General features: G+C 41.0%; 2 protein-coding genes across 4 annotated transcripts in view; one reads left to right on the top strand and one right to left on the bottom strand.

Annotated features, from left to right (window-relative positions):
* Window positions 1-77,062: 77,062 nt before the first annotated feature.
* fstl4 (follistatin-like 4) lies at window positions 77,063-216,612 on the top strand. 2 transcript variants are annotated; one of them, XM_036524444.1, is made up of 16 exons: window positions 77,063-77,251; window positions 83,038-83,173; window positions 93,104-93,137; window positions 132,175-132,423; window positions 169,545-169,735; window positions 170,365-170,485; window positions 197,208-197,374; window positions 200,283-200,403; window positions 201,569-201,730; window positions 207,160-207,294; window positions 207,851-207,877; window positions 209,072-209,190; window positions 209,919-210,068; window positions 210,958-211,065; window positions 214,068-214,177; window positions 214,326-216,612. In XM_036524444.1, exons 2-16 carry the CDS (start codon window positions 83,048-83,050, stop codon window positions 215,026-215,028), a joined length of 2,523 nt encoding a protein of 840 aa, XP_036380337.1. In that variant the 5' UTR covers window positions 77,063-77,251; window positions 83,038-83,047; the 3' UTR covers window positions 215,029-216,612. The 2 variants fall into 2 exon arrangements, with proteins under 2 accessions (XP_036380337.1, XP_036380339.1); XM_036524446.1 differs by lacking the exon at window positions 207,851-207,877.
* Window positions 216,613-284,523: 67,911 nt separating this feature from the next.
* Window positions 284,524-288,358, bottom strand: part of LOC118774716 (rap guanine nucleotide exchange factor 6-like) — a 91,581-nt gene continuing 87,746 nt past the window's right edge. For both annotated transcript variants that reach the window (XM_036524159.1, XM_036524160.1), the window contains 4 exons: window positions 287,701-287,911; window positions 286,571-287,064; window positions 285,507-285,797; window positions 284,524-284,955 (listed from right to left, as the gene is read on the bottom strand). In XM_036524159.1, coding sequence (XP_036380052.1) covers window positions 284,933-284,955; window positions 285,507-285,797; window positions 286,571-287,064; window positions 287,701-287,911 — 1,019 coding nt within the window. In that variant the 3' untranslated portion in view covers window positions 284,524-284,932. The remainder of the gene's footprint in view (window positions 284,956-285,506; window positions 285,798-286,570; window positions 287,065-287,700; window positions 287,912-288,358) is intronic.

Here is a 288,358-nt window from a genome sequence, read left to right as displayed (position 1 = left end):
TTAAGATTTTAATTAGCTGCTTTCTAAATAATATATATAACAAGAAAGGTTCCAGTCCTCCTGGGGCAAAGAGTACCTAACACCATGCTCAAAGCATTGTGGATCGGAGTTGGATCTGACAAGTGTCCAAATGCAAGTGCTTACCTCATTCGCCAATTTCATTAAACTAAGACAAGGTCCTTCTTCTTTAGGAAAAAAAGTGTGTCATAAGGTAGTGGGACACACACAGCCAAGGGAGGTGGCAGGAAAACACGGGAGTCCGAAATACAGTGAAAGGCTGGTGTTTATTACAGCAAGGTGCAGGTGCAGAGGTGAAACATATACACAATGGAGGGGAAAAATATATACAAAAAGGAAATATATACAAACTGATGTGCAGTGTTAACCAACAGCAACAACCACAAAAGAAAGAAAATACTTAGCTCACACTACTGAGCAGACCTACAGAAAAACTAATTGCAATGTCAGGCTCCAACTCTCTCCCCCAGACCTTGCCAGGGGCTTTTCTTATATACTGTTTGCCTCAAAGGTTACCTCTGACTGGAGCATACCACCTTGCAGATAGGTAAATTTCTGTCTTGACATCACACACTTAAAGCATACAATCCGCCACACCACAGCAATACCTTACTGAACACATGGAACAGGCAATCGTATTTGAATCTACACAGAAGATAAACGGTCTGAGATCTGATCAACAGTTGATTATCCACTCCCCGTAAGGTGCGTTGGTTTTCTCACCCAATGTCTATAACCGGGGCACGCGTTGCACCTAGGCGCATGCTTTCTGCTATAACCCTACCCTATAGACGGCTGTGTAGGTAAGTTACCTGCTTCCACTGTTAATGTCTAAATGAAATATAACTAACCCAGCTACACAAAACGTGCAGAGTAAAAGTTATTACAAAGTCCAGATTTACATAAATAACAACCGATTGCACCAATCGACACGATGCAAAGGGACGTGCATTTTTAACCTTACATGCGCAAAAGCCGCCATTTCCCGGCTATATAGGCAACCGTCATCAAACACACAACACAACAGAAATCCCAAGGACCAAATTAGTTCTTTCTCCCACATTTTGTCAAAGTGAACAGCTCGGTCCATAGGAGATGTTAAAATAGAATGCGGCGCTAAAGTGCGATGTCAGCGCTAAGCTGCATCGTCAGAAAGTAAATAAGATATAAACAGACATAAATTACGCTCCTGAAGGTCTTTGGGTCCCATTGAGTTAAACTATTAAGCCAAGTCCACAAGCACAACCCGCCTGCTTAAATCCACATTGACGTCTGTCACTATTTGTTCCATCTGTGGTCAAACAAGAAGCACAAAATACAAATTTGTTCTGTGATCACATATTGTGCAAAATACCCTTGATCGTGTGTTAACACGACAAATTTAACACATTGTGTTTCTCATCAGAATTACACTTAACTTGATAATAGTTACAGCTAGCAAGCTGTTCATATTATGCAAAAAACAAAACAAAACAAAAAAAAAAAAACTTGTGGTATGGCTATGATTTCTATAGGGCTATTTGTGTGCCATGCGGTCAGATTATTGATTATAACGACAGCACAGATGTATAAATGAATACACAACACAGTATAATAAACAGCAGCTTTCACATAACAATTTCTTATTCAAGCCCACCTCTATATAAAAGGTGACGATGGCCCTGATCCAGCATTTCTGTATGGTTTAAAAGATTCAAACAAACACAGTATTGTTTACTGTAACTGATATGGCTGAGAGGTGGTTTTGTCAGTAGAAAAATACGGACAGAATAAGAAGGATTTGTAGAATAGAGTTCGAATGTGACTCCGTATGATTCCAAGTCCCAGCCTTTTTATCTGATAACTACTTCACATGGTATTTGGAATAATAATGATAAATAAAGCTGTAAGTATTAATCAACGAGGGCCAAGCAATATGGTGCCAGCCTGGCTGTTATGAGCTGTACTGACACAAAAGCTGTTATAGTGGTACTTTGCAGTGTCTCAGAGCCATGCACAGTTTCACTGAATTTAAAGAAAGCGTTCAGTATTCAGAGCATAAAAAGCACATCTGCACTGTCATGTACAAAGTTGTTATGAACAAAGTTCATTAAAAGCACTATAATATGCACGGTGGAATTTTGACTGTCTTGCAAGAAGTGTTAAATGTGCAAAAATAGGTGCTAAATGGTGACATTCAATGGGTTGTATCTTTCATGTTTTTTAATGAATTACTATAAATTTTGAGACAGTGTTAGAGAATAGGCTTCTGTATCCACCTGTCACCTGTTTTGAATGTGTTGACTGGAATGCAAAAATGGGTGGAAAAAGGGTGAAATTTGATGGCTGTCACAGACAAAATTTTTAACTGTTTGCTTTGAAATTTGGCAGACTATTATAGCATGCACTTACATGTTCACTTGCCAAATTTTACGTCAATTAAGTAACGGGGGGCTCAGTTGTATTCGGTGCACATCTTTAGGAGTGGAAAAAATGATTGAAGGATGGTGGCCATGGTTGACCAAAAATTGAATTGAACAAACTTGAACTAGGGGAGGCCAAAGGCTCTTAAGTTTTACCTTTTTGCTAATATGCTAATTCAATATGGCAGATCCACCTAATGGCATTTGTCCTTTGTCTTTGTTAAGAGTCAGCTGCAACTGAATTGGTTTCATGTCCCTAGTTGATTCTGTGCGTTATATTTGTGTATATTCTGTGAGCTGAATTTTCCATTTTCAAACCAATATAGTGGTTGTACAGTTGTGGCCAAAAGTGTATTTTTACAAAACTGTCATATTCATTTGAGTTTCTTATGGTCATCCAGACCTCTCAAACTTGGAGACGCCTGCAGTGTTTTCAGTGCAGGTGACATTTATTCCGGAGTCGTCTTTTAATAAAAATGTGCCCATTTGACCCACAGAGTAAAGTGATGAGCAGTTTTAAAAATATATTTTAAAAAGATTCAAGCAAAAATCTCACTGAAGTTGGTTGTAGGGATGAGAAATGCTTGTATTGCATTTAACAGAATGGGACATATGCTTGGATTGTCATGGTCAGACTTTGATCTGTGAGTGTTTTTTCTTGTGTTTTTCTGTGAGTGTCAGTATATTCTGCTGACCTTCTGTAAAGTACCAGTGACTGTACTCATGTTACACACACTAAATCAAACAGGTTGCAATTCCTCCATTACCAATAAATCATCACTAGTCAGAAGATATTCCCCACTTTCACTGGTGATGGGACTTATATCACACGTTGGACAACAGAAGAGAACGAATTGACTGATGTTCCACTGGATCATTTACTTGATCTTCCCAAACAAGACTTGCATCACTGTTTCCAGCATAGAATTTGACAGTGCTCTACCAGAGACTTGGAACTACTGGCGCATAGGATGCACCTCTATACAATAAATCACTGCTTCGATGTTAAACTTTGTTTGGATATTCAAACTGAACTCACTGGCAAGGCCGTGTATCAACCACTTAAAACCTCCCAACTGGAATGCCCCAGGGGTCTGTGGTTGGTCCTCTTCTGTTCTCTTGGTACACAAAATCTTTTGGCTCTGATACTTCTTACCATGGCTGTTCCTACTAGTGTTATACTGATGAGACTCGACTCTTTCCCCTTCTGACAGACAGGTCTCATCTTAGCCTACCTTGCCTAAACCTCAGTGTTGATGAGTAACCCCCACCTCACCGTCAGCCTTGTAAAGACTGAAATGTGATTAAGATCCGAGTCTTCTCCCTTCCTAGTCCTCTACATCACCCTGGACAATACTACGGTGTCTTAGTGTTGATTGATTTTTCTCCCAGGCAGCGATGAAGCTTGGGGTGACAATGGACAAGTAAACCTTTACAGAGAACATAGCATCAGTGATGCAATCTCCACAATCTTCTTCTACGTCATCCATAAAGTCTGCCTTTCCATGCTTCTCTGTATCTACAAGCAATCATCAGAGAATACATAACTCCCTCCCAGGGTCACACATATAAGCCATGCTACCTCTCTGTTCTCCCATGTGGTGGAATGAACTTCCCACAATAGTCAGAATAGCACAGTTGTTTGAAATCTTCCAGTGTAGACTTGAAGACCAGCCTCAGATTGCATCTTATCTCATAGCATTTTGTTTACGATGGTTTTATGCAGCACTTAGCACTTTAAACATAGCATCTTTTGTTGTTAAGTGACTTTTTCTTGATTTTGTAGCACTTCATAGTCTCTTTAGTATTGCACTATGGTCATTACAACACCATTATACACTGTCACCTTCAGTCTAATGTGTAATTCACATTGCACTGTTGTTCATCTGGCTTTTTTATGCACACTAATGTACCTTATGTTGTACATCGCTTTGGATAAGAGTGCCTGCCAAATGAGTAAATATATAAAAAAAAAATAAATGTAGATGCCTGAATTAAATCTAAAGAGATTTAATCTTCACATTTATGGTGCAAGCAGAGGTTTTGGGCAGAGCTCACACAAAGATGATATGATTAATTTACCTGATTGTAAAAAAAAAACAGACAAATCAAAATCGTATATGCCTTTTTTCCAGTGGGTTTAGTTCGTACTCATTTTCATGAAAGGCATCAAAGCCACTAATATGAGTCTCCCAATAGCTCATTGAACCTTGAGACAGAATATAAGAGAATAGAGTAAGTAATTTAATGTAATGGACAGAAAGAAATTGTTCCTCATTTAACTTTATTGCTGAACCTTGGGAGAGTAAAAAAAAGACACTTCATTAAGTTTCTCTTTTAATAGGCCCATCTATCTAAATCAGAAATAGGTCTTAATGGTGGCTCACTATTATTTATATTTGATAAGCAGTGTTTAAAGTCCCCAAGTCATCGTCAACCATTGAATCTGGCATTTTAAGCGACTGTTCCATGTGCAGTCTTCTGTGGAAGTGGATTATTAAACTTTAATCTGGCTTCCGAGTCCATTTTATTTTGTGTGGTTGAAAACGAAAAGTGAGACAAAAAGGGAAATATTACTTACCGATTGAGAGATTGGACACGGGGAACCAGAAACCCACAGAGCCTCTCTCCGTGAGCCGTGCTTGAGAATGGTCTCGGTTGGCTGTCAGTTAGATTTAGGAGGTGCCATCATTTAAAAACCTGCTGGCGCTGGGCCGGGGGGCACGAGCTGAACCCACTCCTCCGGGGCCATGTGGAACGGCTCAGTCCTCGGGAACAGAGGGTCAGCCCAGGGGAGAGGACTGTGGGACACGTCCGACTCTCAGTACTTTGCCTTCCCTGCGCATTGAAGTTTGAGGTGACCCATTCTCTCCTCAGCATCTCACTGCCTCGACCCCCCCCCCCCTCCACTCCACACACACACACACACACACACACACACACACACACATTTTCCACATTGCTGAAGTAAAAGATTAAAGACACCACAATGTGTGAGCCTTTAGCCAAGGTAATGTGAAGACCTAGTGGAGTGAACAGGATCAGAAATGGTTTTTCTCTCCACTGGGTACCCTGGTACATCGATATCATCATCCGCTTTACTTTGTCAGCACAGAGCCGGAGTGGCAAAACGGTTCATTGTCAACTTTTGAGTTAAATAACAAATTCTGTGTTATCTTTTTGTCATGATATCGTCACTATTTTTATTTTATTTCACATTATGATAAAGATTTATGTGTTCGTAGAAAAAAAATATCCAAGTAGTTAAATTGATAACTGAAAGCTGAGGCCAAAACCATTTGGCTTCCATTGCATAATCCAAGTCTATGACTCTGTTGGTTGTCATGTGTGATATAGATACAGTGCATCATTTTATTCAAGCTCAGAGCCTCTGTATATGCAGACAATGGTAGCCATTCACAGCTGTGTTCAGTGTGTTACGCGGATTGCGGTAATTGTGATGTCACAGAGTGGCGGCGAGTTATTCCTCCCGTCACATTTCTCGCTGCAGTATCTTTATCGTTGGGTCCTAAGTAGCCCATTTCCACAGCCTCTATTTTCATAATATATGCCGTAAATCGAGTGCCTCGGGATGCAGCAAATCTGTATATTTACTGCCCTGAAGATCAATATTGAGAGTGCAATATTGACTCCCCCCTGTGCCCCTAATACTAAGTGCATTCAATCAATAGCCCCAATCACTGATGGGAACCCGCCGCGCTGTAAAACTCATTTCTGCCCTCTCTGGCTGCAGTGCAGCGTGGGGCAGCGGCAGGGGATAACAGTTTAATTTCACCAGGTGATTGTACCTTTTATGAAATGGGGGGGAATCAGTTAGAAATAGTATATATTTTTTTTTCCTCCCCTTAACGTGCTGTTTCAGTCAATTCAGAGGCCAGCCATTACTTCTCAGTGCGGCATTTACCGTGACCTCATCTCTGTAATAGTACAGCATTAGGGTCTAAATATGCACCTCGTTCTTTTTTTCCTGTGTGTGTGCGCGTGCGCGCGGGGAAAGGCGTCCCTCTGTGGTGAGCACTCCAGAGGAAACACTTCGTTGTAAATCTGCTGCACGGCTGTTGGAATAATGCGGTGAAGCAGACCAGAAACAAGAGCAGTAAGATGACAAGCGGCATTCTTTCCTCACGCAGTCTGTTTGAGGCTAATTATATGTTTAGTCAATTCACTTCGTCGCCACAGACATGACTTGGAATTACAAGCCCGGGCTATATAGACAACATTCATTCATCATTTTAAACTTAAATGCTCTGTCTGTTTCCACCAAAAATAGGCTTTGTTAATTTCTCATGAAGAATACAACTATGGCATGTTTTTTAATCTTCACAAGCCAATCTTTAGGCATCAGTGGAGGCTATTCCCTTGCTGTGTTATTGTCGATGTAGTGTCTTGGGATGTACATGATAGTAACAGATGTGCAGAGACATATAATTGCATAATTGAATGACATCGTCTGAGAAGGCATGGATGCATATATGTGTTATTTAAACAGAGGATGTACACCATACTGCATATCGTCCTTTTTAAATGCCCACCTCGGGGTCATGTGCTCCAAAAATGTCATCCTTTTGGTTTGAAAATGGTTTTAAGATCATCTGAGATTTGCACTGACTTCCCCGTGCCCTGCAGTTAATACTATAGCGTTTGTTGTGTCAGCTCTCAGGAGGGCACTTGTGTAAAATGTTCATGTTTTTAAAACAACGTGGCTTAGCTCATGAGATTTCGTGTATCAAATTAGCATGTGTCCTGTTTGTCCTGTTTGATCCCTCCTGTCATGGTAACACCAGAACACAGCCTTACTTCAGAAAAGACACTTCAGCATTCTCAATTGTCGTGGTGGAATCATTAAATTCCGAGAGATGTATGTATGCGTGTGTGCATGTGTGTGTGTGTATGTGTATGTGTATGTGTGTGCACGTGTGCACACACACACACACACACACACACACACACACACACATATATATTAGTTGGTCACATAGATTTCTTTGTTTTGGTTTGTATCTTTTAAAACATTATTAATTAAAAGAAAATAAAAGCTCACCCATGTTTATAATACAGTGGAATGTTGAATGTCTAGTGATTTATGATAATCCCCGGATTACAGCGATTTTTGGTTATCTCTGCAAAACAATGTCTCCTTGCCATTAATCTAAACCCCTCTAATTACCATGGGGTTCCTTGGCTATTCATTAGCGTGGAATGCTATATAATGAGCAGATGCAAGCTTATTCTCAGGATGAAAACCAGCAAGAAATTAATCAAAGTTTAAAAAATGCTTTCTTTTTCCATTGACATTCAGTTATGCCTTAGCATTCAAACTGTTCAACAGCCACTTTTTGCTTCTCTCCATAATGCACCATTGACTGAAAGGGCTTTCTGATTGAAATGTGAATATTTAAGATCTATGAATTATTCAGCTGACTGTAAACAGCTTGTAAAACCCTACACATCCAATGTGTAAGTTAGTGCTGTCCTTGTAGGGAGCATTCCTTAAAAGAATTCTCTTTCTAGCAAGTTATTTATGAATGTTCAAAGGCTTCACTTCCTTTTGCGATTCAAAGTATATAGCACTTATGTGCCCCCAGAAACTCAAAAATATTTGCAACTTAATAAGAAAAAAACAAATAATTTAAAAATGGCTTTGTTCCAGACCTAGTCTGAAGTGGTATTTCCCCAGTTGGTCTTCATAATTCCGTTTGCACAATTACAATATGTCTATTTTGGTGCCATGAAATCTAAATTGTAAATTCTAGTACTTATGTGCCTGGATAAACTTATCCAGGATAAACCCTAGTAAGCTGGTTTTCAGAAGAACATTAACCGACTGAGAACATGCTGGCATTTTTTGGTAAATCTGCACATACCGATTTGGCTATGATTTTTTTTTAATTTAGCAGCAGAGCTGAATGGGGTGTGGTAGTATCTAAGCCAGTATAACACAACAAAATACATATGCTAATGATGCTGAGACTCAAATTTGTTTTAGTTAAAGCTTATGGACAAGAGACATCCAGCTTCCACGAGAGACGAGGAAGGCCTGAAAAACAGAATGACATTTTTTATTGGGGGACAATGGTTGCATGGTCACATCAGTGCCCGTTTGTAAATGGACTTGGGGAAATGCACTCGTGGCATCAGCGTGACATAACAGCTTTCAGTCTCCATCACCCCAAAGAATAACCCCAACAATAAACAGCAAAACTTTCACGGTTCCTTTAGCAGAATTAGTGAAATCTCCACAGCGATCGGAGCACATGAAAACCACCAAAAGGTTTTAATCAGGCTGCAGCTGAAGATAGTGCTTTTCTTTCAAACCTTTTTTCCCAAAACATTCATTCCATTCAATCAGTCGCACACAATCAGCAAAATCTATTCAGCCGGGCCTGTAAGGAAAGGTCAACCTTCTCTGTCAACGACATCACCGTTCACTCTCAGGTTTCAGGTTTCTTCGTCCGTGTTGCCTAGGTCACCCTTCAGCATGTAACACGGCATCTCCTTTTCCTCTGCCAGCTTTTTAAGTTACTTCATTCACCTTGGGGTCCCGCCGAGAGCTCCGCCCCGACCCGGAGGGGTCACGGAGGAAGCGGGTCTCAGCCAGGGAGAATTTGTGAGATGAACTCCTGCTCCATTAACACTATCTGCAGGCTACCACTTGTCCTGCCCATTGATTTATTTAATCCTGGTAGCGACTATTTATTATGCAGCCTTTGCCACGCTGATACGTGTCTGGGCTGCTATTTAAAAAACAGATGGTCAACAAAACTCATTAACCTTTTCTGTGCTCCGCCTCAGTCTCCCGCCTTCTCCTGTCACTCGCTCGCGCGTAGGTACCGCTGGGAGACTTGGGGAGGGTCCCCGCGCTCCGGCGTGGTGGAAAGTGAAGGATATTAGCTGCAGTGTAATGCCCTCTAACAGAGCCAGGCCTGATGGGTGGTGATCACCTGAGCATCATTTAAAGTTTGGCAGTCAAGTAGTCAAGTGAGGGTGGCAGCCACCCTTGGTGTGGAGTGATTTTTTGATTTTTTTTTTTTTTTTGTATAGCACAGTTTGGGACTATTACCTCTTTTTTTCTATAACTCAAGAAAGCTGAGCGATTGGAAAGATGGATACTGGCACAGAGTGGAGGTGTGTGCCAGACGAGCTTGATGATGACAGTGCCGCGGAAGCAAACAGAGTGTGAATTACAGTGACTGATGAAAAGAACCAGAATACTAATGGAATGACATCTGACAGAAGCTGATAAAGGACCTGCAAGGGGGGGAGCTAACAGCCAGTGACAAAGACAAGGGCAAAATCATTGTTATTAATAATATTTGATCTGTCCTGCAAAAGGGGCCGTGGAACCAGCATCAATCTGTTCCTCTGTGTGTTTTCAAATTGACATGTTGAATCATCTCAAGGTTCAGGCTAATTTAGGCCTTACTTTGTTGCCTGTCTAAAATAGTGGTGAAAAATGGTCACACATGAAAATTGCAGTAGTGTATTTTAAAACCAGTTTCTCAGTGTATGTTTTTTTTTTGTTTTTTTTGAGTGCTCCCATGTAACTTTGTCATGACACCTCAATAGTCTATAGACCAGTCAATGTTGAAATTTGTATTCACATTTTGCAAAGTGTGGGACTGGGGAGGATATGTATCACTGCGGAGATCCACAATATATATCCACTATTTTTAAAAAACAATGTAGAAATATCATGGTGTGGAGGCATGCATTATTCTTATCACTTGTCTCGGAATGATGGCATACATCAAAATCGTGTGAACAATTGCAATTATTTTTAGAACTGAATCTGTGTCTGTGTAGCAGCTCTGTCTTTGCTCAGTGGGTCCTCTCCAGCATTGGTATAGCTCATTCCCACATAATGGTGTATATGTAGGCTGCTATGATTTCTACATTATCAAAATATGACTTCACTAATAGATTGGCCATAACTTTCATATTTAATGATGTGATGCTAAGAAGGAAATGTATATCTGCAAAAGACAATCTTTTTTATTTATTTAGGCTTGAAATACTATTAAATTATGTGTAGATAATGACAGAGGTTTTTTAACCTCCCACATATTTTATACATGTAGGTCTGTGACTTTCCTTCTCACATTTTCATGAAATCACACTGAAAATGTAACAACAACAGCAACAACAAAAACACATGGTCATTTTTACAGAAGCTGCCACAATATAGTTTTTTTTTTATTTCAATTAAGCTGTTCTCTATCTTGAATGGTTTGCATGTTACAGGAGAAAGTATACCTTCCTCCAAAAAACAAGATTTCTTTGCAAGTAACTTAGAGGGCCTTAAATCTCATTGCTCTGTCATCGTCTCAGAAGATCAGAATGTGACAATAGGTGTTGTAGTATGAAAGGTCCAACTATTTCCCCAATACTAAACACTGCATAGATTAAAAAGGTTTAAAGTAATATCCAAAATGTTTACTCTGGTGCCTACTGTTTCACTGAGAAAGCAAAATCTCTTCCCTGCAAGTTTCCACAGAACTTTATTACCATGCATGATTTTGAGATCATAAATCAAGAAACAAGCACATTAGTTATGAGACACTGCATGAAATCACTGCTGGGGCTGTGGGTGTCTTTTCTATCGATGATAGTTTTATGATCAACAGCAGAAGCTAATTGAATTACAGCATAAACAATATAACAACAGAATTGGATACAGTTTTGTGTAGTTATGGCTTGATTAATACCGTGATTAGCAGTATTTCTTTTCTAGCCTTTCTCACTGCTCAGAGGAAGAACTCTCATGACTTTGTAAAGTGTGTGTTCATAAGGAGTTTCAGCAGAAGAATACATCATTCACCCATCCGTGGTTCACAAAGAGTGGGCTGATATGCACTGCGTGACCCCACAAAACTGTTTTGTTAGCTACCTGGAGCATTGGGAGATGGGAGTGCAGGAGTCTCACTATCTCACTATGAAATTTCTGATGGGAGTAGTGTTGTGCATCTATAGCAATGAGGAGGGGTAGTGCTGGGTGGGTGGGCTGGGTGTGTGTGTGTGTGTGTGTGTGGTGGGGGGGAGGGATTGAAGTTCCCGTACTTCTGGGAGCTTTTATGGAAAATCAATTGTTATGTGGTTACTGAAGTAGATGGAAATTTAGACATTAGTGCATCTCGCAGAAAGTGATGCAAAAGTGATGCTTATAGGGAGGAAAAAACAGTCTCCAATTTACCGTCAAACAAACAACCAAAAAAAAAATATATAGGACTGCATTTTCAAAAGAGGTCAAATGTATGCTGCTGTTGGTCTGGGTTGTAAATTCATAGAGCAAGACTATCTGAGATGCTAACTGAGTAATTCATAGGTGCCCATGCTAGTCCCTGGGCACCGAGTGTGGAGCAATGAGGGGACTTTGGCTGACCTACAAACACCTACCCCTGATGGAACAAAGTCAATTTGTTCTGGCGATGTGGGCTCCTAGTCACTGTCAGCAAATAATACAGCTGGTTCCAAACCCATGCCATAGGGCTTGGCCTGTGCTTGACATAAGCACTTTTACCAAGTGAACCACTTGGCAGCTCCGTAAACACAAAGTTAAATTTGATCACTGTGAAGATGCAATCACCAGCAGCACAGACAAAGTATTTTCTTCTTTTCTGTTTTTAATTAGTGAATGTATATAATTGAATTGAAGGGCTCCTCTGCATTTCACTGTTTTACTGCTCTTGCCATAACTAGGTTCTTTGTGATCAGTTTCACCACTGAGAATGAGAATATCAGTGTGCATGAGAACATCTGCCCGGGCATTGGATAATGGATTAATTGCTTGATTGGCCATACCTCTGACCAGGTGATATGAATGGATTAGGAGTGAGAGAGAGCAAGAACAGCACTAAAAAGGACTGGGTGTGGTTTATGCCTTGGGTTACCCATGTTGGTCTTTTTGTGAATGCCTGTGTGAACCTGTTCTATTTATTTATTTTTTGTTTTAAATTAAGCTGTTTTATATCTCCATTCCTGTGTTTTTAAAGGAGAACCTTTTTATTCCCAATCGCCTCCAGCTGTGACCTATATTCCTTATGAAGTTATTCATTTATGTTATAGTGCAGGGTTCCCTGCTTTTTGGTCGAAATACCTTATGAGTCATGATACTGTCCATTTAAGAATATTACGAAACCGCACGATTCCTCGACTTAAAATGATTTCCCCTACCGTGGGCTTGTGATTTATTCCTGCAGTTGCGAACTGAGATGCATTTAAATTTTGAGCATGGATTAAATCAGCTGCTTTTTAATATCACATCAGGTGGCAACATTAATTCAGCTGTAATTAACTCAACACAACCGCAAAATGGGATCTTATTGAGCATACGCTTACTGCGCTGAAACAATGTCATGATTTTCGCGTGCAATGCTCATGGCACAAAAAGAGAGTGCAGTGGCTATTTAGTGCTGGAAACACTGGAGGGAAACGTCAATCACCACAATGAGGGTTCATCTATTTATTGTTTATTTAATGCACAATACAGCCAAATACTATGCGCCATATGCTGATGGTTGACATTTTGATTTGATTTTATTTCACTGCTCTTGATGGTGAAAAGAAATCTACTGAAATGAGATTGGTGTAATTCTGCACAAAACAGAGGTCACCTCTGAGAGTGGTAAATATCTAAAAAATCAACTCAGCCTTAATGCTCAGCACGAGAGAATGTTCCCACAATCCTTTAAGCAGACTGCAATGGAGGGGTTATTGTGGGTGCAGTCAAATTGTAAACCACCTTCTGTATCACAGCAATTTGCCCCAATTTTCTCTTAACAGCAATGTTTTCTGGCAATGTGCACATGACTTTGTAATAGGTAACTTGTTCACTAAACCTGAAGAATTTCTATCAAAAATTTGTTGTCAACTAAAGCTGAAAGCAGAATAACTATATGGTCTACAACTGAATATTTAAGTTATCAAAACATGTACAGTATGGGCTTGCAGACCTTGACTTTTTCCACAAGCTACCTTACTGCCTGTGAATATGTATGAGTTTTTGAAGGCCTTTACTGTCAGAGGTGTGTCAAGGTATTAAGCCAAATCTTCAAAGTGAACAAGTTTTGGTTGTAAACCCTTGATATCAACAACAAAGGAAAAATGTTAATGCATTACATAGTACATTAGTGTCATTTAGCAGATGCTCTTATCCAGAGCGACTTACATGGGTTTGAGTTTTTACGTTATCCATTCATACAGCTGGATATTTACTGAGGCTATTATAAGTTAAGTACCTTGCCCAAGGGTGCAGCACCAGTGCCCCAGTGGGGAATCAAACCAGCAACCTTACAGTTATGAGTCCTGCTTTTTACCACTATGCTACACACACTCCCCATACCTAATGCTGCACACCTTTAGGAATACACCACAATAGCCTCAAAATATTAAGGTTTAAAGGTTTGTCCTCTGGATGAAGGAAATTAGTATATTTGGTATGATATGGACAATGTGGTAATTTGGAAAATGAGCTTGTATCCACAGTGTTGCAGGTTAAATTCTTGGGTGGGGCACTACTGTTGTACCTCACTGCAATATGAATTACTTCAGTAAACATCCATCTGAATATTATATATCATATAAGCTGTTTCAGTCACCTTGAAAAGTGGTCTCTGCCAAGCACATAAATAAGATACAAAATACTGAAATAACAATAATGGTCTCCAAACCACTAGGGCTAAACAGTATGCTTATTTAAAAAAAAGTCAGTCAGCAGTTGTCTAGGGCCAGTACATGCAGTGAGAATTAGACCGCTGATGAAATCTGAAAGGGCTGTCCATTGAATTTCACAGTAGGGGAAACTCCAGTCTCTCCAAATAGGATCCGCAGATGTCCTTGCCGCAATCTGGCCTGACTGATTTGACTTGCAGAATGTTGCAAGGGAAGGCAACAGGTCCTGCTGGGAGCCGTCCAAGGCTGATTTTCACCATTTAGCGGGTTTTGACAGGAAGGAGCAAAGTGTGACTGGCACACCCATGATAGCCATCGGCGTGACATCTCGTCAGCCCTAAATAGGCTCAGGGACAAGGCCGTCTAGTCTCTCTCCTCCTGCAGGTTCCAAGTGAGCAAGTCTGAAGCACCAATTTAACAAATACATCACAGGTCCATGATTGTTCCAAGAAAGTTAGTAAAGGAAGTTGACGTTCAAGTTAAAAAAAAAAGAAAGAAAAGAAGAAAATGAGATCAGGTTGGAATATATGTGTCCCTTCTAATTTTGTTGACAAGTATAATTGATCAAATGCGCTACATTGTGATAAGAAGGTTTGGTGTTTTGTTCTTTTGTATCTGATAATGTACTGGTGCCCCTCGTGGACCTTGATTTATATTGCAACTTTCCTCTGCCAACGTTGGCTGTAGCGATTCCCAAATGGAAAAGGTTTTTGACTTCTGGCAGCTGTGTTAATCTAAGTTCACTGCACTTGCACTTTTCAGCTGCCTTTCTTTATGCATTTAAATTTCCCCTGTGTTCCTCCAGTGTCTGCCTCCATTTATTTACAAGTGGAAACCCCCTCTAAGTCTATCATTTTGTACTCCAGTAATTATGTTCAGTTGGGGACCATTGGAGTGCAACAGTGACTGGCCTAAAATGTCAAACTCCCTTGTGTTACGTATTGTTTTGACCTGTGGGATGAATTTACTTTTGGAGTTGTTTTTTTTTTTTTTTTTTTGTCCTTGACAAAGAAGCTGGCAAGCCTTCTGTGCAATCATTACGTAATGGTAATGACCTCTTGAAATGACATTCAACGTGTTTCTGTGATGCAAAAGTGAAAACTTTAACGACTGTTTCCAAAATAGGTGAAAGGGGCACTAGTTTCTTGGTGACCTAATAATATCATACATTCATTGTTTTTTGGTAGATAAGTTTTCAACCAAAATAAAAACTAATGAAAATGACTAGGTTGCAGATGTTTTTTGTGCTGCGGTTTGCATTACAGTTCACAGTTAGGCGCTTGAGGATGAGGGAGAAGCTGTCAGATTTATGTCAGCACTGACAGCGCAGGTCCTCAGGACTCCCATCGTCCTCCGTACCGAGGAGGAGGAGGAGGAGGAGGGCAGCTTTAATAACCATGCCTCTAATCTCTGCTCCACGCTGGCCCCGTGATGGACTGAAATTTACGGCCGCTGTCACCGCCATCATGTTTCTGTGAGCTCCGCCACCCGGTGACCTTCACCACGGCAACAGAAATCACACTCGTGAAAGCTTTCACGGATCCCTGACTGCAGGATCCTCCTAACAAATCAAAAAAAAAAAAAAAAATAGGAATTGGAAGGAAACGTTTCTAAGGTGAGAAGAGAAAAGGAGCAGGAGAGAATGATATACGTTGCTAACGCCACGGTTCCGCTCTCAAAGGAAGGCTGAAATATGCAGACATGAGCTTGATTTCAACACTCTGACATTACAGTAGTCTTTTAATATAGGTATATTAATATTTCGATTCTTTATGCATATGCTCCACATGAGTGTGAAGGCTTCAAAATTCAATCTCTTAACACAAAAAAGTGTTCCCAGTGCCCTCCCACTCATAGTCAAAGAAAAAGGAACACAATTTTCAAGACAGGATTGAATGTTTTATTGTCCCTTGAGGGGACATTTGTCTCGGATCCATAAATTACAGGACACTGATGTATGTACTGTAGTAGTTCCATAAAATATACAATATATTTTGGCAATACTTTGGTGAAATAAGACAGAGACAGGCGTTTCACCATTAAAGCAACTAAAGAGTCAAATTTATTCCCTCGCTCTGATCCATTACTCACCGGAAAAATACGGCCTTTTGATTTTCCCATTTGAAACTGTTTTTATCGACAAACGTGCATCAACAGAAGCTGGGTTGGTTTATTTGTCTGCAGTAAATTGCTTGCACAGGGTTCCCAGAAATTATATTTTCATGTTCATGTGCGAAATGACAGATTTCAGTAATATGTATGAGAAAAAGGAAAAAGAAAGAAAAGCCTCTTGTTGATCGTATGAGGTGCCTGAGCTCACAGTAATACACAGTCTAGCTGTAGGGCTTATATCGGTGGGGCCGAATCCATGGTCCTTCACCGCTTTCCCATGACCTGTGAAAAGACAGAGGGGAGTCAATTGGCCAACGGGGGAAAGTTGGAACACCAGTCCAATTAGAAACTGTAAATCTGCCAACAAGATTTATGGTGTTGTGAAGGTCCTTAAAGTTCACTTTTGCACTTGAAGTTGCAGGGCGAGAAGTCCTTCTAGATGATGGACTCCCCCTCCTATTGCTATTGAGCTGGATCACACAGGTCACTCCGTGTGTTTTTGCTGTTGGCCAGCGATTCCCACCAGCCAGTTGTTTTATTCTCATTAGATAGCTCTTGGAGCTCTTCTCCCCCCAGCTGATCCTCCATATTTGGCAATCCTTTGGACCTAGATGGAGCATTCTCTATACTCACTTTCCCTCATCTAGTCATAACGGCAAAGCATTCATTTGTATTATGCTAGAAGGTACAACACGTTATGCAGAAGTAAGCCTATGTATCACTAATAACCACCACCAGTTTAATTATGGCCAGGTGTAACTTGTGCAGTGACTGTCTTTACTGTACCTTCATTCCAGTATTTCAACCTCAAAAAACCCACAGCAACCTCAATATTGGAGAAAAGAAACACTCCTCTAGATACAAGGCACTCTCACAGAGACCAAAGATAATCCGTGTAGGGATCTTGCTATGATTTAATGCTTTTACATTTATGTGGATCATAGTTCAGTCGTTAGCTCCAATGGCTATGAGGGAAAGCAATGAAACAGATGAGCTCGTTGGAAGGTTATCCCACATGATTAAAATAAAATATGTCAAAATGGCGTGTAAGGGCGACTCCATTATCTCTACCTCTCTCTGTCTGGCTGTACACTGCAGGGGAGATTGCACCACAATCTGTGCTGTTTGCATCAACATAAGCAGTCATCAGATATGCGCTCATACCTAACAGAATAAGCACCGCCGTTAAATTTGTCAGGATTTCTGCTGTGAGAGAACGAGGTAGGATTTTCCCTGGCAAGTTGAAAGAGTCCCTTCAGTCCTCGCACAAAAGACTCATTTGTTGTCACTGTACAACAGTGCAGAAGGCTTTTGTGGAGAAACTGCTCTTTCCATCAGTGCCCACAAAAGGCTAGGTACAATGAGGTTTAATAAGAAAGAAGAGGGGGAAAAAAAATCGAGCCAAGATTGGGCCTGCTTCCCCCAGTGTAAAACGCTTTCTATTATTGAAAGTGTTTGGTTGAACAAAGGCGGGGTGTGACAGACACTAGAGCAGATTCACTTTGGACCAAGAGGTGATTTAATATTGAGCCAAAATCAAACCCACTAGATCAATGGCCACACAAGGGAACAGGAGACAGGGACATTCTTTTCTAAGAGGCAATAGTTCCTCGCTTTTTCCTTTTTTAATGCCTACCGGACAGAAGTTGCTCCGAGCCTCTCTTCCAATGGCTGTAGTTTTTCCTCTAATCCCTAATGATGGCCCAGAGCGACTCTCAGGACCTTACCTAGGCTCACTCAAGTGAATGAATGGAATCTTTAGATGGAGGAATGGCAATGAAAGGAAAAATATTTTCAGCCTTAAAACTAAAATTGGTTTGCAATGCAAGGATATGGACCTGGGGCTACCCAGCTGTTCTCTCTCTCTCTCTCTCTTTCTCTCATCTATATGTATATAGATGTATATAGATATAACACTCTGGAATAAAATGTGTTATTTGCGCATGATATGAATTAGCTCTGAAAATGCTACTAAGATGAAAGATGTATATTATTACAGACTATGTGCATAATTATTTCTAGGTTATATCATATACAAATCTATGTGTATACACACAGAGAGGTATACACACACTTCATCCCCTGATGAAGTACAATGAAAAAACATTATACAATCATACAGAATCATTACACAATCAAATACATAGCTCATATATTCAGCCTAGACTGTGAAGTTAAATGATGAAAGGCCAAAATGCCGAAGCAGTTAGTTGAATGACTGCCTTAGTATGCTGTTTGTGTATGTGTTTGCTATTGTCTGTGTGTTTGTGCATGGGTGTTTGTGTGTGTGGTTGTGTGAGCTCTGGATGGCTAAAAAAAATGGTCAGAAGGCACATTTTCACAAGTTAAGTGGCACATAATTGCAGCATATATGATCCTTTAAAACTTACTCTGTGTATTAACTTCATAATTAAAGGTCTTTTGTTATAATACAATTTCCTTTTATGATAGCAGTCTTGCAGATAATGATAAAATATCATATAACATCTAAATTTGACAAAGATAAATGCTGATCTCACTCGTTATGATGGGCAGGAAATGATTTTAGCTGGCACTGTTGGTATTCTGTGTCAGAAAAATGACCTTATATATTACTGGTCTTGTTTCTGTTATGTGGTTATGTGATTATTTTTTTTTTCTCCTGCTTGCACACAAGCAAATATTATTCAGTTGTGCACTTAAATCCAAGCATGATTATAAAATCTCATAAAGGAACATCAGATATTTATGCACTCAAAGGTAAAATGAACCCAACTGCGCTTTTAAAACGGCACTTAACAGCTGACTGTTGAACATTGGAGGTTGTTTGTTCTCAGGTAAAGCATTAAAGTTGTGACTGAGCAACATTTAGAAGTCAGCCAGAGTGCCACACGACAGAAATAGAAGTCACCAATAAGGTCCTAGAGACACCGAGGAGGGAAACGAGCACAAATCAATGCTGTAAAATCTGTAGACCTACACACTGCGGGGGGCCGAAAAGCTTGCCGCCTTGACCATTTTAACTTTGAGGAGTATCCTTCAAAATTATCTCCAGTTGGCTTGCCTTTGTGGGGTCTTTCAGATGGCCTGGCAATCAATGATCGAGGTTGAATCAGCTGCAATAGCCTATAGATTTTTTTTTTTTTTTTTTTTTTTACAATTTAAACATTGGGTTTAATTAGTGGGAGGCAGGGAAGCCAGGGATGGGGGCCTGCCGGTGCCGAGAGGGGGTGTCCTGATTATAGCACAGTATGAGAGGAGATGTGCGGTACAGAGACAAAGTCACCTTGAGGGAGACCACTTCTGTCTGGCTGTATCTGTAGTACTGTCTCCCCCCCCATGCTAAAGGGCTCTATGGCAACTCTGAAAGCACACGCTTACTGTTGGCCGTCGTGGTGAAAATTCAGGTGGATGTGTTAAATGTCTGCATTCAAATACGTGTCCTTAACTTTGAATTTAACACAAAGGCAGAGGTCAGAAATATGTTTGTATTGAAAACACAACACTTGAACTTATTTTTACTGCAGTAATTTATTTAACTGATCTCTGTTAGGTTATTAATATTATACTTTTTAAACACAACAGCTTATAGAGGACATGGTTCTGAATGTATGGTGTGCCAGTATCTATCGGTCAGACAAATGTTATTTGATATACTGCTCATAGCAAAAGAACTGCCACAAATTGCTTCACACAACATGTTGCATACATGTTGCATAGAAATGGGAAATGGATGAAAAGGGAAAAGAAACTGATCTGTGCCAACAGAAAGACATCACCTACAATGACAGTATTAGTAGCAATGAAACTATGCTGGTTTCAGGACCGAAAGATTGAATGTAGCCATACTATTTTTTTCTGAAGAGGGCTGATAATCACGCACACAAAAACCCCCCTTAAACATTAGTGGAGTATTTCCCCTTCTGTATCCTAATGGGAGCCAACGATAAACTTCATTTCACCTTAATGGTATATCAGAGTAATAAGCTACTCAAAACAGCAAAAAAAAACACACAAAGCTACACACAAATCATACTATTATCAGTTAGTAAGAGTTAAAGGAAACAGAATACAGGCTCTTTGTACTGGTAGTGGGGGTGTGTGTGTGTGTGTGTGTGTGTGTGTGTAAGAACCAAACGTACATATCGAGTATGGTCTTAAAAAGGATGTGGTCCCGTAACAGCAAGTGGTTGATAGTGGGGGCGTGATAGCTTTACAGTATCATATTTCAGCCCACAACAGGGTGACATTTCGAAACCTTGGCGGCAGCTAAGATATGGCAGCATGGCAGTGGATAAATACAGCACACAGCAGGGAGGGAGGATTTTTAACTGTTAGAAAGGATGAAGTGATGGCATTAAATAATGAGACAGTCTCTAATTTCCAAACATGAACCCATTGCTATATTTTGGAGCCCTGTAGCCAGTAGATCTACAGCCCGTTTTCAAACCAAAAAAATGTTGGTTTTGTGCGCGTAGCCAGCTGTCTGGGGCCATAAGGTTCCTGGAGGATTATATGGCATAATAAGCTCTCTCAGGTATGACGGAGCTGGCCCATTCAGAGCTTTATACGGAGCAGAATTCTGCACTCTTCTCGTATTTAATGCGGAGAGCCAGCAAAAGAGAGGCCATGGCAAATTCTTTTGTTTATAAAGATCCTTACAGCAGCATTCTCGAATAACTGTAAGGTGGACAAAATACATTGCGCTTGACAAAGTAAAGAATTGGAATAATATAATCTTGAGGAGACAAATATGTGGACAAGTTCTTTGGCAGATCTATGGCAGATCTGTATGTAATCATTTGGTGTTTTATCTGTTACACCGTTGCTCATTGCTTAGAGAAGGGTTGCTTTGCATGACTAATCTGAGCCTTCTGAGTCACCAGCAGTTTATTGATCAGAGGCGGGCATGAAAAACTTTTTTAGAATAAAAACCTGAAAATCTATGTGTTGTTTAAACTCAATATCAGTATTTTTTTTCCAATTATTTACTGATTGTTTTTCATTCTCAAAGCATTAACAGGGTGTTTTGGATCCTAAGCTTGAAGAAACAGTAATAGCATTGGACCAGAAATGCATAATAAATAACTGTATTAGTCGTGAGATGACACATAAGTCACTTTTGGCACCAATTAATAAGCATGGGTTTATCTGTGAAATCTGAAACTCAATTGCTTATCAGTGATACTTAGACTAGTACTCACAACTATGATCTAGCTAACTACATACAGACTGTATATGTACTATCTCTAGTCTACTTTCCTCTCTATCTATCCCTATTTTTGATTCAAACAAAGAAAAGCACTCTACACTAGTTTAGCACTCAGCTCAGTATCTACTGTCCTCCTGTAGTACTTTTTGATAACTGCTCTTACCATTGTGATGCACTTATTTGGAAGTCACTCTTGGTAAGAGCATCTGCTAAATGATGTAATGTAATGTAATGTACATAGTAATGATAACACTAATAATAGGAAGAAGGATGTATAGCTATTTACTTTGAGAAAAAAAAACCCTAGGAGCTCATATTTATGAATCTGCCCAGCAGTGAAGGGGTTAGCTGTCAAAGTATTTAAAAGAAAATCTTCATGAAGTCACATGTTAATGAAAATTAAATGTCTTGCCGAGCTGTTTGAGAGATGTCAAAATCCAATACCATAAATGTTTCTCTTTGAATGGGAAATGGAATAGCTCTCCCAAAGGGAATACACCATCCATCTCACCCTGAAGGACACTCACCTCTGATTTAATCTTAATGATCTCATTACACCAGAGTATATATGTACTTGATTAAATATTGAACAGACTTTAATTAAAATATTAGCTTAATTGGAAACTGCACTTTGAAAAAAAAAAAACATTGCCTTCTGAAATTGTCATTTAGAAAAATATTCCTTTCCTTCATATAAATGCTGAATTAAAAATATTCTCAAGGCACACTGTCTGTGCTTTCTTGAATTTTCTGATTGGATGGAAAACTTTTTTTTTCTTATATTGTATTATTTCTAAGAGACAGGTTCTCAAGGGCAACTTCAAAGTACAATCTGAAACCGTGTCAGTTTTAGAGTGGGAAGACGGTCTCATGATATAATTACAACCGGAGAAATGATTGAACTATCTTTCATCAAGTCATTTAGTAAGTCTTTCGTCCAGAGTAAGATGTAGTGTGTGTCTCTGCAAATATTTGGTAATACATTTGTTAAAGAGAAAACCCTCATCCTGAAGGTCATTGATACTGAACCTGTATAACCTGAGCAAGCATTACAGTAACAGTCATTAAAGGAATATATTTTACCATGAGACAAATCTTGAGTGATCTATAGCATGCATGTAGACATAATATGGTTTGTACATAATGAATAATAATGGCTTGTACTTTTACACATAGGGACCCATTTGTCAAATGATTGTTTACAGAAACTGAAAACTGTGTACACACATTGTTGCTAAAAATGTTGATATTTACTAATATGAACATAAATGTAACATAGAAAAAAATCTTTTGGACTATACATATGCACTTTTTCTTGTTTTAAGAAAGCAGCATTGCCAGGTGTGCAGACACCCTAGGCGATTAATACCAAAACAGGGCCAAGTTTTAATGATCCCAAATGTGTATACTTAAAACCTAATCCAGAGAGTGCCCTGTAAAGATATTTTAACTGGAATATTTGGGAATTTTTTTAACCAAAAGTTCCTTGAATCATATTGAAATCTACATAACCACTCATTGGTGTCTTATGACTTTATAGTTATCTGGGATTGGAAGACTTTATATATGTGATAGTTTCCTCTCTGTTGAAACAAATCATCTCTAACTGACCAAACACCGCAGTCATGTAATACCTGTGCACATTTTACTTTCCATAACTGGGATTCTTGTCCATGGGGTCTTTTCAATGAGAACAGGTTATAAGAACAGGATTCTCTTGGCGTTGTTGAATGCTGCTTTGCGCTGCCAAGCTTAAATTTTTGAATTGCAGTATCTGTCCCACATGACTTATAATATTCATCCTCACCTTCTTTACAGTTAACATCACTTCCATTTCTAAGTCGGAGAAGTTCATTTTTTCACTTTTTTATTTTCTCAGTTAGTGTATTTGTTGATTGGGTTTATCACATCAACAGATGAATTTTACATGTGCAGTGAGATGAGAGTGTTTGTTAATGTTAATTTCAAGACTTAATTTGCACTCCCTCATAATTTATGAACAGTTGGTCTCAAAACATACCTGTTCATACTGTATCTTCGTTCCCAGAATCACAATGTATCCTGTGTCTTGTTCTCGGTGCCTCAACGCGTCTTAACTAGAGTAAAATCTGATATTATTGTTGCTGTAGTCTTATAGTTGCTGCAGTGTGCAGTGTTTCCTCTTATACACAGTATGTATCTTGACACGACAGTATTGCAAGTCACTGTGGATATGACGTACTGCCAAATTATTATTTCTTCTTCTTCTTGTTATCAATAATAATCATAATAATAATGGTAGTAGTAGTAGTTATCGGCACACAGAAAAAAAAAAAAAATCTGATGTGAATCTGCTGTGTGTTGTGTACAAACTTTTCTAAGGAACAAATGTACAATGTTGTCTAGAAATGTTGGTGTGAAACTTTGTTAGAAAGAAACTTTCGGCAGTGTGAAAGAAGTTCAGACATCTATTCCTCTTCACATTCTTTCAGGGCTGTGCTCTTTCCCCTGCAGTGTCTGAACAGCGAGCCCCCTTTTCCATCACCGAAATGGATGTCTACCTTTAAAGCAGGTAAGCTGCTTCCTCTCTCGTACCTGTTCTTCAACAATTAATGCGTGACACCTCTTTTTTCTTTCCCTCCCTGCCACTTTGTTTTGTTTTTATGTTCCGCGCTGCATAGCTTGCCTTTCATCATCGCCTGGCCCTATCGATCCGGCTCCTGCTGACGGCTTTCCCTTGTTCCTCCGTTTCCACGCAGATGCGGTTGCCGAGGGCGCCCCCTCACCTTTGATCTACCTTTCCTCGCTCGGTTGATGTTTATGTTCTTTCATTTTCCTGCCGTGTAAACCGGTTTCCACACGTGTCGGCTTTCGCTGGCATGTGTCCATGCGGAACACTGTTCTGTCCCTGCCCCGAGTTCCTACGCTCCGATGGACCCACGTCAAATCAATGTCGGGAGTGAGACACTGGGAAGCCCATTCGTTTTCAAGCGGTGACGTGACGAAGTTTTTCATAAATAACACTATATTTATGGATATTTATAAGTAATCTGATGGAGAGGTTCAGTTACTTCGGAGTGCAGTGGTGCAGAGCAATGATACAGTCCTTGGACTTCAGAAAAGTCAGCATGGTTTCACGTTTACACAACCAGGTTTGTGTACTGTAAACTCATGTAGCCAGCTAAGTGAGAAAGCACTGTTCTCTGCATGGTCAGTGTCTTGCACAGTGATGATGCTGTAGGCTCTTATGGCGATAACCAAGGAACTGTAGTTCTTAGAGGGAGCCACTTTCAAACTTCTGCAAACAAACAGCAAATGGGAGCATATGCACTAGTATAAAACACCCTGTAACACAACTTATCTATTAAGAACATATTGCAGTGGTGTCGCTAGTGTTGGAATCGGGCCAAAAATGTTTCACATTCACCTTTTAAGTTGGAAAGCCAGTGTTTGCAGATGTCTTTGCAACAGGGTACATTAGGTACAATTAGCCAGTGGAGACACTGGCATCATCCCCTAGAGTTTGTAATAAGAGCTGCTTTAGTTCCGAATGAAGTGAATGTGTGTCTGCTGCGCTGTGCAGCTGTTATTGAGATGTTCACTGGTTCAAGCTCCATAGGGTAACTGCAGTTTAACAAACTGTCTGAAACTGTTCAATGCTGTTTTCTTGCTCATACTTTTTTTCTTTTGCATTGTGTGATTATCTGCAGTCCATAAACCACACAATCACTAATGTATCCACTCCTGGTATACTATAATTTCCCTTGGAATTTTTTTTTTTTTTTTTTTACAGATTTTCAAAACCCAAAATAAAGCATTATTATTTGTGCACAAACTTTTTTTTTTGGCAAATCAGAGCAACTACCTCTTCATTCATTTGAACTTGTACCAGAGAAGCAATTATTTTTAATTGTAGCAATTATCCCACTGTTATTATGTTAATGAGTGTTATTGTTATTATTATTGAAGCACATACAACTAATAATGGCAGTAAAATGTTTTAATCTTACTGTGGTAAAACCATATTATTCATAATATGTAGTATATAATTCATATCATTTTGTGCAGTTGAATTTCAATATGATAAAATGCACTCATACACAAATCCTACTTACATAAATTTTAGATTTGGCAACAGAAAAAGCAAAGCTGGATGAAGAAGATTATACAAATTTAAGTCTTTGAATACTAACTGTATGCAAAATGATTATCTGGTGTAAAGCTTGTCATTTGTTCCTTTAAAGTGTGTGATAAATTATGCATAATGCATTAGAAAGTTATAAATTTGTTTTCTTGTAACCTTCGCCCACTATGTTAATTTCCACTTGGAGTAATGTTCTCCTTTTGACATCTATGAATTGATTTTTGCAGGTTGGAGTGTGTGTGTGTGTGTGTGTGTGCAGGTGTGTGCAGATGTGTGTATGTGTGTGTGCACCCATGAGCGTGCATGCGTGTGTGTGTGCGTGTGTATGTGTATGTGCATATGTATGTGTGTGTTAGTGTAAGGTACATGTAAGGCTCTTTTCTGTGTGAAAGTGTGTGCTTTGTAAGTTGTGTTACTAGAAGTACCTCCATTGCCTGGGCTGGGCTCCAGCACCCTGCGCAGTGACATAATCGCGGATGTTCATTTGTTTTCCTGTCCACTCACTCCTCGCCTCTGCAGCTCTCCCGGCCTATCTGTGAGAGGCAGCCTTTGCCTCACCTGTTCCCGGGAACCCGCACACCTCTGCAAATTGCATTTCTGCTAAAATATTTGCTTTATTAATGTGTCCACCGGGGTAATTAATCTCCCTAGCATTGGTAGCATCTGGCTGACCCAAAAAAAATGCAATTATGTTTTGTGTTCTCTGATTAAGATGAATACCAGCGAGAGGCTGAAAACGGTGAAGGTGTGAACTAGAGGAAATGCACTGAGGGGTGACCAGCACCCTCTCCCCTAGCCGCCTCTCTAAACCCCTGGCTGCATTCTCGGTGAGACGCGTCAGGAGGTAATTGAAGAAAATCAATGATTTACTTGACAATCCTTCGGCTGTCTGTTTGCGACTGTTGTTTGTAGAATTGTGGGGACATGATGGTTGCTAGGGGCTTGCTTATGCAACACCTCTTCTGGTTGCATCGATGTGCGAAACATAACAGGATTAAATGATATAAAACCTGTGCTTTGCCATAGCCCATCGTCCTCTTGAGAGATCCTTAAAAACATGTTAACTATTGACTTTTACCATACCAGAATGGGAGCTACTCTATGTCTGTAATTAAAACCGAAGCATAGAACTAAAACAGGCTTGTACTTTTCCACTGAAAAGATAATTACAAGCATTTGCATGCATTTACATGCATATTTATGAGATGAAATGTAAAAACATTTAAAGACTTTGAAGTATCTTAAATAGAAATATGCTCATTTCGAGAAGTGCGGCTTGTGAGATAATAGGTTATTATAAATGATTTAATGGCATTAATAAATCTTTCAAGCGTAGCATAATTATGAAAAAAAAATGGTCGTTTGCAATTTACAGAAACCGATTTCCAAATTATCATCGCTTTCTACTGTAAGCTAAATAAGGATGTCATTAAATCTCTCTTGCTGAAAGCAGTTATCGTACTGTACAATAATCGGCAGTGATCTCATAGTCACTGGATTCTTGCCAGGGGAAACATTTACCGCATGCACGAGTTGCCCTGTGGTCACCCCCCACCAAAAAAAAAAAAAAAAAAAAAAAAAAACTCCTCCCAAATCATATCTCAGGGCTTGATTAATAATTGAATGCTAACAAATCATTCATAAGGCAGTTGGATTCCCAGTTGCTTGCGGAATCTAAGACTAAATATAGTGAGTTCTGAGTGACTCAAGTTTGTTCTTATGGTGGAGGGCACCTGGGGTCCGGGCACCAGGCAGCTCTGAGTCCATAACCTGGAATTTAAGCCGCGGGGATGGTGGGCCTCTGTGCGCAGGAGGCAGAGGAACTCGGCCACCGGTGTAAATGCATTGTCTTACAGGGGTGTGCTCAGACAGGGAGCGGTGTTACACAGTCGGGTTCACCCAGCTGTGACGGTAATCAGCGCAGGCAGATGTCTTAGACAGCTGCCGCTAATGGCCTCCCCCATACAGGGAAGACAACTGACCTGTGCCCCTGGCACCCGTCCCCTGCTCCCCAACTCGCAGTCTGACCTCAATCAGACAGGGTTTGGTGGGGGGGGGCTGGCAGAGTGGCACAGAACTTACACTTTGTTTCAACGGTCCGATTACCAGCTCCGGTGCTGGTGGCCTGGCATTCGGCTCAACAAAATCTCCTCAGTCCTTGTAAACAGAGAAGAAAGACAGTTGATGTTTTAAAGGAATTTAAACTGTACATGTAAATGACACACAATGTCATGCACATGGTATGTACTGTACAAGGTACAGATGAAGAGGCCTTTTCTGCTTTATGCCTCAGAGGAAGAAACTGGTATGCTATTTATTTTGGGATACCAGGTGGTTTGAATAGGCACATGCTGTGCATCACTCATATTCAAACTAATTTCTGGTGTGTCTAGACCAGCTTAAAGTTTGTGTCGCCTTACCAGCGTTCATTATTATGAAGCTGAGTTTAAGAATTACCTTGAACAGTGTCAAATTTCCATCCACACCCTGTGGTGAGTGTATGCAAAGGGTTGAAATAATTATAGAACATATGTGTGCTGTCACTGGTCATTTTCACACTTTCTCGTGGCAGTACGAGCAGCTCTGACAGAATGCAATATGAAAATATAATTAAATAGTAGTACAGGTATAAAATAAAATCCATTTTATAAATTGATCTCAGCTGATCCCAGACAGATTCTAAGTACCCTTGGGGAATAGAAAAAAATGTTTTGGAATCCTAAATGTACAATGCAGTAACTTGGTTTTCATTCATACAGACGTAATTATAATCCAACCTTGGGCTTGGACAGAGCTGTCAGCACTCTGTAATTGAGATCAATATCCATGAATGAGATAGAAACACTTCTGATTTTGACCCGCAAATCTTATGTCTTTGGAACAAGGCCACAAGCAATGCCTGAACCCAACGAGGCCGTTTTCTCTCTGCATGTGTACAACAAAACAGAAATTAGATCCCATGAATGATATGAATCTACCACACTATTACCCCAGAGAGTAAAAAACGCATAGAGCAGATGCAGCAGTCCATAAATTAAATAACAAATCAATTAAACTGCTGTATTTTGAAGGCATTCAAAAAGGGAATGGACACATTGACATGCCTACTGATATAAACAAACTATTATGTCAATATATTGTAACATTTGTGATCCAAAATAAAAATATCTACCATAAAAATACATACCACAATAACTCATACACCTTACCAAAATACACTATTTACTACCACTTGCAATTTAACAATGTGTTCTACAGTATATACATAAAATAAATGTGCATATTACATTTTAGATTTACCCTTTGATAAGGTAAATCCTACCTGATTTGTTCTTTGAACACTGTAAAACATGATGAATTGCTAAAAATATCAAAACCAGGAAGAATGGAACATAACTCCCATTCAAATCTTAAATCAATCAATATATCATCTGGTGCAGGTGACTTCATTTCAGAATTATTTAAAACCTTTAGAAAACTTCCCACCCTGACGCCACTGGTGTCATATAACTCAACCAAAGCGAAAAGCGAATTCCCCTCTGCATGGAGACAGACCATAATATTCCCTTTCACAACAGAGGAGCATAAAACAGAAAGCCATGCTGTTTCATACACCTCAGGACTTAGATATTGACAATAAAGTGAGCAGAATACTGATACTGTCTAAAATTATTAAAAAGGCACCACTACAGCTTATTAATATTGACCAGACAGGTTTTGTTCAGCAGTCAAACTCAAGATTACAGGAACATTACCAAATCAGTCTACATGCTGAAAAGACATTTAATTCAGGAAATTGGGATGTCCTATACCAGTGCCGAAAAGATCTGAATTCAAGTACTTAAAATGATTAAAATGCCTTTTTACAGCACCTTTACAGCTGTAATAAATATTAATGATCACCTTACAAATTCAATAACTTTGAAAAGGAGTAAAAGACAAGGATGCCCTCTGCCTGCACTCCTGTTCTCTGTACAATGAACCCTTATTGCAATATATGAGACATGTCCATATTAAAATGGATGCAACAATTAGAGGGTAAGACCACATAATCACTTTTATGAAGACAAAAGTTTTCATATATCTTAAAGGACCAACACCCACTTTTCCTGAAGGAGTTCATTTCTCAGAGCAATTTTGTTGTACTCCATGTATGTTATTCTGGTAATAATGCAGAAAAGAATCTAACACAACTGAAACCAACCAAATTAAATAATACTAAAAAATAAAATAGTTTACAATCGGCTGCCTCTTCAAAGATACATGCATGAATGCATGCAGATACATGCAGAAAAAAATATTTGAAATAATCTATAATCCTTTCAACAGCAAAATAAAGACGCCAGGAGGAATGTACCCCTGGACTGAAGTTCAAGAATTGATAAAAAGTAAAACACAAGTAAAGTAATTATAAAAAATGGATGATATTAAAAACACTAAAACTTTCAAGGTTTTAGGTATGCTTCTACCCAATGCTGAAGATTATTGAGCAATGGGGTTAAAACACTGATACATACTGTAGGTATCTTAAACTGCAACACTGACTGAAAAAGTTTTTAGAAATAACTTTAACTTTAAATAACTTTAAAATGATTGAAAAAAGACTAGTTTGAAAATGAAACTAGATTCAGAATATACACTATACCACTATACAAAGGCCTTGGAAATGCTCAGAAACATGGAGAAACTCTGGGTAGCACTGGCATTGAAATGCTACAATAGGATCCAAGAATATAAACTTCAAAAGAGTGTGAGGGATGTTGTGGTGACCTGCATTTGAACCAAGGTTTACCTCATCTGAAGCAGATCGGAGGTTGAGGACATAAACTAAGAAAGGAGCAATAGCTTTCTGCTCAATTATGCATCAAGGGGAAATGGAAAATCTAATAACATTGTAAGATAAATGTAATCTAGTGATCAGGAATCCTGTAGACTACTGTCAGTATCTATAAATACTTAATCATTATCTATTATTTATTTTCTATTTATTGGGTGGGAATGCCTAACCTGGACATATTGGGGATCATTCACAGACACAATTAAAAAGTATAAAACATCACAACACATGGTACTCACAGAGTAAAACACACACAAAGGTGAAATTATTCATAACTGCAACTGTCACACAGTTCAGAGCTGATGTACACTTGAATATGATAGCCAGTGGTCAGTTCACAGAGAGGCTGTTAAGGTGCTGTTCCCCAGGTGTCAGTTCAAGCATACAGTCTCAGAACGGACAATAAGGCCAGGATCTCTAGGTGAGTCTTTAAAGAGCAACTGATGGTGGTGCTGAATGCCAGATAGGTAAATGCAAATATAAATGTGAAAATCAGTGATTGGATAGGTAGGCCTCCTTAAATTCAGCATTGGAGGAGCTATCATCTACTGTTGATAACTGACATCTTCGAAAGATTTTGCTCTGTACAGCAAAATGCTATAATTAGTTCAAACCAGTTAGTCACTGATGACACATGATAGATAGTGCCACCCGTTTTGTTCATGAGGCTTTGCTCTTCAAGGACTTGTGGCGTGTGACTCACCTGTGAGGATGTCTGCTAAGCAGGTGATTATGTCATAATGTAAAAACATGTGCACAGCAATAGCAGTTCGTTTTAATATTTTATTGATACTTCCTATTCAGCTATGTATTTGTATAAAAAAAAAATCTATGTTTTCCATTGGAAGCGATTCTGATTCATCACAAGTCAAAAACATAATGATAACGCAGTCTTTAATTTCAGGCCTGAATCATGACTGGACATGGGCAATTTGATTTTTATATGTTTTCTTTTTGGGACATTGAGTAAGTGGTTTGCCACTGGCATCATTGAAATTACCATCCCTCTTGTAGCTTATTGCAACACATCAACGTTTCATTAATTTCATCTAATAAATTTGTACTCTTTTATTTCCTGCCCTTGCGGTTACTATCCATTTGTCAGGTGCACATATTGAATTCAATTAGTATTAATGTTACATGTTCTCTTCAGCCCAGCTCTGGAAACATTGCTGCTGGAGTGTTTCCCTGTGCAAATGACTGTCATTACGTCTGCGTGTTTGGTATGAGGGTCGGGATATTATGAATAATGAATGGCTTGTTTTGGATGCTTGCGCGATGGTCAGACATCTTGATTATTTTTTAATGCCCATAGCCCCTGCAGGAAACTCCACACAGTTACCATGGAGTGACACTGCCGTGCTGTACTATCTGTGTCTTCCCTGTCCTGTAGAACTCTGGAAGTCGAGCCTACGTTAGATCTGCTCCCAGATGATCTGAACTGAATTGCCTACTAGGGACTCCAGTGGTATTAAATACAATTAAAGTCATGCTCAGTGGTTATCTCTGTATTCATAACGGCTATTAACTTGGCCTGTGGTGGTTGGGGGAACATTCCAATTCAGAGGTTTGGAAATGACTTCCACCGAGGGGCCTTATATCGATAATGGACAATTTCACAACTCATTCAACAGAACGGGTTGATTGAAAATATGAAAATTATACTGTGCTGCCTTTACATTTCACCCACGTATTTGCTCTGATTAAGGAATAAAGCCTCATTCTTAAAAATCTCCACCAACCTCTTACACACCGCATGTATCCTAAGGCAACTCTTTTGTGAAGGATAATACATTTTGGAAGATTTTTTTTCTTCTATGAGCCAGACAACAGAAATCCACTCAACTCATCTCTGCAGTTCTAAAACTCGGTAACAGGAGGAACTGTAGCAATCTCTTTACCTTTACAGTCAATGTGTCTTTCTTTCTCCTTGATAGTTTTCTTTTTTGGTGCAGTAGAATGAGCCAACCAGCTGTACTTTTTCTGTATTTCCTATTTCCCACAACATTTTCTGGCTCTGCAATATCCATAGTTCTTTTAGCAACTCATTTGAATTTGGTGATATTCAACCCTCTGATAGTAGGTTACATTTAAATGAGCAAAAAATCTAAAACGATGCCAAAATGTTAATTGTTATTTTGATACTAACTTCAGATGCTTTTACTTAGTACATGCCCTAACTTATATTTCAGTTGGAGGCAGGTTCTGTGTATTTCACTGATAATGAAGTTCTAAGTGGCATTTGAGGTTTCCACTGGGTTCCTTCACAAATAACCATAGTTTTCTTAGTGGGCCATACTGTATCATTTTTACGTGTTGTTTGAGTAATGGAATGAGGTTGGCTTTTGATGCAGTCATTACTTTAAATGCCATATTTATTCCGCACATTTCCTAGGGTGCAATACGTTAAGATTTCCAGTGCTTAGAATCGCCTCAGGATGTTTGCAGGCAACAGCTCCCCGATTCTTTATTTTCTGTTTTGTCCACGGAAAGTTTAGATGGAAACCCGCGGAAATGCAAAGCGACAGCGAAGACAACCGCCGCAGACATCTCCTCACTGTCAGCCGGATCTACCGCCGCTGTCTCACTGCCACCATAAATCAGGCGCCGGCCTCTCACTCTATTTCAAAACCAAAGCCTCCCAACATCCCCCATTTCAGCGCCGGCTATATGTAACCTGCAATTACTCCCGACCTACATGTCCTTGTTTCCTGCCTTGTCTTCACAGCATAATTTCTTAATGTTGTATGAATGTGCCTGAAGGCTGTCTGGCAAATTTCCTTCATCACGCCCTCCCATCAGTGCTCCGGCGAGGTTTTCAGCCCCGTTGCCTCTGATCCGGTGACCTTTCCTTCTGTCTTTCCTCCGTCAGAGAAACTGGATCTCATTAATAGATGATGCCCCAACCTTCACCCTGTTTGTGCTCGTGTTTCTTGCCCCGGCTTCTGACTCCATCCCCGGGTCCCTGTTTCTGAACCATCTTTCTCATTTGGCGGCGAGCACTTCCATTAACCCCGGGAACGGGACTCTTCTCCTGCTTCTTGCGGCGGTAATGTTTGAAAAGGCCTGGAACGGGTAATAGACTGATGGTAAAACAAAAAGAAGAGACTTTGCGGGCAAAGGGTTTTAATGATAGAGAGAGAAAAAAGGACTGAAGCCAGGAGTCAGAACTTTGTTGCCGAGTGCGAGAGCAATGGGATGTTAATGATAGCGAGGACCGTGGGCAAAATTCCCAAACAATGTCACTGTTTGATACCGAGAGCAAATGACGTGTGAGGCATCAAATTTCATATGATATTGTCCCCCCCCCCCCCCTTCATTAATGCATTCATTTGATCTACATAGGACAGTGTTGGACATATATTGTAGGTGGTCAAATTCAGTACAACAGCAGCACGCCACCCAGGATTTGAAGCTGCAACACTGTTTTTACAAGGCCACTTCCTTAACTGCAATGCCAGACACACCTGCAACCACAATAAAATAAACTCTGCATATACACATACTAGATAAACTGACAGTGTTGTTCTTACAATGAGTTCTTTTAGTCAAGACATATCAACTATGACATTATCCAGTTATTTGGATTTGGTTGAAGTTCCCAGCAGAACTATTTTCCCATCAGTTTCATTGTGAACAAAAAGTGCAGAGCGACAGAGAGACATAACTTGTTTGCACTGCACGCATTCAGGGTAATTGTTTTTTTCCCGATATAAAATACTAACTTCTGAATCAAATGCCTATTTTGTGTCTTGCTCTTTTGCTGCCAGAGATGCACCAATAGGCACGTATCCGTGCTTACCCTGAGTGTTTGTTTTGTCTTAAAAGTGGTATTGAGCAGTCACCATACAAGCCATGAGAAAATTGCAGAGAGGTGCTCTGAGTGCTGGATTTTCTTAATGTAGAGCACGCATGGGTTTTTGGACTCTGCAGCTCCCTGTCCCTTTTGAGAATGGGAAAGAGTTCCCCTGTGTGGCCACAATAACCGCTCCCCTTTGAAGAGGCTGCCTTTGTACAGCCTGGCAGCTCAGCTGAATAGCCCCCACTCAGCCCAAGACATGTAACCGCTGTCATTTTACAAAGATTCACATCAGTTGGCGGAGGAGATTAGGGCGGAGGGTGGTGGCAGTAAACCATCGTGATGGTTACGCACAGAGGACAGCGAAGATTACGGGCCCTTGCCTTTGTTGTCACAGCGGAGTGACCTGTCAGAGAAACGCCCGCCAGGGGCCAGCCTCCAGAGTAACGCCCGGCCCCTAATTCGACAACTCCTACAATTGCCCACCATGTTATCGCCTAATCGATAGCCCGGCTCTCGTTCAATTTGACAAGCATCTACATGGGAAAATGGCAATCATTTACTGCCAGCGGGTCCATGATATTGACGGGTGTAGATAAGCCTGGCCCTACTCAATCATGCTGGGTGATTGGGTTTGTAAGATTTTCAAGCTGGATCAAATCCAAAATGTCTGCGCCACTCGGACGAGAAGCTCTGAACATACTGTAGAGTGTCCTCATTCGGCCATCACTCAAACATTTCCCCACCAAATAAGGGTGGAGAAGAAACCTAACCAGTGACTACAGGGAAAGCCTGTGACTTGATCCAAGAGACTTTTTAAAATACTTAGGTTAGCGCAAGAAAACAATAATGTCATGTTTAATGCAGACCTCTTGAGAGTTTGTTAGACATGCAAATGCAAGTTGTGGCAAAAGCCACCGCCCCAAAGACCTGTTCAAGAAATACATGTTAATATATGCATCCATTCAGTACTTACATCTTTGTTGTGTAATAGATGTGTTTTCTTCTCTTTCAGCAGCATTTTGGCCTTAGTCAGAATGTTCAGTGAATGCTCCCACTCAGCTGCTGACGTTGGCGCAGTAGCGCTCAACCTTCATTGGCTACCCACTTCACTGTGGTGTACTGTGTGACTTGTAATGCGAAACACAGCTGTTGGCTCTGTGTATCGGAGGATTGCATTTGTCTTTATGTAGCACTCCTGTGTGAGTGCAGAGGTTGTCATGGTGAGAGGAGCCTTATGTACAATTGGTGATTCAAAATCAGGGTTGCATAAAGAGGAGGAAAAGTATTTACAAAAAAAGGTCAAGTGGAGTTACAAGGCTTTCCTGTTTTGGTTTTAGCAAAGATAAAATGTAATCTCTCCTAAATGGGATTGCAGTAATATGACAATTTTGTACAGCTTGTTTTCCACTGCAGATGTGGGTGCGCATAATCACAGTACTTTGAGAGTGGCAGTACAGTCATTACTGAATCCTCTGTAGTATTGTGTGAATGACTCATAATACTGGGAATTTTGTTTAAAATGCACCGAGGAATATTAAAATTACATTAAAAATGCAATTCCCTTGCTGAATAAATTATATATACATTAGTAATCGCCAATACTGTAATGTTGAAAGACACTGACTCATGTCTGCCACCTGTGTCCTTCCGAGTGCACCTATATCTGTTGATGCGCTTGCTGTGTCTCCGTGCTTAGAACAGTGGCGGCAAATCGAAAGAATCGAATTTGCATCCGAATGAGCGAGGCCAGGGTTCTTCGATCCCCGCCGCCCAAGGTGATTATTTTGTTGTTCCGGGGATGTGCTTGTCGCTGCTGAGGACATCGCTGTTTTATTTTCATTTCCCCCCTCTTATCTTCTGATCTCTGGCAGCTCTTACATGGCCTGGAGTGGTCTCGGCGAGGTGCGATCAATATTGGGTTAATGAGTCACCTCGGAGACGGGTGCGTGTTTTATGCGCATGCAGTGGTCTTTTTTAAGGTATTGTGTGCTTTTTTTTTTTTTTTTTTTGCTTGCACACCAAAGTCCATCAGTACGACAATGTGCAAACAATATGCTATTACAGTCTATTGATGGCCCCCCGCCATTTACAGAAATGCCGTGGAGGCTAATTTCTGTGGGCTACCACACTGCACTGCAAAGCCATCTTTGGTGTGTCAGGTGAGTATTTACATGTGGCATTTGTTCAGACAACAGGGAAATGAATCCTATATATCAGTATATTGTGTTAAGACTTTTTTTTGGTTTTTCATTTTGTCCCAATTTTATGTAATAAAGAAATATGGACAGCCTTAATTGAGATCTGTTTGAAACAGAAGTGCGTCCCATGAGGAATGGGTACCGTGTGTTGGTGACCAGTTTACCTTTACAACCAACTTCTCCTGCCATTTATATCCAACATCATTGTGTAGTCTATCACATTATAACAAGCACAGGGACTTTAATCTCTCTTAGCCCAATCACATATGGTTTCACACATATTTGACACCTTGTCAGAGAGTTAAACTCCGTGAGAAGTTAAAGTAAATTGAACTAAATTAATCTGATTATGCAAATTCATTTGAGGGTACTTGCCTCTCAAATTAGAAAACAGACATTTAGACACTTTTAATCCGTTTTTGAATAGTTTTCCAAAAGTCACTCTGTGGTGATATAAAACGCTTTTCAGAGAATGGAACGGTTCCAGAATTAGCCTAATATTATTACAGTTATGCTTAAACATGCCGTTTCCTAATCTTCCTGTGCGTTATCTCTCAAGTGTTTGAATATCCACGACTGAATTGGAATGCATTCAATTAATTTGAAAGGACCATTAGTTTAAACAGGGATAACACGTATTCACTCTAATTTATAATGGATATTTAAATAATGAATTAGATTTCAGTGGAGTGTATTGGATGTACAAAGGACTAGAATAGAAGTTCAGACTTCTGTGGACATTGTGCTGGCCTTGTGCTGACTTCTTTCTTTTTTACACTGAAAGGATGTCCTGTATTTATGGAATATCATGTACTGAAACGGCACTGCCTCAGCTGGGATTTGACCAGTAACCTTATGGTCTAGGAACAAGAGCTGTAAGTGCTACACCGCATGTTATTAATATGAAAGCAGATATTTTCAGAGGTAATGGATGGGGAGCTAAAATGTAGTGCTGTGTAAGTATGTGTATAGTGGGTTTACTGTGGGTAGAAATATATAGAATAATATGGACATTAATGTAGCAGAAAGGCCATTTAAGTCAGCTAACTGCTAAATCATATACATGTATGTACATGATATGGGAAAATAAAAACAAAACATAAATCAAAACAGCAATGTGAATTTTAAAACAGAGATACAGATGCATATCTACAATAAGATATGTGTGTGTATATTGTACAAATACTGCCTCTCAGAAATATTGCATGATACAGATGTCTTAAAATATTTAGTGTTGAATTATAAGCCGTGCACTTTTGTCCTGGGGCTTCTGAAATAATGTTGCAAAAATGCAAATGTAAGAGATGGAATATACTGAACTTGGAATATAATTGGTGACTGCATGTTTTGATTACTAGACAAAGAATAAATCTTTTAGTCAGTTTAATTTGGTAGTCATTTTAAAGAGACACATAACATAGAATAATTCATAATGAATGTAAGACCAAAGCAATGAGACTACCAGGGAATGGATCTAAAATGTATTGGTAAAACATTACAAAAAACATTTCCTGGGAAGTTTACATTTGGAGGCAAAGCTTAAAGTCTTAGGAAAATTCTCTGTTCCTGGGCTGCATCCACTTCATCTAAGAGCAAATATGTTTAATGTAGGCAAGGAGTTAAAAAGTAAGGAAGAAAAAAAACACCATGACATTGTACCACTGTGAATTACTGGGAATACCCAATTACCTTCATTTACAGGCAAAGGAGATACAAATCTGTATGTGATTGAAATCCATTTTAAAACAATGTGAATGTTCCCCTTATCATTCACATCATTACGTATTTCGGTTGTCATTTGCAAGACATTGCAATGACTACAACGAGTGTGATTAGTTATGTTCAAGACCTTGTCCTGTAAAGTCTGTCTGCTTTGAAGGTCACATCCAGCAATTGTGTGAATTGCAGATGAAGGAGACATCATCAGCCCTAAAAGCCCTCAATGCAAAAGCTTCTGTGCTATGTTAAAAATGAAGACATGAGATGAATGTTTTATAAAAAGGGAGAACGCATGGGGCTGTGTTCATAAAAGCAATCTCTCTCACACTGTGTCTGACTCAAATATTTGAAAATGGAAAGTGGGAGGAAACTCATTTTTTTCTGTTTTCCTGAGAAAATCACAAAGAAAAACTTAGACAGCCCTCAGGGACACTTAAAGCGTTGCTTTGAAACATTGATGTGGTGCACCATATTACAACTTTATCGTTTTACTGGAAGACCAAATAGAGTGGCAAGTAATTTCTGCCACAGAGCCAATGAACTTATCCTTACAATACTTTTGCCCTTAGCATGCTCATCCACTGCTGTAAAATGCTAGCTGAGGAGTAAATAAATGCAGCTTAATTATGCATGCTCTAAAATACATAAAGAATATTTCTTCTCTGTGTTGAGGTATGGAAGGCCATGCCAAGGCTGTGTCCGTCTGGGAAATGTTTTGCATTATTCTCTTAAATACACGTGTATTTGTTGTAAAACTAAATGAATCTGTAGACAAGTTATATATATGAAGTAATCTCTACTTTGTACAGCATTTATAGAGTGCTTCAAATCTGTATTTTTCCATTGGAATAAGCCACATCCTCTAAAAAGTTGCAGAAAACTAAATTACATTCCTGGAAAACAGTGGAATGCTGGAGGTTGAAAAAAAAAGTTCATGTTACACACTGAACAACAAAGCACTTTGTAAGATTAAAATAAAGTCAGTAGTGTGCAAGCTGGACATATTTAGTATTTCAGAAATTATATTTAGAATTCTGAAGTGTGAAGGCAAACGATTGCTGGCAGAGGAAAAGTAATGTTAGAACATGCTACACTTACCTGTGCGCAGGTAAAGGTCATTTTGTGCTGTTCTGTGCCTGTATCTGAAGTCCTTGGCATGAGCTTGCCAAACCCTTTTGCTTATATAATCCAATAGCTGCTCACCTCTGCAAAATAAGTTTTCTCTACATTTTCACAGTGTGAATACTGTAAGTTATCTGAACAAAACTGTTTTTGACACCAAGCCAAAGATGTTTTTGCTTCACATACAAAACCAGCATATTTTGACTCTGTCTTTGAAAACACAGTATCCCAGCATAATGTGGAGAAGCATACAATATGCGGTTTTCATGTAAATCGTTATCTTCTTGTTTGCACATGGGGGTTACAATCAGCCAACAATACAATATTAGTTGACATCACCTTCTAGCCAGTCAAAATATATAGTTTTGCTGATAGAACCAGATACCTTTAGGATCCAGCTGTGCAAAGTGACTGTTGTTTTGTAGGTAACTACATGAATGCAAAAGTGAAAATACAGTAAGCTGATTCAAATTAGACTAGGGTCTGGTCCCTTTATTATTTGATAGCAAACAACAACACAGTCAATCAGCTATTTCCAGGCCTCCACAGCCTGAAACACAAAGCAACATCACATTGTTACTTCTGATCACATGTGTCTGATTTGGAGCCCAAATTACTAATTGAGTGCAAAAACATAACAACAATAGCAATTGCACATATTTACCACTTCACAAATGTCTTTCCGAATCAACATATCGCAGGAGCCACTTTGTTTGTACTGAACTAGTCTAGTATGAAATTAACAGCTTGGCCTTGGAATATATCAATGAAATATATGTAGGAGTAGATGTCTGCTACACCCCCCCCCCCCCACTACTTTGTTTCCTTTAATCTGTCACTATTTGCGTGTCCCAGTCTATGAATAAAACACGTTCTGAATGCTTCATGGGCATATTCTTAATGCTGTATAAGCACATTATTTCATGCTACATTGGATAGTCAGTGCGAATCATCTAACATTGATTGTTGGCCTTAGATTCAATTAGGAAGCATTAACTTATCTTGATCTGAACACAGCTTTGATTCCGATCTGTTTTAGGGAAAGTCGCATTGTAAAGATTAAATACTGAGGGAAAAAAAAGCTCAGCTGGATGAGATTAAAACAAGCTTAAGCAGCCAGATGGGAAAACAGTCTGTAGACCTTTGTCACCTTCTGGGAAGTATTCTTCTTTGGGACGTCTCTGCCTGAGTTTTGGGAACAGCTTCCAAGGAACAAAACACCTTCAAACAAGGGGGTGAGATGATCATCTCTTAAATCTTTGGGGACGATCGTGCCTGTCAGCTGGTCACCAGAATCTCTGTCTGTAAAATGGTTAAACACAACAAGGTCCAAAAGGTCATTCAGTTTCTCTTTTTTTCTCCCATTGGACAGGGGAGGATTATGACCACAATCAGGTCTCTATCGTACATTACACAGTCGTCCCATTGGGACACTGTTCTCTGTTTATTCTCTCGTCAAGGGAGGCTTCAGAGAACCTGAGGGAGATGCAGAAACACAGCAGAGGAGGAAGATTAAACCTCACTGGAAGGAGTCCAAACCTTCCCGTTTGCATTAATGTGCAACACCTCAGATAAGGAAAGATGTTTGAAACAAGCAGAGCCTCATGCAACCACCGCCACGTCAGTGTGACGGATGCAATCATGGTTTAGCGTTTTTGTGTTTTACCACATTCCAAAAAGATTTAGCGAAATTTAATTTAATGCTAAACGTGTGTTCATGCATACATACACACATGTATGCATGCATACAGACATGCAAATACATACACAGTCTCTTTCCCTGTATCATGTATATAATGTCTCTCTATATGTGTTTGGTGTTTGTTGTTGTCAGTTTGACATTATATGAAAGCATTATGAGAGGCACTAGAACTGGAGTCAAATTCCTTGCATGTGTAAAAGCATGCTTGACCAGTGACTTCTGATTCGGATTCTAATTCTGATATAAATATTAGCTCTTCTCCTGAAGCTGCAATGTGAGACACTTCCTGGCAAAAGCACAAGAAATTATTATTGAATCTGTCTGTTATAGTCAGCTGGTATGCAGTAACTTGATAGAAATCTGACTGTGATAGGCACGCTTAAACTGGAAAATTGCAGCAAAGGGCTTACTAATAAATCTTAAATGAAATCTGGAGGAGCTGAGGAATCCACGTGTCCGAATAGCACTCGTTTGAGAGGACGATAAACATCAAGAAACCGGATGAGAGACAGCGGGGCATTTTTACAGCTTTATGCCTTTATTGTGTTTCCCGCCCTCCCTGTTTCGTTTTTATTTCAAGGGAAACAAAATAAACCACACTTTTCTTCCTTGAAGACAAACCATTTGTACATGTGTACAGAGTGAGGAGAGCGCATCATGGATTACCTAACAAACATGGAGTATTGATTTATGTTGTGCCTCTTGTACCTTCAGAGATGTGTTAGCTTCAGCACGCAAACATATTCAATCAAAGTAACTGAAACCACATCACGCACACTGAATAAATTGTGGATTTTAGCATTTTTATACATGGACAACAGTAGAAAGCAGGGCATGTCTTGCAAACAGAAACAAGGAAAATCACCTGTGACAACATGATTTATGTCACAAGAGTCCCTGGCTGATGTTTTTTTTTCTTTCAGTTAAAGCTTCTTTGATTTTCTCTTTGTAATTGTACATTTCAAGGTAAAACATATTGATTTAGGAAAGTAATTGTTTATGCAAGTTCATTGTTATTTAATGGAAGAAGGTGTTTTGAACACACATTCATTTCATCTTCCTTTGTCTCTATCAGAGTGTCAGTGAGTTGCACTGCTGCTAAATTTGAGCACTGTCTTAACTTTGGATAAAACTTACCGTGAATTGTTAAAGTAAAACTCCAGCTATAGGTTGAAAACAGAGAGGCCCTGGCCATCAGTTTTGAAGGATGTCATATCTGAAGCCTGGAGGCAGGAAAGCTATCACAATGACAAGGTAACTTTAAGAAATCATTCAAGAATCATTCTGTACAGAACCAACCAAAAATTTGGACACACCTGATTAAGATTAATGGGAGACATGCATTCAAGGATATTTTATCTAAATACTTGTTTGTTTCTTAGGCATCAGCTTCACTCTTTATGTTTGTCCATGTATGAACCAAAAAAAAAAAAAAAATTATTCTAAAAAAATATTTTTGGCTACTTTGAAAGAATCTTCGAAGAATATAAGAGTTATGATTTGTTTAACACTTTTTTGGTCACTGCATAATTCCATATGTGTTACTTCATAGTTTTGATGTATTTACTATTATTCTAAAATGTGTTAAATGCTAAAAATAAAGAAAATCCCTTCTATGAGTATGTGTGTCCAATCTTTTGACTGGTACTGTATATTGGTGCAGGAGTAATAAAACATAATAATTGATGGTTTAAAGGATGAGTCTCCGACCATGAGTCATGGAAGATACAGCCAGTACTCAAAAATGTGCAGATAATTATTTCATTGGCATACTGCCGTGGCACAGTGAATAGCCAAGCTGAACAAAATAGCTTTATCTCAACTTTTGCTCCTGTAGAATGCTGCAGTCTTAATCTTAATTTACAATTAAATGCTTCAATCACACACAAAGCCAACACACATCTCAGGGATTTATACAGTATACCTCTTGCATTAAAACACACACTGTATTATACTGTATTATATGTATTTTAAAACATTTTATGTCTCTTACAAAACACATATTATACATTTTAGAATTAAACTGGTGGCATGGGAAACCACTACAGATCAGTTAGCCTTCAAATATGCTGAACCCTTCCATTCTGTAATATTGTCATGCTGTGTTTTTAAAGCAGTGTACCTGAAAGCAGTGTTTGATAAAAGTGTCAGGTATTTGAGGGGAGCCGAGTCATGTGATAAATGACAGCGCGTGGTATTGGACTGCAAACATTTGGGAACCCCAGGTTTAAGGGATCCCAGTGATAATAAATGCAATGTCAAAATGTCAACCGAAGTGGTTTATCTCCCCCTGCCATCAGCTTGCTTCTGTCCATGTTTCATTTCCTCCTAGGGCAGCGCATGAGACGGAGCATGGCGAAAACAGTGTACACCTTGCCATGCCACGTTGTGTCAATGGAATGTCATAGTTGGGTCTTGATATGTTTTGCTGAAGTGCAGCGTAGGGTTTGGCTATGCTGTGCACACAGTAATCCAGCTGCGATTATGATCCAGAATACCAGCGCAAGGGACCAGAACCTGCTAGATGAGTTTTAATATTGTGATTATTAATGATGAACGAGCCGTGAGTTTACTGCATTGACAGAAATGACAGACGCAGACTGAAAGTCAGAGAAACGTGTTGAAACGCAAGGATAAACGGAAGCTGAAGTGGCTAGTTTGCCATTGCACCTTGGCTTGGTACAGTGAAATTTGGTAAAGTCTACTATCTGATTTGCTGGTCAATGCACTTGCAATGTAAATGAATTCAATAATTTTTTTCTCATTATGTTATTGTTGTTATTTGTATTATTATTTGCATTGTTGTGTGTGTCTGAGGGTGACATTTCGTGTCCAGTATATAAGACTGGCATCAGTGGCTTTAACCATCTGACCTGCTAAATATAACCTTAAATAAGACCCATTCAGCGTTGTGGCATTGCAAATTTTGGTTTTGTGTAATAGCATCAGTATGTCAAAATTCATTTTAAAGGATGGGACTCAGATGTGATTATCTTTATGCATTGCATTCATTAAAAAATAAAAACAAACATCAAGCTACAAACATGGGCATATCACTGTGTGCTGAGATCCACTTATCCTCTTGCTAAGAACATCAATTTAAAAAAGAAATGCAGGACATTAAAGTGACTGACTCTGATGGCTCCTGTTCTAATTATAACCAAGTGGTGCTCCTTTTTTGTATTTCTGATTTTGTGCGCATATTTGGCACAAATAAAACTGTAATTGCCCGGTATTTAGGCTGCCAAAGAGTCTTATTGCGTATATTCCAAAAATGAAAATGATAAGAACTTAAATCAATCTTACAGCAATCACAGTCCCTATCATTCAATAAAAAAACACATATGAGCAAGCAATAGTTTGAGTAGCATCACTTACTTTTAAATCAGAATGTTTTCTGCTGCAAAACATTCATCTCATCAGGATGGAATTAAAATTAATTTGCCTCATTTTAATGACTTTGGCCACAGCCACCATCACCCAGGCAGAATGTACTGGCAAAGAATACAAATTTTTTTCCCTGTGAGTTTATGGAATTGAAGACTGAGGGAAGAGCTCTCGCACACTGGTGACCTGAGGTGAATTGGAAATGCTTGAAGATCCTTGTTAGCTAGTATGTGAACGTTACACATGAGGATGATGATGATGATGATAATGATAATCATCATTTACATTTATTCATCTGGCAGACGCTTTTATCCAAAGCAACTTACATAGGTTACAGTTCTTTACAATGTTATCCATTTATACATTTACTGAGGCAACTGTGGGTTAAGTACCTTGCCCAAGGGTACAGCAGCAGTGTCCCAGCGGGGATTGAACCAGCAACCTTTCAGTTACGAGTCCTGCTCCTTAACCACTATGCTACACTGCCGCCCCATCATCATCATCATCACCTCAAAAATTATAAGAGAGGGGCAGAACAAGTTATGAACTGTGAGGAAAACAATTATTCATAGCCCAAAATTAAACTGTTTTAAATGTCTCCACTTAGTATTTTGTTTTTTAATGCACTGTAACCTTTCATGCTCTCTCTCCTTTGCCCTTCTGGACTGTTTGATAGTGGAAAGTTGACGTAGGAAGACTGTGGAAGCCACTGGAATTAGGAAGACATGCCTGTCAATCACAGCAGCTCATTCCATATAGCATAAAATGGCTCACAGATTTACACCTCCATGACTCAGTCTCCAGCTTGCTGTTGCAGGTGTGCTTATGGGAACAGGTACAACACCAGCCAGGTGGACCGGACAGGTGCATGTTAATTGCAGGCATTTGTCAGGACCACCTTTTTGTGATATAATACCCCCTCTCTACTGCAAGAACATGGCTTGCACAAGCTAGAGCCTAATCAGGCTGACCTGGTACATGTAACTGCTTTTCCATTGCATTACACTCAACTAAAGCTGTAAGGTGACGTCATGCTGACTGTTGCTTTCTATCTAGATTGAGATGACAGCCTAGACATCCTGTTCTGTCCAACTCTGAGTTTTTTTAATATATCTTTAAAAAAAACAGATTCTGTAGTACCCTTACCTGTCTCTGGATGTTTGCTGTGATCTGCAATGACAGCATGTACCTTTTTTCCCTCCTTGTTTGTTTCCTTACAGTTTTTTTTTTTTTTAGCAGAAGCAACATAGTCATGCAGCTTTATAGTTCCACCCACAGCTCCATGGTAACAAGGGCCAGTGTTGCTAATGCTAATGGGCTTAGCTGACATGAGGTAGCAACCCGGCTGGAACCTGAACTAAGTGATTTTTTTTTTTTAACTTGCTGTCATGGCATGTGACAACAAGAAGTCATAATGTTCAAACTCAGTTCAATTGTACAATTGTGACAATGTCATATGAAAAGGAGTTGTGCTAGTCTCTCCAGGTGGGGATTTCAGTGTGCAATAAAGTGCTTTTAACTAGAGAGAGAGAGCGAGAGAGAGAGCGAGAGAGAGCGAGAGAGCATCATCTTGCTTGCTTGATTTCCCAAGACTCTGTTCATTCACCATCTTATGACCGATCTTTGCTTTGCTACCTTTAAACCTGCATAAGGGGTCTTGCCTTTTGCCAAAAGGCTGTCCCTTTTTAGACAGGCCTAAAGGTAACTTGGGTAAAGGTAACTGATGGGTTTGTGTGTAAGTAGCTAACCAGCATTGTATGCTCTCACTTTCATTTTTTGCATGTGGCTTGTTAGAACTATGAGGAGTGTGTGGATTTGCCTTTTTCTGAGCATCATATTCCCCCCCCAATCCCCCAAACCTTTTAGTCACTGCCAGGAGGCTTCAGGTGAGTAGAAGTACACTCTTACTAAGAGGTCGATATGTATGCTCAGGGGCGTTTCTAACTATTGAAAAGATCAGGGGCTAAGTCAAGTTTGCCTGGGGCTTGTCTTTTTTTTTTGAAGGGAGATCAGCATCGGTAGGTTGGGGAGGTTATGTCTACCTTTATAATAAATAAATATTATCACACCTTCGGACGCTGCAAGTCAAGTTCCGCTCTGTTACACATTCTGTCTGTTGTTTTGCTATAAACCCCTCCTTTTTAAGGGCGAAAATATTCGGGGCTAGGCTTAAAATATTCAGGGCTATTCAGGGCCCGAATGATCGGACCTAACGACGCCACTGTGTATACTTACATGGGAAGCTTATGTCTGTGTAGCCCATGTCTGTTTAGGGAATGTATTTGATGCTTCTGTTTTCTTCTTATTGTAATACAGCCCATTAAATCAAAGGAAACCTTATTGCCACCCTCTCTGTGCCTGAAACATTTTATTTCACTATACAGAACAAGATTCATCATGACATCAAGAGAGCCAGATAGCTACCAAAACTGAAATATAGCAGAACCTGTCATTGGTTGTAATGGAGACAACTAGTTGCAACATTTTTATTTGCCAGACCTGGGGTGGAATCAGATTTACTAGCTTATTGTGTTTAAGGCATAGAATATCATGACACTCCCACATACTGCTGTGAAAAGGCATAGGTCATTTTGTAAAAGTATTCAATAGCCAAGCATTTTTTGTTTGTAGAAATGAAATTAGACAGAAGTAAAATCATGAGCACATAGCTGGACAATTTAGCTAATGTTGCTGGATTTTATAGGACATTAGTTTGATAGGGAGGTGATTCTCACCTATGAAGTAAATTTCCTTCTACTGCTTGCATTTCCACACTGCCAGATGGCACATAGTGACATCTCAGCTGAAGGATCTGCCGAAAAATAACAAATGTTCCCCTTTCAATTTCTGTCTCTCTCAAACACACACACACACACACATACACACCCACCCGCTCACACACACACACACAACCAAAACCAGCACTTCAAAAGTGTCCCACAGTATATATACACTCTATGGGAATTCCTCCTGTTATTCTCATTTTGTTTCAAGATGCAGTGCATCAATCAGAACTCCACCACCTGCAAAGTCATGATAAAAGTGATTTAAGTTCAGGCTCCCAGCAAAGCATTTTACAATGTGGATATGTGTGTGCATTTTAGATGGCAGACATAAAAAACAATGCAAAAGCATTTTTGTGCTTCTGTGAAATGGGTACCCAAGTACTCATGATATCATTGTTATTATTGCTGTATTCCCTCGCCTTGCAAGTGTTATTGTGCTTTTGTCAACCTCTTTCACTGAGTTGTGTGCTGTTAGAGGAAGATAAATGTCTGTCAAATTCTTATAGACAAGAAGTCGGAAGAGATTCAGGTAGGAAGCGCTTGTGCTGCATCCTCTGCTTCAACTGCATTAGAATCAATGTATATTTGAAATCACATAAGAGAGAGGAAAAAAAACATTTACATATCTACTGTGTCTCTGTGTCTGAATAAGGATTTTACTGGGCACAGCACGGTTTATCTTTTATTCTCTTGTTCGCGTGTTAATTACAAATATATTGGACCACCTTAAGAGGTGCGTTAATATGAATAGCTTAGTCAATTACGATTTTTCATGAAGATGAATTTCTAATACTGATATTTAATCGATAATCTCCCTTATGATGCTGATGGATGAAAACGTCTCGGAGAGTTAATGTCTCGCAATGCCGGGGGTACATCCAGAGCAGATTGGAAAGGGATTCTGTGGCCCAAAGGCAAAAGGCGGCCGTAAATCTCACATTTCCATTAAACGGGGAGGACACACTCGGATATCCTTCTTCAGTCGGGGCCCCGAGATCTGCTGAGGAGGGAAAGTGTTATATCCCATCTGGGCTAGATTTAGGCAACATCTGCTGGCCGTCCTCATTCCCGCTACCACACGGCCAGAATACCATTAGCAACCCGCTGTTCTCCTCAGAAACACCCCCCCCACCACCTCCCCCCTTTCCCTCTTTTCTCTCCCTCTCTCTCATGTTTTTAGGCTAATTTTCTTTCCGAGAATTAAACTTAATGAGGAATGTCACAGTGTATCTCTGTGTTTCTTGTATGGTGCCACATGCGCATCCGCCGTTCGCTTCCTCCCCTGTCTTTTCTGATCATCTGCCGACCTTGATGCCGACGAGCTGCCGTTCTGATAAGCATTTATTTGCATAGTGTCTTATCGCCAGAGGGGTTTGGGCCAGACCTCAGTTTTAATGTCCCTGATGCACTTCCCGCAACAGTCGCATAGTTTTGATACTTTCCCAGCGTGCTTCAAATTACTAAGGGCTCAAAAAGATGCTTCATTCGTCTTTGCTCTAACTGGCAGCAGGGGATGAAGGTTCAGGTTCAGGTTACTTTATTTGTACCAAGAGGTAGATTTGGTTTGCAGTAAAGAGTCCTACACACATGCAGTAACAGACAGACACTTGTCATACATCATTCATCTTCACACTTGCTCTACAGGCAAGACCATAACACAAAACATAAAACATATCAGGGGTCCATTCTTTCCAAAGACATTTAAAAGTGTACTAAAAGACAATAACACTAATGACACTAATGTTGTTAAATTATTATCACGAGAACATGAGACAACAGAGCAAACGGTTTGGAAATATTGAGAGGGATGTACAGCTGTAAGAGGGAGCAGTCTGTGTGTGGATGTAACAGAAAAGGAGTGACACGTCTCCAAATCTGTCACACAGTTGTGTCACGCCTAACTCCAGAGCTGTTTGTCCGAAGTGCACCCTGACCCACTTCAGCAAACCCTGCAGCCTGTTCTGCACCTGCAACCCTTATTCTGAAAGAGCGGACCGTGTTCATACACAGCATTACCCATAATGAGACCGAAATGAACACATTGTTTAATTACTGATGAAATTGCTTATTCATACGTTTTTACGTACTAATGATTAGCATTGTTTTGAGGGGCGCGCAGTGGCTTTTTGTTTTACTGACGCCAATGACAGGACTCCCTCTGCCCGCTGTGGCACAGTGCTGGTGTGGCTGATGGCCAATGGATTTTTTGTTCTCCTTGATGCGGTGAGGCAAATACATAATCCAACCAGAAACAACAACAAAGAGCAGATATCCAAATCCAGGCTTACTTGTACTGTGAGTCATCCTGCAGTGTGCTGGGAGGACGAGTCCCAGACAGTACGGCTGATTGGCGGGATGCGGAAAGCCGGGACATGCCGCAGCCGTGTCCACCGTGCTCTGCAGAGCGGGAGTGCTTGCCTCTGAGGTCCCTGCTGTCCAGCGTCCTGAAGGTCTCCTGGCCTCTGGAGGGGGGGGGGGGGGGGGGGGGGATAAAACAGCAGCCAAAGGGACAGCAGCCAAAATTCGGGAGCAACCCTCCCTGCCCCTGCGCCCACCCCTGCCAGAGCCTCAGCCTCCGCAACACAGTCTGACAACTGTGGATCGATCATCATGCTTAGAGTAACACCTTCAGCTGTGAACTACAAGAGCTGGGCCTCAACAAACATGCATGGGTGGCATCAGTTGATGTTGAGAAAGAGAGACGGAGGTAATTGAAAGCTCTCCCCAATAATTAAAGAATCTCTTTGTGCCTTTGTTGGCCTTGTCTGTTCTAATTTCAAATGACTTCCGCACGTCCCACTTAACCCCACTACTGATGATGTCTATCATCTTACATTCATCTCTAGCTGTTTTCACCTTCAGTGCTTATTCTCTTTTCAGTTTTAGAGCATGCAAAGTGGATGCAGCAGACAGTAAAAAAAAGCTAGGCTGAGGTGAGAGGCCACTTAATTTGTGAAATTTTTAAGGTATATATATATGTACTGTATATTTTAATGATGAATGCAGACTGGTTTGGGATGTAAATATTTGGGCCTGAGCTTCGCTTGTTATGCATTTGCCTTGGGCAACACCTGACCTGAATTACATAAACTGACTCGGAACCCAAGTTCGACCCTTCTTGGTAAGTTACCCCCGGGGTAAAGTATGTGGCCCAGATGAGGATTCAGCCTGCCTGCACTGCCTCCCTTTCTGGACACTTGAAACTTCAGTGCATGGCATCGGTAGATTTGCTGGCCTTTTGGCCCCTCTCTCCTGTTTTTGCTGAGCAGGCACTTTTACCTTATCTTCCTTGTGGAGACCTGCAGGGTAATCACAGGAATTAAAGACAGAGGTTTATCTTTGCTCTTGCCCCTGTCACTGGTTTGCACAGTTTTGTACCCCTGTGGCACTCTGCTGGATCCAGTGGATTGCAGCCTCCATTCCCGGGCTCCACTTTAGTCCAGACTATGTAGTTGACCTGGACGTTGCATGTAACAGCTGCAATTCTTCATTCGTCAGTAAAATAAGTTCCAGTTACTCTATCAGTTTTTTGCTGTGAGCTATTGTACTTTTACTGTGAGATTTTTTTTACTGTGTTCTTGATTTGAGAATGGATGTGAATGCAACTGGGTGAAAGTTGTTAGTGAACTGAGTTTATAAAACCAGTAGTTAACCTATAAGATATAGGTCTGAATCTCAGCAAGAACACCACAGTGGGACACTTGAGCAAAGAATCCAACCTTAATTGCTTTATTAAGCATGAGTTATACAAAACGAAAGCAATGCATTCCCAAGCTGTATGCATGAGGTGATCATGAGGTGATATTTTTGATGCTCTTTCGCATTACTTCTAGCTCTTTAGTCATCAAAGTAGTATCTACATTGTTTGCTCAGCTGGTTTCACATTATGACAAACCAAGAGATGAGAAACTTGCAGGCCCCATTTAATGTTTCTGCTGGGAAAACAACTACACAATTTGGTGCATCTGCCTTATCTGTAGTTGTTAACTTTCACCTTTTGCAACTGCTGTGCTAGCTAAGTTCCCTCTGTGGCAATTTACCTCTGTCCAGTTGATTATTTGCCTCAGGTCCCTACCATTTCATAGCAATAACAGAATGCCCCAATTTCAATATATATCAGAATTGACAAAACTGCAGTAACCTGATGTAAAAAAATAGCCATCAATAAGCATCACATTTGAAGACTGAATATATTTCTGTTTCGAATTCTGCACCACATTTTGCGAGCTCAGCTTATGAGCTGAGAAACTCAAAACATCTATTTTGGAATTTTAAGGTTCTTGTGCAGTTTAGCAGTCTCCTCTGGTGTAACGTGGCTGGCTGGATTTCAAATTCTGACAAAAATAACTGTGAGGTGGGAGCTGAGAAAACCATTTTTTCAAATTCTCACTCCAATCATTCTGATTAGTTTCTTTCTTCTAGTGTTTCATGAGTTTCCAGTTTGACTACTTGATGTTGGCAATTAACAGCTATTATAGGCATTGGTACACCTGTTCCTTTGTAGGTACATTCTGAAAGCATAAATAACATTTATCGGGGCTGTATTCAGTTTGACAGTCATCTTGACATTCAAAACTAATTTATTAAGTGGAATGGTTTGCTTAGTTATTTCCCATGCCATGAAGGGCCTCAGGTACAGTGTTAATGACATGGCATGATTAAGAAGGGCAGGTATTTCCATCTCCTTCTTGCTCTTGAATAATTGACACCACCAGGTCAACAGAACAGTACACTCACCCAAGTCCCAAGTTCTGCCCCAGAGACAAGAACCAGGGGTGAGTTCTTGACCTATTCCGGTGACCATAATTTTGCTGAAAGAGGATGATGCTAACAGGCTCCAGACAACTGCCTCCAATCTGCACCCCGACCATCCCTGTGGCCCTCCTGCAGAGTCCTTGGCTTGTATTTTGGAGGCGTTCATTGGCCAAGCAGACTGGGCAACAGATACACCCGCCTCAGAAGAAACACCCTAATGTGGCTGCTGGCAGGAGGCTGGCGGATGATCCTTAGTCTAAACAGGAGCAATCTGCTCCGGTAGCTTGCAGCGAGCTGAACCCCTGACTTCTTGGCCCGATGTGAAGCTGGCAGCAGGAGCATAGATGCTCTCCGGTGGTTTCCGGTGGCGACGCAATGCTGAAGACGTCCATCATGAGTCATCTATGTTGCCCGAACGGTGGGCCTCAGGAGTGCTTCGGGGACAGACACAGAGAGTAGGACAGTTCCCCCCGGATGTCTCTGCTGTTTCTTGCCACACCAGCCTCCTGAGCTGGGGCATGCTGTCATGCAAAGGGGTGCAATTTGGGGTCATGCTGTCATTGCTGGCCGATCCAGGACTTTGTGCATCACAGATATGGGATATTTGCACAGAGTCAAATTTCCTATATCATGTAATACAGCACTTTTGGCAATAGTCCTCATTCACAGCACTTTGGCAATAGTCCTCATTTAGAGAACCATAGGGCAGTTATATGGGAGTACATCAAGCATCGTGCAGGTGCTTGATCAACCTTGTTCTAATATAGACACATGGAAAATCTAATACAATTTCATAGATCTGCATGGGGTTATAGAGAACCTACTTAATATGAGTTTCAGATTTACATTAATACATTTCTGCCAATGGTATAAGCTGGAAAAAATGGCAGTCTCTCACCAGTAATGCAAATTAAAAGGAGTAAGGAAAATCGTGTCCTGAAGCATTACTTTATCTGACATGTGACATGTGCTACATTCAGGGAAGCATTCATAACTATTCACATTAAAAAAAAGCAACAATTACGAAAGATAATTCAGCTGTTTAACAGTAGGAAATTTCACATCAGGGGGCATATGAATGTTTGTGTTTAATATGTGTGTCCTCATTGCTTATTTGCTTATCAGTTTTTCTGCCAGTTGCCTGTGTTTTCGGAGAACCGACGAGGTATCGTAAGACATTTCCTTTGAAGAAACAGATCCTGCTCCTCTCTGGTGTCCCGGACGGGGTAAAGTTGCATCTCGGGTGTTTGCGGCAAAGCTTCACTTGGATTACCGTAGCGTGAGCGACCTGTGAGACTGATGATATCGTTGTTATTGGGCTTTCCTGCGGCAGCGCCAGCGCGGAAGAATTCTATTTGTGGTTGCCATTGTCAATGTAAATAAAGGGGGGGATGGATATCTTCCCTTTCTTAAGTCACAAATACTTACCTTCAGGCAGGAATTAGGGCGTCTGATGTGCTTTTCACTCTCCGCCTTGGAAGTACAAATGGACGACCATGCCTAGAGGTGTGGAATTACAGCACTGTTTTCATGTAAATGGAGGTCATCGGATCTGTTGTTCCGAGTCTGCATATTAGAGCGATTAGGCCTTCCCAGTGCACGCTTGCGTTTCTCACAGCATTGCTGTGATATGGTAGCGGTGCGATAAGGCAGCTACAACATTACAGAAGTCTTGTGAAGCTGTTATTCTTTTTTTTTTTAAGCTGGAAAGGGTATGATTAATTCCTGGAACATTGCTAGGATGTATCTCCGGATCAACGACACCTTATCTGTTGCCTGTAGCTCCCGACATGTGCGATGATCGCTCTGATTAATATCACCTTTCCTTCCGGTTTGGCCTTTCACAACAGAATAGGCTGCAGCATGTCGCTGGAGCACTGGGAAGAGGAGCTGACACTTAATTAGCAGGAATCCGTGAATGATCTCGAATGGGTTTCCTGTGATGAAACTGAACTGGTAAACAGATGGGGGTAATGGCTCCAGCACAGGAAAAAAAAACAAAAAGACAACAGGGGCTGTTTTTTTTTTTGACCTGTGGTTTAACCATTTAAAGTCCATGGTCAGTAAAGCTCACCAAGAGGTAAATGAATGCAGGCAGAGTGGTAATTAGGATCCTCACACCTAGAGGGCTGAACAGCAACCAGCCCTTATTTGACAGAGTGCTTCTCAAGTGTTACATGGTGTACCACCCTGGGAATGCATTAAACCTGAAGAAGCAGAACGCTGATCAGGGAAATGGACACGCAGACATGGGGACCCAGTTGGAAGCCTGGTAGGCCCTCCAGTCTGTGGCTGAGGTGTGCGGTGTTCATTCACTTCTGTGGCCCCTCAGTGGTGGAATGGACTACCCTGTGGTGCCAACTTAGGGTAGCAGCTAAAAATGCACCTTTGACTTGACTTTTGTTCTACAGTTTTACAAACTTCAGAGCTGTTTTGTTTCATTCAGTTGAAGTTTTCCCTTAAACCGTGAGCTGATGATACTGATGTACCAGTCTAGCAGCAACTGCCGTAAGAAAAGTGTGAGAGCACAGGACTGTGTCATAGCCTTACAGTAGTCAGCTAAGTGCATCCTGCTATGCTGCCTATGGAAAAGAACCAGATCAGGTCACACGTCCGCTCTGAGCCGATGTGACAGAATTCTGCTGGATCGCAAGCCCCACAGTTACTCTCAGCACCTCAAATGAATCAAAATATGTGACTGCAGCCTAAGTTTTTTTTAGCTAATTGTGCGAGGGCTTGCACTTAATAAGCCACAGGTCAACAAAATGGAAAGCAGGAAACGCACATTGAGGCCTCAGCACCCAGTGTCCGTGTCACTTCCTTCACGGGTGTCACGCGGTGGCCTGGGTAGCTAATGCATGCAGATTATGGGCAAATGACTGGGCCCAAAAAAGCCACATCAGCACTAACACAGTGGCTCCATGGCAAAGGCGCACACCTTTTGCATGCCAAAGCAACAGACCATGTTAGTCACGCGCAATCTTTCTGTTTACGTCATGATAAACGATGAAACTCTCAAATCCACCATCCACCCATCCAACCTCCCCCACACCCCCTCTCCCAGCACTCAGCAATCAAATCATCCCTTTATCTCCTCAGACACCTCCGAAGAATAACTCAGGTAACCAAGCATATTGTCCTTGTACCTCAGCTGAGGAATGTCACCGTGCCTCCTATCTGCTGACTAGCACACCGGACTGATTTATTTGTCCGCAACACACAATCAAAGGAGCGGTGGGCGCCGTTTGCGTGAGAGCTCTCACAGAAACAGCGGAGTGTTAGGCGTCGTGTCGCATTGGGAAATGTAGATGATTTGCTGCACTTGTGGAGTGAATCAAGTCTCCGGGAACCCGGATCCAATTTCGCTTGTCACCGAGAGAAAGGCAAACCGCTGCTTTGTTTCCAAACACACCCCCTCATTTTTCAATTCACCCCGAAGGCTGGGAGCCGCGCACCTAGCGACGCCATGCAACTCGGCACTCGGCGGAAGGACGCGATCGAAAAGCGAGCTGGAGGGGGGTGGGGTGGGGGGACGAGGGAGAGTGACATTACGCTATCTAGATGGCACGCTCATTTACATGTGAAGGAGCGGCACTATCTCTCCGATCTGGGCCTCTCTCTCTCCGCTCTCTCCCTCTCATTTGCAGCCATTGTTCCTCCGAAATGAGAAAATGCAAATGGCCGTGCGCCCCGTGCCGCACCGTCCCACAATCACAGAGGATATTATTCTTCATCGTTCGGGCGCCCGCTAATTAACATAATTTGCTTGTTAATACACTGCCAATTACCGTGCCGTCTGAAGCGTAGGCCCTTGACAGGAGTAATTTGAGGTGAACGGTGGGCCCGGCCGCGGAGGAGCCGCGCGTGCTAGGGGGCTGTCCGTTTCGGTTTAGCTCAGGCAGCTCTGTGGGACTGGCTCCACTGCGTCACGCTCTCGGTCTGAACCTCCTTTCCACTCCCAGACAGCCCCTCCCTGCTCACTCAAATCAATGGATGGATTTTGCGCAATGTGACATTTTGCATTTGACTCCCCCCCACTTTCTTTGTTTTATTTTTTTCCATGCAGAGATATAAAAAATTGATTGATTGATACTTTTATTAATTTTTATTTACGTGTTATGCGCACTGTGATGCCCAGCCCGTAAGGGCTTGTAAAAAAAAAAAAAAAAAAAAAAAGAAGTTTCGGAGCAGAACTACTGTAACCAGCTTAATTATATACTCATCAATTGATGGTCAAAAATAAAAATTAAAAGGTTATGTCTGCGTGCCACTTAAAGTTCAGTCACTTCTATTCACATTCAACCAATACAGGCAGAGTGCTAGAGTAGTAAGGCCTTGCTTTACAAGCCTGGTGTGGATGAATGCCAATGCAATACTCAAACATAACAGAACAAGTGCAAATATATCTATATATTGAATATTTATATTTTCCTCCCTCACTCTGACTTTGTATCAATTTAAGTAATATATTTTGCCCCCTAAATACGCACATTTCTTTCCTCACATATGCCATCGCAGAGGGGAGCGTAAAGATAAATTATAAGAGAAAAAAAATGCCTACAGACGTTATCTTCTGAGTGGAAACCTACATCTACACTAAATCAAAATATCGCCCTTAAACAGCCCATTTATTCAGATGACTTATGACGAGCGCTTGTTGGTTTCATAAAGCGGGGGAAAAGGACAGTGTGACGTTGTTCTTTTTTTTTTCGGGCGCTTTGGCTGGAGGCGACCACAGGACAAACGTGATTAGTTTGGCCGCTCTCAGAGATTGCTCCCGGTGGCTATGTCACACACTACCGCGACTGGGCCGAGAGAGGCTTTTGTAACAGCTCCTTAAAACGATTTCACCTTCATGTCTCAGACACCGCTGCAAGCCGTAGCTGAAATCTGATCATTAAAAAAAAAAAAAAAAGTAAACCTCGCATTGTCTTACTAGGATAAGCTGAGTTACACACTGCACATATGCCCAGCATGCACCTGGTCTGAGGCCCACGAAATCACAGCAGGTTACTGCTGTGCTAATGTTGATTAAATGTTTTTTTTTTTTTTTTGCTTACACCAGAAACAGTGTGTGTCATCATTAGCTCAGTTCAGTTCCCCTCATCTGACAGCACAAGGTTTACTCTTTTCACAAATTCAATTATTTGAGAATCTGTCCATATGTCCATTAAATAGGCCTCATAATTATTTCAGGGTTGTCATTAAGAATGGCACCTTTCGGCCATAATAACCTATTTATGTGATGTCACGCAGCACAATGGACACAGGCCACCACGCCATCTGGGGTGAGGTGGTGACTGTCACTTATTCCTGTTGTTCAACAGCTATGAATCAATAGAGTCAACAGAATCAGTAACAAAATCATCATGTCCTTACCATACATTTAAATAAACATGTATTGTTTGTACATAATTATAAATACATGTGCCTGAATACATGCAGGATGAATTCTGTGCTTTCGCATTACCAGTCAAGCCCCTTGCGCTTAAACATAACAGGTTCTGCTTTGATTATTGTTTGATTAGAAAAAGGGGAAAACTAGCGTGCAGTCCATATCAGCAGTGGGACGGCCTTTTGGTGGGGGGGGGGTCGGGGGTGGGAGGGTGGAGGGGGTGTTTGAGAAAGCACTGGAAACTTCCACTCTGCTAATGAGAATGTTGGGAGGCTGGGAGCGGGACACAGCAGGGAGCGACGGATAATTAGTCGACATCAGCCGCAGGATCAACAGGGTTCCCTGTACTGTGCTCTGAAGTGGGTGTCGGGTGTCAACCGCTACATATGTTTACCGCTCATATTTCATGCAATTATGAATGTTACAGAGGTACCAATCAAAGCACAGACGTTGGTTTTTTTTTCTGCTTGGAGCACAGCAAGCAAGGTTGAGGGGAGTGTCTAGCAATGTGAGTTTATTCTGCATGCGACTCGTTAATAGTTTGTTACCTTTGTCATTTGGTATGTAACAGCACCCTCCAGGAGTTAAGTTAAGTCAAGAATGACTTTTAACCGCATGTGCTTTTAAATGGGGCCAATGCAGCTTTAGCACTGAAACTCATGGCTGTGATTCTTCTATTCTGATTAGAGATATTGGCAGGACTCTTCTGTTTTTTTTGGGGGGGGGGAGGGTGCTACAAGGGGGTTCCCTGTGAAACACATGGTGAGTAACTCCGGTGTGTCTGACCTCAGGGCCACATACGTGTCTAATCAATCCTCGGCCTTGAAATGATGGGCCGCTCGTTCACACCAGATGTTTACCAACCGATCGATTTTCTTTTGAAAAGCTGTTTGAGCCATTTACAGATTGGGATCAAACGATCCCTGGAGCACCCGTGCAGTCTTGGGCACCAGGCACGCCGCAGCACTTCACCTTGGTCTCATTCTGCTGCTTCACGCCTACCTACCGTCAAGGGTGGGACTGAGTTCTTTTTTCTGTTTTATTGTGTTTTCCCTCCATTGTTGCTTCCATTTGGAATCATCAAGTGGCTTTCCCCTCCACAACATCCTCTACACTAGCAAAGGGGTGCTGAAGCAGCCCTCCAAAACACTCAAATCTATGTGAGTAATATAGTAAGTCTCCATCATTCTTAAGCTCACTGGGGCGTAGGCTCACCTCCACTGACATCACCTGACATCTGACATCGTCTGACTTGCAAGCACCTCGTGATTCGCGAGAGAGTGCAGATTATTGATGAATGAGGGGACCCTGGCTGACATGAACCCCCCCAACACACACACACACACACACACACACATACACACACACACACATACACACACACACACACACACACACACACGCATGCACGCATGCCACACCAATCCAACTTCTCCCAATAAAACATAACAAACACAAACTTTAGGTCATGCACCTCTCTTATCTATATTTGTTGGCTCTTGTCCAGAGACAGCCAAACTGAACCGACATGTACATTCCACATTGATTGGAAGTTGGGGGGAGCATACCTTGGAAAAATACTTTTGACAAAAGATATTGGCAAAGCATGACCTCACCATCTTAACAACTCCATCACAATGTTAGAAGTTTAAACAAACTAAATAACTAAATAAAAGTTACTTCGTTGAATAACACGAGGAAACATAAGCAAACAAAACCTAGATCTAAAAAATAGCTTTCAGACCTAATTTATAATCAAAACAATTACATTTACTTGTAGTGTAGGGACCTGTAGGCTGTTTGGTGATATCAAATATGAGGAGTCTACATTACATAATAGGAAAGCCATTAACTTATGGTGCTTGATTCCAACAAAAAAATGAATTATTAGTGATGAAAACAAAGCAGCCAGACTGATAAATACTATGTTTATAATTATGCTAAAGTTACACTTTTCTAAATGTTTTTGTCGTTTTAAAGGCCATAACCTCATTCAAACTGCCATGACATGACTGAAATGACATGGAATTAAATTGGGAGTTAGGGATAGTTTCACTCCATGAATTTCATGTCAAGTGTTACAAGAAGGTCTAAATAATCATATTCTTGAATGAGGTTACATTCCACTTATAAAATTGCAATGTACGGCTCATTAGCTAACAGCTAACCTCATTTAATGTGTTGTAATGAAATGTTACTGTACCTTGTTGGTGCAGTTCTCTGTAGTTTGGTTAGTGGTAGACTCTTGGCTCAAACACACATCCAGTACACACACACGCACACACACACACACACACACACACACACACACACACACACACACACACACACACACAGAGAGAGTCTTTAACTGCATCATCTGTAAAGTTCAGTTTATTGAATCATCCCTGTTTTATTTATGGCTTCTCTGCATTTTGTGCTTTTGTCTGCAGGACATTCACACAAGGAAATGTTCTACTGTAAAAGAAAATTTCAGTGAATGTGAATGGTGGCTGGTGTCCAGCTCTCTGAACAATGCAACACACTTCGTCCTCAATATGAGAGTTCAGCAGTTGATAGTCAGGCCATGGCGGTGACTTCACTTTAAATGTAGGAGATGAAGAGAAATGTAATTAGGTTTGAGTTTGTGGTACAGACATTTTATTATTAATACAATAGACTAAAGCCCACTGCAAGTGTATGCCACAAAATATTCAGCCTGAATAGAATTTTCCCAACAGGAGCCTAGTCTTATCCGCCCTGCACTAGATAGAAGCTTTGTCATATAATACTAGTCTTTGCTAAGTTGACTTCCACTGTACAAAACTTCAATATGCTTCTGTGCCCTACAAGATCCATTCATTGTGATCCTAAAATGACATTCATGCTGAAATTCTCCCGCTGACTCCTGTGCTGGACTAGTCATTATGACAGGAGTCTGTGCTATTCAGTCATGGTTACTTACCGGATCCTGGTTGTCTCGCTATTACAAAACTTAAGTACATTGGTCATGCATTAAGTAGAGTATAGTACTTAAGGCACAGTGGGTATACCATATATACTACTAGCTCATGTCCTCAAACCTCATTCACAATATGTAAATTAGGTTAGAACTTAATTTTCTGTACAACATTATGATGTTGGAGCAGGACAATTCAGATGGATTGCTACACGTTTATCACACAGCAGGTAGTGCTAATGCTGTCCAGTGTTGATAACTGGCAAACCATCATCAACAACAACAACAACACACACACACAAACCAAAAAAATGCAGACTCATTAAATATTCCAGACAGCTCATGGTAAACCTCTAATGAGCAACATCTTATGAGAGAGAGTGAAGTTTTTTTTTTTTTTTTAGGAAACACAGTAGGAAGAAGTGACTCAGAGTTCAGACCAGAAAGTGGCAAACTTGGCAGCAGAAGTGAGCTCTTACATGACAAGTGAACCTTTCTCTATTGGATGGGCAGGTCAGCTATGGCATCCGGTTACTACTGCAGAGTACATGCTGGCAACAGATTCCACAGTAAGTCACTTACCTTGATTAACAAGGTCACATTTTTCAAATGTTGCCCCCATCAAACAAAATCAATAAACTCTCCCCATACCCAATGGGTGGTTTATAATTTCACAGTAAAGCGGAAATCACTTGAGTAGGTTTTATTAAAAGCCATAAACAACGTTTGATTAAAAGAAAAACAGTTGGCTGGTCTTGCTTTAGTGACGCAGTTAATATACCTGTATACTTTATCCTTGAGCATAAACAGTCACATTTTTTACAACAGGAACATGGTGCTGCCTAACTCATTAATGTGCATCTTTATATTGGTTTTTCTTTCCTGCTTCTCTCTGGTAATTTGCTAGTAATGAAATGTATTTGTAGAGAGGGAGGAAGGAGTCTAAGATGGTATCAATCTGGGCTGACGTATTTATTTGATAGTGTGTGAGATCATAAGATTCATATGAGGTATTGTTTTTCCTTATGAACTCTTTTAATTGTTGTTGCGGTTCTGCCAGTACATTATAATTTACTGTCATATGCTTTATGTTTTGCCTTCACATAAAATGTCCATTTATCGTAATCAAAATATTATACTTAAGGTGAAGGTGATCTTCATTGTCGCATATTTTGGCCTTTTGGAAACTTCTGATACAACTGTAAATCAGCCACAGTTTTAAAGATCTCCTTGCTTTTGATCCAGTAGTTACTGCAGCATTTTTCTGCAGACTGAGAAAGAGGGAACCTCAGAATACAACAAGCACTGCGGTCAGCGTTCCTGCCCACTTAAGTCCTGTCTTCTCCTGCATGTGTGACCATATGGCATAGATGCTGAATGGCAAACTAGCCTGAAACATTGTGTAGTCTTCTGCTTTAAGTGAACTTTTTCATTTGCTCACAGCTGAAATTTCCAACATTAATGAAGATACAATTCATATTTGTTTAGGGTTTTTTTAAAATTATTATTGTAATGCTGAAGTTTTGCATTTTTTGAACACGATGCAGGAATATGGTGAAATACTTGCAAGCACAGAGGTTTCGCAGCCCTCTGGAGAAATTGAATATGTATTTGCAGTTCTCTAAAGGTTTTTTTTAAAGGTTTTAGCAACATTAATAATTTCAAAAGAACATAAAAGTGGTAATGTAGCTTTTTGATGTATCTTAACTGGTCCTGTCTACTAAACGAAGGGAAAGGAAAGTCAGGCGTTAATGCAAATAGAGAGGAAGTTTGACCAAGGGTTCAAACCTTTGACCTAACTACTATTGGATATCTGCAATATTTATAGTATCTTTTATATTTATGAGAAGCCAGTGGGGTTTCCTATATTATTCCTACTAATTATAATGTCCTATTCAGTAACACTATAACAGTTCAGTGTCACCTGGGAAGCTCTCCAAGAAATGTGTAGTTTACATCACAGTTGTGATTAACCGAATGTAATCGTAGGTTGCAAATGTTAAGTTTTATTCTCTTAAAAAGTAAAAAGGCAGGGAATGCTATTAGAAAATAAATTGCAAGCATGCTACAATGGTGGGGTTTGTTTCTCTTAACATCCTCTCCAACTCAGTCCAGATCTATTGTGGTCATTGGTTGATATCCAGACATCCCTCAAGAGGGTCAACTAGTTTTGATTTTTAGTCAAGATCCATGGAGTCCTTCATGGGAGAATCTTCCCTCTCAGGCTGTATCAGATGAGGAACTGGGTTGCCACGTCAAGGTGAACCCCCCCATTTCTCCCCCCACCTCTGCAGCTCATGGAAATGTCAATGGGTCCCGAGAGGGGGTGGTTAATGTCAGGACATGAGGCTGGCGTGACGCAGGGCCACACTGTGTTCCTGTCCAGCTGTGCGAGGGAAAAGAGACCTCCAGAGAGGGGCTAATTGTGAGCGTTATTGATTGCCAGCGCAGGGCCTCTGTTTCCCGGGGTAAACAGGATTGATGGACTTGTCATTTTTCCGTCATGTGGATTTTTTGACAACGTGTCTCCTGGTGTGTTGACACCGTTCAGGTTGGCCGCAACGTTATGCTCACACTGCTCAGGAGCTGACGTGTTTCAGAGAATCACTGGAATCGTACATCTGCTTTGGATGAGGCTGTCCAATTTAGTGAAAATCAACATTGCTATGGGCAAAAGAGCATTTTTAAATGCTTTTGAGGATCGCGAGATTAAGCCGGCAAAGTGAGAGGAAGAGAGCGAACCTTGCGTGACCCTTGAGAGAGACAAACATCCTTGCCCAGAAGGTTGCCTCACATGAATTCAAATTCATTCACAGCACCATTTTCCTTTTTCAAGAATACGGCAAGGACAAATGTGGCGCCATGTTTAAAAAGAAAAAAGAATGTCTTGCTGTTCAGAATGAACAGATACACATAGACATGCACAATGCACACACACACACATGTCCACACACATTTACACCTATACAGAATATACAAAAACATGCGCAAACAAAAAACATGTGGCATTCCATTTTTTTTTGTTGATTTGAGTGAAAACATTGCTGTAAATCATGACTGTTATCAAACAACATTGCCTTCAATCCAAGATTTATTACTTTTTGCACACTATATTCTATTTCTGCATCCATAAACTGTCATACACCACACAAACAGGGAGGAAAGAGAGACAACGGGCAAAAAGGAACATTATTGCGCTGTGCATGTTGCTCTAACATTCGCCAGGGTCCCATTTATTCTGCCTCAAATATAATTGTGTGTGTGACAAAAAGAATTGAAAGTTAACAGATTATGTTTACTTCCAGAAAAAGGCTTATCAAAGCATCATTAAGCCAGGCGATGCTTTTTATATTTGTGGGTAATGATCCTTGTAATGTCAGTCCTTTCCCTTGAATAGGCTGTATTCCTCATAAGGAAAGCTCTCTGGCACGAGGGCACTTGCACAGGAGTGACCTGCAGCATGGCTTTCACATCCAGCACAAAGGGCAGAGATGGGCACATTGTACACAGGTTACAGCTTAAATGCATTGCATATATCAGAGAAACTAGTATTTTTTGTGTGTAAGGCAAAGCATTTACCCAAAGCAGTCTGATTTTGAGAATAAAGTTCATCTTACAGGCCACAGCAGACAGAGTGGATGTGAATCATTTTGGTTGTGACGGTAGATGGCACATATGGCAGAGATCAAGCAATTAACCCAGTCTTATAATTACTCTTCCATTTGTGGCGCAGTAATTACTCAAGTTACCTGTAGTTTAAAGTACAAAAACACCTTGCCTTGGCTCCAGTTCTCAATTCGCCACCTGCAGGAAAAAAAAAAAAACTGTTAAGTTTTGTCAGTGGTGATCTGAAAAGTTTCCTCTTTCTTAGTTATTTATTTTTATCTTCTGGGATATTTCAGAAAGCCATTAAACTGTGGTGTTCCAGCTGGTTGTTTTTTTTTTTTGTCCTGAAAGTATACCTAATGCATTGCGGCGGTTGGGACAAGAGAGGGCCGTGGTGGATAACTTCTCACAGAAGCAGAGGAAATGAAGCATGCCTGCCATTCTACGGTCACCAGCCAAACATTCCGGGGGTACAGTAGACTGCCTCGCAGAATAAAAAATATATCTCCGCGTGAGGCTTGGTTTGAAGTTTTGAAGCCTTCATAGTCTAATTTCTGCCACGTGAAGCATGGGACACCAACACAATCTGCCCTCACGCTTTGAGAGTGGAAAGAACAAAGCCTCTACCGTACCGATTATACACCAGTGAGCTGGAACCAGGCTGGCTCTCATAGCGTGGGTTCTGGGTGGTTTTTCATTATTATAAATTTTTTTCTTCTTGTCTCACTGACCTGTGTCTTTGAGCATTGCCAGTGCTGGCACGGTGTAGTACTGTGGTAAGTTACTTTCACTGGCACTGCTGATAAAATCTGAGGTGATAAACACCTCGGAAGAGAAACCAGAGCACACCCCTATTTAGTGATTACAGCAGACAACCAGTGATGGATAGAGGTAATATGGAGCCTTTTTTGGAAGAAACCTCAGCCTTGAACAGCGGAGGAAGTCCTGAGGACCTGGCAGCACACTCTCTGATATCATTTGCGTCAGCTTGGATTGAAGGCAATGAGAACAAAGAATCCTTCGCTGGCTGAGGAAAAAAGACTACGGCTAAAACCTAAAGTTGTGTTCACATAGGCATATTGGCTTGGAATGGAGTTTCCATTGGTCTCCTCTCTTCAAAGTCAATGGCATATATGAGCAATAACTTGAGCTTTCTTTGAAGAGGAAGCAGGGTAAATTGCTAAAGGTAGTTTATGATTTTAATATTATAAACCCTCTCTTTTTTCTGGTCATAGGGCTGAGGGCTCAGTGCTCATGGTCTCCCAATATATTAAGTGATAACACAGCCTTTCCATTTGTTTGTGTTGTGGTGAGACAAAGGAATTACTCTGGAACTGATTTCTTTGCTTGATCTTTTTTTCCACTGATGGAATCAGTTAAATACCTAAACAATCAACTTTTGCTTATAGAGCATAAATGTTGTGCTTGAAGTATTAAACAATAAATAGATGGCCAAACATTGTTTGTGCTGGACTCTCTTCCTAGTAACCCTCTCAGTTTGGGCCATACTTTCTAGAGTCTTGTGCACTACGTAAACTGCATAACTTATGTTATATACTGATATACTTGCTACACACTGTATGGGCACAAAATCTCTTTATAAGACAATCTCTCACATTTCATGGCGGTTTGCCATAATGTACTTCACTGTTGCTGTCACTTATCTAGCTTTCTAATCATCTAAATTGCTTAACAAACCTTTCATTCAACATGTGCACTCACAAAGTAGATTCTCTTTGTCACTTTTGTTCTACTTGCAAATGGATAGGTTTGAATTTAGAATATGAAAGTGACAAAAGGTAATACACTTAACAGGGTGTAACTCTTGCCATGATCTATCAGATGAATTCTTATCTTCTGCCAGCCTTGAAATATTATCAAATCATCCCAGCTTTGACACTTCCCCAGTCAAACATGATGCATTGCTTTGATTCTAGTAGCACTCTTGAATTAATTTCCTCCAAACGCATTTAACCTGTAAGAAAGTGACAAAGCGCCTCTACAACGGTCATAGATGGAGGTGCTTATACAGTTTCTGTTTCTATCTCTGCTTTCCCCATGGTGAGCCAAGTTGTTTTACAGTCTGTTCAACCGATGCTCCTACAAGAAACATTTCAGGGGGATTTGGGTTCAGTTTTTATACTTCAGCAACTGCAAAACCTGAAACAAAACTATTGAAACTGCTCACAGGCTCTTCTGCTTCACCCAGCAGGCTTCTACATATTGGTGGTGGTTGAGGTGAGTCAACCCCACAGCCCCCAGCTCTTCAATTTAAAGGGATTTAAGATCCTTGAAAGGTGTCGTTAAGGTATATAATCTATTATTTATTATTATTATTATTATTATTATTATTATTTTATAATTATCAAATTCAAGTTGGGGCGGTAGTGTAACAGAGTGGTAAGGAGCTGGGCTCATAACTGAAAGGTTGCTGGTTCAGTTCCTTGCTTGAACACTGTTGCTGTACCCTTGGACAAGGTTGCCTCAGTAAATATCTATATGTATAAATGGATAACATATAAAAATTGTAACTTAAATAAGTCGCTCTGGATAAGAGAATCTGCTAAATGACAGTAATGTAATGTAAATGAAATAATAATAAGAAAAAAATCTCTCTACATACTTCTGTAAATCTGGATTTTGCAGAAACATGCATGGAAGACTTCCAGTATTTCAGTGAGAGGGAAAAAAAAAGAGAGACAATAATCATGTATCAGGCAGTGATCTTGCAATAAATATGGACTGAGCAGGATTATACTTGTTAGTAAAGTCACATTTTCTTGCAACTATCTAAATCCCCACAGATGACTAGTCATTTACTATGTCAGTTTAGCACCCAGCCTCAAACGGGTGAACTCAGGACTTTGGCTATCTTTGTTGATCATCTATAAAGCATTCTGTGGGTTGTATTCTTACCAGCATTTTGGGTAAGAACACATATAATAAACTGGAATATTTCGTATTGCTTTAAAAAAATCAAAAAGCCTATCAATTCACTCTTATCTCACTTGCTTTTTTTCCTCCAATTTTTATTAAGCTCCAAAACAACTTTGTGCTGAACAGCATAGAACTTTGACATTTTCTGTTAGTGGCATAGATCCAAAACAGCAATGAGAAAGATAATGTTGTTATCTGTCCTCTCATTAACTTCTCAAAAGTAGCATGAGGGCTGAAGATGAAAGACTGGTATAGCTGAAAGTTTCCTTTGATACTATCTACAAATGCCAGGCCTTTTGTGCTCGATGATGTGCGTGACAATACCGCTGTCAGGTTACCAAGGGCACTGAGTGATGTGTTCCTACCGTACATAACGTTATAATTTCATGTAATTATATCAACTTTATATAAAAGCAGCCTGGCATCCATTACGAGTTCTCTTTGAGAAAATAAACCAAATGAGAAATAAACCCCGAGGAAGGCGTTTGTTGGGATTTACCAATGACAGCATTAAGCAGTCGCCCTTCTCTGGGTGACTGATACTGTAGGTGCTTGGTGTGACCCTGGGATTGGATCTTTCAGAGAGGAGCCCCAGGTGATCACGAGGCATCAGGGATGGTATTAAAACAAAAAACAACAAAACAACCACCAGAGAGGCTTAGTTGCCAGAAAGGACTTGCTTTGAATGTAGGCCAAGCCCTATAGCCCAGACATCACTAATTTGAGACATGTACAGTACCAGTTATAAGTTTGGACATACCTACTCATAGAAGGATTTTTCTTTATTTTTACTATTTTCCACATTTTATAATCATAGTAAAGACATCAAGAAATATCACAGACATCATGAAATAACACAAATGGAATCATGCAGTGAACAAAAGGTGTTAAATGAAAACTATCTTATGTTTTAGATTCTTTTTTAAAAGTACATTTTTTTGGGAAGGAAGTTCATACATAGGCATCAGCTTCACTATTTATATTTTTCTAAGAAACAAATTTCAAGAATTTAAGCACAAGTCGTTAGGTCAAAATGTCTTTGAATGCATGTTTCCCATTATCTTAATCAGGTGTGTCCAAACTTTTGACTGGTACTGTGTATCGTGTATCATTAGCCAGCTATCATGTATCATTAGGGAGCTGTGACTGGGGGCCCAACTAGCTGAAGTGTGATTAGTTTCATCCTGCAAGGGTACAAAGGGTTAACATTGACAATTGTTTCTCAGGTCAGGTGGAGCTGCCTAACAGTTAGTAGGTTGTTGTTCTGTTGATGCACCTGTCAGTGTCTGCCTGTCCTGTAATACACAGTGTGGTTTGTAGAGTGAAAAAGGGAGGTTGGCAAGTACAGGAGTGCAGTTGCCTTGTTTCGGCACTTCTTGTAGGTGTTGGAAGTGTAGAAGTATCTTGAATGGCAGGTGTTAGGGTTAGGGCCACACACATTTCTCACACAAGCACACACTTTTGTTTTAGGTTTTTTTTTTTAGATACATGCTGCAGCGTCACTACCCAGCTTAAGTCTGCCTCCTTTCCAGGCACGCATAAAAAGGTGAACTGCTGACTGGAAAAGGAAGGTGAGAAAACTCTGAATGCGATGGATATGTTGGTGCCTAGTTTTAAGGACTTTAAAGTCTGGATGGGGAGGCCAGTACAGCACTTGTTCAGGGATTACACAAATTTTTAGTCATAACATAACACTGTTGGATACCCACCATGAATGTAGGTCATTTGTATGCTGTTCATAACACACAGGAAGGCATTTTGGGACTCACCTGTTCGCCATGGGTTCCGTCAAGTCCGGATTTGGACCATTGCCACCATGCCATTGTTTTTAATTAAAACTAAACTAGACTAAACTAAACTAAACAATAAGCCCACCACTGTGGCTCTGGCTGTGAAGCCCTGATGATAAAGATGGCCCTGTGAGGAGATCCCTAATATAAGTGACTTCCTGTTCTGCTACCTTGGACTGGAAGGTCTTCCTCATGCCCTCTTTTTGGGGTTTATTGTTTTGGGTTTTGCCATTTTGCCACAGCATTCACACAGCTGATTCAACCCAAATCAAGTTCACCTAGCTATTCCTCTCACAGCCATTTTCATCTTTTTTGGGCCAGGGAAGCTAGCTGTAACAAATAGGGGCTAGTATCAGGGATTTGTTCCGCAGGGACCGATGCTTTGCCTAGCTGTGCAGTTTCATAGCGTGAAAGGAAGGTTCATCCCATTAAATATTGCATCATTAAAGAACTTTTCCCACACATCCCTGAGAAAGTTATGTGTGGTATCAGTTGTGTGAAATATTACTTGCAGTGAACCTTGTGGTACACGTGGATCTGTTGCCAGAGTTGATGGAGTGGCACACTTTAAATGATGGAGAGTCTCTTGATACGATGGATTACCACTCATCTATCAGTCCAGAGTGAACCAGGCAGCGCAAGGAGTCATATGACTCCTAAATCAGTGCAGTGCATACTGATGGCCCCTTTTTGTGATTCAGTGGAGTGACTCCATTGGGAAACATTACTGGTGGGATTTTGTGGAGATTTAGGTACTTCATGTAACATGATCTCAATGACCAACTAAAGATTCTGGATTAATTCATTTCTCAAGGTAACTGGTGAAGAATTTTTAACATATTTTAATAAACCTATAGTCAATGTTGTCCAAATACGCATGGCATGTAAGACTGTAATGCACCGTTTTTCAATGCTCCTCAGTGTTTTAATATGTGGGGATGAGGACATTCTGTACCAACACCATTTTAAATAAGAGCTTCAAATGCGCCGCATGCAGAACTTCACCATGTTTGTATGTTACCAATGTACTATGTCCTGGTATCGGAATTTGAAATGTATTTAATTTATGACCGAACCACTAAACAGTGCCTGTGTTATCATTTACCTTCAAGTTACTTGCTATGAAATACTTATCTATCAAGTTACCCTCCTGTTTTAATTTCTACTTTTTGGTCATGTGTATTTAAAATTAGATTGAGGTCATGGTAATCATTCCACAGACTAACTGATTGGCCTAAGTCTTAACTGATTGGTGTCTGTAGACTCCATGCTGGCTGCTCAGTGATACTCTTCCTTCCCATTGTCCTTATCTCCATATTGTGTATTCAACTTGTAAATGCTTTGTAACACAATCATGGAACAAATACACACTGTATTTCATTGAAATTCAGTGATTTGGTGGAAAAAACAATGCCTTTATTCCTCTGATGCATATGCTGTAAGTCTTCCTCATAAGATCCCCATATAAAGAAAAATTCTGAATGTGTGCTCTAGGCCATCATTATATAATATTCCCAAATTTGACTGCTCTGGTCATTTCTGATGAGTCATACTGCTCACATTTCAAGTTCTGTTACAACTGACTGGATTTTCCTTTGTTAAGTTGATGTCGAGTCAAAACTTCTGATGGTGTTTTTGTCACAATTTATTTTAAGGAATTTTATTATGAGCATTGAGTTATTAAGTTATAAATTAAGTCATGTAACTTATTTTTAAAGTAGCCAGCAGACAGACATAGAGCAGAAATGCATTTTTGATGTTATATTATTAAATTATGTAGACAAAAATGTAATTCTTCAAAGATATATATTAATATTGGCTCATAAATTGTATTACTTTATTAATCTTTTTACATTTTTAAACTATATCATACTTATTTGATTACTTAATAATTAGCTGACTTATTGATTAGGTGTTTTGTAAGTTTATAAATAGGCCCTAAGATTAACAGGCAAAGAAGCACAAGCATACACACACACACCACATATGTATACAGTGTACCACAATAACCTGCCAAATTACCATATACTCTACCTTATATGCATACAATTACAGTAACATGGCGACTACCATTTTACTGGTCCATTTTCATATATATCACATGACATATCTGAATATAAATACTATATTTTTAAATTTTGTGTTCTAATATATTAACATTCCTTTCTGATACAGACAAAACCTTGTTAAATTAAGAAGTGGAGCAGCTATTTGTTGACTGTGTGTGCAACTGTCACATTTAGTCCTGTCTCTTAGTAATGTTGTGCATTGTATGTGCTGTGTATGCATTGTATGATACCCACTCTGTGCATTATGTATGCAGGAATTATATTATTGTCATTTTTGTCATTTAGCAGACATTCTTATCCAGAGCGGCTTACACAGGTTACAGTTTTTACATGTTATCCATTTACACAGCTGGATATTTACTGAGGCAGGTCTGGGTTAAGTACCTTGCCCAAGGGTACAGCAGCAGTGCTCCAGCAGGGAACTGAACCAGCAACCTTTCGGTTACGAGCCCTGTCCCATTATATAACACAGATATAATACCTGTACTGTGTATCTGCACTTTGCAGGTATCATATAGCATGTAGATCACAATGTTTACCTAAATACTATAACTGCACTATATGAGGCCTACACTTTGCGATGATACCAGCACTGTTATATGTTCACTGTATTATACCAGCACTATGTGATACGAGCAATGTATGATACCAGCACTATGTAATACCTGCAACATATTTATAGATTTATGGTAATTTTCATAATGCCATTTTCTGTTGTCTTAAGTCTGAATGTTGTGTGCTGTAATTAAATCCAAAATAGCAAAATAAATGACTGGGACAATGCTGGCTCCCCCCTTTTCATCCTTATTGTCCATTATTTGAGTTATGTTAATGACAACGGTGCACTTCAATTGATTGCACTTAGGGCTTTGGTGAGAGCTGGGCTAATTTCTCTGCCATTGAACAGGAGGTAATGTGAGTGTACACATGGCACCCCAGCTTCATAAAAATTCCATCCAAAATGGATTTTTTTTCTTATGCGCAAAGATTACATGGATTCCATCTAAAACCCACTCTTCACACCAGAGCTATTCTTGCACTGGAAGGAAAAAAAAAACATCTGTCAGAATGAATGAAGCTATCAAAATATCTCTGCATTTGAACCAAAAGGCACCTTGCTGTCTACACATGTCAACGTTGCTAATGAATTCTCCGCACAACCCTGTAAATCCCACGTAATTGTTGCCTTCTTTGAGTCTATACGGTCATGTGAATACAAAATGGATGGCATACCATAAGGATGCCACATGATTCATAGCCCATAAGCAGTTGTCTTCATCTGAGAGTTGACACGCTGAATGAAATAATCATGAATTAGCTTGCATATTAGCCTGCATTTCTCTAACGGACTTGCTAATTCAGCCAGGGACTTACCGCATTTGGACCGTCTTTCCCAGAATAACATGATTAAGCTTTCCTTAAAGGAAATTGGAACGCGTCACAACCATAATGTTGACATCCACTTTACCCTCCCTGCAACCCCGCCCCCCCACCCCCACCCCCACCCGACAATGTCTACAGTGCTGTTCGTTTACTGCCATAGATTATGATATTGAATCCCTCTCACTCTATTCACAAATCCCTTTGGCAGATTGTTCCTGTCATGGAATTATGTCTGTTAATAATAAGAGGGCAGTCAGTGGCAATTGTGAATTTTAATCTTCATCTCCCGTTCTGGAGATGGAGAGTGCATGTATTTATCTTATTGATGTTGCGCTGGGAGGCTGATATGCCATTCTCCCTGTCCTCCGGTAGTGTTTCAACATGTTAACACATTTTGGTCCCACACAAAGGCTGTGCAATGTAATGGATATAATGGCACTACTAAATTTAGAGAGTGAATCTATTGCATTATACTCAGATGTGTATGAAAAGAGTCTAGCTGTCATACCATTGACCCCTTGCAATGATAATGTCATAGATATTGCTACTAATAAAATCAGAATATCTTCATCATGTGTAGTACTTATGACTGAAGGTAAAAGGAGGGAGAAAAAGGAAGGCGAAAAAGCAAGGAAGGAGATAAGGCTGTCATGTTGAACACGATTTGATTGATTATTTGATTGATCATTGATTATGGACAAAAGCAATTCAAATTATAACACCAACAACAAAAACATAAATTATTAAACCCTAAATCAGAGCAAATTTCCTTTGAGCTGTGGTTGAGTTTACAGGTCATGGCCAAAAGCAGAGAAGCTTCTCTGTGAAAGTGACATATTGCCAGCAGGTAAGAGCTGTAGAAGTGTTATTGTGCACACTATGTTGAACCCTTCATCTGTTATCCCTATCTCATTGTCATCGTGGCATCGCGGCATCATCAAATTGGAGGCAGGAGCACAAACAAAGAAAATGACCAACATCAAGGGAAGACTGCAGCTGTGAAACAAATCAAAAACACAGGTTTGTCCTAAGAGTCTGTCCTAGAGGAACAAAGACACAGCGAGCACTTTGCTTACATTTCCTGTGGTGGGGGTCATTTTCAACGATATTGAAAATGACACATGTTCTGCATGGCTTTCTTTTCAACAGAGTGCAGAGGGGACAGGGGGGTGGGGGGTGGGGGGGGGGGCGGGGTGGGGTTGGGAGAAGGGGAGAGGGGGGGCTTGAAGAATGGAATAGCGTGCTTGTCAACCTCTTTCTTAGAGGGACAATGTGCTGTACTCTTAAGTAAGCTTATATAAATCATATCAAACAACACTAATATGAGGCAAAACTGCTGTTACCTGTGTAATTTGTGTGAAATATTATCCCAGCTATGGAGTCAAGACAACAAGGAGAAGGGGAATTAGTACTGTGAATATATGTTGGCAGTTTAACAATCTTCACTTGATGCTGTGGCACAAAAGCACGCTCTGTACTGGGTCACACGAGCGGCAGTCTTCAAAGGCCCTCTTGCGATCGATATGTATTTGCACTATTTAGATGAGATTGATCAGCCTCCTGTGAGCGCTAACGCCACCTCTGCCTCCCACTTGACAAGCAGGCAAAACGTTGGTTTTATGAACAGATCCGATATGGTTTTGTCGATAGCTGTGCATATAGCCGTGGCTGCTAAGATGATTCGGCATCTTTCAGATGAAAGTGGATTCAGAGCAGGGAGGGCCAGCTCATATCCTGTGAAAAAGCATTGCGTGCAAGGGGTGAATTCCAACCCCTCGTGCATCCATCCATCCATGCATGTTGTGTAGTTTGCCAAGTGGGCAATTACGACATGAATGTACAATATGAAGGGCAAAGCAGTTAAGATGTGTTCACGTTTCATGTGTTTCCAGTCTGCGTTCATGAAGGAGTGCAACACAGAGAAAGATACAGTGAGGGTGGGAGATGTGCATGCTGAACTTCAGGCTGTGCTGTTCAAAACATAACGCAGGATTTCACTTCATATGTATCTTTTATTTTTCTCTCCCGGTCCTCTGTGTAAAATTTTGCAGATGCCACAAAATTGATTTGACAAGGCCCACTGTCTGGCTTCCTTCACTGCACAATGTTATTTGATTGAAAAAAGAAACTTTACAAAAAGGAGGCAAGAACAAGATACATTCATTTAATTGAGATGTGTTTCTGCAAAACGTTGTTGGTTTTATGAACAGATCCAATACGCCTTTGTCAATAGCTGTGCTTTGTCGGTTTGCAGCCGCTAAGATGATTCGGCAGGTTTCAGATGTGTGTGGATTCAGAGCTGGTGAATAGGCTCTGCATGCGAGGGGCTGATTCCCAGACCCACATGCATACTCTTATCTAAGCTATTTAAGTCTGATTTTATTTGACTGCTAGTCTATCCTGACACTGTTTGTTATAATAGCCATTGACATGTTTCATTGTATAGAAATAATTCACCATAGAGCCAAGGCCAGAGAGATCTCCACTGCTTTGTGCTAGAAGACAGCGGTATTGTTACAAAAATGGACAATTCATCCATTGTTCTAACCACTGCATCACTTCATGCGCACATCTGTGCTCAAATTTACCTTCTACATTTACTGACATAGCAGGATAAATTAATCATTAGTTGTGGTCTGTCCTCAGACAGCTCTATAGACACAGCTACTTATATATATATTTTTCCCAGATAAGGAAAAATAAGTTGCAGCCATATTCAAAATTGAACTCTATTTTTACTTTAAAATTGTACTTTTTGATAGCACAGATTTCTTGTGAATCACAGCACTGAAGCGTTTCTCTTACTTCCTGTCTGCTCACAGTGCCTCTCAACTGTCAAAACAGTCATGAGAAGAGGCCTGCTCTTTCTTCATGCTGTACTAAAACCAGAAAGCATTACGTACGCTTGAAATCAAAAGAAAAGTCAAACCTATCCTTGTGGAGGAAGTTCAAACACATTCTAAACTTCACCGCAAAGTTTAGAGCAAACAGACCTGGGGTAGGAGAAAATAAATGAAAAACACTGTCAAGGCAGAAGGCACAGGGTGTCAGAGAACACATGGCAGATACATTCTGCCTTGCTTTGGAGAAATTTCATTGGACTCAAACATCATATCAAAGGGTTATCGCTAATCACAATGCAGAAATGAAAGCATCTTTCTTTCTATTAAAAAAAAACTTAACTTTTTTAAGATTGAACACATTAATCAGGAACAATAGCTGGCTGTTTTACAGTTTTGTAATTAACGTACTTTATTTGCACAGTTGATATTATGGATAGTGGAAGAAGTCATCCATCTCTCATCAGCTGTGGTTCAAATCAGATCTCTCAGTGACTGCTTGGATGGGAGGAATCAGTATGAGGACAGTTTCTTCTGTGTCCACCCCCCAGCGAAAATCCAGATCATCTTAGGTCAATGATGATATGCTGTGCATGTACGCAGGTGCTGATTTCTGATAAATTGGTCATTACCAATTCTGGTCATTACTGTTTGCAGGATTTGTGCAACTGGCAATTTATTTACAGTTGATTTTGTAGAGATGTTTATCGCATTCCGAGGAGTTATCTTGGAAACGGGCGCTTATTTAGTTTGGGGGCAGAGCAGGCATTGAAAGGCTGTGTGCATTAATTCTAATTATGAGACGCAGATCAGGCTGCAAAAAAAAGGACAGAAAAGCCACCCTCCTGAGCTCTGACTCCCCCCCTCCTATGAGACCCTCTCTCCATGCATGGGTGTAACATCAGCTCTGATTATCAGGGCTCACCAGGTTCTGCTCCACATGCAATGCTCTTGTATACAACTTGGGTTAGCAGCCTGAAGCAGACAATAAGACTGAGGGGAGTGCGTGGCTGATGAAGTTCTTTTCTCAATAAATATTAAAGTGTCCATGCATTTTTTAAAGATTAATGTAATTTTAATGGACCCACCCACCCCCCTCGCACGTGTTGTAAAATTTTGGCCTTTTTTTAAAACCATTTTTTTAAATGTTCAATTGTCAAAAAAAAAAAAAATTCTGAGTCTTCCATGAAAAATTAAAGACATATAACTTATGCTTATACTCCCTGTACCCGAATTCACTTACATAAAATGGCATGCAAAAAACCCCAAACAAAACAAAACAAAAAATGCTGTGATGACCCAAGTGAATTGCATTTAGACTGGGATGGTTCTGTGCATCCGTCCCGTGATTCCACTGTTGTGTAGTTTTCCAAGTGGGCGTTTAAAACATGAATGCCTAGTATGAAAGAACAAAGCAGTTAAGATGTGTTCACTTTTTCATATATTTCCAGTCTGCGTGTGTGAGAGTTCCTAATACAGAGAAAGATACAGAGAGGGTAAGAAGTGTGTATACTGAACTTCCGTGCTGTTCAAAACATAATTTAGGATTGCACTTCATATGTGTCTTTTATTTTCCTCTCCTGGTCTTCTGTGTAAACTTTTGCAGTTGCTATGAAATTGATTTGACAACACCTGCTGCCTGGCCTGCTTCAGGACACAATGTTAGTTATTTTTTTAAAAGTAATTTTCATTTAGACAAGCAACAACATGATACATTCATTTAACTGAGACGTGTTTCAGCACCTAGCTTACCTTTTGTAGCTTTTGCCTTGGTTGATTTCCAGTTAATAGTGTTCTGAGAAACGGAAGGACTCCGGGGCCTTAGCCCCGATTGTAAACACAGCAACGTAATTTACTGCTGCAACAGAAAACTGGCATTTTCCATCCATTCGCCCACTAATAAAAATTATTTCTGTTTCCGTATAACTAAATTACACATCGGTGCTCTTTAAAAAAACAAAAAAAAAAAAAACAAAGCAAACAAAAAATATTTTCCACCTGAGAAATGATGCACATAGTATGCTTTATTATTAATCACTATCAATTCTGTGGTAGTTATTTATTTTAGCGGAATGTGCTCGTCTCTAATTAGGAAGTCAAGGCCTGCGCAAAAATGCACACAGGTGTCAATTATAGAGCGGAATATGCAGATACGGTGTATGCAGCGGGTGACGTCAAAAGGAGTGTAGTCTGGAGCTGTTGAAATAGGACAAGCTGTAACAGTGAGAAACACTCAGAGCTGTAGAATGGAGTGATGCAGCGGGAAGTGGGGACACCATATACACGCGTTTTCCCAAACATAATTTAATAAAGTCGGGTGCGCACGAGACTAATCTGAAAACGAACAGAAGGTGGAACTAAGAAAGTCTTTTTCCGTCTACACTGAATTCGTCTGTGACTGATCTGGTTAACGGCGGTTACATATTTTCCCTCGCCAGTGGACTACGACAGGTAGGGGAGCAATTGTGTTTCAAAAGATGTTCAAGGGGGAAATCGTTCGCTGTCGGAAGCGAATCGCCGTACGTTTGTGATTTGGATGGCAAGAATGTATGAAAGATATTTGAATGCTTGTTTCATTTTCAAGTTTGTGTACGGGGGTGTTATTCTCGTAATCTGTTAAAGGGGTCATTAATATGCTTTTAAAATTAGTTCTACTGATATATATTAACAGAGATTATCAATCACACAAGTACTAAAAATTGCATAGAATTATTCGGAATCTGTTTTAATTTGTTTCCCGGATGAAAACACAACACAAAAGTGGGCACCAGATGTTTCTTCGAATGCTGGAAAAAATGTTTGTATTCTACTTTTAAATTAGCCCTACTCTTGATTTTCTGGTTATTAAATTCACGTATTCAAAGCAGCTCAGTTCTCGTACGTACTTGCTTCAGTATGGTATACATGACTGGCTTCGTGTGTATATATATTTAAACGATGCAGACGCCCTGCTTACTCGCCGTTTGCTGTTACATATAAATATTTTGTATGTAAGTTCACAGAAGCACATACATGCAATAAACAGTCCTTGAACGTCGGCTCATTGTGCATTTCTCATTACGTGCAAACACGCACGGTGATAATATCTAAATGAATTTGGGTTTGGCCAGCACGCGGCGGCAATAATATCACTGAACGCCTCATTCTCTCATATCGCCCTGACGGATTCCTTTATTTCGTAGTTTGACTCTTTGACAGGACACCGGGGACTTGCTTGAAACAGACGGCAGCCCTAACGTATATGAGCCGGATTCGAACAGCTGTGAATTATGAAATTGCCAAACCAAGATAAAACGCGTCCTAGGAAGATCGCGTGGTGGTTGATAAGGCGCTCTCGGCGCCGTTAAATACACTGTGGTTGTGTCCATTCAGACTTTGAAGAAAAGCCTTTCGGAGTCAGTGAGCGACAGAGCTGCGCCCCACCATTAACTTCGGCAGAGCCTTGTATGTTTAGGCTGCAAGGAACAGTGAAGTTGTCATCATTCTGATTGTTCGCTTTCTCAAAGGAACCCTTCTTGTCGTTTGGATTCCGAGTTCTCGGCACTGTATTTGCATTCTGCTTGTTTGCGCGCCTACCTAAATCAGGTGAACAAGAAATATTCCAAGGTAACATGGTTTTAATGGACAGTATGGCGCTGACGTGAGAGCTGTCCAGAGTGGTGGTGCTGAAATCGGTTCATTCAATCCCACAGGCTCATTCCACAGTCCCTGCGTTAACTGCGTGCGCATTATTCACTCCTCTGTGGGGGAGAAAAAGCTAACAAAACACCCGTTTGTTGTGATATCTTAGGTGTTCCCAACCTATATTGTTTCGGAGATTATTAAATAAACAGGGGATAACGTGTCCTTTTAAAAATAGTGTTAAATGCAAAGCAGTAATGTTGCTTAAAGTGTCTTGTCTCTCAGGAAGCAGGCTACAAATGTGAAACAGCTATTTGCGTTCACGATAGTAGCACGTGTATATCCATTGCGGGTCGTGATGAAGATTCAAGCGTCTATCAATGCTCGATGAACACAATTACAAAATACAGTATCTTCTGTTTTTTTTTTTTAGTGCTGCCTTGTACTGTTACATGTGTCCACGACTCCTCTGTTGCATCTCTCTTGCATCGTCTTTGTGTCATTGTGAAGATTGCCCTTGCTTGTTGCAGTGCTGTTAGCAGATGTGCTGACTTGCACTGATCATGGTATGCACAGGAGAGTTTCTTCAGTTTCATTTTAAGCTATGTCGTGATGGTGGTTACTCGCTGCAGCGGAACACACACGACCCTTGTTTAAACCTGAGGGTTGAGTTGGACAAAAGAAAAGGGGCACACCAGATGCGATTTTAAGATTTCGAAGTATAATGAGTTAATAAATACAACTTAGCTGATAATAAGGAGGATCGCATCCAAAATACAAACTAAAGGGAAATAATTCTGAAGGAAAGATCATTTAAAACATATCCCTAAAAAAGTCACTCTGGTATTAGCCTGAAAAACACTGTATCCTGCTTATTATTGTTATTATTATTATTATTATGCAAATTTTAGTCATTTTACTTAATAAAGTTGTCATTGTCAGGGATATTTATTAAAGCATCATTGGCACTATCATGGACAGTCTGCATGAAAAATGAAGCTCTTTATTTCAATTCATTGCATGCTTCTGCTCCGCCAGCACTTCTGCTACCTATTTTAATACTCAGAAATACATAGCGCGGTGGAGTAACACAGATTTGTTAACTATTTAAATGAATCACCTCCAGAATACAAGATTACGCCATGAATGGAATGGAATGGATTTTTTTTCAACCTCTGGGTGCCTCAACTCTAGTAGTGGCACTTACTATGACTCTAAATGGTGCAATGCCTTTTCAGCAGGTGATCAAGGTTATCCATTTAATGGATGTGAATGTGAATCTCTCAGTACAGAGAAGAATCTGCTGAATAATTTTACAAATATGCTGTAGTCTTAAACAGTGCTATAAGGAGAATGTGTTATCTTACTACAATAACATATACTATAAGAATATATATAAAACATAGTATAATAATAAGTAATATATATGAATATGATTCTCACACACACACACACACACACACACACAAACAGTTATTACATTTGTATTATACATGTTTCTTTAAAATAAGCATTATATCACACATATATGCTTGTCCAAGGGCATCACAGAAATCTAATCTTTAATTGTTTTACCTCCAAGTGTTCTGTGCCAGTCAGAAGCAACCCACTATGCTGACAGGGCTAGAACTGTGTGGGAGATATCACTTAATTGAAATGCTGATTGCTTCTGCACAACATTCAGAGTGACCTTTTGTGGCACATAGTATTTCAGCCTAAAAGGCAGAAGTTTGGGGACTGCTCCTGCTTTCTTATTTTGAGGTGTAACCAAACTGGCTTCCAGACAGAGGGGCTCTTTTATGAGTGCTGAGTCTGTCTGAGTGACAGCTATGCAAACTTGTGGAGAAATTGACATGTAATGAAGAACAACTGGCATAATCCTAAAAACAATAAAGAACATTACAGGCAGTTAATTTATATGCCCACTGATGGACTTGATTGGTATTTCTCAAAGAGCGTTCATCAGCTAGCAGCATGTAGCATGTGGTAGTCTGTCATTTGTGTCCATAAATTATCGCAGACTTATTTTTCATGCATTTTTGATTTAACTGGTGGTAATTCTCCCCCCTCTCCCCCATTCCTCCTACCTGATGAGATGCTTGCGGGCTCAAACACCCTTAGCTACTTCCTGGGTTGCAGGCATTTGTCAAACGATAGTAATCTCAACATGGTTCAGGTCACCCTTCCTCTCCTGCGGACGACAGGGGGACCAGAATACTTCAGCTTATTGCCTCCTGGGCTCCACAGCCCCCCCCCCCCAGTAGAAGAAATGGATAGGGGCCTGAGAAGGAGAAGGAGTGTCAAATGATAATTAATATTGAGACTTCGCAGACAGGCCAGTAACTGTCAAGGACCTCTGTCCTTATCAGCTGTGAGCTGAGCTGCACGAAACGCACTTCAGACAACACTGGTTTATGTTTAGACAGAGACGAGTGAAGATTTCCCTGACATGATAGCAAAGGCGCCTGGGTTGCCACTGAGGCATAATTCCAAATGTCGGCGGTTCACATCCTTAAGCTCTTCACTCTCACTCATGCGCCTGACTGGAGGAGCATCTCTGAAATAAATTGTTATTGTGTATTGCTATCTCTTAGCTGTGATGGATGCTATTAAAAAGTGGAACTGGATTTCAGTATATTAAAACGGTCAGCATGCAGTGCAGCTGCCAATGTCCTGAGACTCTTGAGTGCAGATACGGTAACCTTATTTGGAAAAGATATGGTTCATCTGGTTTCTGCTGGTCTGCTGTCACCGCTGTCTCTCTTGCGAGGGGGTTGCAGCTAAAAACCTTTACATTAGTATAAATAGCAGTTCACAACCTTATCTCCCCGGTGCCCCAGCCGTATAAATTCACTTCAGATATACTTCAAAATGGTGGAGATTTATCACATTGATTTGTCATATAAAATTCCTGGAAGAATTCCTCCTGTTAACCTGGTGTCAGAGTGATAGCGGATAAAATACGAGTCATTCTCCCGTTGACGGGCAGTTTGATTCCCCCGGCCTTCTTATATCTGTGGTGTCCATACAGAAAACTGAAGCAGACGTGTGAATCGTCCAGCCACTGTAAAAGCAAAACTGGGAAGCCATCCCTTGGGAGCGCTGTTTTATGATATAAAGACATCCATCAGTGAGACTGTGTCGTGATCCGGCCCTGGCCTGCAGTGTGCAGTCTTTGGGCACTTTGATTAAAAGGCCGAGCGTTCGTGGTCGCAATTCACTCCCACAAATGAATTGGTTTAACGCTGCGGGAAGACGCCGTTGTTGTTTGTTTGTTTGTTTGGGTTTGTTTCTTTGTTTGTTCCTAGCGTATAAATACATCATAAGCGTGGAAACGTGCGGGGAAGAAGACTCGGTATCATCACAACAAGCTTTGGCAATTCATAATTGTGATCATGGCCGGAGTCTGTATCCCGGCGATCATTTGCATTTGTTTTGTGCTTTGGCTGGAGGCCCTGACAATTGGAGCGCAGTAGCTGTCCCCGGGCAGGGAAGGGAAAGCGATGATGATAGAGGCATGTGCATGAAAGAAAGGAACTCCTGCCTGCAGACAGGGCAGCTGGCACTGGAGGACTCCTGGAACTGGATTTCCATACATATGTCTGAGGAAATTCACTGTGACACATGGACAAAAAAACAAACAAACAACAAACTGCATGTTCCTGTTGCGTGGGACCGGACTTAGCATCAGCTTTTAATGGGTACAGATCCAAAAAATGCAGCGATGAAACTAAAGCTACTGTGACATGTGGTAGTAATAATAATAATAATAATAATAACAATAATAATAATAGTAGTAAAAATGGTGCAGGATTTTTTTCTGGAAATTGGAATGCTCCTCTACGTTATTTAATTTGCTGCTTGAATGATCATCTCCAAAAGTTGTTTTCCCCCTGCAGATATGATGAACTTAGAAAATGGACGTAAAAGCTTGTTCACTGTTTCGCTCCGGCACAAAATGCCAGCGCTGGTATAATGCATTTTGAAGCCGACTGAGTGACCCCGTTTGTTGTTTTGTTTTTCAAAAGGACAGCTCTCATCTCTGTGATCACATGCTTTAGTTGTACCAACTGGCGAGCTCTGGATTTCTGCTGTAGCAGTGTGCCACAGCAGTGGAAAACCTTCCTCTTATCTGCATGCAGATATTGTTCTGTTTGCCAACCGTCCAAACACCAGTGAGTCACATTATCTCTGGGGTGTACCACACTTGATTGAGTGATACCAGATCTTTTTCTGATTTCCTTCAGTTTCTTAAAGTGAACATCTTTTTCCATTACATTTCATTCTGCCATTCCACTATTGAGTATGACAGAGACAGAGAAAATGAAAATCCATAACAGGAAACATACCCTTTTGTAATATTTCATTGTGCCCCCCCCCCCCCCCCCCCTCAAAAAAAGAGTAATGATGATACCATATGTTGTGAGGACAATCATATTAGCAATTAACTTAGCGGAAGGGATTGTGATTGCTCTGCATAAGTTGTGTGTGCCCAGATTAATTAGTTTCTTGATGATAAGTGTTGGCAGTTTGTTGCTGGTGGGAGATTCTCATTCGCCGTGGAGTGGCACTGCGGAAGGGACTGCGTGTGACAGTTGTCATGTTGTTCCTGACAGATTGGCAGTGATGGGCTGGCTGGGTCTTTGGGCACTTTCTGTCCTGCTGGGGGCCTCACTCTGCCTGGCTGAAGGATGGAGGAGCATGGATACGGCAAACAAAACGGAGAACGCCTCGGAGAGACTCCAGCTCAGGGTAAATATGCTTTCCTGCACATCTCACTCTCTTGGTATTGGTCTGTCTCTGTCTCTCTTGCATACTGGCTAGCTCTCTCTTTCCCCGGGTGTCTCTCTTTCACACATGCGCGCACACACACACACACACACACACACACACACACACACACACACACACACACACGCACACACACACACGTGCACACACACTCCCATGTTCTCTCACTCAAATTCAGATAAATTTAAAATCAATTTTATTACCACAACAACACAAAAGCGCCCTTGGATTGTCGAACATTTTTATAAACATGGGAATATACCTTAACTACATGAAGTGGGTTACAAACAAAATAATAATGATTCAAAATTGAAGTTGAGTAGATGTATTTCTGCATTCCCAGCTGAGAGTGCTGTGAGGGGATAGTGCTGGCATCAAAATCAAGCCAAATATGTATTTCCTGCATCCAAGGTTAGATGTTCATAAAATCAAGTTTTATCTAAAAATGGCTGCTGATAGAGTAACCAAAATGCGATGTTTATGAACTTATGATGTGACAAGCATCATGCTTTTCCTTTATGTTGTTGACGAGTGCCTACCTGCACTTTCACATATTAAACACATTTGCATAATGGCATTCCTAATGAGGGCATTTAAAATGTATTTTAAAGGAACACAAATGTTAGTGTGCTGTCTGTCCTGCCACTACCTCTCTCACTCTCTCATTCTCATCATAGGCATCAATCTGTCAATCTTGCATCATTCCTCTGTCTTGTCTGAGTGTTGTTTTGGAAATACAACTTTTTTATTGTTTTCCATTGCATTTGTATTCAAACCCCATTCGCTTTCCTCACCCACTGCTTCAAATCATTTACTTCCCTCCAACAGCCTGACCCAATTGTCCATGTGATCCATTTGCTGTTTTTTTGCGCTTACGTGGATTAAAATGGGGGAAAAAAGAGGTGGCGGCGGCTGGCATGTGATGCATAAGTAAAGCCCGGGTGTAATGAAGCATTCGTCAAAGATTCAAGTATCTGATGCGCAAATGAAATCGCTATAAAACCCCTGAATCAATCTTCCCTGTGGAGCAGGGGGGTAGGGAGGCAGGGAGAAGGTAGGAGTCTCTCTGCCTGTCATTTTCCCAGTTCTTAGTGCAATTAAGCATGCCCTCCTCTGGTCTGCTTTCAACCGGCTTCGCCCATGGGATGCCAAGCTGGCAACGGTGTGGGAATGCCACAGTTTTGTAAGACAGCTCTGTCCTTCCAAATCCCTCAGTATAAAACAGAGTCGTGCATCCCTTCTGGTGGAAGGATGGCAGAACGCTGTCCCTTGGCTTGGAATTCGGAAGTGAGTCGGGGGAAATGAATATGGACGAGCCTTCAGGAACGATTCGGCCGCATCTGTAGTGCAAAACCAATGACATGAAAGTCAATTTTTTTTTTTTTGCTTTACATCCAATACATGTTCTGAATACGTGATCGATGGGATATAGTGGGGGGAATGGAAAATAATTTCTGGCAGTTCAAGTGTGATTCGGATGTGACTGAGCTGAAAGGAATTGTTTGCACTTTATGCTTGCACTGCATTATTTTCTTTTAGGTTGTACTGCAGTTGACATGTTCATTGTTGTCACAGTTTAGAAACCTGAGACTGCATGGTCTTCTCCCGCCTCTGGATTTTCAGTAATATATATTTTTTGTTGTACTGTTTTCAATAGATCTTGGTTACTATTTTATTCATCAAAGGGCAATATTGATAATTATTAGAGTAACTACCATTCCCCTACAGCATTCTGCATGTCACATCCAAAACCAATAATTTAATTACTCTCAAAAAATAATTTTCAGTATGCTGTTGAGCGCAGAGAGTGCCAATCAATACGTGGTATAAGATTACTGAAAGGGCATCTCATCAGTGTGGTCCAAGAATTGTGTCAGGTTGCTTAGCAGAGGCTTCTCTTGAGAAAGGCAGGGGCCTAGTTGCCACTTTGCCACTGGCTGAACATGAACATTCCTGAATCTGGCCTCTGGGAGCTATATTGTCTGCCACCCATCCATCGCAATCTACTGACCTGACACTTTGTTTATTGCCTGCTGTTCACTTAACCTGAGAATCACTCAAACAGAGTAATGAGCAGTGCGTTGTGTGCAGCTGTGCAACGAATTGTGCCACTTTGAGTCGTAAAACTTTCCCAAATGAGCTCCCTAAAATATCCATGCGATTCCAGCAAAGAGATTCGGAGAGAGAGAAAAAAAAATCACTGCAGTCCTGCGATCTCATTAGCCCAGGTCATTAAAAAGCTCAGCATTTACCTCACTTCTTTGACTTTCATTTGTCTGTTTTTCATGGAGCAAAGTCAAGGTAACGTGTATTGAAGTAATTACTTTACCTCAGCCGTATCAGTGTTGGAACGCATTTTACATTAAGCAACCTTAATACCTGTCTAAGTACACCATGGCTGCCTAGGCTGGTCCAGTACACTTACCATGTTCACTCATGTTATTACATAGTGCTAACATATTTATATATGTGCTTACAAAAGCCATTAATTTTCTAGTATGGATATCTGGTTATACATTTACTTACACAAGCTATATACTATATACTAGTATGATTGTTACATACGTGAAATTACATATGAAACTTGCAGGAATCAAAATCCTCTGTAACAAGTACGTACCCAGTTGTTACACTGTGTAAAGTCGGACCTAGTATGTGTCAAGCTTGTGTAGAGCTACATTAGATATGTCTCAGATCCCTTGCAAAATCCGTGAATCTGGCTGTAGCTCAGCTTTGATGTACCTGTGTGTCTAATGAGATAAAGAGACGTAAGGGATAGGTTTGCCAGACAGGCATAAACAAGATTTTATATAATGATTTATTTCCCCTTGATATAGTTTAGAGACAGATATCATCGTTTTATGCATTGCATATACATTTTTTAATCTACCGAAATGCTGCTGACGAAGCTCAGTGTCTGAGATGCAGTTTGTTATGATGATGCCAATAATTTTTAATTACGTACAAACTCATAAAAAAGACTTGCTGTCTGCACCACCAGTTTGTTTGTACATATATTCCTTTCTATCAACCACAGAGAAAAAGTAATTTCATAAGGATTCTGGATGAAAGCCTATTGGGTTGAAAAAAGAAAAAAAACACCCTTAAGCCTCCACCCCTTGACAGTAAGAACCCCTGGAATGCTGGATGAGCCCTTAGCTGATACCTTTATCTGTCCTAGGAGTTTATTCGAAACACAAAGCATTAAGCCACATCGCTAGGCTCAAATGCACTTGTGCAAAATGCAGGCCACAAGGTTGTGATGCCTTTCATTGTTTGTATAGGTAGTTTATCTCGCACGTCTGTAACTGAACCCTCACTACACAAACGTAATGACTTCTGAAATTGGTTTCCATTGGATATCCCTCTGTCATTCTCCTTCTGTCAATTCAGTCTATCTGAATAGACTTTTGAGTGGTAATGGTAAACAGCTATAACTACATTTATGGCATTTGCAAACTATGACAGGACTTCAAATACATACTGTACACACATTAAAAGAAACTTGACTGTTAAAATTGCCATTAAACCTGTCTGCAATAGTATTTAGTAGCTGTGTAGTATTTTTTAGTATGAAGTTACTGTATTGGTATGGATTGAAATGTATTAATATGTATTTATATGTTTTGCTCACATATGTCCATATGCTTTATAATTTTCATATTACATCTGGGACCCTCTCACATTCTTTGTAAACACTGAGGTTTCTCTTGTAGCTAGACCTGACAGAATATGCAGATTATCCTGCATAAAAATACATACAGGGAGATATACCATCTGCTTTGGCATTTTCCCATCAAAGATTGCAACATCGACCAAAACGCTCCGATTCCTTATTTACATGTCACGTGACGCATGAAAGCCCAACACCACCGTGGTATTGCCATCACAATCTAACACCTGCATCTGTATGATTCTGAGAGTATTGTGTAACACAATCTAATAATGAATAAAAAATATCATGCATCTGTATATGGTGCATGTTTTTGACTGAAGACTTTCAGTATGATACATCACCTGCGTTAACAGTACATGAAAATTACTATAAATATAATAAACAATGAATGTACTGTAATTCTTTTGAAGATAATGGGGAGCATTGACACTGAGCTGCAGTTCTCCTGGGAGAACATGTGGCTCTGTGGTACACATAAAAATGTGGGCTTCCTTTGACTGAGCACTCCCTTGATAAAGGCTTTAGTATTCATGTGCTGGGTCATCTCCTGATTTAATTGTCTTGAATTTTTGGGGGGAATAATATAAGGAGGAGCTGGACGGAAAAGCAAAAAGTGGAGGAAGGAGAGTGAGGAGGATTACCACCAGCTTTACGGGCAAGGGAGCGGTCTGCCAATTACAGCTGCTCAGCACCAGAGGAATTTCATTTATTCGTTCTGACATTGAAGGTTTTTTCTGAACGAGACCAGAATGCCATCAATCGACATATGTGGAAAGATTAATTAAGGGGGCTCTTCGCCGCAATCATCAGTGGCCAAGGTTATTACAGCTACTGGCCCAGAGAAATGATGAACGCACATTTTTTTTGTCTCTGCGTTTCCGCCACAGACAAATCTGAAGTGACAGAGATCCCCCTGCTAAGGGTTTCTTCCCTTCTATAAAAAAAAAAATAGGTTGGATCTGTCAACACCAAAGTGATATTTTGATGTTCATCTGGGAATCTCACTGATTTTTACTGAACACAAGTCTATGAGCATCTCAGCTGCTTATTAAACGGAACACATGAGCTAGACCCAGTCTCCTATCAGACAAGAAGATGACAGGCATGTAGTACAGTGATTGCAGGTGAAATAGATGTTAAAAAAATAAAAAGAGTCATTTTAAAATATACAGTTTAACCTTTGCCAAAAGGAAGATTACAACTTTAGGAGCCCCCACTAGCTGTGTTTAAATTCTGAGATGACTCTATTTTGTGAAGGGAGTCCTAGTAGCCTGCTCCATTATACAAGCTGACTGATTGGTATGCAGCTGAATAAAGACTACAGGAGGTCTTGTGATGCCCCCCCGGCAAGCTGTCAAATCGTTACTCCTTTTCAACAGAGCCCTCTATGACCCCAACAGTGTGTTAATTTCACATGGAGATTTTCACATCTTACCTTGTCTTTGACGGGCAATCATTTCATCATGATCATTTTTGCAAAATCCACTACAATGAGACGACAGTCGTCAATTACTTTGATAATTAGTTTATATGAGATCATATGATACAGTGAAGGTTAGGTGTCCTGAGCCAGCAAGGCGCTTGTCTAGAGTGCAGACTGAGACTTATGGCCTGAGTCTGATCCCAGCTGTGTCATCAGCCAACAATGTAGCACAGTAGCATGACGAATTGCCTCCTTTCCTCTGGGGGATAGGTGTAGACATGTTTATAGACTATACACATGTTTAATGCAAATGTTTAAAAGATCTAAAAAATTATTGCAGGTTTAACTTCAATATGCATTAATGGGTGTTATTATTAGAGTGGCCTGCTACATAGCCTGAGCCTACATAGCCTGAACTGTAGGCTTATGTTAAACTAATGGCTCATTTCAGGGCACTGAGATTTTCTGGCTATTACTCTTCCAAATTACACCTTGGTGTTTACACTGCTCTGTGGTATGCAATATCAGTTTTAAGAAAGTTATATCATGAGTGGACAGAAAATTTGAACATTAACAGTAAGTGTGTGCTCTCTCTCTCTGCCCCACGCTGCCCTCCTGTTGAAGACCGATTAGGACTTTAATTACTGAAATATCTGTGTATGAAAAGACCCTTAAAACTGTGTGGTGGATATCTAATGACTTCCCGCATCTGTGGCAAATGGCGTGCAACTGTAATCATAATTAATAGAAACACTTAAAAGTCAAATCATGCCATTAAATATGACTGAAAGCATGTATAGAGTTGTTCTTGTTAATAAATAATTTAGCTCTTGGAAAAAATTAAATGATCATAATTCATTGCTAAAAAATTAATCGGCTGTGCCTTTCTAAATTTCAGTTCTTTTTTGGGTATATTGAGGATGTAGTAGGGGAAATTTTTGCATGCACCCCCGCATGCACGCACACTAAGGGTCATTAAAATGCAAATTATAACAACAGTTTTTCTAAACAAGAACAAAATATGGAGTGATTAATTTTTTTGTAGAAATAAATGGGCCGCACACAGGCATGGGCAGACCTGTGTTACTAATGCTCAAGCTCATTATCAGATCATAGGTGCTAAAATGCCAGAGAGCTGGGCTTTCAAGAAAGGGTCACGCGTGCGGGGACATGTAATCATCGCCACCAAAACAGCCATTTTTCTAACAATATACACATTAATGCCATGTCTTCTATGCGGACATACACTTACCATAGACATACACATTTAATGGTATACTAGAGATGGTGTCTGTACCTTGCTATTGTCCTATAAGTCTCTTATCACTAAATAAACGTTACATTATTTTGACATCATTATTTGACATTTATTTTACATTGACAGACATGTGGTTGGTTGGTCGGAGATTTGTATGTAATGATAAAATAATAAAACAGCTTTAGACCACCATAAATGTGATTTCGATTTTAAAGTGATATCTGGCACATGACTGCTGCGTTATCAATAATCAAATGCCAGACCGAGGAAAGCAATCTAGCCAGTTCAACCAAATGCCCAGTTTAAGACTGGGTGTGATATCTCTCTTGCATGTTCCCCATTTGATGATTATGAGGTCTGTGGTGAAAAGTGATGGGAAATTTCAGTGTTAAACTCGATTTTCACCGGTGTCTTTGCTCAGCTGGTTCAGAACCGATCCACGTTAATTTCACATTAAATGTCTGGTGTTGCTTCTGTCAGACAATTTCTGGTCAGCCCTCACAGAGGGAAGAGAGTATTGTAGGATCTGGCTTGTGGTATGGTATAGTCCTGGATTGCCGGCACCATTTACAGTGCCAGCTGCACGGATCAGGATGTAGAACACAAGGCCCAGGACAGATTCTGCTGCCTTTGATTTTAAACGACCTTCCATGGAAAAAGGAAACATGCACTGTCTTATTATTAGTAGCTATTGCAGCATTTATTTCAAGCAACAATGTACAATATGCACATTCAAGTTAATTTGGGAGCAAATGTGAGATAAGCGTTCGGTTATAGTGTGAAAAGAATTCAGGAATGATTAAAACAGAGCCACTATGGGATATTCCCTATCTTAATGGGGTAGCACCCAATACAGTAATGTCCTAAATTAGGACACATGAGTGATTTTCCTTGTTAAAAGCCACTGAGGGGAAAATGTCACCTTTTTCCCCATCCATTGTTCATCTCTGATTGGTTTAAAATGGAGGCCCACTGCTGTCTGTAAGAACTCTTTCCTTTGCAGGTTTTTAGTGAGAAGATGAGTTGGTGAGCGTCTTTTAACAGCATTGACCTCTGCCATTTATGACTCCCATTACAACCCTAGTAATGTTATTTATTCGCCAGATAAGTACTATTATTAGAGTTGTAATCAGAGCAAATGTTTGTAAAGGTTTTTTGATAGCTCGTTTTTTGTCCTCTTTTTAAGACCCAGATTTCTGTGTTATAACAGTTACTTTCTGTTTGTTGATTCAAATATGATTGTTTACTGTGCCTCTTGTTGCTATTTTTTATTATTTCATAATTTTACTGATCAGCTTGTATATTCCCTGGGACATTCCCATACACTGTACCCCTGGGTAAAAAACACTGCTTTAAAGAATGCCATGTACCCATGGAAACTGCTGAGCCTGTATTCTATTGTGTTCGAGAATTCCACAGAAATGGAGAACTTTTTTCACTGAGGAACTAATGCAGATGCATGCTGTAGTAAAAACACCACAACGGCTCCTCATGAAGCCTGACCCATGTCAAGCTTTCAGTTTAATCAGGAGTCCCTTTTCCTCGCATACACAGATGAGACACCGTCGAAATGGGAAGATAAAAACGCTTCAGGGCAGTAATATCATTTAATGATTAATCAAATGCCCTCATTGTATATCTTGTCATGTACAATTTAAATGTCACGCAGGCTAGAGCTGTCAACCTACTCACTTTGAATTCATCTCAGCGCAGATTGCCCCAGACAATTCCATTACTTTTAATCAAACCATTAGATGTGCAGAACTCCCTCAACAGGTAACCGAGGACACATTGTTGGTCTGGGTTATTATTGCGCATTGTCAGAAATACCGGGAGGCAATACCGATATAGTTCATCTTGAAGCCTGTTACACTGTCAGCAGTTTTATTGTAAAAGGGCTTTTTTTGGCAGAAGTCCATGCAGCAAAATATATACTTTCTTAATTCTCAAGGTTAAAGGAGAATGGAGCTAGTCTAAATAATAAGACCCCATCCCCCTAAGCACAATACAGGACAGGTGATATAATGTGGTTAAGTGTTCAAAGTCATTACGGAGGCATTTATGCTGATATATACTGCATGTCATCCACGGTATACACATTCTGCTTACAAGGCCACTGTAATAAATACGCAATACCTCCATTGACAGCTGCGCGATGCCCAATTTCCTCACCGAAGTACAGCCTGCGTTCCTTTTCAACGCGTTGAATGAGGCCGTTTTTTTTGCGACCTGCACCTGTTCTACAAATGCAGGTCTCCACAGCAGCTGAGACAGCTTAGACAGACAGGTGGCCTGGAAATGGAAGATTTGGACTGCTTAAAGTTTCTGTAAACAAGCAGCAGCACATTTGTTGGCAGTGGCCTCAGGACTGAAGATGCTGCCCAAAATCACCGGTCAAATGTATGACAGACACACCTTCATCATCGGTGAACTTCACAGCACAGCAGCTGTTTGTGTACTGTTTCTTATTTCATTTTACAGATTATTCCTGACACTCAGAGAAATAAGACAAGTTATATACTTCTTGTCATTTCATCATACTTGCAGTCTGCCAGGGAGGTGGGCACAATGTGCTGTCAATCATCCCGCAGGAACTACTCAGAAGACTCCTCTCACCATAGAGATTGGTAGACATCAGTGAGTTCCCAATAATACATGATGGCTCCATCCATTCTGGGGTCTCACTTTCCCATCATTACACCAAAGGCTTCATACAGAGAAACAGAATATCTACTCATTAAAGTGCACATATCAAACAATATTTCAAATAGTATGTAGCAATTAATTTTTTCCAACACAGGGAGAGGTGCACTCCTAAAAATTGGTTTTATTATCAAATTAGATGGCTATTACATGTATGAAAACGAATACATTGTTAGATTTTAAATACTATTACTTAATCTATTTGTTTTTTTGTTTTGATATTTTTTAAAAATGTATTTCTTATGTACCATGTACTTACTCCATGCTATGTTTTGTGAGGGCCTAGTTACTATAGGTTTAACGTGATATACATTTTAATTGTTAACTGTTTGTGACTTTCTGTTTCTTCTGTTTTTTTTATTAATTATTTCTGCCAAGCTTTCATCTTGCTTGTTTCACTTGAGTTCCAAAATGATGTTCCTTCTTACCTCAGATTTGAAAATGTGTTTATGCTGGTTAATTATAGAGGTATATCAGTAGATGTGTGGATCACACCGTATCAAAAACAGCTGTTTCGAGATTCCAAAAGAAAGGCTCATTGCGTCTGGGAGTGAAATACTAACAGGATTTCAGGCATGGTAGGACAGTACAGCTCCTCCATAATATGTCAACATGTGTCAAAGTAAATGGAGACAGCAGGTGTCTTGCAGTCTTGTGCTGTTTAAATTAATCTTGAGGAGGAAGAACATTTTGATCTGGGACTCAGTTTGAAACCATTCTCAGCCATGTTGCCACCAATGTTGCTAGCAGAAAAAAAAAATTATATTGCGTATCTTAAATGTATGGCTCCAGCAAAGGCTCCTTCTTGAATTTTTGTTTTCTGTTTTGCAGCAGAGTGGAGGAGCAGAAGAAAAGGCCAAGAAATGTAAGTACTGGAATCATTTTCAACCATATCCTACTATTGATTTTTTCTGTGTGTGGTTTGGAGCCATATTCATGGTCTGATGTGAGGCCTGCATCTCCCTTTTTTCATTTACAGTATGAACACATTGCTTTAAAGAGTTTATTGATCAGCTCCTAAATGCCCCCATCGCTTTCTTAAGAATGTTCACACTTCTAGCACAGACACTGACAAAGTCTATTTTACACAACATATTCAGTCAGAGATGAATATCTAACAGAAACAAGGACAAATCAGATAGAAACAACTACAGTTGAAAACAAAATAATAATCATTTAAAGAGCAACAGCAGTTTTGTAAAATCTCAGAATCCCCTGTTTCTTTCTTTTCGAAAATAGGAAAAACTAGCTGGCATGTGTCTGGTGGATTGCTAATTAAATAGCTACGCAAGGACAATCAAAAATGCATTTTCATTAGTGAGTTGAGTTAAGATGTATTTAATTGACTGTTAGATTGTAGGACTATCAGGCTAGCAGGCTGATACGCAGGAAGTGAACTTTTGACAGTTCCCACATGTTTAATCTCTTTGCCCGTAAGCAGGTTCTATTCTTTTCCACATGCAATATCACAGAACAAGCCTGAGGTTTTAAAGCACTGTTTTCTGTTAAATGAGTGCACATCTTTCGCAATATATCTAAAATCATATTCTGTGTTAAAGCAATATTTGCACCTATAATATGTGATATAGTGTGTATATTATGATTTACTATACACCAGTCAAATGAGAAAAGTCAATATGACTCATACTTTTACATTAAGAATAAACATGTTTTTATTTAATGTTGATATATTTGCATTTTCTGTATGTCAACACTGTAATCTTTGGCACATGAACAAAACTAGGAAAATCGGAAAATCTTGCTTTGCTGTTTTTCATCTGACGCATCCTGTTTATCGTACCGTTGGATCTCCCATTGCTCTCTTAAGAAGTTTGTCAAAATATATATATTTTGAAAATGGCATCTAAGACAACGAGTTTACATTCGGCTATAAAATGGAAAGACAGCTGAAATTTAGCCCGTTATTCACTTTTTTTCATTTCTGCGCTGTATGTCATCATAGCAGTAATATGTTTAAGCAATTTCACAGAAGTAATAGTTTACCTTAAGCCTAATTACTTTGTACTATTTGGTCTTGGTACTATTTGCAGAGGAGTTAGATTGCAGATTAGACTCAGCTGCCTCTTGAAATGTTTTTTGTAGGCTTTCTGTCAAAGATATACAGGTGATCAGTTATATTACAGGTACAAGTAATGAAGTGCTGTTTTTATATCACTGTATGGAGTAGTTGAGATCAAAGAGGACCTGCCATAGGTAATAGAAAATACTACCTCATATGAGGTTTTTAAGATGTTTAGGAAGGAAGAAGACTTATTGAATAAGCTGGAATTCAAATGGGAGTGGTTATTCGTCTCTTGAGACTAATTACGCCGTGTCTGTTTATGTGCTAAACTTCTCCATCTTCAGAAGACAAGCGGCTGCTCTTTTTTTTTCTCTCTCTCTCTATCTCTCTCTCTCTCTCTTGGATCGGAATCACTGTAGCTTCCGTCGCCTCCTTAAGCGTGTCTGTCTCACCTTTTACTAACTGCCGCCTCAGTCTCTCTCTCATGCAGCACGCTTTATTGTCGTGTCTCTACCCTTCACTCCCAGACTGTGGCATTAATCAAAGTGCCCCAGTTTAGTTGGTGAGATGACGGTGTTACCTGCGAAACCGCGGTGATGAGAACATGGTAGACCGGGGCCTCTCCGGCTCGCACGGAACACTGGATAAATGACATTTTGCTGGCTGCCAGAGCACTACAAGCTTTCACAAAGGTCACGCTTGTCAAAAATAAAGGTGCGGGCATATCTCGGGCTTTTTATTTTTTGGGCCAAACGTACAATTGAATAGTCTCCATTTATCTTTTTTGGAGGAGAGGTGATTAATTTAGTCTTGAGTGCTTAATTTATGAACCCGTGCGGGGGTTTAATCAGGGTTCGTTACCATCACAAATTAAACAATGGGAGGAGACAAACCAAGTTAAGCAGCCCTGTGGTTCATTTAGACGGTAATTGGGTGCGAATTAGATAGGGCAAAGCTGACAGAGGCACTCTCTAACAAGCTGCAAATGACTGGGGAAAGAGGAAAAGGGACTGGGGGGGGGGGGGGGGGGTCGGGTGCTGTTTCACAACGAACGCTGAGGGATAGAGCTGATCGGGGGATTAAACAGTTCTGTGAAGAATACTTAAGAGAGGAGACAGACCACTGGCGTGCTTTTCTTAGTAGCCTCCTGCTTGGCTTCTGGGGGTCTGAGAATAATCAGAATATGAGTTCTGCCATTCTATCAGTCCCCCAGCACATGCACTGAAATAACCAGAAGGGTACTTGACTGAAATATCGCTAGAAATTACTTGTTATAGAGTAATGTGTGCTTTCGCTAAGACAGCTCTGTCACAGACACAATAGGCCCAATTTACACTGCTAGCCTAACTGCAGCTTGCAGAAACCATTCTCAGTCCTCTCTGAGGCAATGTGGATAGGTACTTTACACAAATGTTATTTTAGAGAAAAAGGTTACATTACCCACCAAGAGTTTGTGTGAGAGAGTCCTTTCTTTGCAGTGGTGGTCTACCTGTGCTACGTAAGCACACATTTACAGACTGTGGAGGGAATCTGCCACAGAAACCGCTGTCATCACTCCAGCACCTTCAGTTGTGACGCAACAAGATCACAAACCCGTTCGTGGAAACAGCAGAAGCAAAACCAGAGCTGTTAGGCCACGTGGCAGCGTTGCCTTTAGGATGTAAGATTCGATAAATGATAGGTGGTGAAATTCACCAGAGAGAGCTGTGTTCCTTTAATCTTTGCACGCAATACACATTCTCTTCCAACTCCTCAGTTCTTCTTTTTATTGTTTATGATAATAATCATGGAATTGTTTTATTACATAAATTAATATCTCTAACCCTTTTTGCACATCTGAGAGTATAACTGATGCAGTCAATCAACTGCCATATTGTTACGATCATGTCTGTAATGCTTATGTCTGTAGTAGTCATGCTAATGTCTGTAGCAAATATAAGTAATAATTTGAATCTTTTAGTAATATGTATTATATTATTTATGTGGTATTCTCTGTGTATGCCACCCCCATGTGATCAATTAATATTTATTTGCTCTGAATGCTGACAGGTGCTGCTTTTGCATTGCCCTATGGTTTAAACCCTGCTTTTCTTGGCAAATTCAAATGACCATTGTATTCATACAAAAATATCATTGTGTTCCATTTCAGATCAAACCCTTGTCACGCCCACTCACATTCAAGCACTGAGAAACACAAGGAGAGAGAGATGCCGAGTGCAGCATTGCTAGCGCTGTTTTTTCTAACCTCTGCTCTGTATCTAAGAGTTGAAAAACCCCAATTTAGTGCTAATCAATTGTCATCAGTAATCGTGACAGCTGTTAAGACCGTGAAAATCGGGCCCTGTGCGTCTGCAGCACTGAAAAGCTATTTCAGTACTTATACCACCGACTTGCAGTACCGTAATAGACAGTAATAGAAATCAAACAAACATTGCTGTACAGGGGCAGGTTCCTCACACAAGTGCACACATTCCAGTGTGTAGGAGTTTTTAGAAAGAGCTGGAAATACATTACTCCCTTTCACTCTGCAATGCTTCATTGCCTGCAAATAACACTCAGCGGTCTTTGGCCTTGAGCTCACAAGGACATAACCGAGGTGGCACAAGACCTTAAGAAAAACAGAGTAAAATAATTAAAATTAATATTAAATACCATTTCAACAAAGACATTTAGATGTCACCGCCAGAAAGTGCGATCGTAATTTTACCAAGATGTATAATTTCATTGTGCTGAAGAGCAGTAAAGATCACTCAGCGTACTATTCATAAAATCTCTGGATAAAATTACTGAACCGTCCAAAATTAATCAAAATATATATAAAAAAGAATAGACTTCAGTAAATCCCCTTTGCCCTGTGAAAGCATTTGTATGGTGAGAAAACTCCACAGAAAGTTGAGGTGTGATTACTGCAATGAAAGACATTTGAAACTTCTTAGTTTATGCAGTAAGGAAGAATTAATATTAAGGGAATTGCCTGAGTCCAACCTTAAATGTCTTGGAGGGAAACACAGCTAACAATGAGGACATTTTCTGTATGTGTGACTGGCAGCGTATGGCTGTCCCTGCTGAGAGGTTTACATTTACATTTATTCATTTGGCAGACGCTTTTATCCAAAGCGACTTACATAGGTTACCGTTCTTTACAATGTTATCCATTTATACAACTGGATATTTACTGAGGCAATTGTGGGTTAAGTACCTTGCCCAAGGGTACAGCAGCAGTGTCCCAGCGGGAATCAAACCGGCAACCTTTCGGTTACGAGTCCTGCTACTTAACCACTATGCTACACTGCTACACAGATGTTGTCCTACCATGTGCAGTGCTTCTACTTGGTTTGGCTTTGACTTGAGGGGACCATCTACAGGAAGGTGAGGTTGCTGAGAATTAGTATTAGCCACATCAAACTACCAGTAATTGTGAGTTCTCCTGTGGTTGGATTGTCTCATGCTTACAGCCAAGTGGAGGAGAGTAGAGACGTTGTACCTAGCATGAGTATCTCTTGTCATTCTCTGTCCTGCAAGCAACCAGACATCCTTCAGAATAAGGTACAGGGAATGTGGCACATGCAGGTCACATAAATACCTCTTACAGTTCTGATATCTATTATCATATTTAAGTCATTATTCTAATGATTTTTTTTTTCTCCCCCTACTTGTACTAACTGTATCTGGCTATCTAGATATATGCTGGTGATAATATACCTAGCTAGCCAGTTAGCTGGCTAAATTATCTAGCTAGACAGCTTGCTTTCAGTCTGATGTTCCTTTTTCTTTGTTGCCTTTGGTCAGTTTAATAAACTTGCATGTTTCTGTTGATTATTTGTTATATGTTAGTTTAGCACTAATATCAAGATGGTATGAAACTCACTGACCTTACATTTTCTACCTTCTTTAGTTTATTTTATGTACAGTGTGAAAGTGGGACAGTGCGAAATTAAAAAAAAAAAAAACAAAAAACAAAAACTACAGGTTACTTTCATTGGTAGTCTCACAACAGTAATTCTTGTAGAACATGTAGTACCTTGTAGTTATTGCAGCTGACTGGCTAGTTTTAGCTGAGCCTGATAAATAGCTAGCTAGCAAGGTACATTTTAAAGTTATGAATAGTTAGCCAGCTAACTTGTTTTCTTTTAACATAACTACCAGTATTATGTATGGGGGTACTGTGTCCCCTCATCAGGCACCAGCTAGTTTGGAAATACAACAAACACAATTTGGAGCTTAAGCAATAGCCGAGAATCATTGTAATACTAAGTATAATTGTATTTTTTGCCAGAGTGAAACAACTGAATTTAGATCCTGTACCAGCCATCTTGAGTAAAAAAGTAAGCCATCTTAAGTAAAAAAAAAAAAAAGAAGAAGAAGAATAAAAAAATCAGTTTAAACCTTTAAGTTTAGTTATTTCCATCTCATGTAGGACCAGGAGCAAATATTTCTTAATCCCTTATTTTTTAATTTCTTTCTATATGCGGATTGCATTGTGTACAGATCCAGATAATACACTAACAGAGAAAGATGCAGATAACGTATCTTCTGTACACCTGCAGTGAATATATAAGGTAGGAGAAAAAGCTCAAACACAAAACTATTCTGAGCTTGAAAATCAATACATTCTCATGGGTTTATGGTGTTTTGAGAGTATGCCCCACAATCAATCTGTGCACAAACCCATACACACGCACACCCACCTACCCACCCACCCGCACACGCGCACACACACACTTTTTTTAGTTAGTGCCCCAAGATAGTCATTGCACTTTTGTTTTTCTCCTGACTGAAAATGAAGCATCAGGCTTTGTGAATGACTTTCTTTACAGCTTTTAGAGTGAGTTTATATGAGAGAAAAGAACAATTGTTTTTCAGTCTTCAATAAATCTCTGTGTGAACTACACAAAAGTGCAGAATCTTTTTGTGAAGAAATATACTGTACACATAATAAAACTCTCCCTACCCCCTGGGGTGACATTGAGTAGGTGTAGTTTTAATTTAGCTATGGCTTTCTAAATCTGTCTGCATCTATATTAAGAATCATATTTTTTTAAGCAATGACAAAATCCTGGTTCACCAGATCAGGAAAAAAAAAAACAGAAATCACATGCAATTGATATGATGGGCTCTTTTTCCAGATTTGGAGTCTGAGAATAAGTTCGTGAGATGGGCATTTCAACCAGAGATTCTCGGCACTTTGTCACTCTGTAAAGGACAAAGTGTATTTGCATATCTCAGGGGAAGTAGAAATATTAATCAGATGCTGTCAAGTCGGGTTATATGACTCAGTAAACACATTCACCGCTTAATGCTTGCATATGCTTTCAGTGTCATACACACAGTCATATTGAAATGGTCAGAGTGGTGCTGGGTGTAGCAACATGCTCTTGCTTTTTAATGCATACTGGATTTTTCTGGCAATGGCATCTCGCAAGCCTTCTGCAGGTTTTCACGATTAAGATCAGTTTTGAATTTCCAATAATTCAGGAGAGCCGCTGACATATCTTAAATTGATTATAGATGTGTGAAAGGTAAATGAAAGATGTGTATACCAAGGGGGAAAAAAACGGATTAGTTTTCCTCTCTTGAGAAAAACTGTTTGTCTGTGACCTCTGACAGCTTTGGTGTACATCTAGATGGAAATTGCCATAGAGGAGAATGGATAGCTGTCTCTTCTACTCGCTGGAGCTCTGAGTGTTTGGCAGGAGGCCCAGCGTTGAAGAACACGGGCTGAATATTACTGGGGTTTTATTATTAATTAGCACTGCGCATTGATTATTCAAACGGAGCTGTCGTGGGGGGGGTGACTGTGCGGAGATGATCGCTGTCTTTGCAGCTCGGCTGGAGAACATATGCTGAGCGTTGTCACAGGGACACTATGGGGATTGGTTCTGTTGCTCCTCTATAGGACTGCAGAGATGGCCATTTTTCAGTGTTTGTTGCATGTATTTACAGGAAGCCCTCAGCCAGGAGCAACATGATAAACGTTTTCCCTTCAGGGTTTTGTGTACAGTTTTTTAAAATAGTTGTTTTCGTCTGTGTTGGGTAATGTGTTTTATAAAGCAATGCATATGGCTAATGACAAGTAAGATTTTCAAAACTGGGTAAAACTGAAACGTATCAACATACCTATCTATCAGTCTGTCTGTCTGCTTAATAGCTGATTCTTATAGTACCCCTCACCATACTATGAATGAAATAAATTACCACAAATAATACAATTTTCTTCAAAACAACCCCCCAAAGATGAGACATCAGGATATAATCATTCCAGTTTTTCCTCAAACAAAGACATTAACATTTTGGCTGCATAGTCTGTGTCAGTTTTAGCTGGCTTTAATTTATACTAATGAACTGAAAGAAATGAGAAAATGAAAAAAGGGAGAGTGCAGACCTTTTCCACTTCACAGTGCAGTACTTCTGAAAGTCAACACCCCTATTAACCATCCAGAAATAGGCTGATTCATACTGCCAAGTGGTAGCTCTCTTTGTTGCTAGGCTTTTCTCATCCATAACCAAAGAAATGCCACATCAGTTGATACCTTTCCTTAACATGCCAAACAGAGATGTAAATTTTACTTTTTTAAATTAAATTCATCTTTTTTTGCACTTCATAAGGCTTCACCTTATGTATGGGATTAGGACAAAGAAAGAATATAGCCGTCTGTAGTGTTTTGCTCATATACCTCAAACTGAAAACATCCTCAGACTTAATTGAATACATCCTTGGGCACTGTGGCAACAGCATAAGTGCACTTGGCTGATGGCTGGAGTCTCGGCACTACACACTGAAAATGACTATGTGCTTTGAGTGTCAGGTGAAAATGAGTCAAATGCAAAGAGAACAGAATTACAAAGCTTTTAATATTGTATTTGTGTTTCCGGCCTCGGTTGTCTATGACAAGCAATTACTAGTATCCTCATTTTGGCAGTCCAGACAGAATGGCCTGCCAAGATTCTGGCTTTGAAGGTGTACTTCTGAAAATTCTATGCACAATTTGTGCATTTCCAAAGTGCTCAGAACGTGCCTTCCTCCTTTGCATTTATGACATGCAGTCGCATGAAAGAATTGGGAAATATTTGACAAAAGTTTCAGTCTTAACAATAGCATCCATTTAGAATGGTGATCAGCCTCAGATTCTCTTCTTTTTCGGGGGTTGTTTGTCTCCACTGTTTCCTCACAATAAATGCTATCTGTACTGTATTTTCATAAAAAAGAATGAAGCCTTCGGGTATTATGAATCTGAGAACACAAATGATAACAAAGAAGTACCATTAATAACCGGGGAGATCCTTTGAATGTCTCAGTGGTTGTCTGGAATTAAAGCGCTGAATTATTTATAACACAACAAATGTGAAAACTGATTCAGGTAAACTCAAAGCAATTGCTGCTGTGATTCTCTGTATGCGCTGAAAACAGCATGCTCTAACTGTGTGTGCTAACAGTGTGTGTGCATGCATGGTTTTACATGGAACAGCAAAAGGCATTGAAAAAAAAAATACTTAAACAGCCTCCTGCTTCCTCTTATTCGGACAATTCAGCAGTTTACCGCTGTGCTAAACCAGATTAGTCAGGCATAAACTGTACAGAGAAATACTGATACTTATGCAGATTTGCAGTTTCAAGTATTTGCATCAGGCAGCGCTCCCGATTACTGGCCTGTTATCACAGGCATATTCATTGTATATTGTATTATTACTTTACCATACACATTAATGCCTTGTTTATTGGGCTATTGAATTATTTTAGACTCAAACTATGGCTGATTCTGTGCTGGGAACAAGTCCTGTTTTGCGCCTTTAGAATCAGTGTAGTACAGTTTTTATGGAGTGTCCCATTTACGGGAATCACTAGGACATGTTCCCCATGAGTGGAGAGGGTCTCCTGTAGTTTATTAATGGTTTATTAATATACAGAAACAAACTGATTCACAGAGAATGTGATATGACGCAGTAACTTTGGATGCCATGTAGACACAATATCCAGTTGACTTATTTAACAAGAACAGGCTCATCTTATTGTCTGACTTGCCAATGCATCTACATATTCCCTGCTGTGCAAACAAATTAAATGCCACATTTAGAGTAGTTTTGCCTACAGCAGTAGAATTTTTTTGCATATTATTTTGAAAGAAGTTACACTCTCCATGTCATCATTGGCTCTGACTTGTTTTGTAAGCAGTTGCTTACATTTCTATGTAATTTATTTTGTAGACCACCTTACATGTAAGCATGTATTTGTGGATGTGAGTTTTGCATTTGGTTATCCAGAGAATGTGTCACTATGTAAACCATAAACTTATATATTCATATTTGTGTAACAAGGTGTGCAGTACATAGTAATAATGGATAGCTTATTAATTCAATAGCTACTACCAAGGAGTCTCTACTGGTGTTATGCAGTGTAATGTAATGTAATGCATTGTTCTGTATACCTGTACTTGTGGTCGGTTTGTTCATAAACTGTAATGGACATTTGATCTATCTAGTTTGTTTTGTAAAAGCGTTCTCAAACAATATTACTTAAGGGTATTAACACCCTGGCTGCCACCTCACTGCTTAAATGGAAACACACTAAATCACACAGATGGAGATGATAAAGAAATAACGTACTCACCCACACAACAGTCTGCCTTCAGATCGTTCCCTAAAGATCGTACCCATTTCATAACTTTGTCTTCCAACTAATCACTCCTCTGTACAAAATCTTATTTTCATATGGTATGTTCTGCTTTAGAATCAAGCATAATATATTCATCCAGAGGATTACTCATGTGCTGGATGCATTTAAACGGTGCTTTAAACATCTTTCAGCCTGAAAGGAGAAAAAATACAACTAAAAATGATATACTGGCAAATTGTAAGACAGCTCATGAGTGAGCACTGAGTGGATTAAGAATGAAATTCTGTTTTCTATACATCACAGCTTAGCAGAAAAGTAGGCAAACCCTCATTACAAAGGAGCTGAGAAAGCCTCAGTTGGCTGGCACATATACGGAGATATACCTGACATGACCTAAACTACGTCTCCCAGATAGTAGAAATAGAACAGATAGGAGGGGTTTGTAGGGAGTGTGAATGTGAAGCATGCGTGTGGCAAACCAATGATGGCAGTATAGCTGCCCAACAGTGTCCAACTTCTGTATTATGCAGTTGTCTGCTTTAGTAAATTGAAATTAAGTGTCTAGATACATTACGTTCTTGCAGACAGTAACAATAAATTATATACATTTTGCACAGAGATAAACATGAATATAAGTATAACTGTAAGTTAGGAAATTGTATAAAAACATCTTCAAATGAATGGATGGGTGATATATAGGTGATACATATACATATAAACATAGGGTGATGGGGCTACACCATGCAAAATCCAAAAAGTTACTGCAAAAATATGCCCAGAGTGCTACTGGAACACCTACAGTAACATTTACAAAATGAACCACAACAATCTATTCCTGTTACTGTTGTTGCCTTGCCACTGAAACACAAACTTGTTTAAAACAAGCTTGCAGCATTGATTGGTGTTAGCTACATGACATGTGCATGCAGCTCACCCGAACACTGTTGAAAAAAACAAAATAGAATCGAAAGGGGAGTAATGCAGTGCTCATTATTACAATAAAGTTATGATTATTCCTAAAAAAAAAAAAAAAAAATCAATATGCCAGTATGCAATAATAAATACTTACAGCTGAATATGAGTACCCAACTGACAGTTTTCTTTGGGGAACAACTGCCAACCTATAGCTTTATCCTCAGCAGTTATTTAGAACTAAATCTTGAACTGTCAATACCAGGAAACATGTTGAACATGTTGGAAACTTGTATGAAGGAAAGGAGTCTGGTAGGTGTTCTGGTGGGATATTAAAGTTTCCTTCTATAACCAATGTCCTGCCAGATAGTTCTCTCCATTCTGCATACTGTAGCACACAGATGTTATGTGTCAATTATAACTAAACCACAATAAGAACAGACAGAACAACAGATGCCCACAACCTCCGAATATGTATGTGACCTTGGATCTGATTTTAATGCAGATTTATCTTCACGTATTGCTTTTTTAAACATATCTGAGGTGTATGCCAACCTGTCAGTGATGTTGAAAGAGTAGGTCATTTTTAAAAGCTGGAGCAGTCAGGTCTAATATACTTCACATTAGCTTGTTTGAATGCATCCTTTTTTGGCTGCTGCATTTTTCTCAACTGTTTTCAGAAAATATATAATTATGTATAATTGCCACTGTGGCATCACATTCATCATATGAAGACAGTCTATAATTTTACAAGGTTCAAAACCACTATTGATTTAAACAATGCCCACCGAATGGAAAATGTTCCAAACTGTGTAATTAAATGCATTATTCTATTGTGGTGCAAATGGACACGTGTTTCAAGCAACACTTTTACGGTGTATGCAAACATCTTTGTACTATGGAAAGTCCTTGTGACCAGAATGCTTGTTTTGTCTTTATAATTTTGTGTCAGTGCAATCAATATCATTTCTACCATAAATAGGTCTTCACTATTACAGATCTTCTTTCTGCCTTATGCTAGAAATGAATCAGAACAGATCTCACTGAAAAGACAAGACTGGAATCAGTGATTCCTGGTGAACAAGAAGACTTGAAATTTCCACTGCAGTCCCCCATGATGGTGAACCTCATCATGGAGGCTGTATTATTCCAAATGGCTGTGCAAAGCCTCTTTTAATAACAGTTTATGAACATGACATATAAATGGCAGCATATGCATTCATAAAGGGTTTGCCACTTTGGCTTACCGTTTTTCTCCCTGTTCTCCCTCTCGTTGTGAAAGAAACTGATTTATATACTGCTTGGCTTAGTAACAATAAAGCAGATTTAGTACAGTATTAAATATTAATAATGGTGTCTGTGAATATTTTAACGGTGCTGTTGGTTCTGTAGCAGAGGTTCCCCACCCCCAATCTATATGAAAGACATTATTATGCCTTTGTGTGGTAGGAATAATTTCAGTGCATGAAATATAGAAAGACTTATTTAAGTTGTCAAAGTGGTATGCAAAGCATCACTCTAGAAGATGGGGACAGGTAGCTGGCTGTCTCTTCCCTATTCCCCCTTTAGTGTTTTCCTTGTGAAGACTCTTCATTGGCGTTTCGATCCTCAACTGCATCAGCTGGGGACCAGTTCATGAGATGAATGAGATCGTGAAAGCGTGAAGCTTCAGTGTGTTAACGATGTCGCGAATATTTGCAATCTAAGCGTAGTGGGGTCTTCTTAACTAGAGATCACTCTTCTTTTAAATAAATTCCTATGGCTGTTAGCTTCTATTTTTAATATATAATAAGAACTTTTTAATTGTATTACATTATTATAAATATTTCATTATTTCATTATGGAAGGGGCTTAATTCATGCTTACAGAAGCTGGACATATAATTTCCTCTGCCAGAACAGCCTGATAGCATGACAGTCTCTTAAGAGAGTGTGACAGATGTAAAACTTTCTTAAATTAAATTTTATAAATCTTAATAAAGCATTTTGTTGTCTGTGCAAGACGATAGATAAAAGCATTTCTGCGCTTTGTTTCAACAAATAATAATTAATACAATTATGATAACTCTGGGTGATTCATTAACCTGGAAGTCAAAATAATAGTTTTATCGTTAACAATGATATTTCTTAGCCGTAATTGAAATGTCATGAATAGGATAATAAGACCATGAGGTCTTTGTTAAGCATATTCATCCCCTTTATGTGCTTTAATATAGAGAGTAATGCTCTGTGTCTCCTTATATTTATGTGCAAGTGATATACCCTAACAATATTTAATCAGACATCTGTGGAAGTATTCTGTCTGTGGAACATGTGGCCATTTTTTTAAAGAAGTGTGTTAATGTCCTCCATACTCTACAGGAATGAAAAACAGAGACAGATCATGATGTGACAGTCTGCCTTAGCATGGAACATTCTTGTCTGTCCAAATCTTTTTTTAATTGCTTATTTAATGTTTATGTTATGAACATATAATGAAAACATGAACTGCCTCAACCAGTATATACACAAACTATATACATAAACTGGAAATTGAAAAAGTCACCATGAATAGAAATGCACATCTATAGTGTATTGAGGAATCGTTTGACTGCAAGTGCACAATTGATTTGAGGCCATTCCTGAGCTTAGTGTAAGGATAGGAGACATGGGATAACAGGATAAGTCTACTTGTCTCTATGCCTACAGTTTGGAGGCATTGTCTGAGGAGGATTACGGGGTATGAATGAAGGTAATGAGTCGGCCACCTGAAAAGAATCCCACTGTGAACCTTTGGGACCAAGCAGAACCCTGCGTGAGCGTGGAACTGCTGTAAGCATTGAATGGGATGAGCCACTTCAGTGGATCCTCCGGACTTTGCCAGACAGAATTTCAAAGAGGTGTATATCTGTCATTTGAGCAAAAATGTGTGGAGCACTAGTACATGTATTAGAGAAAGATTGTTTGTGTATGTATAACGTTATGCATAGTATCATAATCAAGTTCATGTCCATGAACAAAGCGGTTTCAGGTGAGTATTATGCCATTTTGTATATGTTTTTTGTCTTTTAATTGGGAGTGTACCAAAGTGCTTAGCAGAATTATGTGCATGAATGCTTTCTTGTTTACATTTCATGGTGAGATCCAGAGGTGATGTTTTTTTTTGTTTGGATTCTGTGTATTCCGTTGTTACACAAGCATAATCTTTGTCAAGGAAGTGGAGCAACTTTTTAAAAATGAGATGCAAAGTATTTCTTCAAGATTCTGCAAGCCCCAGAGTCCCCAATATCTGTCGAGCGCTGGGCAGTTTCAACAAATGGCATGAATGGTTAATGCACCTCTCCCCAAGCAAACACGAGTATAGAATGCACACACGCCCTACCTCTGTCTTACATCACTGCTTACAGTTTGTCTTTTTCCCTCAAAATATACTGATGTTGAGTTTGAGGCATTGAATCAATTACTTATGAAATAATTCGGCCCAGTGCTGTGCCTCCTGTGTTTGCAAAGATGGCTTGTCAGTAGGAAGTCAAAGCTAAGGATAAGTAAAAAAAGATGATTTATTATTATTATTATTATTATTATTATTATTATTATTAGCAGTAGTAGTAGTGTTCTAAAATACATTGTATTAGGACAAATTTTAAAGGCTATTTTAGTTGTATATTGGGGACCATTGCCTACTGAGGACCACCAGTTTGAGGGGAATATATACTATTTTGCAGGACTCAACATTCTGACTTGTGTGTTAAAGTTAGCTCAGTGTATACAGGTTTTTTTTTTTTGCCAGAAATGGCTATTATTGTATGTTGTCATTGGGGGTGTTTCAACAGTATGGCCAAATCACGTGTCCTCATTTCACATGTCTAATGCCACCTAAACAACGTTCACATCTTCAGGCTTTGCAAGTTTTAACCTAGCTGTTGAAAGTTTTACAAATTGACCTGCTTTTGAAATATGTAAATTTAGGCCACCAGGTGCATCTGCACTTCAAGTCTTAGCCCTCCCCTTGATTATGTGGGAGCAGTAGGCTTTTGAAGGTAATGTCTTTAAACTGACATGGCCGGCAAACCCCAATTTAGGTAATTTTCGCCTCATGCATTATTGATAGTGCACTACCTTGCAGTATAGTGCAAGTATGTGAAGGTTTCGGCTGCTGACATTGGTACTCCCTTGATGTGCTGTAGTGCTCCCGTTTTTAACTTACCATCATGGCGAGGACATGAGTGTGCTGAGGAAATTTCATCCACATGCTGTGCATTTCATTGTGGATTTTTTTTTTGTATTTTTTGAAGGAATCAACTCTTGGGGAGATGTCACACCTTACAGCTGAACTGTAGCCCAGTTGCAAGACTCCAAATTTCACATTAAATTATATGCATCCCTTTAGCTTTTATATATTTACAAAAAATGAAGTGCTTGTTTGGTTAGAAGCTGATTTAGGGTACCCCAGAGACATTTCTTTAGCTACCATGCCTTCATGGAGTAACCACCAAAAATACTGCCAAGAGTAAGAGGCTTCCCGATAATAGCTTAAAGGTGTAGTTAAACAAGACTATACAACATGAAAATCCTGAAAACGTTATTGATTTATGAATAAATCTGCTCCAGCAAAAAACACCTTTAAATTGGATTCAAAGGTTCTTTTAAATTGTGAGTTCATGTTCCCAGGCCTGCCCCCTTGGGAGCTTACAGGACAAAATCCCGAGCTGAATGCATTTCGCTGTATCCACTCTCAAAGCCAGTTCAGTGCCATTGTAGAGATATTGATGCTTATTGGATTAAATTCATGGGCAATAACCTCACTCAAGGTTAACCCCCAAGGCATCTTAAGTCTTACTGCAACCTGCAGTGATTCTTTGTGTGTGCTTGTGTGTGTGTGTGTGTGTGTGTGTGTGTGTGTGTGTGTGTATGTGTTGAAATGAAATGAAAGCTATCACCTGTAGGAAATCCAGAGTGAAGGATCTATCAGTTCCCATGGCAAAGTTTGAACTATGCCTGAAGGATTCTGTGGAAATGACAGAGAATGGTAGTAGAGGCTGGTGCGCATGCAGCTGTATTGGGTTAGCGCTCAGCGGTTCTTAGGCTGGACACTGAGCAGCAATGTCATAATGAACTGTTGTGACTACCGAAGGCCTCTGATAGGCAGCGTGGGGGTGTCTTGGATTCAGAAACTGGGGCATACAATACCTCTATTGCCCCAGTGCGACACATATTGCTTGAACAGTTTCATAGAAAAAAGCAGCTAGTTTAAATGCATTTCAGATCATGAGGAAGATGTAATACGTAGGCAGTGAAAGACTTCCAGGACAAAGGTGTGCGCTCACTGTATAAGAAATATTTAAGAATGGTGAAATTAGCATAAGGTTATGGTTTCATATCTTTTTCGACGAATGATTTCTGAAAATATGTGAAACGCAACGTGTGCTGTATTCAAGTCAATATATATTCAAACAACCAAAATGCTGATGATGGTATATTTACCACAGATATTGGTGCATTTAGTTTGTTAATAAATGTTTTCCTCCTCATTCTTATCACCGGCTGAAGTTCAATAAAACCTATAACTGTAAATATTGAATAACATACACCTAAGGATAGATAATAGAACAGCATTTTGTTATTTGGAATTCTCTGACTTTTAAAATAATATTTCTTTTTCAATAAGGTAAATAATCAGAATATATACTGCACTATGCTGTCACATTTTAGGATTATAATTCGGAACAGGCTAAAATACACAATGCAGACTGAGTTTAAGTCTTGATTAGATTGACCTGAGCTATCTGTTGCAGAGTGGCTGCAAATGTGAACGTTAACAGTAGAGCTGAAGCATACCTATACATTGAAAAATCCATTCTGGACATTATTGAGGGTATCTACAAAGCTGCCTGGTATCTTAGTGTATAAATTGTTACTTGTCATTGCCGTTTCAGGGGTGATGTAAAAATATGTCTCTGGTCTTGCAGCGAAACAAAAGGAGAATGATTGTGGAGAAATGCTGATCTTGGCAATCTGTCCAATCAGGCTTAAGTACATAACAGGGTATCACTGGTAACAATGCTCATTTTTAGCATCAGAGCAAACCTTTATGTGTCCACCTTGGTATTTCTCATCTGTTTTCCATTGGGGTACCTGAGATGTAGTGTGTGTTGTATAAATTTCCCAAGAATACACGGAAAGATTCCTGCTGTTTCAGGGACAAAACCTGATCTCTTCATTCCCTTGGAATCGTGATCTTTTTTTTCTTTTGAAGTTTAAAAGTTGGGAGGGGGTATAAAGAAAGTTTTTTTTTTTATTTTGGAAAAAAGTCATAAATAGTGCATGTGACCCCGGTTTTCCCAGATTAATTGGCTGTGGGATTGAAAGTTAGCGGGGGGCTGCAAGCCGTGGAGCAGCACCAAGCATATTTCATGAGGCGATGTAAGAAGAACTGGGGTTTGGTGCAGAAAATAAGGAGCCAGAAAATTTTTTTGCACCGTGGCCCCCCGTCGTGTTGAGACTGAGGATGGATTTACAAGAGGGCTTACATCGCACCCACGGTGAGCTTATCCTTCAGGACTCAGCTTTGCTGTCGAACAGACTGCGTAGGGTGTTTTCAGCTAGGCTTCACCAACAGAAAAGAAAAGAAAGGAAAAAAAAAAAACAGGACCGGAGCCACTGTTTTCTCCCAATGCACTTACCAATTAACACACTGTAGTTTAAAGCAGTCAGAAGACAGGTGAGGTAGAAAACGGGACTTGATCGAAAGGTTTGCATCATCAGCAGTAAATTGCGGATGAGAGCAAAAACTATGCCCGACCTGATGAATGTTATTTGTCTTGGAGAGCGCTTGTATCTGAGCAGCATTCTCCGGCAGGTCTCCCCAGAGAAGCCAGTCAGTGTGGTAAGTTATATTTATAGCTGTGACAGCAGCAAGGGGATCTCGCATGCGTACACTCTGAAAAGCTGTGATATCAAGAGTCGCTGCCGCTGGTAAAAATGCAAGACCTCTGAATTGAGTTTTGTTGCCTTATGATTGATCCCACCCCCCCCAACCCCATCCTACCCCATCCCACCCCATCCCACCTTTGGCCCCTCGCCTGAATTTGAAGGACACATTTGTTGTGCATTTTAATGGAAATGTAATTTGCTCTGTAGCGCTCAGTGACTCCCACCATTCTTGGCGCCATTAAAACCATGCAGCTGTTATGCCGGTGCTTCACTAAGTGCAGAGGCAAACTCCTCGGGGCAGGTGGAGAGGGCACAGGCAGGGAAGTCGGGCGTGTAATTTCCGGAGGTCAGGGAGAAGCAGCAGAGGGAGAAAAACTAAGGTTTGATGAAGGAGCGGAATAGATGGAACAGCGTGTTTGCAAAACACAGAGAGTGCCACCATAAGTGGTGCCCAGGGCAGCTAATGATAAAGACTCAAATATACATGAAGACTGTCAACCAAACATCTCAAGGGGGGTTTTGGGGGCACTCATCTTATAGCACTCATATGGCTGGTGTGTGGCATCCATCGAAAGCCAACATGCACATCGTCAGTAATGGCTGAAAGGAAAGTGTTTGAGTTAATCAAAACAATGGGGGATTAAATGTCCTAAATTGGGGTTTATGCCCCTATTTTTACCAGTGATGAGATATGTTATAGTCCCAGGTGGTAGGTCTTTAAGGGTATATTACGTACTGTATACAACTGTATACAAAATATACAGTCAAATGGTCAAATTAATATGGTAATTCAACTGCAAAGCTGTCTTTATTGTAAATGCCTCCTGTGGTATAGTAAATGATAACCATTCTTTTACTTAAGCAATAATTCAGTCCTGTACTCTTGAAAATCCTTAACTTCCCCAATGCTTGTGAAACTCTCTATTTTTTTCCTTTGCGATCAATTTGCAGTCTGATCATATTTGTTCTCTGGGTATGCTTACACTGCAGTTCAGATTATGGGCTTTAATATCATGTGTGCAGGTAACCATATCTGTGAAGAAGAATCCGGGCAATACAAACATTTGATCAGGTTTATTTTTCCTCTGGCCTCCTGGGTGTGGGAATATTAGGAGCTGCATCAGTGAGAGGGGGCTGCAGCAGGAGGAAAGAGCACGAGACGTCCCTGTAACGTCCTCTGCATGTGGAGGAGCGGCAAATGTCTCTCCAGTCCGGCGATGGCGCCCCTCCTGCTCTCCTGTGTCAGAGAGCAGCCTCACAGCACACCCTGCTTAGCGGGAGTGGAGCAGACAGCTGGTGTTTCATTCCTCCTCTGATAAAAAGTTCCAGGCCTATAGCCGTGGTGTAAGTGGACATATCTGCAGAGTGAAAATGACAGGGGAAAATATATATTGAAAAAGAACACACATGAAAGATCTGTGCATGTCTGTCTCTCTTTGGGTATTGACTTCCTGGAACAGGGAAGATTCACTGTAAGCAGTAGGGGATATTGCCGGTGGGGCTAGCTTCCTTGAACTTGAAATGTTTGCTGCAAGCGGTAGGGGATATTACCAGCAGAGCTACAGCTTACATTGAAAACATTTTTTTTGTATGTGAAAACATGTGCAGAATGCAAAGAAAGTGGAGTCAAGCCAGCCTGAAAAGTCAGTGGGTGGCTACACCAGGGGCCAGAGACAAACTTAGATGTTGTTCTCACCTCCCCACCACCACCACCACCAAATGTGTACACCCAAACACACACACACACACACATACACAAGCCCTTATTGCCAGCAAAATTGTAACCTTTTGATTAGTTACAATTTTATTAATAGCTGATTATTTGGTCTTTCAGCCTGCTACACTTGGGTGAAATCTATTATTTTGTTATACATGAATATTCTGTTACTAATGATTGATTATTCTAGAGAGTATTTACTGCCTGAATGATCTAATAGTCAACATTGAATTTTACAAAATGTATCTGAGAATTTTCAAACAAAATCAGAAAGCTATCTACATAATGTAACACTACAGAGCACCTCTCTGCATTTGCCTAGAACTAGTGCTTCTAGTTCTTACATTTGCAGTTCTGCAGACTGTTAGTGTCTTTTAAAACTACATCAATTTAAAGAATTGTGTGACCTGAATACTTATTTTAAATGCCTCCTGTTCATTTTCTCAGAGACGGCGCTTTATACATATTATTATTCTTATTCACCTAGGTACTTACAGGAAGTGGTCACACTGCCTTATTTGAAGGAGATGATTCTCAAAAAGCCTCATTTCCTCTAAACTGTCTGCAGTTCAGCTGCATCTGAGTTAAGGTGGAGACATGTTTTCCCCAGATGTGAAAGTAGGTCAGCCCAGGCAGTCAAACAGAAGTTGACATGTTTATTCTGTTCATCCTTAAATATCAAGTCTTTTATGAAGGTCCATTTTATATACTATCAATATGTCATGCAAAATGGTAAAGAAACCCTTCTGAGATATATTCCAGGTCAGCATACGATCAACATCATATGGGTAATCCTATATACATAATAATATACACTATATACATAAGATGGTTGTGCAGTAGCTACTTAAACTAAGAAGATACAACAACTTGATTAGTAGGTGAAACTCCTCAAGATGAATACAAACTGCTATATTGGGTAACGCTGGGACAGCACACACACTCTGCAGATAAGGTGGGTCAGATGAAACCAAACTCTCAAATAAAAGGACAGTATGGAAAGTTAACTTCAAAGAGGAATGGGAAGAAAATACATATATTTTTCCCGGACACCTCCTTTGGCTAACATTGTTGTTATGAGGAAGTACAACCTGAGGCACGGCTTTGAATTGAAGTGCAGCGGTTTCGGAATTAGTGTTTGTGTTTGCCTGCTATGTTTCTGCAGACGGCACTTTGCTAGGAGACACCATGCACAAACCTGCCTAAAAGAAATGCCTGAACATGTAGCTCTCCAACATCCAAAGTAGAGTATCGCCTAGTGAAATAGCACATTTTTATTTATCCAGAACTGCAAACAACGTTTTTTTTTTTTTTCTGTAGTATGTCATATAATATTAAGACATTGTACAACACACAAGACAATGTCAGAGCTGAATTATTGTTTTATTTCAGGGAACATTTCAATCTCAGGGTGCCCTCAGGGGGTGTTTGGCAGCTGTTGGGGGGTCTGAGTCAGGTTAGAATCAGCCAGTTGCCAGTCTGTGGGGTACGCTACACCAGACTGATAGCTAAATGATTTGTGGAAGGCACTGAGGTTGGTTCCCTGAGCAGCGCTATGAGCTGCAACCCAGATAAGACACAACATTTTCACAACATTGATATAAAGCCACCACACAGTACAGCAATGCTGAGAGAGCATAACATTTTAGCTAGGCTCTCCCCTAGGCAGCCTAGGGCCAAAGCCCCAGAACTGTGACGAGGGTACACTGCAGACACAATGGCAATACTCTATATTGCCGAACTATCCTCCGTTTCACTGGGTTTATGTGTTATGTCTAAGTCAGCATTGCAGGAACATAATACCGGTGTGATTTTTGAATAATAAACCTTAGGTTGAATGCATCCACCCGGTTCAGAGAGTGAAAAAAGGATGATTATTTTGCCAATAAAGACGTGCTGTCCTGGGGGTTTGCCAGACAGAAAGACCCAGAAGCTGTATTATAGCAGATACACAAGCACTCACCAAGGAACGTGACTCAGAGTCGGGGGTCGGACCCCCACTGCTAGTGCAAAGCATCATATCATGCCCGTGACCTCACTGCATGTCATAAGAATGAGACAATCGCCATATCCCGATTCAGGTGTGGCTAATTCTGAATGTGGCAGGACGCCTCAGCTGTGCCGCAGAAAGGTGGAGTGATTTGAAGCTGGCTGTTTCAGCCTGCTGGGGGACCTGAGAGCAGAGTGGAGGAGCCTAGTGAAGGGTTATCCCCCTGGGAATGGCTGGATGGCGATAACATCTGCTTTTATCACCAGTTGCATGGTTGACTGCAGCTCATTGTTCAGGGCACAGCAGCCCATCTATCTCCATTCCCTTTTATAGGGAATGATATGGATCATGGACAAGACCATCGGGACAGAATTGTCATGGTAATTTGCTTGATATTGGGCATTATGGGGTTTCTACTTTAAAAACCTATTCCCTCGTCTCCCAGTCTGGTTGTAGAAATGGTGTGTTGTGTATGTTGCATGTTAATACGGACAGAAAACAGCAAGCTTGCATTGCTTCCTGTTGGTGTGATTCAGGAGTGTGATTGTGAATTCACCGAGATTCTCAGACTACATCAAATGCATTTGTTGCATCAGATGCAAAACATGAAATGTCTATGATTTGCAACTGAGAAGAGAGCTTTAAGGTGCTGGAGTAACAGTGTATGAGTTGTTTACCTAATGTTGCTAAACTGTATAATATTCACTGTCCAGCCATTCCAAAATATTTACAAAAACCCAAAATATCCCTCGGCCAATGGAATCGAGAATTGTTATTTTATTTTGAAAACACATATTTTTCTTCCCCCGGTGGAAACCAACCTTGAGTTTGATGTGCTTATGATGACCAGCCAGTACATGAAAGCAATTTCATCCGCCACTGAGATCACTCACTGTGGAAATGGTATGGCATCTATTAAGTGTGCCTCGACACATCCACAGAGGCACCTTCGCGTAAATCAAACCTCCCGAAGTTTTAATAGGAAACAGAACAGCATAATAAATAGCACAAGTCAAGCGTTTACTGCTACTAATGATCTTTAGATTAGCCATTATGAGTAGTAAAAGTGCTGGGAGTCACTTAATTATTCTCTGCATCAGGCGTTGCAAAAAGCAACGGGGAGAGAAAAAATCACAATGAAATGAAAAGTTATGAGCTGAATCTGTCAGTGGAGCCGTAGCCTAAAAATATGTCTGTCTCCGTGCCCTTTTGATGAATGTTTCAATACTACCGGGAAAGGACTTGGAACGGATTCAAGGTTATTCCCAGACCCATTCGTTTTACTTGTTTAATCTCTTAATCAGAATTTAAAGGAAAGTGAGATTGGATCCACTGTCATCTTGAATTTTTTTGGACAAAGAACGCTAGTGATGTATGTGGGATAGGAAAATCTGAGTACCTTATTTTACTATTTGTCAAAGGTTGCTTAACTGAATGAATGTGATGGTTATTTATATAGATAGCTTCAATTACAGCATATATCTTCATATGCTTTAAATAATTTGAACTTAAAGAGCAAAACAAGTTTTGCTGTGATTTTGGTTTTATTGCTATCTCTATATAATGTACATATACAGGTATAGATATGACAGCAGAACATATGCACAATAACATGCATGTCTGCGAATGTGCGTTAAGCAGATTGCATTAACAGTAATGGTGTAAAAAGGAATCACATATTAAGTTAAATGCTAATGGGAAAGTCACAAGTTCCCTAAATATCAGAAATGGATTTTCTTTAACTGATAGATGTAAAATGTAAATGAACGGTGACAGGAGAGAGACTGATATACTAGGTTTGTGTTCATGCTTTAATCTGAGCTTGGTATTGCTCCATTTAAAAAAAATGGCCGAATAACTTGTTTTTGCTAAAATGTCATGAAAAGCAGTCATCTTGGTTTTTTACAAATTTCTAGTGTTCAAAAACAGTCTTTATAAATGAAACTCTTCTGTGAATGATACCCTGTGTTAAACGTTTTTTGTAAAAGGACAAACAAATTGTCCTTATTTTGAGTACAGAACTTTACAGTACTGCCATGCAGTATGCATCATACCATTATTATATACTGCATTTTGATGCAATGCAATGTCAACCCTAGCTTCCAATACCCCTGTCTCAACACATCCGGAATGTTTAAAATGTATTCAGAATGGTGTGAAATCGAGGAGGTGCTTTAAGTTCGCTCTTGTTCCTGTCAGCATTCTATTCCTCTTCCTCGCTCGGTTTAGGTTCCCCCTCCGAACGCGTGCTTTTTATTTCTGCATCTCCTCTTACCTGTTTGAATAAAGCAATGAGATCGGTAGCGGAGGGAAATGACCGAATCGCTCAGGCTTTTTTCCACGTCCCTGCATTAAACATCACTGTAAGCACTCCTGGTATAAGGTGTTGTGTGTGATTGAATCATTTCCACTCCTCACCTCACTGCTCTTGGGGAAACCAGTCTGCGAGTCTCTCCGCCAAAGGAGGCCTTTTACTCCCTCCCCCCACCACCACCCCACAATTGCCTGATTGTTTTGTTGGGTGAAGAGAAATGGTCTCGGTTTTGAAACACATAGCTCTTCAGACGCGATGTTTACTCCCCTGATCGGGTGCGGCGTCGTTTAACGCACGTTCATATCTACCTTTTTTTCTGTTGCTCTGCATCTTGTCAGTCTCAGCAATAGTATACAGGGTGCCATTCATCCATTTTCAACAAATCTCTCCTCACAGCGAGGGGTATAAAAACATATTAAAGGGATTTATGGGAGATACAAACCACTTGAATATATCTGACAGCACTTACAAAATGCAAATGCTCAAAAAGCCTTCAGACATGTGAGACTCGGCCCGGTATCATTTGCATGGTTAGACAGGCATTTCTTTTGAAATTGTCCCTGAAAAAGATGATGGGCCCACAAAAAATGACAGTGAATATTAAATGAAAGCATGGAAGGGATTTGAGAAAGTTGAACCACATTCCACGCTGTCAGTTTTCAAGCTTTGTTAACTTCAAATGTGTGTTAATGAATATTAATAATGGTAGCACAAAAAGCAGTAGTATGTCAGGGATTCAATGTATGAACATTATTTGGAGTTTACATCTTGAATGATGGGTTGCAGATACTTGGTTAAATCAGCTTGTGCGCTGTATGTCACCCTCAGTAAAGGAAGCTATTTTTTGTGAAGCCATACAATCGATAACTTCAGTCAAAAATGTGCAATCAATAACTTCGAAGTGCAGACGTTTCTACAGGCTTCGCATAGAAATGAGTAGGTTTGCATATTAACACAGATGTTGGATTTTTCGTTAGATGTGACCCTTTATCTGGAGCTTTAGTACAAGGGCTATATTGGTCTTTTTTTGTCTTTTCTAATGAATTTGTGAAATATTTTTTGCATTTATAGCTGGGACCTGATAGCACCATGCATGGTGAATTTGTGTAACGGAGATAGCATAATCTGTCTTTTCACTTTGTCCTTGAGCCACCTGCACTAGAAAAAGCCATTTAGCTGGTCCAAATCCCAGTGGCCAGCGAGAGAGTGCTCCTGCACCTTCACTTCGTATCCACACCTGGCTCCTCAATAACCACACATCTAATCAGAGGACATTTCCCAACCAATAAACCCCTTGAACATTCGGCATTTCAGTCTTTCAGCATCTTAGCATTTGAGCCTTTACGATTTTCTGCTGCATCATCGCCCAGTCAAAGAGCTGATATTTAAGAAGTGATAAAATATGCAGGTTAAAGCCGGAAAAGGTGTTTGTGTGTTTCGCCCCTCCCCTCATAAGGTGACATTCCTAGCAGATGCAAGACTATAACCTTCCTATTACATACGTCACCCTACCCATCAAGTTGCAGGCAAGATAATGCGGAGAGAACTCCATAAAAATGCTAATCTTTTCAACCTGTTTAATTCAACGTTCTGCAGAAGTGCTCTTAAATCCTGTCGAAGCTAAACCCATCGGCATACTTTTTCCCCTCATTTGAAAGGACCATCGCGTCTTAAGAAAACGGCTGACATTCAAGCTCACAGACCCAGTCTTAAGCTGTCTGCTTAACACTATTAAGTGCATGGGGGGGTTGATGTTGTTGTTGGCTTTTTGCTGTTTTTGTGTCTGACACGAGCCGAACGTGATCCCGCTCCATTTCTCCTCATTTCATAGTCTGTCAGCATTTTTACACAGTCGCATGGAGAGCACAGGGTTTTTTTTTTTTTTTGGTTTAGCTGTGACCAGGGTTCCAGCAGGCTTTGGATCAACAGGGCTGATTGTGGAGTGGCACAGACACAGCCTTCCTCTCCAATGGCCATGCCGTGCTCCATTTTCCCTCAGTCAGATTGGCAGAGAGAGAGAGAGAGAGAGAAAGAAAGAGAGAGAGTGGGGGTGGGTGGGTGGGTGGATGAGGGAGGTGGGGGGGGGGGGGGTGTGAGGGAATGACTCACCCCGCCACAGTAATGGAGCTAATGCTGTAACACATATGGACAGCTACAGGAGCGAGGTGGAGTACAGCTACTCTTATTCAAACTTTATGATGCTGGAGACCGCTGTCTCCCTCCCAGCGTATAAATTATGTGTCACTTGACGGTGCACTTATTTTAACCCTGATTTCTGATGAATTATTGATGATCAACAGGGTCAGAATTAGCTTTTAGTGCTCCCCTGTGGTGGACTCCGGAGCTAAGCACTGCATCTGGTCTCATAATATCGCCGCTCGCAAAGAATAGACTCAGCTGTTGCTAAATAACTTCCATCCAAGTAATGCATTTCTTTGTGCATGCGTGCATGTAAGTGTGTCTGTGTGTGTGTGCATATGTGTGTGTATGTGTGTGTGTGTGTGTTCGTGCTCTAAGCACACACAAACATTTTCTTGTGCGCCCTGCCTCCATCTTCCTGTTAAGTGCAGATAATAGAAACAAAGTAATGTCACGCGTGGCCGGTTTTTCTTTTTAATTTACAGTCTTGTGGTTCGGCCTGTTTCGGTGTGACTAAAGGAATCTCGCCCCTCGATGATGATTGATCCACTGTGACCATCAACGACTCAGCTAATTTTTAATAGAGTTAGACTGGTTTATGAAGCAGCCAAGAGCTGACCAAGATCTATCTCTCCCCCCTCCCTCGCTTGTAAACAATTAATGAGCGAGCGTGGTCCAACTGCTGAAAGAAAATGTTCTGATTGCTACATCTGTGACTAATTGTCAGCGGGGAACATTGTTTGAATAACAGCAGCTCAAATGAATGCGCTGGTCTTCAAGATTTTTTTTTTTTTCTTGCACAATGCCGTAATTATGCGGGTCAAGAAGAGCTAAATCACTCTTGCTGTTTCACACGAAGTGCCCGCACGGCTTGGAGGAATCAGAGAATTGATTATCGTTGCCAGTGTTTTTTTCATGCCGGGCTCATGCAGCATGCCTCCGTGTGGTTATCTGGGGATGGAATATCAGAGCCGGGGTGCAGCAGTGCATACAGCATACAGGGCCACTCATCGATCCTCTCGCTTGAGCGTATTAACCAGTTTATGCCCCCGAAAGCAAACCGCATAGAATATTATCTGGACGCTCAGTGTTAATCCTTTTACTTGCTTGTTGCGAGCATGTAGCGTTGGCAGTGGATGGTTGATGACTTTGAGCATGCCTGTGAAATGTAGCTGAAAATGTAACAGACTTACCCTGCTGTAGAGCTGCTGTCCGTTTTCCTTTCTTTTAAATGTTGAGTTTGTTGGGAGGGGGGCAGTGGAGGGGAAGTGGGGGGGGGGGGGGGGGGGTGGTGGTGAAGGGGCAGCAAGCATGCTGCATTTTGAATCCTTTACCAGCCATTATTTTCTCATGGTGGTCCTTCATAATTTATTCATACTGATATCTATTATGTATTGTGATCTGATTGAGAGTGAAAGTGCTCAGCTCTGTCCTCTTCATGAACTTTCCTTTTAGGTTTGAGCTCTTCTCAAAACTCCAGAAACACAGACCTGCAAATTTTTTATGTATGTGCGTGTGTGTGTGTGTGTTTGTGTGTATATTATGTATGTACACACATATTTATATATATACTTAGACACCAGTAGACAGGAGACCCTCTTAGCAATCTGACCTGTATCAGCATTTTATGGTTTTAAGTATTTGCACTAAGAAACAATCCCTCTGTCCCATTCATACATATTTATGCATATTAATCTGTTGTTTGTTGAAGGACATATCATCTACCATGAATGGTGAGAGTCTTATTGTTTATATTATGTGTGTTTGTGTCTGTATTTGTTGATGATAAAGAGTTTATAACAGATATAGAAATGATTTTTTTGTGGACAAAACTGGAGGTATATGAGACAAGTAGGACTGATGGAAATCTAAGCCACTTTCAAAATGGGTGACTCAAAAGCATGCAACCCTCAGACAAATCTGGCATCCAGTTTGAAGCTGACAGTCATGTCACTGATATGTAACCCAGGAATGTCTACAGAGGAGAGAATAGTGGGCAGTGCCATGTATGGCTACACTGGCTCTGTTAAAGAGCTCCTGATTCCTGTCCAAAATGTACTTAAACCACCCCCCCCCCACTCCCCATACTTAGCAGTGAACTCTCTGTGGTTGTCCCTTAGCTGCCTGCCCTACCCCTCTCCTGATAGCCAGTGTGCAGTGGTGTCTCCACTGCTGCCATGGCAACGACGGGCTGCTGTCAACATGATCCTGAATGAATCTAAGATGAGATGGGCATGATGGGAAAGATGGCAAGGGCACGCTGGACACAGACACTGTCTGGACAGAACCCTTTTTGGTGGGGAATATGAGTTCTCTTGACGCGTGGGGTGCGGTCTCGCCACAGCAGCTGTGTTCTTCAGGGCCGCTCTCTGATTGGGACTGATCACAGAGGGTGCTGGCAGCCTGTTGTGATTGGTGAGATCATCACTCTCCTCCCTCTGCACCTTTTAAAAAACAAAAAAGCTGTGTGACTTTTTGAGGAGAGTTTGTACGACATCGGCGCAAAAAGTCACAACCGACTTTTAGACACCAGAATGTTGCTGGAGCCATGCAGTAAGAATCAAGCTTAAAATGACTTGTCCTCATGAACTCACAGGAGCTTTTGACACCAAAGGTGGGGCACATGATCTTTAGACTTGTGCTTATGAAGGGACGGTAAAAAAAAAAAAAAAACTGACCATCATGAGCTACGCAAACAGAAGGATATAAAAAGGACTATCAAGATAGTTCCTTAAGTTATGTAAGAATTGCCCCCAGGAAGTCTCCACGTAACTCAGATTTTACGTAACTTGAATTTTACGTAACTGGGATTTTACTCGTGAGCCATACGTTTAGGTAAATCCTACCAGCCTTACACTGGTGTGCAATGCACTCATGCTGGGCCATTTTTCCTCATCTCATAAATATAGTAAATGGTACCTCTGTATACACTACACATCTCAGATTTTTAAAAATATTTATATATTTTTATGTTTTGAGTGGGCTTACTTAAGTCGAGTTGATCTATGTTGTGTGATACATAACTCTGGGATTGCCTATAAATGTTAAATTACAATAGGTGATCACCTATAGGTGATGAAAAGTGTAGATTTTCAAAGCTCTGACTGATTCTTCTGATCTTTGATTTCATAAATTTTTTGGTTGAATGTGAAACTAAAAAAAATCTTTCATTAATGAAAGAGAATTGTACTGATTTTAAACTTTCACAATTTCAATTCACAGATAAAATGTGTTCATCTGAATCATCTATGGCACGTTCTGTGGTGGTCATGCAGAATTTTGCCACAATCAGGTTTTCAACATAGATCACTTTAATTATTTGCACAATGTTTGTTATGAATAGGAATAAAATCCAGACTTTATTATGTATGTAAATTAATAATCTGTAAATACAGCTTGATGGTATAATCAAATTGCATATTTTATGAATTTGTGTTCATCGGCTATTAACAGCAACATTAATCCATGTTATATGTTGAACCCATAAATATGATGACATACTAAGATATTTAAAGCACCCCAGTGACTTGTAGCTGGTCAGTTGGCGGGCATATTGCCTGGCCCCTGTCAAATGCTGCTTGCAGCCATATTTCATCGCAGTAATTGAATAAGATATAAATGACTCCTGACTATCTTACATTTCCCATGTTGATGTCTGGTACCTTGAGGCAAAGTATCATTAAAACATTAGAACTGTCAGTTTAAAAAGACGTGGTGTATCTTTTATTCAGTAATTACGATCTCCGTTGTTGGTTTTTTTTTCCTTTTTCTGGGGGTTGTTTTGTGCCAGGCCTCTTTTGCACTACATTTATCATCTGAGGCAAAACTCAAGAGATCAAATGTCATGAGGCAAAACCATGCTGTTAGGTTTTAAATGAAACAGCATGCCTGTACCAAGACCAAGCTCAGCCTTTTTACCATCTGCCAAGAAACGCCAGCGTGAGGTCTGGGCAGTGTCATTTCTGGGTAACGTGTTGCTGTTTTGCAATCTATTGTCAGAATCACACAGAGACTTTCAGAGGGCTTTTAGTGCTCTTAAAACTCTCCCCTCGCTCCTTCAAGTGTTGAATGGCTGCAAACCCCTGAAGTGACTGCTGCTCTCTAGAAAGTATAAAACACTGTAGCTTTGACACTGATCCCACTACAATGCGCTGAGCTAATCTCCTTTTTCGTGCTAGCCTAAGAAATTTCGATTTTATTTTTAAAGACCTCTTTAGTAACATTTTTTTAAAAACTATGAGCTAAGCTTAATTGGCATTGGCATCATGTAAAGGTTTTGTCATTCTTGTGTCTGTCATTCACTGAAGTTGTACCTATAATAAAGCTTCAACTCCCAGCTAATAATAACTGCAGTGTAGCCCCTGAGCTTATGTGTGTAACCTGTCTATATATATATAGACTGACAATTGATTCAAACAGAAACGTGCATACATGCATACATTTTAGCATGTTGCCATAGAAAACAGTATAGGCATACATATATAAATACACATAATTAAACGATCTGTTACTTCATGTGTGTATTTCATTTGCATTCTTGAAGTTACAAACCTGAAAATTCAGAGATACAGTGTTTATTCTTACAGCTTTCCTTGCTGAATGTGCAATCATCTGTATTCATAGTGCTTGTTTTAATCCTAGACAGTATGTACCATCGGACACATCATCTAATACCATCATGGCACTGAAAATACAAAACCGGCAATTGCTTTTCAGTAAAATGCACTTAATCATGCATGAGACACATGTGTGATTCAAACTACCAACAGGACAGTATTGAACAGTATTGAGCTGTTTCTAGTTTATCTGGAGGTGAACATATTATATGATTATCTAGGCTTATGTTTAAATTGGTATACATGTGATACCAAAAAGTACCTATCTTTTGTAAGCACTGAATAGAAAAGGATCGGTACCACACCACACACACAGCTTTATCCACGATAAATATGTTCCCTTGCTATTACTGTTTTCTCAACTTTTAATTTGTTGTCTTAATCTTTCACAGACAAGAACAAAAATGTTATTTTGTGCTGATTGCGTTGATTTAAATGAAAAAAAATTAAATGTGTAATGAATGTAATGTCATAAAACTTCTGAAAATGTACATTTTACAGCTGTTCAACTTTTACGGCTCATATTTTAAAAATATTGCTAACTATACTTCTAATATAATAAAATGTAACCCATTAGCTGCAGGCTTGTCTCGTTCTATTCTAATTCTTGACCATTACGAAGCCCTTTTCTTTGTGGAGATAGCGTGCATGTTGGCAAGTGAAGCAAAAGCATGCAGATCCACTTCCAGTGATGTGGCTGGCGGAGTGTATAAAGTCAATTAGATGAAGTAAAGGTCAGGGGCAGGGTCTCTGGCTGTGTGAGAGGTGGGGCGACCGGGCTCCCCTCTCTCTCTCACCCCCTGACCTGTGAAGGGGCTCATCACTGTGGACAGGAGAGAGAAGCTCTGCCGTGGAGTGTGAGGGCCTCTGGGCTGAACGCCCCGCCGTGCCAGCACAGGGTCTGGTGGTGTGCAGAGCTGCAGCCAGATCGATAAGGCAAAGATGAGGCAGGCGTGTATGCAAATACAGGCACGCACTCACACCTACGGACACACACACGGGTGTGTTCACGTGGCTTTACACATGTATGTATACATACAAGTTCACATACTTATACAAATACACACATACATATCCAAAGCCATGGACTCACACAAACACACACACGTGCACACATACACACACACACACACACATGTACAGGCACACACACAAGAAGCATAGGCATGCAGACAGACACACACACATACAGGCTGTCAAATACACATGTGCACATACACATATTTGGTGCACTTACAAGCACATACACAAAAATGTACATACACAAACAAGCACACACAAACAAATGCAGGCATACACAGTTTTACTCTTCAAAATATTCAAAATATGTGATTTTTTTTCATCCGATCTGATAACACACATTTTGTGCTTAAAGTCCTATTGTGCAGCACTACAGTATGTTGTTAGCCCTTGCTTTCCAGCTGTGCATCAACCTTGACATACATCAAGTGTCTACTGTGCTCTAAAGTGGGATAACACATGCACAAAGGCAGAGCAATCAAAAACAACAGGTGATGCACCCACTCAATCAGCACGCAGCAGGTGTTCTCCATCACAGAAGGGACAAGTAGATAATAAGACACACCTCCTTCCTGCCCCATGCATACTTATCTCGGTTAAGTGTGCAGCTGTCTCCACATATACATACTGTAAGTCTGGCTGAGTGAGTAAGACCTGACACATGGCTCTTATCTGAGGCTAGTATGTCCTGTTTGGTGTACAAAATGTTATCTTAAATGTGCCATTTCAAGGACTTTAAGTTTTTTTCCCTTTCTGTTTTCCAAAAATTGCCTCTGGTTGATTTTTTTTTTTTTTTCAGAAACACATTCACACTACTCGTGAAAGATGGATTTTGTTTCTTGCAAGCTGTGGTCAGTTCTGATAATGCATTCAATGCATGATTTTGGACTTACATGTAATGGTAGGCTGGATTCTGCAACTGTTTGCATATTGTATAAAGTTAAAACAGAATTATTTTCTGTTTTGTTAAATCACCTAAATTCATGTCTGTGTGGATATAAACAGGTGCCGCTTGGGGAGTGTCAGTGATAACTGCTGTGTGTGACAAATGACGCATTTCAGCTCATGATCACTTTGCAAATTTGATCTTCTGTTAAAATACCAGAAATGACTTGCCCGTCAACATGCCTTGCTTTTAATATGTTGTTGAGTCGTGGGAAGTCAGACAAGATCCTTGCATCTCTGGTGAAGGTGAAGTGAAGGTGCTGGACAGAGAGAGAGAGAGAGAGAGAGAGAGAGAGAGAGAGAGAGAGAGAGAGAGAGAGAGAGAGAGAGAGAGAGAGAGAGAGAGAGAGAGAGAGAGAGAGAGAGAGAGAGAGAGAGGATTGTACAATAGGTTTGCTGTTAATGGGGATGAATGCGACTTGGGCCTGCTATGGACTGAGGCTCAGGCTCTGGTGAATCTGAAATTGCAGCTAATAACATTATGTAGTGCTGGTTCAACATTCCTAAATCTGGTGATCCATCACTGGGTTTTTCTGGGGTCTGCTTTACCACCAGGAAAAAAAAAAAAATCCCACATTAGAATCCAATACTGTGAGGGAGGAGAAACACCAAGTGCAAAATTGCAGATCCCTGTACTAGCTCATCACATGTCTACACTTACAACCTACGGGTTCTTAAAAGGATCTGTGTATGTTTGAAAGATTTATGAAATGTAACACCTCTGACATTGCAGGAATAATTCCAAAACATTGAACCTGAAGCTGCAGCTGCTATTTAAAATTCATGTTTGTATTCATGTATTTATTTAAAGGGTGGGTAAAGGGTTTTTTGAAGCACTGCAAATAGACCTGTCAATACAGAAATATATCCCTATATAATTACTCCATTCAGTTTGTTTTTTTTTTTTTCAGTCAGATTTTTTCAGGGGCTTGCTTGATATTACCTAAGTATTTCCACTTCTGGATTTGTTCCATAAAAAATTTCTGATGGCGTGGACTAAATCACCAGTACTCAAAAGCAATTCGCCGAGCAGTGTGGTGTGGCGGTCAAGAGCAGGCCTTATAACCCAGAAGTCGCCGGTTTTGATTCCCAGGTGGGTCACTGCTGCCTCACCCTTGGGCGAGGTACTTAACCTGAATTGCCTCAATTACCTAAATGCCCGGCTATATAGATGGATAACATAAAAATTGTAAACCATGTCAGTCCCTCTAGCTATAAGCATCTGCAAAGAAAAGTAATGCAATGCAATGTACCAGTGCTTGAGTGAATGTCAGCAAAATTTGAGTGATATGTGGTATGGCATCTGGAGCACAGCCTCACCTGTTTTCTTGTGTTTGAAAGAACTGACTTGGGGAGCACTGTTACTATCTTACTATCTTCCCTGTGCTCCAGCAAAAAAACAGCTATTTGTGGTACAGCCTTCCTAGGATATCTCTCTATTTCTCTTCAGCCCCCCCCCCCCCCAAATTCCACACCCGTACCCAGTCCCCTAAAACACATAAACACACACACACACCAACACACACTGACTACTAGCGGATATAGGTCATCCATTCATCCACAGTGCTTGCGAGCTTCCTGACAAGTGTCGCTCCTGTTTCATATCTGACACTCCAGGTTCTACTTTACTCTAAAATTAATTAGTGTTTGAGCGGGGCCCATTTTTGCCTGATGATCAGTTTCTAAGCAAGGTAAATGGCCCTTCTTTATGACTAATAAATTAAACACATTATATCTGTTTCCGACAGAGTGGCAGGGACTCATAAACAGAGCAGGCAGTTAGCTCACAGTTTCACTTGATTACCCTTTCCATTACCATTCTTTATAATCCTTGTGGGAGAGGGAATTCATTCACTTTTAATAACATGCAGAAAATGTGGAGATGTGGCTTGTATAATTATTCACCTATGTCCAGATTCTTTTGTCATCTCCAAGTGCCCGTATTTACCAAAAGCCTCTTTATTAAGTAACATTCTGGTTAGATGTTATTATTATTCCAGGCATTTTTATTTGTAGAAGTGGAGTGGCAGTTGAAATGAAACTTTAACCCAGCTGTTAATTACAAGGGGTTAAAGGGTTAATTACAAAAGCAGAGAAACAGTATTTGCATACTTGAGGGAGCTATCAAGGCTCTGTCTCATATGTATGAAAATATATATACAAATCCCACACATGTACACAAACCCAGGCAGTTAGACACCTTTCGACCTTCTAACTTAGACTAGTGAAACATAAGCCTACATCAAGACTGATCTTAGTGAAATAAAACTGGACGTGTGTGTGTGTGTGTGTATGTGTGTATATATATAATTATATATATATAATTATACACTGTTGAGCCAAAACATTATGACCACTCACAGCTGAACTGAATAACGTTGATCATCTCCAAACAAGGGCACATGTCAAGGTCTGGGTAGATTAGATGGTAAGCAAACAGTCAGTTGTCGTAGTCAACATGTTGGTTGCAGGAGAAATGGGCAGGAGTAAAGACCTGAGCGACTTTGACAAGGGCCAAATTGTTATGGCCAGACAATTAGGTCAGAGCATCTCTGAAATGGCAAGGCTTGTGGGGTGCTCCCGGTCAGCAGTGGTTAGTACCTACCGACAGTGGACCGAGGAGGGACAAACCACAAACTGGCAACAGTGTTTTGGGCTCCCAAGGCTCATCGATGTGCGAGGGCAACGAAAGCTATCCCGTCTGGTCCGAACCGACAGAAGGTCTACTGTGGCACAAGTCACAGAAAATTTTAATGATGGTTACGGAAGGAATGTGTCACAACAAACAGTGCATCGCACCCTGCTGCGTATGGGGCTGCGTAGCCGCAGATTGGTCAGAGTGCCCACGATAGCCTCTGTCCACCGTCGAAAGCGCCTACAATGGGCACGCGAGCGTCAGAACTGGATGAGCTGGATGAACTCCGATGAGTCCCATTTTCTTTTAGATCGTGTGGATGACGGTGTATGTGTGCGCCGTTTACCTGGGGAGCTGATGGCACCAGGATGCACTGTGGGAAAATGACAAGCTGGTGGAGGGAGTGTGATGCTCTGAGCAATATTCTGCAGGGAAACCCTGGGTCCGCCCATTCATGTGGACGTCAATTTGACGTATGCCACCTACCTAAACATCGTTGCTGACCAGGTACACCCCTTCATGGCAATGGTATTCCCTGATGGCAGTGGCCTCTTTCAGCGGGATAATGCGCCCTGCCACACTGCACACATTGTTTGGGAATGGTTTCAGGAACATGACGATGTGTTCAAGGTGTTGCCCTGGCCTCCATTTTCCAGATCTCAATCCAATTGAGCATCTGTGGGATGTGCTGGACCTACAAGTCCAATCCACGGCAGCGCCACCTCGCAGCTTACAGGACTTGAAGGATCTGCTGCTAATGTTTTGGTGCCAGATACCACAGGACACCTTCAGGGGTCTTATAGAGTCCATGCCTTGGCGGGTCGGCACTGTTTTGGCAGCACACGGAGGACCAACAGCATATTAGGCAGGTGGTCACAATGTTTTGACTCATTGGTGTATGTATATGTGTGTGTGTGTATATATATATATATATATATATATATATATATATATATATATATATATATATATATATATATATATATATACATATACACATACATAGATACACACACATCTAGTTGTAATGTCACTACTTAAGATCTATCTTGATGTAGGCTTATGTTGTAGGCTTATGACATGTTTTGGTCAGCCATACAAAAATAGTATTGATATGAAATTTGATATTTGACAAAAATAAAGCAAATAATACACACCTGCTACTGTAAAGCTGCTGTGATGCCTGGGAGATGAGCGTCAAAACATTTCCTCCTTAACACTTCCTGAATTCTGGGCCAGAACCAATCAAAACTCACTGCCCCCCTCTTCCTAATAATAAATCACCAATGTTGGTCTCACCTGTCAAAGAGTCAAGCACCCCTTGGGAAGCCAGTGCTACACAGGTAATTTGTTGTGATCGTCAGGTGGATCACTTCTCTGATTAAATCCCAGCAGCCTCTGTTCCACGCTATGCCGAACGCATCCTAATGGGGCAGTTCCACCTCCAAATCGGACCTTCTGGGCTCAGCCCGATTGATATTCAGACACGGCGAAGCTGTCAAATGTCATTTGGCAGATTTTGTCACAGAGATGGCGCCTGACGCGATTTATCCGAGGGTAATTAGGTTCAGCTGTTCCAAAGTGAGTAAAATAACCTGTGAGCTGAGTCGACGCGGAGGACTTTTATTTTGTTACTGTACGTGTTTGTTGAATCCGCATTTGATGGAACCTCCCTGAGGTGACCCCTGACGTCCGCACCATCCCTGCAAAATGTCAGAATCCGAGGAGGATCTGACCAGAACAAACAAGCATGTGTTAGAGGCTGGATCGAGGCTTTTCCCCCCGGTGTTTTTGTAAGCCAAGCATCCCCAAACAACACAGCTCTCAGACTTTCTCCGTAATTAGAGCTGTCTGGCTGTGTCCCTCAGTCTTACTGGGAGAAAATCAGCCTCGTTGCTTCCTCAGTGGCTTAAGATGAAAAGTTTGTTTTGATAGCTTTTTAAATGTTAAACACATTTAATCAGCTTCACAATGTCGCCGCAGGTATAAATATGGAAATAAACTTTCTTCCAAATACAGAATGTGTCCTTAAGCATCTTGCCTCAAGAGTCTATTGACATACTAGTTGATTAGATAAAAAAACAACAAAAAAGACTGTTTTCTCTGTGGCATTGAAATGCGCATACATTATACTGACGTGACATGTCCAAAGGAAACAAAATGACAAGATTTGCGAAGATGACTAGACACTGGATTATACAATTAGTAAAGGCAATGCTGTTCCATCAGACATATTGGGAAAATGCCCAATCAAAGTTGTGATTTCATTTTTTTTAGCTTGCCTCTGGGAAAAGATTAAGAAGAATATTTTTTTTCATACGCTTAAAGAAAACAAAAGCCATTCAATGTGAGCCAGGATTTTGGACCCACAGCCTTCATTATGTTGCTCTCTATGAAATAACCCAATGAGACACTTTACTTAATATTATAAGAGGATATAAGAGTCAAAACAAAGAGAGCAACAAAGGGCCCCTAGTCCTGCGTTTTACACTGCATGATCACTCAGAAGGTCAGCTCTGGCCCTTCAAAGCTGGATTTTAGCATGAGCTAAACCCTGGGAGCACTTCAACAAAAGATCAACGTTGGGATGGGGCGGGAAACAAAAGCCATGAGATTCGCAGCTGGCCGGCCCGCTTTTGGGAGAAGGCTTTCGGTGAACTTGTAAGAAGCATGTATTGCCATTGTACAGCAGCTTAAATAGAGAGGATTATGAAAGTGCTCTTTGGCTTCTTAAGCAGACAACAATTGGAGCCAACACGGCTTGTGGGAGCGCAAGGAGGGGCTTATGTGTCAGCTTGTGTGAGAGGCGAAGGCGAACTTATAATCAAAACAAAAAAAAAGGAATGGCAGTGTCTGGAAAAATTGGGAATCTTAAAGAGGGCTGTGCTGTTTTCTTTTTTTTTTTTTGTACCCTGATCTTCCATATTAATCAATCCAAAACAGAGGAGAGAGGGGGAAACGGGGGCCCGCGCCGGACTCGGCTAAGTATTTAATCTTCCGTGCTTGGAGAATACAAAGGATCCGGTAATCGTCTCTGACCTTGATACCGACAACAAGGTCACCGGGGAGCCGGGGTATTTGCATTTCCCGCTGATGATTTGCAGAGACAAGCAGAACAATTAGTAAACTGGAGGAAAAGGCATCGGCCGTCCCCCTCAGAGGGATTGTAGCCGCTCCCTTCCTATTTGACACCTTGCACTTCATTATGACGGAACAACTTGATTCCGCCGCGCCGGGGGGTCAGTCTTCTGGGCTTTTTCACATAGTTCGCAGTTCAGGTTTATCCTCTCAGTAGTCACGCTATTTTTTTTTTTTGTGTGTGTGCCTTCGCACTTTGTAAGCGGAGCCAAAAGTAAAAAAAAAAGAAGGAAAGTTGACTCTGGGTTTCATCTCACACTTTCACCAGTTTGAGGTTTAGCCTCCTTCCAATACCCCCGCAGAGCCTGTAAACCTGAACCCGTGCCCCCCTGCCTCCTCTGCCTTCAGATCCAAGCTCAGATCCCACCATGCTCTGCTCCTCCCCCAGCTCCTGGGTCTAGCAAGATCAATCCAAGGTGGAGCGACTGCAGAACTCAGCAGCTTTTTTTATCGTTTTAGATGCAAACAGATGAAATCGGCAGGTGGGATGGTCTCCATGGTGAGAGCCCTGGACTGACAGGTGCCCGGGATGCCAGGGTGGTGGGTGATGGGCAGGGGTGTTCCCAGGGTTACCTTTTCGTCTTCCTTTTTCCGCCCAAGGAAATGGGTTAATGAGAATACCTGGAGACAACGCAGAGAGATCTTGCAGAGAGGGTTTTTTTCTGTTTTCATTTGATTTTGTGATGAAATAAGTCCAACTCCTCAGGTATTTCCTCAGTTCTCCTGACTAATTTGTATTCTTCATATCAAAATGTGTTTGTGTTTTTTAAATAAAAAAAGAAAAGAAAACAAACAGACATCACACACATTTGCTTTCTTTTTCATGTCATTCCTCATTGACGGTTGCTTTTCACGATTTAGTTGCACAGTTTCCAAAAACATGGATTTGACCTTCGCTACATATGCAGTACATATGTTTTTTTTTTTTCAGTTCACCTTGGTGCGGACAGTACCCGTGCTGGCTGCAGAAGGAGGTTCTGCGGCAGGGGGCGCCAGTGTGTGGTCTCGGACGAGACGGGGCAGACGAACTGCGTGTGCCAGGAGAAGTGCCGGCCCACCTTCGTGCCCGTGTGCGGCTCCGATGGCCGGTTCTACGAGAACCACTGCGAGGTGTACCGCACCTCCTGCCTGCAGAAGAAGAGGATCTATGTGGTGCACAGCAAGGACTGCTTCTTCAAAGGTAAGGAGCGATCACTGAAACACTTTTCGACGACTGAGGCTCACAAATGAAACTGTGATCCTTGGAGAGTCGCTGGTGCTGTGTTCCTTTTTAGATACATCTAAGTTCCTTACAGTATTTACAAAATGTCCTCTTTACTTTGAAACCCTCAAAGTCCCCAACCTCTTGAGGCAAGAAAAACATCAAAGGCATTACAGAATACTGTATGTTATACTGATGTTTCAGCTATTTAAATTAAACTGGTTTTATGGACCCATAAATAGTGGTACCCCACCTTGAGTAAATAGTGGCACACCACCTAATTCAGGGTTACCACTATTTACTCAAGAAACTTAACATGCATTGTTTCAGTAATGGTCCAGCTATGTAACATGTGTAACCCCTGAATTCAATCATCATTTGATTTGCATAACAGGTACTCCTACCCTAGGTGACTTGCCCCTACATTCAATCCGCTTTTGTCCTTAGCACTCTACTGTGACTTTGAATTAATCTGGGTCTAAGTCACCCTGAATAAGGGGTCTGCTATGCGGATAAATAAAAATATAAATATGCCCGGGTTCATTTATATTTTCGAGTAGTTACGTCTGAATAATATTTAAGTAGGAAATCTGAGAGGGTCAGGTCAGAGGTCATGCTGATGCCATATGCAATGTCCCTGGGTGCGATTTGGATTTCAACATAAATTGTCTAAACTCAGGTCATATCATCAAAGGTGCACTCTGACCCATTTGAGGGTAATGATTGGAATAACCTTTACACAGGTGATTAAAACAAAACAAAAAAAAAAACATGATGTGTAGACAGTTGGGACCCCCCCCCCCCCCCCCCCCAGTCCCTCTCCCCCCCATACATTTATTTCAGTGTTTACCAGTGATGAATGATATGAATCAGCTTAGCCTTTTTGCAGTTATAAATAGAAGCAAATCACATTGTTTACAGAAGTGTCATGCAAACCAGACCAGAGATTACTCTAGAGGTGCTTATGCATGAGCGATGAACACCAAGAAGCCCTCTCAGTCATTTCAAATTACAGGGAAAGAGAACCCAACAGACTCTGCCATGCATGTTTAATCCAAATTAGGCAGGTGTTCAATTGCCATATTATGCATTATTGCAATTTCACTGCGAGGCATAAAAAGGCTGAATTCCTTCAAATGAGAGGCATTTTCCAAAATGTCAGTGCAGATTTATTTATTTATCTTTCACTGAAAGAAAAATGGCACCTACTCCGAGGGAATGAGTGTCAAAAGCCTATGCATTTCAAACACAAGGAATTTGCATGCATGGTATGCTTTTATCAAATCATCTTACACACTAGCATAAAGATATTCTACTACTTTCATAACTCCAGTATGTGTACAGTATACATACACTGAAACATATACAGTAACTTTTGCATTTTTCTTCTTTTTTTATTTCTACTGTATTTCAACATGAACAAAGAGGCTATTGTACACTACTAGGTGTGATATCCTCTCATAGCTGATGAGATAATGACATAATAATCACATTTTTGGGGGGGAGGAGGGGAGATTACTAAAACGGTCTTGTTTTTTTTTCCCCTCCAATTCGTAATCATTACTTTCCAGTGGGCTTTTTGATATTAACGGACAAACGATAACATTGTAAAAACCTCTCCTTTTCATTATTTGCATATCAAAGTGATTCTCAAAGCAGAAACTGAACAGAAAAAAATCCCCTCTGCTCACCTGTGGGGGTTAGGCATGCTGAAATGTCAAGAGCACTTCATGTAATCCTGTCACTGTTGATGTTGTTGTCCATTTCAGCAGGGGCATGTTGATGATGGCAGTTTTGCCACACGGCAAATGATTATTAATTACACTTAAATGCATGCCTATCTCTTTCAAAGTCCAATCTAATGTAGATGTGTTTGCTTAGAATAATAGCTTCTTTAGCTTGGAGAATCAGAGAAAGAGCTATTAATGTAAGGAGCAATCCCTATTGTTTTGAACTAGGATAACAATTGTGATGTCATCATTGAGAAGACTCAGGGAAACTTTTGCACTTCCACATTGTGGCATCATTTAATCATTTTAAATGGCTTTGATTGCTATGTTCTCATCAATTTACCCTGAGCTACAGCAACACTCTTGGCTAGTACCGCAACAGTGATGATTCTGTCTTTACTTGTTTGGAATATCATCTTATATCATTCATCATATCATTCGTTGCAGTGTATCTTTTAAATTGATGAACGTATTTGACATGGACAGCTTATCATTTTCAAGAAGAAAATGACATTTCCAGCACCATCCCTCAAAGTAGTAAATATAGCAACCATTTTCAGAAGACACCATAATGTCTCACCGACCCAAATGAATCTGAATAATATGGTGCAAACTGAACACATTATGTATCCAGGCAAGATATGATCATTGAGCTGAGCAAAACCAAGCAGGTATCTGAGGTGAACATGGCTCAAATGTGGCATGCATTTCATGCATTGCTATACCGCTATTATACAGCAGTTAGTGTATGGTGTCCATAGCACACATGCAAGATCATGTCTCGCAAGCCCAGAAATGCTCTGTGGTTCGTGCATAAGGCCGACTGACGTGAGAACATCTTCACGCTCTGTGAATATTACCGGAAGCACTTAATGAATGTATGCAGGTTTCTGCAGCCTGTGGAACTGAGAGCTGACTCCAAATGGCGATGGCTTGTAAAAGGCATGTGTCAGACACTGTGAGCCGTCGCATGTGAAGATTCATTAGAATTGTCATCTCTTAATAGAAAACTACAAAATACACTTGTCAGACTGAAAAGGTTAATGTTGCATATCTGAATCGTGTTCTAGCTAGTTTAATATTAATTAAGCTTCAACACTTGAATGATGGAAAAATGCATAATTTCCTATCAGTTGCTTAATTTGTAACATTTACCAGAAGTCATACTGCTGTTTTCCATTTCATACAAAAATATGCATATGAATGAAAATAGTGTAAAATAATTTGTGTTTCTTTTGATGTGAGCTTTCCACGTTGATTACATATTTTCTAGTCTTTTTATTTCAAAGTAATTGAGTGCCCTTTGTATTACAATGCCTGTATTTTATGCCTGTTATTTTGTATGCCTGCTATTTTGGAAAGAGGCTGTTACCTGAAAAGGTAATTCATGCAGAAATAATTGCATTGTGAATTTAGCATCTGCAATTGCATGAGGGTGGAGTGGGAAGAAGGTTACACTTAAAGGCCCATCTGCTAATCGCTGTTTACAGAACAGACACAAAAACCAGTGGTTTCATAATTTTAAGCAGAACATAACATTTACAAAGAAAACAAGTATATATACAGATATATTGCAACGGCTGTGTCATTTTGTTTTGGTAGAAACATGGGTTTTCATCTCCGCCTCGAGAAATCACCTCTCAATCAGTAATGAATGGCCCACCGACAACAGTAAAAACAAAATGACTGCGCGTGTTTTGCAGGTTGAACTTTGTTCAGTGAGATTTTCTAAGCTTGGCAGTGCAGGCGAAACTACTCACCTCCAGTACTTTAAAAACCTGCCCCCAGATTGCTGGATGAGGCAGAGTTCAAAGAGTTCAGGGCCACTGATCCCCTCCTTTCTATCGTCACTGTGGTGTTTTACAGAAGTGTCTTCATAAGCCAATAGCAGGCGACAACAGTGGCCTGCTGTCAGCGCGTCTAACGTAAACCTCTGGCTGTTGGCTCAAGGTGCATCGATGGGGGATTTATGTGTTGAACCCACTCAAAAAGCTAAATGCTCCCTGTGCCATTTTCTTTTACCCCATAAGCATGCTTCAACACACACTTCACACAACCGCACTCCCGTACGGATACGCAAACACTACCAATTTATCTTCAAGGCTTTACATAGCTATACAACCTCTCCTGAACCAGACCTGAGTGTTGTGAAACCGTGTGCATAAATGTCAGCGAACGTCACCCAACACCCTTTGCAGAATTACGCAGTTGCTTTTTGGTGTCAGAGAGCCCCGCTCTGTTTTAATAAGAGAACTTTTCTGTCTTCTCAGAGTTATAATGAAAGAGTAAGCAGACCCCCGGCCAGCTGCTCGGCTCGACCTCTTGTTTGATTAACTCGGAGTTAGCCGAAACGTTGCAAAGCAGCACGACTGGCCTGTTTGCGTCGCCTCTTTCATCTAATCCGTGCGCGGAGCACAGCAAAGCGCGGGCCCACTCTGGTGAAGCGCACGGCACAGCAGGGGGTCCGGGAAGGGAGAGGCTGACCGCCTGCTCCGAGCCGGCTCGCCGCGCCGATCCGGGACCCTCCAGCTGAGGGCCGTGGCATCGCCTGACACAGAAGTGCTTTAATCACCGGGGGTCGCATTGAGCACAGATGGGGGGCACGTGTTCAGTTTTTGGGGGGGGAGTCCATCGTGACTCTCTTTCTGCTAATGATCACTCGCGTCACATATCAGACAAATTAGCTGGACTAGACAGATACAAACCTTTTCATCCTTTGCGTGTGGGAGCGCAGCCTGTTTTGGTTACAGCGCTGGCCATCAGACTTGCTTGTCATTGTGGGCCTCGCATATGCTCAACCCTGGCCAGTGTTGCTCTGGAGACTGGTGTTGCATGCTGCAATCAGACCTTTTTGTGGAGTGTTTGATCTGGTCACTTTGTAACTGTTGAAATCAGTGCTGCTCTTATTTATCGGTGTTTGAATTCAGTCACCACTCCATTCATTGTGGAGTGTTTGAGTGTGAGATCCTTATTTTGAGATCCTCCTCCTCCTCCTCCTTCTCATCATCATCATCATCATCAGCATATGATCTTTCATTTTGCTTGAGAATAAACAGTTGAAGTAAACCTCCAGGTTGTGAATCAGCTTTGGAGTGGTCTGCACCATGCTCTCTGTCTGGAGTTCTCTTGGTTTCACTGCAGTATGAGTTAGAGGGAGCATTGAAAAGCTGCAGCTATGGATTCAGCACCATTTCCAGTACCAGTGTTTCATGGAATTAACTTTTAATTTATGGAGAGAAAGTACATTACCTGTTTTTATCAACTGTACAGTATATTGCAACAAACTGATCATGACACTCTAATTGCACAGTATTCTAGTAGTCTTGCTACAGGATAAAAGCTACAACTACAAACTGACAAGGAGGCTTGGTAAAATCAGATTATTCTAATGTTGTTTCAGTAACCCGATTACAATGAAAAACTTTCTTGTGCTTTTGTACTCAATTCAGGGAAGGCATTTTTTCCACAGACATCTGGATTGATTTCCCATGTACTTTGAAATATGGGAAATCAATACTAGAAATGAGCAACTTCCCCATAGGCCCTTCTTATGTTTTCTTAGTTTTCATTTTATTGCTGTACATGACTACTGGATTGTTTTGAGGAGCCATTGTGCACATCAAATGATAATTTAGGATAAAGTACTGATGCTGCACATTGAGGCCCTGTGTGTCCCTGTAGGATCACAAATATTCAGTAGCACTCCCTGATCTCTACTGATTCTTTAAAAAACTATGAAATCTCTGCACTGACAAATTTAACCATTGTTCTTTTAACAAAATATGAGGGTTATCCAGAAAGTAATCTCCCTGACTTTTTTTTTTTTAAAAAATGAACTGAAGTTCACACTGACAGTGAAAATGAACCTGTACAATAAGCGGATATATTGTTTACATGTGCATTTCTGTGTGTGAAGTTAAACCTTACAGCTTCAGAAGTTTCATCATTTTCCTTTGAAAACAAATATTTAAATGAATGTGAGGAACTACTTTCAGGGTGCCCCTGGAATAAATGTCGGGTTCGATTTAAGTTCTGAAAGCACAAGAATGGGTGATAATTTAAAAGGCATATTAGGATGGCAGCAATATCCCTTCAAACCATCTGATCCTGCCTGGTTCACATGAAGGCTTACTTTTTAAGTGTGCCTTCAGAGGCTGTGCTGAAATATGCTGTGACTCTGTGGAGTGTGTGCTTTGTTTTTTTTTTATGTTATTAACGAGTCACCAAAATGTCACCGCACCTCTTCTGATATACCCTAAAATATATTTAGTCCTGATTCCCTGTAATCACATGTTCACCCTCATTAAGTTAATTCTTCCCCATAGATTCATTATATTAAAGTATTTGCTGTTTGAAATGGATGCCCTGTCCTAGATATAAATGTCCTCTGTTCCCCCATTAGTCCCTGGCCTCATAAACATCGTTCTTACTCGCTTTTAGGTTTTTTTTTTTTTGTGCTTGCTACGGTGTCATGTATTTTCAAGGATACTGATCTGAAGTGGCTTGCCTTTGCCTGTCCCCCTCCCAGTCCTCCCATTGTGTTAGACACACGGCCCCATGATGGAGCACACGCCTGCTGCATTTTGTCAGATGGTCACCAGTCAACTGCTATGGGGCAGCAAGAGAGGACGGATCAGCTGGAGATTATTCCGATGCACGAATCAAAAGCCGGCCGTATGCGTTGGTTTTCCTCTCCGTTTCACAACCTGAGATCCTTTCCCGCGCTCAGCCCCAAGACCACTAACACGCAAGTGGACTTATTCTGCCTTTCTGGAAAATTACCCCGTCGTCTCTCCACACCAAAGACCTGCAATCTAGGCCTTTCCTTGGAGATAGCCCCCCCCCTGCCTCTCTTGCTCTTTATTCATGCCATCGGTGGAAAACAAAATAATCCCTTTTGAAAGAAGACAAATATTTTTTCAGGGCTAAAAGGCATTAGCTCATATTCACCATGCTTGTCAAAACAGCCCTGTTTGCCTTTTCAGCCCAGGCTCCAGTCAAGCTGCTGTTTACCCTCTTTGAGTCATGCGCTACCATATGGAGTGTGTAACTATCCTTGATATTCATTTCCCTGATAGAATGCTTATTCCCCGTTTCAAGGAGGCTGTTTACCAGATTCACAGGCGCTCTTCACAAAACTAATTTGCTGCATCTTTATAAATGAAAATGGTAGGATTCAATCATGTAGCAACTTTTAAATTGGACTATACAGTAAAGTATAAATGTCAAGGTAGGTAAGACATTTTAACCATTATAGTCACTATAATTAGAGAGTTTACAGAAGTGTAGTTTTTTTTTTCTTTCACTCATGCTGTTAAAATCATTGCCATGTAAATTACACTTCATCATGGCACGGTGCACTTTTGAAAGATAAATATGTGCCCCTTCTCTGCTGTAAACCTATGGTGGTCTGACTCCTGTAGGATTCATGGCGGGTTTATTTACACACAACAGGTGTTTCTCCGTGATTCTGATGCTTGAAACCTTGTGCATTGCTTTTATAGCTGTCCAAGCAGAACTTTTAAAAGCTTTTGGCAAAAGCGGAAGGAAGGAGAAAGGGGGGGGGGGGGACAGGGGGGTTGGGGGGAGAATGGTGGGTTCCAAGTGACAAATGAATTCATTTGGCCCATCCCGTTCATTTCCCTCATCTGTTTAATGGTCACGTAAAACATATGGCCAGTGGAACTGCTGGGCGCAACTTTGAAAACTTTGCTTATTAAATATATCACATTCCTGTCAGGCCTCCCATTTAATTACAGGCTGAGAGGTGGGTAAAAAAAAATAAATAAAATAAAAAAATTAACATATTAGAACGCAGTTGTGTTTTAGACTGCAATCTGGTAATGGAGTTGCAGCCTGCCAGCATTTTGGTAACAGTCGCTTCTTTTATCAAGGCAGAAATGCCTCTCGCGCACCTGCTGAGATGTAGCCGAGGATTTCAGGAGCTCTGCTGAGCTTCCCTGCACATTTTCTGGCCTGTGTGAAATTGGTTCAGAGCTTTAGTAGAATGTAAAACTGGGGGTGTGGTGGCGGGGGGGGGGGGGGGGTTGGGGCGAAGATTACCTACAGGCAGAGTTACCGGAGGTGAAACTTATACGAAATCGCCCCGCTGCATTTATTCAACACAGAAATATGGTGAACGTCTTAGAAATACCCTGAGGCTGTGGTTTAGCTGTAAGCAGATAGTATGCATTGAGATAACAAGAGAAGGCACAGACCAAAAGGTCTCACCCTCACATGGAGATGAGTAGACAGCCTTTGCTACCACAATTTAGAAGGTATAGTACAACACAATGCCCAATAATATAGAAATACCCCTTTACCGATTATGAATAAATGCAAAAATATCCAATATTGTAGTTATTGTTTTGTAATGTTATCTTTATGCGAAATGCTTCTGAACACAGTGTCGGAATTTGATAGCAATCCTTTGAACTATGTTGAGGTTTTAAACAGCACTCACAGTCAGTTTATCTTGACACTTCCAATGCATTAGCATGTGAAACTTTGTTCACTGTTTGCAAGACTGTTACTGATTTTCAGATATTGAACATTGGTGCTGGTTTGTAATTCTTGGTTGTAGTCCAGTCTGTACTTAAAATAATATCTCCCTCTGGGAACTACTGTATGTAGATGCAGTGTACCTACTGTGGACATAGTTATATAGGACTTAAAATTATTAAACCTATTTGTGCATTGTTTAATTCCACTTTTTAAAGAAAACCACACCACAACGTATGTACCTGGTTGTTAATACTGTCGGTACAGAAGTACGTATTCAGACACAGTGTCAATATCCAGGTATTAGGGCCACTTAATTTATTATGGGAACTTTAACAATATCCTATCAGTAATTAAATAACTCCACCAATTTCTGTTCTCACAATATCCAGATATAAGATGGTCCATGCACCAAAGCTCACTTTCTCACCAGAAAGAGTCATCAGTTGAATTATGATGCTTAACTACATTGTGATACTGATTAGAAAATCTGACAAATTTTTAACTTTTACACTATCAGTAACACATTTTCAAATATTACCACATAACCATCACACCTTTGTCAAAAGGTGTTTGAAACAGCGAAAATAATCACCTTATATAATCAGAACTTACTGTTGTTGAGGTGAGGATTCACAGAACATGACTGTGCCCTGACCAGTCACCTTAGTAACATTACTGCGCCCTAACCAATTTCCTTGACTGATTTACACCATTCAAACACTGCACCCCACTGACTCATTGCCGTTGAAGCCCTTTATTACCTCATAGTCCTACACAGAATGTCATGGCAGGTGACACTTTGAATTAGATGCCGCGGCTCTGATAAAACTCTGCGAATTGCGAAAGTTCAGTCGTTTCACGACCCAGCTCTCCGCTGCGCCACATTCTTGACCTTGCATAGTCAGGCTCTGCTCCCGAGCCCTGTGGAGGGTGGACTGTCAGCATGGATATCTCCAGGCTGCCACTCTGCACAAGCAGAGAGCAACAGATAGAAAAAAATAAATAGTGAGCAATTTCTTCACACAAAAAAAGCTGGATAAAAATTCAGTTGAGTCAAATACTCACTCATGAGATGTTAATTCTACATAAATGTCTGCGTGTTTAAATATACTTGCACATACGGCATACAGTAGCTACATCATAAATATTCAGTACTGTGTCATGCTGCAGGATGTTTCAGGAATGAGAGGATACAGAGAACAGCAAGACGCAAATAGTGTTTATTCATAGGGTGAGGGAGACAGCTAACACACGCACATGATAAATAAAATATAGAAAATAAATAACTCTTCTTCAGCTTCCCCTCATGGGTTCACCAAATGGAAAAAAACTAACATAAGGAAGATAAAACAACAAAATGCAACAAAATCGTCCAATGGGGAAAAATTGGTTGTTTCGTTTTCAGACTTTTTTTTTTAACTTTGGCTGACTCTTCTCCTCCTCTCTCTCCACAGCCTCCCTCTCATCCCCAGTGTTATAAATGCACTGGAGGACAGTGTACAAAGATGGAACTGAACATACAATTCTAGTTTATTTGGTTTTTTAAAAAAATAGGCAAGCTTGAGAAATTGCCTACATGTTGAAAATGTCAAGTTCATCCTGACCTGAATGACTGGGAAGGGAAGATGACTTTGTTTGGAGATCCATTAAAAGATATGTGAATATGAACATAAATCAGTTGGTTATAAAACAATTATTGCTGTTGTTTTTATAGTTTCATCATAAACTGAACAGTGGTAAAACAAAACAGGGACTGTCTGTATATATACACATATATCATACATCAAACTCCACACTGAACTATACAAGAGGACTATCCCTTGTAAAATCTGTGAAGATCTTGTTAGAATGCTGAGCTAACAACAGGAGAAATTTATGAATTGAAGAGTTTGTGAGGTTCAAACTGTAGCACTCACCCTGCTGGGATAATCGTGATGAAGTCTTACTTATAGGTAACGTGTAGGTGGAGTGGGCAGTCAGTGTGAGCACATTTCTTCCTTTAGTGTGAAAAGAACGAAACAAGCACCCCTCCATTTGTGGTGGTTTTATTTCCTCCTGTATTAATTAAACAACAGCAGTAACAACAAATCAAATTCAAATGTCAAAAACAAGTCAAGCTCTGTCATGGTTAGCACTGTTTCCTTCACCTGAGTCTGTGCTTGCAATACTGACCATCATGACTCACAGCTTTCAGAACTGGGGTGATGTTGTGTTGCAGCTGTGGCCTGAGATAATCCACTGGAAATGCAATCGTGCCATACCAGCTTGGCTAACTTTGGCTCCGGCTTGTGCTAGCCTGTCTCCAGCTCAACAGTGAAAAGGAAAGTAAAAAATGTATAATAATTAAGCCTCACTGAACAACAATTGCATCATCTTTATTTGAAATTGTACATCATATTTTCAATTGGTGAACTACTTAGTTATTTAAACCCAATAATGATGTCTTGTGTTTTTGTACATTTTTCATACATGGTACATACATTGTTTGTTTTTTCCAAAGTTCAGCCTTTAGTCTCGTTTCAGTTAAAGCCTTCAATTTATCAGAATCCTGTTGACAGTAAACAGCTGGTCTTGCTACGAGCTGCCTGTGGGCACTTGTCTTGTATCTGTCTGAATTTAATGTGTGCTTATTATAGCCAACTACTGTATCAAATATGGGAACTGTACGATATAACAAGCATAAGGCACTTTCTGTGTTCACCTTGTGTCATTTCATTCATTTCAGTCATTTCACATGACATTGACAACGATATTTGCTAATTAAATCTCAGATCTATACAGAATATAGTCAACTAATTAGGATATGCAAGTAAGAAGATATTTGGTGGGTAATTACTGTGTGTTTGGAAAAAAAAAACATTTTATTTGCTGTCAGGTTTTAGTCAATGTTTTTTTTTTATCAGTTCAAAATGGCCACAGCTGTCTCTATTTTTTGACAGACAACAACTACAAAGTTAATGCCTGCTACTCAATGACTAGCTGTAGTAAAGTACATTATATTTTAAAAATAATGTGCATGTTTGTTAAATTGGCAACATTGTGAACAATAAAACCACAAGACAAATATCATTGTTTCTTTATATCACCTATATAGTCTGCAGTTAAATTTAGCTGAAAGAGAAACAGCTTTGATATAACTTTCTCATTTAATGAATTCCCAAGATTTTTTTCAAGCACTGAACTTGTGTTGCAGCTCCCCTGTAACTGCTCCTATTCTCTCAGATTTCCCCAGTCTAGGAAAAGGCTGGCCACAGCAGCATGTAAGCAGGGAATGGGCCTATGGGCCTGTATTTTAAGATTCTCCATTGGGAGAAAGCACATTCTTTTGTATTTTTTTCCACTGCAATTGGGATTTGCAAGAAAAATTAGCACTAATATCTCCTGACACCACGCCCTTTGCTCTCATTAGGGAGGCCAGCCTTTCATTTGCTGGAGGAGTGTTGCAGCGCGCTGGAATATATGCCAGGGTATATACTGAAACTCTCCTAAATGTAATTCTAGGCCCCTCACGAGGAGAGCAGCCTTAGGGACTTACCAATGCATTTTATAGTTTTTTTTCCTTGTGTGATTTCCTCGGAGACATGCATAGGGTATGAAACATTGATGACCCTCTTATTTATCACTTTACAGCACGGGTTTGTTGATGTCTGTTCATTTCTCCCCCCTGTGCTTTTAAATTACATTTTTACAGGTGTGATTGTGATTGAGGCTCATCATTGATTCAGTTGGTTACACAATACAAATGACTAATTGCTCAGATTGCTGAGAGGTAGGGGTAAATTCTTTATGGCCTGACGGAGCCATGGGTTGTTAACATACAAATGAAGAAAATGCGGGAGGAAACCGTCAAAACCGCCGTAGCTGTTGTGGGAGAAGCAACATATGTCAAAGTCAAACAAATGGGCCGCTCAGAAACCACCGAAATACAAAAACGTCAGCTACTGTGTTTGAGAAAGTGCTGGAACGCTGCCACATCTATTGACCTATTGTTAAACACATCTGAGGAGGGGATTAATAATCTAAGACTGTTTTCCAGCATTTTCTTTCATTCCACTCTGACACTCTTTTGTTGGCGCTGAGTTTTGAGCCGGATAATTATCTCGACCACTTCATCTGTAATTCTTATTTTTAGAGGGAAGAAAATGTCAGTTAATTTGGCAATAAATTAAAACAGTTCCCCATTTTTGAACTGCACGATTGAATAGAATGATATGCTGCAGGTCCACCTCTCCCTTTATGACTGATGAATGTGCCTGTGAGACACACTGTTCATTTAAGACCTTAAATTATAGCTTTGGATAAAAAGTTCCTTATTGCTCATACACTACACTTCCACAGTCTGCTCCAGAAAGGCTTTGTTAGAAACACAAGGCTGAGAGTCATTAGTATTCTGATCAGTGTGTCAGTCATGCTAAATTTGCCTCCTCTGCAAACATACAACTGTGTTCCAAATTGTGTAAAACCCATCATACAATGCGGTACATCGTATGACAGCAATTTCAGAGCGGAGGTCATTTGTAAGGTAACCACTTACGGAAATATTTTAGCTTTGATAATTGCTTTAGAAGGAAAAAAAAAAAAAAGAAACCTTCAGTTGAAGCAAACGCTACGGAACGCTGCACTGGCTGTTGGGTAGGAGGCACAATGACATGAGATGCACACTCCCTTATTAAACCCAGAGAGGACGAGAAGACGAGAGCAGCTCCACTCCTGGCTCCCTTTATAGCAAGCGCAGAAGAACTGGACCGGCGAATCCCGGGGCTAGTGTTTCTGAGACGTTTCTTGCCATGTCCCCGGAGCCGGAGCTTCCTCTCTCTCTCTCCTCCTCAGGGTCTAACCTTTCCCACCCACTCTGTGCGAAGAGCAAACCTTGACTCAATGTACCAACCTGAATTGCTGTCCCCAAGGTACACCCCCAAACCATTCTCCAACAGGCCTGCGATAATCTGTATAACACAGTGAGTGACACACACAGTGAATTTGTGGAAGGAACCACTGCAAGTTAAGAAGAAGAAGCGGTTAAGAACCTATTACCTGACTGTTACTGTAGTACGTTCTATGGGTATGCGAGCAAGTAGTAAGGACACGATTCGGACGTACTCCGCCGCCGTCTTACCTGTCCTTCGACCCGCATGTTTACAGATGACGTATACCCACATGCGTGAAAATTTAACTTATGTTATACAGCATTAGCTAAGCTACCTAACAAGTGTAAATACACATAAATTTACCTCAGCTTGTAGTTCACAAAAGCGAGTTAGTTTAGGCTCCTCATACTAGAAGGTAATACACAAATTACCTTTACTTTTGATTAGATAACCTATTTTGCAATGGCTGAAATGTTTAAACTGTTCCTGATACTTACATTTGTACTTTGCCAGAGACACCCCTTGGATGCCGCAACAGCCGGCTTTGCTTTGGTCCGCCATCTGCTTTCTCTTTTTCCCGGGGAATTCTTCTTTGGTTATTCGGGCTCCAGCTGACTTATGGGATAGCATAGTGTAGTATGTTTGCACACTTCAATATTTCAACAGATGTAGCAGGTCATCTGGGTACCGTTCGGCTACTATTAAATGCCTGCTTAATGTTTGGACACCCTACGGATTGTGACGTACTGCTTTTTGTGTACTATATAGTAAGGCATTATGAGTATTCGGATGCAGCCATGGTTTTGACTCGCCCATCGTTTTCAGGAGTCTGAATGTAAAACATCATCAGTGAAATAAACAAGATCTCCTCTTCTCCGATGTAATCCACGGAAGAGTGACTGCACATTGACTGAAGAGTTAATTAGGCTAACAGGTGCACAGCACTGAAACAAGATTAATGTTTTAAGAGGGCGCAATTTGATTGAGAGACACCATCAATAAGTGCACAGAGTCAGTCCTTAGATCTCTGTGATTTAATTTAAAGACACACAAGGATCAACAATGTTAATTACAGATTTACAAGCAGGTAGGGCATCAGAAATAAATGTCAACAGCTGGCAAGTCTAATTTATAAGCGATTTTGAATCACTCCATAGCACATTATTTCATTACCGTGGTGCTCTTGGTATAAATGATCAGTTTAAAGCAATTCACATCACATTACTAAGTAATATATTTTATGAGCCTCGTGAGAGATCACAGAAGATAGATATGACTTGAGATGGATGTGGGGGTATAAAAAAGGAAGCTCTCTCTTCAGGAACACCTGTGCCTCTTCTCAAATGCAACGTGCGTCCCATGCAGAAGGACAGAAAAAAGGCCCAAACCCCCAGCATCCCCTCTCAACCGCATTAACACTCACACACAATACCTAATGAGACTCCTCCGCAGACGTTTATGGACATACTTAATCAAACAGCAGGAATTGCGCAGTGCATCGAATTATATTGGTGTTAAATTCCAATTAAGCTCCAAGCCTGGACAAACTCGTTTTCCAGACCAATTACTTCTGAAAGGGATGAGACTGTAACCTTTAAACAACCTTTCTCTGTACAAATACTGATTCATGCAATTTAATCCTCAGTTTACAGATCTGTTCTGTCTTGTGAGCGTGGTAACCTGTATGGGTATGGGTATGCGTAACCCTGTATGGTAACCCTGTATGGAATGGTTAACCTGTTCTCCAGTCGATGGAAAGGAGAAATGGTGGTTTGCCATCTAACAGTCAGAAATGGTGCTGGTACGCTTCCATCAGGCAGTGAGCATAGGCTTAGGGGGTGGATGATTCTAAGGAGGTGATGATGTCAGAATAGTTTGTCTGCTCATCAAAACCAACCTGTTGGCAACACAGTAAGAAGGTGTTGGGTTAGCCTATGGAAACCACACATGCTTGATTTTAGCAGTGAGAGGGGTCTGCTTAATGTACTGTCATTACATTACTGTGATCCACCTAAAGGTGTGGAGGCTGTATTCATCTGGACAGTGACTGGACTTCCCAGGAATATAGAGCAGTATAGAAGTGAGGTTGAAATATATTTCAAGTTGTCTGAAAGCCATTATGTATCCAAAAATGAAACCCAAGAAAAGCGTTTGGTTAGATGTGCTGAAGATATATGGCCCTCACTGCATTATTAAATGCTCAATGCATCGGGCCAAACACTTAGATTTGAATTGTTTCCAAGAACTACTCAAGCTACCCTGTGACTCCATGCATCAACGCAGCTAGAGGGGCCCACAAGCTCAGCTAGTTAAAGCAGAGCTAAAGTCTGGGAGGAACCCGTGACCTTTGACCCCTGTGGCACCTCATGGAGGGTGCATCCTTCAAGACGAGCCCTGCAGGTGCAAGCATGATCACTGCTGACAAGGGGGGGGGGGGGGGGGGGTTGTGGTTAGTTAAGGGTCCGAAGATGTGCGGTGTGATGATTTCCTGTGATGTGCTGACGGCTCGTACGGGTTTATGCAGCGGAGGTGTGAGGTTATTTTCACTTGTGGCTCCTCACAGCTGTGGCGGCCGCTGTTGTCTCTGTGCAGTGTGATATGTGTGTGCGTGCATCGCAGCGCCAGGTGTGGCACCGCCTCTCACATCAGCTCATTTAAACTAGAAAAATACTGGTCTTTTTCTAAGCAGACACAGACAACTGGTGCATCTCACATATCTCATCTTTCTATATTCATATTTTCATCCCTCTTTAAATGGCTGTAACACCTGTGTATTTGCACTGTAATTACACAGGTATAACTGTGTACCTACATAGTAACTGCTGTGCACAATACATGCATGAAAGAGTTGTTACCCAAGTGTAATTACACAAGCCACAAACAGGTTTGGCAACGTAAGCACTATGTTGTATGTCATGCTGTGTAGTATGTACTATGTGTCTGTGCACAGTAGTTACACTGTAGTGACTTAGGGGACTACGTCACTGTGTGTGTGTCCATACACATAGTGACATAGTAAATAAATGAATAAAAGGGTAAATATAAATAACCCTGTAAATAAACAGGTATTAAGCCCACTTGATGTGAAGTGGGACCCATATTTGTACAGCAGTGCCTCACCGGGAGTTAAACTGTGACCCCTGGTCAAGGTCAGGTGCTCTGTCCACTATCCCCCCAGACTGCTGCTAGCAGACGTTATGCACACCCAGGGAAATGATGAGCACGGTGACTTAGAGCAGGCTTCAACAAACACAGTTTACACTTTCCCTCTGTAAGCAGGGAATATGTGTGAGGAGAATGTGCGAGACTGAAATCGTGACCCGCGCGTTATTTTTGGCACCGTAAGCAGCTGTGTCACAGGCAGTGCTTCTGCGGCGTATCGCGGGGAGGGCCCTGATGTGTCCCCCAGTCGAGACAGACAGACATAAAAAAAAAAAAAAAAAAACTAAGCAAAAAAGATCAGGTGGAAACAGAAAGTTTGGTGTTTGAAATGGTGTCGCGGTGTGCATGTCAATGATGCCTTTCGATGCTGTGGGGTGCTCGGGAAAGCGGCTTCTTTCGAAGCATCACAAAGAGCGGATGGGTTAGGGGCAGTACAATCCAGAGGAGTATGTGGGCGCATTGAGCGCTTTGCGGCAGAGTGCGATTTAAAAAGTGAACAATTTCACCTGTATGCTCAGTTGCGAGGGGACATCTTATCACCTGCGCCCTGCCTCCCAAGTTACAGATAGCTGGATTCAGAGAGGCGATCATTATGCCATGTGTTAAAGCTCACGCATATCTTATAATGTCGTCGTAGCTCTGGAGAAGGTTGAAACTGCTCGTTGTTCGGTTTTTAGCTTGATTTCAAGGGTATTTGCCAATTTACTTGGTCCGCAGATACTTCAGCGAAGTGAGGTGATGGCATAATTTGCGGTGATTACATCAGGAAATATTAATGCAGGTAATTATTTCGCTGGCAAAAGGCTGGCAGTTGTTTTCTTTGCGTGTAATTGGATTTGACTGCGGAAGGGTGACTGGAAGGGTGGGAACAGCCTCGCTTTCTTGCTTTGCATTATTTCATAAGCTATCAGCCCCTCAAGTAATAACACTAATCATCATAATAAAAGATAATGGCAAGTGGTAGTTCCTTGGGAAACAGTTGATACAATCACGCTTACACCTGCAGGAAAATGGGGATACAGTTTTGGACAGTTTTTGCCAGCAGTTGGACAGGATCTGCACAACTGCTGGCATATGAGGGTGAGAGAGGACAACAGAGCATTGCACCAGGATGATATATTGTAATTTCACTGACTGCCCCTAATATCCTTCTTTCATGGCTTTATTTCAATGAATCAAGGATGTGCTTTGTATTTATTTAGTGTAATTGTATAATCCGCTTTTTCATAAAAGCCAGTCATTCCACTTTAGCAGGCTAAGTGGTTGAAAAAAAGCTCTTGGTTTAATTTTAAAAGAACTGTGATCTGAGCGATTCCAGTGTGACATTGACAGAGACATTCCCCACAGAGACACCAGACCCACTCAGCTGAGCTATGAACTTCCTTGAATGACTGGTGAAAATCTTCCTTTTAATCTACAAAACCCTTTCTTAATGGGAATTGCATTTGAATTAAAATAAACCAAGGGGCTTTGATTAATGTTGTATAACTAGGTTTTAAATTTCAGATTTTTTTTTCTGCCTGATATAACAAAATATTTTCCCTTCAAGTAAAATAAATACTGTTCTGAGAGTCTGAAGGGACTTTTCTTTAACATTATGTTCCCTGAAGCCTCAATTACTGTAAAAGGCCAACCTTGTCATTGTGTTGGGAATTTTAATTTCCCCTATGAAAGTTCAAATTCTTATAAGAAATGTTGAATTCAAAATGCTGACTTACAAAGACCACCAGAGACATCAGAAGGCGCATGACAGACAGGTGCCAGGCATGAAGGGTTCACTGCGGCTACAGAAGCTTATTGCGTTTATTGCGGCTGTATCTGGCATTGGTGCCATTCCTGGAATTACATGAGTGCATTAGTTATAATGATGGAGTGGGTGCGGGGGTGGGGGAGAAGGGGTGCTGAGTCTTTGTCTTGCCACCCATGCTGAATTTCATGAATGGAAAACCAGTAGCTTTCTCTTCCCTCTACCCCAGTGTTTGATTAGATATTCATACAGATTGAGCAGAGAAAGCTGAAATACTGAAACATGGTCTTGGTAACTGGTGCCCTGAAGATGAAGGCAGCATTCCCAATATGCACTGGCTCCAGCACTGTGCGCTGATCAGAGCTGTGGCCTCCCTTTGTTTGACTGCAGCTGGATGTGCTGCAGCGTGTTGGCCAGCACTCCTGAACCGCAGTATCGTAGCGAGAGCCCCACCCCTTAAACTGCACGTGCAGGTAGCGCAACCAAGCCCCCCCAATGCTTCCGAGCCAGTGTGCATGGCTGTAAGAGATGCTAGCGTTTGCCTTCAGTTTTGGCTTCTCAACATACTGCTAGAATAGATTACTGTTAACTGATTAAATTCCTTTCGGTGTCCTGAAAGCAGACAATGGAAACTGCCCCGTGAAGTTAAAATGAAAGCTAGCAGTGTCTTAGAAGTTACAGCCTCATCACCTTACAGAATACCCCCCTCCACAGGAATATTGTAAATTTGATTCCATTTATTTGTCAATCACAATCAAGAAGCCAAATGAAATGTCCCCCTACCACCAAGCCTACATACACATGCATAGTTACATTTCAACTGTCAAAATGAAAGTATAATTACATTTAATATTTCAATATGAATATGCTTCAGCACTGGAGGAGGATCTATCTGCATGGCATAATTACCTTAATTTACCATGAAATGAATAAATGCTGATAATCTAGATAATACATTATACAGTCAGGTTAATTCCAACTATCTAACCAGCTACAGGTCCTGCTACTGCAAACATATAAGATATAGTGGTGACTGCCCTCTCATTGACATAAAAGTAGGCCTTAAAAAGGTTTAGGAATCATCAGGATTACTGGGAAATTTATGGGGAAATGTATTGAAAACAGTCTTGCAAATGCAGGTCGTGTTTCCATGCTTGAACAAAAAAAGGCATTGTTCATGGCTGGTTGAGTTCAGTCATCTTTCTACTGTGGTCTTAATTGAGCAGTGGTCAGTAGCCGTGAATACAATGTGAAAGTAAAAAAAAGTTCTGTACGAAATGTGCAGAAAGTACGTTCTTAGAGCTTTGCTCCAGTCAGATGTCTTTGTATCTGTACATGGATATCACAATGTTGGGGAGACACCTTTCTTAAGTATAGTTATAATTATGATTTTACTTTTTAAATATAAGACAATATAAGATATAATATAAGATAGATATAGGTATACAATGCAATTAACGCAGAGCATGCATCGAAAAAGTAAACATAATACATTACATCATTGCATCATAATAAAACCATTCATTATATATTCAGTAAAAAGAACAGGGGGAGCAATTACCATTTCTACTCTTGTGCCTTCCGCTTTGATTTCAATTTCGATTTCGATTTTAAATGCACGGCACCTTGTCAGTGGATGCAGGAAGTGAGTGGAGCTGCATCAGTGGGCCTGGGCGGCTAAACATTTAAGTGCTGATGAACAGGACTGCGGCTGGGTACAAGCACAGGAGGAGAAGTGACAGGAGTGTGTTTGGCAGTCCCTCAAGGGAGCCAGATGAGCCCTGAGGAAGAGCTGGCACGACAAGGGGGCCTTGGTATCGCAGGTGACAAAAAGAGTTTTCCTGCACAAGAGCGATCAATCAGAAAAACAATAAGAGCCGGTTGTCACCACGCTCCTAATGCATTAAGCGTAATAGGAGCATGAAATATGATGTTTTTTTTTTTTCATACCAGCGTGAAACATTATTATATTTGTTGTGACATCACAGCCTGAAAGTTGCCTTCAGAATGTAATACCTGCTAATCTAAGGATCCTGGTCTTTGAATGCTTTGAAGACGTAGGTGTGTCTAGGGTGTGGGGTGGGGGGGTGTGGGGGGGGGCATAGGGGTTTGCTCAGGAAGAATGGTTTGATGTAAGATAGATTCTTGGATTTCCTGGCCAGGTAGGTTACATTAGTTTTAACAAAAGTAAGTTTTCAAGACGCAAACAGACAAGACCATTTTTAGATTTGTACTCCTTTGTTTAAAATCCCTTTTCTCTGTGCAGGCAATTGTTGTAGTTGTAGTGTTGAATGTAAACTCATGTACACTGCAACTCCAATTTCTGCAATTTTTCTCCTCAGTAAGACAAGTTGTGTCCCCACTTGTGCTGAAGGTCTGACAAGAGCTCAGGTCATCTATTACTTAAATCTTGCCAAAGTGTCTGCAGAACATCAGAGGAACCTGTGGCTTCAGATAACTGCATATCTTTCTCATTCAGGGTCAGGGGCAGAAGGATAGCATGTGAAGAATGTGTCTAAAATAAGATTGATGAAGTGATTTTTTCTCTATGAGGATGCAGAAACTCATCTTCTGTCTGTCCTTGTAAACCACAGATGTCCCTTTGTTAAAATAGTGCATTTGACAGGGCTGTTTAATGACAAAAAGATTCCTTATTCCCATAAAGTCCAGTACAACAGATGGGAGTTTTTCCACTCTGAGTCATCTGGAGTAAACTTGTTTCTGTTTTATTTTATAGGACTATGCACCTGCTTGCTGTTTTTTCAAAGGACCATTCATGGGTGTTATTGAATGGATAATTAAAATGGAGGAAAACAATGTTACATGAAAGCTAATTTTATGGATGCTTCCCAAATACTTGACGATCTGACAATTGGGATTCCCAATTCAAAAAATTAAACTTTAACAACTAACATTACTTGTCACATGTAATGTTGATACTTATTTAATAATGTTGGCCATCAGTAAGAGGTAGGTAAGTGTGTCAAAGCCACAGATTGGGATGGCAGGTGTGCAGTCTGCCAAGTAATACTGGTGTACCACATACCGATACAGGTACTTTTTGGGGTTTCTTACAGAAAAACACACAGTGGCCCTAAGAATTTAGTTTTAGCATTTGGCCAAACAGTAATTTCCAAAACTTGGAGCATTTTCACTTTCTTCCTTATTGATTTTTTCTTCTTTATCTCTTAGTGCTGCTGCATAAATGCATCCTGTAAAGCTTCTGTTATATGCTTTTAGTGTCCAGAGATACAACCACATTTTAGTTTGGTAATATTAGTTGGGTATCCCCTTCTAAAGTTTTTCATTTAACTGTCTGGTATTGTCATCATTGAAATCATCATCAAGTCATTGAATCTGAAACTTCATCCTTTTTTAACAGCAGGCAAGAGAACAAATATTGGTAGTGATGATTAATATACAAATGTTATGGTAGAACTGGTGCCGTTTTAAAGGAAATGATGCAATGATGCATTTACATTAATATGAAAACCTGATGTTTTGTCAGAGCAAGCTGATGCCACTGTAACAACCGAAGCACCATGCTTTCTCTTCAGTCAAAGATTGGCCTACCAGTACTGTACCCAACATGATTTTTCTTTTTTATTCATGATCCCAGCCCAAGCCCCCCTCCCTTCCCAACCCCCTGTCTCACACAGTAGACAGTCTCCTGCAGATGCCTGGGGCTAATTTTGATTCTAAGGAAACAAACCCCTTGGCTTCTAATATAGGTTTTTACGGTACATGCATGGAAAACTACTTATCGTAGCTATAGTTCCTCAAAACTGCAGTGGGTTAATGAAATCTTGTTTTTTTTTAACAATTGATTTGTCATTAGTTTACCTACTCATCTTATAATTGTTTGTGCACACTAAATAAGATTAATTGAATTGAATTGATTTTTGAAAATTGCTTTTCAGAACATCTTGCCACTGCTACTAATGTACATACATATATACACACAGGCGATACTATGTTATATACTTGATATATATACAGATATACGTTGTATACTGTTGAAACCACCTTTGGGATTTCATAGATATGACAGCTAGGCAAACATGTGATCTACATTGACATCAGATAATCAGTACTGTTGTAATGCATACAAAAACACATGATGGGAACTGGGTGTCTGATATGCTTAAGTTCACTGTAAACAGTAAAGATATTACAAAATGTAGTTCTGTCACTCCAGCAACTGACAATACACCTATTGACTTGATTTAATCATGATTTTCCTGATTGTCACCTTCACCGTCATGATCATATTCAGAATAATTATTTGATGTCAGTTGCTTGTGCACAGTCAGACACATCAGAATTAACATCCATTTGGATCACTTATCTAAATGGATAACTCTGGCCATATTATGAAACTTGAGGTCTATTTGAGACTGTTCATCTGAGTATAAATCCCAATAATAATGCAGGAAAGCATATGGTCAGAATACATTACTCTGACCTAGAGGATGCTCAGCTGCTGGTGAAAGGTTGTCGATAGATGTACACAATAGATGTTTTAATATCTTAACCTTACATGACATCACCATTTGCAGGATTTCTACTACTGTCTTCCCACCAAACACCACAGAATTGTACCACATTGCAAGTAGGCAGTTTGTCACTGTCCTATTCTATCTCATGAATTCCCTTGTTTTTCTTTGAGTTTGTTCTGTTTCAATATGAGCCCTGTACATAACCTTCAATATCATCCACGTTACTCACTGTGCAGTACAATTTCACCATCCCTCTGTCTATAACAGAGATACAGAAACGTGTGATAACCAGTTGTGTTTTTGTCGGTGGTAATTACCATACTGTAGTTGAAATACTAATTGCATTTGCATTTGTGATTCACAGTGCACAAACTGGGCCTTGGCCTGAAGTGTTGAGTGTGTCTATGGAGTCATCAGCTCGTGAAATGAAAATGGCAAGGGACTTGCAATACTAGGCAACAATTAAATGAAGATTGATCGCAAAACTGCTAAACAAAGTGGAATTGAAACCTGTTTACCTCAATTGTAAATTAAAGCAAGCAAGCATGACAAGTGGCAGCATTTAAAATGTATTACCAGGTGCACAGACATCTGGGAAATTCCCGGCGGGTCAGGACAAGCTTCACTGTGATCTGCATTATTTACAGGCAGGGTAGAGCTCTCTGGCAGCCTTCTCAGCGTGGTACAGATACTGGAGAGGTGGGGGGAATAAATGTTGCCGAAATAAAAAAAGAGAATAGTTGAAAGCCTCTTTTATTTATGAAATCATGTAGTGACTGGTTTCTGGAACGTTGTCACGGCAATGGTGAAACCTGCAGCTGTTGGAACATGCGGGAGGAAGGCAGCGACAGGGGCACAGTCTGAAGATAAGCTGCTACCCCTCCCCCCCCCCCACCCCCTCACCCCCACCACCACCAACACCACTGCCCTCCCCCCCTACCATGTGCTCATGATGTTTCAAAGTACAAATCCCAACTTTGCTGACATGCCAACGGAAACCAGGGCAGGCATTGTGGAGGTGATGTCACACCCCTCCAGGCCATTTGTACGACACTCTGAGCCTCAGATCCTTGTTTTCTTGCACCTTGTTATCCTTCTTTTTTTGTCAAAAAGCGTCATTAATGGGTGTTATTAACTGTGACGCATAGACTTTTTTTTTGTGCTGGGGTGAGGTAGCCAGGGGGTTGAAGTTGTTGTTAGTCATATATCCATGATACTTCCTGTCAGTCTTCATCGTAGGCGGCATAGAAGCCAGCTTCTCCTATGGGTAATAACTCTTGTTAATGGACTCCTCACCTGCCATTGGGGAAGACAGGAACATTTTCCAAGTTTGCCCCTTACAGGAACGCCTGTTCCATGACTCTGAGCATATTCAACTTTTTGATCTCTGCCACCACCAACTCGTGTTTAATAAGGTCGCCCTGTGCTAAAACTCCAATTACTTTTACCATCCTTTAATCTAAGCTACTAATGTTGCACATCACTTATTTTAGCAGATGAGAGAATAACCAATGAGAACTCGCTGCAAAATTACACATCTGACATTACCATTTCATGTAAAATATTGCTTAGGATACTGCCAATTAAATTTTGGAGGCATCAGCAGATTCAGATCACCCTTATGTGATAATTTTTCCTTACCCACTTAGATTTGACAACTTTTTTTCCTCCTTTTTTCTCCTTTTCTGTTCTGCTGGCCATGGTAATATGATAATACGCCTTAGGACACAAGACTGCATACTCACAGTCATGTATAATGTAAAACGACTGTCAGGCCCAGATGTGAAATGAGCAAAAACGGTTAAAGATATAAATGATACGACGGAACTTCATGGGATTCATGGGATTACTTTTTTTTTTTTGTGGAAGGCAGTTCTGGCCTGGCTGTGAGCTAAATACATAGCTGCATAGTCTTCCTGTTAAATTGCAGCATTGTTTGCATCTTGGGGTGTCTCTGCGCTGCTTGATTCTTGGGAGTGTTTGACCTCGGTTGATCTGAGGACATTTCGAGATGTGCCGTGTGTAAGCACCGCCGGAGATAATCACTTTTGAGAGCAGGTATCTGCTAAGCCAGCGAATAATGGCATGTGACAACGCTCTCAGGTACACAGGCACCTCGTTTGCTGTTTAACAGGACATCAGCGCCTGTGGCTGGATTAATGGACTCTTCAGAAGCCTATCTGAGAAAAACAGAGTGGAGATTAAAACAAAGAATTTGCCAGCGAAGATTAATGTGATTATCTCTCGCAAATTAAAATATCATCAAGAAGGCTTTCATTAATTGGAAAGTCAATGCACGGCAAAGACTTTGAAGGTTTTATCTACAGCCTCTTGTGGTGGTTAGCACTGCAGATTGTTGCAGGTTTATAATGTTATCGCTCCGATTTCGCTGTGTGCACACGCCTTTAATCCTCCGTCAAATGCATAATGCTGCAGTGTGTTTGGATTGAATCTTCTCGTTATATTTGGTTTACTTGGGGTTTTTTGTCGTGTAGCATAGCACTAGAACAGGAGCAGCTAGCAGATTCTTCCCCTAAATTCACAAAACACCACCACCCACCACCACCAACAACAACAGGAACAAAAACAACCAAAGATATTAGCAACAAAAACTTTCAGTGTTGTTAACAAATACTTATGCTCTTTCCTGACATACAGAGTAATATATCCAGTCTTATAACAACTGATCAAATGCCTAAGTAAGAAAAATCAGTGTGCATAATTTTATAAATACAATGAATTGCAACTATTGGCAAAGTGATGTAATTAAACACCACCAGCTATGAATTCTGGGACAAGTGTTCAGATGACCTTTGGTGGAAACCACATTCATTCTAAGACTGTTAATACAGTATTACTGTCATATATGCTCAATCAATGTCCAGTAGTTAATTTCCAAGAGATAATATTTAGATAGAAGAGTATTTACTAGAATTTCTATTAAAGTAAGGGTATGGCTCACATTAACACTTCTTTCTGTATTCTGCACATTGCATGAATTACAAAGGTAATTTGATTTCACATTCAGGCAGTCGTGGGATGGTATTGTTTAAGGTGTGTTATCTTCAGCCCATGGGATAATGAATGAAATGATTATCCTGAGATCAAGAGATACTGTAGCTACATATTACAGGAATATGGGATGAATAAATAGAGGTTACTGTACTGTGCTATGTTGAGATTACTAGGTACATCATCCCGGGATTAAAGGAAACCAGATGCATTATTCCAGGGTTTAGAGAGCTTGACCATCATATCATATTTAAATATGTCCTGCTGACGTTTCAGAGTTTTAAAACGTGTTTCCCAATAGTTATTGTCACTTCATTTTCAAAGTGAATAATGATAGCTGCTAATATTGGGTTGTGTTTGCAGTGTACCTTACAGAGTATACCTTACATATGCGTATGCAGAGTGTGTTTTTTGTTGAAAGGTTGGAGTAAAAAATGTGCAAAGTACAGGATGATATCACTGTCATCCCAGGAGTGCAACATACTCTAGTGCTATCCCAGGTAAAGGAGAAAAAAAAAACATCCGACACTAATCTTACATCATCAATACAAAATAGGTTTCCATTGTTAGAATACTAACTAACACTATAAGTGTCTCTCTACCAGAATTGATTTAGTTAATGTAGTTGCATTACCTTGGTATGATTGTGAAAAAGGTAATTGTCAGTCTCCTTATTTTGGATGGGGTATCATATTTTATTGCAAGACACTGGATTCTACTGTATGTAATAAAATCCACTGCCTTGGAAAAGGGCTTGAATTGCCTTTTTTAAGATAGAGCAGGTGGAGTATGCCATTTGCACTGACGGCTGACAGCTGGCATATCACTGACGGTAAGCAGCTAGTGTCCGATTTACAGAAATCCGGAGATAAATTATCTCATGATCTGGAGATAACCGTATAAAAAATGCTTTGTGTGATCTGGGGGGAGGGGAGGCATTCAATAATCTCAAAATCCTGAGATAAAACTCGTAATCTGAACAAAGTGCAATGCCCCACCCAAACAAAAAGGTTACTGCGTGATGGTCTTAATGAACTGGCGCAGAATTGCAATGAATGGGGTTTGGTGGCAGAACTGTTCTATGAAGTAGTGTGGATTTTATTTTTTCATATTGGCATCAAAACTGCCTTATATTTCATATACACACATATTTCCATGCATTGTATAATTGCCTTTGAGATGACAGGCAGGGAAACAAAATGGCCACAGAGCTTTGGGGACCATTTTGCATTAGAAAATGGAATGACTTTGATCACCTGAATAAAAAAAGAAGAAATATAATTTAAAAACCTTTCCTCCACAAATGCGAATCTTGGAGTCTCTATGGATTTGAAAGGAGGAACAGCTATCATCAGTGGATTGACCTGTGATTGGCAGTCTACAGCACTTTTTGAGAATAAGTTCAAGTAAGATAAAATAAGACTGAATAGAATGGCAGATTGAATTGTACTTTTTCTGTAAATCAATGTTTCCCAAAGGCAGATTTGTAAGTATGTGTGATCATGTAACTCCGTAACGTTTTCAACAAGTGCAGTACATACATCTGGTAACCCGCAAACATCTTACATGGTCTAATTAATTATTAATTTGACTATTATTAATTTGTACCTGTTTTACTTACTCTGGAGAGATTGTGGAATGATGAAGTCTTCATCTTCTGGCTGTTTGATGTGGTAATTGCACTCTGTTTTTACATAACTAGTCCCATAATGATTAATTATGTGAAAAGTTCAGAGGACCCGTGGGAGGGGCTGCAGTATTAGCTCTGAAAAGTGATCGTATTCTGCGTGAGTGTGATCATAGTTCCCGCCTAACGAGACTGAGCAGATTCAATTCTCTTGTGTTTCAGACGTGGATACAAACAATTTCATATGAAAACTCTCATTAGTTATTTTAATGCACACAATTATCACCATAGTTGAAGACTTTCTGGAATTTGCGGAATACTGCTGGACAGGTCTTGGTAATTTGAGACTCGTTTCTTATTTTTGTCAACATTTCAATGAGAAGTGGGTGATGCATACACAGTACAGCAGTTTAATTAAGAAGGGTCTGCAAAAAGACCCAAATACTATCTATTCCTACAATCTTCCTGTATTTTCCTGGAGGGGGTTTTTGCCACTATTTCTAGTCAAGTTACATCACTGGCAGAGAGAATTAAAAACTTTTATCAGGGTTTACATGGCGTGATTTCTCAATGGACATTATTCCCCACCAAGCTGTCACTTGACTCACAGAGTGGCCTCCTGCTAACAGTCTTTTTGATTACGATCATCAGTTAAGAGCAGGCACTGAGCAGATCCACTGATATTTGTATTGTATGGATGTGGTAGTCCAATCACATGTTTCCACTATGAGACCATCCTGATGATATAAAGGCCATCTGATCTGTGCAGGGGCTGCCCTTCGGCGATGCTTGTGAACAAGCAGCTTGTCTGCAGGGGAAAGATGCACCTGTAAATTTGAGTTATATTATCAGACCGGCCGTTGCTTCCAACTGTGCCTCCTGTTAATTTGAGCGACTTTGTCAAGCAGTAATGAAAAGCACAGAAAAGAGGCAAAAAAGGGAAGAAAACTTATCGCGTTCGTTTAAAAGTCAATTTTGCGGTACCTTGGAGACCGCTCCTCTCAGCAGAATGAATGACAGGCATAGAGAAGGGGAAACTCAGCTTGCAATCCGGGTGGACAGAGTGCCGATGGGTATTTTAATGACTGTAGACCTTCGCTTTGAAACATGCCATTCTGCCTGACAGCCTGCTGCTAAAAGAATGACTCTTGCAATTATGATTCTGTAATATTTTAAATCCGTACAGGAGATACAATATTTTAGGACAGATCCCCAAGTGCAGTGCTGAAAGTCGTTTTTGGATAAGATCTTGTTAGTGTTCAGCAGTTCTTGGCTCAGCAGCAAAGTAGTGCATAGTTTTCTTCCATGTATTCTTTTTTTTCATTTCTTAAGTGTAGAAATTCTGATCAGTGAAATTAATGGAGAAAAGTATCCATCACATATGTTCTCACCTTTTAGTGATAATGACATTTTTTTCTTCATGTGCTACCTATGTCAGAATCAAGTTCAGTCATATCATCCACATCAAGCCAACACTGTGAGCCAGTGTAACAAACAACAGGATGTGGGTGTCAGAGTAAACTGGCTTAACTGGGGTTTATGTTTGCTGCAGTGTTAATTTCCTTCTTCATTAATTCTCTTCTTCAGTAATGGCTTTCTCTCTCTCACACACACATACACACACACACACACACACACACACAGTGTACATCTGCTGGCATAGAACAAGACTTTCAGGAACTGTACTTGCAAAGTACTAATGACTTGGTGACAAACTCGTAGCTCCAGTACAGCTGGGGTGATGGGTCTTGTAAGGTTTCCTATTACCGGTAACACATAGTCTTGCAGTATAAGGGCAAAATTGCACCGTAATTCAGTGCTGGAAATAAAATAATTATAGGAAAAAATTGACACATACAGTAACTACATGATCATTGCAACAGCTGGACATTCCTGAGGAAATTGAAAGCAATGGTCTCAGGTTCCGCAGTGAGAAATTCCAATCCCTTTCCCGCGGTCTGCACCATCAACTTATATTATTTGTCGTAAGAGAAGCACATTTTAGAATTGCCCTTGAAGGCTGAATCTCAGAGTTATCGTTTCATGGGTCAATACAGAGGACTGTGGTAACAGCAGGAGTCAGGTTTCATTGGCAGGTGTTTCCGCTAATAACAGTTCTGGTAGTGATGGCAAACACATTACTTTATGCTGCACCCCAATAAAGGGCAAGTAGGTGTACTATCATTTTGAAGGTGAAAATCAAACATCAAAGAGTGGCCTCCCTAGACTGTGATATATTCAGAAAAAGGCAGGACGCGGTAGTGGGCCTCATTTTCGTCGTCACAAGGCGACTGGTAGATTCAGCGTGCTGTTTTGAAATGCATGCGTGGGACCCAGTGGAAGGGATGGAAAAATGCAGTGTAAGGTGTAAAAGACAGACCTGTGCTGTTCCAAGGGCGGAGAACAACTTTGGGATACCTGCTGCTCCATTGACAGAGTACTGTAGCAGCGAACTGGAAGTGATGGAAATTTTATAATAATGCAATCAGAGATCAATATTTGTTGTCATGTTGTTAGTTTTTTGAGGTAAAGGCAGAAATAGTCATCAGTACCATCAGCCATCTGGCTATCTAATTTGACTGTGCTCCATCCTAATTGACGTGCTACATCATTAATGAAATTCGATGGACTGGAAAACATTTACCCATATTTACTTACTGAATACATACATTTAGAAATGTATTGAATACATTGACAGCATGTGTTATGGGTTCAGTACAAGTTAAAAGGTTTTCTTATTTTAATTGGAAGATCATTTTCAGCATATGGGTGAATAAAAGTGAATATTGTAGTTATATGTTAAGTTGAAACATGCTTTATAGAATGAGTACATCTCAGCCTATATAAAAATATATTTTTTAGGCCCTTTCACATAAAATGATATACAGCTATCACCAAAATTGGGAATAGTTAACAAAAGTGGAGTGAAGATAACTTTTTAATGAGGTGATTAGCGGGTGATTTGTGATAGCTTGACACAAAGTCATTCTGGTACGTGAGGAGCAAGTGGGAGGTTATTGCATTTTATGTGGTTATCTTTCTTGCTATCTCTGTATGAGTACGAGGAAAGTTCCTCTGTTTAAACATCTGAATTGGTTCCAATTAATGCCTGTCACATCTCCGAGTTGTAATAATCATATAATTGTAGCATTCCTGTCAGGTGTCAAATCGCTTTTCACCTTAACATAACATGTGCTTGCTCTCTTTGCTTCCCGTAGACTAAAATGATGAGACATTTAAGTAGGTCTTGTCACCTTAAAAAACTTATGACATATATTTTTGTTGTTGGCAAATGTAAAATGCTAATACTTCAATTTTTCAGTGAATAGTGTCCTTAAATTCAGTGAATAAGTGTCCTTAAATTCTGAAAAGGTTGACATTTCTGTGAGCAGTTCCTTCACCAAAATTTAATGATTAAAATAAAAATAAAAGATTAAAAATAAAAAAATCTCTTCAAAAACAAAAAGGAGAAAAATGTGTTTATCCTGTTCTGCTGTCATTCATATTAGTGCACATATTTTTTGGTGATGAAAATTATATCAGCTAATCAGACAAAGTGCACCAGAAGGGGTTTAGTGATTAGATATTTAATATTTGAATGGAAATAATATTTCAGAGCAGGTGTGGACCCCTGAGGGTAGTCACCTGGCAATTTATGCAAGCACTTTGCTATTTGCATGCAGAAAAGAAATGTCTGTCACACATGTCCCCTCTTCCCAAGCACTGCAGTAATGTGCCAATTTTACCAGTGCGCTGCGAGAGATAGACCAAGTTTGTGTGAAGTTTGTCTGAATGCTCTGGCTAACTTTCTGTCAGTGAAGGGCTGCTCATGCAGTGCATTGTTTCTTTGATTATTGCTTGTCACCTAAACCAGGGTCTCCTGCGACAATGCATTTAGTAAATGACAGCTGAGATTGTTGCGTTGTGTTGCCATACCAGCAACACTTAATGCACACAATTATGGGGCGGGCGTATGGTTCAATCTGCACCAGCACTGGTAAATTCCCACCCTACCCTAACAGAAATCACACCAAGTTGGGGAATTGCCCAGAAGGTCAAAAGTCATGAGGTGATAGTGGAGGGCACGCTAGAAAGTACCATTGACCACAATGGAATTTGAACGTGTTTCTTTTCTACCCAGAGAAAATTACTGGAAGGCATTTTATGCTGGTATTGGTAAGAGTTGGAAAGGATGCCTAATCCCACTGTGCCCTGCTCAAAACAGAAGACAGACTAAGCTGCTCTTCCATTTATCTATTCCAAGCGTGATCTTGCAGCTCAGGACAGTCTCAGGGTGATTTTTATATTTTCCTCACATCCGTTTTACTTTACCTGTGTCTTCTTTACAGTCTTAATGTCCTGGCAAAGCAGCTGCTAAGAGCCAAGCGATGAATAACAGGATCTTCCTGTAAGGTCCCCAGTTGTCTTTTTCTTTTGCTTTTTATTCACTTCTTCCTGGCCGCTTTTGTTACTGGATCCATCTGTGATCGAGATTCATCCACAGAGTACAGAAACAGAGCTGTACATATTGTTTGTACATTAACACATCTTGTAAAGCCATTCCTCTCTCTCTCTCTCTCTCTCCTGGAAACTTACATACAAGGTCACAGATTTTACAGAAATGGCTAATAATGGGTGCTTGTGAAGGGGCTCTTTTTTTCCCCCTTCGAACGGAGTCAGTGAAGCCACCAGCAGGCAATTTAAAGCCCCCCTCCCACGGGACTGCAGGTCCAGCTCAGAGAACAGGCACAGGAAGCTGGGAGATTACTGCGGCTTACGCTGCAGGTGTGGGAGAAATTGAGGCTGAAAATGTAATCAACGGCTGGACTTGTATTCCTAATCTATTAGCCGTGTGTTGGGGCGGCTTCACAATTATTCTCTGTTTCAATCCTTTACAACAGGGTAGGTACAGTGAAATGCTACTCACATTAATCTGTGTGTGTCAGTTTGGGATTACCTGTGGCTGACATCGAGGTTGCGTTTAGTCCCATGTATTAACAAGGTGTCTAGACTGTTTAAGTTGGGGTAAGGCACCGTTTGTAGTCTATGTTTTATAAATATCTTAGTACAGTCTAACCACAGTGAATCCCTTGATTTTTTTCCCCACCATCTTAATTATAATTTATTTAGTTTATCCATGGTTAATATTCTGGTCTTGACTTAGAATCACCATTTACATTCTGTGCACTTTATTTCTAAACCTGAGAGCAAGGGTGGTGAAACCAGAAGTGAAGGAAATGGATTCTGTGCCTTTTCTAGCTTGATAACTGTAGATAAGTCTATCTCACAGCTGTAGTCTATTTTTTTCCTGCTTGACAGAGCACTTCTAAACCTTTCACACATGTAAGTGATGCTCCCAAGCAATGCTTGAAATAAAATGATGGTTTTCATTATCTGAATTGAAAAGTACTGCGCCCTGCATATATACACTTGGACCATTCCAAAATGCGGACTCCGTTTTACGCAATTGAAGTCCCATTTAAATCTTCCACCTCGGAATGGATTGCTTCCCCACTTCTCTCCGGCTCTCTGTTAACTCGGCCTGCAGAGCGCGGCCAGAGAAGTGGAGCCAGTGGGAGGAATTGCTTAGTGCTGAAATACTGTTTGAGCAATGGTGGCCTCAACGGCAGCCCCATAAAGTGTTTCTCCTCCGCTGCACTGCCAATAACTCTCATCTGGCAATCTGTTCTCATTTATTCCGTCTCAGGGTACAGAGACTCTGTCTGTTAACATGTGCCATGCAGATGCACCCATTGAATGATTCACTGGCTATAAAAGGCTGACATTCTCCTGAGATGAATATATACTGAAATAATCGCAGTCAAACCGATGTACACGGTAAAGACTTTTTACAGGTGCAAGCATTTGAGATACATTGTAAACATTCATTCTTATACCACGACATGACAATGGGAGGTGTTTTCTGTTACATTGCTTTTTGTCTTAGTTATATATATATAGGGCAAGTGTTTGTTGTGAGATTAGTTAATGGTGATATTCATTGGGTGATATGTGGCAAAATACATTTCAGTATTTGAGTTATGATTGTGAAATTGCCTGTATTCCCCGCCTTGTGCTGAGAATGTATTCCCTCTCCCAAGGTAGCAGATGGCCGAAAATATAAAAATACAGCCTTTGAGTATTTTCTATTGCCAGAGGGATACAGCTTTCTTTTTTCACTTAAAGTTGCATTGGCAGTATGATCTAATATGATAGCTCTGCCGGTCACCCATGGACCATCACAGAATGCAGTGCATCTCCCAGGAATCAAAGCAATTTGGTCTCTGCTAATAGGAAAGGGTTCGAAGATTGGGAGTGTCAGAAGCAAGCATTGGCGAACAGGAAAAACTGAGGAATATGTACACAAATAACCCTGGCTGCCCACATATTCTGATTCCCCTTCCCAGAATGCATTTCTGGCTTTTTTTTTTTTAAAAAAAAAGGAGATGAAAGCAGAATGGAATCAGAACAAAATAAAATCAACTCCTCTGTGGTATCTTTTTATGATGATTTCATCTGTGTATCACAAAGGTCATGTGTTATTGGACAATTTGCTATTCAACAGAGCATCAGTGGAGGCGCGACAGATTGATTTTTAGGGCGTAAACAAATTCAGCAAAAAAATAAAAAACTAATAGAAGACAACATCTATCACCTAATGAAAAATTGAGAATATGGTCTTTATGTGATGAGAATTACTGAGCAGGACACAGAGGCAGGCAGCCAACAGTAATGGTTAATGCATGACACCTTACCACCTCGACCACTTAAATAACATGAACACAGAAATCTGAAAATGTGCTTTGATGGCAAGTTTGCTTTCAAACTAAGCACAAGCAGCTTTTTTTTTGTTTTCCTCAAGACATGCTTGGCATTTCTCATAATTTTCAAAGATAATTCAGGCATACCTTCCTTTCATAACAGAAACTGAACGGGCATTACAATAAGCTATGACTGCTTTGATGGACTTATTGTCTGGTAAGCTTTGTATGTACATGGAGTTAGTACTATTTGGACTTTTTTGGCTGCAAAATGAATGGCCTCATTTAGGACATTACGGAATTCTAATCTAATATAATGTAAAGACCAAAAAAAAGCAGAAGTATGGTCATTTTGGAGCTGCTCGATCAGTCAGTTATTTAGTGCTGTCTCTCAGACTACTATATCCAGTTGCAGCCAAAGCCAAAAAGTAAACTCACCCCTCATTTAGTTCATTTGCTGCAGAATGGAGGATCATATGCCATATCTGGATTAAGAACCATGCTGTATGTTGAAACATTTATTTCAATTTTATAAAAATGCACTACCTTTTACAAGGGCAAATGGAGAATGTGACAGATAGATCATTGTATCTTCACATGACTTTGCAGTTGCCTGGAACTGAATCCATAAATAAAACAAGATACTGTCTCTGATTAACCTTAGGTGCTGATGAGGGTCTCTCCCCTCTGCAATTATCTCTGATCTACACTATCTGCACAAAAATGACCACAAAAAGATGATAATAAAAAACAAATCACTCCCCAGCCATTGAAGGCTGCACTCTCATAAATTTAGCAGTAGCACAGGCGTCCTGTTGAAATTGCATGGTTTTCTTTGAATTTCTTATGCAGTGTTGGAAAAGTGCTTTCCGTTTTTCAAAATAAGTGACGCTTAGATGATAAGAACAGCTGTACCAAAGCTTTCAAAGACCCAAAGACCCAGACTTGATTTTATACATTACTGTGCGTTTATTTTTTCGTACACCATCAGTCCAAAAATTGAAAGAGACTCTAAATATTCTGTTCTCTGACTAGCTGCTGTTGAGCATTTCCTTTTTTTGTGTGGAGCTGGGTTGCGCCAGCGAATGGCTGAGAGGTTGTTTGTTTCTGCTTGACATTTTGAAATGTTGAAATTGGTGGTGTTTTCCTTGCCACAGAGGCATTGTGCGAGGGAGTCTGTAGGATATGGACTTCAGGTTTTATATTTCTGGACTGACCAGCTAACATTTTACAGAGGCAGTAAAAAGCTCACCCCTGAGAATCCTGTGTTTCCACCTTCAGTCATGCTTGTGGGTTTTTTTCTTTGTTTTGTTTGTATTTTCCTCAGTAGAATTAAAAAGGCACATGTGTCCAAAGCTTACATGGAGGCAATATAGCTGTATACAAATCAAAAGAAAGCTGTGAAGCAGTGATATGAGATTCTTTAAATCGTGCAGGCTCTTTATTTGTGCACTTTCAGGGCAAGGTTGTCTCTTGCACCCTTGTTTTTAAATGCTCTCTCATTGCCTGTCCATCATCAACATCATTACCCATTACCCTTCTCCTGGGAGTAACGTTAATAAGGGATTTAGCCAAGACCTTGCCATGTTTGCCAGCTGCAATTTATTGGCAAGGAGGACGTATGTGTGAGGTTATGAGACCTTTCAAAAAGAGGGAGATAATTGAGGGACTCGGATTAATGGTTGTGTCATGACAGCCGATCTCGAATCACCATTGACCTTTCCCGTAGAACACGGGCTTGATAGATGTACTTCATTACCGAGTTTTGACTTGAAAATAGAATCCTTCCCGCCATCTCCACGGCAGGCTCATCAATGATTGATCAGCTGGAGAATGCGGAAGGCAAAAAAAAAAAAAAAAAAACTGCTCAGGTGCAATGAAATGACCCAATGCCTTGCTAATGAATAAAAACCAAACCCTGTGACAGGTAACTCAGGAGTTTGGGGAGGGATTTTGTATCGAAAGGGAATTTTGACAGTGAATGGGCACAGAGGGAACACGTGACCGGGGGGGGTGTTGGTGGGCGGGCGGGGGGTAGGGGGGGGGGTTGGAGGGGGAGCTCCTTGGAGAGTTGTTAACAAGTTAACCATCTTGTAAGTGTCATCCTGGGACTCACAAGAATCGCTCTGCGGAGAGGGCCCACAATTTATTCATTAGGCAGCCGGTGGTTCACATCACGAACCTGGAAGATAAAACGATAGAGCAACATACAGTAATAAGGAGATAAGATCTCTCCCCAGCCCAAATGATACCGTGGCAGAGCGCAGGGTCTCTGCAGGAGGGCTAATGAGCAGGGTAAAGGAGATGCTGCTAGAGGTGGGGAAGAGGGGGCCGGTCTTGCTGGAGATTCACCTCTTTTTTTGTTGTTTTTTTTTTTTTAAACATTGTGGCCCTCTTTAGTATTCATTAGTCAAAAGCGAGGTTGAATCTCCCTGAACGAGGCGATGCAGTCTTCACAGGAGGGGGTCTCTCTCTCTTCAAAAGCAAGAGGGGACATTTTTAATGACTCCTTCATCTCAATAAGATTTTTTTTTCATTTCACTCATTGCCTCTTTTGAAACCCACACCCCTTTTTTCATGTTTCACACAGCCATGTCTAATAAACAAGGAACGATCTTCTTCATCCCTGTCTGGTCCCAGAGAACCTCACAGCATGTGGTGCACGTTTGCATAATTTTATTTCAAGTAAGGAGTAAACAGTTGCTGTACTTGATTAATCATGGCTATTTTCCTCCTTCCATGTATTTATCAGAGCCCGCATGCTGTAGAAACACAGGATTAGGTTAAAGCCTTGCAGCGTTTGAAACACTGGTGATAATCCTCCAGCAATAAAGGAGAGAAATGTAAAAGTACCCAAATGAGGGTATTTACAATTTGTATTCATGTGCATAAAGGCTTATGTTATAATTGATTGTACCCCCACAGGAAGTGCACACAAACACACATACACAGACACACAAACTTGCATGTGCACTCACAGATTCACATGCTTGTACACACAGACAGACAGACACACACACACAAAGACACAAAGACATGCGTGTGCAATGTTCATACACGTGTGCACACGCACACACATGCACACAAACGTACAAATCAAAGACTCAGCAGAATGGTGCCTTTCCAATGCAGCTCTGGTCAGCAGCCAGTGCACTGAAGTCTAAAGATTTTCTCATGTTGTGGCTTACAGGCGACACGTGCACAATGGCTGACTACAACAAGCTGAAGAGCATGTTGCTGGACATGCAGCCCAGGGACCTGAGCCTGGCGGGGCAGACGCAGGAAACACGCATGGACCAGAAGAGGGCTGTGGTGGATACCATGTTTAAGTATCTGGACATGGACAGAGATGGACACCTGGGCAGTGAAGAACTGGCACAGGTGGGATAATTACCACCACATATAGCCTACATTACTGATCCATTCAGAACACAAGCTGGGGGACTCTCAAGCCTCAGATAGGGATTTATTACCCTTATGGTAAACCTCAGGCTTAACTGAGATAGGTTTTTTGTTGTAATAATTGAATCAACTTTAAAATACATGAGGAATCAGTGGTCTCATTATTTTCATTGTCTTCAGTAACAGATATGTTTTAAACCTAGCTTTGGAATTATTTTTTTTTCTGACAATAACACTTGGATCAGACATAGGGTATATACTGTGAATGCTATGAAGCATATGTATGAAAAAAACTATCCATTACTACAGTACAGTAGAGGATCTCAATTCCCCAGCATAAACAAAAGTGAAAGATAAAAGAAATCTACTGCATGAAATAACAATGTTTGTGATTTATTTATTTCTCTGAACTTATTTGCAGTTGAATTTCCTCTCAGAGGCACAAAACAATTAAGATCTTTCACAACATGGCTGGAAATTGTTTAAAATCTTAAAAAAGACAAATCATCTTGAGGCATTTCCCTGTGGAGCGCGTGGTTTGTGATTGCTTTTTCTGAGGCGTCACCGAGGCAACTGAGACAAACTGTCCGATGTCATTTCCTGTGCAGATCTCAATGAAGGACCACCTGGAGGACAGCCTGCTGGAGTGCACCATGCAAGACCTCCTCCGATACGATGACTACAACAACGACGGCCACCTCACCCTGCAGGAGTTCTACACTGCATTCCGTGAGTCCACCCTCAGCTCTCTCAACATAATGCCGTTAGGCTGAAACTGGATCAGTGTGTGATCGGGAGGACAAACCAAGCCCATGCAGAGCGTGCTGCACCACACGGATCAACCAGGCGAAAAAAAACCAGCTAGGCAACCTGGCTTAAGAAAGCCAAATCATTGATCCAATGATGGGATTCAGGGATTGGATGGAAATAAATCCCAAAAATGTCACAGGTCCAGGATCAGGGCTGCTTACTCCTGTTTTAAAGTAGAGAATTTCATTGAAAGTCCAGTTCCGACAAAATGTGTATTTCTGCAATATTTTTACATTTACGCAATTATTAAAGAAATACATACATACATACATACATTAATATATAAATAAATAACTGGCCCAGAATGAACAGCTGGGTAGAAAATGTACATTCAATATACATATTTTTGACCAGTTCATCATATTGATTTTTGACCATCAAGTGTGTAAAACAAGCCATTTGTAATGCCAAGGGGACATTTTAAAAGCTTTAGTACTCAGAACAAAAAAACACAGGCCCATGAAGCCTCAGCAGTCATTAACCACAGTAATGACTGGTTTTAGTGGAATCATAGTTGTCATTACACAGTTATTTCTCCTTTAGCATCCAGATGGCCTGGAGTACCACTGTCCTCATTGTCTTTCATGCAGGGCGATGCTTCAAGATGTTTAACAGAGATGAGCAGGGGTGGGCAGGGACTGATAAAACCTGTAATTGTTCAAGCACCGTTCAAGGTTAACTGCACTGGCACAGTGCATAAAGAAAAAACCAAGGCTGTGATTTCAGATAACTTGCCACTAATTGTAGCCGATGCGGCTGTTTGAAACCGGGATTGGATTTCGCTTTGGCCTCTCCAGAGAGAGTTCCTTTCCTACAATGCCAGAAGACCCAGGTGTTCAGAGCAAGAGGCCACCCTTGGGGGACAACATTTAGTATTGATGTAACAGACTCAATATTCAGTATTTATTGTGCCGTGCACAAGTAACAGAAGAGTAAGGACTGCAAAGAGATAATCTGCTCATTTGAAGGAGCTGAGCTGGAATTGTCAGAGCAGTTTTAAATCTTCTTGGCAAGCTGACAGTCTGCTCTGGATACGCTTTCATTGCTAGCACATTGTGATTGCTGAGATCTGAGTAATCAGCGCATCGGAAAGCGTAACATCGTTTTTAATGCCGAGGCTCTGCGTGTTCAAAAATAAATCCAGTGACTCACATGTTTTGTCTGAAGCTGGAATGGAATGCTTCCCTTTCATGTTACTGAATGGAAGAAAAAAACAAAACCAAAGAAATTCGAGGATATGCAGGTCTGACAGTAGTAAGCGAGACCTGTCAGAAATAACTTGATCTGGGGTCAGTCTGGGGCAGATACGCTGGCGGGTCAGATTGGGGTGAAACGTCTGCTTTGAGTCATATTACTGGTTTGAGCCACGATCCTAATACACTGATGGACATTTAAATCAGGGGAGATGGTACTAGGGCATGTGTGGAGGGAGGGAGGGGGTGTTGGGGGACTTTAGGAATAATGCTATTCCATACAGCAGCCTGTCCCAACCACCCACACACACACACACACACACACACACACACACACACACACACACACATACTGTGAGTCTATTTGTTTTTCATCGCTCCTTTTAATAGAGGAATCATGAGGACCCAGCGAGCTTTGCTGACAGGCGCAGTCAGCAGATCTGCTTAATTAATCAAGTTGCTGGAAAAAAGAGAGAGAGAGGGAGTGAAAAAAGAGAGGGGGGGGAAAGGAGAAAGAGATGGAGAGAAGGGGGGGACGGGGGGGACGGGACGGGGGGGGGTTGGGGGGGCACAGGGCTGTTGGCAGAGGCGTGGGCCCTGCCGTCAGCAGCTGGCAGAACGTGTTGAGGGGAAGAGATTGCGGTGGGTGCCCGGTGGAGTCTGAAGGTCAGCAGGGCAGCACATGGCAGTCCTTGTCTCTGTATGATGTATATCCTCCATGGGGGAAGATTACACAGGCCAGCAGAAAGGTCTGCTTATCACAAGGAGATCACTGCTCCCTCAGAGACGCAAATTAAACATTAGCTGGAGAAAGTCAACTCAACTGCCCCAAAAAAAGATGAGGATTTTCGGATTTTTTCCCTTTTTTTGTGTGTGTTTTGGCTGTTTTTTTAAAGCTATGTCACCCTTTGATTTGTTGCATAAGAGGTAGGTGGGATGAGGTTGTCTCAAAGGCACTACCCAAAAAACCTTGTTTTACATTTAATGGAATGAATGTAATTTTTCTTGTCCTGTAGACTTAACAGAATGCTTATAACCTTCTACCAATAAACACATTCAACTCATTACAAAAAAAGAAGCTAGTTATTCGGTAATTATTTCACTCAGGAATTTCAAATATTGTAACAGAGCCACAAATAACAGAGCCACCTTAATGGGGTCTGTACTTACATTTTAAACATGTGGGGTTTTTTTGGCACAAATATTTAAACACCCTAAAGCTGAGTTGTAGACATGCCTATTGAGGAAAAGCCATAGGTGAATTCACCCACTGCTGTCTACTTATCGGATTACATGCCAGATTCCTGAAGAACTCAGGCTCTCTTTAAATACGGCCTCCCAGTAGGGTCCTTTGTGATATTTTTTTCACAGCAGTCCTATATCAGAGGGCACAGCTGCAATTAATTTATCATGGTCCGGAGTAGCTGCTGTGCCGTTGACCCACACAAAATGTACAGCACCGCTACTGAAGGACAAACCAAGAGGGAGGAACTGAGTAACAGGAAGAAGGAGGTCAAAGGTCGGTTAGACTCCGGGTGTTAGCCAAAGTGGATCCATGTATCCTGTCCATCAAAAAGGGAACATGTTGGAGTGTTATGACCACATCATGAGTGGAGGCATGGGGAGAGGATGGACCATCTGGGCAGTGCACCATGAGCTTGCATTTATAATGGCATCAAATTTGTGCACATTTATCCTTCATTTGTGATGATGTGTAGTCGTTTTCCCCTCGAGCTCTTTATATTGCGTTATGAAAATTTTAAAGCAGACCCTTAAACAGTGCATTTTTTTTTGCAGCACACGGGTGTTCAATAAATAATCCTGTCAAGATCGGGGTTTCATTTGCTTTGGAAATCGTTATAGTTATTCAAAACTGTCATCTGGCTTGTTTGTGTTGTTTGCTACCAGGTGCTCAAACCGTTCTGCAAAAGACGTAAGCACGCCCAAAAGAGCTTTTTTAGGGCCCTCTTCCTGTTTTATCTGCAGCCATGTGTTGTGCGGGTAAACCGTCGCCCTCACGTCAGCTCCCGCGGCTGCTTTCAGCCGTGCCACTCTCCAAAGACCCCCCCCCCCCCCCCCCCCCCCATGACTTAACGGACGGTGCGGCTAATTGTGAACATCTGTAAGGCCTTCCACTGCTCTCCCCCGTGTCAGCCGCGATCTTCGCGCGACAGCAGGCCGACGAGGCTACCGCGTCAGGCTTTACCGCCCCGTCACCCGCGTGCCTGAGGGAGTGTGCATCAGAAACAGGGGCCGCCTCTCCCCCTCCCCACCCCCGGCTTGCGGCGCGGCCCCCCCAGCTCTGCACCGGCCACTGCGGCTCATCTCTGCCGCCCGCCGTCACACGGCGTAAAGCCCGCCATTTGTTTTCCCCTGCATACCGAGGTGAGACGAGACGAGAATCCCCATGGCAACAGTAGGTGCCATCCTAATCTTGGAATAATCTCCTTGTGATGCACTTAACGATCCGGCACCATGCTGTCTCTGTGCAGTGCTCTGTCCACCCATACCCCCCTGCACCCCCCAACCACCCCACCACCCAACCCCCGGTTCAGGAGGACAAGGGAGTGCAATGATTTTGTTGCTGTGGGTGTTGTTGTTGAATAATTTTACTCATTTTAATACACTGCAGATGTTGTGTTGTGTGCAGTGTTAAGTGTTAAGAGGAATTTTGGGGCTACATGCTGCATGCTAGAATTCAAAGTTGAAACTGTCATTTGTTACTAAATTTCATATGATTTAGTGATTAAAATAATACCAATAAATAATAGAAAATTAAATCTTTTTTTAATGAGCTGGTTATATTACAGTACAAACTCTGAAGAGAAATACAACTGTGTTGATAATATCCCTTTTAGTCATTTTTGTAACAAGGCATCAACTAGCTAGGTATAAGGCAACATGTAGCTGTAGAGAAACACATTGTGAAAAGGGACTGGTAGCATAAGAGCAGTTATGTAGCATTATTGTAGTTATCCTGTATAGTAATTACTGCAAAGAAGGAAGAAAACCCTCTCATGCAAAACAAAAGCCACAATCATGTTAGGTAGACACCTCTGGGTCTTTCACGTGGCAATATAAATGTCAAAGAAAGTCAGTTCAGCTGATAAAGGCTCACAAGCAATGCACATGTTTTTAAGGAGGGTAATGTCTTTGGTAAATAAGGAAAGTGCTTTTTCTGCAATGCGGGGCTAACAGTTCTACTGCTCTCAGATATTATGCGGAATGTTATTTTGGACTGTAATTTAAAAAAATGTATTGTTTATGAATGTCCAATTGTTTATGGAAAGTGCATGATTCTAGGGGTACCACACATGGTGAATGTATGACCTCTCAAAAAGGATAGGGATTCAATGTTAGGCTTTATATACATTACTGTATATGACTATATTATTACTGTAAATAAAACGTAATATAAGCCACTATGAAATCGGGTTTCACCACCAGTGAGTCTATAATCGGATCAAAGTAATGTATCAATAAACAGATGGATGAGTGAACAAACAGACTGTTGAGAGCTTATTATCATTAGTGAGGCAAAATAATTATCCAATGAAGACCACTTTTAAAGATTTTTAAAATGTATGTTTGCTTTTACTCCAACTCGTATACAGAATTCCGAATTCCAGAATCTAAAAGGAAGTATTGATTGCTTTGCCTGGACACCATTGCAATTAATTAGAGAACCGACTTCCAAACAGAATAACAAAAACAACACATTTAAATATAGTACCTCACTCCACCACTACAGTGGGAGCAACAGGCTGAGTCATTAAAAAAACCCCACAGAACCCAGGCTTGAGAACTATTGTGATGTAAATTGTCTGATTTCTGCGATAATTGTGCAATCACTTCGTTAAGGATAATCCCTGTGTCTGTTCATTCCATTAGAGTGTAATAATTTTCCTAATTAAGTGTGGAGATGCTTATCCTTCTGAATGAGTTGGGGGACCTTTTGCCTCCTCGCGTTCAGGACTGCTAGATTCCCCCCGTCCCAGAGTTTCTGTTTTCTCCATCAAATTGCATTAGTGCTCGGGCACAGGCGCACCATTATTCCCGCACAGGCCCCCGGCTGTTAGCCGCACAGTATGTGGTCTTCTTTTATCATGTCTCAGACTCCTACTCAAAGTGGGAAATAATTCATTATCATGGCTCCATTGATTTGCTCCTTCTGTGGGGCTTTGCTCTCCTCCGACTTCAAACAAGTGCATCAGGGAGTTGAGTGTCTCCTCTCGCGTAAAAAAAAAAAAAAAAAAAAGCAATGCGGCCAGAGAAAATGCTCCTCTGATCAGCTCAAACCATCCCAGGCATCGAGGCGCCTCTTTCCCCCATCTCCAGTCTGAAAATGTGTTTTCCCTTGGAACAAAGGAGGTAATGGGATAAAAAACGGATAGTGTATCCTGCCCAAAATACAGCCCTTGAGAGGCAAAGCTGTACTTGTGGCAAATGCAATTTTGTGTTGCAAGCTGGACGGGAGGACGTGCTGTGCATTACTTCTACAGGTGGCTGTAGAAGTTTCTTCAGAAATACTGTGGTATGGTATGTGGTAATCTGTTTATGCTTCTACTTTTTAATCATTACAGATCAAGAGATAGATACAATATTAGTGAATTTCACACCTGTAAAAGTATAGAGTACTTTAATTTTTAACACTATATTTTCCTTTTTTAAAATCAATACATCAGTAAATACAATGCTCTTGCATGGTTCTTCCATTTGAAATTCTCTCATTAAAGGCATGAGAAGGGTCAATCCTTTGAGTTACGTCATGTTTAGATGCACATTTTAAATTTCAATTTCTGGGAGCGATAACATTCATTGAAATGTATTTTTCAATAAACTCACTCCATGCCAAAATGTTCCCCAGGCTGAAACGATGAAATCTGTTTCAGTTCTAAGGAGAACCCTCAAAGAGAGGGCAAGAAAATGACCTCCGCCCTTATCCAGATCTCCCATCAGCTCAGTGGACTTCACCTGAGAGAAAGAGGGAAAAAGAGACAGAGAAGGGGCGAATTAGAGAATAAGAGGGGGACATTTGCTGAGATAAAATTTGACATCCAATTTCACACCTTCATACAGATATTCAACCTGGAAAATTCTGGTAAAAAAAGAGAGAAAACATTTCAAATTATTTTTCGAGTTCTCTCAAAATCTGACTGATGCACATATCTTATAAACCATAAATTGCCTTTCTGTGAAAAAGGTTTTGGCATGAAGATGACAACACGTGGTCTCAGCAGTTCATATCAGGGACGTACCACGGGTCACAGTCTAAACTTAGCGGTTCGCTAACTGGGTGCCAAAGCGAACTGGCTCAGGCTGAGGGCTAGCAAAGCCGTTAATGCAGGTGGTGGCTGTGTTCCACCACCCGCCCCACCCACCGTGCCAGCCAATCGCTTCACCCCCCTGCTTGTTTCCTCTCCGGTAGGCTGATGAAGATGATTGGTCACGGTGGCTGATAAAGCTGATTCGCCGGGGTGGTGAGGGACCTCGTGGATGCTTTTTGGAGGGAGCCAAAGCAGCCTTTGTGCGGCTCGCAGATGTTGGGGAGTGACAGAATCCATGGAGAGCTTTTGCAAACGTGGCCACGCACAGCCGGCCTTTTTTGTCCTCCTACAAGCGCTGTTGCTTTTCAGAACCGCAGAGCTTGGCGTGACTCTGTACAGCATATTGATTAGACCCAGAGTTGCAGAGCATACCTTTAATCTGTTGCAACCAACACTAATCTGTTTTTCGTCTGGTACAGCCTTATATGAAAAGAGAGCACACTGTTAGCTCTACGTCCCACCATGTTAACAGATGTTCTTTTGCGCCGGGCTGCACCCTTTTACAGGGACTGAATACCCCAGAGTCAGAGAAACAGTAGTGAGGGAGTCAGATTGAGCATACCCCCCAGCGAGGATTCGCTACTGATGAGAGGCTTTCCCATGGGGTGTCCGGTTAGTAACTTCTCCATCATCTCCATCTGTCGACTGAGGTCTCGACCCTTGGAAGTCATCTTTTCAGCAGCGCACCTGTTGCACCTTTTTGAAAGGATAAATCAAGCACACCAGTGACGTATGTATTCATCCGCAGTGATGGGAGTGTCCCAAGTGCAAAACCCTTTAAATGGAGATGAAACCTTTTGTTTTTTCAAACCAAACACTGAGGTGCCTCTCATTCAGACAGGGTTCAGCCACAGTGAGGCAACTGCACTGTGAATGTGCCTACGGAGGAGGAGGTTGCTGCAGGCTATTGAGAAAGAGCACTTCAAACCCACAAGTCTCCACACACAGTGCCGCACGGCCACTTCCTGTGAGCGCACCCTCTAGCAATACACTCACTTCCTCTGAGTGTTCTTGCTTCTCCCCCTTCGGTGCAGAATCACACAGAGAATACTTAAATTCACATGTTTTGCTCCATATATAATGCTTATCTACTGTTTGCATTTGTACAGAGAATTATTCTTATCCCTAACACTGTCTTACATAGTTCATTACAAAAGAACGCAAAAAACAGTGCAGTGGTTAATCTCTCAATTTGAAAACTATCAAAAAAATGTAATCTAAACAATTACTTTTCAATGCATGCCTAAATAAAATTTCTGTTGCTGTGGGGATGCATTCCATGTGCACTTGGATTCAGAAAAGAATTAGTGGATGCAGTTTCATGACAAAATAATGGAAATCTCATTTAAATTGATTGTCTCACGCCAGTAACATCTGCTTGAAGGTTAAATGTCTGCACCTGCTGCAGACTGCAATCTTTGACACAGAGAACTTTGAGCAGAGAACTTTGATAGAACTTCATTGTTGTTTATTTTCTTTTGAGCATGGAAAGCAGTTTTTTTTCTCCTTTCACACAAACCAATTTACCGTTACCCAATATGGTACTTCTCACGTTTTAAAACCTGTCACCATGGCAACTGCATTGCAACAATAAGAAGCAGGTCCACGCCCCAGCAGGAGTGATTATCCCTTGTTTACCACGCTATGTTTAAATGAAGTTATTTTCACACAGGAATGCATTCTTTGTGGAAAGACGGTTGTAGACTTACAGCAGAATTTTGAGAATATTGTCTGTTACATATACTTTTTTTTATTATCCTACACACAGTATGGCTTGTAGTTTCAAATACAAGCATACCTCTGTTAATGACTGAGGAGAAAGAACTGTTTGAATTGCCTCTTGTGATTTCTGGAGAACAAAATGAAACACCTTTTAACATAGAATACATTGTAATGAAGGTGCTTCGTAACAATGAGTTAACTGAGGTATGCCTGTATATGGTTTTAAAACATGTTTTAGTCAAAAAAATAATGATAAGATGTGCCAGAGCCACAAAAGATAAGCTTCCTGCAATTGGCAGGAATGTGGAAAATTTTAACCTGGATCAAGTTTCACTTATTTAACCAATGAGTCTGACGTCCTAACTTAAGAGACTTGAGTCAAGTCAGCTCAAGTCAAAAGTCACCAGAATGAGACTCAGGCGCCAATTTAAAAGTCTGATGTCTCAAATCTGAATGGTATTCATCTAGCAATTGTAACATAGCGGTCACACTAAAGTTTGTTGTATGTTTGACCATATTTTAATGAATATACTGTATTTTACAAATGGCTCTTACTGAGTTATAAATAATTTTCAATTTCCAACTATTGCTATTTGGACTAAAGCAACATCTGTTGTCCATGAATATGAGTAATCCGAGTCCAATTCAGCTAAAATGAATAATAATGACACAGTTAACAATTATAATATATGCCCTCTACTGATTTATCCTTGAAAAATTAGAAGAACATAAATGGAAATAATCGCTTTCCAGACTGATTGATGGGCCACGTGGTTACTATCATGTGTAGAGTATTTGTCGGTTAGTTAACTAGCTACAGCTGAATGGAATGGCTGGACACATGCAGAATGACCTAGGTAGGTAGTGATATAGCTACTGTCCTGTATGTACCGACAGAAGATGCTGTGTCGGTGGTCATGAGTGCTAGGGAAGGAGGAAAGGTGACGCAACCGAGCAGAGCAGTGAAGGGGAACATTTATCTCAGACGCTGTTAGATTTTTTGTATTTTGTATTTTGCCTTGTCAAGCTCCAAGTCTGAAGTCGTTTAATATTTGATTGGTTGTGTGACTCAAATCTCTGAAAAGGTGATTCACAGGTGGTCATCCAGACTTCCTGTGGTCCTACAGTACGTCGCTATGAGATACAGGGCAACGGGTCAGGGTTAGGGTTAGGGTTAGGTTGGGCCTTAAATCGTTCATCAGCTTCATCAAATTGTGAAGCATTTTCAAATCTATTGTTTTAAATTATTTTGGCTAAATCTTCCTCCAGGAAAAATCTGCATTGTCCTCACAGATAATATATTAAGATTTTTTTTCTTCTCAAGGTGTAGATATGGGGTATGAAACCACTGCTCTAAAATGAACCTCGTTTAACTCAGACACCGCCTCTCTGTTTAAAATGGGCTACAGCAGAGATTACAATGCACTGTGTAATTTCCCTTATTGAAAAAGGTGTTGAAATAAAGAGTTGATTGATCCCAACTGGTGGCTTTTAAAAATCAATGACGGCTGGTTATGTTAATTGTAGGCTCTGTGTGTTCAGATGGAGAAGACGTTCGTACTTCATTCCTTTTTCTTTGTCTGGGGAAAGGGAAGGATTCTAATTTAAAAAATGATCATTTCCCTTTAATGTCTTTTGTTGTCAAAGTTTCAAAGGCATCAAAAATATGGTGAATACTCATAAATACACATTAGAAAGAGATTTTGAAATGCGTCAGAACTGAATCCCTTTGTTCTTGGCCAACTACATTGTGTATTTCACTCAGGTATGCAGTATAGATGAGTTGGATATGTCTTTTTATGATGGTGGTTCCAAGCCTTCTGTAAATATACTGTATTAATAATCTTGAAATAAAACAACTAATTTTATCTCAGTATCTAAAATAAATATTAACTTCACATTTAGATGAAAATTAAAACTTGCGCAAATGTTTAAAGCACTGTATCTGTGAATATGAAATGAAACTATGCCAACCAGCAATCAACATGACTGATAGTTAGCTAGCAGTGCAAAGCCAAAAAACAGTTGTTTATAGTTGCCATGCTTTCATAATGCCTCTTTATGAAAGATATATGTATATACAAACTAGGGATGGTAAGATTCACCAATTCACATCGGTGCACCGGCATAAAAGTTCATGATGCGATTTCCCTGATTAAAAAAGTATGCACCGGATACAATTTGGGATGAACTCGGGATGCATCGTTTCTAACATCTTTGCATTGGTAAAATCTGATTTATTTATATATAATTATTAGTAGAGGCCTTATTCCTTTATTATTTAGAAATGTGACCAATAATTTTGTATTTAGATTCCTCCTCTCTAAACTGTTTCTCAAGCACGCTCTCTCATCTCCACTGCTGTCAGTGGCCAATACCCGTCATAATACTCGGCCAAGTCTCGTGCGAGTTGGAGGCGTGTCTGGGTGAGTCACAGATTATCATGGAGGAGGAAGAGCTACACGTTCCACCGAATTTCTACAAATCAAATGGTTGGCGACACTTAGGATTTTTAAGAGAGATGGACAATTTGACAAGACTCATGCAATTTGCAAAATATGCCATGCCGCTATAAAGAAAAGATACAGCATAAATGAGATGCTTACTGAGTTGCAGTACTAGAGAAATAAATATGTGAAGTAAAAATGGCACTTTTTTAGTTAATTTATGATTTTCCGTGTGCTTAAGAAGAATCAATCAAACTATCTGTACCATATTGAATTGCATAGCATCATATTCTTTTGCATTGCATTGTATTGCATTGAATTGCATTGTGTTGAATCAAATCGTGTCGAATCACACTGCGTCACAATAGGGGTGAATCGTATTGTATCGCATTAGTAGTTGCTTCCTATGTATCTTAAATGTATCGGATCATTGACAATGCATCGAGATGTGTATCGCATTGGCCTCAGTGATGGAGATGCACATCCCTAATACAAACATTCAAAATGAATGTGGTTAATCAGACTCACCCCTGCATTCAGTCAAACCTACCAGGTCTTTTTAAAGGAAAGTACTATTCAATCAAAAATATTCACTTTTTCTGTTAGAGAACATTTAGCATGGCACACACAAGGATCATTCACATATGATCTGCCAACTATGACGTAACATGGATGCACACAAGTGTCTTCAATTAGCCTTCAATTTGTTCATTTATCTTTCAAAATAGCTGCTGTGACCTTTGCGATTGGCCTGTGATTTTCTTACAAAATAGAATAGAGCTTCTGATTTTAATTTATGACTCAGTAGGCACATTGACATATGAATGATCCAAAATCTCAGTCTTCCATAACAGAGTTTTAAGGGTGGAATGACATCACTGAATTGTTTAAGGGAAAAATTCAGCCTGAAGCAATATTTCTTTTAAAATCCTGTTACTCTATTCAACAGAAACATTCAGACCACACCTTCATGTAATATTCATGCAACATTCACTTGTAATAAGATGCACATATCTTAAAATGTTAAATCTACTTTGAGATCTACTTTACCATAGAAATCTACTTTGCTCTTATTCAGGTTCCATGCATCAGAAGGGCGTTATCTCTGCTCCTGTGTTTGAGTGAGGGGGCGATTACAATCACAGTGACTGTTCACCATGGGGGAGCACAGTGTGAAAAGATCTATTTGCAGATAATATACTGCATAGCAATATACTACTAAATATAATTATCAGCAGACATGACCAACAAAATATGTGTCCTATCTAAATTAACGGATGGAAGAACTGGAAATGAAAATGTATTTTTCTTCAAGTGATTTCTCACTGTCCTTTAGTACTTATTAATACCAGGGAACCACTGACATTATGTATGCATATGTACACTGTATGGCAGTTCCAGTCAGAGTATTCTTCCTGCAGTAAATGACCAAAAGTAGCAATAGTTTATATCTACAGTATGCATAGTGATTGTAGCCATGACTGAGCCAGATTCCAGTTTGGAATATAATAACTTATGATAATAATAAAGGTGGTAGCACTGGGAGATAATGTATAATCTAGGTAAGAGACCCCCACACCCCCACGTTAGTAACATTTTGACTGGAAAGTAAGTATTCAGTAGTATTATGTGTATTTTGACATTAATTACCACATTCCTTTTTCATTGAAACTCGTGAAAAATATGCAATTTATGCATTTTCACAGTCATTAACTTTGTCATCAAAAACGAATGAAAATCTCAGGGCAAGAGAAGATCGAAGAGCAGACTTTTTTCAACATACAGGGTTTGACCTGTATTACACATAAAGACAAAATAAAAGATTTGAACTTTGTACTTCTCATGCCATCTCTGCTCAGAAAATCGAAATCGGGGGAATGAAATTGCATTTCTTCCTTCAACCTCTCCTGACATGGAGCCAGACACCAGATACTGGGGAAGGCTCCATTGGCCTCCCGTCATATCACTCCACTGTTTTATTTTTCACCTGAACCCAACCTGACCCCCATCACCCCCCCCCCCCCCATCCACCTCAGCCTGCCACGGTGGGCCATCCTCCACAACATCTGTGGGCGAGAGAATTCACACAGGCCGCGCATTGTCAACACGCATTTGCCGTGAATTCTCTGTGATCGTCTGCGAAGCTGTGTTTGCGGTTCGCTCCTCGCCGCTCCTCCTCTGCCGTCTGAAATAAGCGGTGCGGTGCGGCGCTGGAAGGCTGGCATCTTCCCCCCCGGGCTACCGCCCTCTGACCATGTCTCCTCTCCTCCTGAGTTGTCAGACATCCGCCTACATGAACGGACTCGGCCCTGACGCTTCTGTCTGGTGCTGACTTCCGGAGAGGGTTACAGCTTGCTCTGACCTTCACGGTTTAATTACATGCAGGTCGTTGGCTTTTGGGTTGACTTAGAAGGATAGTGCCAGCTGTAACCCTAATGACATTCAGCCGTCATCACCTTAGGCAGCATTTACAACCCTGAAACTATTCCTGGGACAAATTACAAGACACTAATTGTTTTGTCCTTTGTACTTTGTGACAAGCAGTTTGATCTAAAACCTTTTTTTTTCTGCCTCTGTACCTCACCAGCTTTACAGCTCTTCTGACTAGAGTTAACATGATCCTACAGGTATAATTGAGTTTATTAACTTTAGTGGGGGAAACAGTCCTCAGCAGATGCTGTCTCTATCTATGCGGGCACTGTAGCCTAAGCCTTCTCCTTAGCGTGAAGGGGGAAGGCAGTCCAAAAGGAATTAGATTATTGTTGATGGAAAGCTTTAAAGCTGTCACTATTATACCTGTTATATACAGTCACTCTTCCTTTTTTTCCCATGCTATTACACTGCTGCTAAATCATTCAGCAGGTGCTCTTGCAGCCCTCTCCATTTGGCACGCTGAGCAATGGGAATGTCATGTAAATAACAATGTAAATGTCATGTAAAAAGAGAGGTTTTCCTCTTCACTTATCCAGTAAGGTCCTGGATATATCTTCATTGTCAGAGATGTTTACACCCAGTCCTGGATATGTCTTTACTGCCAGAGATGCTTACACCCAGTCCTGGATATGTCTTTATTGTCAGAGATGTTTACACCCAGTCCTGGATATGTCTTTATTGTCAGAGATGCTTACCCCCAGTCCTGGATCTATTTTTATTGTCAGAGATCATTACACCCATCCCTGGATGTAACATTATTGCCAGAGATGCTTACCCCCAGCCTGGAGATATCTTTATTGTATGAGATGCTTACCTCCAGCCTGGCTATGTCTTTATTGTCAAAGATGCTTATCCCCAGTGCTGGATCTGTTTTTATTGTCAGAGATCATTACACCCATCCCTGGATATAACATTATTGCCAGAGATGCTTACCCCCAGCCTGGAGATATCTTTATTGTATGAGATGCTTACCTCTAGCCTGGCTATGTCTTTATTGCCAGAGATGCTTACCCCCAGTCCTGGAATGGTCCTTATTGTTAGGGATGCTTGCCCCCTGCTCAGCATATCACTAAGGGAATGATTCCTTCCATCCCCAAAGTTTGTACAGCCTTAACTCTCAGGGACCACTTTATTTTGACAGTGCTGCTTTTGTTGTATTTTTAACAATATTTCATTTTCTTTTCAAGATAAAAGTGGTGTGAATTGCAAAAAATATAACTGTTCCTGAATACCAGTACTGAGAGCCAAGGCAAACCAGTGCAATAAAATGATGAGTGTGCCCAGAATTAATCAGCACTCGTTAGCTAGCTCCACACTAGTTCCCTGGAAATGATTGTGCGTTTTATCTGTGTGCAGATCTATGAGCCGGTGGGAAAGAGCATTCCTTACACCTGCAACAGTCCATTAAGGGCTGTAGGATTTCAGATGTTGGTTTCATTTATTTCCTCTTCTCCCTTATCTCTCTTTTTTAGCTCAGTGTGTTTTGAATGCCTGGAAGTCTCTGAAGTGGAAGCGTTGATGATAAAAGTCTAACACTGACAAATCTCTCATGTCTATATAGGAATCAAATATTAGTCTCTACACTTGCAGCTGACACACGAGTGGTAATTGCTTGTCAGCTGAGACATCTAGATGGCTTGATACCTGGCTGCATAGCTAGCACAGTGGTTCTGTTTTCTTCTTGAGGATGGGTAGGGTAGAATCAGCACTGAAATCCCATGCAAAATGAATACAGATATTAAAAAGTTTAATATTTGTGTTGTGTTCAAAGTACAGCAACTGCCATTGAGATTTGTTAATTAAACAAGCAGACATGTAATACATGTCGTTGTAAACCAACCAAAATACCTTCATAAAAAATTTAATAACATCATCTGTTAATAGATGACCTTCTAGGACACAGAAAATAGATTTTAGTGTGTGAATCAGTTATTTGAGGTCCATTCAGTCAAAATGGGATTTGTGTTTCAAAAGATAATTGTTTGATCCATATACACTGAATATATAATTAAAAACTAGTATAATTAAAAACTAGTACTGTTATGAACACATACCTAGACTATATAATAAACATATTCATTATCATTTTCACATACCTTTATTGCATAATAAAGTCTAAATACATGGATACTGATTTCTACATGATCTTGGTCATATTTGGGCTTGGTGGTGCCCCCTAGACTCTGGTGAAGAAGAAGGTGGTCTAAGCTGTTTAGGAATTGTCCTAGGGTGCACCACTGAGCCAAAATATAACCCAAATCACATTTTTCATGGCTGGTCTACTGTCACACTAAAATATGAAGCACACGTTAACCATCCCCTCTTTCCCGAACTGCTTGTTGAAATACTAATGAGTATGACTTCTTACAGATTAGTCAGTGTTTTAACATATTGAGATATGTCTATATTATTTCTTCAAGGAAGATGCAACTACCCATCAATTCCAAAGGTGAACTAACTCCTCAGAGGGTGGACTGTAAGCATTTTTGCATGTTTGCATTTTTTTAAATTTTGGATGAATTGTTTCTTCAGAAGAAAGGCCTTTTTGTAGTATTTCCTATTTTGTAGTATTTAGTATTGTGGCACTACTGGTCCGGTGGTTCTGAAGAACACTCTTCGACACACAGTGAAAAACACTTACGAAAATTGCTCAGATCAGCAACAGACTCAGGATCAGGTCCTAATTGTATAACCTCAGGATGTGCCAGCTCATTCAATAAAACCAGTCCACTGTCACAGGTAATCGTGCTGATAAGATTACATTAGAACTAGCAGATTTTCCTGTTGATACTGTTGTGTGTGTTTGCGGTGAGGTCTCCTGGGAGAGGCCCCTCCGTATAGATCCTCATTTAAATTAAGTACAGCACAACACTGTTTTGCGTTGGTTATAGGAAAGAGCAGCCAGCACTATAGATACGGATATACATCACTGCTTTAGTACATCTCAATTTTTATGTGTCAAATGAGTTACATTTGCACAATTATGCAGATTGGTCAGAAGAGTTAAATATAGTAAAAAAAAAAAAAAAAAAAAACAGAATCATTAAAAAATCATGTCATTGAAACAGAGCTGTTCCTTGGGAGCACTGAAGAAAACTAATAAGATGAAGGCTGAAGAAAGAAGAAAGTACAAAATTTATTTTCAGCATTATTGTTTCCCTGTATATGTATTTTCATATATAGGCCAGAACCAGGGGTTTGAACATGATATGAGCAGTGAATGGAACCCAATGATGCGGAAACAAGGAGAGGGGAGACAAGGGTGTATTTTGGACGGTTGAAGACAAGTCTAGTAGTGTTCTGAATGAGCTGAAATGGTCCAGTGACACAGGCAGGGATGCCACATTGTAAAAAACTGGCCTGTTGGAATTCCAGTGGTCCACTTGCAGGAATGGTGCCTAGCAGGTGTTAAACAGGGACAAAAAAACATGGTATGACAGAAAAAGTGTATTTGCTGGACATATATTCTGCTGAAAAAAAATGTACAAATGGTATGGTCTTAATTTTTAGCACATTCATACTGCGCCGTAACTATAAAGTATATATCGTATGAGAAAAAATGACAGCTGTGACTTGCACATATGCCTGGACAACCACGGGTAAGCAATGCTGTCTGTGCAATGGAGGTTAAATTTGAAATTGCAGTGAATATTTACAGTCAGGCCATCCATATCAGAATTGTACATTTATTTTACAGTTTATTGACAGAACAGTTTCTGAGTAGATTATTGTCAAGTTTCCCCACTATGCATAAAAGCATACAGTAGCATACTATATAAAATTCCAATGCCATGTTAAATATAGCTTTTTACCTCACAAAATACAGGTACCGCTAACAGTGCAGCCAACAGCGAGGAGCAGAGCTCCAATCAACCTAGACCAGGAGCTTGGAGGAGGAGATTGTGAGAGATGGACAGATTTTTCTAATATTCTCAAGGAAAAAAACTTCAGAGCGCAGGTGCTCTATGTAGGACAGCTTGTCATTGAGTTCAAGGCACAGGTGTCATTCTACCCTATAACCAATGCAAAACAGTTCTGTATTTAAATGAGGACATCACCAGGGAAATCTGGTCCTTAGTGACCGCTTATTGTGCTTATGCCTGTAGCCAGCCCTGACTGAACTTGAGGGGGATATTCCACGATCAAACACAAGATTCCTGAATAAGTAAATAAGCACATTCGAGTAATTCTCTAGATAGCACTGTCAGATTATTAATTAGAGCAACCACTTTCTTGGGCTGAATGGATTAGTGTTGCAAAGCTATAGACACATTACAATTTTATGTTACGTGGAGCATACTCAATAAAGCATTAACACTTGGGATATAAATCATTAAGGAATGTTGTTGATGTTAACAAAGCATTATTAAATTTTAGTAAATGTGTATTCACACAAAGTCCAGGGTTGGCAGCTGGAATTTGCATTGTTGACGTGTACGGCATAGTAACAGCAAAATTGCACACAGTTTTAGCAGTGTAAGGCATACAAATTTACATGTATTTTTCTTACTCTGCAAACACTATTGATGTGGCTCATTCACACACTTTTTATTGCTTGTATGAAATTGAATCAGAAACTTTTCAACCCACAGTGCAACCCACAGTAACGTTGTGATGGAGCACAATCAATAACTGCAATGAGCAAGAATTAATTTCAACAAGGAACTAACTGAAAAAAATTCTAAGTGATATCTTTTGATAGGCATCTGATAGCTCATATATCCAAACATGCAAGCTTATATATTTCACAATCAATCTTAGGGCCTGTGACTGTAATCCAAACCATGCAAAGGCAGCAAGCAGATACTTGTTTTACTGTCACTCCTTTATACTTACCAAACATGATGGCAAGTCTGTCCCCTGATATATCATATGACAACTGATAAATCATCATTGATAAATCATATCTCTGATATGTGATAAATAAGTGCACCACATTTCACAACAGCTGCATAAATAGTGAATTTTTCCCTAATGATCTGCTGTTTCATTTAGGACACCAGTATGCAAAGCTGCATACATTTTGAATCCCCATTACAGAGCAACAATAACAATTTACATGTTAACAGATTTCTTTCCTGAGAAATTTATTTTGATTTTTATCTAAACTAGCACTTTGTCTCAATTTCATTGTAAAAATGAACTGAAGTTAAGTTTGATAAATGTGCCTGGGCTATGATGATGGTGATGATGATGATGATGATGATGATGATGATGATGATGATGATGATGATGATGGTAGTGTTGAAGATGGCAGTTGCATTAATCATTTTTCTGAAAGGATGGATGCTGTTCCAGATGTGAAGTTGAAAAGACAAAATTGTCTTCCTTAATCCCTTTAAATAAAATGGCCGCTCCTTGCCTCAGGAAAGGGATTTTAGCCCATACGAGCATTATGTTCAATGGGTCGAATTGTGACGCAGCCTTAATTAAATGATTGATTACCATTAATGCAGTAGAGCTGGGACGCGATAGAACTGAATTCCATTCTTTAACAGTTAGTGTAACCGTTTGACCGACCTTTGTAGTTTCTATGCAAGCAAAGCATGAAAAGTACATGTGTAAATGGCAGTGTTTATGTCACTGCATAATAAGGCACAGTTTTAAATATGGCTTGAGTTACCCTTTCTCTTGTTTCAGTAAACATTTCTTTAACCCTCAGGCAGGCAATTAATCATGTAATCTGCCCTTCATCTCCCTTCAGGTTAATATTGTCCTGTGGGAAGAGAGTAGAGCACAATGCATTCAGCTGTGGTTCTCATTGCGTTGAAAGTCAAGCGGGTTTATTATTGGTTTTCCTCAGCTACGGTCCAGTGACAGTCAGACCAGTTTACGGCTCCAGGGCTTTGAAATAAACTACCTGATTGTGAGAAAAAACATTACGCTGTCAAAATGTTTCTAAAAATTACATGTATGATTACATGTATATTCTGCATGTTTGTAAATGCCTCACAGATATTCTATGTATTGGAAGCTCAAACGGTGACAGGAAGTGGAAATACATTCAGCACGTGTTAGTATGTTTTAGTTTGCATAGTAAACATACTAGAACATTGAGTGTTACTTTTACCAAAAAGCTGCCCTTCATAAATCATGGCCATCCGTCTTATCCATAGGACAGCGAACATCAGGAACCAACCACACACAAATATCTAATGAGCAAAGAAGAATAAGCAGCACTTCTCTGCATTTTATTTGAGATTTTCTTATTCTGAAATACACAATGAGGACTCGAGGACAGCTTAATCGGTATTTTCATATGGACAGGCATGAGGGAAAGCTTTGCCTGCTGGCCCGGAATGTGTTGGAGTTTTGAGAGTCATTAGGTGCAACGCTCTGGGAGGAAAGGAGCTGTTGCCTACCAGCTTCAATCCAAGCCTTTCTATCTCATAATGTGACATGTTGGATGTATTTCATGGTATTCCCGCTTTATTACAGTGTACAAAGCATGAGGAAGAATTATACAATAAAAATTCCCTTTATGTTAGACCAGCATGCCTTCCAGCTTTAGTTACAAACGAAATGCAACAGCTGTCCTTTTTAATACAATATCAGAAACCCAGAGAATAGCAGGAATCTGCGCGTTGGTGGTCATGCATTTTGAAGTCTCGTGTAACTCCTCATAGAATTGCTCGAGTGGTGGTGTCCACTGTGGAGTTACAACTCTGCAATTTCAATGAGAAATGGGCATTCCAAAATGATCACAAGAGCAAAAAAAAACACCCGACCCTTCCTCATTCTGGTCAAAGGCCACATATAGATTTATCTGCTTTCTAATGTTTTGGATTTAAGTTTTCTGGTGTAACTGAACTGTTGAAATCTCCTGACAATTTTCTCTCTCTCCCACGCCCACCCACACCCCCCCCCCACCTTTTTTTTTGCCTGAGGTTTAGAATTCTAACAAGCCATTCCTTTCAGCTTGTTAAGGATTTCCCCCGCATACATTTCTGCAGTCCTTTTGTTGCCCACGAGCATAAGCGGCATGTTGAAAGAGAGCGCAAGGCTCACTTCTACCTGAAGAAGAGATTAAGGGACTGAATTCAGTGTGATTAATGAGGGGGCCCCTGATTGCTCATCTACACTTTCCCTCTGTGAATTACCGCCACACTCACTGACTGACACATCCAAAAATGTACTCCAAAGATAATAGCCTTGGTTTGTGACGACTGTTTTTTTTATTTTAATTGTATTCTGATAGTTCCTCTGAAAAGGCATTAATTAATTTATTTATTTCTCCCTGGCACCCTCTTACAAATAACAGAAATCAGGACAGGGAAATCCACAGACATGGTGCTACAGTGGTGGCCCCCCAGATACAAATAGGGAGACAGATAATTAACCTTTAGACCAGTAATGGCCCTGTACCATTCAGAAACACTTTCTTTTTTTTTTTGCTTTATTGTGTATAATGTAATAGCACTGCTTCATGCACTTCACATATTTAAATTATAACAGGACAGCCAAAACCAGTGATGGGGAGTGTCTTGCATCTTTGAATGAATTTAGCCCGTTCGCGTTTGGGCACACGCCAAAATCTGTGTCGTTTCTCCAGCAGCGCCACTACTAAGAAGAAGAGAAGAGAGCTGTGAGAGAGAGGCACAGAGATGTAGCCCAGCGAGTGGTCGTAGTACACAAATTAGATCTTTTTTTAGCATCAGTGCTAAGTGGCAAGACAGGCTTGTGTAATGTAAAGCAACTACAGCGAGTGTCAAGGATGAGAATACCAACCCAGCAGGGAGCCTGTAATTTTCTATTTAAATATTAATGTGACTTTCATGAACAAAGTTCCCGCGCTTTGTGCTTCCCGGTGCCTTTCTCACAAAGTCTTGCGGTGTGGAAATAGCCGTCGCGTTCACAGTCAGCTCCCCTCTCGTCACGGCTGTAATCAAAGTTGCGGGGCTTAACGGCCGGCGCTCGTCTCTGATGTCTTCTTTATTTGCGTCTCCTGCTGACTTAGAACGGGCAGGGGGAAAAAACATTGCTGTGCTGCACAAGGCACCAATGTTAATCAGCTGTGGCCTACACAGATTTGTGTCTGAGTGTCAGAGTAACTGATATATATCTCAGATTATTTATTATGGATACTATATACAGTACCAGTCAAAAGTTTGGACACAACTGATTAACATAATGGGAAACATGCATTCAGAGGCATTTTGATCTAAAGGCTTATGCTTTGTTTCTTAGGGACTGACATTTGTTTTTTAGACAAATATAAAAAGTGAAGTTGATGCCTATGCATGAATTTCTTTCCAAAAAATATTTTAATTAAAAAAAAAATAAAAATTTTTTGGTTACTTTGAAGAATGTAATATATAAGATTTGTGTAACACTTTTTTGGTCACTGCATAATTTCGGCTGTGTTATTTTATAATTTTTACATATTTACTATTATTCTGAGGTGTAGAAAATAGTAAAAATAAACAAAGACCCTTCTATGAGTAGGTGTGTCCAAACATTTGACGGCTAGTCTTGGTACTGTATAGAAAAACACAATAATATAAACTGTATATAAATTCTAGTGATCACCTGTAGATTATTTTTTATAGGATCCCCATTAGCCGTGCCGTACAGCCCCGCTATTCTTCCTGGGGTCCAAAAAGTAAAAAGAAAATGTCTATAAAGTTGCAATAATTATTTCAGTGTTCAGCACGTATATGCAGAACCACTTGTAAACTGTATACCTATATAGACAACTAATAGCTAAATGAGCTTCAGGTTCTCCTAATCTTCTATAAGCCAAGCATTTATCTCCTTTATCAGAGCCACAGTACCCCATTCCCTGGAGGAAGTGTTAGCAATGCAGGCAGCTCCGGAGTCGATACCTACTGGCCATCCCGCCGGGCCTCCTCTAAGTGCACAGCTTAGTGCTGTAAATCTGTTTGGATGGTGCTGGTGCTTGGAGACCCAGGAAAAAGCAAGGGAGAGGAACAGAGAAAAAGAGAGAGAGGTCCCCCCCCCCCCCCCCATCCCCACACCCGCCCTACCTCCAGATCAAGAGCACCGGTGCCAATCCCTCTAATGCAAAGTGTCAGAGTGGCTCAGCCACAACCTTGAAAACTTCATCAGAGAGCCATTAGCATCAGAAAGGGAGCGGATCCGGAGAGAGGAACCGAGTGCTTAAGCCAAGCTCTTCTGGAGTGTATCGCTCTTGTCTCTGCGAGCACCACTGCGCCTGACCTGTTTATAGCTATTAAGTGTTCTTGTTTTTGTTTTTGTTCCAGGGATGTCTTATTTAAGCACTTGCGGGCTGAATGATAAAAGGAAAAAAAAAAGGTCGGTGCTGTAGATTGAGGCTCACATTAGTTATCCCTTGGGAGAGGCTGTCTGTGCTTTGCATTTTTATTTTTTGAGGCCAGGAACAAACACCCGTTTTGATGGTGGGTACTGCCGGCTTTAGCGTTTAACACTGTTCACCGATCAATAGTTTTCAAAAACCAGAAAAAAAATCAATTTATAAGAAAACCAGCTAATTTTGGACATTCATACAAGACATTCATAGTCACAAAGTCTCGCCCAGCATGCCAAGCTGTCCTGTCTGCTGCTCAATTGGAGACAGTGGCAGTTGTGTCGGCGAGCATCTTGATGGCATGTCAGATGTTTGTTTTTACCGTACAGCACATGCATGCAGCCGTACTCCTCCCACAGAAGATAAGGACTGGGTCTGCCCAACAGGAGATAAAATAACACAGCTTGTCCAAACACCAAACAGTATTTCTGTCAGATCAAAAACTGCACTGAAAAGAAACTACAACAAGTTTGGCCTGTACCTGGAAAAAAAAGTCACGGTCAAATGTGAAGATTCATAGGTGTGATTACCATGGAGTAGCCTGGGGCAAAGGGTACCGTACACAGGCCGACTATCCAGTGTGCACACCTGTCTCCTGAAGGTTCTTCCAGGGAACACCCTCAAAACAGACAGCGTCCGTGCTGTTAGATTTCGTATTCAGCGCCACACGTATGTGTCAAACTGCTGAAAACAAGGAAGACAGGGGCACTTGTTGGAAAAAAAAACAATTTCCAGGCTTTCCAGCATTTTTACAGCGTTTAAGGTTTTGATAGTGACAAATGTGGAATGATGAATGTTATTTCCTAATCAAATTGATTTGTTTACTAAAATGTCCTTGAAGGCACAGTGACGAAAATCGCAGCTTTTACCGTTTGGAATAAACGTACACTACATTTTATTTTCTCAAAGAACCTAGCCCCTATACTTTTCTCTTTCAGTTGCCACATGTCTTCTTGGATTGCACAAGTTATAAACTATATAAAACCTTGACTTAGGGCAGTAATCGCCTCCTTACATTGACAAATGGAATGATGATGTGACGCATACGCCTTTGCCTATCATTGAAGAACTAAAAATAACTGCTCACTTTGAGTGACATGTTATGTTTCTTGTAAGTTGAGTGCATGGTAATGCATGTTTGTTTAAATGTGTTTTCAGAGACTTCACTATTTACACTTGTGAAATTTAACAAATCTTTCAGTCAGCTTCAGTTCAGAGGAGATCGTTGTCATTCTGTGATTGTGAAGGAAGCCAGCTATTTGATAACAAGCGGCACTGTGTCTAATTAGCAGATGAATAACTACAGGTGTCGTAGTTTTTTTATTTGCTGTATTGCTCTGTTAATGCTTTGAATTATTATTTGTTTTTTTTTTTCTGTGTTTTCTATGGATGGAATATCAGCCAGCATCATAAGAGGTGGCAAGGATTCAACAGTTGATTAGTTCATGTGTACTCTACAAAAGAACAGGAGCAAGCTGCTCAGGGACTGTGAATCCTTTGGAGGCTCTTATTTTGGTGCCATCTAGCGGTAAAACAGAGGTAATATTGTTACTCTGGGGGAGTCGCTTGGTTAGTCAGTGGGTGACTGTACTATTTCTAGTACTGCATAGTGATAGCCAAAGAGAGTAAATGTAGTGAAGGAAGGGACTCGCAGGAAGGTTTACCATAGTCACTCTTGTCTGACACCACTAACTCTGGCTCTCAGGAGATAATTGGCGCCGTTGAAGTCTGTTGTAAACAGGCAATATAGGGTGCGCATGACAGATCAGGTATGGCGCAAAATTTGCCTCCCGGGTGTGTTGAATCGATACGCTCTGCTCCACATCGGTCAGCTCGGCCTAGCTGTGCCCCTCACCCCAATTACCTCTCCTCACAAGGCAGAATGGAAATCCTGCCCCCTGGCTCCAAGCGAACCATACAAATAACATGTTAAAGAGGCACAGTGGGCAACCTGGACAGGTGCAGCTGCCTGAAACGCTCGGGGAGTATTTGTGTAGACATGTTATTGGACCTGTTTGGCTAATCACAGTAATCAGAGCATGTAGCCCAAACAAGGCTTGAGAATGCCCATATCATTTTTGCATGAAGTTCACTGCTTATCTGTTGTATATCTTGGGCAGACCCGTCATATAAATTTAAACAAATTTATCCATATACTTATTGTAACATTATTTTTTTAAATATTACCGTGTAATTTGTACTTGTGATTGAAAATCTAACATGTTCAGAAAATTCTGAACAAAATCATAAAAAGCATAGTAATTAGCACACTAATACTTTTTAAAATACGAAATTTTGTATGCTCTCTATTCCGGTTGTTGAAAAACATTTCAACTGTAAGACTGCCAATTATAAAACATACAGTTATAAATTGTAATGCATGTGGTATTTGTTACAACAGTTTCAACATTACTTGCCCAGAATAAGCAACATCATCTCAGCAACTGGACCATTTTGATAATGCAAGACTGTTTTGGTTTCAGGAACATAGCTACAGCTTGTAAAATATTTAATCTACGGATCATTTAATATGAAAGACACATTTGGTGGACAGATATTTAGACTGTGTGGAAAAGGATTCAAATTTAAATTCAAGGTCTGACACTCAACTGATTTAAACATGTTACTTTTTCCACAATTTGTAGACCTTTTTTTATCATCCTATTAAACTATCATTTTAAAAAGATGACACATACGAAAGTATGATCTCATGTACATTTTTACACCATTATTGTTTTCACAAGATAATACAACAATAATTTTTCAGAGGCATTAATGACATGAATGAAATATATTACATGAATGAATGAAAGCAGCAACAATTGTCATAGTGTTGATCACTTGTTGACCTGGTAGTATCATCAGTGTTTTATATTATTTCACATTAAGATTACCATTTTACATGATAATGTTTTTACATCATAAGATTAAAAAACAGAACGTATTAGTTCTTGAAAAAGTTTTTCTTTATCAGAAATTTATTTCAAATATGTTTCACTGAATGTTTCTTTAAGAGGCTTTTTTTGAATTCAGTTATTTATTCAGCATTATGCCCCAGCAAAAATGTGATTGCACTTCATCATATTGATTGAAAGTAAATGACTGAATGTATTATTTGTTCCAAAAAGTATGAGCCTTGATTACTTTGTACTCTTTCATTACAGAATCATAGCACTTGAGGAGGCGAAAAGCATCCAAGTTGGCAAAGCCAAATACTTATTAAGAACAAGGAACTTACATCAAAACCTGATTACTTATTTGTTTACTTTGAAACATCCTCAATTAAAATGTTATTCTAGTGCTATTTCAAATCGCAATTAAAATATGTGTGGAGACAATTATTATTTTTTTTAATTGAAAGATTAATAACTGTATTTTTGACAACCCCTGTGGATTATTTCAATCTATTTATCAGGCAATTTACCTGTTTAAAAAATAATAATATTTTGAAAGTTCATTCATATATATATTATTTGCTCAATAACAGTTGGTGGCCCCAGTGTCAGTGTGAACAAAATCTAATCAAATGGATGAAACTAATGAAGGCATAATTCACAAAAAAGCTGTTATTATTCAGATGGATTTCTTCACTTCCTGGTGGTACATTGTGTCCTTAATGTTAATGCTAAATTCAGAACATATCATTATGGGAGGAGTACAATAGCAGATGGCTACAATGTCAAGTATGGATCGGATGGAAATCATTTTTGGTGGGGATTTTACGGGTCACAGAACAAAGGGACTAACCATTTCAATCAAATTTATTTCATCCTGTGGAGAGGAATTCACTCAGTGTTCATGCCTGAATGGCCACATCTTAAATTTCTATAACATGTTGGAGATCATTATTTATTGAATCAGTTATGCTCTCTCTAAAGACCCATACCAATATTGACCTAGGTTCCTTCAGACATATTTATTACATGAATATGAGCCATATGTCTTCTTCTGGTCCATTTTCCATCTGGTACAAATGTGGCCCGAGGGACACTGGAAGAGTGTAGCTTGGTTTTTTCCGGAAAAGGTGAAATAAATTGGAACGCTATCCTGGCAAAAGGTAAATCTGCCTTTTAAGAGGATTTATATTTGGAAAGGTTGTGATCCTCCATGCGTTTCCTCTCAGTCAGAGTGGGGAATTTGTCTTTCGGTATTTAGCCAACTGTACTGTTCCTCTTAAGCGGGGAAAATATTGGAAATGTGATCCTAACTCCCCGTCCTTCATTCCCACAGAGGTCGTCCAGCTCAGCCTACCTGAAGAGAAGCGGGTGAGTGTCACCACGGTTACCGTGGGCCTCAGCACGGTGCTGTCCTGTGCCATTCAGGGAACACTGCGACCACCCATCATCTGGAAGAGGAATGGAATCGTGCTCAACTTCCTGGATCTGGAGGACATTAATGTAAGAATAAATCAAACCCTTAGATTTTTAATGAGGTTTAATTTTTCCTTAAAGAAATGTGGATAATATGCTACATGCACTTTAGTCATCACAGGTTAGGCTTAGGGTTAGGGTTATCTGTCCACAGCACGTTCGTTGCAATCATCGTATTACCTGCATCTGGCATGCAGGCAGTTAATGTTCAAGGATATAACACAAACCCATTCCCTGAGGATTACACTTATGAGCTTTAAGGCATTTCAAGGTGAAACAGCCGACTAAACAGACCACTGATTTAAGGGTGTTCAGAGAAATTCTGTTTCAACTTGATTTAGTGCAGTGATTCCCTCATTGTAGGTCAGGACCCACTGGTGGGTTGTGAGAGAGATCGAGGTGTGTATTGTGATACATGTGAAAAACTTTTTATTACCTTTATAAAGACATGCACACTATTAATACTACACAGTGCTCTGGCTATTGCTCATGCAGTTGAATAAAATATGATGGCACATTTAATCAAATAGTAAGCTACATTTACTAAAGGGTGAGTCACAATAAATGCATTCACCCATTAAGTGGGCCATGGACCTGGAAAGCTGGAGACCCTGGCTCAGTAGATTGATGTTTTAATACAAAGGTGCCATGAATTGAGCTCTGCTCTTTCATTGATTTCGGAAAAGGTATTCAATACTTTGAGATCATAGACTATAAATTAGCAGTGTTAGTTTCTTATTTTACAAAATCGATTCAACTTTTTTCCCCCCTAATTAACGCTTTCTCTGTAATTTGTATCATTTTTATGATTGGCAATAATGTAATGATTTTGGTCTCAGGAGCTATGCCAGGACCCACAAAATGTGTTAAAAAAAAATAAAAAGAACAACGATTTACAAATCCCTGTGTGCCAGTGCTGAGCTAGCTGTGGTTAATGAACTATAGCAGGCTTATGTTTAGCTCACCTGCACTGCTGACAACATGAGCTTCTGTTTGCAAGGGTAGCTGATTAAAATTCTCTAATTGCATGTTAATGAACGGCCTTGTTGAGTGTTGTCAACGCTGCCCAATAAAAGATTGAACACATGTTAACAAGAAGGTCTCTCTCTCTCTCTCTCTCTCGAGACAGTGTTTGAGTTTTCTGTCAGAAATTGACAGGGATGTGTCTGTGAATACTTCTAATATCAAAGAGTAGACTGACGCTCACAACATTCCTCTGATTTCTGTTTGGTATTATGTATTTTTGAAAATAGATAGTTTGCTTCATTTAAAATGTGGCTTGTTTGGGAGGTTTAACTAGCAAATCTTAATTTGCTTGAGATGGAAATTCTGGCCTCTGAGGCAATGCAACTCAGGACATCCCGGAGAGGCAATTTGCCATGGCTTGAATCTTGGGGACCATTTGTCTGCTGCAATTTATCAAAGAGCAATATTACTCCCACTAAATTGTGGCATTTTACATATTGAATACTTTCCTCTGAAGTAATTGAGTTGCATTTTGAAATCCACAATTTGTTCCCCTGGTTTGATTGCACACGGAGAGAGGGGAGTACTGCAGGGAAACAAAACAGACTCATAGCACTCCTGTCCGCTACTTACAGAACAAAAAATAAGGAGATCAAAAGCTTGATTATTGGATACAAATTATTTACGAGTGAAATGCATAATGTATGGTCTCCATTTAAAAAACAAAATGTTAACACATATTTTATAACACATACTTTAATTAACATGTAAGCTTTTGATTCACTCACTTGAAACTGCCATGTGAAGTATATTAAGCAAAGCTTCAAACACTGGAATTTTTCTGTGAAAACCATGGTAGTGAATACTTTGCTTTAACTCATTAGAGAAGATGAAAGACTTGTCCTCTGTTTCATTTGGAGGGAAAAGGAAACAAGTAATTGTTGTTCATGAAGTGAAGTGTTTCAGGGTAATACCCTGAACAACAGCCTTGTGTTGTTAATGCCTTTCATTTGAGTACGTTCCAACTGTGATACATAATTGCTCATTTTGGAGTTGAAATGCTATTTAATTGTTTGATTTCAATTCTAGAAACAGTACTGTTATTTAGGTCCACCTATTCCCACATTCCTACAACCTAACTATTTAACTATTTGAGATGATATTTAAAATATGCAATACTGATCTATTTGATATACTTTATTGTGATTACAGAAATATTGGTGATTAAAGGTGTAAACGTACCTCAGACTAGATTCATCTGAGACTATACAGCATTAACCTGAATAATCATATTCTCCTGGGACAGTAGCAATTTAAACAAAATCAGTTCATTGTAGAAATACTTTAACCACCAGCATGAGTGTGCACAGTTACTTTAAGCCATACCAGAAGCCTTCACACGTTTTGATCAAATTACTTTCCAAAGGCATTCTCTTTAATCTGACATTTTGATGCATATTGCCTGTTACCCTGGTGTTCATCTTCTTCCAAACTCTCTAACCTTCAGCATCTTAAAAATGAGGCAGGCAGTCGGCTCTTAAAATACTCCTGCTTACTATGCTGCCAACATTTAGCACAACAAGAGCAGCCCGGAAGACAATGTCGGCGCGGTCTCTCCTGAGGTTGTCGGTACAAGAGGTCCTCGGTGTCAAAGTGCCTCGCACGCACATCTACGCACTCCGACAGAATCTCATTTCTTAATCCTTTTAAGCCCCGGCCCCGAAACCCCGGGCGAGTTGTGCATCCCCGAAAAAAGAAGAAAAGAAAAAAAAAAAACAACAACCACCTTCATTAATCATGCTAATGCACGTTTTATTTTTAACCCTTCCTATTTATCAGGCCGAGGCTGGCGCACCGTTGCGGCTCAAATCCCCCTGCCCATTCGCCCGGTTTGTACAGGAAGCGTGTTGATTCATGGGCCGTGCCTCCCCTGACTCCCCGCTGTTTTGTCTCCCTCTGCCTCAATTAGGACTTTGGCGATGATGGCTCACTCTACATTACCAAGGTGACAACCATTCACATGGGGAATTACAGCTGCCACGCTTATGGATACGAAGAGCTCTACCAGACACATGTGCTGCAGGTGAATGGTTAGTAATGGCATATATGGCATTCCATGTTGATTTGATGTCACAGCATGCCACAGGGTCACAGTAAAACTTCTGCAAGTAGATTGGTGGTGAGACAACACTTTTGTTGCCTTCGTATTAGCTTTATACCTGTGGGCTCAGAAGCATGCGTCTGTGCTAGAGTTAAATACTTAAGGCTGCAAGAAAATATGTGCTACAAAATATTTGTGGCACAAATATGCTATCTGATAATACAGGAGCAGATGTGTGTCACCTGAGTGTTAGAAAAAAAATCTAAACCAGCAGCTCTCAGTTGAGCTTGCTGTGAATATGTCTGATTGTTTTTTCATTGTTTATAAAGGAAAGATTAAATAATTAACTTGACATGTGTTTCTAATATGTTTACAGTAGACTGAATTTGATGTATAGTCCATGTTTTGTCAACAGTAAAGCAAGGCGTTGTTTTATAGCTAGACTGCAGTCAAAGACAGCACAGTGAATCTGTCTCTGTTATATTCTAGTGATTTCCATCCCACAAACCATTTAGGCGACATCAAATAACCAGTGGCATGGAAAGCAAAATGCTGTCTGCAGGCACTTATCAAAGTGCATTGCTTTAGAAAATCATTTGCATTACACTTTTGCTGAAACGTGTGATTACCAGTATTTCTCCCTCATTGAAGACACCAGAAACACTGTGTATGCTACGTATGTGGAATCAACGATAACAATCCAATTTTGCTGCTTTAATTTCTGTCAGATATGTAAAACAAGAAAAAGCAAAAAAAAAAAAAAAAATCAATTAACCAGGACAATAGCAATGATTGTTCTCCTTTGTGAGGGACGATTTATGGTAATTGAAAGTGAATACAGCAGCAGTAGGGAGACACTGAGATGTGAGTGTGAGAGTAAGCAGATTATCTCACAAGGCAGTTACCAGACCTTAGCTTTTGGTTTAACAGAACGTTTACCAGTAAATAATGAATGTTTCTTTCTTAAGCAGTTTAGGGGATGAGCTCCAGCTCATTTTGTTATACTTTGTAGATTGAAACGTTGGCACTGCTCTGTACAGTGAGAATAGTCTTACTGCGTTATGATTGGATGAAACCAGTAGCTCTCTGACCCCCCTCTCCCCCCCCCCCCCCCCCCTACTCCTCCCCCCCCCACTCCTGCCATGTGTGCTCAGTGCCCCCGGTGATCCTGGTGTACCCCGAGACCCAGGCACAGGAGCCGGGAGTGTCCGCCAGCCTGCACTGCTACGCGGATGGCATCCCCAATCCCAAGATCCTCTGGCTGAAGAACGGCATGGACCTGCAGCTGAAGGGGTCCAAGCAGCTCTCACTCATAGGTAAGGCATGCTCTTATCTGTCTGTCTGATCCTCTCTCTCTCTCGATAGGTAAGGCATGCTCTTATCTGGCTGTCTGATCCTCTCTCAGTCGTAGATAAAGCGGGTTCCTATCTGTCTGTCTGATCCTCTCTCTCGATAGGTGAGACAGGGTCCTATCTGTTTACCTGTCTGCCTGATTCTCTCTCACACATAGATAAGACAGGTTTCTGTTGGTCCAAGGAGGTTTTGCTTATAGGTAAGACAGGTTTCACAACTGTCCATTTTTCTCTCATTCATAAGTAAGAGAGGCTCCTATCTGTCTATCTGATCCGGTCTCACTCATAGATAGGATAGGCTCCTACCTCTTTACATGTCTACCTGATCCTCTCTCAGTCTTAGGAAAGACTGGTTTCTGTTGGTTCCAATAGGTTTTGAATATAGGTAAGATAGGTTTCACAACTGTCTATTTTTCTCTCATTCATAAGTAAGAGAGGGTCCTATCTGTCTGTCTGATACTCTGTCACTTGGTAAGTAAGCCATGTTTCTATTTCTCTATCTTTTGTATATTTTCTATTTTCTCTCATTTGTACTATAAACAGGCTTCTGTCTGTTAGTGCTATTCTCACTCATGGGTAAGAGAGTCTTTTGACATGTCCGTGCCATGCTCACTCAAAGGTAATGCAGGCTTTTGTCTATACACGCTGTTCTCATTCACAGATAAGGCAGGATTCAATCTGTGAGTCTAGGCATCTCCGAAGCATTGGGGGTGGGGTCAGATGTTATGCTACACACTCCTATATCGGGCAGCTCAAGATTAACAGTGTGATTTTCTTTGGTACTGAGTCAGGCTGATGGCAACAGTGCTGTTTATAAGACTAAATATGCATTTCTTTTTAACATGAAAAAAAAAATCTATCAGCTGAAAGTTATAGAATATACTGCAGCCAGCCATGTGAAGATTGAAAAGGGAGTTTCAATTTGAGGGGTGCATTCTAGAGCATCTTTTATAGTGTAACCCTCATTAGAAGACAGTTTATTGGCTGCGTGTGGGTCATTACCTGCAGTAATAGCCTGTTATAGGCTTCAGACATTGTGACGGGGGAGGTTCAGCAAGGTTCAGCTGCATGTAAGAAGGTCTCGCAATCTAGTCCAAATGATTTGCTAAATTTCTATTTGCAGAGAGGGTAACGGGGGTCCTGTGCTGCCGTCCAAGAGTCGTTTTGATGATTTTCTGATGGCTCATTATGTTTGTTGGCGCTATTTACAATAAAGGGTTGAGGGATTGCAAGTGGGTGGACAGGGAGCATTGTCCTCCACAGTATTTTTAAGACAGTTTGGGGGAAAAAAAAACATAAAACACAGAGAAATAAATTGTGACCTTGCAGACCTCGATATTTCATTAGACTATTAATTTTAGGTAGGAGCAGTTCCAGCGCATACAAGTTGCTTATTGCTGAGCATTAAGATGAAGTAGTGGTTCAGTTTTAGTCACCGATTTTTCTCCCACATGGGTAGCTAGAGATGCAATAAGCTATAGATAAGAGCCGTGTCTTGGGTATTTAATTAGAGGTGTTTTTCTGCCAGGATAGCACTAACTGTAAAGTGACGCTATTTATTTCCTTCTCTCTGAGGGTAGCTGTATCTGACTAAAAAAACCTACTCTGAATACATGAATATTTATCAAGCATTGAGGTTATAGTGGTAGGCAGTCATTCGAGGAACCACGAAACGATCAGTATTAGTTTCACTCAGGTCCTTTGGTGTTGCTCAATTGTGTCTCATTGATTTGTATTTATTTTAAAGCCCAAGTTTAAGAACTAATAATTGTTTCAAACACAGTTCCAGTTGTATGAAGCATTTTTTCCTATTCCATCAGGGCTTTGCATTTACTTGCGTCTCTCAGAAAGTGTTACCAATATACATAAGACATCACACCTCTTACTTCTGCTTGTGTAGGTGTACATTAATTCCACCGAGTTCAAAAGATTGTTCAATTAAAATAGAACTGAAAGTACGATCTGATTGTTATTCATATTCAGGCAAACACCATATTCAAGAGGCAAATTGATATTCTCCATAATATTTCAGTGAATAATTACATCTGTCATTATAATGGTGTCCTTTTGTTATGTTCTAATTACAGAACATGTTCTTGGGAGCATTTAAAATGTTAAGTTGGTTAGCATTTTTGCATATATATTGTAGTAAGGGGATTTTTTCCCCTTCTAATGCATTATTCATTAATATATTCCTTTGAATGCATTTGTTTCTGAATTTAATTCTTACGTTTCTTTTCAATGTATGGGGGCTTCTTTTCACCTCAGTATCTTGCTTTGTTGCCATGACATATACATTTTAAACGCATGCAAAATATCTGTTTTGTATGAAAGGGAAAATGTGAATCTTCGCTGCTTATATTCTTACTGTTCATTCGGCTGACACTTTGTCTACCACTGAGTCATATGCAAAACAAGAGGGCAGGTAACACAGTAATGAAGCTTGGCGCTCGGCTTTAAGGCAAGGCATTTTTTTTTTTTTTTTTTGCAAATTGATATTCGCAGTGCAATCCAGCAGAGCAAATAAAGCTTGCAAGTTGTCATTGGTTTGAACTTGAGATTGTCTACTGTGGGTGTAATTGAAATTAACTTTGCATTTGCAATTATAAAAGCAATTCCCAGTCAGAACTGCCCACTAGCAAAGTCTGAAGTTCAGAGCCACTGAGACAGGTGTGCCTGGACTTGGAGAAGTCAGTGAATGACTTGCCTATGGGAGCTTGGCAGGGAAATATTTAAAACCAGTTAGCTAATACTATTGCTGTTTTAATCTTCGATTTGTGGTCTTTTAAATTTGCTTTCATTATTGTATAAAGTTTTCTCTTAAATGGTAGTGATGGATGGATATATTTCAGAAATCGTGTTTAATGTTACATGCTTACACATCATACAATACTCACATTAGTCTACTAAATGGATTACAGAGAAACAGAGAGGTTGAGTGTAATGGTCTGATAACACTGATGGAGCTGATTACCCATCATATTCTTCTAATTGGTCTTACATTGAATTATGTCATTAACAGTTTGTCAAAAACCATGTGTCCTTGATGTTAATATGAAGGATAACAACTGAATTGATTATGATTATGAAAATAAGGATTTTGAAGATAGATCACATGTTCAATTTCAGGCAAATGGAGGGAATGTGCCTGAAATGTTACAGAAGCCCTTTTTCATTAATATGTTATTGGTGTTACTTTGTTACTAAAATCAGTGACTTTTGGTAATATCAGCGACTGATTTGACATCTCCTGACATTTATTTACAATATCATAATAATAATGTACTAGTCTGTATATGATCTATTCATAAGGTAAGGCCAAATGAACTGCGTCAGAGAAGTGTGGGCTTCATCGCTAAAAGAGAGCAGTGTATTTTAAGACAAAGCACCAGGCCCATTTAAAAGAGGCAGCATTTAGGAGAGGGAAAAGAACAGATGACCTTTAAGAGAAGGGAGTGGGGGGGGGGGTGCAGAATGAGGCATGGCATTCATCAAGGCAGGCTTGTTTTGACTCTCACATCACCTCTGGACTCTGTTTTCAGTATCTTGAGGTCACTTGTGAAACTCCTTCAACTTCAACTGAGACAGTGTTTCTAAGACTAAAATCATGCCAGCCCCTGAGTGTTATTTTGATGCGACTTAATTCTCACGCTATAATTACAGTTGAATATTATGGGCCAAGGGGCTGAAAATGATCATCTTACCAATCCCCTATACATCTCTGTATACTGCTAATTGATAGAAATCATCATATTTCAGTCAAACGATCTCTTCAAATCTAAATGCTTTTAGTATGGTCAAGTTAACAAGAACATTTGTCCCTGCAAGAGCAGCACTGCTCGCCTGTACAAAAAGAGCAATGTCATATGTCTTTAATTTTTGAGCTGCATTTCATAATAAAAATGTCAAAGAAAAAAGCATGCACAGGAATGTGATCAATACATTATTTTGGCCTTTCCCAAGAGTCAGCCGCAACTGATGTGGGCAAAGCTGGGTCTTGCGCCAAATCCCCGGCCAGCTGCAGTGGACAAAAGACCCGCTGAGACGCAATGCAATTTCTGGGATGTATTTAGAAAATCAATCAACAGAAGAGAATTGCATGATAAATGTTTCTTTTCAATCAGATACCTTGACGGGATGCCGTATTAACAGGATAAATTGCATGCAGGGCTTCCAGCACGCTGCCTGATTCATGCACTTGCCACAACCTCCACATGTATTGTACAGCCAGCTGATTGTAGCTTGTAATAATTTTTTTTTTTGCTTTTGATTGAGGTTTTGTTTTCCGTAATGCCTGCAACATTAAATATGCCATGCATCTGGCCCGAAAAGTTTAATTCAGCATCACGTCTCCCTCTAACACTTCATCGCATTTCATGGAAAAGGTGGCAAAGTCACTTTTCAAAGGTGAGGAAGTGGGAAAACGTATCACCCAAAGGCAACGCCATCGTTATGCAGACTGAAAGAGTGGATGACATTTCCTCTGAAATGGTTAATGGGCAAATACATATCACATACACATATACATACATTAATATTTATGTATTAACATAATCATTATTCATGAATGTGGCTTCACTAACCATCCAGTAATTCACATATGCTTTCATGTAGGGTTGTTTTGAAGATGGGACCATGGTGTATCACCTAAAAGTATATAATATACTTCATTCTTAGTTAAGATGACAAAATTGATTGAACTGTAAATAGAATCTTTAGCTAGTTGCTATCAGTATGGATTTTAACATCCATAAGTACCCAAGAAAGTAGATAATTGGCCATCTAATGCAAATTACATGCCACCTTATTCACATATTGGCTTTCAAAGACTGTTTTATTTAGCTTTTATTACAGAAAACCTAGACAGTGAATTTTTTCCATAGATGTCTGCTAATGTTACAGCCATTGTAATTGTCATGTGTCCTTTTCCTGCTCTTTGTTTTTCAAGAATAATTACGTACAGTATCTCATTTACTCAGGTCACACATCTAATATAAAAGACACAAAAATATTTTCATTTCTCAACAATCAGTGTTAAGCAGCATGTCTCGTGCATAGCGACATTCCATCAATGTGGTTGCAGTGGTTATGATGGCAAATCTGAAGCCTACAGAACGAATCAGTGAAACATGAACACAGCAAAAATTAAGAGGAAAGCAGGGAAACGGCAGGGAGACTCTCCGTTTAAGAGATCGCAAAAGGGAAGAACAGAGTGTGCAGTCCTAATATTTGCAGACGTCCGCTCTACCGCTCTCAAACACGTTTGGCGATTGTCCTTTCATGGATCTGAAGTGAGGAAGCATGGTTAGCGAATAGAAACAGAAATCTCTCGAGCCTTCGTGGTACCTCAGCTCTCTGGCCGTGACTTTGACCGGCGCTTCCCTCCTCCACAGCCAATGGCAGCGAACTCCACATTGGCAGCGTGCGCTATGAAGACACTGGCGCCTACACCTGCATCGCCAAAAACGAGGTGGGAGTGGACGAGGACATATCCTCCCTGTTTGTGGAGGACTCCGCCAGAAAGACACGTAAGCAAGAGCACTATCTGGCCCACAGTGCAACGCATATGTGCATCTACATGTCTCATAGCTTATATTGAATGTTAAACGCTTTTGGATTCATTGTGGTTCCTACCTTAAATAAGCAACGACAACAAAAATAAACAAATAAAAGCTCCTTTATTTAGTTTTCCAGTTATGACAGGCAGAATGATAAATAAGCATGCCTTCATTCTCAAAGGAAGTACTGTAGTTAACAGAGAACCGACTCTCTCAGTGAATCTGCGCAATTAACACTATGTCCTTTATTAAAAAAAAGAAAGCGCTTGGTGATTTGTGTTTTACAGTGAACATTTATTAGGCAGGATTGCAACTGGGTTAGACAGTTTATAATTAAGTAAAAGCTAAAAATGCATTTTTGTTCACACTTGACTTGTGACAGTACAATATCTCCTTCACTGGATGTGTGATAGAAAAAAATAATTACTGCGTGTGATGTAATATCATGGAGTCACAGTTTTGCTTTATTTCTGAAAATGACTTTTTTTTCTTTTCTGCATTGCTTTCTGGCACTCTGATGCTGCAGTTGCAAACATACTGTGGCGAGAGGAAGGTACTGAAAGAAGCCATTGTTCTCATAACAATCATCCGTGCCTGTCTGCTTTTAAAAAAAATCCTCACTGTTGATTCGTTGTCTGTTCATTTGCATTACATCAAACCTCCATTATAGTTCGTAGCATGTCGTCGAAAGTATAATTAGTTTACGGTACTTCCTGAAGGGGTTTCTCTGTCAGAGATTTTATCATATGGTGGTCTAGTTACTGTATTTCCAAGGTCAAGTGCTGTCACAAAAATGTGTTTTCAGCTTTTATTTTCCAAGAAAAACGTGTATCTTATACTGATGGGATACTTCTAGATCATACTCTCTGGACCCAAAGCATGTTGTTTTATTAGACAAAGAAAGAAGAGTTAGTGTATTAGCTGGAATGTAGTAACACGTAAAGTGCAGGACGAATGCTGTCCCTGTATTTTAGCGTAAAGCTGAAAACTGTTTTGTCACAGTACAGTGCCTCTCTGCGTTCCTTTTCGAGGTCCGACTAGTTTAATAGCTTCCAAACCACAAGAAAGGCTCATGTTTTCATGCAATAACTATGAATTAAATAATGTGAAAAAAACCTCAATTATGAATTTCTACTGTATCCTTTATGCACCTCAATCAGAAATATTACCTGCTTTATACACCCCTTTCCCCATAAACTTACCTGTGAATGAGGAGCGAATGAGAATAATGATAACGGCTAATTAGCTAATGGTAAATCGGTCAAAGATGCTCAGAGTTGATGCCCTCTGTTAGCCCGTTTCCCTCCCCGTAACGGCAGAGTGACCCCTCAGGTCACTGATGGTGATTTATGGCCGTGCTGTGTGTGTTGTGGTGGTTGCGCTGTACCCTCACACCCTGTTTCTGCCACCACAACCAGCTACACTGCTATTTCTTGCCATTTTTATGCATCACGATGTAGCATCCTTTAATTATATTCTTTTTTGTTTTAATTAATCTTATTTTAATTGAGCTTATGTTTTTGTGTTAGGTGATGGACCTAGGTGTTGTTGTGTTTTTTTTTTTTTCTTTTTAGAAAAAAACAATGATTAAACAGTCCCGTGAGCTGGCTGGTGCAATGTTGACAGGCAGCGAAGCCAGAACACCTGATAATTGTGGCGCATGGTGATAACGAGGGTAATGCCACCTGAAACGGTGCGGGCGCGGGAAGGCTTCCGCTGAGGGCCACTGTGCATTTTCCTCTTTCAGGGCTGAGCGTGGGAAACCTGTTCTACGTTTTCTCCGAAGAGGGAATCACCATCCTTCAGCCCAACGAGTGTGAGATTCGCAGGCACATCAAGAGGACCGAGAGGATAGCGGCGAGCTATGTGAGTTACGCTGCGCTTGCGCAGATGGTGACAGCGACAGACTGTCTTGTTTTGCACATCTCAGGCTCGGGTGCTGCTGTTTGAATAGTTTGAATATCATGAGACATGGATTTTTTTTAAATGAAAATTGAATAAATCTTAAAAGAGGGAACATGAGAGCCCAGGTTGCAGTCTGATTCTTTATTGTCTGAATACTGGGGTCTTACCAAAGGCCGGCAGTCCTTATCTAGAAGAGCGCTTCCATTGAACTTATTTTTGTGTGTAGGCAGTTGACAAAAAAATAAGATTAAACATCAACAAATACCCAAAGGGATCATTGATTTATGAAATATTGCTTTGTTCGGACGTTTCTCCATCCGCCAGCAATAGGTGTGCCCTCAAATCCTTTATTTCAGCCAGGACCGTTCTGTTTTCATTAGTCAGAGACACAACTCAATATTCTGCTGTGGTATAATGTCAGTAATGCGCCAGAAAACTTCACTCAGCTTGTAAAACAATTGGAATTGGATGACAGTAGCAGCTCGTCCCTCTGAGAGATTTAAGTTTTACTGGTCGCGGTAATTGTATTCCAGTTCAATAGAAATTCAATAAGCCACATGTTAGCCTGTCGGTGCTGTAAACTCCTTTGACTGGATGCTCGTGCTAGAGCCAAATGGCAGTCCTGGCAGCGGGACCCTGGGACTGACATGCAGAGATGAAACTGCATTTTTTCTTTTTTCCCCCTCCAGGAAGAGATGTGCCCAAAAGTCGAAGGAGACTCCACTCACTCCTGCGTGTGGGCGTCGGCCGCCAGCGTCAGGGACAAGTACATCTACGTCACGCAGCCTCTTCAGAACAGACTGCTGGTCATAGACACCCAGGCTCAGAAAGTTGCACAAGTAGGTATCAATCTTCTTTAAAAGCTGTTAAGAGCCTGTCTCCTGGGCTCGCCGGAGGTCAACAGCGGCAGGCGGGAGTGAATGAAGGCCATTATTTTTCTAGAGCGAGGGATGGAGAGAATGAGAAAGACCGAGAGATTGAGAGAGAGTGCAGTGAGAATGGGCAGATGGGCTTTTCTTACTCTCAATACCTGGGCTCCGGCAGTCTTCCTTTCGACCCCACCGTTGTGTCTCCTGCCTCAGGGTTAATGCATCCTTCAGGCCCTGTCGGCCCTTGGCTTTGCCTCGGCACAAAGCCTTTTCGCAATTTGTGAGGAGGATTTTTGTTTTTTTTTAAGTAGGCAGCAAAAACCTTCCTTTATGAATGCTTTCACAGTTACAGCAGATACCGTCCAATTACAGATTTCATTCACCTAATGACCTTAATGTAATTAAAGAAGACAGGAAATTATGTTAAATAAAGGATTTCTGCAAATTCTTTTCAGACGGATTGAAGGAAAGATGCCGGAGAAGTAACATGTCCAAAACAAAAGGTGTTATGGGTAAACATTTGGAGATGTCAGTAGCACATTACCCTGATTAGCTGGTCACATGTAGACTTGTTCACGACAGGCAGCAGGGGCCTTTGTTGTATTCCCGTTTCAGCCCAGAGAGCTAACCCCCAACAAAGTCCCAGTGTTGTCAGCGCACAGCTGACCAGCAGAAAATAAAAGCTTGGCCTCCCATTACCGAACACAAGCCTCGGTCGTGCATGAGTGCGGCCGTGTCAGCACGCACGCTCTTGCGGCCGCAGGAGCGCGTAATTGATTGTGTTGTTTCTCCACGTTGACAACGCCTCAGCTCTGGGTTGAGCTCTCCCTCTGCTTCCTCCCCCCCCCCACAAAAAAAGGTCGTGGAAACAGACCCCGTGCCGGTGAAGCTATACTACGACAAGTCCCACGACCAGATGTGGGTGCTGAGCTGGGGGGACCTCCACAAATCTCAGCCTACCTTACAGGTGAGCACTGATCCCAGGTCAGAGCATGTCTATAGCAGATGTTGGTGCTGAGCTGGGGGGACCTCCACAAATCTCAGCCTACCTTAAAGGTGAGCACTGATCCCAGGTCAGAACATGTCTATAGCAGATGTTGGTGCTGAGCTGGGGGGGAACCTCCACAAATCTCAGCCTACCTTAAAGGTGAGCACTGATCTCAGGTCAGCACGTATCTATACCAGATGTTGGTGCTGAGCTAGGGGGGAACCTCCACAAATCTCAGCCCACCTTACAGTTGAGCACTGATCCCAGGTCAGCATGGATTTATATAGGACGTGTTCATCTGGCAAGACCTCTGGGAGGTGTGTGTGGGTGCTCTATTTAGAAGACATTACACTAGGTTTGAATCATGACAGGCAAATGTCTCGCCTTCACCACTGAGAACTACCAGGGGAGCCCATTGTCATTCCACAGCAGACATTTTTTTTTTTTTTCCAAAAGCAGGATGAAAAGAAACCTATTAAAATCTTATGCGGTATTCCATCCGTACGTTGTGACGGAGAGCGTCTTATTAACAAGGGAGTCTGTTTCGGTACTTGTCAATTTTCTGTTCATTGTGTAAACCGAATGTATTCACACTCTCCAGCTCAACAAGAAGGTGTTGAGCCGGAGAGGGAATGAGAAAAGATTTTTTTTTTTTCAAACAAGGTGATTTTCTATTTGTTTAATTCATTTTTCAAGTTGAGGAAATTTCTCCAGCGGATTTGCATAATTGCAGTCATTTGTTTGTTCGGACCGGATCATCGGAAGCGCTGCACACATCTTAGACACGTTATCCGCGCTTGATAGTGATGAATAATTACAGCTAGGGTTATGAATCACTCAAAAATGCTAAAAAGCAATTTCAAGGAAACCAACACCACAGAGCAGAGGGCATATGGATCACACCACAAATAAATGGCTTGATAATGTTCATTATCATTTGCAATGCAAGTAATTGACCCGAACACTGAAAATTCATTTCTACTCAAGGCACAATTTCACTTTAACAGTGAAATATCAAACAGCTCTTTTTTTAAACAGCTAGATGTCCTTCTGCAAACATCTATGTGTGATTGTCAATTTATTTGACGAGACAAATGAAAGCCAGGTTAGAATGGAGATCATTATTATCTTCGAAGCAGTCTTGCGTTATGAATTCAGTTTTCAGAATGGGATTTAAATAAGGCATATTTATTTCTGTTATCGAGCATTACAGCAACTCATCATGGCATTTGACATGAGCAAATATTCAGTGAGGTGCGACAGCATGGTTTGTCCAATTACCGGCAAGTTATATTAATTTTTTTAACATCCTTGTGTGGAAATCAAAAAGCATATTGCGCAATGAAAAGAGCGTAAATTCGTTCCCGTGTAGGTGACACATGCTTTAAATATGCTCTCAATACACAGTCCTAAAACGATTTCAATGTGACAGACAGCCAGCGAATCAAAATCCTCCATATGGTCTGTCTTTCACAAGAGTGAGGTGGAAAAAAATGCATCGCGCCCGTTAATTGGCGATGCTACGTGTGCCAGACATTAAAATGAACAATGGACCATTTCAGCACAGCAGTACAAAGCACAAAGAACTCTGAACTCAGTAAGGAGCATTACTGTCTAATAATGCATTAGTGATATTACGTGAGAACCTATTAACCCTTTGCCATTATACAGTACAACAGTTATAATTGGCTTCTAACAAGGGCTCTTGGTAAACCCTTGAAGGAAAGTACAGTGATATCTATCTCATTGTAAAAATTTAATGGCAAGTAACCAGGCATGGGCTTGCAATGGGGGCAAAGAGGGTACAGCAGGTTATTTGTCCTTTACTTCTCTATTCCTCTCACAGAAAGGCTGCTCATCATATCTGGCTCCTCATAATCTGCTTGATGGAATGACAGTTTGAACTGAACATTTTACACCTAATGTGACTTTCCACGGATTCTATACTTTTGTTGTATTGGATCTCCCAGAAATGTCTGTTCTCAGACATGTCTGCTCATACATGTGGGGAGTTGAGGCTTCATTAATTCACAGGGTCCTATAGCTGTCGCCCAGGGTTATCTCAGGGCTATACAGCATACATTGATGTCTGGAGTTTAGCTTTCCTCAGACAACATGTTTTGAAGGCACCGTGTCGATCCGCCGGCGTTTGCAATGCTTTCAACTTCACAGACCTTGCTGGATTCGCTTTCTTTGTTCTTTCCCAATTTCACACATGGACTTGAGGTTTAGGCAGTGTGTTTGTGATAGAAAACATGGTCTTCGTGTCCGGTCGCTGTGGGTGTTTTTCTGGTGTGGTCTTATAACCATGGAAATGATAACCACACTGTGCCTCAGTGACATTCCTCTGTCATCCAGGCCATGGAAAAGAGACACAATTGTTTTTATTTCACCCCTAGAGTCAGACAAGCATCAAAAAGGCACATATTGTGAACCTGCTATATCTGTAGTGATTTGATCAAAAATACTTAACAGAACATAACAGAATAATTTAATGAGCAATTCACAACAAAAAGGGTCAACCGTTTAACTAAAGGGTTGTGGGAAAATTCACCAAACATCTAGACTACGCAGCAAGAGATCCATATCAGTATAGCTATTCACCACAGGGTTCATTATATTTGACCGGGCAGTGACATCACAGTAACTCCCCATCGTAAACAAGGCTTGTTTTGCTGTTCTTACATTCTTTTCCTGTCTCTGAGTGCTGTATGTCCCTTCCATTATGTCTGTTTCCATATTAGTTTCTACAGATGGATGACTACCAAAGTGACTTGAGTATTTCGGTTGTGCTTACTTGTACAGAAATGTCTTGTCCAGGTTTCAAAACAAAAACCCTCTGCTTGCATACCTCATTTCCTGGCAATAACAGCACAGCAAAATGTCAACTGAAAGTGTCCATAAACGCAGTTCTACCTGCACTGCCCCCTGATATGGCCAGTCCAGTCCGTCATGCCGCTGCCCTCTCTTGGCTATCACAGGTCATCTCCCAGGCAAGCGCGGGAGAAGAGCACCACACCATCCGTACCCAGTTCCAAAGGGTGGAGGACTTCTTCATCCCTCCCACCAACCTCATCATCACACACGTGAGGTACAGCACTTCCTCCTTGCCAAAAAGAGGACACAGTAAATGTTGACTTGATTTGGAATCTGCTGTGGCCTGCTGTGAGTCCAGATGCACTGGAACTTGGTACGGATGCACAACACTTGTGTTTTTTCCCCACCCCTTGTCTCCTTAGATTTGGGTTCATCTTCCTCAAGTCCGAACCCGCGGTGCACAAGATCGACCTGGAGACCTTCCACCGCATCAAGACCATCAGCCTGAAGAACTACAGCTGCGTGCCCGCCAGCATGGCCTACACGCACCTGAGCGGCTACTACTTCATCGAGTGTCTGGGGGGGAACCTCACCACCGCACCCTCGCAGGTCATCATCGACAGCGTCACCGACTCCGTCATCGGGCGCAACGCTGACGTGGCTGGCAAGCCCTACGTGTCCCCGGACGGCCGCTACGTGATCACCCCGGATCCCCAGCGCCAGCGGGTCAGTGTGCAGACCGTTACCTTCCAGGGTGAGCTGCAGCTGAGCCGTCACCTGGACGCGGGCCTTCACATCTCCGACCTGGCCTTCCAGCCGTCGTTCACGGAGTCCAACCAGTATGCTGTCGTGGCCACCTCCAGCTCCCGCACGGACCTGCTGTTCTTGGACCTCTCCACGGGGAGGAGCGAGGTCCTGAAGAACCTCAAAGAGCCCGTCCCGTCGCAGTCCTGGCCCTGGAGCGACGCCAACAGGGTGGTGGTCTCCAGTGGCCTGTTCGGACAGTACCTGGTCACTCCCTCTGCGGAGTCGCTCTTCGTGTTGAACGGGAAACAGAACAGCCCTCACTGTGAGGTGTCAGACATCAAGAGAGGTAACACAGTGGTGTGGGTGGGAGAGGTATGAGGAGGAGGAGGTGGAACGGCGCAGGATTTCAAAAAAGAGAGAGAAAGAGTTCACGCAAAAACACTAGAGATAATGTACATGGACTCAACCGTGAGACTGAGCAAGAGGAGCACATGTGTGGTTATTGTAATAATTAAAAAACAAAAGAAACAAAAAAAAACATAAAAAAGAGTCAATGAAAACTTATGAGAAAACATACTGAGATATTTTTACTGGGAGAAGGTGATGGACCCCTTCAGTGCAACAGTGATCTACGTGCACTTATCTAACCAGAGTTGTACATTATTGCACTTCGTTGTATCACCGCAGATAGACGTCAGAGGAAAAGGAGGGAGGATTATACTGAAAAGGAACTATGCACAATGCTCACTTTTTTTTAGAGTAATGTTTTTTCTTTCGAAATGTCTGTTGTACACCAGAGCTGCAAATAGTCATTATAAGATGTCTGTCTGCCTTCAGCCTGTGTAAGCCCCTTTCTGAAGCCATGACCTTTTTGCTCACTGTTATGGTATATGTTCATGGTGTCGTAAGTATTTTATAAAACCTTTAATCTCAACCAGCACAGGTTGGCTTGAAACCTTGTACCCTATGACATAATGACTCCATTGTCTTTCATACACTTTCCAAAGATGTATTTGAGCCTCCCTCTGAGACAGCTATGGCCACAGGACGATGGCAAATACTGAATGACAGCTGGTGTTCTGTATTGTTTCAGATATCCATAATTGTATTAAGATCTGTTGCTCCTTTGCCGACTACCATGGTAACCCCAGGTTCAATTAATCCAGTAATATCATGTCGACTCCATTTAGTCTGACCATTTAGGCCCCCGCAAAATCAATGTGCAATTCCACACAAGTGTCTCCACTCCTGGTTTGTATGAGCAAAGGTGTCGACTGTTTTTGGTGCCACTGTCAGACTGCTCTCATCCCAGCAGCTGGGTCACATGGTCCCCCCCTCTTCTGCCCGCCGGCTCACAGCTTCCAGCAGCTCTGTGTTCTCAGCAAAGCGGCCATCGTTAAGGGAAAGATACACACATCAACGCGCCGGAGGTGAAAATATTTCAGTGACCAGCATTGTCAGGGAGGGCGCCGCGTTTTAGTGTTAGCGAGCGGCGGGCGCTGAAAGGAAGTGAGGGCCGCGCGAGCGGTGCTATTTGTCTCGGTCGCCGCGGAGACGGCTTCTGCATGCGCAATGAGCCGCTGGCGCAGGTCCCGGGCCTGTCTGTCTGACTCAGCCTCAGCCAGCAGCAGCTCCGTGTGTCAGTCAAACCCCATTCTTCATTTTCCTCTCTCACTCCTCCACATTCAAAACCATTCTTTTTTTTTTTTTGCCTTCACGTTGTCGTCGTCTCTATCACTCAGAGTATAAGCAGAGCCAACCCCTCCCCTGCGAAAATAGGTTATTTTTTAATGATTTCCCTAGTTTAGAACAGATGCAGAATTGATGGATGTCACCAGTGTTTTAGGAGCCAACAGATCAGATTATGGAGACCGACAGGATTGGGCTATAGGTAGGGAGTCGGATTCAGCTGCTGACCACAGTGATTTGATTTAAGGCCAATCCTTTCCTTTTTGTCGATTTTCGCACAACTAGTGATCTTAAGTATGTCCAGTGATTACATAAAAAAGACGATAAAAGCGTTCAGTAAAGTTTAATCCAAGCTACTTTGTCCAGTACCTTTGAATTTGCCTGATATTTTTGACTATTTAATGAAAATTTGAGAGGGCCTAATCTTTTATAATAACTATTGGATTGCATGACAAGGTGCCGTGTGACCCTTCAGTCAAGACATATCCACTACACAAATCTAATTAACTTGAGAAAGCGGTTCTGCCTTTATCAAGAGAAACATTTGGTGGAGTGCACTTCAGAAAAGAGCCAAGAAATCAAGCTACAACTTTCAAAAGAGAAGATGTATAATGAATTACTTTTTAGATTTTAGTGTGAAATTCTTCTGATAAATCCCCTTTGGTGAATTTGTGATGACCATTTCAAATGTCTGTAGAAGCACTACATTTAAAGTTTAACACAGTGCTTCAGATTTTTTACATTCAGATAATTAGACGCAATTTCAATTTATTTCACATCAAAGCGAGTTGACGTACCATAAATTGCAAATATGCCTCAAAACCGCCTTACTTCTTCAGAAAATAACTGAAAAGCCTCTTTTGGAAGACAAAATTGTTTCCATCAGATTGATGGTCTAAAACGTTCCCTAGACCACTGTTGCACTGAAAGAAAAAAGCTGGAAAATAGAACTGGATATTCAGAAATGACAGATTTGTCAGAATGCTTCACAATCCCACTAATTGCCATTTGTGAAAATCTGAACGTTATGTGAAAAAGCAACATGATAACACATGAAGGATTTTGTGTTGGCATTTCAGAAAATAAGACGGGCAACATTGTTTCTTAGCACCCAACAACCAAATAATATGAACTCATTCAATAGATACTTCTTCTTTAAGTAAAGTTATACAGTTGATATATACATTGAAATTTATTTTCTGCAATTGTAATAAAACTATGTTATAAGTCACCATTTTGCTGACATTTGGAAATTTAGTAAATAATATGCATGTAATCAAAATGATTCCCCATAATTATTACTCAATGTTAAGCACCCTTAAAATAATGGATGTAATGAAGTTAAGCTGTTCTCTAAAATACATACATCCATTTTAATTATCCCTATAGTGAATAAGCAGAACAAAGAAATATTGGCTGAAGACCTGATGATGTTGGTGTGATAGACATTAGAGTCACTGTTGTAGATAAATTGTTCTTGTTTAGAACACAGTATAAAATTTAATTGTACAGATTTTGATGAGTTTTGTGTGTTTTGGTTTATGGGTGAGATGGTTTGTAAAAAAAAAAAGAAGAAAATAAATTATGTACAGCTGTGTCACAGTATAAATTCATTGGAACATATTATCAAATGTATTAAATTTTAATATTCAGGGACAAATTTCACCAAACATATAAATCAGTAGCGCAAGATGCAACTTGTAACTGCAAAGATGCATCTGCTGAATTCTACTGCAGAATCGTTAGTCACAGTTAATTTTTATTGAGGTTTGTCACGAGTCTAAAAAAAAAATAATCACTGCTGATTTATACTCTTGTGTATTGTTGCAGCATGCACAGTAGTTTCCCACCGATAGCAAAGCCGACACACGCTCATGGCGCGTCACCTGCAACCGTCGTAGACATTCTCGTGCCACGTTTGACTGTTTATCCATTTGTCTTCATTACGATATGTTCCTCCCATCCAAAGCCCGTTTATCCGGCGCAGCTGCTTGCGTAATACAAGGCGCAAACCGTTTTTAAATGAACAGTGTCAGCTTGTAATGCTCCTATGGATGGGCCGACCAGCAGACAGCAAGCTCTGCAACACTTACTTCCTGTCTACAGAGAAGGGCCAGGATGTGGCCATAAGTCATCTGCTTAAAAAAAAAAAAAAACTGGGATAATGCCTTGATGTCTACAGGGAATGGAAGTAAACAGCATTAGATACACGTTCGCATAATTTCAATTGGATATATTTCCACTCACTAGGTTATATTTAGAGGACACAGACACAAGGGGCCTAAAAGTAAACCATAAAACCATGCTTTCTTTAGGACCTTTCAGTAACTTAAGTAACCTTTACAGGCTTTTAGCTGTCTTTGTGCTGGTTAATCTCTATGCAACACATTATCATCACTGAGGCAATAACTTGTACCATTTTGTCAGCTCCATGACTTTTCTTCAGCCTTTTCTATAAAGACTGGCTCATTTAGGTACAGTACATCGAGTCCAAACAGGCATTGTGATGTGTAAGAGACTTATACTGTAGTTGTTAACCCTTGGGTCCTAAGGTGTGGTGTTTAAAAGTAATCAATTATGGACGTTCAACTCTCACTCAGTACTTCATTCCCAATCTTTTATTCATGGTCAATTATTGGTATGTGGAAAAATATTCCAGACAAAATGAGCCATTTTCTTCATGAAAATGTAAAAATCAATGTTCCATTCAGTCAGAGTATTTCAGCTGAATGTTTGTTCTTTTTTTGTTTAATCTTGGGAGCTTTAGAGTGTGGGAGCATATGGACAATTGAACAACTTTATTTTGTTTTTGAAATGACTTATCTTTTAAGTATTGACATGGTTTTCCACATTTTTAGCCACATATACTGTATTGAAACAAATGTCCTTACCTCATACCTTCCAATGATACTAAAGTCACCAGTGATGTGTTTGAATTAGCAGTGACTGTAAAGATCATTTCAACTAAGAAATATACTGTACGGTGTTGCCTGGGATGTAAACTTCTCTTTTTTCCTCAGTTTTACAATAAAAAATAAAGACTTGGCCTAATTTGTAGCCTTTTTTAGGTATTGCCAAGATTCCTAATGACACACCATAAGACAAGCCACTTGAAGCCTTACCTCATCTATCACCAAACACTGGTAACAGGAAGGTTAAACTCTTTGCTGGAAGTGCATGCAGACAGCATAATTTACACTGTGTTTTCTTCCTCTCAGAACACCAATTATCTACAGCATGGGCAGATACAGATATGGTCTGGACATAACAGTTACAGTTGATATAATGTAAAGATGCCACTTTATGTTACGCATTGGTAAGTTTGTGTATGCTAATGTAGTGTGAGTTGATGTATTGACGTGTTTAAAAGAAACTTCCTATTGTGTCCATAAACAATGTCATGGATGTGCATTTCTGTCACCTATGATCTCATGTATTCAGAATTTTGAGAAAACTGAAGGACACTGATAATAACTGAGACAACAATTTGTGTATGATTATATATTACAGAAAAAAAAAAAAACATTCTCAAAATGTTTTTTTCTCCAGAAAGAGTACCACCATCTTGTTAACCTCATTTCTGAATGGTCTTATAGCCAGACGGGAAGTAAGCATTGCAAAACAATTTTTAAAAATCTGTTGTAAATGCAACTTGCTTCCTATTGACAGTGCTCAGATTCACACATCTAGATACATAATTTAATTGTTATTTGTTTCTTTGTCGACTCTCAGCTGTCAGGGTGATTCGTTACAGCAGACATCACGATGATTATTCGGGATAAAAAGGACGTGTTTAAACACTATTTATGAATTCATGAACCAGTCACATGGAACACTTGCTGAATAAAATGCAAGTTTAGTAACAGTGATTGTTATGTAAAAATCCAGCGTTACTCAATAATTTCAAAAGTAATAGCAACACTGTTGCACTTCTGTAAGGTCAAATGAATATAAAGTCCTACTCATATTTCTGTTACAGCAAGTGCAGTTGAGATGAAAGGGCACCCATAACAATATGACTGGTATCGTTGCCTTGAGGGAGAGACTGTTGACAGTAAAGGATCTGATTAATATGACGATTTCTTCCCTGAGGTCAATTATTAGAGCACCTTTTAAGAGCAGTCCTTGTGGGCTGATGCCCTTCACTGTACCAGACTGCTGCTGAAGTAGCTGAAAACTGGCCTTCACTAATGCAATCTATAGCCTTTAGCACACAACTGCAGTCCCGAAATCCATCTCTATCCAGCTCAATGTTCCTGGAAAGGATGTTGCCAATATCCCTCCATCACTGTCAGGTCCCACAGATAGCGAGACCGTCCCCGGCGCGTGCCGCATGGCGGTCATGCATGAGAATCTGCTTGCGTGTGTCACCACGACACTGTGTCCTCTGACTCTACAGCACATCAAGGGCAGTACAGTGTACATAAAGTCCAACAGGTGACATACACTGTCCCTAAAATCTCCAGGTGCTTCAGCTAGATGATAAAGGAGCAGTGGCAGCACACTTGTAGCTTCCATAAATGTCTTTATGGCAGTGTGAAGCAAAAGCTGGTGCACACAACACAATTTCTTTTAACCTGAACAGTGCATGTCAGGTGGCAAAGATCATATAGGTCGAAATGTCGTGGGTACAGTATACAACAATTGTGCTGGCTAACTATACTTGTCTGTCTGGGATTAGGGTATGCAGTAGGGAATATTTGCCCAATATCTATTTAAGAGATACGATTCTACAAACCATCTGACATGTTGCATTGTATGCTCCTAACAATGGCTTTTGTATTCGGTTTACTGTAGGTATTAAGATTCCAGACTACCTGAACTTGCAAAAAAAAAAAAAAAAAAGATATGACAGGTGTAATTTTCTCATGGGTGACTGCAAATAAAAGCCTTCAGTTTGATACCATCTTCCCCTTTCCTTCCCCAAAAGAAATGCTGCACCGCTCAAACTTAAACCTGCTGCCGTGTCTACTGCTAACTGCATCACAGGATCTGGAAAGGTTCCACAGTGAAAAAAGAGCAGTTATTCTACTTTTATTTCTGATGTGATAGGTTCAACATAAAAGTGGCAATAAACGGTTGATATACTGATATACTGTGCAGAACAGACACACAGTTAATCTGGGAAATTAACCAAGTAACACATGTGTACAGTATTAAATATGTATTTCCCCCACACGCACATTATTTATGTCACATGTTTACATTATGAAGCTGTTCTCTAGTGGAAATGAACACATGCTTGCCAGACTTGGACAGGCACTCTACAAGATCCTGGTAGACAGACTGCATACCTTAAAAACATGTTCACCTAGTGGAATTTTAGGGGAAGGGGGTGGGGGTATGGGTAGGGGGCATACCCACCTAAGACAAGGCCAACCTGGTGGAAACAGGGCAGAGTTGGGTGCTGGGAAAACCGAAGCGCTCAAACCTAGCTAAGAGCGAGCACCAAAGTCTGGCACATCCACGCTCCTCAACAGTCACAGGATAATTACCAGAGCCGGCATGATGAATTGCGGATGGATGATAGAGAAATGGGGCCCTCGTAGAACTCTCTGTCCGCTCTCATTAAAATCATCTTGTACTGTTCAATCAATTTTCTACATACTACACAAATCATAAACGCTGCAAGGGCGTAAAAACACCCCGAAGCCCGATGTGGCAGTTAATCTCACATCATGCGTATTTCCCTCGTCCCATGTGTGTAATTAAATAACGCCACAATATGTCTCCGGACAGCAGCCATTATTTGGGAATGGAAACGACCGTTTCTTATGGGATTCTGGTGAACTGTTCGGTAACCACTGGAAAAGACAGTATTGTTCAATTTGTGCTGTAATTCATCATTGGAGGTATTGTGGTCTTTGAGGAGCCCCGTCTGCCATTCTCCAGAGCACTGTTTGCATCTGGAGCCAAATCTGCCCTTTTAAGCTGACGCTCATGTATGGATCTCGCCATGACTCGGCTCTTCATTCTCCCCCCCAGGTCATGGTGCGGGACACGATTAAGAGACCATATATTGCTGAGAACATGAGTGGAAATGAAACCGCTCCGTCACGGCGAGGGGTTCCTCTTTCCCCCCGAGATTGATTAAGTGTTGCCACAGCGTTGTTTACGACAGACGGAGCCAGAGCGGGGAAGGATGCTGACAGTCTGGCTGAATATTCTATAGGGCGCTGTGTCCAATTCATCTAACACAGGGAGCGAACAGGCATCCTCTTCAAACGCCAGCTTTAACGTGTTTCATACCTGTAAGTTTAAAAAAAAGAAAAAGAAAACACTGCCTGAGATAATTCAAATTGAGAATTGCATGATTTTCACTGCATCCAATATGTGCTGGAGGATATTTAATGCCATGGCTGTTTAGGATCTCCCAGCATGCAGTCGGAGAGAGAGACGACTCAGAGGCTCAGATCTCAAAGACACGCAATAAAAAACGGGTTGTTAAAATTGGTGAGAGGTTTGTGAATTAAATGAATACATCAAAACATCAATACACATTTTAAAAAAAAAACAGGCTGCTTGCTCACAGTGCAAGTTAGACAACAGCAATTTTTAAGCCTACAAGACCTTGACAAATATTTTACAATGAGGACAGTAACAGAGTCAGGGGAAAAGGAACTGAACTGTCTGCCCCAGAGAAAAGCAGTGTTCCACCTAATGGCATATTAAATCTTCATTAGGTTCAGAGATGCAGTAATGAATGTTCCCATTTTTAGAGACGATCTTGGATATAATCAACATCAGACCTGCTGCCACTTCACAAAAGCCTTGCAGACTTTTTTAACTAAGAGATTTTTTTTTCCAAAGATGAGGACTAATTGATTTATAGACTAATATATGGTACAATGCTTTTGTTAAATTATATACTTAACAGTATGGCAAAAGTTTAATTGTCCTCATTAAATTGTTTGACCTTATGTAGCATGTGAGACTGTTAGGTTTCCATTCCTTTAGATCTCATTTTAACAGGGTGGAAGTGCAGTACAGTCGTTAAGGAGTAAGACTCATAATGAGGTTGTACTTTTGATTGCCAGACAGAGCACTTCTATAGTGCACTTGTGCGGGGTGCCGAAATAACTAAGAGGAACATGTATTTAAGTACAAATGAAGCTGCTTCCCACAAAAAAAAAAATTAAGTACAGAACAGCAAGCAGACCTATAATTAAAATAAATAGAAAAATAGGCCAATTCGCTTACAATTGCCACTTGCCAAAATAACAATTATGAAAAAGTCATTCAAAAAGCACTGCATTTTAAAACTATGCTCATGAACCTGAAAATGTGTTTGTCTGTGGCCGCAATCCAAAGTTATTTGGAGCTGACAATGCCTATTCTTCTTCAATAGGCAGCGATCCAGAGAGAACTAGTTTACATACAGCTCAGTGGACAGAATGAAGCAGGCCGCAGCCACTGCCTCACAAATGTTCATAAGATGCTGAGTGCTAAGCAGCACGGAGACAAATGCCATCAATTCAACATTTTTGGAACCATCACAGATGCAAAGACTATTAAAATCTGCGGTATTTACAGCGAGCTATTTAAGAGAAAATTTTAAGAGTGTTTTTTACTGTAACGTTCAACAGATGGCTGGAATATAAAATGTTAATGCTCCAGGTTTGTCAGCTCCGCTGTGCTATTTTAGGCACCCCCCCAGATGCACTGTGTCTTTGTTGTCTTTGAGATATACAAGCTGATAAACCTGTTGGCTCACTGGAAGTCTATTTCGCTGGCATAATGCTGAAAACTTATGAAAAATAGATTTAAAGGCTTGTCAGGTGACGGCCGCAAAGCATGCATGCGCAAACGATACCCTGCTCACTTCATAAAAATGATGTGGCACAACTTGAATTTGTCTTCATTGTACATCATGCGGCAGGTACCGGTGTAGAGCTACGGACTCCTTTCTAAGGTGGGGCACTGCTGTTATACCCTTCAGCAAAGCACTAAACCTGATTCACTTCAGTGAATATGTATGATTTTTAAACGAACAAAAAACATGCAAGTTGCCATGGAAAGCAAATAAATAACACTTAATAACACTTAAATGCAATATACAGGCTCAGAGCCAGGAGAGAATACAGAGGGGTGCAATTGCAATCCATGGGGGGGGGGGGAGGGCACAAAAACTCATACCTTAAAAAAAAAATAATGTAATAAATACTGTGTAGACATTGGGATATATGGAGACAACTGGGGGGTGCACTGAGGTCTGTCTTGGGGTGCACTCCTAAGCACCCTCATAGCGCCAGGCCTGGTGACGTGACATATAGCTGCTTCTGGAATGTAGTTTCTTTCTTTAAAGAGATAGATCCTTGACCCTCAAGGACAGCAGGGTTAGCTCATTATCCAGCATCGGCCAATAAAGGCCACGTAAATCCCAGCAACAGCAGCAGAAGAAATTAGACTGGAGAGGAATTTGTAAATCACATTTTAACAAGGCCGGCTGGGTGCCATAATCGAGGCTAATGAAAATAACGTTCGCCGCCGTGGGGTGGTATGGCGTTCACCCCCAGTTCCGCGCTGCACAGCGGACATCAGCTGAGCAGGGGAAAGGGGGTGTTCCGACGCACCCTTGATGGATTCGGTAAGCAGCATCCCATTCCAGAGCCGCTGAGGTGTTGCGTGGAGACGTCCCAGGAGGACGGTGCGGAGATTGAAAACCCTGACCTTTCATTCCACTCCGGCGGCGGGCGAGTCACAGCGCATTGGCTTGATGCATGAGCACCGGGTGGAGGGGAGAGCCGAACGAGCGAACCGGCGGGAAAGTTCGGGTCAAGATGAACGGACTCCATCTGACAGCTAACTAAGGTATATTGGGATTCTCAGTTAATTGCGGCATGAGATCATTTTGTGTGGGTAGAGCTCTTAATAAAAATGGCCTTTATGCCCATGCCAAGTGAATTCATCTTCACTGTCGCTGGCAGCACTTGCTGCACCCAACCCTGACTGAGTCCAGGAAGCTGTTTACCAACAGCACATACTACAGAGGCCCCTGCATGGCTCAGCATGAACCAACAGGTTTACAGTTCTGCCCTGAAGTTCATTAATGTGCCATTACTTTTCAAATCCAGCATCAAGGGCTGCTGAGTTTCATGTTTGCATAGCCACCGTAAAATTACTGAAGTTGATTTTTCGTTTTTGTGAAAGTGATACCATTCAAATGACTTAATATTTAACAAAAGTTGATGCTGTGAACAAAGCCCAACATAGGTCTAGACTCCTGGAAGTATCCACACTAGTTTGGCGCATGCCACGAGAGGAGTAAAAAGCAAAACAAATGGCTAAAGAAAACCTTTGTACTTGTAAAGTAAAAGCGTAAAACATGAAAAAGTGGTGTTAAAGTGTTTTACAGCTTAGGGTTTAGAGCATTAGGGAAACAAATGAAAATGACTGGGCCTGTTTTCTGGTTCATTGACAGGTTCTGAGGAACATTACATTCCGGTGAAGGCCGACTTGTTCTCTCAGACAGACAGCGCCGTATAGGTGGATGTTATCTTCAAAGTAAATCGTCCCGTGTTTCGCACCTCAACACCTTCCAAGTACCTCCCAGTGCCAGCCGGTATGGAGATGCCAGGCAAGATGTTAAAGCAACATGAATCAAAAGCCAGATGATACTCAAGTTCATAGAATAACTTACCTGAAAAAGTTGACTCCATCTCAAGCGATCATGCTGAAGTGGGATGTGGAGAAAACACTTTCAATGCCCAGCCTCAACTCTGTGGTGTTAAAAGCAGACAATCAGCCTCACATTTTCCTAAAGATGTTGCAGAGCCAATAACAAAGATTAATGAGTAATGACTAGTGCTATGGTGACAAGGTGATCTCCAGTTACCATGGTAATATCGTTTTAAAATAAAACACTTGTACTTAATTAAATCCAAAAGCAGGTCTAGATGTTACTTCATTATAGCTGTATATTTAAACTGCACTGCATGTTTCTATGTGAATGCGAAAAAGATTCATAGTGTGAGACGGGATACAGTTTAGGGTAAAACTAGGACTAATGAATACAAAGACAGCACATAACTGTTAAAATTACAGCTGAAATAATCAAGTATATCACACACAGTTTCATTTTTTTTAATTGGACTATTGGAATTTACGTTTTTTACATTTTTCCTATTCCAAAAATCTAACAATTGAACAGTATACCTCACCTTCAATGGAAACCTTTTTCCTTCCACCCCTGAACCACACCCAAGTAAAACAAAACAGACTGCATATTCTCAGAATTATCTTTACAATCATATTTTTTCTGTCTATACCTAGTTTTAGTTCCTAAATTTTATCCCTCAACAACCACCATGGAGGGAGTAAGACAAACCGGCTGATGACAGGCTTACAAAGCAACTTTTTTTCACACCACCTCTCTGTCTCTCCATTTCTGTCCGGCTACCCCTCTGGATTGTTTTGTGTGTTCTGGATCAGTGTCACACAGATGTACTGATCTTTAATTCATCTGAAAGGCCTATTCATCCTACTGACTGAGACCACAGTATGAGCTGATCCATACACTGAAAAGAAACTGTAGGTGTACCTGCACAGCGCTGACCCAAATAAACAAGCCCATGGTCTAATGATATTGTTGAGATTTGAGGCAGAAAAATGGCAGTGCACTTTTTGCAATATGGCTCAAACTACTTGATTAATGGCATGTGTGTTTCATCACTGGGCTTTAAAAGCAATAATACCTAAACCATGAAAATCTCTGTTTTATTGTCTGAAATGGAAAATGCTCTGTTTTCACAGCTAAAACAGAAAATTTTACAGTTTCCTCAGTCTTTGGTAAAGGAACTCCTAAGGCCTCTGGTGATGAAAACATAGAAAAGGGAGAAACCGAGCTACAGCTGGCAAAGATGGATTGGGGTTATTGATACAGTAAATGCAGTTAATCTGGCGCAGCAATCACAGTGGATCTTGCACCTCAGTCATAGTGAATCTGATTCATAACACTGACAGGATCTTTCAGTCTGAAATGTCATGAGGTCTGTGCCATCCTCCACTAATGCTAATGCTAACACTAATGCCATGCCCGGATGGAAGCGATGACCTCTGCAGCCTTTTCCGCTACATCCGCTACAAAAAAAAAAAAACGGCTCGTGGCAGGAATTAAACACCACCTTAACATCCAAACACAAGGTTGAACACCTTTTAGAGATGCTTCACAGGCCTGACACGGGGACCGACATCTTCAGGTGTGTGTAGATCTTTCATTACGGGGGTGCTACTCAGCATGTGAAGGCTGTAAATGTGAGGAAGCAATGTGCCAGAAGAAATGCCACTCAACTCCTAGCTGCCGAGCCTTAAAAATTGATCACCATTTTAGCAATTATTCCAGATGAAAACCTGGCTTATCATTTATTTACAAATTGACCGAACCACTTCAAGTCCTCAGGAGATGAAATTCTTGACGGAGACAGAACTCCGGCTCCACGACGTAGACTTTTAAGCCGTCCGACTTCCTTTGGTGCGGGGCCAGTGGTGTCAAGGCCTATATGTTTTTCGCTCCCTCTTCCAGTATCAGACATCAATAGGCGTAGCCCCTCTTGGAGATCTCTCGAATCATGCAGCCTTTTGCTCATCTATAAAACATGGACACAGCAGTGTCTGAGCGCCGGAGCCTGTGCCGAGCGAAGGAGGGAGCAAACGCCAGGGGAGGGCTGGATGTATGTTGTGTTTGTGCTTTCTGTCTCCCCGTTATTAATGGGAGCAATGAGGCGGGGAGGGCACGCGCGGGGTTAATGTCAGGGGAGGAGTGGTGATCGCTGGGTAACTGTTACTGATGCCGAGGCCGAGTCTTGCTTTGAGGAGGCGGCTGCCCGACGGAGCCAATATCCAGCCGTGCAGCAGCGCAGCCAAGCGCAGGCGCTACAACGCCGCGCTGCTGCTCAGCTAAAGCGCAACCTTTACCGCAATGTGCTTCCGTATCAACATCTGACTCGAAGCCTGAGTCTGCAACACTTTACTACTGCACAATTCAACACAGCCCTTATCATAATGTCCTCCCATATCAAAAATCTGACCTGGAGCCTGAGTTCACGACACGTGCAATACTACACAACTCAACGCAACCCTTACCACAACGTGCCTCTGTATCAAAATCGGACTGCTGCCTGGGTCCACAACAATGTAATACTACACATTGTGCTGGAAGTCGCTCTGGATAAGAGCGTCTGCTAAATGAATGCAATGTCATGTAATACACAGCTCAACACAACCCTTATCATAACATGCTCCCAGATCAAAATCTGACTCAGAAGCTAAGTCTGCAACACTGTAATACTACACAACTCAATACAACCCTTATCACAACACGCTCTCATATCAAAATCTAACTCGGAAACCTGAGTCTGTGACACTGTAATACTACTAAACTCAACACATCTCTGCTCACAATGTTCTTCCATATCAAAATCTGACCTGGGGTGTGATTCCACCACAATGTAATACTGCACAACTCAACACATCTCTTACCACAGTGCACTCCCATATCAAAATCTGTTGAACAGTAACATGACAGAGCTTCAGTCTGTCCTACTCTTGCTCTGTGGTTTCTACTCAAAGCACAGCACTCTTTAATGTATCTAAATGAAAAATGTAACGCATGCAAAATACTTAATCCCCAACCTGTATTAACTCTGTATTTTCGTAAGATACAATCTGAACATGTTAACCATGGACACAGACCCTAAAATCCGCAATCACAGTCGCAATCCCTCAAACTTTCAGAACATGAGAAACGAGAATATAAACCATCTGACATATTTTCATGCTTTAATGTTTCATTGTATGTCACTCCCTCATAAATTTGTTTTTCAAATGCTTGAAAAGGATGGTCCCCTGACAAGAATAAATGCCACCAGATGAATTATGCATCATGTTGAAAAACGTCTCTCAAATTGTGGAGTTTCCCGACAAAATGAATAGATGAACCATGCAAAGTTGATTTAGGGAAAATTAAGATTTTGTTTGACTTCATAAAATTGGGAATTAATTAAAGATTAATTACATCTTATAAAGGGTGTGCGATATTGCATTTTCATGTCTGTGTTTTACAGGCCAGTGAGGCAGTAAGAGCTCAAGACCATTGTATTGTGTCTGAAACTGTGAAATGAAACTAATAATGACAAAAGAGTGGCTTGGCAAGTTTTTCCTAGACACTTGTCAATAATGCCAATAGGTGTATCAATATAAGAATGAGAAAAAAGGGCCAGAGAGACTCAAGACATTTCAAGACATATATATGTAGGTCAACATACCTCTGCTTCAAAAATAATCAATGCTAACAGACAGATACATGTCGGAACAACAAGTTTTACATGTTGTGGGTTATGAATCACACTTTGACTTACATGAGTTGGCTTACATGCTGTGCATAATACACTGAAACTCAAGGATCATTAATAAAGCGCATTCACCTCGTAATAACACCACATAGAACTCGAGATGTAAAACTCTATACAAAGTACAAGCAGAACTCCACATGTACAAATGAGTGATATTCCTTCGGAAAATTATTCAAACAAAATCCCCTGAACCAAGTCATTACAGTCAGATGCCAATATTTGTATGTAATTATTACATACTCCGTGCAAGGATGTACAAAGCAGCAATGCCAAGGCAAACCCTATTCTGCCAACTGACTGTAAAGAAGTACTCTATTAAGGCAGATTTGTGAGCGTGCTTCAGTTAACTCTCTCAAATTTCCTTTAAGCATTTTTCCCTGTAAAATAATTAAGTCATAGACAGTACGTGTGTGCATTTATTTAGCTCCAGAAACGCTGGGCCAGCAGAGTTTTCCGATGAAACGCGTCACATTTTAGTCTTTCGCTCTTTCAGGGCTGAGGTAGCAATCAATAAGTCATTAGCAACAGCCGCACACAAAAACAAACAGGCAATCATCCGTAAACACGCCGCGGAGTGATCGCACGGCGGAGCGGCCCTGCACAGGACACGCGCGGAAATGAAAACCAAAGCACTCATAAACCAGGCACGCACTGAACCGACCAACGGGGGATACGTGTCCGCCCGCGTTAAACAATCGATCAGGGCTCCCAGTCTATGGACCCGTTTTAATTTTGACATCAATAATCACAACACAAAGAGCTCCCGCTCTTCTTTGCTTTGCTTCTGATGAAAGAAAAACAGTTTCAAGTAGCAGGGCCTTATTATTCTCTAATCAGTAACTTCGTGATTAGTTGAGGACTGTTCGTCTCTTGGAGGGATTGACGCGCTTTAACAGTGTCGATCTAACGGATTCATATTCATCAAACCAAATTCTTGTTATAACTACAATTTTTACAATCAAAACAGTCACAGACAAAGGCCTGTGCTACCTGTATGTACACTTAAGATGAAATGTAGCAATTAATTTAGCTAATTAATAGCTAAAATATAGCAAGCATTTTATAGTTTACAGTATATATTGTACCTAGCAACTACCTATGTATTTTATGTATACAGTTAACCTAACGTGTTTTTTTTTTTTTTTTCAATCACAAGAACATAGTTGCAGCCATAACCCTGTGCATTGAAACAAAATGCTTTTATGTTACCCTTGGGCTTGCAGACAGCTTCTCTGAATCTTTAAGTCTTTTATTAATGGGCTCACAACTGAAGCTTGTTTCACTTAATTGTTCAATTCAGACACGTTTATCAAGCCAGGCCTCCATTTATTGCTGTCCTTGTGGTAATTTGTGTATTTCTGAAGGGTTTATACTAAAATGAGTTCAGATGTTCAGATATGGGGGGCAGGGGGTTATCAGTTTAATGTTTTGGTTTAGGATTAAACTGAAAATGAAAGTGTGTGTGAAATTATATATAAAAAAATGGAAATACTCCCATTTCCTCCTGCCTTTTTCCAGATTACTGACTTAATACTGTTCAAATATGCACTAAGTAACCATTTCCCAAAAATCAACAACCTATCTCCCATAGTTACCTGTAATGACTGAACTCTCAGTCATATACATAAAGGGTCAGGTGTCCAGTGGTAACCAGCATCCCAGGATCATGTTTGTTAATACATTTGCATGCCTCCCTCTCAGAAGTCAATGATGTCATGATGAAGTTTAAGTTCTCTTCTGTTTTACTTCAGAAATTGAGTCAAAGCTCAACGTAATCGGCTGAAAGAAAGGTTTACAGGGTGCATAAAAGCCAGTAACTTTCACAGAGTATTTTAACAAGGAGGAAAACAAGCAAAGACGTACTAACCGATCATAGTAAACACTGTTTTATGAAAGCGTTTTCCGACTGTAATTTTTGCATCTTTGTTGCTAAAATGCATTTGTGGCAGGCCATGAACTACAAAAGAAAATCTATTCCACAACAAAGAATAAATACCAGTGTTAGCTGCTTGTCTGAGAGAATATGATAAACGGACCTCTCTAGCTGTTATCTGATTTCATTTCTTTGATGGCTTCTTTGGGAGTGTAACACAGTTACTGAATGATGCATGTCAAGGCTCACTCTGAACAATGTCTGTATTCTTCAAACGCTGTCAGGACAAGCTAATGCTTTAAGAAGGCACTGAAGCAATTGAGTTAGCAAAAAAGTCAAGTGCACATAAGAAACAAACCCTTCCATCTGAGGTAAAAGAGACGATTAATAACACACACACGCTCACTCTCGTCTTGTCGCCCCGGGAGGTTTCACAGTGTCTTAACACTTCCTGTGTTACTGCTGACATGAAGGTTGGGGCATGACAACAATTAGCAATAGCTTTTGCAATTAATGTGTATCAATAATAGTATTACGCTATACTTTTTTGATCTCGGAACGGAAAGCAAAATATATACATTTCATTTCTTTTGTTGACTTCTCAACACATGCTGTTTTATGTTTCAAAAAAATATGAGAAAGATAATTATGTTAAATGAGGGGCTGTCATTCAAATGATCCATATGTTTTATTATTAAGATTAGAATCAAATACACCTGAAGAATGAGGTGTAAATCTAAATAATACTGAGAATCAATTAAAAGCTGTCGGGTTTTTGCTTGAGGGTCATTAAATGTGTTCTGCTGTTTATGAAGTGTTGTATCAATTTCACGTTTTGTAGAATCTGAATTTATTTAGTGTCAACTGTAGCATATTCATTATCAGCTACATCTGTTCATAAAATGACAAAAAAAGAACTAGGCTTGAAAGTATTTGCTCTGCTGCTTTACTCTGAGTAAAGTTTGCTGTGTATCTGTGTCCACAAAGTCAAACTTCAACTTAACCTTTGTCCAGGAAATGGAAAATTGCTTTGTTATACATTAAATTTAAATACTGCATAGCTTTTTGTGACATTGCCCATGCTACATAAAGCCCTTAGAGGACATTGTCCACAAGACGTTCTTCAAGTCTGTTGATGTGAGTTTATAACTGAAGTCTAGGACAGCTGCACACAGCAGGTTTCGCTACATAAAATCTATAGAATCTAATCCTAAATCTACCCACAGAACAATCAATCTGCAGTATTGTGTGTGGTATGACAAAAATTACATACCACACAAGAATCAATTAGTCAATCAATCATTAAATTGCCTGTAAGATGTGTTCACTGCTCCAATGTGTATCCAATTTACATTGCTTAGAATTATATAGCGTATAACCATGTCAATTGACTATAACTGTAATCATTGAGGAGATAAATAGTCTTGATGTTTTTCTTAGTAGATATTTTAAAAACAGCACATGTGGGCCTATGACTTAAATGATCTGCACATATGTTGAGATCCCCCATAAGCCCAATTTATAAATTTATCATGGGCTCTCTCTCTTTCTCTAGAACTGGGGTGGGGCGTACAGCTAATAATTGTTTGGGGTTTTCAGTAAGGTACATAGGGAAAAACATGGCTTAAGTAGTTCTAAATCAAAAACAGAATCATTTCCCCCTTTAGTCTGCTGATAGTGAAGCAGACAAATCACTGTCGATTAGAGAGAGAGGTTAAGAGTGATGCAGGCCCTGGAAGTCCGAGATTCTCTCCGAGTCCAAACCACACACACTGCCCCAGCCATTTGTCTTGGGTGAGGGAAAACTCCAGCTAGAAGCTCCCTATAATGATGCAGTTTTATCAGGGAGATTGGGATACTGTGGGTCAGGACAGATCAAATTTCACTGCAGGAGTTTTTGAAAATCCCTATAAAGGAGAAAAGAAGAGTGAAGACATTGAAAAAGAACAAAGGCATCTGATTGTAAAGGCTATTTCACTTGGTCGGTTGCCACTGATTTGCATGATTTCAGTCATGATAACACTGCTGCGGATGCTAGCAGGAATGTCTGTGTGGTGATTAGACAGTAGGGATGTGCTAAAACTATATTTGTAGACTTTGGTGGAGTACAAAAACCAGCAAAAAAAATATTTGATTATGTGCCAACCTGAAAACTGAATCCTACAAAACCTTAAGGAATGGTCTGATAAAAGGAATAGTGATAAAATCAATGTATTCTGACATTGTGCTGATGCTGAAGGCCAACTGTCATGGTCATCAGGATTGCACTTGGAAATGAATTCTGAAAATGCTTTTTCTCAGAGGGGGGCCTAGTCAAAAATCAAGATGTGATATGTTTGCTTTCGCATGCTTTTGATAGAATGTTGTAATTCATTATTCAGTCAAACCTAAAGCTATGAATCCTAGATTTGGTGCATTCTTATTATTTTGTTTGCATTTGTAAGCGCAACTGATTGATCATTTACAGTCTTTTATTAAAAAATACATTATAAACACATTAATTACCTTAAACATATATGGGCTCCTGAGTTTTACTCGAACACATTTTCATCTTTTTTACATGGGGTGCCGATCACCATCGGCTTCTAAATCCAAAATTGACTTAATTGTTCATAATCACCCCTTACCTTCGATTTCATCATTTCGCTTAGCTCAACTGCAATTTGAAACTTATTAACGTCACCACAACTGACTGATGGAAATGGTCAGCCATTAGCCAGACATGGTTCTAGGAGCGCGTTTTAAGGAACAGGGTGTATTTGTGATTCTGAACAGCAAACCGAGAAAGGATCTCCAGGGGCATCTCTGGGAGCAGAACGTCTGTTCAGTTCCTCACAGCTGGAATCGCAGAAATTAAAGACACCTTTGCAGGGGGCGGGGTTAGAATTTGGACTTTGGTTCACTTGCGGATCCAAAGAGAGGCAGGAAGGCTCTCTGCAGGTTTGTGTGAGCTGAGGGCTGGGTTTATGCAGCTCACTGTACACACTGGGCAGGATTTGGGGCTGTGATACATTGGAAAATGTGCCGAGAACACTCCATCTAACGGTTCATTAGCAGCCAAGCACCTAATGGGGGATTATCACTAAATAGTCATTTAGTGATGCAAAGTCAAGTTGGGAATCGAGCTGAGGGGGGAAGTGTTTATCGAACACCTTGCAAGAGGTCCCACGTCGCTTTTTGAGACACCAGATGCAAAAATATTCAGTTGCGCAGCTTGGATCGCAATTCCAGAAAATCAAATTTTTTTTTTACCAGTGGCCCCCAAGCCTAAAAGGGAAGATTAGTACCATTAGATCATTGGAGGAGAACTAGAAATACACAAAAGAAACACACTTTGTAAGTCATCTACCTAATATTACAAAAACTTGAAAACCTATAATATACTATTCTTTGTCTGCATTTGTTCTGTATCAGACACAACTGATTAACTACTTTACATTTCAACCATCTTTTAAACATTCATTTAAATATCCGGCTATTATCAACAGCTATCTAAAAAAACCATGACATAATCTCTTTCAGCCATGAAGCCATTTGCTCAGTGCTTTTTGTAATGGCTTCATTCGGTATCATTTGTGGTGTATGCTTTGTATTTTATTTGGAAAAATGTAGTTTGAGGTCCTGCTTTCAGATGCAAATTACCAAATGGTGTGAAAATTACGCGCTAAAATGAATTCATTGTGAAAATAGGCTATTTAAACATTTTAAAGTCTAACATGTAAAAGCAATGTAGGACAGCCTCAAAACTGCACTCCCTCCCTCAGCTTAATATATGGGCATTTACTGTACTAACCATGATTCCTTTATCAGCTAAACTTGTACATTTATTTAACTGCAGCTCAACATTTCATACTCTTCAACTGGGCCGACAAGCATCTCTTACTAACTCTTTGGATCTTCTTGAAATCCAATTTATTCTTCCATAGGAAGTCTCACAGTTTCTTCAACCAACCAAGCAGAACTCCCAGAGTGAATTCTTGAAGGTTAAGGTCCATTCCATTTCATTTCACTCTGCTCGGGGAATTAATTGAAATTGAGTTCATGAACTGAAAAATCTTCAAAGAAAATGAAGGGTGATTTTCAATTCAAATCAAATTCAAATTCGATTTCAACCAAATTTCAATATATCTTTTTAATCGACTGAACTGAAATGGACTTAACCCAACTCTGATTTTTGAATACCTTCACCTCCCTTTTTTGATTAAAAACAAATTATTTGTATTAATGTGAGTGAACTTCAAAATGCTGCCAACTAAAAAATACTGGGAAAGAATCATTCCTATATTAATGCTATTAAAAACTGCACTTGTAAGTACTGAGCAATGTGCTTGTAAAGGATTGATCTGGGCTCTCTTACAACATGTAATACAGCACTCAATGGAGTGAGATGGCATGTAATTAATGAAAAAAGACATGAAAAATCTGATCTGAACACACTGCATTTCTTATCTTGTGATAATTACCAAAGCACCTACTGCAGATGATTAAATATTTTGAGATAAAAAATGTGCAGTTCAGCTAAGGGCCTAGATGTCAGCATACACGGCAGGGATAAGACAGATGCTTTCTACAGATGAAAAAAAACCTTACCTTTTGAGTCCTGCAATAGCCTCAAGTCCATTGCAAGAATGCAGCTGAGAAATTAGCCATTACACCACCTGCAATGTCTAAGATTCTATGAAGAACTAAGGCAGCGTCACACCACGAAACAACTGGAAACCAGCAAGACACCACATCACCAATTACCATTGACATACTCAAATTAACAAGACTCAAAATAGCATTTTGTATTTTTGGTTATTGCTTCATACCTTGAACGGTGCCAGCCATTGTCATGGTAACTTTCAAATAGTCAACATAAATCATGATATTTTTATTTTACTAAATGGATTGGATTGCACAAAAAATACACACTTTTTCTTCCATATTTCCAGAGAGAAACAATGTCTTGTTAGCCTCTTCAATTGCACTTTTAAGAGTCAACCACCTGCAAGAATAAAATCATACTGGACACATGTGATTCCCACAAATAAGGGGAGTACAGTGTTTTATTATTAAGTATTATTATTATGCTTGGCCAAGAAGGCATACAAAGACACCAGCTACAATGATTACTGGTGACAATGATGAAAAGAAGTCACTCTTCAGTGACCAGAACACATAAGAAGCCAGTCAGAGCGAGAGCAGATATGTGACAGTCACCACCGCTGCAGGCAAGATCACTTTATCTCTACATCTGCTTACTCCTCTCCCCCACTGTCACTAATGATGACTGTATACTGACAGGTGGGCTGGCTGAACCCAGACTTTTTCCCACCCATACGCACTAATGACTCGCCCCCTCCCTTCCCTCCAGCTTGTCACGCTGCTTGCGTATGTGTGCAGTGCTGTATCCAGCTCTGCCTATTGTGACTACAGTAATGAACACAGTCTGTTCCTCACAAAAGTACAGATAACTGAGCATGTGTGCTGAGTGTGTGTAAGTGCTGCAAGAGCAGGCCCATCTATGATCATACAGTCACATTTCTTTCTCCATTATTATTTATTTTTCTCCATCTTTTTAACAAAATGAAAAATGGCGTTTTAATGCCAGGGAGGTAAACACTTTCCAATGATTCTGATGCCCCTTGCTGATTACCCAGACGCTTGAAGGGTTCCGACTTTCCTGTCACACTCCGGTGTGAGCAAACATTGTCCGCTGATGCCCTTTTAAAAGGAAAAAGGTCAGATCGGATGCAGGGGAAGGCTCGGTGTGCAGAAAGAGAGAGAGACAGAGAGAGACAGGGAATCGGTCTGATCATTTGGACGAGCGCTCGGCACGCGGTTCTGTTTGCTAACACACAAATACTCGCCTCACGTAGCCGAGCTGCCTAACAGCAAGCCTTCGAGGATTACAGACGTGGCACGGGTCTCCCCCGCAGATGTAGATGTGCCGTCTACGATTCTTTCCTGTCAGATTTGATGCCACTGTGGCGGAAGACACGCGACAGAAATGGAACATGGTTTTGTCCAGAGATACTGCAAATGTGCAATGGTGTTCGTTGATCACACCATAGATTCTTTCTCTGCGTCAGGACAACATTGAACAGATCTCAGAAAGCTAGCATGGCAGAAGGCCTGGCAATAACATACTGTATTTCCAGCTGCATATTGCATACAAAAAATAAATAAATAAATCAGAACAAAGAACTCTCAAGCGTTTTGGCTTGTATCACCACCAGCACGCAATACATTTAATGCGACAATCCTGAGCTCAGCCACAAGGCCTCGTTAGTCATTAATCAGGAGGCGCAATTACCAACAAACACCAGCCCCCGATTGGGTGAATAGGTGATGTCAGGCTGGAGAGGGAGTGAGACAGGAAGCGGATTGATGGAAGGGCGAGAACGCCGCGCGATCAGCAGGGGAGAAGGTACGACAAGGTGATGCATCATAGCCCGGATCAGAAGGCCCCGTGTATAAGCGTGAGCTGGGTTGCTCCGAGCTAGCTGCCCTGACAGATGCTTAGTGTTGGATCTGCAGTAGAATTTCCTGGGCCGTATCACAGGTGCGCAGCGTTCACCTGCAAAAAATCACACTGCACCATTAACAAGGGAATTCAAGCAGCTGTAACAGCCTGCCTGTGAAGTCTCCTGTTTTTGTTGTTTTTTTTTCCATGGTGAGGATGGAGGAGGGGAAGGATAAACTATTTGTGTTACTTACATTTGTGCACATAAGATGCATAAATACAGCAGCTGATAAAGCGATGTTAATTATATATGTTGTAATATATTATAAAATGCAGAGAGTAAAATGCTGAGTGCACAGCTATATAATGGAATAAATCAGGTAGAGTTAAATAAAAATAAAGATACAGATACAGGTTAACTATTTATGTAATGAATATGACGAAAGATAAGACTCTGTTTCCAAGCATAATTGCAGTCATGCCCTAATTGCTCAGTATGTGATATTTTCAGATTATTAAGATAGGTATGACGAGCTTTCCACATCTCATATTGGTTTCATATTCATTGTGCTGCTTTTTTCATGTGAGAAGAGCAGTGAATTTTCTTAGTGTCACAGATGTTAAATATATAACTTCACCTTAAATTCAAAGGGTTTTTTTTAATGCATTCAGCCCAGGTTCCGAACGTGGCAAAGAGGGCTTCACTAATAGGTGTGCAGTGCGCAGAGTCGGCTGTGCTTCTGCCACTGTTCTTAGATGGCACAAAGAGAACACAGGAATAAAAGATCAAAAATCACCTTTCTTTCTTTCAAACCGGCGGCTGCGCTCACTTCACGAAAAGTTCACAACTGTAATGGTTCTGGACTCTGGATGTGTGGCCCTCAAAGAAAAGACAGACACTCCTAAAACCAATACCACTGTGGCATGAATACACGGAGGAGGAACAGACAGAATTTGTCATTGGGGAAGAAGCAGTGCACAAAATTTGAGGCAGGTACACTGCCATCTGAAGATTCCCAGCTTGGGGGAGCAGTTGGTCCCCACTTGAGAAGAAGAGATGATGCGAAAGGCAAGGAAGATGTCATTAAAATGGCCAGAGGCCTCACCGCACCTCTTTAATTAGCAAGCAATCAGCAGCATGAGGGCCCATGAATCACTGGGAGATGGGATGGAGCTTGAGCCCACAGAGAGTTGTGTTGTGTTGGCTTGGACGCACTTTACCTCGCTTTCCAGGAGGGCTCAATTCATTATCACTCGTTTGTTGTGGCAGTGAGGGAAGGTTCTTGCATGGTAGAGCATCACAAGAAAGCGGAATATTTACAAATTATGACAGTTGCGTGATTTGGCCGTTCTGAGTGGTGCCATTGCTGTGGCTTGGTTTTTTCAATTAAAGCGGAGAAACAGCCCCGCTCTAAGAAAGCCTTCCATTTATTATTCTAGCCTTTGGAGGAGAAAATACATTATACTGAAAGGCGAGCGGCGTTTGTATATCGAGCTAATTAAAAAAGTCAATCAAACTTTTCTTGTTGTTTCGGCTGTTGGCTCAACTCTAAGTTTGAAAACTTGCCTGAATTACAGAACCGCGGAGGTCCAAGAGCCGCGAGTTGCAGAGCTTTCTCCTGAATTATGCCATTTGTTTTCCAATTCTAAAGGCCTGCGAGGGCTGCTTTCAACATATTTCAAAAACTCTCCCGCGAGAGAGATGTTCTGGGCTTCATGTATACCAAACAGAGCAGGCTTCTGTGGGGCGTTTCTTCTCCCTGCAGTAAGTTGGGAGCCGCATCTCGCTCGTCGGAGCCCTCCTCGGCGTAGGGGGGAACCGTGCCCACACAGAGATTTCATGGCTTGATGGCTTCTCTGTGTGATATCATGGCTTGATAGCTTATCTGTGTGTGATTTCTGGTTGGGGTTCAGTTCAGCAATCGGGTGGAAAAACAGCCATTGACAAATCCGGCCCTGTTTGCGGCGAGATCCAAGAACGTGAGGCGCAGCACAACGAAGGCAGTGGGGGGGGGGCAGAGGCAGCGGGGCTGGGATATAGTGACAGATCTGGCATTACCAGCGGAAAAGGCCAGGCTCTGCATTAAGACAGAGCCTGCTTTCATGGAAAATGAGATATAAATTTCCCATAATTGAATGTTACCCATCCCGGTGGTCCCCGGTATAAATCGCAACGCGGGCGTTATCTCTTTCAGCACATGGCTAGGCGTTGAAATCAATTCTGTAGCCAATCACCCAAACATACTCAAAGCCCCCCGCCGAAACCACAAAGCTATCTGCTCCCCTCCTCTGGTGCCTTTGACTCACTCGGCAGAAGAAGCCACTCTGGATGGCGTTGTTCAAACATGCAGAAACAGACTGTCTGATTAAGCCATTACAGGCAAGGGAATGACAAGCTTGGGATGACAAGCTGTTTGTGATTTATGCTGCTCCCTGGTGGCTGCTAAGTGGACTGCAATTGCCTTTGTGTTCTGCTGGCATCCGTGTAATGTTTTGTTGCTGCTGTTGTTACTCTGGTTACGCTTTTTTTCTTTTTGCTTGGCCAGGAAAGCGCTAAAGATTAAGTGGGAAAAAAGTAAGACAATAGCGAAACGCATTCTTTTTTTTTTTGATGAATGAAGCCTCTAGTTGTGGTGTTTGTGCCTGTGTGTGCTGCTTAAAGAGGGACAGCCATGCCCAAAGCACCACGCTGAACTCTTCACAGTCCATTGTTCTGTTAAAAGTGGAGTAGGAAAAATGGCAATTTATCTAGCTGTGCATAAAAGGCCATGATTCCATATAAATGTTAATGCCCTCCCCCTGCCCACAGAGCAGTCAAGGGTTTTCAATAAAGGAGAGAGGGACGAGAAGAAGACCGACACAGTGAGGGATGGAGAGCCAGCTCTTCTCCTCATCCTCTGAGAGGAGCGTTTTTTTTACATAATGCCACATTAAATATAAAAAGCACTCAGCTTGGAGAGCGCCGCGCATTGTTGTCCGGTTAATACGCACATTAAGAGGGTGATTTAGCCGAGCCCAATCTGATTTATTCTGCCGAAATATGTTGTCAAACGGGAACAAAAGTGTAGAGAAACAATGCGTCTCATTGGAAGGTGGGTAATGACCTGCTTTTGCATGGTCTTGCTGTCCTCCCCGTTTCATTCAAATCCCATTTAAGTGCACTGAAATGAGCCTAAAACGCTGCAAATGGGCTGGAATCGGGAGGACCGACAGGCTCGGTAATGGCAAGGCAATGTGTTTTGAACTTATTTTTTGCACCACAATAAGACCTCCATTAATTTTACAGCTGCTGAAACAACTCAAATAATGAGGCAAACTCTTCCATCATTGATCTGGACTTGTGTGCAACCTGCCCCTCATCAAAGCCTGACAGGAACTTTGTGATTTGGAGAGTTTATACTCCCGCTGCAGTGTTTTTGCTTTCATAAATCTACATTTAGCAAGGAAAACTGCATGGGGCTCTCTGCTCACATACTAGCCATGGCAATTATCTAATACAGTTGCACCCTGAATAGATAAATATGCCTTTCACCCACGAGCTGTAGTGTACTGAGCACAATGCTGAAACAGTTATATGACATGTTGCTTTTTAGAGCAGAATTTGGTAGATACAGCATATTGTATACAGTAGCTACCCAACACATCATACTGTAAAACTCTTCTTCTGCAGTGTATTTAAAGCAGAACAAAAGAGAAAGAAAGGCCTCTAATTATTCTGAGCTGAGAGCTGTAGATCCAGGGAAACTGTTTCAAAGAAAGGCACTTGAAGGAGAATGAGTTACCGTTCTTTAATATCAACGTAATTGTGTGGTCTTCAAATGCTGCAGAGATCCAAGCTTCCCAGCCTTTTCAATTTTATTTTCGGCAGTTAACAGATGCATTGTTAAGGCAAGCCGTCGAAGCGTCAAAGCTGTGCAGGTACTGCTTATGTGATACCCTTGAACCTCAGAGGAGTGGCTTCACGAGATATGCTAATCAAAGTTTCTTTACATAAACAGCACATTGGGAGGCGCGCTCAGGTTTCAGCTCATTCAAAATGAAGCCCTTTAGGTGTAACAGACTACGTGCTCATTTTCTGATCCATATTTTTAGCATTAAAGTAAAAAAAAACTTCTTTTATGACTACAGTAAGTACAGTGAACTTTTCAGCATAATGTATTGGAGCACAATGTATTGCATTTATGCTCCACATCTACATTTCCTCAAAGTTGCGGAGACAGTGTCATGAAGGACATAAAACATTTTCAATTCGTCGACCAAACAACTGAGAGGCAATAAGAGATTCCCAGACCAAAAAAGTCGACGAAGTGGATTTTTAATATATGTCTTTTAGATTTTAGGCTTTTCAAAACACAATGTTATGGGCGCTGGATTCAGAATTTCTAATAATAGCCCCATTGCATGGTCATAAACAGCAGTGCATATGTTCCAATGCCGTCCTCAAAATATGATGCATTTGCTTTGAAGAACAAAAACCCACAAATCAAACAAACAGCAAGAGAGTGCTCATATGATCCAGAGTGCATCAAATGGCCAGCTGGAGGTCCGCAGTGAATCCCCGCGAGATGAGAAACAAACTTGTGAAGATGTTCTGTCTCTGTCTCTCCCGCTCTCTCTGTCTGTCCTCTCTCAGAAGAACAGGCATTTCTCTGAACCCGGGGAATGTAATTTCACACAGAGTCCCTCCTTATCCCGAAGACACTGTATACATTTTACATCAAGCAAGGGACACAAAATCACAGAGGGGCCCACCCACGCAAAGCAGCGATGCTCTGGCTTCACGATACAGAGCGAAAGGGTTCGAGCAAAAGTGCGCGTTAAGGCCGCGGCAAAACTCACCCCGCAGAGGCGCACACCTAACATGTGTTTCATTTCTTAGAGGACCCAAGGCTGGTCTGAGGCAGAAGCAGGAACGCTGAACGCATGCCTAAAACGAACCCCTGAGAGAATCCCAAAGCAGGGGCTGATCGCTCGTGGCAACCTCCATGTCGGCGCTCATCTACATCAGAGGTGTCTTGTTTTTTTTAGATCGGGGAGCCACGGCAACAACCGTAGGGGGAAGCTTGCGACGGCTACAGGTGCGGCGCATTTAATCCGCTCCGGTGGAAGCATCTCTCAGACTTAGTTTTTTCCCCCTCGCCGACTTTCTACACCATTTCTTTCTTTCTGACTCATTCCTGGCACAGTCCTTTGCTTTGCGATGGCTGTCACTGCCTTTCATTCAGCCTAACCCTTCCATTTGGAGGTGGCCCGCACATGTGAGGTTTGGGAGGAATCTGACAAGCCACTTCGATGATCTGAGTGCCGGGTCCACCTCAAGCATTTCAATATGTTGTATTAATATTTGAAGCTGCAAGTCTGAAGCTACTGTACTCAGCCGCTGTCTGTTTCATTTTCTGTCCTTGCTGGGCTCTGACTCTAAGAAACCCTTCACTTCATATGGTTGATGTTGTTCATGGTGCTAAGTTAGTTGAGAAAAAATTACAATACATAAATTATGTGTTTAGTAGGTCCCCCAGGGCAACTAACATATTTGTGGAATAAATATAGTGTTTTAGGTTGGTGTTTATAGGTATAACAGCTGTGTCACTAACCACCTTGAGGGCCATGAAAGGCGCTATATCAGTGCAATGCTATTAGCCATTACACAGTGCCTCCCCAAAGCAAGTTCCGTATGAGAAAGAAAAATTTCAGAGAAGGAAATTTGTCATGACCAGTACTGGGTTTATTTGAAATGGTCCTTTTATCGTGCACAAGACCTGGCATGTTTTCGATAGTTGTCTTCTAAGAAAATAAATTAACAAATAAAAAGCACACGCAAGGAACAACAACACAATAATAAAACCATCAGAAGCCCATCTGAATGATGGACTCCCTCTGCCTCCATTCTATATATCAGGCAATCTCAGCGACGCTCCCAGCTCTTTATCCCGCCCGTCTCAAGCATTCATACACTCTAATTCCGTCAAGCAGCAGCGGCGTTCGGCGGGCGTGATGTATGCCTTGCGCCGGGGCGGTGCCGCCGCAGACGCCGAATGGCGGCATGATGCACGGCCCCATTCCCGGGCCGCTCCGGATCCGAACGGGCCTCACAGCGCACAACACCCCGCGCCGCGCCCATCCGTCATCTCATCGAGGGGCGACTTCCGCGGTAATGGGCCTCTCCAGAGAACGCCTCAGCAGTTACACTTATCTTTCGAACACCCCGGGCCGAGGTGGACCCGCGCCACTCCAGCGCTGAAACGACCAGCTCCCGCTTGCCGTGTTCACGCCGGCGCCGAGCCACGGTTCGTTAATGGAGACATCACGAGGCACGAGGAGCGCGTAAGACGCTCGGTGTAAAATCAAAATTTCCCGCCGCAACGCACGCGCACTCATGTGTGAAGCCCCAACGTGTGCCGAGGGTAATTGTGAGCAGTGTAAATACATATTTTTTTGCCTGGGTTGTTAGTTTTATTCACTCTGCGGCAGAAGCAGTCGCTGCTGCTGCTGCTGCTGCTGCTGCTGGTGCAGGTGCAGTGTGTTGACCACTAAAGCACTTCCAGCCTCATGAGGCTCAATAACAATAATCTGACAACAATCCCTGACAAGTGTGTTTCCTCTTCTTTCCCGGGCCCTGCTCTGGAAATTGAATTCGCCAAAGCCTCACCGCGCTGAATGAACACATTGATGACAACTCATCAGATGTTTTTTTTTATTTTTTATGCCTGCAGTTACTCCCACATACATGCAATTCCCCTGCAGCACCTTTTATAAAACAAGGATGCTTTTCGGTTTCTTTGCATTGCTTAAAGGAGACGCTGCCTTAGAACAAACACATATTTTTCTTCACAGTGTTGCTCATGTAACTGTAATACTCATTCACTGAATGCAATAGGAGGTGACAGGACACCAGTGTTCAGGCATACAATTCAAATAAAGTTGGAAAGGGGTATTTTTTAAGTAGATCCAGTGGCACTAGTGTGATATATTGACCAATTATGCCTGCTGATATGAAGGCTGTGTTTACATGCTTTTTCATGGCTCCGCTTAAAAATTGGTTTGTTTTTTAAACAAAAAGGGTCAGTCTGTATTGTGTTATTTGGGCAATTGTATTATTTACACTTGGACACCAACAGCAACCCACTTCACTGCATACACAGACTCCACAAATTATGACACATGTTGCTGCCATCAAATTTAAGATTGCAATTCCTAAACTTAATGCTATGATTTTACATGGAATCATAGTAATTTCTTTATGTTACCACTCAGTTCTTAATGGGTAAGTCCACAGAAGAACTGTTCAATCTGAGATCATCACCTAGTTGAAATAAGGCCACTGAGTGAATAAATAAGAATTGAGCATTTTCTGTAAGTTTAAACTATGCCTGAATGATCATTTTGAATGAACTTAGGGCATTGCAAATGTAAGACTAACTCATACTTTCTGTCTCAAAAAGTACAATAAGCAAGATGGCTGACAGCCATAAACTGTCTAACAAGTGAAGTGAAACCAAGCTGTCAGGAAACAACAGCGGGCTATGGTAAAACTCAATCCTGACATATCGACATAAGCCAAGTCTGACATACAGGCATAACAGATGTTTTTGAAAATCATAGAATGCCCCTTTTTTCCCCGTGTACCCATACAAGCAAATCATCCACTGTAGAGGTGCGCTAAGTGAAGGATTTCCAATGCTTATGCAGCTCTGACTTTGCAGTTGGTTCTCAAAACAAAAGTGCTTAATATTTCACATGCAGTGAATGATACAGATGCTTTGCTTTATTTTCCAGTGTGTCGAGGCAGTCCCTGTTTCATCACAATCCGCTTTATAAAAATGCCCCCATTAATTGTTTACTACATTAATTGTTTATTGCAAAACAAAACCCAGATTTACAAGAGGGAGCCTGTGAAGTGAGAACGAGAGAGAGAGAAAAAGAGCCAGAGCAAAATAAAAATGCCTGAAAACATTTTTTTTTTAAATCCCATCTGGGCTCTTTGTTTGAATTTATTGTGTCGTCTTTCTTACTTTAGTTTGTTGTTTTCATTCAGTGAACTCGTTAGGGGAGAGCTGAAGATAAATTCATTTAATCCTTTCTTTTGTTTGTGCAGTCTCACTCACCTAGAAGCTAAATAAACACCTGTCCAAAGACAATGATTTGCATCTTGCTGTTCCTTGTTTAATTCTCAGCCAGGAACCAACCAGAGCATTTTGCAAAACCACTGTTTACCAATATTTTGCATGTATATTTAAATGTACTAATACTGATATCACAATATATTATGAATATTTGATCCATGCCCAAATGTATTTTTATTTATTTTTATCAGATTGACAATGGGGTTCCTAGGAACACTTTGTGTCATAAAAGCAGCCTGCATTACAAATGACATTATTTGTTACATCATCACTGAGTAATTATCCAACTGATTAAACTATCATTCATAAATATATGATAAACACTATGTAGCAACTAGCTATCTAAGCACTGCATCACATAAATAAACCTCATCATCGTACCATAAATAGGACATTAAAGTGATGAAAGAGCCCTGCACTTTTTGGTTGTAAATGTTTCCTGTTCCCTAAAGGGACGTTCCAAGTATCACAATTGATAACAGCGTTTAAAACTCTCATTTAGTTTGTGTTTTTCCACCAATAGAAGATGTATCCTTCACTGTCTACTGTCTACCAATAATAAATACAACAAGAATGATCAATATCATTTAGGTGATGTTCAAACTTTTTTACAACCAGGTGAAGACATTTCTGAGGATGGACACATCATTAAATTGTACTTTATTCTAGGGCTACAGCAGTTGATCATTTTTGAATGCGTTTGGGGTCATAATTTGGGGATGTAATGGTCTGAGAGGTGATGTGACCAGCATGCCTATTCATTCCTCCAGAATGCTATTTCACCCCCTGACATCAGACGGGGTAACATCAAGATATTAATGGGGGAACATCATGATCAAGACAATACATTGTTTTGGTTTATACTCCAAAAGCACATTTGAAGGTTTCTCATTACAAAGTTTGTAAAAAAAAAAAAAAAAAAAAAAAGCCAAAAAGCTATTTTACTGATTAACTAGAAGGGGCATCAGGGGCTTGGCAGACTATAACTTCTGATGTTTAATCTGTTACTTGGTGCTTTTTGTTTTTCGTCAAATGGGGACATTGTGTTTCTGACATTGTGTTTCAATGGGGACATTGTGTTTCTGTACTCTGAACAGATACCCTCTGGGTTCTGTGACTGTCTTTTATTTTACCATGGAGTGATTTTACCTTATTTCATTTACACCCTGTTAATTTCCTATTTTTATGCATTTTCCTTGACTTTATGTTTTCATCTATGCTTTTTATTTCACCCCTCAAAGCCATATGTAAGGATGAAAAGACTCTTGTTGAATGGAATTCTCTGAATAAAATCTGTCAAGATCATATCATTGTCTAGAAAATTACTTGTTTAGACCTAAAATAATCTTGCATTTTGTTATTTATTATTCCATGAATTACTTTTTCGAATAACCAAATAATACAAAACATTCAGTCTCTTGAAACAACTCTGAACAATTTATTGGCACAATGAAGGATGTGAACAATACTCTTAAAACCATTCCTGTCTCACAATTTCTTAGATTGGCTTTCATTATGAAGTAAATTCAATTAGAGGCCCACCAACCCCCCAAAACATTCAAACAAATAATTACTTGAGAACAACATTACTTAGCTACCTCTGTAGAATTGCATTGATTTTTTTTTTTTTTGTTGCAGTTCTCCTAGGGCAGGGAGAGAATCTGGGTTCATCTTCTTCAACCATTATCAGTGCATTCGACAACTTTCGGCGCTCAGTCAGAGTGGATGTTTAATGAAACAGAATGTTGAGAAACGCACCGGGCAGCGGGGAAGAGGCTGATAAAATAAAATGTTCAGAGGAACCCATTTTTCTGCAACAGCTGCACCGTTCCAGTCATTCCTCCAAAGAGCTCAGCAGCACTCTTTCATCGACAAGACATTTTGGGGGAATGATTAGGATCCTAAATTACTACAGTGATTAATTACCGTGTCATATTTCAAGTTGATTTTTTTTTTTATTTAGTAATCGATCAAATCGATTAGTTAGATTAATTGTTGCAGCGCTAATTTGTCCTACAAGTCGGTTTACTTGCCGAGGTAGACTGTCACTACCTCAGGCATAACTGTCGCTAATTGTCGCTACTTCAGGACTCAGTCAGAGCCTAGTCATTACATACATATTCCCCATGCCTTCAGCTACATGTTATATGAAGGGGATTTATTGCTAATGCCTTTGCCATTCAGGTTTTTTTTGCTGCTGAGTGTGTTATATTTTGAAGGGGCACGGAGAGAAATGAACCCTCCTGTGCCCTAAAAATGAGCTCAGCTGAGCTGCTACCGCATTGATCCTCTGTCATGTGGTGCGGTAAACCAATCTGCGGCATCCTCGTGGGTGCAGCAGTTGTGCTACGGACTTCCTTTTTTCGGATGAGCTGACATATTTCTCTTCGAAGAGCACTGGCTTTTACCCCGTGACCCTGGCTGTGTGGCGTGGGGAGGTTTGATTTACTGGCTCCATGGTCATTTGAGCTGCACTCTGGTTGCCACCCCCCACCCCTCCACCGCCACCCCCCAGCACAAAGTCTCATAGCTCTGTTTCCCTGCCCCTGGACACCACTCAGCAAGGGGGAAAGTGCCAGCTCTATACCTGCTTTATGGAGTATTAGAGAGATGCCAGTGAATGGGAGATGGGGCTAGCACAGTGAATCATTTAGACACTAATGACTGGCCCTTTCTCAGAGTAACCATTCCTACAGTATGGTCAAAGGTGACCATTACACCCCCAAGGGCTTGTTACTACACTTTTAGTACTGGGTGAGGGGGGACCACTCTCCTGTCACCATGGAGACAGCAGTCACGTCTGTGGGGAAAGTTACAGGGACTGTGCAGGGACAAACAGGACCAATCCTGAGGAGAGATGTGTACTACAGGGAAACACAGCCATGAGGATATGTGCTCCGTTTAGGGCTGGTTAAAGGAGAGTCCACTGATGAGTGTCAGGGGGTAAAATATTTCACTGCCAACATCTTGCAAGTAAAAGGTTTTAACCTGACTCCTTTTTTTCTCAAATCCATATACAAACACACTTTTTTTAAAGAGATTTCCTTTCTTGTTTAAAAAGGAATTCTGTGATAGTATTTATAAGTACAAGTGATCTAACACAGCCTAATTTTAAGATAAATAATTCCATGTACTATAACACATGAGAAAATTACTCCATTATATTACATTTTTTACATTTATTCAATTGGCAAAGTGACTTACAAGTGAGGAAGAGTACTAAGGTACTAAAGGTAAATAAACAACTGTTATTAACATTCTTCAACATTTAACATTCAAAACATAATAAATATTTCCTGTGTATAGAGCTGTAAGAAGGCCATCGCTACAGTAAAGCTGTATAGGATCCTTTCTGGCCTTACTGCAATTTCCCGAAGAACTAAATCACCCAAGCTGATATATTATGGGCTGAAAGAAATCATGCAGTCCATGTCTAATGACTAGAGGGTTTTATTTTGTTAAATCACAGGAGATCCTACATGGCAAATGCATTTTGCAGTGATTTTTAGAAGTCAATCACACTGGTGGTTGAATTAAATAATTAACTTGGCTCAATAAGAAGAATTCTTAAAAATGCTCTTAGGATTTGGGCTCCTGAGACAGACTCGACTTAATCAACCGAAAATGGTTGCAGAACCATTTTCAAAGAGACACGCCTTCATCAAAGACATTATTTTTAGACTTTACAAGCTGGTAAAAACACAGTGGAATAAAAAGCAATTTCTTCTGGATCAACTTTTTAGTCTGGTGTTAAACTGAAATGGAAATAAGAGAGTGCAGAGTGTTGGTGCAGTTTAACTCTCACCTGGTTTGCTTGTGAATGTGAAGTCTATGGAGCAAGACTCCAGTAAGCACTCTGACACAAAGGCAAGGCATTAGCAGCCCCAAAGCAGCATCTCTTGTTATGTCAATGACATCCTCGCAAAACTAATTTTGGGCAGAGTCCATGAAAGCGTCACAAAATGTATTTCACAAAAAAAAGAGCCCAAAGGGCAAGTTCAGCCTGAAAGTGTAGCAGAGGACTGAATCTCCAGAAAAAAAAAGCCCCATGATTGCGGCTCTCTCTCCCGCCGTTTTTAATGGATATCTCTCAGAATGCAATGCGGAACAGCTACTCTCCTTCCTGGAAAACGTCAGACACATTAACACCATTGCCGCTGCAAGCGAGAAGGGGAGAGGTGCAACCTCCAGAAATGTCTGCACTCATTAAAGAGTCACACGTACCCAACTCAGATTTCCACACCTGGCACTGATGATACTCAGAGAATCATATCATCCCGGAACCGTTCGCAGGGTGAGGAGCCATCTCTCCACAACACCATATATACACTCCCTGGCCAATGGAGCTCCATTAAATCATTCCCTAGAAACTCACCCACACCAGGGTGAGGGGGGGTGATTTGTTTTTAATTTTTTTTTTTTCGCTAAAGATAATCACAAAGTAAATCACAAAGTTCACATGACTGTGAGGGCGGGTAAAGGTAGCTCACTGATAGGCATTTATAGGGGGGTGGTGGTTCAATAATAACAGTTAAATAGCCCTGTTCAAGGTTCTTCATCCAAAATTTTGGATTTATATTGTCCATTTTTTCTGCCTGTCATGACAGAGGCTGCTGCCATCCTGCTGTGATCTTTTCCAATCCATGCGCGCCAGTCCACCAGGGCAGGTTTGACCAGGTCGGGCTCCAGCCGCCTTAATTAGTCAGGGGGCAGATGGCGTATTTGGAAGGTCAAATTGCCATTAAGAGGCATGGTCAGCCAAAGTTTGCTGCCAGGGGCTGGAATGTTTGTCAGGGCCAGGTGAAAGTTTGAATGGGCCAGGCCTCCTCATGACCTCTTGCAGAGCAAGGTCGGCATTTAACCATAATATAATTTGGAGGAAGCGACAAAAAGGTCCCCTTTTCCTCATTCGAATAGTGAAATATTAATAAAGACAAAATGGAGGCAAGAGATTCACTAAATTGTCACAAAAACAGAACATTGGTACAGGGTTTGTATATATAAAAAAAAAACACAGACACTCAACTAAAATGAAAAGAGAGTGACTTGCTTATGAAGGTATGTTCATGTAGAACCAGCATTCTACCTCTCTTTTTTCACTTAAGCATTTTTTTCTTGGTCTTCTTCTTTGTCATCTTCTTCTTCTTCTTCTTTTCAGTGACATCCCAATGCTTCCTGCATTTTCATAACATTTGAGCATTTAAAAGCCATAGGAAACACCCCATAGAAACAGCTGGAGACTGTGTATGGTAATTAGAACATCACTAAAGCGATGACAGCAAAGCTGGAACACGGCACGGACCACCTCCTCCTGTCTGAGACCCTGGTTTGTATTATAACACTTAATGTGGTAAAGTACAAGTTTAATCACATAACAAGCAAACTTGAGACAACAGATGGTAATTACTTCCCCTGCTTTGCTAGTATCAACATCTCCATTGTTTTCCTTTTCAGTAACACCTTACAAAGGACACAAAGATTAATTTTTGGAAGCAAATTACACTGTTGTTTTTCCATTGCCTTGTTTTAGTAGGACATCTATTTTGATTGCACTTTATTTGCGCTATATAATTAGCTAGTTAGACTGTTTGCTAAAACATCTGTGGAATGAACAGCAAAGGATGTTCTGCCTTTTGCACATAGAATAGGCCATTATTGTTTGCTGGAAAAGCCCTTGTAATTATAAATGAGTCAACCGCATTACCAAATTATGTAATTGCAATATTATTCATAGTGATCATGTTGGCAGGCATTATTGTATCTTAAGCCATATATAATTACTTTTCCCCAAAGCTCTTGACTTTATAAGCCCTAATTTCTGTGCAACAGATATATATTTGTAGACATAGCCAACAGCAAGCCTCATCTTTCCAGTTTGGAGCTATACAACAGTAACTTGTAATGAATGAAAAGGTGATGTCCATCTTAGTGTTATTCAACAGTGCCGTACAAGGTCTGTGGGTGATGCTTCCATTTACAGAGTGTATTTTGTAGCTGGCATAACAGATTAATAAATGTGTTTATCTGAATGTAATAATGAGATTCTTATCTTGTATACTAAAGATTGGGGTATAATATAATAGCTTATTAGTCATTATTTATGGTGTTATAATTTGTGAATTTTCAATTAAAAACAGTATTCATCAGTAACTATTAGACTTTACATAATGTATGTAGATAATGATTAATTATTATTTTACAAGCAAATGTTATGTCGTTAAAATATAGACAGTTTACATATATACGTTTACACTCTCATGTGTGCAACATTAGTTTTTTGGAACAACAGCAGCAATTTTCCAAATGTGCACAAAAAAACAAGATTAGCTCTCAATGTTATCCCTCTCTCTCTGAACAGAAGCATTCTGCTTAATCCAGTCTCGAATGCCTAGAGCCAAAGAGGCTGTATCTAAGCCGGTTACAACATGATTGCTTTTTGTCACACACCCAGCGCCAAGGAACCTGCGCTCTGGCAGGTTTAAACGTCATTGATTTTAGCGCCCCCTGTGGACATTTGTGAAAGTTGTCGTTGGTGCAGGTTTCAGAGATCATGAACAGATGTGTCAAAGCAACACTGACTCATGTGAGATCAGGCCACACAGACAGGGCGCAGGACACATGCTAAGCACAGATATGACAGCCTAGAGGGCGCTCGCCTCGGCTGCATGGAGCGAGGACTGAGCTATATTTACACTCTTGTATACACCTGAAGCTTGTTAGCTGTAGATAATGTATCAAGAATGTTAAAATTCAATGTTATTATGGTAATGCAGTCCAGTATTTAAATTGAAACAACAGGCACTGCTGTTTCAAAACATTGATTGCCATGGGTTGCTTTATGCTGTGAGCAAATTCTCTGCAGGGTTTTATTTTGTTTGGCCAAATTGCAGGCACAAGAAACTGATTATTGTACTGTAATACTCTTTAAAAATACTGTCAAAATTCAAATAAAAAAAATACACACAAATTTTAAAATTGTACAGGTAAAAAAACAGGTAAAAAAAATGTACCTGGAATGTGCCATGCAATTGCACACCAGTGACAAAAAATAGAAAGAAAGTACTGTGCAATATTCCAGGTCAGAGATGCCTCTGGCATCAGTGTGGCTCTGAGTGATGGTAGGCCGGCACAGTGACGCATAAGGTTCCATTGGTTCCCTATAACTTACTGAGCGCCATGAAGTTCACACCTGCCACATTGTTTCTTAGTGTGACAGTAGGTTTATGAATCCCCAGATATTTCTGCAACAAAACTCCAGGGTGGTCAGCGGCACCTATTTTGTTCTCAGAGTCGCAATCTGTCCCCATCTCCCAGTCTGCGGAAGAAACCTCATTCCCTGATGGTGTGATGATGCAGGATTAGTTTTGTACAAACTTTTTGGCAACGTGGTTTTTTATATTCAGTTTCTGTTTCCGTCCTGAAGAAACCGAAAGCTTTCGGCCCGGTTCACCACTGGGTCACTTATCCGAGAGAAATCGGAATGGGTCCGTTCCGTCTCACTCCCTCTCCTCTAAACCATGGGCCGGCTGCAAATCTCCCGGGCGTGGTGAACTGATTGCGGCCGAAGCCTAAAAGAAGCGCGCGCCCCAGCTGGAATTGATGAATCGTACAGGTTCTCGCCCACGGCGATCCATCTCGGGGTAGTGCTGGGAAAGCTTTAAACAGGCGGGGCGGTGAAACAGAGGTGATATTGCCACGCTGGTGCCCCCGGCTCACACTTCACATCATATGTTACCGGGGAATTTAGTGTGAGATTCCGCTGCTTCTGGGGCAGGAAATAAATGAAGAAGGAGAAAAAAAAAAAAAGACTCGCAGTGGCTTTCCTTCTTATAGGATATCTAGACAACACATCTATTGACCAATCTGTCTGGGGCCCGATGCTCCACACAGCATCACGTCTTGTCAGGGAGCAGCCAGTGAAGGCATTGTGAGGGAAAGTATTCTTGCCTGGGGCTCATCAGGGCATGTAATAGCAGGGTCCTCACCCTGACAACCGACAAAGCTGTGGAGGAAAAGGACGCAAAGGAAAAGTGACAAGGCGCGTGCTGGGGCTGAGTGCTGGACTTCCTCCTGAGGAGGGCTCTGTATGCCACAGTATGTAGATGCAAAATCTCTTCAGTTGCAGTAATTACCACAGACCCAAGCTTTTTTTTTCCATTTAATCGCTTCCACTATCCATTTTGTGTATTAAATTGGTTTATTTAAAATACTTGGCTATTTCACTGGATGAAAGGACAGGAAAAATTGCATATTTTAGAAAACATTTTCTAGATTAGCAGCTTTATTAGCAAATGGAATTCTCTGTGTTTGCTTCAAAAGACAGTGCAAAGCGCTTGGCTACTACTATAAGCAATATTCAGACACTGGAAATGGAAAATAACAGTCTCAAGCCGCCTGATTAAATTCAAGAAAATTGAATGAGTTGCAATTGAGGGACCAACATTATTTTTAATGACATATTTCTTTCAAATACAAAGAGTATTTCCCCTAAAATTTAAGTGGGATATATATGCCTGATCCTCAAATAAATCCTAAATATTAACCCCAAATATTCATATGCAGCCTACCATTCGGCCCTAGAATGACCCCAGATAAAAAAAAAACCTCTATTGAGGGAAGACCAGCAGTGTATGTTCTAAATATTGTGCAGGCTTACTTTAAATCTTTTCTGGAATGAGAGGTCTTTTACAAATGCCATTTTCTAGCAGTCTTGCACATGGGCAAAAAGAGTTTTATCACAGTGGCATAACCAATTGGACACACGGAATGCAAAAGGCAGTGGTGGTCAAAAGCTCTGGCTTATCACATGCATGTAAATCCCTATATCCATTCTGATCCCAGTTAAAGTCATTATCATTCCCTAACTGAAGCTCAAATACATAATATGAAATAGGAAGGACAAACATCAGAGTAATCTGAATTCATAGATAAAACTATCACTAAAACGTCACAATTATTTTTAAAAACAAAGGGGCTAGCAAACCAAAAAATAAACAGCTCAAATTTGCTTTCAGTTATTAGGACACATAACCATTTGGCTGTCTTTTGGTTGACCTTTATTTATAAGACACATATTGGATAATTATTTGCCAATAAGTGTGACTGTCTCCCATCGTAAAAGTAAAGGCATAAAGTCAGTAAAGTATGACACGTTCCTCAAGGGTATAGCAGCAGGATTTGAACTTGTGACCCTTGTCTGAGATTCAGAGAGATCACCATGACTCCAACCCGCTGTCCTTGAAGCAGTATTAGCGGGTCATTTTTTTTCAAACGGGATACAGTCATCCATTAACAGCTCTGTCCATTCAGAAAGTGTCCAGACTGACCCACTTTCCTCCCAGCAAGTGACCTCCACACGCCAGCGAAGGCCGTGACCGCCTCCGTGACTGCAGCCCACATCGAATGCTGGCAGGAGTCTACCCCCCCCCCCCCCCCAAACACAGTCGGGGGTCACTGTGGAGATCTCCATCACTGGAGTTACGATACGAGTTAGCAACACCGCTTTCCTCAAGGCGGGATATTTACTCACTGATCTGAATGAGCAGAGTGGAATCTCAGGCCGCCGAGGTGAACGCACCCACAGGAAAATGGGTCAAATGACAGCTATGGGAGTTTGAGCTAAAGTGGATCTGGCAGCTGCATCAATGTGCAGTCAGGCCCTATACATCCTGTACTGTGGAATGCCTTATTTCCTGTTAGGAACTAGCAGTGTAGTTCTTCTGCTTCCTTCTGCACTTCCCTTGTTTAGTGCAATATTACACATTGTCCCAATAAAGCTTTTAATGTAAATGTGGATTCTTGATTTTCATGCTGGCGAAAGCAACACCTTGGTATAAACAGGGAATGGGTGTCACCAATTCAACATGCTGAATACATACAGTACCAGTCAAACGTTTGTACACATCTACACATATAAGGGTTTTTCTTTATTTTTTAATATTTTCCACATTTTAGAATAATAGTAAAGATATCAAAACTATGAAATAACACAATTTATGCAAGTGACCGATAATGGAATTATGCAGTGACCAAAAAATTTGTTAAACAAATCAAAACAATATATAATATATTAGATTTTAGATTCTTGAAAGTGCCCAAAAATATTTTGTAAAATTATTATTATTATTATTATTATTATACATAGGCATCAACTTCACTATTTATATTTGTCTAAGAAACGAATTTCAAGCATTTAAGCATAAGCCTTTAGATCAAATGGTCATTGAATGCATGTTTCCCATTATCTCAGTGAGGTGTGTCCAAACTCTTGGCTGGTAGTGTAAGGAGACACAATGAGTGCCGAGGCAGAGCGTGGAGGATAGTGATCCCTGCTTTTCCTCGGACGGCTGTTACGTTTTACAGTAGGAACTTTTCTCTGCTGTCTGGATTCCTGCCCAGCGTCACAGGTCACAGTGCAGCTGCTGCCATAAATAATGGATCCAGATTGCCGGAGTCAGACGTGCGCACCAGAGCTAAAGCAATAAAGAGCAAAACACAGCCAGCGTGATGCACCGCAGACCCCACGCTCTCGGACCGCAGTCTGAGCTTGTCTTGGCCTTTTATGCTTTGTCAAAGTCTGTGAGACTAGAACATTAGTTATTAATCCACGGTTTGATACGTGCGCAACTGCTGGGTGTTATCATCAATACGCTTTGTACAACAAAAGTGCCCTATGCACAAACTACAAAGTAAACCTCAGCATTCTGTCCATGTGGGCTGAGCCGTTAGCGGAATGGATTTAAAAACAGTGTTTCACATCAGCTTCCATTTCCCCCCCCCTCCTGTCTAAAAGCCTCAGTGTCCCCATTTAAAGAGGGATCTTAAGGAGGAAGAAAGCATTGTGGTGAGGGGATTGTCTTTTTATAGCCGCCTGCTATTCCAGGCCTCACAAAATCCCAAAAGTACAAAGCGTATCAGTGCATTAGTTGTTGTCGCGCACGCTTTTTCCCGGGCCGTCCTGTAAGCACTATAAAAAACCATTAGAAAAACGTCAATATTTGCAACAGCCGCGATCAGAAAGAACAGGGAGGCCCCCTGTTCAAATGGCTTCCAGTGTCAACCACACTTGTATTGACACGCTGGTCACTGGGATTTTAATGGCAATTAAAACCATCACCGTGACAGCATCACCATAAAGCAAGCGCTCTGTGACAGAACAGACCTCTCGTGCGGGTATATGGTCCTTGAATGAGTAATGGACACCTTTCAATCCTCAGTGACTGAAATGGAGTTCTGATTCCCCCATTCCTCCCTCTGCTTCAGCCCATTGGTTCATGATGAAGCGCTGATTGGATTAATGCTCGTTTATTGGATAGGTTTTATAGCACCTGTGTCTGAGGTCTTTTTTATTGGATTTTAGATTTCAATTTCGAACGTGAAAAGCTTATACTCGCTATTATACGTGTTGAAATGATCATGAACATCATGGATTTTAACAGGGTGCTTTTTAATGTAATGACCGGTATAAAATATATGTAATGGAGCAAAATGTATGTCTTTAAGTAGTATTTTAAACACAAAATGGAAATTCAAACCCTAATTAGCAATAAAACCAAATGAAAGAATTTAATAGAGGGTTGTCTTTTTGGAATTAACAGGAATGTGTGGCACTGTCTTATAAATGATTTCATAAGAACTGATTTGTGAATGATATATGAATCTTACACTATCTTCTCCGTAACGCCTATGTTTCTGAAGGCCAGCCATACTTGACTGATTAACGTGAAGCGGCGTTATTTTCAGGAAACGCCGGCCCAACGAGCTGCCCAGCTCTCTGCAGTCTGGGCGAGCGGCAGGCGCATGCAGTTAAACACAGAGATCATTTATATTCATTAGCACGTGTTGCTGCGGGGGCCGGGTGCTTTCTGAGTCCCCCCTTTCCCTCCCTCCCTCCTCCCTCCTGGCCCTGTCTGTCAAGGGGGAAAGATGGCGCTGCTCTCCGCCCACGGGGGGAGGGGGGGTCGGAATAGATGGCCGTACGGGCGGAGCGGGTGCCGCAGCGTCGCCGCATGAACGCGCTCCACCACGCACCTGACACTTAGAGCAGCCTGCGGGCTTAAAGGAATCAGTTTGATTAATCCCAGGTGAAGTGCAGCAGGCCAGGGGAGACAGCGTCGCTTCCCACTGCAAAACACTGCACTACATAAACACACACCTTCCTCACAGGGGTGCAACGTGGACGGTGTGCTAAATAAATATACATGCACATGAATAAGTACGCACAAAATCTCTGCAGTGCCTTTTGAGGAAGACTGCGTGCTACCTTTTTATCCGGTTCGCAGGGAGCTCTTTGAGGACAGCGAGTGAGGCGGGACGCAGAGGATCACCAAGAGGGGCTACTCCTCGGCACGGGCCGCAATTAAAGCCGTGACAGGATCATAATGAGAAAAACACCGTCCCTCTGCGGGGTTCAGCTCTGGTCAGACCATAATCGTTTCTGGGAGAGGACATGCCGTCTTATTCGCTGTGCAGCACTCCCGTCGCTTCAAAGACACAAAATAAAAAAAGTGCTTTCAAAGACATACCCGGATAGATAATCGCCATGTTCCCAGAGAACGCCAGGCTCCTCACTTCAAAGAAACTGTGCAAACAACAGTCTGGGAGATTTACATCTACCAAATTTTACATTTGCTCTTTAATCTCACTTATTTGCTTTTATAGTTCCCAATCAAAAACAGTAACCAAGGGAGGGCCGAGCTCTCGAAAGTCAACTCGCACATCAAAGAATAATTTACCCCCCCTGTATCAAAGTGTCTTTTGTTTTCATCCAGTTGAGATAATGCCACGAAGCCTTTAATACAACTTGCAAATATACTGTACAAACTGCACACGCTCACAAATGGTTATTCCCTGAAAAAGAGAGATGAGGATGGATACAAAACAAAAAATATATGTTCATTAATCATTCATCAATAATGCCATTTATTAGAAATATAAGAGGAAAACAGACCAATCTGACGCTAAGGAACCAGTGCGGCCTTGCCGCATGGGCACTGATTGAGGGGCTGTCACAGAGTCTGTGGAACACTTTGGTGAAATTACTCTATTTTATGTTATTCCCGCATCAGAAGTAAGTTTACACACCTGCATTTAGCTGATAGAGAGCTCCAAGCTTCTGGGAAGAGCCAGACACATTTGCTGAGGGATTCTGTGACACAGCACCTGGCGCGTCTGAAAGGGCAGATTAGACGGGCACGCGCAGGGGTGCAGACAGGATTTGGGAGGTCCCTCCCTGGGACCAGCTGCAGAGGAGCCGAGGAATCCGTTCCCCCTCATCAGCACCCCGCCTCCGTGCCAACAATGGAGATCCATCAGAAGAATTACTGTACTGAAACCTGCACAGACTATTAATGCAGACACTTCCATATTGATGAAAGGAGAGTTCACGAAGCAGTCAGCCATCATTTACGCCCAAACCGACCCACCCCCACACCGCACACACACACACACACACACACACACACACGCACGCACACACGCACGCACATACAGACACGCGCACACACACATGCGCGCTCACGCACACACACACACGCGCACACGCGCACACACGCACACACATACACACACACACACACACACACACACACACATACAGACACATGCACACACACACATGCGCGCTCACGCACACACACACACACGCACACACACGCACACACATACACACACACATGCACACACACATTCCTCCCTCCTCTCTTTCAGAGAGTAATAGCTCTGGTCTTAAACCTCCTTATGGGTCTGACCTTTTCAGAAAATGTTCCCAGTTCAGAAATGTGCCAGGGCCCTGCAATAACAACAGCACACTGCCATAAGTTTTTTTTATCATTTTTGAGTGTGTGGACATCTTGTACTTTAACTTCCTAACAGATATCATAAATATGTGTCCTGAGAGCAAAAGAACACCTAGAAAACCTAGAGAGTTGAAGACAGTTTTTATGGTGCTGCCACATATTTTCAAGATTTCAAAATGGACCCAGCAAAGCCATTTTTGGCATACAATAAAGGACTTCACCATGTTATTTTAAAATAGAGTGACAACTTAAAAACAAAATCAACACAACAGACAAAGAAATGACTTCTTTCTTACAAAAGCTATGACAGTGTGCACTTCTATATTGATTTTCAGCAGTCACTATCCCACAGTTGGATTGTCTTCACTTCTAACCTTTCCATCCCGGATGAAATCAGCAGGGCACTATTCACCAAGCGTGGCTCTCACTCGCGGGCCTTTTAATATCAAACGTCAAGTCCCATTTGTTTGCTGCAGAAGAAAGTCAAGCGGCAACAGAGCATCCTCAGTTCTGGTAAACTCGCAAGTCTACAGAAGCTTGTGTACGTTCTCTGGATTCTTCTCTGGCCTCTTTGATAACTGAAACGCAGCTCCCCAGACCACATCAATTACTCTGCTGTGCAGTACAGCTCACTTTGAAAGCCTTGGACTCAATTAAAATATTCACTGTTGAAGTGGTAAACTATATTGAACTATATTGAGCAGTTATCCAAAAATTACAACTTGCAGGCTTGCGTAGTGAGAGGGTCCAATATTAGAATATAGCATGCTGTTCATCTGGTATTTATTCTTGCAGAAAATCTGTTGTGCAATAATAATAAGCAATATATAATCATATACATCTCACATATAATCAGACACGAAGGTCTATTTCATGAACATCATCTCCAGTTTCTGCTGAGCAAAACCCAGACTGATTTCCATTGGACTGGTCACATCACCATATCTAGCCCTTAATACAGCCAATGAATCAAAAAAAACCTTTTATTTCTACCAGCTAGCTTGTACCTTGTCTGCCCAACTATTGAAACTTGGCCATATTGTTGACTCCTTATGTGGCTTTTTGCTTGTGTTGTACTCTGCCTCACTTGTAAGTCACTTTGGATAAAAGCATCTGCCAAATGAATAAATGTAAATGTAAATCACAGAGTGGTATGCTATCTTAATCCAGCCCACTCAAAACAGTAGACTAGATCATGCAATATCTACATCAAATAAAACTTGTTGGTTTTCACTAATGGTTTGTTCTGATGAGTTGAGCAGAGGAGAGACAATGATATTGACAGAAAACCTATGAGACAGAGAAACAAGGAAAAGGTTGAGTGGCTCTGTTCAAGAAAAAGACTTGGAACAATTTATACGTGCTTCTCAAAGCTCTCATCGTCCCCACCAAGGAACGGGGGAAGAAAATAGCTTTGTAAATTGCTCCTCCAGCTAAACACCAGAAACACAAGGCCCACAAAGCCAGACAAGTGTCGCTTGCTCTGCTACGGCATTGTGCTGTTAGTCAACATAACGACATGCATTCAGACGATCAATTAGTCCTGCGGGCACTGCGGCTGAAACATCCATGTGACCGCCCCTCAGCTGAAATCATACCACGTCCACAAAGCCTCTTCCCCACACAAAACAATAACATCTCCATAATGTCTGAGGGCCAGATTCTTTTTTCACCCCGCAGAGCGAATCAGTAGAGGCCCTTTTTTTAGTTCAATATTGATCTTAGATGCCAATACACACAGTGGGAGTAATTGGGTCTTATCGTGATGGCTGTAAGTTTAATTATGTTGGCCACGGAGATCGATGCGGAGCCTGCTGCAGCAGGGACAGGAGAGATGCGCCCTGCCAAACGCAGTTTGCCCGGACTTAAAAAATGTCAGGGCATGCATGCAAGGAAGACGGCACAAAATTATCATCATTATCATAATTATAATTCAACCAGCCTGTCTGCAGCTATTGCTCTGCTATTGTTTGGTATTCAGCATGAGCAAACTGTAATACTAGAAATTCAGAGGTTGAACATGAAGCCCTCAGATTTCTATGCCAAGGATAAGGAGTAAACACACATTAAAAGGTGCCGTTGGCTTGTTTAGAGGGGGCGCACATCAAACACGCTGGTTAGTTACACGCCACTTGATAACTTGTTGACATCAGACTGCAGGTTGGATATCCCAGACAGAGGCAATCAGCATTTCCATTTCCAATTGGCGTGCACATAGACTTTTACATTGTGTTTTGAAACACCAACTGTGTTATAACATTTTGGTGTGGTCTCAAGTGTGATTTAAACAGTAAAGGTGTCTGCACACACTGTTAACTGAGAATGTGTATATTATGTGTGTGTGTGTGTGTGTGTGTGTGTGTTTGTGTGTCAGAAAACTCAACCAAGCTTTGTTTTCAAACAAATTAATTTGAGTGCTGAAATCAACAACTGCATGCTTAAAAGCACCTACATAAAATTAAGAGTCACTGTGCAAATCTTGTTTAAGTATATTAGAAATAATACAAATGAATGGAGGAGTTTAAGGGTGTGTGTTACAATGGGTATTTAAAAGCAGCATATTTCAAAGGAAGTTCAATGGAGGCAGCAATGGTCAGGACCAGTGCGTAAACAAGGTAAGGTAAGTGTCAGTCAGGCCATTTGAAGGGGTAAACCCCATGTTGGACTGGATGTGCTGTGTAGTACCAAAGCTGGTCTGCAGGGGAAAGTGAAAGTGGAGTCCCCATACTTGTTCGACACGGCTGCAGGACAAATTTATAACAATTGTAAACATTGATCTCCTCTAATGGGCCAAACTGCAGCAATTTCTTCTGACAATGAATTACACATGAGTAACTAACAAAACATTAAAATGGATGCTTATTCGCTGTCAAACAGCTTCCCCTAATTTAGTGCGGTTCCAAGCGCTGTTTGGCCCAGTGTTGCACACACTGGCAAAACCCCGACTGGCGGCCTGTGATAACCTTTTGTCTACTGTCATTGGGGGTTGCAGTCCTGTTTGTGGGTGCATTTGCATGTTTGCTTTTGAAATATTACAGATCATTTATGCTTGAAGTGCTATGAATGAAGTATGCTTCCAAGTCTGTATATTGGACCTAGGCACCACAGCTCTAGAGGAAGCTCTCAGATGGATTGTAACTTTTAAAAGCATACATAGTTATGTATTTCTTAACAGATTGTGATGTATAATGATAGCCCCTTTTGAGAATTATAATATCTAAACTAATTTCCTGTCTGTTATGGGACATTGCTGTATTATTTCAGGTTGCATGGGTAGATTCATGCATCAATTACTACAGTGAAGTCCTGAGGTGATATTTGCTTTGATTTTAATTGTGTGGCTTAAGATCTCCTGGCACTTACCAGTCAAATTGAATGAAAAGTGTCAGCTTGTTAGATAATGATGACTGACTCTGAATAATGAATCCAAACTGTGGTATACTCTTCTTCTTTTGAACAACTCTGAAGTTTTTGCCCATTAAGATAGATTGAAAAATTGATAACGTGAAAGCTAATCCTAAATCTGTCTTTTCTAATTATCAGCTCATTGACTAGGGCCACACCCCTCCCTGGCAGCAAACAAGTTTTATTGCAGGCAGTGTTTTCTGTTGAACAGTACAGCCCCCAAAGCTCTCAGAAATAAAATTAAAAAACCTTATTACAGATATATGAATAATCATGACGCTTAATGCAGTATAAGTGCAATTAATTTTCAGATGACATCATTGCAGTTAAGTATATTAGAGGAGATCAGTGTTATAAATTTGTTCTCCATTTATGTCAGAGTTCCATTGGAGGCTAAGCATTGCCACCGACCAAGGCATAGAATTAGCTTAGAGGCGGCTTTATCACACCCTTTTATTCCTGGTAGTCCTTTCCAGTGGGTCCCTACTTCCTAGTTGTATCATTCCGATGTAGGATTCGGCAGCCATTTTGTACTGAGCGTGTGGCCCTAGTTCAAGAAGCACCCATCAAGAAGCATTCAAGTACTACAAGCAAATAAATGAATACCTAAGTTGTCCTTTATCTACTCATTTGGAGAGACAATTTTTTCCCTCCTATTTTTCTTGCTGGAGTGAATGAAACAGACAAGTTGACAAGCAGACAACCCACTTTTCTGAAATAACGACCCCTATCACATTTTTACAGGAGTTTCTGCAGTGTAAGTTATTTTCTTAATATCCTGCTTTACCACATCAAACAATGTGTAACATTAGGTATTCCATTACTGAACGTTTCACTTCTGTCTAGGCATTATTAAGAAAACAAGTGCCAGTGTTATCACAGTTTTAGTCTTCTGAAAACAGGGGTGAAAGAATGTTAAGGCTGTTAAGGCTGTTTTTTTTTTTTTTTAAAATGCAAAGCAAACCCGAGATCTCCAAAGCAGAGGTTTGTTTAATGGAGCCCTTTGCACAATGCCCAGCAAAGCACGACCAGCACATCAATTGAAATGGATTGCGGGGGCCATGCAAGCACCTTGAAAGGAGGAGATATTTTCAGTTATTGTAATGAGGTGAGGCAACGCGGTGACCCTCGACGGGAATGGAACTCTAATATCCAGTAATCCTCGTACCGCTGACCCTCCAGGGACAAAACCACTTCAGGTGGATGTCATTCAAAGGCAACGGCGGCCAGAATTACTCTCAAAAATATTACTTTTATGAATAGACTAATCGAAAGCACCTACGATGATTTACAGCACCTACCTGGCCAATACGTTATGGCGCTGTCGATATTAATCTTCGATATTGCCAACCTAAGCAGCCATGATATACTTATCTGTGTCTAGATTAGGTGCAAGGCAGGTTATGGCCAATTGATAGGATTAGATAGAATGGAGTACAGCATAGTAGCATTTCCGGACATAAAGATTATTGAGATTCGCCAACAGGCAAAGAACTTTACAGAAATCATTGGCGGCTGGACTATTAAACCACAGATCCATATAAACAGTACAGTAAATAATGGCCAGCCATATATACGTTCACACATACTGAAAGAAAACAGTCACTCAATTTCCTTTAAAATTTCCTTTTAAATCGCCCCCCCATACTCTGGACAGTATCCAGAGTTACTCTGGCATTGATTACAGTTCATTTGGCTGTACAAATGCTGTACACCAAGCCCAAGGTATCCAGTTCCTAGGGTTTGATCGTAGAACCCTGTGGTTCCCGTGAAAGGTCCCTGATCACGAAGCTGCACTAACCACCCCTTGCTGATGGATGGGTTGCCCCTGGTGATACTGTTGCCATGACAGCATGTGTCTGTTAACGGCACACAGGGATGGGTGGTGGACACAGTATGAGACAGCAGAGACAGACAGAGGGCCCAGTCTTACTGCACCACCATTCCAGCCCTAAATCTCACCATCCAGTGGGCGGAATTCATTTAAGAGGACCGGCCTGGGCTCTGGAAGCCAGAACAGATAACCAGAATGGGGTCGACTGATCAATCAGCTCGGTGAGCCAGAATGCAAGTGTCTCTCTGGGTTGAAGGCAAACCCAAACACATATGGGGCCAAAAGACTGCCAGAGAGGCTGGGGAGGATTCATAATTTTCAAAAAAATTCACAGTAGAGGATTTTTATAAATGTACTTTTTTCTCTCCAATAGCTCAGAGTACTCAGAGGACTGTTTGACACAAATGTTTTAGACAAAAAATGAGGTGAAAACATTCCAAGGACTACAACAAAATGTCCAAATGAGTTGCTCCAAACGCCCTATAAAGAGACTCTTGCATATCAGAACCACTCTTAAGCATCCTACCATGCGAGTATATTTCAAAAACCAAACTACCATATATGATAAAGAAATTATCTTCTATTTTGATTGTAACATTAAATGTAAATTTGATAGAAATATTATGTCCTACCAAACACAAAGGGATAGAATATGGCCGGTTGGCCATGGTGTAAAGGCGATCCGATGACACCAGAGTAGTGCTTACCCTCCAAAGGCACCCACTTTACTGTGATGCACTGTGAGTGCATAAGAATAGCCAGTGGTATGCATGCAGGTGTCCTGGAGGATTGCAGCTGTCTCTCACTCCTGCATGACTACAGATGTTGTCATGAGGTGAGGCAAAACTAACTTGCAATTTCCAATTCAAAAAAAGGATTGTATAAAACAATATTCTTTGCTCATGGCCATTCATGTGGGATCATGGGAATTTTTTCTTTTTTCCTCTTATTTTCCTGCTGAACTCTTCATTGTATAATGTCTTCATGTGCTGCCAATTTTTTTTTTTTTTTTTTTTGGGGGGGGGGGGGTGTTATATATTAAAATGAAGTAAAACTGATTCTGAAGAAAAAAATGTTCAAGACTTTTAAAAGTTCCTCTAAGAACCTTTGTACCCTGCAAAGTTTAACTAAAAGACTAACTGATTCTCATAACGAGTGTAGGTCATCCCATTTTCAGTTCTCTTTGTTATAAAAGTCAGACAGCAAAGTCAAAACCAGACACAGCTCCTAAAATCACAAGTTAATACAATTTCACAGTTCTCGAAAACAGGTGCCATTTGCCATTTAGATTATTTTTTGCAGATTTCCCTTTCATTTTCCTTCATTTTTATTTTTGACTGTAAAAGTAATCTTGGGAAAAGGAACTGAAGAACATTTGAAACCTTAAAAATAAATAATGAAAAGCTTTTGGTTAGAAATTATATATTGACCAAATGACACCAGTGCTATTTGTAAAAGATTTATAGATGCAATACATTTTTATTATGGATGTAACTGAAATGAAATAAATTAAAGCTATAAATGCATAAAATATAAAGCTCTAACCACATTTGGAACCATCAAAAGCATTCTTAGTTTGATGTGTACAGTTTCACTTATGCCTTTTGAGAGAACCATTTCCTCTTACTTGTTCCCTTGTCTGTTGCAGTCTGATATATTCATTGAAAACAAAGTTGTTTCACATGCATAAAATCAGAATCCCCGCAATCTTATTTCCTTTAACTTTGCAGTATCCACAGAAATGTAATCTGTGTATCTGTATTAAAATTCATGAGAGCAGCGGAACACTTTCATTAGAGATTGACTTGGGTGCCGTTTGCAGCACCAACTGCCCCGGGTCACGCTGCCCTACTGGCATTCCATGGGGACAGGACCAGGCCTGACTGTTTTGGCAGGGGCGGGCGATAGGCGGCATTGCGTGGGGAGTCCAGGGGGCCGGAGTCACCGCTGTGGGCAGAGTGAGGTGGCAGCTGTGTGGATGCCCCACATTGCCCTTCACACTCCAAAAGTCTGAGTGCCCACTGTCGCCCCCCGGGGGGAGCAGAGGGGCATGGCGTGCAAAGACAGACGTGACTCTTATTCGCCCTTGTGTGCTTTGCTTTATAGAAGTGTAAATGAATCTTATCTGTGTCGCAGCGATTTTAGAGTCACATAAATTTGGGCTGCCTGTAGATCCCCAGCACTTTAAACATCCCAGGTTTAATTAATGTCCCAGGATATTTCAGGTCGTTTGTGTCCACCCTGTTATGGATACCTCTGCCTCAAGCAGAGTATCTTTCTTTTGGTTAGTTAATATTTGAATAGAACACATAGAATTATTGATGCACTGTGTGTGTGTGTGTGTGTGTGTGTGTGTGTGTAGGGGGGAAAGGAACAAACACAGCACCTGCCCAAATCAAGCACATTTCCTGCCTGTGGAACAGCCCTGGTCACAAACAAACTGTAAGATGCAAAAGCTGTATGAAAATCAAAGGCCAAAACACCTGAATGTAAGACCTCTTTTTTCCACGTCCATTTCACTTACATCTTTGCATGTAGCTACAAACAGACATTCCTGTTTGAACACCACTGTTGGTGGCTCCCGCATTTTCATATTCAAAAGAAAAACATTCTGGTACATCATTGCAAGATCTTCCTTGCCTTCTGTGCTGAGGGGCGCAAGTCTACAGAGTGAATGTTGCAGCTCACAAAGAGTCTAAAAGTGTCTATACACCAGACTGAGGAGTCAGAGCTGGTAGTTCTTAGGGACTAACCATTCTATCACAGCACAAAATATACCAGCACAGACAGAACCAGCATGTCCTTTCCTGATTCATCTCAGTCTATGCAGAGAGGACAAATGATCACTCGGGAGGGCAGTAAATTGGGGAATATTGCTCTAATTGTCTGAATCTAAGGAACATTTAAAACATTTCAAGTCCAACTTAATCTGTTCACACTCTGCAAATAACGAATGCAAAAAAAAGAGGTGCCGTAGATGCCTTTCCACATTTAGCTTGAATAAAGGTCCATTTAACAGCACTGTACAGGGACCTGGTCTAGCTGCGTGCTTGTGTGTGTTAGGACCTTTATAACAGGTTATGGTTTCATCCTTTCATTTTTGAAATACTGAGACAATTGCCTGTACTGTTTCTGCGACAATGTGCACTTCACACAGGAGCTCAGATGCTCCTAAAAAAAAAAAAATCAAACGTTCTTGCTCTATGATTGGATCTGCAGCTGAATTTTTTTTTGCCGACAAACGACTGAAATTCTACGTTTAGATGAGACCATTCCAGACTATACCCATTCTTGACTATGCATATTGCAGACTCAAAAGATTTTTGGACGAACCATCTGTCCTGACCTTAATGATGTCACTTCTCTCATGTCTGTAACTCACATTTTAATTTGTTGCATTTTTTTCCACTTGTTTGTGTTTTTATTTTTTTAAAACAATAACTAAGGAAGCATTTTCCTTTCTAGGTCTTTAATGGAATAGAATATGTATTGACAGTTGATTTGGCAGGACTGGAGAAGCTTCTTATAACATCTTTTAAGGGCAAAGTCTTGTTTCTGCCTCAGAGGGAAACCGCAATCAGCAAAGTGCCACTGTCTGGAATTGCTGTTGATTCACTAGTACCAGCTGTCTGCAGGTCTTGATCGATCCTTACCTGTACTGCTGATGACCTCACTCCTAACCCCCACTTTTGAGTAGGAACTCATCAATCATTACAAGGACATAAAAGACAAAATGCCCCTTAGATTATCATACCAGGGATATCGATTGATATTTTTCCAAAGGTTAAGAGCTCCATAGTCTGTAATAATTTATTATTACAAAGTTCTCAGTAGGATACACCTCAAATTATTACTTCTTATAACGTTACAATTATCGGCAGCTATTTTGCAAGGTTAAACATTAACTGACCTTATTCAACATTATAAAATGAATTAATAAGCAAACTATTAAGTCATATTAAATTAGCAGCTAATTGGTGTCATTGTATATTTATTGATTTGCTATATCTAGATGTGCCATAACACCCCCTGTAATAAATAATACTTGTATATTTCCAGCTCGCTATTTGTAATAGTGGCTAATAATGGCATGTACCAGTGACACCTTAAACTAAAGTAGGCCTAATACAAATTGTAGGAGTAATGGAAACATTACTTTCAGGTAAAGGCTAACAGGGATGGCCATTGACACGATTTTGCTGAATAAAACTAAATAAAAAAAGTTATTCACTTTACTGATGATCCCTTAATGCAGTGTTAATGGAGGTACTGAGTGCAGCGGATCATTATAAGGCAACCTGAGTTTGCTTGTTTAGCATAAACAAATCAAAGCTGACAGATTTGTGTGCCTGGCGAGGAGGAGGTGCCTGTTCCATCTGTTCTCCCAGCTTCACCGTGATTATCTGCACAGAGAAACAAACTCTGCCTTCTCCTTCCCAGGGAAGGACAAACTGTGTTGATTTAAACTGATTGCATTCCCTTTTCTGGGGGAGGACACCTGAAGTAAGAAAAAAAAAAAAAAAAAGAGTCTAAATCCTCACGTCAAGCCGCACCACCTTCATCCCTCAGCCGGGCGATCGATCATCCCAAACGAGGTGTACCTTTGACTGGTGCCCCCCTCGCTCTGCACTAAAGTCAAATTTCACTAAATCACCCAAGGAGAGAGGGCCTGAATACATTCCTGTAGCGTCTGTGCTGAAGTCAGCTGAGCATTGCTCACAAGAGCCCACCAAGAGATGCGCTAGGGATTGAGGCTCGAGAGCTAATAGGACTGCCAGGGGACACAGACCGAATCCTACGGCCCATCGTTTTCCCATTTTACACGACCCCAATGAACTGACCTGCTGCCAGAGTGCCCCCAGATTTGCTAAAATGGATCATTTGAGGCTGATACTGTACCCTTGTCTATAGAAGCGTGGGCCATTTGAGGCCAGAGCCGGTGGTAACTAACCACGAGGGTGCTGTCAGCTCGAATTTCATAAAACAAAAAACCCCCAGCCTCCTGTGGATTACTTTTTTTGCTGATGCAGCTTCAAGGGCCTTTAAATGTAGGGTCAGAGGTCATGTTTTTTTTTTCATTTCCAGTTGATTCAGCCAGTGCGGTATCTCATGTTACCAGTGTGCTGGTAGCACCCTTTTGTAATAACACAACAAAATAATCAAATTCTATTCCAACACTTCCTCTCACCCCTGTCAACCAAATACGTCATGAAAATTAATTGAGAACATCTTGCCTGTTCATTTTACAGTTAATGCATTTTTGCCATCCGCAACAGCTGGATGTAAAAATGTTTTATGAACTGATGGAGGGATCATTGTTCAGATGCAGATGGACTTTGTACTGTTACTTTCTTAGTCACTCTGGATGAATGCATATGCTAGATGACAAAACGTATGTGGTTACATGACTGACATTTAGTGGCTCTCTGATCATGTGTGCTGGTTAACAGTCTTGACTGATTTTACTGGACATTGAGCACGGCACTGCTGTTACACCCCAGAGTAAGGTATTTCACTGCCTCCTGACGCTGACAGCCCAGATTTATAAAATAGGTTACTGAACGTGTAGGAGGAACAAGTGTAAACAGTGTTAGTTTCCTTTCACAATGCCTGCCTACAATGGAAAAACTCTAGGTCTCGCTGTCTGGGTCTTGCTGACCCCTGCATCGGGCATGTTTTCCTGTCAGAAGCTGGGAGCTTACCTGGGTGTGTGGAAAGAGGCGGGGCCACAGGTGCATTGGTTGCAAACAAAATGCACCTGCTCCTCATTTAGCTGGCCATGGGAGCTGGGTAACAGGCTACTTTTAAAGGAGGCATTTTTGTCTGAGGTTGCCCTGTCTGTGTTTAAGGCAAGTGGTGGAGTGCTGTATTTCAAAGTGACTTACCTGTTGACTGAAAGCGGTGTTGCTGGTGGAGGATGAGGCAGTGTGGCAGCTTGGCAAACCTGGAAAGAAGCAGATAAGAGGGGCCATTCGCAGATGCTTGCACCCAGGGTTTTTTTTTTTTTTTGTAAATGGTGATCTCCCCACGGCAGTGTTACATGGACCCCCAACACTAACCTCTCTGCCTTGTCTTGCATGTATGTCTGGGGAACTGCCCCTCATAGCTTCGGATCCCTAGATAAAGAACAGCAGGGTGGGCTGTCTGTTCAGCTTAGGACTGGGACCTTAGGTGAGCTTAGGTTATTCTTAAGGCCAAAAGGGATCAGAACTGCATTAAACAGCCATTCCGGGGGGAAGAGAAGTCCAGCGCGGTAGCCCAAATGATTGCTGTGTAACGCTCTATGAACTGTCAATAAAGTTTGTTTTATTATCACACCTGCTTGACTCGGCGGGCCGGTCGCCGAGCTTCCCCCACGGATCCCCGTGTAATTTAGTGAGTAATGAGCATTCTGTTTCCGCCGCTCGCAACTGCGGAGCGATGGCAGGTCCCCGGTTTAGCTGCCAGCGGTGAGAATAGGTGCGATCCCTTTGTACATCACAGCTGACTACCTCTCAACCCGCAAAGGTCAGGGAACGCCTGGCTTCACAGCCGCGCGGGCTAATGAGCCGCTCGCTGCTAATTACTTTTCCGATGGGCCTCCACCCGCCTCACTCGCCGGCTCGTGCACCGTCAGGGGGTTATAACACGACAGATGACAAGCAGGGAGCTGGCGGTTCACACCCGCCTTTGAGGGATTCAAACCCACAGCCCCTGACAGAAGCTGTGGCACTGAGCACGCACACAGCATGCCTTGCAGCTCCCAGCTCAGACAGATATCTGAATACTTTATGCATTTACAGTGCCACATTGGTACCTGGATGCCAGGTGACATCAGTGCAAGGTCTGAGGAGGGGAAAATGACAGGAGGAAAATTTTTTCATATACCTTACTTACGTGCCTAAGGACTCTATGCAGAGTCCCATATAACAAAAAAAAAGTTCTGCCATCTTTGGAGCAGATCTGGAGTATTTAATTCGATTGAGCACTTTGACAGCGAGTGCCCTTTTTTTCCTGTCTGTCATAATGCTGCACTGGTATGTATCCAAGCCCTGCACTCATTGAAATAAGAGGCGCGCCAGAGGCACAGGCATGCCTGTCTGCTCTGTGCATCAGTCAGCCTGGAGTGGGATGGTGCGGGTGAGATTCAGTAACCCCCCCCCACCCCCCCATCCGTCCCCCCTTCCCCCCTTCCCCCAACACCCCCCCATCCCCTCTCTGAGCTCACAGCCCGCTGCCCAATTCCTCTGCCTCACACCAAGCGGAAGGACACGCTCCCTCCCTGACATGACATGATGGAAGTAATCAGAGGGTACAGCTTAGCTGGGCCACATATGGGAGCGCATCACCATCTGCGCATATAGACACAGGCATGCGCAGGCGCGCGCAGTCAGACTGCCGTAAAGTGATCCCTCGCAAATTCAGTTTCAGTCAGGGTCCTTTGAGGGGAAAAAAAAAAAAAAGAAAAGAAAAAAATCGAGCTATTTCTTCAGTCTGAGTTCCACTGTGCAAACAGCTACATCAATCAAAACTGCACTGGGCTCTCAGCCCACCGGCATACTAACCGGAGCCTGGATTTCCTTGCACATATAGGGATCACCTAAAATGTCATAGACATTTCACTCTAAAAAAAAATTTTAAAAAAGACAACTGAAGGAGGAGAAAAAAAAAGCCTTGTCTGAGAAGAGTCGTTAGAGCAGACCTGCTCATGACAGGAGCAGTCAACTGTTCCAGCAAAGAGGAGTAAGACAAAAACCTCTGCTGAAGCACAGCTCAGACTGTAATACTTAGAGACCAATGTGTGCAGCATTATGTGATCTTGTGGTTAGAAGCCGTTATGAAAATGGGAGTTTCTGGTTCACTGGCTAGCTAACCTGTTACCAAAGACTTTAACACTGGTTCCCTCTCTGTTAGAGAGTTGGAATGGTGGATGGGGCGGATGGCCCAGAGATTGACTAGAATGGCCTCTGCCTGGTTCACAAACACAAAGGCAACAAAAATAGTCCCAAGAGTAATTCAGTGTAGCGGGACCCAGTGACGCAACTGAGACATATAAGTGAGTAACAACAATATTCGTTATTGCCATTACTATTATTATCATGGTTAGCATGGCGTTATCAGACATACTACTACTAGTATTACTAGTATATAGTCAGTATCATAACTGTAGCTGTTTTTTCTGGAGGGGGGGGGGGGCTAATGTCTTACTTAAACTTACTTTTAACACATGATCCATATACTGTTAAGTACCTGTACCACTAGGGATTCAAACCTGCAACTCCTGTTTTCCTAACCACATATCGGGGTTATTTCGCATTTCCCCTGCGTGAATCCTTAGTCCTGGGTAATGACCAGCTGACTGAAGCAGAGTGACAGATGTGAAAAATGCGACTGATTTACAGCCAGCGCGACACTGCCAGAATGAAAACCTTTCCATTCACAAAAACCGCGGGGTGGTCCACGTGAACACATTTTTTTTCCTTCCACCCGGAGGGCTACCAAACTCTAAAAACATTTTTTTTAACACTGCATGGGTGAGATATGAAAGAGTGGGCCGTTTTTGAATGGAAGGGCTCAAGACCATGGCTGCGTGGCTCAGAGAAACACAGGAGTGCGGACTGAGCTGGATGTGTGCTCGTGTGTCTAAACATAGAGAGACTCACAAACGTCAAGCGCTGTTTTCCTATCTCGCTGTTTCATCCATTCCCCTCCGCCACTGCGCTCACCGGCAGCAGTTACGTCTCACTGCCGCGGAGGGCGGGTTGAAAGACCTTCTCCGCGATGCGGCAGATATTAGCTCTCGTAGAACGGACGCGCTAACCCGCCGGCCAACGCGCAAAGGTAAATATCAGTGAAATAGGAAGGGGCCCGGCGTAAAATCCTAAGCACGGCCGCCTTATCTCGCATTTCAAAAGAATAACTTTTCATGTATCTAATAAAAGTCTGTGCGCACCGCGGCGAGGTTTTAAATTGCCTTCTGCTGAATATGTTTATGGAATCCGAGGTAAAGGAAATACGTGTTAGCTTAAGGGATGCTGGGAGGGGAAAAAACACAACCATGAAAGTCAAAATGAACAAAGCAGCGGGATGTTATTTCTGGAGGTATAAAACCCACAATGGTCCGTGCTCTGTTCAAATAAAAAAGCTATTAAACTGGGTACAATAAACACTTTAATCTCCCTGAATGCATATGATCTGAGAGATGGAAATCAACTACTGTATGGGGACAGGAATTCAAAAAAGCGCACACTACTTCTACCTGCAACAGCACCTGTTTCGGAAACTGCAGATGGCGATTCCACGAATTAACTCATGTTTCCCTGTTCCGAGCCGTTCAAATTAGCCATTAGATCCACCGGCAGATGGGATTGTTTACACAGATTACAGAACGAAATAACTGTTTTGTTCACATAATATATGTGTTATGTATACATCAACAATTACATTTAAAATGACAGCAGAAGGAAATAATATAAATGGCTCTAACATATGACGCGCTGTAACGTGAAAATAGAATCCACATATTTTATACTTTACATGTTAACATAACGTGGTAACCGTTTGCTACAGGTGGTCAGACGGCTGTCCTTTTGCATGAGGGGCCCAGACTAGCTGATACTGTATCAGCTGGGTACAAAACACAGTCTTTGCATACACATCTGTGACAATCATGAGTCCTTGTCACTTGTCAGGGTGGCAAACATGAAGACGCATCCACTGTCAGAGGTGGCCCTAGTGTGGGTTATGACTCTGTTGCAACCATCGCTGATTGCTGCCCATATACTCAGCTGTCATTGACAAGGACATGACAGTTTTCTCACTGTCACACTGCCCCCAACACCAAAGAGCAGGCAAGGCACTACTGTAACACCTTTGATTGGACCAGTCACCCTAACAGTCATGTGACACGGGTGTCATACTCCCCCTGGCATCTCCTTACTCATGGATGCCACATGGCAGAGCTGGAGCCTATAGCTGAGCATGCAGCATTCTGTCCAGATGTTTAATTGGAATGAAAATGAACTGAAATGACACTCCATCTCCATCACTGGATGACTCAAACGTTTTAATTACATCACGTAAGTGATTACGGTAAACATTGATGACTAGAATAAAGGTGTCAGTGGCTGGGGTGTTTGAGTGAGTATGTGTGTGTGTGTGTGTGTGTGTGTGTGTGTGTGTGTGTGTGTGTGTGTGTGTGTGTGTGTGTGTGTGTGTGTGTGTGTGTGTGTGTGTGCGCGTGTGTGCGTGTGTGTGTGTGTCCGCTGGCACCCTGCAGCTGTGAGGGTGCTTGTGTGGCATGCCATGCCCACTGCCCTCGCTTGCCTCCTGACCTTGGTGGTGCTCCGCATTAAACAAAAACCACGACATGACACCGTCCTGTCGGCCATGTCACCGCTGCTCGGGAAAAAAAAACTAAGCGAGGCCTTTGATTAACCTTGCTCAAGATGACACGGCTCCGGGGGCAACTGACAGGGCAGTGCCGAGGTTGTTCTACGAATATCTCCACTCTGGCCAAGCACGACCCTGCACGCGCACACACACACAAACTCAAATACACACACTCACACATATGTTCACACAAACTCAAACACAGACACACACACTGTATATTTATACACACACACACACACATCTTGCACAAGTGTTCTCAGAACCCTTGATGAGCAGACTGAGGTAAACCTGGCTTTCTCAGACTCCTCTGTGCCACACAGTCCCTTTTCCAGTGGCGCAGCCACTTTATAGGATTGTTAATGTCAAACATTTCACCAGAAACAAAAGTGTTGATAACATAAAAACAAACCAACGGAGCAATCTAATCTGGGCTCACACGACACGTGAAGCGTGTTTCAGGCATATTCCAGATCCCCGGGCTCCGAGCTGAGTAGCGCTGCTGAGGAACAAAACACCTCAATCCGCCATAAACACAATCAGCCTGGAACGACCTGTTCTTTTTACCACGCTGTGAAAGTCGCACCGGGGGGAGGAGGGAATCGCCAGAGGATCTGCCAGAGCGTTATTTAGACCTTTGACTCCCCAAACCGACGGCAATAAACAGCCCCATCGCCCATCATCATCATCATCTCTGTCTTCATCAGGGGGCGCATTAGGGTAATGGCCCCGTTGTCCTAATTAGGCCCAGTGATCGTCACAGAGGCCTGGTTCTGTAATCAGGAAGGGGAAGATTGTGCTCAGTGATTGTTTTTCTGCTTACCTCAGTGCGGCGCTCATGACTGAGGGCAACCGAACGCCGAGCCAATGTCACAACATCGCTGTCTGTTAACGGCGTCTGTTGCCAGCACACAGCAGAGGAGATCGAGAGGCTCAGAGTCGCTGGGAGATGTGGGGAACAGCGTGTGAGGAAAGAACTGCCGACGAATACAATAGAAGCAAGCGCAATCACTGTTCAACAAGGACAGAATTGAGTCTTTTCGCACAAAGCCAATTTCTACTATTTGCATCTTAATGGAAGTGGCAATCTTACTCAGAGAATACATTTTCTTAATTGTCTTAACAACAAATGTTCTCGATCGAAGCAGCACTTTGCAGAGCAGCGGGGAGCTTTGAATGCGTCTGTCCAAAGGAATAAAAACACCACCACCTTGTGGTCATTGTTGGAATTGCAACTCCGCGTGCTGTTAAGGAATGGAGGAACAGTCAGCAACCACAGTTAACCCAATATCAACAGCTCACCATTACTCTTGAGCCCTGTAATAAATTGTCCCTCACGTACCTTTACTGTTTTTAAGCTTTTACCTATTAATTTCAGTGCTTTGAAGAGAAAACATTGCTTCTGACTAGGATACAACTACAACTGTTTTGTCTTTTTTTTTTCTTGTTAAAAGTACCATAGAGTTGTCCCGATTATGAAACATAGTGCTCTAGGGAACAGAGCCTGAGAAAAGAATCACTGAGATGTCAAGAAGGCTGGAAGTTCACATCCCAAGTGGAACCTTAATGGCTTCAGTTGATATCCTGATATGAATGGACAAGATGAAAAATGTAAGCCCATATTTCACGGACTGAGAATATTTGCTACACAAATATATGCTTTAATATGCAGGGAAAGATCTAAATAATGCTATGGAAAATTGTCAACTGCAAATAGGAGCAGCCACATTTGAATGAACCATATAGTATTGTGTCCTGAATGCAGAAACATGTTCTGCACCATTGAAATCGCTAGTTGAAGGGCCACATCCATTTTGCCATTCCGCCCATGCAATGCGCTCCTATCGAGCCCCGCTCCTGACAACGGCCGGGGTGGCGGCAGTGTCCGGGAAACACGTCCCAGCTCACCGCTCAGACAGTGGCCTCGCCGCAGGAGGAACCGGCACACGGAAGGTCAGCTCGATCGGCTCGGACGCATGAGTAATGATACGCGGGAGCGGCGGCGGCTGACCTCGGCCCGCACCTTGGGGAGGCGAAAAGGCAGACAGCAAATAGAATCAGACTCGCGTTGGGGGAAGGCCGGGAGGATGTGGACAGATCCATTGATCACGGGGAGCACCTTGCGCCTTTGTCGGCCGGAAGGAACATGAATCAGGGGCCCCCGCCTCACAAGCGGCTCTCCCGCAGAAGGGAGCGGGTCGGGTGGGGGGGGATGAGAGGAGCGGGAAATGTCCTGGTCTTTTTATCTCCAACATCAAGCTTACAGAACCTGACAGACCCTATTGGCTGTGTGCAGATACAGGCTGGACTGCGGGGTCATGCAAAACAGCAGATCTGCACTCCCAAGCGTGTTTGTTTCAGTGGCACATGAGCATGACAGTGCAAAATAAGGCTAAAAGGGCAGGTGGCTCACGCGGAAGGTGGTGGTGGACCATGCTGCTCTTTCACGTGTGCATAATGGAAGCCTTGGCCCAGACCTGTTGTCCTGTTCTTTTGGCTTCAAGGGAATGTCCAAGTTAACTTGCCGAAAATACTTGCGGACACATGCAAAATGTATCTTTCCTCTCCTTAACAAACTCACTGATGACTTCTTGGGGGGGGTGGGGGGAGGGGGGGATTATGATGTATAATGCAAATTGCATGCGATTGCAGGGATCAGCTTCCGTGGAGCTGGATACTCGGCGGGCGAACTCCCCCAAGAGGGGTGAACTTTGACTCCACTCGGCCAGGCGCGGTTTCAGAATTCTCTGTGAACTCGGCAGGCTTTGAATCCGATCTTTAATATTCAGGCCTTTGCATCCCTCATCAGCTTAATCAGATATCAATGATGTAGAACCATTTAATGAACTTTCCAGCCAGAAATAAATAAATAAACCCAACTCCTTCCGAGCCTTTGGATGGTGACCTTGCGAGGCATCAGAAACTTGTATTTTTGTGTTAATGATCTCAATGAGAAGTATTTCTAATATATTTATGGATTTTTAGAAGCAGAATCTAAAAAATGTTGTCAAGGCAGAGACGATTGCTTCCTCTGCAGTGCTCAAGGTGATTTAGTGCTGTGATATTACTGCTGTGCAGGAAGTCCTGGCCAACAGCACCTCTGTGCAGGAGCCAGCATTTCCCACTCAACACTGGGCTTAAATAAAACACCACTCCAAATAAAGAGGTGTTCTGTTCAGACTCATGTTCCGTCACAGATTATAAACTAGGGCTGGAACGTCAACCGACAGTCCCAGCATTTTCACATACCACAGCAGAATTTTATAGTGAGCTCCTATCCAAATCAATCAAAATACCAGAGCTTTATGTACCCCTACAAGCACACATTATGATCGAAGTGATGAAAAGAAATGTACACTTTACCTATTGGCCATTCAAAGGCATTTTTTTTTAAATTTTATTTTAAACAGCACATAAAAACATAATCAGCATGCATTCAAGCTGCATGAAGAGATGGAAAACCGTAGCACCTACCTAATGCCACTACTTACCACATCTGTATTGGATGAGGCGAGAAACAACCTTTGATCAATGAATTAAGCAAGCTATCAGTCACATTCAGTAAATCCACTAGACCACGCTCAGAGGAGACAAAATGTCCTGTCAATAATTTCCTACTAACGCTATGCCAGTGGGTCGGGACCTGTTTTTTTTTTTTTTTTTTTTTTAGAATAGTCCGATTGACTTCTTCTCCAGCAGAAATGGCCTATTTACATTGCCTCAATGACTAGTTTGTTATTTTGCATGAGAATTTATTTATTTATTTAGGCATTTTGCACATTTAAATTTTTGTTTTTTATTTTGGTTGTGAAACATCATGGTTGGACTTTTTTGGCTGACGGATGATGTCATGTTGGCTTAGGATCGTAAACTCACGCCAGAAACCCTGACTAGGGACTTATTTTGGAAATAATGAATATGGACTGATTAAAACCCAGTTGAGCATGTTCCCATTTGAACACATAACTTGCTTTGCCATCTGTAGCCATAACCCATTAGATTTTCAGAAACAAGTTGACCCTGAAAACAGCATGTGCTCAAAATGATTTTCAAAAAGCCTGATTCAAAGGGATATTGAGCCTAGCAGGAGAAAAGGGAACTCTCAGAACACACGCTTGCATAACATGCAGGTCGGCTCACTAATACCGACAGGAGGCACAGTCAATTCCTTTGAAAACGCTCGGTGCAGTTTTGCTAATGACTTCATAAACCACTCTATGAATAATTCTTATTTCTCTCATTTACGAGGGGTGCACATGTTGCATCCTTCAGCCATTGTAATTAATACACCGATCTAAAAGATTCATGTGAACAGGATACATCCTGGGTTAACTGCTGCAAAAGCCTTACTGCAGCATCCTGGGAGATGTAAATTTGTTTCCTGGTGAGATCATCTCTTTCACACTGGACTAAGAGAGAAAGCGGACAAATATATCGTTGTCAGTGTTGCCAGCTCCTCTCCAATGAACGTAGTTACTGGTTGATCAAAAGTTGCTATAAGTCGCCGGATGATGCCATACGTTAATTTATGTATTAATGACGTATGAAAAATACGGCATGACTCTTCCGTTATGTGGGTACTGGTTATAACATAAAATTCGGAGAATGTAAAGGCAATCCCTGCTATACATCAGCTTCACCTTGTTGGCTTTTTTAAAAGATGTAATCGACTAACGGTAGATAGTTACCCAACACGCCATAGCTAGCAAACTAGCTATACTAGGCTAGCTGCATTTCGTTTGGCATTAATGATGTCAGGCCAACTATGCAAATGTCCTACAATAAAACTTTAACAGTTTCTTAGCCACTTCAACAGAATTGCACGTCTCCAGCTTCTGGGTAACGTAAAAGTCTGTACTGACCAGCTACTTCGGAAAACCCGCAGTTGACAAGGGGTTTCTGTAAATTATCAGGATTAACCATGACAAGTTTTTATAAATTAGTTTATTAAACTGTGTAGGCTACTGTCTATAATTCGTATGCGCCGGGGAAAGGCTGTTTCCTGTACTCAATGGGAATATCGTTGACCTCACGTGACTCCCACATTATTGCCGAAGTGGAAAAACCATCCCGACCTTCGCAAGTCCCTGACATCATCTTCACGAGCGCTGTCTGCATGATTTTCACCGCATCTAAAATAATGTCGAAATCGTTCACAAGTCTACCATCTGCGTATCAGACTACTGGTATGTATGTTAATTGTCATGTCTATACCAGAACGAGACTAATTTGCCGCCTCCGTTGCATGCAACCCCTGGAGACGTTCAAGTAGAACACAGACACAGCTCATATCTATTTTTGAATTAGCTTTATATATCAGCCGGTGTCAACCTGATTCTCTGAGGGATGTCTGATTGGTTGCCACATTCCCAATCAAGGATAGGCTTTATACACTGATGACTGAACAGGCAGAAATATAGAATATTAATGCAAACACCAGACAGTTGATCAAGGAATTTTGTCTGTCATTACAGTTCTCCCAATGTATGAAGTCAGTGGAGGGACTTATTTAAGTCTGGTTTAAATATAGAAAACACATGACAGATTTCAGGGCAAAAGCTTAAAACTGATTCATAAAGAACTCCTTGAACAGGATGGTGAAATACCTTACTACTACATGTCATATATTTTAATCACTCCCTAGTTTAATGCTACATCCATAATATTCAAGAGCTGGGCTGTTTAAATTCTGAATTTGGATTATGCTGTTGCATGTCACAGAACGTTTATGCACTGTCAACACGCATGCAGCCAGGATATCAAGAAAGCTTATTCACCTACGCTCGCCTGCATGCACGCATACACACACACACACACGCACACACACACACACACACACATGCACACACACACACACACACATGCACGCACACACACACACACGCACACACACGCGCACGCGCATGCACACACACATATACACACACACACACAAAACACAACAACGCTTAACATAGTTTATTGTTGTCCAAACTCATATCAGTAGACTTGGAGAAATAAACAGTACTTTTTAAAACATTCTTTTAAACAAAAATATAACAAATATTTACACTCACTGGTAAAAATACAAAAAAGCATACAAGCAAAATTGTCTTTCTAAAAGACATAAGTTACAACAGCTATCAAAAGTGGTAGACGAAAGCAACGGGCTGGGTAATACTTTTTTTGTTACGGACAAGTGCAGTACAATTGCTACCAGTATGTTTACAATTGTGCTGTTCTGCCTTATGTCTACATTTGCTTTACATAAATTTCACATCTCACTTATTGCATTCCAGATACTATAGTAGAGACCAGCTATCAGCGAGTAGTGAAGCACAGAAGTCATTAAAAATGCCTAGTCTTCCAGTGTTGTCAGGAGTAAAGCCAGAGAAAATAGCCTTTGGATGAACTGTTAACGAATAGCTTTGGTAATGGGCACATATGAAAACTATGAAAACTGATTAGAACACCGCACCCTTAGGTAGCCAACAGTAAAGTGACAGCTCTCTCGTAAAACCCAACCCAAATGAAGCTCACTGCCTTACATGTAAGTAAATGGAAAACTGATATGAAAATTGATTTTCATAACCAATGCATTTAACTTCTACGATTTTGAGAAATGAGCAGGACCAGTCTACCTGCTGTAAATCGATAAAAGCGATGAAACTATACGGTCTGACGGAATAGGTGTTTTTTTTTTTTTTTTTTTTACATAAGCTCGTTCCGTTTGATTCAATGGGATACACGTCACACTGTTTGGTATGCTAAGGGCTATTTTTCTCTTGAGCTCCACTGGAGAACAGAAGAACACCTGATCAATATGATCAGCTCACCTGAATTGGAACCACAGCAAGGCCATGCAAAAGCAAGCCACACTGCTAGCCGAAAACACACGGAGAAAAAAACAAAAAAACAAAAAACACCTCTGTTGAATATTTGTCTGACAGTCGACAATGATTTCTTTGTGTGTTTGCCCTAATATTTACATGAATCTACAGCTGTTCATTTAAATTAGGAAAATATAAAGATCAGGAATATATCTCTCTGTATATATAATATATCTATGATTTCTCTTCAAAGTTTGTGGCAGAAGGTAATACTAAATGTTGTTTAAGCTGTTGGGGAATGTGCAAAGACCGCAGATACCACCAGCCCAATACTGGACAAAGGGTTTTCAGTGCGGGAAAATATATAAACTGCTTTGCAAAGAGAGCAAAAAACTGACTGTGCCAGTTAAGACAACTAACATGCTTTGGTGGCAATAGAGTGCCTGCTTTCGGAAGAAGTGAATTCTGGGAAATTGGCAGGGTCAGGCTGAGTTCTGATGCTCCACAGTGAGGCCTGAACTTTAAAACAACGTTCCACCTGCTCACCTCTGAAAAGGTGTCCATATGCATCCAGTTAACCAGCATCCCTCACCACAAGGGCTGGGGTGGGGCAGGGGAGCAGCCTTTGGCAGTTTTCACGGTGGAATTCTACACACAGCACTGAGGGAGAGCCCCACGGAGCCCAATGCACACCACCCCCCACAGCTCGTCTAAAGCCCAAACGCAAACACAGCTGAGAATTTACAAATGCAGAACCCATGTCCAGAAAACAAAGTAAGAAAAATAACCCTCCACAGATTCCTGCCCTACCACAGAAAAAGGGCAATCACGATCTCGGGTTTTATTGTAACAAAATATTAAAAATACAGTCTTTACAGATAGCTCTTTCTTTTCTTCTCAACTATACATAATCAGTAACATTAATTTATAATAAACCAAAAATATATGTATATATTTATATATGTATATATTACCATTAATATATTCAAGTCTTTGTATGGCAAAATGATACAAAATAAACACTGGGTCCCAACAGCAAAAGAAAAGGAAATCAGAGATACTCCAGTTATATCCCTAAATATAATACAATTCTACAGTTCCCCATTTCTTCACTAGAGGGCAACAGTTTCATTAGAATATACAAATATATATTCGCTTGCAGTAAGCTGAAATCACTAAGCAGTGTCAGAAAGTTTCACAAAATGGAGGTGACTTTCCCAAAGGGTCTCTGGCAAAGCATGGAGATGAACAACAGCTCATACAAATATAAATCCTCCATTAACTAACTAAAATCTCTACTCATGTACATTGGTCACATCCTAAATTTACAAGAAAAAAGGATGAAGCTCTTTTCATGATAACCAACACGGTAGGTGAGGTACCCATTAGATCAAACACATACTACTGTATGTTTACAACGCTGCATCCATACAAATCTTACTGCAGAAAAAAAGCTGAACTCAGTTCAACACACAATAGGCTTCTTGCAGTACGTTAACTCAATATTTGAAGGACAACCTAGCTATTACAAAAAAAAAAAAAAAAAAACCCGACTGTAAACAAATTGTAATAACTTGTGTAAACAGTTCTTTAACTTTTGGCTGCATGTCTTGTCTTAAAGCTTACCATTAAAATGTTTATACAGTATCGATACATTTTCACTGTACTGCGGGAAACAAACACATTGTTATTTAACTGCACTAATGTTTTGTTATTCCACGCATTAAAACAACTCACACAGAGCTTACTGAACAGATGAGACAGCAGCATGCCACTGAAGTACCTCGGGTGATACCTCTCCAGGATTAAAAGGTGGATAGACTATGGAAAGAATGCTCTCACAGTGGCCTGAGATGTTGTTGAACTCAATGATGTGAAAAGGAGTTATTACAAGAGCTTCGCACATACTACATTCAAATAAAGGGAAAATTTAAACCCCTTTCAGTCCTGATTTAAGGATTCTTACAGAAACTACCACGATTCTGCTTCATTTGAAGAAGGCTTCTGCTTTCCCCCTGTCCCTGGCTGTTTCAAAATTCTAATCACACATTATTTTAAAAAAAGTATACATCAAGCATGCAACTTAAAATGCTCAGAGTTGCAACACAAGTTAAAACTGAAAAATTAAGCAGTCAAAAACTGTGTTCAAAAATAAAAAGGGAATAAAAGTTTTTTTTTTTATAATAAATTAAATTGGTCTTTCTGATGTAAAATATAGCTGTGGATGTGATGGAGTTCAGTTTAACCGAGGTCCAGCTCCCATGAGTCCATGCTGAGCGCTTGGCTCTTCCTTCTGCACGGAGAGTGCACCACTGACAGTTTCCAAACACACCCTGGTCCAAAGTCTCTCTTCCATGAGTGTGAGAACAATGTAAAAAAAAAAAAAACAGAGCCAATGATGTAATGTCACGTAAAAATGATTGACTGTTCGCTCATTGCCCTGTCCAGGGTTGAATGAGTGCTCCAAGCTGAGGGCCACGGGGGAGGCAGTCCCAGGGGGTGGGGGGTGGTGCAGCGGCAGACCGCTTTAGCTTACGTGACCCCCACGCCCCTCCCGGTGCCCCACCTGCCCCGCACACGGCCAGCTAAACAGCCGAAACCTGCTCATCTGTGAAAAGACAAGAGAGAAGGAGAGTGTGAGGACAGGCTTCACCACGGAGAGAGCACAACAGCCGCAGTTCAAGTCAGCAACTTATGCAAGGCATGTGCAAGTAGGTGCAGTGTCAATCAATACGCCTGATTTAAGCTGACCGTTAGACATTACGATGCTGGTCATGCCCGAGTTTGCAGGAACTGTGAAAAATGCGAGCGTCAGTTTATCAGCTCTTTTCAGCGAGGGACATTTTTTTCAGCACCTTAAACTGCCTGTGCCTTCGCCGCATGCCATCCATCTTTAAAACCCAAGAACATAAAGAATTCAGCACAACACTGGCGGCAAGCAAAGACTGCATTAGCAACAAACACACAACAAGCTCTGAGAGCGGGGGAGGCCAGTTTACAGGAATCCCACTCTCTCTCAAGAACAGGCAGGCAGCAACAAGAAGTAATTCACAATCAAACAAACTCAAACGCAAGCCCGACTTCTCCGGCGGGTTCCCCATTAGCGCGGCCCCTGCTGTTGCCGCCGGGGGGGAAGGGTTTGTCTGATTGTCAACGTACCATCCTCCTCACTATCTGCTTGGCTCTGGAGGTTAACACTGCCTAGCCTGGGCTCAGGGGCCTGCGCCAGCCTCTTCGCCTGCGTTAGGGCGTCGGGCGGCAGGGGCAGCCCGCCGGGGCTCTGCAGCAGCTTTGACCTCTGCAGGGCCACGCTATAGTCGGGCGGTTTTAGGTGCGGGTGCCGGGCCGCTCCTTCCTGCACGTCCCCCAGAGAGAGGCCCTGGTATCCCGGAGGAGTGGGGGGCGGGCCCCTGAACCTATCGTCCTTCGTGGGGGAGGTTACACAGTACACTGGCGGGGCAAGGGGGAGGGAATTTGATGATGGGGGGGAGGGGGGGAAGGGGGAAGGGAGGGAGGGAGGAAAAGAAAAAGAAAATGAAGAAAATAAATCAATGAGATGTTAACAATGTTACAAAAACACTGGTAAAAAAAAAAATAAAATTATAAATGAAGAAAATACACAGGATGTACGATGAATGGCAGCAGCAGATTTGGGCTGTAACACCACCGCTAACCCCACCCCTCCCACCCTGGTTGACGTTACCCCCCCATCTCACCTTGTTGTGACAGGTTAAGACAGTAAGAGCGCGTTGAGTGTTTGATTACTGCTTCATTCTGTGCTCTCTGTACAGCTAGCTACACAATACACATTAGTTTGAATGCATTCATAAATCTACTAACTCAACATACTACTAATGTGTTTTGTTTACAGGTAATCACAGCTCTGTCATAACTGTAAAGATTCACTGGTGTGTAGACTGGTTGAGGGGTTAGCTTACACCTAATGGCTGAAGGATTGAAAGCTTCATTGGAGCAATACAACAAGCAGGATAGAGAGCCCCTTATATCCATCTTAGCAGTGGACTGCAGAGAGAGCTAGCCTTTTCCACTTTGCGTTAGTGCTGTATTCATTAGCCCTGAGAGACTGTGATTAGGGCGAGCTGTGTGCAAACCTGAAGCCCCCACTGAAATCTGCTGGTGTCATTCCTCAGCACTCTCTACATTAAGTCACAACACACATGGAGTTCGCACAGTGCGGGTGAGGAGCCGGGCGGAGCCCTCACCTATGAGTCCCTTTTCTGTGCTTGAGGTGACGGTTTTGTAGGCGGTGTCCGCGCTCGGGGTGACCTCGGAGGGCTCCCCCTGCTGGCCGGAGGGGTGCTCGGGGGCCTTGCGCTTGATGGTGCCGTAGTTGCCCTCGTAGGTGTCCGAGAGCGAGCTGGAAGAGGCCCAGCTCTGCCGGGATAGGTTGAGCTCGGAGCCCTCCCTCGAGTGCCTCTTGGTGGCGGAGGAATTGGTGTCGTCCTGCCAGGCGGCGCCCGCCTCCACTTCGGCGATGGGCCCGCCCAGCTGCATGTGGCGGAAAGCGGCCAGCTCCCAGGTCCGCTGTGCCGGCAGGCTCTGGAAGCTGTCGTGGGAGTTGCTGGAGCAGGACGTCCAGCTGCCCCGCCCGCTGTCCGCCGTCTCCACGGCAATGTGCTCCGGCGTCAGCTCCTCGTTGCTGGCGGAGGATGTGAACGCGCAGCCCCGGACCATCGGGGGCCTCGCCAGAGATGAGCTGATCGAATTAAAGTACAGAGGTCAGAGGTCAGAGGACAGAGGTCGCTCCTTTCACAGTGAGTCAGAAATGTCACGGTCAACCACTCTCAACCAGGAACTGTGAAAGTTACTCTGCCTCCAGAACATAGCCATGCTACCTCGGAGTTTGCTTAAGATCTGCAGCAAAAGCACAGATTTATAACCCCTGCTATCTGACTGAGCCACATTAAACAGAGTCTGCTCTTGCAGTCGAGTTCATTACAAACAGAATTTGTCTCACTGAAATGATTTTTACAGACCAGTGAAATATCTGTTTAACTGGGAGCTCAAAACAAATGAGGTGACAGTCCAGGCCATTAAAATATCACAGGAAAACAAGAACATCACTCTCGCATTTATTATATTTTTTACGATGGAGAGCAGTAATCATAAAAAATCATCAATAAAAAAAAAGAGTTGTTTACTTGGCAGAGTGAAATAGTCCACATAAAAGCAGACAGACTTATCCTACTGTGCACATGCGTGAAATGCACATAAAAATGAACTTTTTACAAAGACCGGAATCCTGTAGGGATTCTGTCTGCAATGCAGTGCTGCGGAGAGCTGCGCATTAGGACACGCATCTGCGTGATGCTGCTGTGTGAGTATGTGTTACCTGGAGCAGGGCTGGCTGCAGTCGGGTGCGGGATGGGAGGGGGCGGGGGTGTCCGGCGGGCAGCTGGGCTTGCTCGGGCACCGCTCCTCCACCCCCGGCACGGGCATGGAGTCCACAGAGCAGTTACTGACGATGCTGGAGCGGGAGGAGATCTCGCTGTGGCTGGAGTCCGACAGGTTGTCTGACTTCCCCGCCGGCATGAGCGTGTAGCCTGCAACAGAAAGCAATGCTCAGATTGTGGACAAACTGTTATAAAAAAAAAAAAAAAAACCTGCTAACAGTTACTATTGCACCAAACGCACGCACACACACGCGCGCACACACGCACACGCACACACACGCGTGCACACGCACACACACGCGCGCTTCAGAATGTCTTCTGACAGAAAAGTGATAAATAAAAGCTGAGTCATGTGATCTGTGGGGGAGATTTTTTGTTTTAGGCCATTTTCAGTCAACTCTGCTGTTTTAAGTTATACGGATAACACAGACACACTGATAGAACTGCTGTAAAATCTGTGTTATTAATGGAACTTGGCATGGTGCTTGATAGCGTCCAGGTTATTTGACAGCGAAACCGTAGGCGATATGTATGTGTGTGCGTGACCCATACTTTCTGGAGCTTTTTCAGTACTGACCACAGCATACCAGTCTACTT

This window comes from Megalops cyprinoides, chromosome 3 (genome assembly GCF_013368585.1).
Source record: "Megalops cyprinoides isolate fMegCyp1 chromosome 3, fMegCyp1.pri, whole genome shotgun sequence".
Classification (NCBI taxonomy): Eukaryota; Metazoa; Chordata; class Actinopteri; order Elopiformes; family Megalopidae; genus Megalops; species Megalops cyprinoides.
This window is presented reverse-complemented; position numbering and strand designations above follow the sequence as displayed.

Bases quoted from the DNA above. Each gene is read 5' to 3' on its own strand.
- fstl4 (XM_036524444.1), top strand. From the start codon at position 83,048: ATGGGCTGGCTGGGTCTTTGGGCACTTTCTGTCCTGCTGGGGGCCTCA. The intron at 207,878-209,071 runs GTACTGAAAGAA...TTCCTCTTTCAG, and splicing joins CATACTGTGGCGAGAGGAAG to GGCTGAGCGTGGGAAACCTG. The intron at 210,069-210,957 runs GTAGGTATCAAT...CCACAAAAAAAG, and splicing joins AGGCTCAGAAAGTTGCACAA to GTCGTGGAAACAGACCCCGT.